General features: G+C 50.0%; 1 long non-coding RNA gene and 2 pseudogenes across 1 annotated transcript; all 3 read right to left on the bottom strand.

The window, feature by feature from the left end:
• Positions 1–50463: 50463 nt before the first annotated feature.
• Positions 50464–276160, bottom strand: LOC146870419 (uncharacterized). Its single transcript, XR_014977022.1, has 4 exons — positions 276004–276160; positions 275339–275405; positions 275055–275147; positions 50464–51440 (listed from the first exon to the last, which is right to left on the bottom strand). It is a non-coding gene; the product is annotated as an uncharacterized LOC146870419 (long non-coding RNA).
• Positions 71833–74537, bottom strand: LOC146870421 (uncharacterized; annotated as a pseudogene).
• Positions 235826–238623, bottom strand: LOC146870420 (uncharacterized; annotated as a pseudogene).
• Positions 276161–282387: the final 6227 nt, after the last annotated feature.

Below are 282387 nucleotides of genomic sequence, written 5' to 3'. Positions count from 1 at the left end.
GGTGAAGCCTGGGTATGCTCCTGCAGTGCAGAGGTATGTGGATGCAACTCCAGGCAGTTCATAGTTCTGCAGTTCACAGGCACTGTGGCAGGAAGTGAAGCCTGGGTGTGCTCCTGCAGCGCAGAGGTATGTTGACGCAACTCCAGGCAGTTCATACTTCTGTGGTGCACAGGCACTGTGGCAGGGAGTGAAGCCTGGACGTGCTCCTGCAGCGCAGAGGTATGTTGATGCAACTCCAGGCAGTTCATACGTCTGCAGTTCACAGGCACTCTGGCAGGAGCTGAAGGCTGGGCATGCTCCTGCTGTGCAGAGGTATGTGGATGCAACTCCAGGCATGTCATACTTCTGCAGTGCACATGCACTGGTGCAGGGAGTGAAGCATGCGTGTGCTCCTGCAGTGCAGAGGTATGTTGACACAACTCCAGGCAGTTCATACTTCTGTGGTGCACAGGCACTATGCCAGGGAGTGAAGCCTGGGCGTGCTCCTGCATTGCAGGGGTATGTGGATGCAACTCCAGGCAGTTCATAGTTCTTAAGTGCACAGGCACTCTGGCAGGGGGTGAAGCCTGGGCATGCTCCTGCAGTGCAGAGGTATGTAGATGCAACTCCAGGCAGTTCATACTTCTGCAGTGCACAGGCACTCTGGCAGGAGGTGAAGCCTGGGCATGCTCCTGCAGTGCAGAGGTATGTGGATGCAACTCCAGGCAGTTCATACTTCTGTGGTGCACAGGCACTGTGGCAGGGAGTGAAGCCTGGGCATGCTCCTGCAGCGCAGAGGTATGTTGACGCAATTACAGGCAGTTTATAGTTCTGCAGTGCACAAGCACTCTGGCAGGTAGTAAAGCCTGGCCATGCTCCTGCAGTGCTGAGGTATGGTGACACAAATCCAGGCAGTGCATACTTCTGTGGTGCACAGGCACTGTATCAGAGAGTGAAGCCTGGGCATGCTCCTGGAGTGCAGTGGTATGTTGACACAACTCCAGGCCGTTCATACTTCTGTGGTGCACAGGCACTGTGGCAGGGAGTGAAGCCTGGCCATGCTCCTGGAGTGCAGAGGTGTGTTGACGCAACTCCAGGCCGTTCATACTTCTGTGGTGCACAGGCACTGTGGCAGGGAGTGAAGCCTGGCCATGCTCCTGGAGTGCAGAGGTATGTTGACGCAACTCCAGGCCGTTCATACTTCTGTGGTGCACAGGCACTGTGGCAGGGAGTTAAGCCTGGCTATGCTCCTGAAGTGCAGAGGTATGTTGACGCAACTCCAGGCCGTTCATACTTCTGCGGTGCACAGGCACTGTGGCAGGGAGTAAAGCCTGGGCATGCTCCTACAGTGCAGAGGTATGTTGATGCAAATTCAGGCAGTTCATAGTTCTGCAGTGCAGAGGCACTGTGGCAGGGAATGAAGCCTGGGCGTGCTCCTGCAGGGCAGAGGTATGTTCACGCAACTCCAGGCAGTTCATACTTTTGCAGTGCATAGGCACTTTGGCAGGGAGTGACACCTGGGTGTGCTCCTGCAGTGCAGGGGTATGTGGATGCAACTCCAGGCAGTTCATAGTTCTGCAGTGCACAGGCACTCTGGCAGGGGGTGAAGCCTGGGCATGCTCCTGCAGTGCAGAGGTATGTGGATGCAAACTCCAGGCAGTTCATACTTCTGCAGTGCACAGGCACTCTTTCAGGAGGTGAAGCCTGGGCATGCTCCTGCAGTGCAGAGGTATGTGGATGCAACTCCAGGAAGTTCATAGTTCTGCAGTGCACAGGCACTGTGGCAGGAAGTGAAGCCTGGGTGTGCTCCTGCAGCACAGAGGTATGTTGACGCAACTCCAAGCAGGTCATACTTCTGTGGTGCACAGGCACTGTGGCAGGGAGTGAAGCCTGGACATGCTCCTGCAGCGCAGAGGTATGTGTATGCAACTCCAGGCAGTTCATACTTCTGCAGATCACAGGCACTCTGGCAGGAGGTGAAGCCTGGCCATGCTCCTGGAGTGCAGAGGTATGTTGACGCAACTCCAGGCCGTTCATACTTCTGTGGTGCACAGGCACTGTGGCAGGGAGTAAAGCCTGGGCATGCTCCTACAGTGCAGAGGTATGTTGACGCAACTTCAGGCAGTTCATAGTTCTGTAGTGCAGAGGCACTGTGGCAGGGAATGAAGCCTGGGCGTGCTCCTGCAGGGCAGAGGTATGTTGACACAACTCCAGGCCGTTCATACTTCTGTGGTGCACAGGCACTGTGGCAGGGAGTGAAGCCTGACCATGCTCCTGGAGTGCAGAGGTATGTTGACGCAACTCCAGGCAGTTCATACTTCTGTGGTGCACAGGCACTGTGGCAGGGAGTAAAGCCTGGGCATGCTCCTACAGTGCAGAGGTATGTTGACGCAACTCCAGGCCGTTCATACTTCTGTGGTGCACAGGCACTGTGGCAGGGAGTGAAGCCTGGCCATGCTCCTGGAGTGCAGAGGTATGTTGACGCAACTCCAGGCCGTTCATACTTCTGTGGTGCACAGCCACTGTGGCAGGGAGTGAAGCCTGGCCATGCTCCTGGAGTGCAGAGGTATGTTGACGCAATTCCAGGCCGTTCATACTTCTGTGGTGCACAGGCACTGTGTGAAGCCTGGGCATGCTCCTACAGTGGAGAGGTATGTTGACGCAACTTCAGGCAGTTCATAGTTCTGCACTGCACAGGCACTCTGGCAGGGGGTGAAGCCTGGGCATGCTCCTGCAGTGCAGAGGTATGTAGATGCAAACTCCAGGCAGTTCATACTTCTGCAGTGCACAGGCACTCTGGCAGGAGGTGAAGCCTTGGTATGCTCCTGCAGTGCAGAGGTATGTGGATGCAACTCCAGGCAGTTCATAGTTCTGCAGTTCACAGGCACTGTAGCAGGAAGTGAAGCCTGGGTGTGCTCCTGCAGCGCAGAGGTATGTTGACGCAACTCCAGGCAGTTCATACTTCTGTGGTGCACAGGCACTGTGGCAGGGAATGAAGCCTGGACGTGCTCCTGCAGCGCAGAGGTATGTTGATGCAACTCCAGGCAGTTCATACGTCTGCAGTTCACAGGCACTCTGGCAGGAGGTGAAGCCTGGGCATGCTCCTGCAGTGCAGAGGTATGTGGATGCAACTCCAGGCATTTCATACTTCTGTTGTGCACAGGCACTCTGGCAGGAGGTGAAGCCTGGGCATGCTCCTGCAGGGCAGAGGTATGTGGATGGAACTCCTGGCAGTTCATCGTTTTGCAGTGCACAGGCACTGTGGCAGTAAGTGAAGCCTGGGTGTGCTCCTGCAGCGCAGAGGTATGTTGACGCAATTACAGGCAGTTCATAGTTCTGCAGTGCACAAACACTCTGGCAGGGAGTGAAGCCTGGCTATGCTCCTGCAGTGCTGAGGTATGTGGATGCAACTCCAGGCAGTTCATCATTCTGCAGTGCACAGGCACTGTGGCAGGGAGTGAAGCATGCGTGTGCTCCTGCAGTGCAGAGGTATGTTGACACAACTCCAGGCAGTTCATACTTCTGTGGTGCACAGGCACTATGGCAGGGAGTGAAGCCAGCCTGGGCATGCTCCTGCAGTACAGGGGTATGTGGATGCAACTCCAGGCAGTTCATAGTTCTGCAGTGCACAGGCACTCTGGCAGGGGGTGAAGCCTGGGCATGCTCCTGCAGTGCAGAGATATGTGGATGTAACTCCAGGCAGTTCATACTTCTGTGGTGCACAGGCACTGTGGCAGGGAGTGAAGCCTGGGCATGCTCCTGCAGCGCAGAGGTATGTTGACGCAATTACAGGCAGTTTATAGTTCTGCAGTGCACAAGCACTCTGGCAGGGAGTGAAGCCTGGCCATGCTCCTGCAGTGCTGAGGTATGTTGACACAACTCCAGGCAGTTCATACTTCTGTGGTACACAGGCACTATGGCAGGGAGTGAAGCCTGGGCATGCTCCTGCAGTACAGGGGTATGTGGATGCAACTCCAGGCAGTTCATAGTTCTGCAGTGCACAGGCACTCTGGCAGGGGGTGAAGCCTGGGCATGCTCCTGCAGTGCAAAGGTATGTAGATACAACTCCAGGCAGTTAATACTTCTGCAGTGCACAGGCACTCTGGCAGGAGGTGAAGCCTGGACATGCTCCTGCAGTGCAGAGGTATGTGGATGTAACTCCAGGCAGTTCATACTTCTGTGGTGCACAGGCACTGTGGCAGGGAGTGAAGCCTGGGCATGCTCCTGCAGCGCAGAGGTATGTTGACGCAATTACAGTCAGTTTATAGTTCTGCAGTGCACAAGCACTCTGGCAGGGAGTGAAGCCTGGCCATGCTCCTGCAGTGCTGAGGTATGGTGACGAAACTCCAGGCAGTTCATACTTCTGTGGTGCACAGGCACTGTATCAGGGAGTGAAGCCTGGGCATGCTCCTGGAGTGCAGAGGTATGTTGACACAACTCCAGGCCGTTCATACTTCTGTGGTGCACAGGCACTGTGGCAGGGAGTGAAGCCTGGCCATGCTCCTGGAGTGCAGAGGTATGTTGACGCAACTCCAGGCCGTTCATACTTCTGTGGTGCACAGGCACTGTGGCAGGGTGTAAAGCCTGGGCATGCTCCTACAGTGCAGAGGTATGTTGACGCAACTTCAGGCAGTTCATAGTTCTGCAGTGCACAGGCACTCTGGCAGGAGGTGTAGCCTAGCCATGCTCCTGCAGTGCAGAGGTATGTGGATGCAACTCCAGGCAGTTCATACTTCTGTGGTGCACAGGCACTGTGTCAGGGAGTGAAGCCTGGGTATGCTCCTGCAGCGCTGAGGTATGGTGACACTACTCCAGGCAGTTCATACTTCTGTGGTGCACAGGCACTTTGGCAGGGAGTGAAGCCTGGGTGTGCTCCTGCAGTGCAGGGGTATGTGGATGCAACTCCAGGCAGTTCATAGTTCTGCAGTGCACAGGCACTCTGGCAGGGGGTGAAGCCTGGGCATGCTCCTGCAGTGCAGAGGTATGTGGATGCAAACTCCAGGCAGTTCATACTTCTGCAGTGCACAGGCATTCTGGCAGGAGGTGAAGCCTGGGCATGCTACTGCAGTGCAGAGGTATGTGGATGCAACTCCAGGCAGTTCATAGTTCTGCAGTGCACAGGGAACTGTGACAGGAAGTGAAGCCTGGGTGTGCTCCTGCAGCGCAGAGGTATGTGGATGCAACTCCAGGCCGTTCATACTTCTGTGGTGCACAGGCACTGTGGCAGGGAGTGAAGCCTGGCCATGCTCCTGGAGTGCAGAGGTATGTTGACGCAACTCCAGGCCGTTCATACTTCTGTGGTGCACAGGCACTGTGGCAGGGAGTAAAGCCTGGGCATGCTCCTACAGTGCAGAGGTACGTCGACGCAACTTCAGGCAGTTCATAGTTCTGCAGTGCAGAGGCACTGTGGCAGGGAATGAAGCCTGGGCGTGCTCCTTCAGGGCAGAGGTATGTTCACGCAACTCCAGGTAGTTCATACTTCTGCAGTGCATAGGCACTTTAGCAGGGAGTGGAGCCTGGGTGTGCTCCTGCAGTGCAGGGGTATGTGGATGCAACTCTAGGCAGTTCATCGTTATGCAGTGCACAGGCACTGTGGCAGGAAGTGAAGCCTGGGTGTGCTCCTGCATCGCAGAGGAATGTTGACGCAATTACAGGCAGTTCATAGTTCTGCAGTGCACAAGCACTCTGGCAGGGAGTGAAGCCTGGCCATGCTCCTGCAGTGCTGAGGTATGTGGATGCAACTCCAGGCAGTTCATACTTCTGCAGCGCACAGGCATTCTGGCAGGAGGTGAAGCCTGGGCATGCTCATGCAGTGCAGAGGTATGTGGATGCAACTCCAGGTAGTTCATCGTTCTGCAGTGCACAGGCACTGTGGCAGGAAGTGAAGCCTGGGTGTGATCCTGCAGCGCAGAGGTATGTTGACGCAATTACAGGCAGTTCATAGTTCTGCAGTGCACAAGCACTCTGGCAGGGAGTGAAGCCTGGCCATGCTCCTGCAGTGCTGAGGTATGTGGATGCAACTCCAGGCAGTTCATACTTCTGCAGCGCACAGGCATTCTGGCAGGAGGTGAAGCCTGGGCATGCTCATGCAGTGCAGAGGTATGTGGATGCAACTCCAGGTAGTTCATCGTTCTGCAGTGCACAGGCACTGTGGCAGGAAGTGAAGCCTGGGTGTGATCCTGCAGCGCAGAGGTATGTTGACGCAATTACAGGCAGTTCATAGTTCTGCAGTGCACAAGCACTCTGGCAGGGAGTGAAGCCTGGCCATGCTCCTGCAGTGCTGAGGTATGTGGATGCAACTCCAGGCAGTTCATACTTCTGCAGCGCACAGGCACTCTGGCAGGAGGTGAAGCCTGGGCATGCTCCTGCAGTGCAGAGGTATGTGGATGCAACTCCAGGCAGTTCATAGTTCTTAAGTGCACAGGCACTCTGGCAGGGGGTGAAGCCTGGGCATGCTCCTGCAGTGCAGAGGTATGTAAATGCAACTCTAGGCAGTTCATACTTCTGCAGTGCACAGGCACTCTGGCAGGAGGTGAAGCCTGGGCATGCTCCTGCAGTGCAGATGTATGTGGATGCAACTCCAGGCAGTTCATACTTCTGTGGTGCACAGGCAATGTGGCAGGGAGTGAAGCCTGGGCATGCTCCTGCAGCATAGAGGTATGTTGACGCAATTACAGGCAGTTTATAGTTCTGCAGTGCACAAGCACTCTGGCAGGTAGTAAGGCCTGGCCATGCTCCTGCAGTGCTGAGGTATGGTGACACAAATCCAGGCAATGCATACTTCTGTGGTGCACAGGCACTGTATCAGGGAGTGAAGCCTGGGCATGCTCCTGGAGTGCAGAGGTATGTTGACACAACTCCAGGCAGTTCATAGTTCTGCAGTGCACAGGCACTGTGGCAGGAGGTGAAGCCTGGCCATGCTCCTGCAGTGCAGAGGTATGTGGATGCAACTCCAGGCAGTTCATACTTCTGTGGTGCACAGGCACTGTGGCAGGGAGTGAAGCCTGGGCATGCTCCTGCAGCGCTGAGGTATGGTGACACTACTCCAGGCGGTTCATACTTCTGTGGTGCACAGGCACTGTGGCAGGGAGTTAAGCCTGGCCATGCTCCTAAAGTGCAGAGGTATGTTGACGCAACTCCAGGCCGTTCATACTTCTGTGGTGCACAGGCACTGTGGCAGGGAGTAAAGCCTGGGCATGCTCCTACAGTGCAGAGGTATGTTGACGCAACTTCAGGCAGTTCATAGTTCTGCAGTGCAGAGGCACTGTGGCAGGGAATGAAGCCTGGGCGTGCTCCTGCAGGGCAGAGGTATGTTCACGCAACTCCAGGCAGTTCATACTTTTGCAGTGCATAGGCACTTTGGCAGGGAGTGACGCCTGGGTGTGCTCCTGCAGTGCAGGGGCATGTGGATGCAACTCCAGGCAGTTCCTAGTTCTGCAGTGCACAGGCACTCTGGCAGGGGGTGAAGCCTGGGCATGCTCCTGCAGTGCAGAGGTATGTGGATGCAAACTCCAGGCAGTTCATACTTCTGCAGTGCACAGGCACTCTGGCAGGAGGTGAAGCCTGGGCATGCTCCTGCAGTGCAGAGGTATGTGGATGCAACTCCAGGAAGTTCATAGTTCTGCAGTGCACAGGCACTGTGGCAGGAAGTGAAGCCTGGGTGTGCTCCTGCAGCGCAGAGGTATGTTGACGCAACTCCAAGCAGGTCATACTTCTGTGGTGCACAGGCACTGTGGCAGGGAGTGAAGCCTGGACATGCTCCTGCAGCGCAGAGGTATGTTGATGCAACTCCAGGCAGTTCATACTTCTGCAGTTCACAGGCACTCTGGCAGGAGGTGAAGCCTGGGCATGCTCCTGCGGTGCAGAGGTATGTGGATGCAACTCCAGGCCGTTCATACTTCTGTGGTGCACAGGCACTGTGGCAGGGAGTGAAGCCTGGCCATACTCCTGGAATGCAGAGGTATGTTGACGCAACTCAGGCCGTTCATACTTCTGTGGTGCACAGGCACTGTGGCAGGGAGTAAAGCCTGGGCATGCTCCTACAGTGCAGAGGTATGTTGACACAACTTCAGGCAGTTCATAGTTCTGCAGTGCAGAGGCACTATGGCAGGGAATGAAGCCTGGGCGTGCTCCTGCAGGGCAGAGGTATGTTCACGCAACTCCAGGCAGTTCATACTTCTGCAGTGCATAGGCACTTTGGCAGGGAGTGAAGCCTGGGTGTGCTCCTGCAGTGCAGGGGTATGTGGATGCAACTCCAGGCAGTTCATAGTTCTGCAGTGCACAGGCACTCTGGCAGGGGGTGAAGCCTGGGCCTGCTCCTGCAGTGCAGAGGTATGTGGATGCAAACTCCAGGCAGTTCATACTTCTGCAGTGCACAGGCACTCTGGCAGGAGGTGAAGCCTGGGTATGCTCCTGCAGTGCAGAGGTATGTGGATGCAACTCCAGGCAGTTCATAGTTCTGCAGTTCACAGGCACTGTGGCAGGAAGTGAAGCCTGGGTGTGCTCCTGCAGCGCAGAGGTATGTTGACGCAACTCCAGGCAGTTCATACTTCTGTGGTGCACAGGCACTGTGGCAGGGAGTGAAGCCTGGACGTGCTCCTGCAGCGCAGAGGTATGTTGATGCAACTCCAGGCAGTTCATACGTCTGCAGTTCACAGGCACTCTGGCAGGAGGTGAAGGCTGGGCATGCTCCTGCTGTGCAGAGGTATGTGGATGCAACTCCAGGCATGTCATACTTCTGCAGTGCACATGCACTGGTGCAGGGAGTGAAGCATGCGTGTGCTCCTGCAGTGCAGAGGTATGTTGACACAACTCCAGGCAGTTCATACTTCTGTGGTGCACAGGCACTATGCCAGGGAGTGAAGCCTGGGCGTGCTCCTGCATTGCAGGGGTATGTGGATGCAACTCCAGGCAGTTCATAGTTCTTAAGTGCACAGGCACTCTGGCAGGGGGTGAAGCCTGGGCATGCTCCTGCAGTGCAGAGGTATGTAGATGCAACTCCAGGCAGTTCATACTTCTGCAGTGCATAGGCACTCTGGCAGGAGGTGAAGCCTGGGCATGCTCCTGCAGTGCTGAGGTATGGTGACACAAATCCAGGCAGTGCATACTTCTGTGGTGCACAGGCACTGTATCAGAGAGTGAAGCCTGGGCATGCTCCTGGAGTGCAGTGGTATGTTGACACAACTCCAGGCCGTTCATACTTCTGTGGTGCACAGGCACTGTGGCAGGGAGTGAAGCCTGGCCATGCTCCTGGAGTGCAGAGGTATGTTGACGCATCTCCAGGCCGTTCATACTTCTGTGGTGCACAGGCACTGTGGCAGGGAGTGAAGCCTGGCCATGCTCCTGGAGTGCAGAGGTATGTTGACGCAACTCCAGGCCGTTCATACTTCTGTGGTGCACAGGCACTGTGGCAGGGAGTTAAGCCTGGCCATGCTCCTGAAGTGCAGAGGTATGTTGACGCAACTCCAGGCCGTTCATACTTCTGCGGTGCACAGGCACTGTGGCAGGGAGTAAAGCCTGGGCATGCTCCTACAGTGCAGAGGTATGTTGATGCAAATTCAGGCAGTTCATAGTTCTGAAGTGCAGAGGCACTGTGGCAGGGAATGAAGCCTGGGCGTGCTCCTGCAGGGCAGAGGTATGTTCACGCAACTCCAGGCAGTTCATACTTTTGCAGTGCATAGGCACTTTGGCAGGGAGTGACGCCTGGGTGTGCTCCTGCAGTGCAGGGGTATGTGGATGCAACTCCAGGCAGTTCATAGTTCTGCAGTGCACAGGCACTCTGTCAGGGGGTGAAGCCTGGGCATGCTCCTGCAGTGCAGAGGTATGTGGATGCAAACTCCAGGCAGTTCATACTTCTGCAGTGCACAGGCACTCTTTCAGGAGGTGAAGCCTGGGCATGCTCCTGCAGTGCAGAGGTATGTGGATGCAACTCCAGGAAGTTCATAGTTCTGCAGTGCACAGGCACTGTGGCAGGAAGTGAAGCCTGGGTGTGCTCCTGCAGCGCAGAGGTATGTTGACGCAACTCCAAGCAGGTCATACTTCTGTGGTGCACAGGCACTGTGGCAGGGAGTGAAGCCTGGACATGCTCCTGCAGCGCAGAGGTATGTGTATGCAACTCCAGGCAGTTCATACTTCTGCAGATCACAGGCACTCTGGCAGGAGGTGAAGCCTGGCCATGCTCCTGGAGTGCAGAGGTATGTTGACGCAACTCCAGGCCGTTCATACTTCTGTGGTGCACAGGCACTGTGGCAGGGAGTAAAGCCTGGGCATGCTCCTACAGTGCAGAGGTATGTTGACGCAACTTCAGGCAGTTCATAGTTCTGCAGTGCAGAGGCACTGTGGCAGGGAATGAAGCCTGGGCGTGCTCCTGCAGGGCAGAGGTATGTTCACGCAACTCCAGGCAGTTCATAATTCTGCAGTGCATAGGCACTTTGGCGGGGAGTGAAGCCTGGGTGTGCTCCTGCAGTGCAGGGGTATGTGGATGCAACTCCAGGCAGTTCATAGTTCTGCAGTGCACAGGCACCCTGGCAGGGGGTGAAGCCTGGGCATGCTCCTGCAGTGCAAAGGTATGTAGATGCAAACTCCAGGCAGTTCATACTTCTGCAGTGCACAGGCACTGTGGCAGGAGGTGAAGCCTGGCCATGCTCCTGCAGTGCAGAGGTATGTGGATGCAACTCCAGGCAGTTCATACTTCTGTGGTGCACAGGCACTGTGGCAGGGAGTGAAGCCTGGGCATGCTCCTGCAGCGCTGAGGTATGGTGACACTACTCCAGGCGGTTCATACTTCTGTGGTGCACAGGCACTGTGGCAGGGAGTTAAGCCTGGCCATGCTCCTAAAGTGCAGAGGTATGTTGACGCAACTCCAGGCCGTTCATACTTCTGTGGTGCACAGGCACTGTGGCAGGGAGTAAAGCCTGGGCATGCTCCTACAGTGCAGAGGTATGTTGACGCAACTTCAGGCAGTTCATAGTTCTGCAGTGCAGAGGCACTGTGGCAGGGAATGAAGCCTGGGCGTGCTCCTGCAGGGCAGAGGTATGTTCACGCAACTCCAGGCAGTTCATACTTTTGCAGTGCATAGGCACTTTGGCAGGGAGTGACGCCTGGGTGTGCTCCTGCAGTGCAGGGGTATGTGGATTCAACTCCAGGCAGTTCCTAGTTCTGCAGTGCACAGGCACTCTGGCAGGGGGTGAAGCCTGGGCATGCTCCTGCAGTGCAGAGGTATGTGGATGCAAACTCCAGGCAGTTCATACTTCTGCAGTGCACAGGCACTCTGGCAGGAGGTGAAGCCTGGGCATGCTCCTGCAGTGCAGAGGTATGTGGATGCAACTCCAGGAAGTTCATAGTTCTGCAGTGCACAGGCACTGTGGCAGGAAGTGAAGCCTGGGTGTGCTCCTGCAGCGCAGAGGTATGTTGACGCAACTCCAAGCAGGTCATACTTCTGTGGTGCACAGGCACTGTGGCAGGGAGTGAAGCCTGGACATGCTCCTGCAGCGCAGAGGTATGTTGATGCAACTCCAGGCAGTTCATACTTCTGCAGTTCACAAGCACTCTGGCAGGAGGTGAAGCCTGGGCATGCTCCTGCGGTGCAGAGGTATGTGGATGCAACTCCAGGCCGTTCATACTTCTGTGGTGCACAGGCACTGTGGCAGGGAGTGAAGCCTGGCCATACTCCTGGAGTGCAGAGGTATGTTGACGCAACTCAGGCCGTTCATACTTCTGTGGTGCACAGGCACTGTGGCAGGGAGTAAAGCCTGGGCATGCTCCTACAGTGCAGAGGTATGTTGACACAACTTCAGGCAGTTCATAGTTCTGCAGTGCAGAGGCACTGTGGCAGGGAATGAAGCCTGGGCGTGCTCCTGCAGGGCAGAGGTATGTTCACGCAACTCCAGGCAGTTCATACTTCTGCAGTGCATAGGCACTTTGGCAGGGAGTGAAGCCTGGGTGTGCTCCTGCAGTGCAGGGGTATGTGGATGCAACTCCAGGCAGTTCATAGTTCTGCAGTGCACAGGCACTCTGGCAGGGGGTGAAGCCTGGGCCTGCTCCTGCAGTGCAGAGGTATGTGGATGCAAACTCCAGGCAGTTCATACTTCTGCAGTGCACAGGCACTCTGGCAGGAGGTGAAGCCTGGGTATGCTCCTGCAGTGCAGAGGTATGTGGATGCAACTCCAGGCAGTTCATAGTTCTGCAGTTCACAGGCACTGTGGCAGGAAGTGAAGCCTGGGTGTGCTCCTGCAGCGCAGAGGTATGTTGACGCAACTCCAAGCAGGTCATACTTCTGTGGTGCACAGGCACTGTGGCAGGGAGTGAAGCCTGGACATGCTCCTGCAGCGCAGAGGTATGTTGATGCAACTCCAGGCAGTTCATACTTCTGCAGTTCACAGGCACTCTGGCAGGAGGTGAAGCCTGGGCATGCTCCTGCGGTGCAGAGGTATGTGGATGCAACTCCAGGCCGTTCATACTTCTGTGGTGCACAGGCACTGTGGCAGGGAGTGAAGCCTGGCCATACTCCTGGAGTGCAGAGGTATGTTGACGCAACTCAGGCCGTTCATACTTCTGTGGTGCACAGGCACTGTGGCAGGGAGTAAAGCCTGGGCATGCTCCTACAGTGCAGAGGTATGTTGACACAACTTCAGGCAGTTCATAGTTCTGCAGTGCAGAGGCACTGTGGCAGGGAATGAAGCCTGGGCGTGCTCCTGCAGGGCAGAGGTATGTTCACGCAACTCCAGGCAGTTCATACTTCTGCAGTGCATAGGCACTTTGGCAGGGAGTGAAGCCTGGGTGTGCTCCTGCAGTGCAGGGGTATGTGGATGCAACTCCAGGCAGTTCATAGTTCTGCAGTGCACAGGCACTCTGGCAGGGGGTGAAGCCTGGGCCTGCTCCTGCAGTGCAGAGGTATGTGGATGCAAACTCCAGGCAGTTCATACTTCTGCAGTGCACAGGCACTCTGGCAGGAGGTGAAGCCTGGGTATGCTCCTGCAGTGCAGAGGTATGTGGATGCAACTCCAGGCAGTTCATAGTTCTGCAGTTCACAGGCACTGTGGCAGGAAGTGAAGCCTGGGTGTGCTCCTGCAGCGCAGAGGTATGTTGACGCAACTCCAGGCAGTTCATACTTCTGTGGTGCACAGGCACTGTGGCAGGGAGTGAAGCCTGGACGTGCTCCTGCAGCGCAGAGGTATGTTGATGCAACTCCAGGCAGTTCATACGTCTGCAGTTCACAGGCACTCTGGCAGGAGGTGAAGGCTGGGCATGCTCCTGCTGTGCAGAGGTATGTGGATGCAACTCCAGGCATGTCATACTTCTGCAGTGCACATGCACTGGTGCAGGGAGTGAAGCATGCGTGTGCTCCTGCAGTGCAGAGGTATGTTGACACAACTCCAGGCAGTTCATACTTCTGTGGTGCACAGGCACTATGCCAGGGAGTGAAGCCTGGGCGTGCTCCTGCATTGCAGGGGTATGTGGATGCAACTCCAGGCAGTTCATAGTTCTTAAGTGCACAGGCACTCTGGCAGGGGGTGAAGCCTGGGCATGCTCCTGCAGTGCAGAGGTATGTAGATGCAACTCCAGGCAGTTCATACTTCTGCAGTGCACAGGCACTCTGGCAGGAGGTGAAGCCTGGGCATGCTCCTGCAGTGCTGAGGTATGGTGACACAAATCCAGGCAGTGCATACTTCTGTGGTGCACAGGCACTGTATCAGAGAGTGAAGCCTGGGCATGCTCCTGGAGTGCAGTGGTATGTTGACACAACTCCAGGCCGTTCATACTTCTGTGGTGCACAGGCACTGTGGCAGGGAGTGAAGCCTGGCCATGCTCCTGGAGTGCAGAGGTATGTTGACGCAACTCCAGGCCGTTCATACTTCTGTGGTGCACAGGCACTGTGGCAGGGAGTGAAGCCTGGCCATGCTCCTGGAGTGCAGAGGTATGTTGACGCAACTCCAGGCCGTTCATACTTCTGTGGTGCACAGGCACTGTGGCAGGGAGTTAAGCCTGGCCATGCTCCTGAAGTGCAGAGGTATGTTGACGCAACTCCAGGCCGTTCATACTTCTGCGGTGCACAGGCACTGTGGCAGGGAGTAAAGCCTGGGCATGCTCCTACAGTGCAGAGGTATGTTGATGCAAATTCAGGCAGTTCATAGTTCTGCAGTGCAGAGGCACTGTGGCAGGGAATGAAGCCTGGGCGTGCTCCTGCAGGGCAGAGGTATGTTCACGCAACTCCAGGCAGTTCATACTTTTGCAGTGCATAGGCACTTTGGCAGGGAGTGACGCCTGGGTGTGCTCCTGCAGTGCAGGGGTATGTGGATGCAACTCCAGGCAGTTCATAGTTCTGCAGTGCACAGGCACTCTGTCAGGGGGTGAAGCCTGGGCATGCTCCTGCAGTGCAGAGGTATGTGGATGCAAACTCCAGGCAGTTCATACTTCTGCAGTGCACAGGCACTCTTTCAGGAGGTGAAGCCTGGGCATGCTCCTGCAGTGCAGAGGTATGTGGATGCAACTCCAGGAAGTTCATAGTTCTGCAGTGCACAGGCACTGTGGCAGGAAGTGAAGCCTGGGTGTGCTCCTGCAGCGCAGAGGTATGTTGACGCAACTCCAAGCAGGTCATACTTCTGTGGTGCACAGGCACTGTGGCAGGGAGTGAAGCCTGGACATGCTCCTGCAGCGCAGAGGTATGTGTATGCAACTCCAGGCAGTTCATACTTCTGCAGATCACAGGCACTCTGGCAGGAGGTGAAGCCTGGCCATGCTCCTGGAGTGCAGAGGTATGTTGACGCAACTCCAGGCCGTTCATACTTCTGTGGTGCACAGGCACTGTGGCAGGGAGTAAAGCCTGGGCATGCTCCTACAGTGCAGAGGTATGTTGACGCAACTTCAGGCAGTTCATAGTTCTGCAGTGCAGAGGCACTGTGGCAGGGAATGAAGCCTGGGCGTGCTCGTGCAGGGCAGAGGTATGTTCACGCAACTCCAGGCAGTTCATAATTCTGCAGTGCATAGGCACTTTGGCGGGGAGTGAAGCCTGGGTGTGCTCCTGCAGTGCAGGGGTATGTGGATGCAACTCCAGGCAGTTCATAGTTCTGCAGTGCACAGGCACCCTGGCAGGGGGTGAAGCCTGGGCATGCTCCTGCAGTGCAAAGGTATGTAGATGCAAACTCCAGGCAGTTCATACTTCTGCAGTGCACAGGCACTGTGGCAGGAGGTGAAGCCTGGCCATGCTCCTGCAGTGCAGAGGTATGTGGATGCAACTCCAGGCAGTTCATACTTCTGTGGTGCACAGGCACTGTGGCAGGGAGTGAAGCCTGGGCATGCTCCTGCAGCGCTGAGGTATGGTGACACTACTCCAGGCGGTTCATACTTCTGTGGTGCACAGGCACTGTGGCAGGGAGTTAAGCCTGGCCATGCTCCTAAAGTGCAGAGGTATGTTGACGCAACTCCAGGCCGTTCATACTTCTGTGGTGCACAGGCACTGTGGCAGGGAGTAAAGCCTGGGCATGCTCCTACAGTGCAGAGGTATGTTGACGCAACTTCAGGCAGTTCATAGTTCTGCAGTGCAGAGGCACTGTGGCAGGGAATGAAGCCTGGGCGTGCTCCTGCAGGGCAGAGGTATGTTCACGCAACTCCAGGCAGTTCATACTTTTGCAGTGCATAGGCACTTTGGCAGGGAGTGACGCCTGGGTGTGCTCCTGCAGTGCAGGGGTATGTGGATGCAACTCCAGGCAGTTCCTAGTTCTGCAGTGCACAGGCACTCTGGCAGGGGGTGAAGCCTGGGCATGCTCCTGCAGTGCAGAGGTATGTGGATGCAAACTCCAGGCAGTTCATACTTCTGCAGTTCACAGGCACTCTGGCAGGAGGTGAAGCCTGGGCATGCTCCTGCAGTGCAGAGGTATGTGGATGCAACTCCAGGAAGTTCATAGTTCTGCAGTGCACAGGCACTGTGGCAGGAAGTGAAGCCTGGGTGTGCTCCTGCAGTGCAGAGGTATGTTGACGCAACTCCAAGCAGGTCATACTTCTGTGGTGCACAGGCACTGTGGCAGGGAGTGAAGCCTGGACATGCTCCTGCAGCGCAGAGGTATGTTGATGCAACTCCAGGCAGTTCATACTTCTGCAGTTCACAGGCACTCTGGCAGGAGGTGAAGCCTGGGCATGCTCCTGCGGTGCAGAGGTATGTGGATGCAACTCCAGGCCGTTCATACTTCTGTGGTGCACAGGCACTGTGGCAGGGAGTGAAGCCTGGCCATACTCCTGGAGTGCAGAGGTATGTTGACGCAACTCAGGCCGTTCATACTTCTGTGGTGCACAGGCACTGTGGCAGGGAGTAAAGCCTGGGCATGCTCCTACAGTGCAGAGGTATGTTGACACAACTTCAGGCAGTTCATAGTTCTGCAGTGCAGAGGCACTGTGGCAGGGAATGAAGCCTGGGCGTGCTCCTGCAGGGCAGAGGTATGTTCACGCAACTCCAGGCAGTTCATACTTCTGCAGTGCATAGGCACTTTGGCAGGGAGTGAAGCCTGGGTGTGCTCCTGCAGTGCAGGGGTATGTGGATGCAACTCCAGGCAGTTCATAGTTCTGCAGTGCACAGGCACTCTGGCAGGGGGTGAAGCCTGGGCCTGCTCCTGCAGTGCAGAGGTATGTGGATGCAAACTCCAGGCAGTTCATACTTCTGCAGTGCACAGGCACTCTGGCAGGAGGTGAAGCCTGGGTATGCTCCTGCAGTGCAGAGGTATGTGGATGCAACTCCAGGCAGTTCATAGTTCTGCAGTTCACAGGCACTGTGGCAGGAAGTGAAGCCTGGGTGTGCTCCTGCAGCGCAGAGGTATGTTGACGCAACTCCAGGCAGTTCATACTTCTGTGGTGCACAGGCACTGTGGCAGGGAGTGAAGCCTGGACGTGCTCCTGCAGCGCAGAGGTATGTTGATGCAACTCCAGGCAGTTCATACGTCTGCAGTTCACAGGCACTCTGGCAGGAGGTGAAGGCTGGGCATGCTCCTGCTGTGCAGAGGTATGTGGATGCAACTCCAGGCATGTCATACTTCTGCAGTGCACATGCACTGGTGCAGGGAGTGAAGCATGCGTGTGCTCCTGCAGTGCAGAGGTATGTTGACACAACTCCAGGCAGTTCATACTTCTGTGGTGCACAGGCACTATGCCAGGGAGTGAAGCCTGGGCGTGCTCCTGCATTGCAGGGGTATGTGGATGCAACTCCAGGCAGTTCATAGTTCTTAAGTGCACAGGCACTCTGGCAGGGGGTGAAGCCTGGGCATGCTCCTGCAGTGCAGAGGTATGTAGATGCAACTCCAGGCAGTTCATACTTCTGCAGTGCACAGGCACTCTGGCAGGAGGTGAAGCCTGGGCATGCTCCTGCAGTGCTGAGGTATGGTGACACAAATCCAGGCAGTGCATACTTCTGTGGTGCACAGGCACTGTATCAGAGAGTGAAGCCTGGGCATGCTCCTGGAGTGCAGTGGTATGTTGACACAACTCCAGGCCGTTCATACTTCTGTGGTGCACAGGCACTGTGGCAGGGAGTGAAGCCTGGCCATGCTCCTGGAGTGCAGAGGTATGTTGACGCAACTCCAGGCCGTTCATACTTCTGTGGTGCACAGGCACTGTGGCAGGGAGTGAAGCCTGGCCATGCTCCTGGAGTGCAGAGGTATGTTGACGCAACTCCAGGCCGTTCATACTTCTGTGGTGCACAGGCACTGTGGCAGGGAGTTAAGCCTGGCCATGCTCCTGAAGTGCAGAGGTATGTTGACGCAACTCCAGGCCGTTCATACTTCTGCGGTGCACAGGCATTGTGGCAGGGAGTAAAGCCTGGGCATGCTCCTACAGTGCAGAGGTATGTTGATGCAAATTCAGGCAGTTCATAGTTCTGCAGTGCAGAGGCACTGTGGCAGGGAATGAAGCCTGGGCGTGCTCCTGCAGGGCAGAGGTATGTTCACGCAACTCCAGGCAGTACATACTTTTGCAGTGCATAGGCACTTTGGCAGGGAGTGACGCCTGGGTGTGCTCCTGCAGTGCAGGGGTATGTGGATGCAACTCCAGGCAGTTCATAGTTCTGCAGTGCACAGGCACTCTGTCAGGGGGTGAAGCCTGGGCATGCTCCTGCAGTGCAGAGGTATGTGGATGCAAACTCCAGGCAGTTCATACTTCTGCAGTGCACAGGCACTCTTTCAGGAGGTGAAGCCTGGGCATGCTCCTGCAGTGCAGAGGTATGTGGATGCAACTCCAGGAAGTTCATAGTTCTGCAGTGCACAGGCACTGTGGCAGGAAGTGAAGCCTGGGTGTGCTCCTGCAGCGCAGAGGTATGTTGACGCAACTCCAAGCAGGTCATACTTCTGTGGTGCACAGGCACTGTGGCAGGGAGTGAAGCCTGGACATGCTCCTGCAGCGCAGAGGTATGTGTATGCAACTCCAGGCAGTTCATAGTTCTGCAGTGCAGAGGCACTGTGGCAGGGAATGAAGTCTGGGCATGCTCCTGCAGGGCAGAGGTATGTTCACGCAACTCCAGGCAGTTCATAATTCTGCAGTGCATAGGCACTTTGGCGGGGAGTGAAGCCTGGGTGTGCTCCTGCAGTGCAGGGGTATGTGGATGCAACTCCAGGCAGTTCATAGTTCTGCAGTGCACAGGCACTCTGGCAGGGGGTGAGGCCTGGGCATGCTCCTGCAGTGCAAAGGTATGTAGATGCAAACTCCAGGCAGTTCATACTTCTGCAGTGCACAGGCACTCTGGCAGGAGGTGAAGCCTGGGTATGCTCCTGCAGTGCAGAGGTATGTGGATGCAACTCCAGGCAGTTCATAGTTCTGCAGTTCACAGGCACTGTAGCAGGAAGTGAAGCCTGGGTGTGCTCCTGCAGCGCAGAGGTATGTTGACGCAACTCCAGGCAGTTCATACGTCTGCAGTTCACAGGCACTCTGGCAGGAGGTGAAGCCTGGGCATGCTCCTGCAGTGCAGAGGTATGTGGATGCAACTCCAGGCATTTCATACTTCTGCAGTGCACAGGCACTCTGGCAGGAGGTGAAGCCTGGGCATGCTCCTGCAGGGCAGAGGTATGTGGTTGCAACTCCAGGCATTTCATACTTCTGCAGTGCACAGGCACTCTGGCAGGAGGTGAAGCCTGGGCATGCTCCTGCAGGGCAGAGGTATGTGGATGGAACTCCTGGCAGTTCATCGCTCTGCAGTGCACAGGCACTGTGGCAGTAAGTGAAGCCTGGGTGTGCTCCTGCAGCGCAGAGGTATGTTGACGCAATTACAGGCAGTTCATACGTCTGCAGTTCACAGGCACTCTGGCAGGAGGTGAAGCCTGGGCATGCTCCTGCAGTGCAGAGGTATGTGGATGCAACTCCAGGCATTTCATACTTCTGCAGTGCACAGGCACTCTGGCAGGAGGTGAAGCCTGGGCATGCTCCTGCAGGGCAGAGGTATGTGGATGGAACTCCTGGCAGTTCATCGTTCTGCAGTGCACAGGCACTGTGGCAGTAAGTGAAGCCTGGGTGTGCTCCTGCAGCGCAGAGGTATGTTGACGCAATTACAGGCAGTTCATAGTTCTGCAGTGCACAAACACTCTGGCAGGGAGTGAAGCCTGGCTATGCTCCTGCAGTGCTGAGGTATGTGGATGCAACTCCAGGCAGTTCATCATTCTGCAGTGCAAAGGCACTGTGGCAGGGAGTGAAGCATGCGTGTGCTCCTGCAGTGCAGAGGTATGTTGACACAACTCCAGGCAGTTCATACTTCTGTGGTGCACAGGCACTATGGCAGGGAGTGAAGCCTGGGCATGCTCCTGCAGTACAGGGGTATGTGGATGCAACTCCAGGCAGTTCATAGTTCTGCAGTGCACAGGCACTCTGGCAGGGGGTGAAGCCTGGGCATGCTCCTGCAGTGCAGAGGTATGTGGATGTAACTCCAGGCAGTTCATACTTCTGTGGTGCACAGGCACTGTGGCAGAGAGTGAAGCCTGGGCATGCTCCTGCAGCGCAGAGGTATGTTGACGCAATTACAGGCAGTTTATAGTTCTGCAGTGCACAAGCACTCTGGCAGGGAGTGAAGCCTGGCCATGCTCCTGCACTGCTGAGGTATGGTGACGAAACTCCAGGCAGTTCATACTTCTGTGGTGCACAGGCACTGTATCAGGGAGTGAAGCCTGGGCATGCTCCTGCAGTGCAGAGGTATGTGGATGCAACTCCAGGAAGTTCATAGTTCTGCAGTGCACAGGCACTGTGGCAGGAAGTGAACCCTGGGTGTGCTCCTGCAGCGCAGAGGTATGTTGACGCAACTCCAAGCAGGTCATACTTCTGTGGTGCACAGGCACTGTGGCAGGGAGTGAAGCCTGGACATGCTCCTGCAGCGCAGAGGTATGTGTATGCAACTCCAGGCAGTTCATACTTCTGCAGATCACAGGCACTCTGGCAGGAGGTGAAGCCTGGCCGTGCTCCTGGAGTGCAGAGGTATGTTGACGCAACTCCAGGCCGTTCATACTTCTGTGGTGCACAGGCACTGTGGCAGGGAGTAAAGCCTGGGCATGCTCCTACAGTGCAGAGGTATGTTCACGCAACTTCAGGCAGTTCATAGTTCTGCAGTGCAGAGGCACTGTGGCAGGGAATGAAGCCTGGGCGTGCTCCTGCAGGGCAGAGGTATGTTCACGCAACTCCAGGCAGTTCATAATTCTGCAGTGCATAGGCACTTTGGCGGGGAGTGAAGCCTGGGTGTGCTCCTGCAGTGCAGGGGTATGTGGATGCAACTCCAGGCAGTTCATAGTTCTGCAGTGCACAGGCACCCTGGCAGGGGGTGAAGCCTGGGCATGCTCCTGCAGTGCAAAGGTATGTAGATGCAAACTCCAGGCAGTTCATACTTCTGCAGTGCACAGGCACTGTGGCAGGAGGTGAAGCCTGGCCATGCTCCTGCAGTGCAGAGGTATGTGGATGCAACTCCAGGCAGTTCATACTTCTGTGGTGCACAGGCACTGTGGCAGGGAGTGAAGCCTGGGCATGCTCCTGCAGCGCTGAGGTATGGTGACACTACTCCAGGCGGTTCATACTTCTGTGGTGCACAGGCACTGTGGCAGGGAGTTAAGCCTGGCCATGCTCCTAAAGTGCAGAGGTATGTTGACGCAACTCCAGGCCGTTCATACTTCTGTGGTGCACAGGCACTGTGGCAGGGAGTAAAGCCTGGGCATGCTCCTACAGTGCAGAGGTATGTTGACGCAACTTCAGGCAGTTCATAGTTCTGCAGTGCAGAGGCACTGTGGCAGGGAATGAAGCCTGGGCGTGCTCCTGCAGGGCAGAGGTATGTTCACGCAACTCCAGGCAGTTCATACTTTTGCAGTGCATAGGCACTTTGGCAGGGAGTGACGCCTGGGTGTGCTCCTGCAGTGCAGGGGTATGTGGATGCAACTCCAGGCAGTTCCTAGTTCTGCAGTGCACAGGCACTCTGGCAGGGGGTGAAGCCTGTGCATGCTCCTGCAGTGCAGAGGTATGTGGATGCAAACTCCAGGCAGTTCATACTTCTGCAGTGCACAGGCACTCTGGCAGGAGGTGAAGCCTGGGCATGCTCCTGCAGTGCAGAGGTATGTGGATGCAACTCCAGGAAGTTCATAGTTCTGCAGTGCACAGGCACTGTGGCAGGAAGTGAAGCCTGGGTGTGCTCCTGCAGCGCAGAGGTATGTTGACGCAACTCCAAGCAGGTCATACTTCTGTGGTGCACAGGCACTGTGGCAGGGAGTGAAGCCTGGACATGCTCCTGCAGCGCAGAGGTATGTTGATGCAACTCCAGGCAGTTCATACTTCTGCAGTTCACAGGCACTCTGGCAGGAGGTGAAGCCTGGGCATGCTCCTGCGGTGCAGAGGTATGTGGATGCAACTCCAGGCCGTTCATACTTCTGTGGTGCACAGGCACTGTGGCAGGGAGTGAAGCCTGGCCATACTCCTGGAGTGCAGAGGTATGTTGACGCAACTCAGGCCGTTCATACTTCTGTGGTGCACAGGCACTGTGGCAGGGAGTAAAGCCTGGGCATGCTCCTACAGTGCAGAGGTATGTTGACACAACTTCAGGCAGTTCATAGTTCTGCAGTGCAGAGGCACTGTGGCAGGGAATGAAGCCTGGGCGTGCTCCTGCAGGGCAGAGGTATGTTCACGCAACTCCAGGCAGTTCATACTTCTGCAGTGCATAGGCACTTTGGCAGGGAGTGAAGCCTGGGTGTGCTCCTGCAGTGCAGGGGTATGTGGATGCAACTCCAGGCAGTTCATAGTTCTGCAGTGCACAGGCACTCTGGCAGGGGGTGAAGCCTGGGCCTGCTCCTGCAGTGCAGAGGTATGTGGATGCAAACTCCAGGCAGTTCATACTTCTGCAGTGCACAGGCACTCTGGCAGGAGGTGAAGCCTGGGTATGCTCCTGCAGTGCAGAGGTATGTGGATTGAACTCCAGGCAGTTCATAGTTCTGCAGTTCACAGGCACTGTGGCAGGAAGTGAAGCCTGGGTGTGCTCCTGCAGCGCAGAGGTATGTTGACGCAACTCCAGGCAGTTCATACTTCTGTGGTGCACAGGCACTGTGGCAGGGAGTGAAGCCTGGACGTGCTCCTGCAGCGCAGAGGTATGTTGATGCAACTCCAGGCAGTTCATACGTCTGCAGTTCACAGGCACTCTGGCAGGAGGTGAAGGCTGGGCATGCTCCTGCTGTGCAGAGGTATGTGGATGCAACTCCAGGCATGTCATACTTCTGCAGTGCACATGCACTGGTGCAGGGAGTGAAGCATGCGTGTGCTCCTGCAGTGCAGAGGTATGTTGACACAACTCCAGGCAGTTCATACTTCTGTGGTGCACAGGCACTATGCCAGGGAGTGAAGCCTGGGCGTGCTCCTGCATTGCAGGGGTATGTGGATGCAACTCCAGGCAGTTCATAGTTCTTAAGTGCACAGGCACTCTGGCAGGGGGTGAAGCCTGGGCATGCTCCTGCAGTGCAGAGGTATGTAGATGCAACTCCAGGCAGTTCATACTTCTGCAGTGCACAGGCACTCTGGCAGGAGGTGAAGCCTGGGCATGCTCCTGCAGTGCTGAGGTATGGTGACACAAATCCAGGCAGTGCATACTTCTGTGGTGCACAGGCACTGTATCAGAGAGTGAAGCCTGGGCATGCTCCTGGAGTGCAGTGGTATGTTGACACAACTCCAGGCCGTTCATACTTCTGTGGTGCACAGGCACTGTGGCAGGGAGTGAAGCCTGGCCATGCTCCTGGAGTGCAGAGGTATGTTGACGCAACTCCAGGCCGTTCATACTTCTGTGGTGCACAGGCACTGTGGCAGGGAGTGAAGCCTGGCCATGCTCCTGGAGTGCAGAGGTATGTTGACGCAACTCCAGGCCGTTCATACTTCTGTGGTGCACAGGCACTGTGGCAGGGAGTTAAGCCTGGCCATGCTCCTGAAGTGCAGAGGTATGTTGACGCAACTCCAGGCCGTTCATACTTCTGCGGTGCACAGGCACTGTGGCAGGGAGTAAAGCCTGGGCATGCTCCTACAGTGCAGAGGTATGTTGATGCAAATTCAGGCAGTTCATAGTTCTGCAGTGCAGAGGCACTGTGGCAGGGAATGAAGCCTGGGCGTGCTCCTGCAGGGCAGAGGTATGTTCACGCAACTCCAGGCAGTTCATACTTTTGCAGTGCATAGGCACTTTGGCAGGGAGTGACGCCTGGGTGTGCTCCTGCAGTGCAGGGGTATGTGGATGCAACTCCAGGCAGTTCATAGTTCTGCAGTGCACAGGCACTCTGTCAGGGGGTGAAGCCTGGGCATGCTCCTGCAGTGCAGAGGTATGTGGATGCAAACTCCAGGCAGTTCATACTTCTGCAGTGCACAGGCACTCTTTCAGGAGGTGAAGCCTGGGCATGCTCCTGCAGTGCAGAGGTATGTGGATGCAACTCCAGGAAGTTCATAGTTCTGCAGTGCACAGGCACTGTGGCAGGAAGTGAAGCCTGGGTGTGCTCCTGCAGCGCAGAGGTATGTTGACGCAACTCCAAGCAGGTCATACTTCTGTGGTGCACAGGCACTGTGGCAGGGAGTGAAGCCTGGACATGCTCCTGCAGCGCAGAGGTATGTGTATGCAACTCCAGGCAGTTCATAGTTCTGCAGTGCAGAGGCACTGTGGCAGGGAATGAAGCCTGGGCATGCTCCTGCAGGGCAGAGGTATGTTCACGCAACTCCAGGCAGTTCATAATTCTGCAGTGCATAGGCACTTTGGCGGGGAGTGAAGCCTGGGTGTGCTCCTGCAGTGCAGGGGTATGTGGATGCAACTCCAGGCAGTTCATAGTTCTGCAGTGCACAGGCACTCTGGCAGGGGGTGAAGCCTGGGCATGCTCCTGCAGTGCAAAGGTATGTAGATGCAAACTCCAGGCAGTTCATACTTCTGCAGTGCACAGGCACTCTGGCAGGAGGTGAAGCCTGGGTATGCTCCTGCAGTGCAGAGGTATGTGGATGCAACTCCAGGCAGTTCATAGTTCTGCAGTTCACAGGCACTGTAGCAGGAAGTGAAGCCTGGGTGTGCTCCTGCAGCGCAGAGGTATGTTGACGCAACTCCAGGCAGTTCATACGTCTGCAGTTCACAGGCACTCTGGCAGGAGGTGAAGCCTGGGCATGCTCCTGCAGTGCAGAGGTATGTGGATGCAACTCCAGGCATTTCATACTTCTGCAGTGCACAGGCACTCTGGCAGGAGGTGAAGCCTGGGCATGCTCCTGCAGGGCAGAGGTATGTGGATGCAACTCCAGGCATTTCATACTTCTGCAGTGCACAGGCACTCTGGCAGGAGGTGAAGCCTGGGCATGCTCCTGCAGGGCAGAGGTATGTGGATGGAACTCCTGGCAGTTCATCGTTCTGCAGTGCACAGGCACTGTGGCAGTAAGTGAAGCCTGGGTGTGCTCCTGCAGCGCAGAGGTATGTTGACACAATTACAGGCAGTTCATACGTCTGCAGTTCACAGGCACTCTGGCAGGAGGTGAAGCCTGGGCATGCTCCTGCAGTGCAGAGGTATGTGGATGCAACTCCAGGCATTTCATACTTCTGCAGTGCACAGGCACTCTGGCAGGAGGTGAAGCCTGGGCATGCTCCTGCAGGGCAGAGGTATGTGGATGGAACTCCTGGCAGTTCATCGTTCTGCAGTGCACAGGCACTGTGGCAGTAAGTGAAGCCTGGGTGTGCTCCTGCAGCGCAGAGGTATGTTGACGCAATTACAGGCAGTTCATAGTTCTGCAGTGCACAAACACTCTGGCAGGGAGTGAAGCCTGGCTATGCTCCTGCAGTGCTGAGGTATGTGGATGCAACTCCAGGCAGTTCATCATTCTGCAGTGCACAGGCACTGTGGCAGGGAGTGAAGCATGCGTGTGCTCCTGCAGTGCAGAGGTATGTTGACACAACTCCAGGCAGTTCATACTTCTGTGGTGCACAGGCACTATGGCAGGGAGTGAAGCCTGGGCATGCTCCTGCAGTACAGGGGTATGTGGATGCAACTCCAGGCAGTTCATAGTTCTGCAGTGCACAGGCACTCTGGCAGGGGGTGAAGCCTGGGCATGCTCCTGCAGTGCAGAGGTATGTGGATGTAACTCCAGGCAGTTCATACTTCTGTGGTGCACAGGCACTGTGGCAGAGAGTGAAGCCTGGGCATGCTCCTGCAGCGCAGAAGTATGTTGACGCAATTACAGGCAGTTTATAGTTCTGCAGTGCACAAGCACTCTGGCAGGGAGTGAAGCCTGGCCATGCTCCTGCAGTGCTGAGGTATGGTGACGAAACTCCAGGCAGTTCATACTTCTGTGGTGCACAGGCACTGTATCAGGGAGTGAAGCCTGGGCATGCTCCTGGAGTGCAGAGGTATGTTGACACAACTCCAGGCCGTTCATACTTCTGTGGTGCACAGGCACTGTGGCAGGGAGTGAAGCCTGACCATGCTCCTGGAGTGCAGAGGTATGTTGACGCAACTCCAGGCCGTTCAAACTTCTGTGGTGCACAGGCACTGTGGCAGGGAGTAAAGCCTGGGCATGCTCCTACGGTGCAGAGGTATGTTGACGCAACTTCAGGCAGTTCATAGTTCTGCAGTGCACAGGCACTCTGGCAGGAGGTGAAGCCTGGGCGTGCTCCTGCAGTGCAGAGGTATGTGGATGCAACTCCAGGCAGTTCATACTTCTGTGGTGCACAGGCACTGTGGCAGGGAGTGAAGCCTGGGCATGCTCCTGCAGCGCTGAGGTATGGTGACACAACTCCAGGCAGTTCATACTTCTGTGGTGCACAGGCACTCTATCAGGGAGTGAAGCCTGGGCATGCTCCTGGTGTGCAGAGGTATATTGACACAACTCCAGGCCGTTCATACTTCTGTGGTGCACAGGCACTGTGGCAGGGAGTGAAGCCTGGCCATGCTCCTGGAGTGCAGAGGTATGTTGACGCAACTCCAGGCCGTTCATACTTCTGTGGTGCACAGGCACTGTGGCAGGGAGTGAAGCCTGGCCATGCTCCTGGAGTGCAGAGGTATGTTGACGCAATTCCAGGCCGTTCATACTTCTGTGGTGCACAGGCACTGTGTGAAGCCTGGGCATGCTCCTACAGTGGAGAGGTATGTTGACGCAACTTCAGGCAGTTCATACGTCTGCAGTTCACAGGCACTCTGGCAGGAGGTGAAGCCTGGGTGTTCTCCTGCAGCGCAGAGGTATGTTGACGCAATTACAGGCAGTTCATAGTTCTGCAGTGCACAAACACTCTGGCAGGGAGTGAAGCCTGGCTATGCTCCTGCAGTGCTGAGGTATGTGGATGCAACTCCAGGCAGTTCATACTTCTGTGGTGCACAGGCACTATGGCAGGGAGTGAAGCCTGGGCATGCTCCTGCAGTACAGGGGTATGTGGATGCAACTCCAGGCAGTTCATAGTTCTGCAGTGCACAGGCACTCTGGCAGGGGGTGAAGCCTGGGCATGCTCCTGCAGTGCAGAGGTATGTAGATGCAACTCCAGGCAGTTCATACTTCTGCAGTGCACAGGCACTCTGGCACCAGGTGAAGCCTGGACATGCTCCTGCAGTGCAGAGGTATGTGGATGTAACTCCAGGCAGTTCATACTTCTGTGGTGCACAGGCACTGTGGCAGGGAGTGAAGCCTGGGCATGCTCCTGCAGCGCAGAGGTATGTTGACGCAATTACAGGCAGTTTATAGTTCTGCAGTGCACAAGCACTCTGGCAGGGAGTGAAGCCTGGCCATGCTCCTGCAGTGCTGAGGTATGGTGACGAAACTCCAGGCAGTTCATACTTCTGTGGTGCACAGGCACTGTATCAGGGAGTGAAGCCTGGGCATGCTCCTGGAGTGCAGAGGTATGTTGACACAACTCCAGGCCGTTCATACTTCTGTGGTGCACAGGCACTGTGGCAGGGAGTGAAGCCTGACCATGCTTCTGGAGTGCAGAGGTATGTTGACGCAACTCCAGGCCGTTCATACTTCTGTGGTGCACAGGCACTGTGGCAGGGAGTAAAGCCTGGGCATGCTCCTACAGTGCAGAGGTATGTTGACGCAACTTCAGGCAGTTCATAGTTCTGCAGTGCACAGGCACTCTGGCAGGAGGTGAAGCCTGGGCGTGCTCCTGCAGTGCAGAGGTATGTGGATGCAACTCCAGGCAGTTCATACTTCTGTGGTGCACAGGCACTGTGGCAGGGAGTGAAGCCTGGGCATGCTCCTGCAGCGCAGAGGTATGTTGATGCAATTACAGGCAGTTTATAGTTCTGCAGTGCACAAGCACTCTGGCAGGTAGTAAAGCCTGGCCATGCTCCTGCAGTGCTGAGGTATGGTGACACAAATCCAGGCAGTGCATACTTCTGTGGTGCACAGGCACTGTATCAGGGAGTGAAGCCTGGGCATGCTCCTGGAGTGCAGTGGTATGTTGACACAACTCCAGGCCGTTCATACTTCTGTGGTGCACAGGCACTGTGGCAGGGAGTGAAGCCTGGCCATGCTCCTGGAGTGCAGAGGTATGTTGACGCAACTCCAGGACGTTCATACTTCTGTGGTGCACAGGCACTGTGGCAGGGTGTGAAGCCTGGGCATGCTCCTACAGTGCAGACGTATGTTGACGCAACTTCAGGCAGTTCATAGTTCTGTGGTGCACAGGCACTGTGGCAGGGAGTGAAGCCTGGGCATTCTCCTGCAGCGCTGAGGTATGGTGACACTACTCCAGGCAGTTCATACTTCTGTGGTACACAGGCACTGTGGCAGGGAGTTAAGCCTGGCCATGCTCCTGAAGTGCAGAGGTATGTTGACGCAACACCAGGCCGTTTATACTTCTGCGGTGCACAGGCACTGTGGCAGGGAGTAAAGCCTGGGCATGCTCCTACAGTGCAGAGGTATGTTGATGCAACTTCAGGCAGTTCATAGTTCTGCAGTGCAGAGGCACTGTGGCAGGGAATGAAGCCTGGGCGTGCTCCTGCAGGGCAGAGGTATGTTCACGCAACTCCAGGCAGTTCATACTTCTGCAGTGCATAGGCACTTTGGCAGGGAGTGAAGCCTGGGTGTGCTCCTGCAGTGCAGGGGTATGTGGATGCAACTCCAGGCAGTTCATAGTTCTGCAGTGCACAGGCACTCTGGCAGGGGGTGAAGCCTGGGCATGCTCCTGCAGTGCAGAGGTATGTAGATGCAAACTCCAGGCAGTTCATACTTCTGCAGTGCACAGGCACTCTGGCAGGAGGTGAAGCCTGGGTATGCTCCCGCAGCGCAGAGGTATGTTGACGCAACTCCAGGCAGTTCATACTTCTGTGGTGCACAGGCACTCAGGCAGGGAGTGAAGCCTGGACGTGCTCCTGCAGCGCAGAGGTATGTTGATGCAACTCCAGGCAGTTCATACGTCTGCAGTTCACAGGCACTCTGGCAGGAGGTGAAGCCTGGGCATGCTCCTGCAGTGCAGAGGTATGTGGATGCAACTCCAGGCATTTCATACTTCTGCAGTGCACAGGCACTCTGGCAGGAGGTGAAGCCTGGGCATGCTCCTGCAGGGCAGAGGTATGTGGATGGAACTCCTGGCATTTCATCGTTCTGCAGTGCACAGGCACTGTGGCAGTAAGTGAAGCCTGGGTGTGCTCCTGCAGCGCAGAGGTATGTTGACGCAATTACAGGCAGTTCATAGTTCTGCAGTGCACAAGCACTCTGGCAGGGAGTGAAGCCTGGCTATGCTCCTGCAGTGCTGAGGTATGTGGATGCAACTCCAGGCAGTTCATCATTCTGCAGTGCACAGGCACTGTGGCAGGGAGTGAAGCATGCGTGTGCTCCTGCAGTGCAGAGGTATGTGGATGTAACTCCAGGCAGTTCATACTTCTGTGGTGCACAGGCACTATGGCAGGGAGTGAAGCCTGGGCATGCTCCTGCAGTACAGGGGTATGTGGATGCAACTCCAGGCAGTTCATAGTTCTGCAGTGCACAGGCACTCTGGCAGGGGGTGAAGCCTGGGCATGCTCCTGCAGTGCAGAGGTATGTAGATGCAACTCCAGGCAGTTCATACTTCTGCAGTGCACAGGCACTCTGGCAGGAGGTGAAGCCTGGACATGCTCCTGCAGTGCAGAGGTATGTGGATGTAACTCCAGGCAGTTCATACTTCTGTGGTGCACAGGCACTGTGGCAGGGAGTGAAGCCTGGGCATGCTCCTGCAGCGCAGAGGTATGCTGACGCAATTACAGGCAGTTTATAGTTCTGCAGTGCACAATCACTCTGGCAGGGAGTGAAGCCTGGCCATGCTCCTGCAGTGCTGAGGTATGGTGACGAAACTCCAGGCAGTTCATACTTCTGTGGTGCACAGGCACTGTATCAGGGAGTGAAGCCTGGGCATGCTCCTGGAGTGCAGAGGTATGTTGACACAACTCCAGGCCGTTCATACTTCTGTGGTGCACAGGCACTGTGGCAGGGAGTGAAGCCTGACCATGCTCCTGGAGTGCAGAGGTATGTTGACGCAACTCCAGGCCGTTCATACTTCTGTGGTGCACAGGCACTGTGGCAGGGAGTAAAGCCTGGGCATGCTCTTACAGTGCAGAGGTATGTTGACGCAACTTCAGGCAGTTCATAGTTCTGTGGTGCACAGGCACTCTGGCAGGAGGTGAAGCCTGGGCGTGCTCCTGCAGTGCAGAGGTATGTGGATGCAACTCCAGGCAGTTCATACTTCTGTGGTGCACAGGCACTGTGGCAGGGAGTGAAGCCTGGGCATGCTCCTGGTGTGCAGAGGTATATTGACACAACTCCAGGCCGTACATACTTCTGTGGTGCACAGGCACTGTGGCAGGGAGTGAAGCCTGGCCACGCTTCTGGAGTGCAGAGGTATGTTGACGCAACTCCAGGCCGTTCATACTTCTGTGGTGCACAGGCACTGTGGCAGGGAGTGAAGCCTGGCCATGCTCCTGGAGTGCAGAGGTATGTTGACGCAACTCCAGGCCGTTCATACTTCTGTGGTGCACAGGCACTGTGGCAGGGTGTGAAGCCTGGGCATGTTCCTACAGTGCAGAGGTATGTTGACGCAACTTCAGGCAGTTCATAGTTCTGTGGTGCACAGGCACTGTGGCAGGGAGTGAAGCCTGGGCATTCTCCTGCAGCGCTGATGTATGGTGACACTACTCCAGGCAGTTCATACTTCTGTGGTGCACAGGCACTGTGGCAGGGAGTTAAGCCTGGCCATGCTCCTGAAGTGCAGAGGTATGTTGACGCAACTCCAGGCCGTTCATACTTCTGCGGTGCACAGGCACTGTGGCAGGGAGTAAAGCCTGGGCATGCTCCTACAGTGCAGAGGTATGTTGATGCAACTTCAGGCAGTTCATAGTTCTGCAGTGCAGAGGCACTGTGGCAGGGAATGAAGCCTGGGCAGGCTCCTGCAGGGCAGAGGTATGTTCACGCAACTCCAGGCAGTTCATACTTTTGCAGTGCATAGGCACTTTGGCAGGGAGTGACGCCTGGGTGTGCTCCTGCAGTGCAGGGGTATGTGGATGCAACTCCAGGCAGTTCATAGTTCTGCAGTGCAAAGGCACTCTGGCAGGGGGTGAAGCCTGGGCATGCATATGTGGATGCAAACTCCAGGCAGTTCATACTTCTGCAGTGCACAGGCACTCTGGCAGGAGGTGAAGCCTGGGCATGCTCCTGCAGTGCAGAGGTATGTGGATGCAACTCCAGGAAGTTCATAGTTCTGCAGTGCACAGGCACTGTGGCAGGAAGTGAAGCCTGGGTGTGCTCCTGCAGCGCAGAGGTATGTTGACGCAACTCCAAGCAGGTCATACTTCTGTGGTGCACAGGCACTGTGGCAGGGAGTGAAGCCTGGACATGCTGCTGCAGCGCAGAGGTATGTTGATGCAACTCCAGGCAGTTCATACTTCTGCAGTTCACAGGCACTCTGGCAGGAGGTGAAGCCTGGCCATGCTCCTGGAGTGCAGAGGTATGTTGACGCAACTCCAGGCCGTTCATACTTCTGTGGTGCACAGGCACTGTGGCAGGGAGTAAAGCCTGGGCATGCTCCTACAGTGCAGAGGTATGTTGACGCAACTTCAGGCAGTTCATAGTTCTGCAGTGCAGAGGCACTGTGGCAGGGAATGAAGCCTGGGCGTGCTCCTGCAGGGCAGAGGTATGTTCACGCAACTCCAGGCAGTTCATACTTCTGCAGTGCATAGGCACTCTGGCAGGAGGTGAAGCCTGGGCATGCTCCTGCAGGGCAGAGGTATGTGGATGGAACTCCTGGTAGTTCATCGTTCTGCAGTGCACAGGCACTGTGGCAGTAAGTGAAGGCTGGGTGTGCTCCTGCAGCGCAGAGGTATGTTGACGCAATTACAGGCAGTTCATAGTTCTGCAGTGCACAAGCACTCTGGCAGGGAATGAAGCCTGGCTATGCTCCTGCAGTGCTGAGGTATGTGGATGCAACTCCAGGCAGTACATCATTCTGCAGTGCACAGGCACTGTGGCAGGGAGTGAAGCATGCGTGTGCTCCTGCAGTGCAGAGGTATGTTGACACAACTCCAGGCAGTTCATACTTCTGTGGTGCACAGGCACTCTGGCAGGGGGTGAAGCCTGGGCATGCTCCTGCAGTGCAGAGGTATGTGGATGCAAACTCCAGGCAGTTCATACTTCTGCAGTGCACAGGCACTCTGGCAGGAGGTGAAGCCTGGGCATGCTCCTGCAGTGCAGAGGTATGTGGATGCAACTCCAGGAAGTTCATAGTTCTGCAGTGCACAAGCACTCTGGCAGGGAGTGAAGCCTGGACATGCTCCTGCAGCGCAGAGGTATGTTGATGCAACTCCAGGCAGTTCATACTTCTGCAGTTCACAGGCACTCTGGCAGGAGGTGAAGCCTGGCCATGCTCCTGGAGTGCAGAGGTATGTTGACGCAACTCCAGGCCGTTCATACTTCTGTGGTGCACAGGCACTGTGGCAGGGAGTAAAGCCTGGGCATGCTCCTACAGTGCAGAGGTATGTTGACGCAACTTCAGGCAGTTCATAGTTCTGCAGTGCACAGGCACTCTGGCAGGAGGTGAAGCCTGGGCGTACTCCTGCAGTGCAGAGGTATGTGGATGCAACTCCAGGCAGTTCATACTTCTGTGGTGCACAGGCACTGTGGCAGGGAGTGAAGCCTGGGCATGCTCCTGCAGCGCAGAGGTATGTTGATGCAATTACAGGCAGTTTATAGTTCTGCAGTGCACAAGCACTCTGGCAGGTAGTAAAGCCTGGCCATGCTCCTGCAGTGCTGAGGTATGGTGACACAAATCCAGGCAGTGCATACTTCTGTGGTGCACAGGCACTGTATCAGGGAGTGAAGCCTGGGCATGCTCCTGGAGTGCAGTGGTATGTTGACACAACTCCAGGCCGTTCATACTTCTGTGGTGCACAGGCACTGTGGCAGGGAGTGAAGCCTGGCCATGCTCCTGGAGTGCAGAGGTATGTTGACGCAACTCCAGGACGTTCATACTTCTGTGGTGCACAGGCACTGTGGCAGGGTGTGAAGCCTGGGCATGCTCCTACAGTGCAGACGTATGTTGACGCAACTTCAGGCAGTTCATAGTTCTGTGGTGCACAGGCACTGTGGCAGGGAGTGAAGCCTGGGCATTCTCCTGCAGCGCTGAGGTATGGTGACACTACTCCAGGCAGTTCATACTTCTGTGGTACACAGGCACTGTGGCAGGGAGTTAAGCCTGGCCATGCTCCTGAAGTGCAGAGGTATGTTGACGCAACACCAGGCCGTTTATACTTCTGCGGTGCACAGGCACTGTGGCAGGGAGTAAAGCCTGGGCATGCTCCTACAGTGCAGAGGTATGTTGATGCAACTTCAGGCAGTTCATAGTTCTGCAGTGCAGAGGCACTGTGGCAGGGAATGAAGCCTGGGCGTGCTCCTGCAGGGCAGAGGTATGTTCACGCAACTCCAGGCAGTTCATACTTCTGCAGTGCATAGGCACTTTGGCAGGGAGTGAAGCCTGGGTGTGCTCCTGCAGTGCAGGGGTATGTGGATGCAACTCCAGGCAGTTCATAGTTCTGCAGTGCACAGGCACTCTGGCAGGGGGTGAAGCCTGGGCATGCTCCTGCAGTGCAGAGGTATGTAGATGCAAACTCCAGGCAGTTCATACTTCTGCAGTGCACAGGCACTCTGGCAGGAGGTGAAGCCTGGGTATGCTCCCGCAGCGCAGAGGTATGTTGACGCAACTCCAGGCAGTTCATACTTCTGTGGTGCACAGGCACTCAGGCAGGGAGTGAAGCCTGGACGTGCTCCTGCAGCGCAGAGGTATGTTGATGCAACTCCAGGCAGTTCATACGTCTGCAGTTCACAGGCACTCTGGCAGGAGGTGAAGCCTGGGCATGCTCCTGCAGTGCAGAGGTATGTGGATGCAACTCCAGGCATTTCATACTTCTGCAGTGCACAGGCACTCTGGCAGGAGGTGAAGCCTGGGCATGCTCCTGCAGGGCAGAGGTATGTGGATGGAACTCCTGGCATTTCATCGTTCTGCAGTGCACAGGCACTGTGGCAGTAAGTGAAGCCTGGGTGTGCTCCTGCAGCGCAGAGGTATGTTGACGCAATTACAGGCAGTTCATAGTTCTGCAGTGCACAAGCACTCTGGCAGGGAGTGAAGCCTGGCTATGCTCCTGCAGTGCTGAGGTATGTGGATGCAACTCCAGGCAGTTCATCATTCTGCAGTGCACAGGCACTGTGGCAGGGAGTGAAGCATGCGTGTGCTCCTGCAGTGCAGAGGTATGTGGATGTAACTCCAGGCAGTTCATACTTCTGTGGTGCACAGGCACTATGGCAGGGAGTGAAGCCTGGGCATGCTCCTGCAGTACAGGGGTATGTGGATGCAACTCCAGGCAGTTCATAGTTCTGCAGTGCACAGGCACTCTGGCAGGGGGTGAAGCCTGGGCATGCTCCTGCAGTGCAGAGGTATGTAGATGCAACTCCAGGCAGTTCATACTTCTGCAGTGCACAGGCACTCTGGCAGGAGGTGAAGCCTGGACATGCTCCTGCAGTGCAGAGGTATGTGGATGTAACTCCAGGCAGTTCATACTTCTGTGGTGCACAGGCACTGTGGCAGGGAGTGAAGCCTGGGCATGCTCCTGCAGCGCAGAGGTATGCTGACGCAATTACAGGCAGTTTATAGTTCTGCAGTGCACAATCACTCTGGCAGGGAGTGAAGCCTGGCCATGCTCCTGCAGTGCTGAGGTATGGTGACGAAACTCCAGGCAGTTCATACTTCTGTGGTGCACAGGCACTGTATCAGGGAGTGAAGCCTGGGCATGCTCCTGGAGTGCAGAGGTATGTTGACACAACTCCAGGCCGTTCATACTTCTGTGGTGCACAGGCACTGTGGCAGGGAGTGAAGCCTGACCATGCTCCTGGAGTGCAGAGGTATGTTGACGCAACTCCAGGCCGTTCATACTTCTGTGGTGCACAGGCACTGTGGCAGGGAGTAAAGCCTGGGCATGCTCTTACAGTGCAGAGGTATGTTGACGCAACTTCAGGCAGTTCATAGTTCTGTGGTGCACAGGCACTCTGGCAGGAGGTGAAGCCTGGGCGTGCTCCTGCAGTGCAGAGGTATGTGGATGCAACTCCAGGCAGTTCATACTTCTGTGGTGCACAGGCACTGTGGCAGGGAGTGAAGCCTGGGCATGCTCCTGGTGTGCAGAGGTATATTGACACAACTCCAGGCCGTACATACTTCTGTGGTGCACAGGCACTGTGGCAGGGAGTGAAGCCTGGCCACGCTTCTGGAGTGCAGAGGTATGTTGACGCAACTCCAGGCCGTTCATACTTCTGTGGTGCACAGGCACTGTGGCAGGGAGTGAAGCCTGGCCATGCTCCTGGAGTGCAGAGGTATGTTGACGCAACTCCAGGCCGTTCATACTTCTGTGGTGCACAGGCACTGTGGCAGGGTGTGAAGCCTGGGCATGTTCCTACAGTGCAGAGGTATGTTGACGCAACTTCAGGCAGTTCATAGTTCTGTGGTGCACAGGCACTGTGGCAGGGAGTGAAGCCTGGGCATTCTCCTGCAGCGCTGATGTATGGTGACACTACTCCAGGCAGTTCATACTTCTGTGGTGCACAGGCACTGTGGCAGGGAGTTAAGCCTGGCCATGCTCCTGAAGTGCAGAGGTATGTTGACGCAACTCCAGGCCGTTCATACTTCTGCGGTGCACAGGCACTGTGGCAGGGAGTAAAGCCTGGGCATGCTCCTACAGTGCAGAGGTATGTTGATGCAACTTCAGGCAGTTCATAGTTCTGCAGTGCAGAGGCACTGTGGCAGGGAATGAAGCCTGGGCAGGCTCCTGCAGGGCAGAGGTATGTTCACGCAACTCCAGGCAGTTCATACTTTTGCAGTGCATAGGCACTTTGGCAGGGAGTGACGCCTGGGTGTGCTCCTGCAGTGCAGGGGTATGTGGATGCAACTCCAGGCAGTTCATAGTTCTGCAGTGCAAAGGCACTCTGGCAGGGGGTGAAGCCTGGGCATGCATATGTGGATGCAAACTCCAGGCAGTTCATACTTCTGCAGTGCACAGGCACTCTGGCAGGAGGTGAAGCCTGGGCATGCTCCTGCAGTGCAGAGGTATGTGGATGCAACTCCAGGAAGTTCATAGTTCTGCAGTGCACAGGCACTGTGGCAGGAAGTGAAGCCTGGGTGTGCTCCTGCAGCGCAGAGGTATGTTGACGCAACTCCAAGCAGGTCATACTTCTGTGGTGCACAGGCACTGTGGCAGGGAGTGAAGCCTGGACATGCTGCTGCAGCGCAGAGGTATGTTGATGCAACTCCAGGCAGTTCATACTTCTGCAGTTCACAGGCACTCTGGCAGGAGGTGAAGCCTGGCCATGCTCCTGGAGTGCAGAGGTATGTTGACGCAACTCCAGGCCGTTCATACTTCTGTGGTGCACAGGCACTGTGGCAGGGAGTAAAGCCTGGGCATGCTCCTACAGTGCAGAGGTATGTTGACGCAACTTCAGGCAGTTCATAGTTCTGCAGTGCAGAGGCACTGTGGCAGGGAATGAAGCCTGGGCGTGCTCCTGCAGGGCAGAGGTATGTTCACGCAACTCCAGGCAGTTCATACTTCTGCAGTGCATAGGCACTCTGGCAGGAGGTGAAGCCTGGGCATGCTCCTGCAGGGCAGAGGTATGTGGATGGAACTCCTGGTAGTTCATCGTTCTGCAGTGCACAGGCACTGTGGCAGTAAGTGAAGGCTGGGTGTGCTCCTGCAGCGCAGAGGTATGTTGACGCAATTACAGGCAGTTCATAGTTCTGCAGTGCACAAGCACTCTGGCAGGGAATGAAGCCTGGCTATGCTCCTGCAGTGCTGAGGTATGTGGATGCAACTCCAGGCAGTACATCATTCTGCAGTGCACAGGCACTGTGGCAGGGAGTGAAGCATGCGTGTGCTCCTGCAGTGCAGAGGTATGTTGACACAACTCCAGGCAGTTCATACTTCTGTGGTGCACAGGCACTCTGGCAGGGGGTGAAGCCTGGGCATGCTCCTGCAGTGCAGAGGTATGTGGATGCAAACTCCAGGCAGTTCATACTTCTGCAGTGCACAGGCACTCTGGCAGGAGGTGAAGCCTGGGAATGCTCCTGCAGTGCAGAGGTATGTGGATGCAACTCCAGGAAGTTCATAGTTCTGCAGTGCACAAGCACTCTGGCAGGGAGTGAAGCCTGGACATGCTCCTGCAGCGCAGAGGTATGTTGATGCAACTCCAGGCAGTTCATACTTCTGCAGTTCACAGGCACTCTGGCAGGAGGTGAAGCCTGGCCATGCTCCTGGAGTGCAGAGGTATGTTGACGCAACTCCAGGCAGTTCATAGTTCTGCAGTGCACAGGCACGCTGGCAGGAGGTGAAGCCTGGGCGTACTCCTGCAGTGCAGAGGTATGTGGATGCAACTCCAGGCAGTTCATACTTCTGTGGTGCACAGGCACTGTGGCAGGGAGTGAAGCCTGGGCATGCTCCTGCAGCGCAGAGGTATGTTGATGCAATTACAGGCAGTTTATAGTTCTGCAGTGCACAAGCACTCTGGCAGGTAGTAAAGCCTGGCCATGCTCCTGCAGTGCTGAGGTATGGTGACACAAATCCAGGCAGTGCATACTTCTGTGGTGCACAGGCACTGTATCAGGGAGTGAAGCCTGGGCATGCTCCTGGAGTGCAGTGGTATGTTGACACAACTCCAGGCCGTTCATACTTCTGTGGTGCACAGGCACTGTGGCAGGGAGTGAAGCCTGGCCATGCTCCTGGAGTGCAGAGGTATGTTGACGCAACTCCAGGACGTTCATACTTCTGTGGTGCACAGGCACTGTGGCAGGGTGTGAAGCCTGGGCATGCTCCTACAGTGCAGACGTATGTTGACGCAACTTCAGGCAGTTCATAGTTCTGTGGTGCACAGGCACTGTGGCAGGGAGTGAAGCCTGGGCATTCTCCTGCAGCGCTGAGGTATGGTGACACTACTCCAGGCAGTTCATACTTCTGTGGTACACAGGCACTGTGGCAGGGAGTTAAGCCTGGCCATGCTCCTGAAGTGCAGAGGTATGTTGACGCAACACCAGGCCGTTTATACTTCTGCGGTGCACAGGCACTGTGGCAGGGAGTAAAGCCTGGGCATGCTCCTACAGTGCAGAGGTATGTTGATGCAACTTCAGGCAGTTCATAGTTCTGCAGTGCAGAGGCACTGTGGCAGGGAATGAAGCCTGGGCGTGCTCCTGCAGGGCAGAGGTATGTTCACGCAACTCCAGGCAGTTCATACTTCTGCAGTGCATAGGCACTTTGGCAGGGAGTGAAGCCTGGGTGTGCTCCTGCAGTGCAGGGGTATGTGGATGCAACTCCAGGCAGTTCATAGTTCTGCAGTGCACAGGCACTCTGGCAGGGGGTGAAGCCTGGGCATGCTCCTGCAGTGCAGAGGTATGTAGATGCAAACTCCAGGCAGTTCATACTTCTGCAGTGCACAGGCACTCTGGCAGGAGGTGAAGCCTGGGTATGCTCCCGCAGCGCAGAGGTATGTTGACGCAACTCCAGGCAGTTCATACTTCTGTGGTGGACAGGCACTGTGGCAGGGAGTGAAGCCTGGATGTGCTCCTGCAGCGCAGAGGTATGTTGATGCAACTCCAGGCAGTTCATACGTCTGCAGTTCACAGGCACTCTGGCAGGAGGTGAAGCCTGGGCATGCTCCTGCAGTGCAGAGGTATGTGGATGCAACTCCAGGCATTTCATACTTCTGCAGTGCACAGGCACTCTGGCAGGAGGTGAAGCCTGGGCATGCTCCTGCAGGGCAGAGGTATGTGGATGGAACTCCTGGCATTTCATCGTTCTGCAGTGCACAGGCACTGTGGCAGTAAGTGAAGCCTGGGTGTGCTCCTGCAGCGCAGAGGTATGTTGACGCAATTACAGGCAGTTCATAGTTCTGCAGTGCACAAGCACTCTGGCAGGGAGTGAAGCCTGGCTATGCTCCTGCAGTGCTGAGGTATGTGGATGCAACTCCAGGCAGTTCATCATTCTGCAGTGCACAGGCACTGTGGCAGGGAGTGAAGCATGCGTGTGCTCCTGCAGTGCAGAGGTATGTTGACACAACTCCAGGCAGTTCATACTTCTGTGGTGCACAGGCACTATGGCAGGGAGTGAAGCCTGGGCATGCTCTTGCAGTACAGGGGTATGTGGATGCAACTCCAGGCAGTTCATAGTTCTGCAGTGCACAGGCACTCTGGCAGGAGGTGAAGCCTGGACATGCTCCTGCAGTGCAGAGGTATGTGGATGTAACTCCAGGCAGTTCATACTTCTGTGGTGCACAGGCACTGTGGCAGGGAGTGAAGCCTGGGCATGCTCCTGCAGCGCAGAGGTATGCTGACGCAATTACAGGCAGTTTATAGTTCTGCAGTGCACAATCACTCTGGCAGGGAGTGAAGCCTGGCCATGCTCCTGCAGTGCAGAGGTATGTGGATGCAACTCCAGGCAGTTCATACTTCTGTGGTGCACAGGCACTGTGGCAGGGAGTGAAGCCTGGGCATGCTCCTGGTGTGCAGAGGTATATTGACACAACTCCAGGCCGTACATACTTCTGTGGTGCACAGGCACTGTGGCAGGGAGTGAAGCCTGGCCACGCTTCTGGAGTGCAGAGTTATGTTGACGCAACTCCAGGCCGTTCATACTTCTGTGGTGCACAGGCACTGTGGCAGGGAGTGAAGCCTGGCCATGCTCCTGGAGTGCAGAGGTATGTTGACGCAACTCCAGGCCGTTCATACTTCTGTGGTGCACAGGCACTGTGGCAGGGTGTGAAGCCTGGGCATGTTCCTACAGTGCAGAGGTATGTTGACGCAACTTCAGGCAGTTCATAGTTCTGTGGTGCACAGGCACTGTGGCAGGGAGTGAAGCCTGGGCATTCTCCTGCAGCGCTGATGTATGGTGACACTACTCCAGGCAGTTCATACTTCTGTGGTGCACAGGCACTGTGGCAGGGAGTTAAGCCTGGCCATGCTCCTGAAGTGCAGAGGTATGTTGACGCAACTCCAGGCCGTTCATACTTCTGCGGTGCACAGGCACTGTGGCAGGGAGTAAAGCCTGGGCATGCTCCTACAGTGCAGAGGTATGTTGATGCAACTTCAGGCAGTTCATAGTTCTGCAGTGCAGAGGCACTGTGGCAGGGAATGAAGCCTGGGCAGGCTCCTGCAGGGCAGAGGTATGTTCACGCAACTCCAGGCAGTTCATACTTTTGCAGTGCATAGGCACTTTGGCAGGGAGTGACGCCTGGGCATGCTCCTGCAGTGCAGGGGTATGTGGATGCAACTCCAGGCAGTTCATAGTTCTGCAGTGCAAAGGCACTCTGGCAGGGGGTGAAGCCTGGGCATGCATATGTGGATGCAAACTCCAGGCAGTTCATACTTCTGCAGTGCACAGGCACTCTGGCAGGAGGTGAAGCCTGGGCATGCTCCTGCAGTGCAGAGGTATGTGGATGCAACTCCAGGAAGTTCATAGTTCTGCAGTGCACAGGCACTGTGGCAGGAAGTGAAGCCTGGGTGTGCTCCTGCAGCGCAGAGGTATGTTGACGCAACTCCAAGCAGGTCATACTTCTGTGGTGCACAGGCACTGTGGCAGGGAGTGAAGCCTGGACATGCTCCTGCAGCGCAGAGGTATGTTGATGCAACTCCAGGCAGTTCATACTTCTGCAGTTCACAGGCACTCTGGCAGGAGGTGAAGCCTGGCCATGCTCCTGGAGTGCAGAGGTATGTTGACGCAACTCCAGGCCGTTCATACTTCTGTGGTGCACAGGCACTGTGGCAGGGAGTAAAGCCTGGGCATGCTCCTACAGTGCAGAGGTATGTTGACGCAACTTCAGGCAGTTCATAGTTCTGCAGTGCAGAGGCACTGTGGCAGGGAATGAAGCCTGGGCGTGCTCCTGCAGGGCAGAGGTATGTTCACGCAACTCCAGGCAGTTCATACTTCTGCAGTGCATAGGCACTCTGGCAGGAGGTGAAGCCTGGGCATACTCCTGCAGGGCAGAGGTATGTGGATGGAACTCCTGGTAGTTCATCGTTCTGCAGTGCACAGGCACTGTGGCAGTAAGTGAAGGCTGGGTGTGCTCCTGCAGCGCAGAGGTATGTTGACGCAATTACAGGCAGTTCATAGTTCTGCAGTGCACAAGCACTCTGGCAGGGAATGAAGCCTGGCTATGCTCCTGCAGTGCTGAGGTATGTGGATTCAACTCCAGGCAGTACATCATTCTGCAGTGCACAGGCACTGTGGCAGGGAGTGAAGCATGCGTGTGCTCCTGCAGTGCAGAGGTATGTTGACACAACTCCAGGCAGTTCATACTTCTGTGGTGCACAGGCACTCTGGCAGGGGGTGAAGCCTGGGCATGCTCCTGCAGTGCAGAGGTATGTGGATGCAAACTCCAGGCAGTTCATACTTCTGCAGTGCACAGGCACTCTGGCAGGAGGTGAAGCCTGGGCATGCTCCTGCAGTGCAGAGGTATGTGGATGCAACTCCAGGAAGTTCATAGTTCTGCAGTGCACAAGCACTCTGGCAGGGAGTGAAGCCTGGACATGCTCCTGCAGCGCAGAGGTATGTTGATGCAACTCCAGGCAGTTCATACTTCTGCAGTTCACAGGCACTCTGGCAGGAGGTGAAGCCTGGGCATGCTCCTGCAGTGCAGAGGTATGTGGATGCAACTCCAGGAAGTTCATAGTTCTGCAGTGCACAAGCACTCTGGCAGGGAGTGAAGCCTGGACATGCTCCTGCAGCGCAGAGGTATGTTGATGCAACTCCAGGCAGTTCATACTTCTGCAGTTCACAGGCACTCTGGCAGGAGGTGAAGCCTGGCCATGCTCCTGGAGTGCAGAGGTATGTTGACGCAACTCCAGGCCGTTCATACTTCTGTGGTGCACAGGCACTGTGGCAGGGAGTAAAGCCTGGGCATGCTCCTACAGTGCAGAGGTATGTTGATGCAACTTCAGGCAGTTCATAGTTCTGCAGTGCAGAGGCACTGTGGCAGGGAATGAAGCCTGGGCGTGCTCCTGCAGGGCAGAGTTATGTTCACGCAACTCCAGGCAGTTCATACTTCTGCAGTGCATAGGCACTTTGGCAGGGAGTGAAGCCTGGGTGTGCTCCTGCAGTGCAGGGGTATGTGGATGCAACTCCAGGCAGTTCATAGTTCTGCAGTGCACAGGCACTCTGGCAGAAGGTGAAGCCTGGACGTGCTCCTGCAGCGCAGAGGTATGTTGATGCAACTCCAGGCAGTTCATACGTCTGCAGTTCACAGGCACTCTGGCAGGAGGTGAAGCCTGGGCATGCTCCTGCAGTTCAGAGGTATGTGGATGCAACTCCAGGCAGTTCATACTTCTGCAGTGCACAGGCACTCTGGCAGGGGGTGAAGCCTGGGCATGCTCCTGCAGTGCAGAGGTATGTGGATGCAAACTCCAGGCAGTTCATACTTCTGCAGTGCACAGGCACTCTGGCAGGAGGTGAAGCCTGGGCATGCTCCTGCAGTGCAGAGGTATGTGGATGCAACTCCAAGAGGTTCATAGTTCTGCAGTGCACAGGCACTGTGGCAGGAAGTGAAGCCTGGGTGTGCTCCTGCAGCGCAGAGGTATGTTGACGCAATTACAGGCAGTTCATAGTTCTGCAGTGCACAAGCACTCTGGCAGGAAGTGAAGCCTGGCTATGCTCCTGCAGTGCTGAGGTATGTGGATGCAACTCCAGGCAGTTCATACTTCTGTGGTGCACAGGCACTATGGCAGGGAGTGAAGCCTGGGCATGCTCCTGCAGTACAGGGGTATGTGGATGCAACTCCAGGCAGTTTATAGTTCTGCAGTGCACAGGCACTCTGGCAGGGGGTGAAGCCTGGGCATGCTCCTGCAGTGCAGAGGTATGTAGATGCAACTCCAGGCAGTTCATACTTCTGCAGTGCACAGGCACTCTGGCACCAGGTGAAGCCTGGACATGCTCCTGCAGTGCAGAGGTATGTGGATGTAACTCCAGGCAGTTCATACTTATGTGGTGCACAGGCACTGTGGCAGGGAGTGAAGCCTGGGCATGCTCCTGCAGCGCAGAGGTATGTTGACGCAATTACAGGCAGTTTATAGTTCTGCAGTGCACAGGCACTCTGGCACCAGGTGAAGCCTGGCCATGCTCCTGCAGTGCTGAGGTATGGTGACGAAACTCCAGGCAGTTTATACTTCTGTTGTGCACAGGCACTGTATCAGGGAGTGAAGCCTGGGCATGCTCCTGGAGTGCAGAGGTATGTTGACACAACTCCAGGCCGTTCATACTTCTGTGGTGCACAGGCACTGTGGCAGGGAGTGAAGCCTGACCATGCTCCTGGAGTGCAGAGGTATGTTGACGCAACTCCAGGCCGTTCATACTTCTGTGGTGCACAGGCACTGTGGCAGGGAGTAAAGCCTGGGCATGCTCCTACAGTGCAGAGGTATGTTGACGCAACTTCAGGCAGTTCATAGTTCTGCAGTGCACAGGCACTCTGGCAGGAGGTGAAGCCTGGGCGTGCTCCTGCAGTGCAGAGGTATGTGGATGCAACTCCAGGCAGTTCATACTTCTGTGGTGCACAGGCACTGTGGCAGGGAGTGAAGCCTGGGCATGCTCCTGCAGCGCAGAGGTATGTTGATGCAATTACAGGCAGTTTATAGTTCTGCAGTGCACAAGCACTCTGGCAGGTAGTAAAGCCTGGCCATGCTCCTGCAGTGCTGAGGTATGGTGACACAAATCCAGGCAGTGCATACCTCTGTGGTGCACAGGCACTGTATCAGGGAGTGAAGCCTGGGCATGCTCCTGGAGTGCAGTGGTATGTTGACACAACTCCAGGCCGTTCATACTTCTGTGGTGCACAGGCACTGTGGCAGGGAGTGAAGCCTGGCCATGCTCCTGGAGTGCAGAGGTATGTTGACGCAACTCCAGGACGTTCATACTTCTGTGGTGCACAGGCACTGTGGCAGGGTGTGAAGCCTGGGCATGCTCCTACAGTGCAGACGTATGTTGACGCAACTTCAGGCAGTTCATAGTTCTGTGGTGCACAGGCACTGTGGCAGGGAGTGAAGCCTGGGCATTCTCCTGCAGCGCTGAGGTATGGTGACACTACTCCAGGCAGTTCATACTTCTGTGGTGCACAGGCACTGTGGCAGGGAGTTAAGCCTGGCCATGCTCCTGAAGTGCAGAGGTATGTTGACGCAACTCCAGGCTGTTTATACTTCTGCGGTGCACAGGCACTGTGGCAGGGAGTAAAGCCTGGGCATGCTCCTACAGTGCAGAGGTATGTTGATGCAACTTCAGGCAGTTCATAGTTCTGCAGTGCAGAGGCACTGTGGCAGGGAATGAAGCCTGGGCGTGCTCCTGCAGGGCAGAGGTATGTTCACGCAACTACAGGCAGTTCATACTTTTGCAGTGCATAGGCACTTTGGCAGGGAGTGACGCCTGGGTGTGCTCCTGCAGTGCAGGGGTATGTGGATGCAACTCCAGGCAGTTCACAGTTCTGCAGTGCACAGGCACTCTGGCAGGGGGTGAAGCCTGGGCATGCTCCTGCAGTGCAGAGGTATGTGGATGCAAACTCCAGGCAGTTCATACTTCTGCAGTGCACAGGCACTCTGGCAGGAGGTGAAGCCTGTGCATGCTCCTACAGTGCAGAGGTATGTGGATGCAACTCCAGGAAGTTCATAGTTCTGCGGTGCACAGGCACTGTGGCAGGAAGTGAAGCCTGGGTGTGCTCCTGCAGCGCAGAGGTATGTTGACGCAACTTCAGGCAGTTCATAGTTCTGCAGTGCAGAGGCACTGTGGCAGGGAATGAAGCCTGGGCGTGCTCCTGCAGGGCAGAGGTATGTTCACGCAACTCCAGGCAGTTCATACTTCTGCAGTGCATAGGCACTTTGGCAGGGAGTGAAGCCTGGGTGTGCTCCTGCAGTGCAGGGGTATGTGGATGCAACTCCAGGCAGTTCATAGTTCTGCAGTGCACAGGCACTCTGGCAGGGGGTGAAGCCTGGGCATGCTCCTGCAGTGCAGAGGTATGTAGATGCAAACTCCAGGCAGTTCATACTTCTGCAGTGCACAGGCACTCTGGCAGGAGGTGAAGCCTGGGTATGCTCCTGCAGTGCAGAGGTATGTGGATGCAACTCCAGGCAGTTCATAGTTCTGCAGTTCACAGGCACTGTAGCAGGAAGTGAAGCCTGGGTGTGCTCCTGCAGCGCAGAGGTATGTTGACGCAACTCCAGGCAGTTCATACTTCTGTGGTGCACAGGCACTGTGGCAGGGAGTGAAGCCTGGACGTGCTCCTGCAGCGCAGAGGTATGTTGATGCAACTCCAGGCAGTTCATACGTCTGCAGTTCACAGGCACTCTGGCAGGAGGTGAAGCCTGGGCATGCTCCTGCAGTGCAGAGGTATGTTGGCGCAACTCCAGGCCGTTCATACTTCTGCGGTGCACAGGCACTGTGGCAGGGAGTGAAGCCTGGCTATGCTCCTGCAGTGCTGAGGTATGTGGATGCAACTCCAGGCAGTTCATCATTCTGCAGTGCACAGGCACTGTGGCAGGGAGTGAAGCATGCGTGTGCTCCTGCAGTGCAGAGGTATGTTGACACAACTCCAGGCAGTTCATACTTCTGTGGTGCACAGGCACTATGGCAGGGAGTGAAGCCTGGGCATGCTCCTGCAGTACAGGGGTATGTGGATGCAACTCCAGGCAGTTCATAGTTCTGCAGTGCACAGGCACTCTGGCAGGGGGTGAAGCCTGGGCATGCTCCTGCAGTGCAGAGGTATGTAGATGCAACTCCAGGCAGTTCATACTTCTGCAGTGCACAGGCACTCTGGCAGGAGGTGAAGCCTGGACATGCTCCTGCAGTGCAGAGGTATGTGGATGTAACTCCAGGCAGTTCATACTTCTGTGGTGCGCAGGGAGTGAAGCCTGGGCATGCTCCTGCAGCGCAGAGGTATGCTGACGCAATTACAGGCAGTTTATAGTTCTGCAGTGCACAATCACTCTGGCAGGGAGTGAAGCCTGGCCATGCTCCTGCAGTGCTGAGGTATGGTGACGAAACTCCAGGCAGTTCATACTTCTGTGGTGCACAGGCACTGTATCAGGGAGTGAAGCCTGACCATGCTCCTACAGTGCAGAGGTATGTTGACGCAACTCCAGGCCGTTCATACTTCTGTGGTGCACAGGCACTGTGGCAGGGAGTAAAGCCTGGGCATGCTCTTACAGTGCAGAGGTATGTTGACGCAACTTCAGGCAGTTCATAGTTCTGTGGTGCACAGGCACTCTGGCAGGAGGTGAAGCCTGGGCGTGCTCCTGCAGTGCAGAGGTATGTGGATGCAACTCCAGGCAGTTCATACTTCTGTGGTGCACAGGCACTGTGGCAGGGAGTGAAGCCTGGGCATGCTCCTGCAGCGCTGAGGTATGGTGACACAACTCCAGGCAGTTCATACTTCTGTGGTGCACAGGCACTCTATCAGGGAGTGAAGCCTGGGCATGCTCCTGGTGTGCAGAGGTATATTGACACAACTCCAGGCCGTACATACTTCTGTGGTGCACAGGCACTGTGGCAGGGAGTGAAGCCTGGCCATGCTCCTGGAGTGCAGAGGTATGTTGACGCAACTCCAGGCCGTTCATACTTCTGTGGTGCACAGGCACTGTGGCAGGGAGTGAAGCCTGGCCATGCTCCTGGAGTGCAGAGGTATGTTGACGCAACTCCAGGCCGTTCATACTTCTGTGGTGCACAGGCACTGTGGCAGGGTGTGAAGCCTGGGCATGTTCCTACAGTGCAGAGGTATGTTGACGCAACTTCAGGCAGTTCATAGTTCTGTGGTGCACAGGCACTGTGGCAGGGAGTGAAGCCTGGGCATTCTCCTGCAGCGCTGAGGTATGGTGACACTACTCCAGGCAGTTCATACTTCTGTGGTGCACAGGCACTGTGGCAGGGAGTTAAGCCTGGCCATGCTCCTGAAGTGCAGAGGTATGTTGACGCAACTCCAGGCCGTTCATACTTCTGTGGTGCACAGGCACTGTGGCAGGGAGTAAAGCCTGGGCATGCTCCTACAGTGCAGAGGTATGTTGACGCAACTTCAGGCAGTTCATAGTTCTGCAGTGCAGAGGCACTGTGGCAGGGAATGAAGCCTGGGCGTGCTCCTGCAGGGCAGAGGTATGTTCACGCAACTCCAGGCAGTTCATACTTCTGCAGTGCATAGGCACTCTGGCAGGGAGTGAAGCCTGGCTATGCTCCTGCAGTGCTGAGGTATGTGGATGCAACTCCAGGCAGTTCATCATTCTGCAGTGCACAGGCACTGTGGCAGGGAGTGAAGCATGCGTGTGCTCCTGCAGTGCAGAGGTATGTTGACACATCTCCAGGCAGTTCATACTTCTGTGGTGCACAGGCACTCTGGCAGGGGGTGAAGCCTGGGCATGCTCCTGCAGTGCAGAGGTATGTGGATGCAAACTCCAGGCAGTTCATACTTCTGCAGTGCACAGGCACTCTGGCAGGAGGTGAAGCCTGGGCATGCTCCTGCAGTGCAGAGGTATGTGGATGCAACTCCAGGAAGTTCATAGTTCTGCAGTGCACAGGCACTGTGGCAGGAAGTGAAGCCTGGGTGTGCTCCTGCAGCGCAGAGGTATGTTGACGCAACTCCAAGCAGGTCATACTTCTGTGGTGCACAGGCACTGTGGCAGGGAGTGAAGCCTGGACATGCTCCTGCAGCGCAGAGGTATGTTGATGCAACTCCAGGCAGTTCATACTTCTGCAGTTCACAGGCACTCGGGCAGGAGGTGAAGCCTGGCCATGCTCCTGGAGTGCAGAGGTATGTTGACGCAACTCCAGGCCGTTCATACTTCTGTGGTGCACAGGCACTGTGGCAGGGAGTAAAGCCTGGGCATGCTCCTACAGTGCAGAGGTATGTTGATGCAACTTCAGGCAGTTCATAGTTCTGCAGTGCAGAGGCACTGTGGCAGGGAATGAAGCCTGGGCGTGCTCCTGCAGGGCAGAGTTATGTTCACGCAACTCCAGGCAGTTCATACTTCTGCAGTGCATAGGCACTTTGGCAGGGAGTGAAGCCTGGGTGTGCTCCTGCAGTGCAGGGGTATGTGGATGCAACTCCAGGCAGTTCATAGTTCTGCAGTGCACAGGCACTCTGGCAGGAGGTGAAGCCTGGGTATGCTCCTGCAGTGCAGAGGTATGTGGATGCAACTCCAGGCAGTTCATAGTTCTGCAGTTCACAGGCACTGTGGCAGGAAGTGAAGCCTCGGTGTGCTCCTGCAGCGCAGAGGTATGTTGACGCAACTCCAGGCAGTTCATACTTCTGTGGTGCACAGGCACTGTGGCAGGGAGTGAAGCCTGGACGTGCTCCTGCAGCGCAGAGGTATGTTGATGCAACTCCAGGCAGTTCATACGTCTGCAGTTCACAGGCACTCTGGCAGGAGGTGAAGCCTGGGCATGCTCCTGCAGTTCAGAGGTATGTGGATGCAACTCCAGGCATTTCATACTTCTGCAGTGCACAGGCACTCTGGCAGGAGGTGAAGCCTGGGCATGCTCCTGCAGTGCAGAGGTATGTGGATGGAACTCCTGGCAGTTCATCGTTCTGCAGTGCACAGGCACTGTGGCAGTAAGTGAAGCCTGGGTGTGCTCCTGCAGCGCAGAGGTATGTTGACGCAATTACAGGCAGTTCATAGTTCTGCAGTGCATAAGCACTCTGGCAGGGAGTGAAGCCTGGCTATGCTTCTGCAGTGCTGAGGTATGTGGATGCAACTCCAGGCAGTTCATAGTTCTGCAGTGCACAGGGACTCTGGCAGGGGGTGAAGCCTGGGCATGCTCCTGCAGTGCAGAGGTATGTAGATGCAACTCCAGGCAGTTCATACTTCTGCAGTGCACAGGCACTCTGGCAGGAGGTGAAGCCTGGACATGCTCCTGCAGTGCAGAGGTATGTGGATGCAACTCCAGGCAGTTCATACTTCTGTGGTGCACAGGCACTGTGGCAGGGAGTGAAGCCTGGGCATGCTCCTGCAGCGCAGAGGTATGTTGACGCAATTACAGGCAGTTTATAGTTCTGCAGTGCACAAGCACTCTGGCAGGGAGTGAAGCCTGGCCATGCTCCTGCAGTGCTGAGGTATGGTGACGAAACTCCAGGCAGTTCATACTTCTGTGGTGCACAGGCACTGTATCAGGGAGTGAAGCCTGGGCGTGCTCCTGCGGTGCAGAGGTATGTGGATGCAACTCCAGGCAGTTCATACTTCTGTGGTGCACAGGCACTGTGGCAGGGAGTGAAGCCTGGCCATGCTCCTGGAGTGCAGAGGTATGGTGACACAACTCCAGGTAGTTCATACTTCTGTGGTGCACAGGCACTGTGGCAGGGAGTAAAGCCTTTGCATGCTCCTACAGTGCAGAGGTATGTTGTCGCACTCCAGGCAGTTCATAGTTCTGCAGTGCACAGGCACTGTGGCAGGGAATGAAGCCTGGGCGTGCTCCTGCAGGGCAGAGGTATGTTCACGCAACTCCAGGCAGTTCATACTTCTGCAGTGCATAGGCACTTTGGCAGGGAGTGAAGCCTGGGCGTGCTCCTGCAGTGCAGAGGTATGTTGATACAACTTCAGGTAGTTCATAGTTATGCAGTGCATAGGCACTGTGGCAGGGAGTGAAGCCTGGCCATGCTTCTGCAGTGCAGAGGTATGTTGATGCAACTCCAGGCAGTTCATACTTCTGCAGTGCACAGGAGCAGGGACGGCGTAGAGGATGAACTTGCTTTTGCTGTGTATCTAAATGTACAATTGATGGTTCCCAATTACCTTGTGGATCCATTCCCATGGATTCACAACCCAGTTTAACAAGAGATCAATGTCTAAAACCAAGTAAACAACAGTGCATTGCATTTACAGAGAATGGGGAATTTACTATGCAGGTAAGGTAAGTGGTATTTGTGTATATTTTTAGGTTTCACCTGCACAGTGTTTGCGCTTTGTTTGAAAAATCTATTGTTTGCAATATAAACATAAAAGGGACTTACATCCCACCTCCTCTCTTTCCTGGCTTCTCATTGGTTCCTGAGTGTGCCACTTACCTTTCCTCCATTTCTATTGGCTGTAGTATATTTTCCTGCATTTACCGATGCTTGTTCCTCGTCTGCTTCTATTATCAGTTTCCCCCCACCAAAATACTGTTAACATCCGTATTTGGTGGAATTACATTTCCATACCGTTTTTCCTTTTACTCATGCAGCATATTTACATAACAATTTCTTACCTGGAGAGATTACGTGATTTGCATATAATCACAGGATTTTAAACAGCGCAGCCGAGACTCGAACAGGGATGTCCAGCTCCCAAGTCAGCCGCTCTGGCCACTGCGCCAATCCTCTCTCCTTTATTTTGTTATCCGTCAGGTAGCTCTTTCTTTTTTTTGGACGATGCTTGATGAAAACAGCTCTTTATTAATTACATAGGCAAAACCGATGCATTACCAATGCTTGTTTTAAATAGTTAGAGATAGTGAATAGTTGATGGGTTTAGAATAAATAAAAAAGGAATTCATATATTTATGGCATGATGGATATTAATATTTAGAGATGGGGTGGGAGTTATTTTTTTTATTCACATTCAGTTACATATAAAAATGTGTAAAAAGGACATAGAGAGAAGTGCGAAGTTTTAAACATGTTTAAAATTATTTTTTCCCAAAAATGAACACATTATTCTTATTTGAGTAGTTGATTATGAGGACAACATGAATGCCTTTATACATTTTCCAGAGTTTTTTTTTTAACATTTGTATCAAAACCTGCAGGAGATATACAGTAATATTATTATTGTTTTTATTTTGTTCCATGCAGATCTGTGAGAAAATAGGAGCTGATGTTGTTTAATTTTTACATTTTGTTTTCATATGCTTTTTCATTTTTTTTCTGTAAAAAAGGAAGACGCGATGAGGGTGGCCATGGATCTTTCACTTTCCCCTCGGAGCATACGCAGCTCACCACAGAGCTGCAGTATGATCTGAGATGACAAGTCTGGCTGCCCCTCACGTGCCCCCATCACTTCCTAGGATGCAGCCACAGTAATCACAATACAGGAGGGGTTTGGGTCTGGCATGAGGGATGTGGTGTCTTGGGGTCAGAGCCTTTGCTTGGGTCTTCCTGGCAGCCACTTGGAGGGGGACTAGTGGCGGGGGATACAGCTGGAGACCCCGTTGGAACGGGGGTCTCTAGAGTCAGAGAGTGCCTGCTTGCAGGCCCAGGTTGTGGTGTGACCTGCCTCGGGTACACCTCATCAAATAAAAGGTATTGATTATCAGGGGGAGAATCGAACCGTCCCCCTGGCCAGAGGTGCCCAGTTCTTCACCCTCCTCCCACAATGTCTTTAGCCTCCACCCGATCTGTTGTACTCAAGGTGCGTTCTGGCCCTGTCCAGCTGGGAGAATTTCCCCTGCATTCAGATGTTGAAGGTCCCTCCTCCTCTTCAGTTGTGAAGAGAGGCCGTGGCCGCCCATGGCCCAAGGATGGCCTGCTCTGCCCCTTGTCCTGGTCCTGTTGATCCTGGCTAGCTGGGCCAACTGAAATAGAAGACAAATTATTATGTATTGGTTGTGCACGTCACAACCACACACACCCACATGAGAACTTTGTTCTCCTTTGATTTCACTATCCAAATAGAAGTGCCTTGGAGCCTAAAGTATGTGCACGTTCACCGTGAAGTTCTGATATGACTCACACATTGATATCTTACTTGAATTTAGAAGGTATACACTTCTGTACTGATCAGCCCTCACCTTCAGCATTCTTGTAATCTGTGTTTCCTGTCATTGCTACAAAGTCATCTGCCAATGCCAGTCAACAAAAGGAGATGGGAGACAGTTCGGATGGTTCTGGGATGATCCTGGGATATGTAGTCCCAGCACTCTTATCGTTACACTTAATAACAAATGGCAACTGCTGTGTAGTACTGTATGACACAACACAAATGCAGATTTGAGATTATATCTCTAAATAAGGGCTTGGATATTAGCTTTATTAGGAGGTGAGGCTAATAATTTGATATTCCCTCGCAACAGCACACAGTCTAGTGCCACATTTTTCCTTCAAAGGCTGCTTAGTTGGTGATGTACCCTGGTGAACAGTTGTGGCTAGTTGTTACAGCTACCTTAACTAGACAAATGACAAACAAGCCACTGAAAGGAGGATGTGTATATGAGGACCCCCTTGGAGAAGTTAGTATCATTTTAGAGTGAGACAAAGATCTCAAAGTCTGTCTTTACTCCATGGCACATGATTATCTGTCTTAATCTGAACCCAAATTCACAAAAGGCATACAACTCACTGCATCCAACACCCAACGACCTCTCATCCACATGTTGGACAGTGCCTGTCCCATCCCTCACCCAACGTACACAGCAATTATAAGGCCTTTGGATCACCAGTAATGGTGATGCCAGTGCAAATGTACATACAAATGCAGTAATGGTGCTGCCAGTGCAATTTTACATACAAATGCACAAGTGAGGCTCTTTTCCAACGGTGGCTTCAAAAACTTCAGATTCCAGAAAGCACACAGCTCAGTGCATTCTATGTGCTAGAGTGAGCCTTTGGCCTTATACTGACTGCTGCATTTGCACAGATTAGGTAAATGGAGACATAGGACACCTGATGGTACAGCTCTGTCCTCTCTCACATCAAACTTTCAGTTAATGCACTTACCAGCTCTCTACTGCTCAAACTCCTCCAGCTGAGCATGGAGGGTTGATCATCCTGCCCACAGGACCCACCGGCGAGAGGCGGGGCCAGTGCATATGGTGTTGGGAGGACAGGCCCAATATTTCCTGGGCCTTCAACCTGGACTAGCGTTTTAGGTCCTTCCAGCTCTTACGGCATGCCCTGCCCCGCTAGTCATACACGCCCACTGCACCGCATTGCTCCGCAAAGGTGGTCCAGATTCTGGCACTAGCTACATTACTCAGCTGGTCCTTGGGCCCCTATACAGCTGAGGGTACTTTTCTAGCACCCCCTCTGCTAACTGGTCCAATTCCATTTCGGTGAAAGGGGGTGCCTTTTCCTCAAGTCTCTCAGCCATGTTGGGGGCAGTTTGCTTGTACAGAGCAGTAGGATGGCAGAGGAATTGATCTGGTGCACAGGATGACTCAGAATGAACAGAAAATGTCTGCCAGCAACTTCCTGTGATGTGTTTCCTGCCTAACATTTCCTATATGAAAATCTTGGGTTCCAGACCGTTTTTAGAGTCTCCTGCCTGAGGGCATACTCTCTACATAGGGAGCGGAGACTCCACATATGGAGCGGAGATCCTGAAAATGGGCAGCAATGCAATTTTTACAAAAAGGAACGTTAGGAATGTGAGACAAATGGTAGAACAGGACATAAAAACAGTTGGGACAGGGAAAAGGGTGTGACCAGACACAACATCACATCCCAGAAAAGTTTTCTCCTTTGCATCATGGTACATGAAGTGCACAATTTGCGCTCCCCTCAGTGTACACTATATTGTTACACCAAAGTCAGGGAAAGCAGTATTGTGTATCCCCAGACACACGAGGCCTGATTCTTAAAGTGCCTCATCACTCATGGTGGAGGCCCTTCAACTGTGGGGGAGTCATTGAAGTTGGGGGAAAATCCTCCACAAGGCAATGCTTAAGTCCCTTTGTGAATCAAGCTCCCATTGTCAAAAGATACTGGGAGGTCTCACACATGCACGGATAGTTAATCCTCTGAGGCAATGGATTCCTAAGGGACTTTGTCAACACTATTTGCTAACATCTTGCACATGACATATTGCATGGACAATCTTTTGACTCCTATCAAGAGCTGTTGATTACATACATTGAGTGTGGTTTGCAAAGTAGTCTCGGGATGGAATTTAGGGTCAGAGTGTTAAATGTCTAACTATCATCATTTCCAACAGACAGCAAACCACATGTTGCCTGTAACACAACAGGTTGCTCAAGTGAAAAAAGTGCTAACCAGCAGATCATGGACTCGCATACCCTGCCCTCTGTTCTGTGCAATAGCCCGGTTGCCCAGATTCAGACGTAGCTGAGAGTCCAGAGGTATGTGTAAGCCATGACTTCAAGCTATGTTGTGTAAAACACAACAGGCTACTATGATCTCGCACACATCAGGGGAGTAGCAGCACACCCTCCGCTCCCCCTTCACGGTCACAATATCTGAATCTCAACTTCAGGAGACCAAAAGTGCGCTCTATGATGGCTTGAGTTTGTATGTGTGCCCTACTGTACCTACGCTGAGATACAGTGTATTAGGGAACTTGATAACATGTCCATCTTGCATCTGTACAGTGCATGATCTATACTTTGGTACATGCAGTGTCTGTTGAGGCTGTGTATGTGACATGATGAATATTGTTGTAAAATTGTTGCTTCTGTGAGAAAGCATTTATACATTACATTTAAACATTTCACACATGTTTTGTGCTTGGTACTTGCCCAGTAGCCACATGTTGCCAAATTCTCCCACAGCCATCCGCAGGGCAAGAAGTGACCTGCGGAATACGTAGCTGTCATGGGTGCTGCCTGGAAACACTGCATGCACATCAATGAATCTTCTACCACTGGCATGACAGACACCCTGCACATTGATGGAATGCCATTGGTGTCTGTTGCAGAAGATGTGTGCAATGTGGTGAGGTGGCTGAAGAGCCACATGGGTACAATCAATTGCACCTAGCACACGTGGGAAGTGGGAAATCCCTAGCTACCCTTTGCCTTCTGGTCATGTGTATGGGGCATTCTTATGTGGAGGTGGGTTCTCCTATTGATGCAGCTCAGTACCTGATGCAAGCATCGGGACTGGCTTGCCTTTGAGATACCCACATAGTCACTGGAGACCCTCTAGAACAACCCAATAGCAAGAAAATAGAGAACATCAAGTAACTTAATATAGGCTGGGAATGGCATGTGAGCAACAGAGTCAAGTTCCTGTTCCCACTCACAAACCACCCCCAAGATGACATCTAGGGGGAAACGGTATCTGGCCCTGACATCTTGGCTGGACATCCCAAATAGGTTTATCCTTGTCTGAAAATCCTCTCTCTTCCTTCTCCTCCTCAAATCTTCTTGATGCATGGCAAGGGGGAGAGCAACAAACACATTCATTGACATGTTGAAAGGTCTGAAAGGGTTTGTATGTGTTAGCGCGGCTTTTATGTTTGTTGCAGGGCTGGGATTGGCTGTTGAGCTGCAGTGTTTCAGCTGAAGCAGAGGGGATGGTAAGCATTTCCACATATGTTTGTATTGAAGGCAATGTCCATCTGGCCCGAGCTGGAGATTGCGCCCTGAGTGTGGAGATTTTGGCCCGAGTGTGGGGATTCTGCCCCAAGTGCGGGGATTTCAGCCCGACTGAGGACGTGAAGATATGACTCGTAAATTACCTCTGTGAATACCACAAGTCTCAAAGTTAGACTTTTGTCTCAGATTACCTTCATGAATTGGGCCCCATATCTATAACCAATGCAGAAAATACCCTAATGCAACACTCCATTCCATCACATCGCACCCTTAACCACAGAAGTTAATGTGAAACACCAGGGGATGTTCCCTGGCACTACATCCATGTCCCAAGGAGATAATGCCACCACTGGAGTCAAGCTATCCTGGCTGATGAAGGCTGAAAGCCCGAAACCGGTCCTAGTATGCTTGTTTCCAGTCCAGGGAGGGCCTAGCCTGGCAGTTTGGGGTGGACGGTTCTCACTGGACACAGGGTCAAGACTGATTTGCATATGGCTGGGTCCAAACTGGAATGGCATGGTGAGCAAAAAAACAATAGATTTAGGCCCAGATCTCTGTACTGGGGTGAATGTATGACATTGTTCTGCATTCTGTCCATCAATTGTTCTTTTTGCATTTGTCACCCCGAGTGGGACGGGTATGCCCAGATGTGGGTCCCGTGCTCTCCATGCCACTGGAGTCAAGCTATCCTGGCTGATGAGGGCTGAAAGCCCGAAACCGGTCCTAGGATGCTTGTTTCCAGTCCAGGGAGGACCTGGCCTGGCAGTTCCGGCTGGACTGTTCCCATTGGGCACAGGGTCAAGGCTAATTAGCATATGGCTGGGTCCAAACTGGAATGGCATGGTGAGCCAAAACACTAAGGATTTAGGCCCAGATCTCTGTACTGGGGTGAATGTATGACATTGTTCTGCATTCTGTCCATCAATTGTTCTTTTTGCTTTTTTCCACATCCTGCCAACATCCTAAAACACAAATTCTATATCCAAAGCAAACCCTCTCCAATACAGTACTCAGTCCCATCATACCACACATTTAACCACAGAAGATAACATGAAACATAATGATGACATTCTAAGTCACCGCATTCATATCTCAAAGAGATAGTGCCACTACACCCTGTTAGCGTCTGAAAACATCACATTGCTAGCCAAAGCTGATAATACCATGTGAGAAGTTGGCCTGGTATATGCTGTTCACTAGTTCTAGTGACCACCTTGTACCATGCCAAGCAACCCTTATGGTGTGGTTGTAAGTCAACCTTTTCGGACTAGCTGCCCTAGTGGTAGCGTAGGCTAAGCAGTCTTTGAGGCTAAACTCGTGAAGCGTGTTAAGCCAGCTGTTTTACCAAATGCAACCCCCTTTTATACCAATGAAAGGACACCACACAGATATATATTCAAAATATATATGTATTTATTTATCAAAGTAACCCCTAGTCTCTTTATGAGCACAGGAGCACAAATCGTCAAACAAGATTATCACAGAATACACAGAAGTTGCACGTTATATGGATAGGCCCTGGTGGCCACTCAAACCATATACTAAAATAGTGGTATAAGTACCACGAACAGAAAAGGGAAAAGGCCTAGGGCCTCTAGAATCGCTGGGCCTACAAGGAGCTAACGTCAGTTAGTGACCAGGAGGTCCACGGGTGGCGTGTGCAGAGCAAATAGTCACACGCGTGCTCCCATAGGTTTCAATGGGTGCGTAAAAAGTACAAAGTTACTGCAAAAGGAATCTTCCGGATGACCTAGGAACTTAAGATTTGGAACACAGGCACTAGAGATGTATTACTACACATGGGCACCGGAGTACCAGCTTTACCTCACCCACAGGAAGCGGGTGCATAGGCCTCAAAGTGCGTCGGGTTTCTTCTATCTGTTCCGTTGAGCCTGGGACAAAGATGCTGCAGGCGGTCGGTCGGGAAGAGATGCAGTGGATCCAAGAGTGGATCGGAGATGTTGAAGACCTGTAAGCAGAGGGGACAGTGTTCACAGTCACTAGCCAGTGACCAGCGTGGCACCAGGTGGGTACCAGGCGATGTCGGGTGCAAACAGGTGATGAGGGGTAGCTTGTCTCCGCAGCCACGTGGTCCCTGGAGGTCGACGACGTCCAGGAGTCGGCTCACGAGCTGTCCCACGCAGGCTCTCGCTGTCGGCGGTGTCGGCGACTTGATCGAAGCAAACAAGCCTTGGCAAAAGCAATTGTAGGAGGATTCGGAAATCAGCTGTTGGTTCTGACCAGCAAGGTCAGAGGGATTGCTCCTTTGGAGGGGAGCAAGGGCCAGTCTGGAGCAACCAGACCAGCGGTGTTTGTCGTAGATTTCGTCGCCAAGATGGCCACTAGCCAGCGGGCCAGCAACCGGTTAGGCGCGTCGAGTGGCAAAATGCAGAAGGGCCCCACGCAGATCGTGGAGATGCTGGAGGGCTCACCTTTGGTGCAGATGCTGCTCGAGGGTTGGGCTTCTCAGGACCCAAAGCACAACTTGGAGGGAGCCTCGGTTGTTGCACTGGTCAGCTTGTCGTAGTCGTTTCAAGATGGCTGGCTCCACGTGTCTCGGTGCCTCCACGGGTCTCCTCTTTTCAGGGACTGTGGATCGGGCGGTGAGAGGTCTGGAGGTCCAGGTCTTGTCAGTCTCTGGGCTCGGGCTCCGGCGGGAGGCGGCGGCAAAGCAGACGGTGATTCGCTGGATGGTGCTTGCGTTAGCAAGGTGGTCACTCCCTGACCACAGGGGAGATTTTCTTCAGTCTTCTGTGCAGCAGAATGTCGAAGTTCCCGTCTTCTTCTTAGTTTCAAGTTGATTCCAGGATGTCCGAAGTCTTAGGACACAGCTCCTACCTTTAAGCGGATTCTAGGGGCCGGACTACCTGCTAGGTCCCTCCCTAAGGGTGGGACCAGGAAGGGGGGTGGTTACACCCCCAATCCTTTGTCCAGCTCGCCCCAGGCCCGGGACTGGTGTGCCCCAGGACCGGTTTGAACTGGCATATGCACCGAGGCTCCTTGTGAGCCACAGGCATGTCTGGTTTCTTTCAAGCCCTACCTGACCAATACACAAAATCCTGTCTGGGGTGGTGCACGCACCTCCCCTGGCAGGAAACCCTTTGTCCACACCTCCCAAGCTGGAAGGACTCCCAGCAGCAGGAGGGCAGACTTGTGTCTGTGGTGGCAGCATCCATTTTGTGGAGCTGAGGCTATGTCTGATTTTACCCGGGTTTCAGGTACTGTACATGTCGTGTCCCTCTAGAAGGGTGGAATGCTAACCCCGTCGCCAGAATTGGCGAGGGGTTAGTATTCCAATTCGTATGACACCTTACTCGACATGTTTTGATAAAGCCAAACCAAAGATAGCATTTAACCGCGAGGTTCATAATGCACTTAAGAGTATATGGTATGACGATATCTGGAAACAGTAGAAGGAAGTTGTTCCGACCACTGCAGACAGGCTCAGCTCATGCCAGAGCACCATCTCACATGGAACCAAGCACTCTGCCTTCAGGATTGTTAAGGCCTGCCATAGGAGTGACTTATAGGTTACCAGGTGTCCCATTTAAGTTTAGGTATAGGTATACTACACCTAAGTAAGAGGTGATTACACCAACTTACCCCAGCTGAGTGATCAGCCAGTTGTGTCAGATTGTTAGGCCAAGCCTGGGGTGGCATAATACATGCTTCAGCCCCTGGCAGGCCTTGGATACACCAATGCCCTGGGTACCTAGTGTACACTGGTACAGGGGCTGACAGGGTGATCCAACCAATTGGGTATGTACCTAGGGTACATGGAGTCCATTTTACAGAGAGAGCAGATAGCCTGAGAGCCTGAATGGCAGGATCTCAGGCCAACTAAGTCGAAAAACCAGCTAGACACTAGGCAAAAATTTGGGGGTAACCATAGTCAGATATCCACCTTCCTACACAACCCCCCCCCAAACGAAGGGAGATAAGGCTGACCTTGACCAGGTAAGCCTATATTGCCCAAGTGGCCATATAAGGAGGAACCAGCACTGGCATGGTTACCCCCTGTCTCATGGTCCACTAAGCAATCCCTCACCCTAAGGGTATCAGAGGGTCTCCACCATAGGGAATCTCTACCTGTGGTGTGTCTTGGCAAAGTAAAAGGCTAACCGCTGTCAGTTTTCCAATGCCCAGGAGTTTTACACTCATGGCAGTAGGGCTTTTTAGCTGTGGTAGAGGAGGGAGCTTGGGACCCACCACCCTGTGTGGAGTTTTGGGGCCCTGAGGAAGGTTTCTCTTTTTCTTTATCCCCACCCTTCTCTTGAGGCTTGGTGGTATCTTTCTTTTGGTCACCACCCTGGTTTTTAGGCCTGATCCTGGTCCTGACCCATTTATCTGCCCTCTTTCCCAATTCTTGGGGAGAGGTCAAATCTGAGTCTACCAGGTGTTGATGGAGAAGCTGGTTTTGACAATTACTTAAAATCTGCTCTCTCATCATCAAATTGTACAATCCTGTATAATCAGACACCTTACTTCCCAGCAACCAACCCTCCAAAGCCTTAGTGGCACATTCCACATATTCAGACCAGTCCTGAGTCTGTGTCTTCTGGGTGTCTCTGAACATTAACCTGTACTGTTCAGTGGTTAAGCCTAACCCATCAACTAGGACACTCTTCAGGACTCTGTAATTTCTGACATCCTCTTCTCTAACAGTGAGGAGTCTATCTCTGCCTCTCCCCTCAAAGGAGAGCCATAAGATTGCTGCCCACTGGTCTTCAGGAACCTGCTGCACTTTGCAGGCTCTCTCAAGAGCAGTCATCCATTTGTGGATGTCATCCCCACTTTTGTAGGGGGGCACAATCTTGGACAGGTTCCTATTGTCAAAGACCCTATCTTTGTCCCTAGGGACATTGCTGCCACCAGTGGGTATAGACCCACTCTCTCTATGCTGCCTAGCCTTGCTCAGTTTTTCTTCCATCAGGGCTACTTCTAGCTCCTGCTTCCTGATCCTCAGCTGGGCTTCCTGCATTCTGGCCTCATGTTCCCTCCTCTGAGGGGTGGTCAGTCTCCTTCTGGAGTGACCTTGAGAGCCTCTAGAGCCATGGGAAGCATTGGAGTCACCTGAGCGATTCCTTTGCCTTCCAAGCCCTGTGTTAAGTCCACTGGGGAGATCCAATGGGGTGAACCCACTGTCAGTCCCCAATAGCCTTAGTTTAGCTGGGCCAAGTATAACACTTGGCACTGGGCTAGTTCTCCCTTCATCCCCACTCACATCTGTATCCCCATCACTTTCTTCCTCTGTGGTAGGCATCCCATCTAAGGGGTGACTATTGAAAGGGGGTACCTCTGTGGCATCTTCAGAAGGGGGGCCTCCTGTTCCTGACCCTAAGGGGGCTAACTGGGAAGCTTTCCTGAGTTCTCTCTGATTCTCATCATTTTGTAAGAGTTCTCTGAGCTCAGCAGAGGTAGGGTTCTTGGGCTGTTTAAGGCCTCTAAGAGTTGCCAAATGCCTGAGCTCATTCTGGTTAAGGGTAGCAAAGCTGGATGTTGCCCTCTGGGGGTCACTCTCAACAGAGATGGGTACAGTGGACCCCTCTGCCCCGGCCATTGCTCTTAAGTGTGGGTGGATGTGTTGCAATCTACCTACACTTGTGTTTACCTACTAAACCTATCTAGTAGTTGTAGTCAGGGTGTGCTACTCCCTTTGCTCTACAACAACTAAGTTCAGTAGAACTTATGTATATCTAATCTTGTTTTATATGTACCTACAGGTAACTATGTGATCTTTCAATTGGTAACCAAGAGATTACAATGGTAAAACACAGCAAGCTCAAATCCAACCGCTGCTCACCAATGTGAGAAGTTGGCCTGGTATATGCTGTTCACTAGTTCTAGTGACCACCTTGTACCATGCCAAGCAACCCTTATGGTGTGGTTGTAAGTCAACCTTTTCGGACTAGCTGCCCTAGTGGTAGCGTAGGCTAAGCAGTCTTTGAGGCTAAACTCGTGAAGCGTGTTAAGCCAGCTGTTTTACCAAATGCAACCCCCTTTTATACCAATGAAAGGACACCACACAGATATATATTCAAAATATATATGTATTTATTTATCAAAGTAACCCCTAGTCTCTTTATGAGCACAGGAGCACAAATCGTCAAACAAGATTATCACAGAATACACAGAAGTTGCACGTTATATGGATAGGCCCTGGTGGCCACTCAAACCATATACTAAAATAGTGGTATAAGTACCACGAACAGAAAAGGGAAAAGGCCTAGGGCCTCTAGAATCGCTGGGCCTACAAGGAGCTAACGTCAGTTAGTGACCAGGAGGTCCACGGGTGGCGTGTGCAGAGCAAATAGTCACACGCGTGCTCCCATAGGTTTCAATGGGTGCGTAAAAAGTACAAAGTTACTGCAAAAGGAATCTTCCGGATGACCTAGGAACTTAAGATTTGGAACACAGGCACTAGAGATGTATTACTACACATGGGCACCGGAGTACCAGCTTTACCTCACCCACAGGAAGCGGGTGCATAGGCCTCAAAGTGCGTCGGGTTTCTTCTATCTGTTCCGTTGAGCCTGGGACAAAGATGCTGCAGGCGGTCGGTCGGGAAGAGATGCAGTGGATCCAAGAGTGGATCGGAGATGTTGAAGACCTGTAAGCAGAGGGGACAGTGTTCACAGTCACTAGCCAGTGACCAGCGTGGCACCAGGTGGGTACCAGGCGATGTCGGGTGCAAACAGGTGATGAGGGGTAGCTTGTCTCCGCAGCCACGTGGTCCCTGGAGGTCGACGACGTCCAGGAGTCGGCTCACGAGCTGTCCCACGCAGGCTCTCGCTGTCGGCGGTGTCGGCGACTTGATCGAAGCAAACAAGCCTTGGCAAAAGCAATTGTAGGAGGATTCGGAAATCAGCTGTTGGTTCTGACCAGCAAGGTCAGAGGGATTGCTCCTTTGGAGGGGAGCAAGGGCCAGTCTGGAGCAACCAGACCAGCGGTGTTTGTCGTAGATTTCGTCGCCAAGATGGCCACTAGCCAGCGGGCCAGCAACCGGTTAGGCGCGTCGAGTGGCAAAATGCAGAAGGGCCCCACGCAGATCGTGGAGATGCTGGAGGGCTCACCTTTGGTGCAGATGCTGCTCGAGGGTTGGGCTTCTCAGGACCCAAAGCACAACTTGGAGGGAGCCTCGGTTGTTGCACTGGTCAGCTTGTCGTAGTCGTTTCAAGATGGCTGGCTCCACGTGTCTCGGTGCCTCCACGGGTCTCCTCTTTTCAGGGACTGTGGATCGGGCGGTGAGAGGTCTGGAGGTCCAGGTCTTGTCAGTCTCTGGGCTCGGGCTCCGGCGGGAGGCGGCGGCAAAGCAGACGGTGATTCGCTGGATGGTGCTTGCGTTAGCAAGGTGGTCACTCCCTGACCACAGGGGAGATTTTCTTCAGTCTTCTGTGCAGCAGAATGTCGAAGTTCCCGTCTTCTTCTTAGTTTCAAGTTGATTCCAGGATGTCCGAAGTCTTAGGACACAGCTCCTACCTTTAAGCGGATTCTAGGGGCCGGACTACCTGCTAGGTCCCTCCCTAAGGGTGGGACCAGGAAGGGGGGTGGTTACACCCCCAATCCTTTGTCCAGCTCGCCCCAGGCCCGGGACTGGTGTGCCCCAGGACCGGTTTGAACTGGCATATGCACCGAGGCTCCTTGTGAGCCACAGGCATGTCTGGTTTCTTTCAAGCCCTACCTGACCAATACACAAAATCCTGTCTGGGGTGGTGCACGCACCTCCCCTGGCAGGAAACCCTTTGTCCACACCTCCCAAGCTGGAAGGACTCCCAGCAGCAGGAGGGCAGACTTGTGTCTGTGGTGGCAGCATCCATTTTGTGGAGCTGAGGCTATGTCTGATTTTACCCGGGTTTCAGGTACTGTACATGTCGTGTCCCTCTAGAAGGGTGGAATGCTAACCCCGTCGCCAGAATTGGCGAGGGGTTAGTATTCCAATTCGTATGACACCTTACTCGACATGTTTTGATAAAGCCAAACCAAAGATAGCATTTAACCGCGAGGTTCATAATGCACTTAAGAGTATATGGTATGACGATATCTGGAAACAGTAGAAGGAAGTTGTTCCGACCACTGCAGACAGGCTCAGCTCATGCCAGAGCACCATCTCACATGGAACCAAGCACTCTGCCTTCAGGATTGTTAAGGCCTGCCATAGGAGTGACTTATAGGTTACCAGGTGTCCCATTTAAGTTTAGGTATAGGTATACTACACCTAAGTAAGAGGTGATTACACCAACTTACCCCAGCTGAGTGATCAGCCAGTTGTGTCAGATTGTTAGGCCAAGCCTGGGGTGGCATAATACATGCTTCAGCCCCTGGCAGGCCTTGGATACACCAATGCCCTGGGTACCTAGTGTACACTGGTACAGGGGCTGACAGGGTGATCCAACCAATTGGGTATGTACCTAGGGTACATGGAGTCCATTTTACAGAGAGAGCAGATAGCCTGAGAGCCTGAATGGCAGGATCTCAGGCCAACTAAGTCGAAAAACCAGCTAGACACTAGGCAAAAATTTGGGGGTAACCATAGTCAGATATCCACCTTCCTACATACCATAATACAATACTCTATCCCATTTCACCACACCCTTAACCACAGAAGATAATGTGAAATGCCATGATGACAATATCAATAAACAAAGCATATAATGCCATAATACAACACTCCCTTAACCATAGATGATAATGCAAAACATGCTCATAACATTCCAAGACTGTAATGATTTGTGCTGGAAAGGAACATGGGGTAATGTAGCAGTCGTAGTAGTGACTGCATTGTAAAGGCAAATCGTGGTATTGACTGCGTGGTAAAGGATGTTTCTCCAGTCTATAATCTCTTGAATGACCAAATGAAAGGACAACCACACCAGGTATATATTTAAAATATATGTATTTAAGATAAAAACACACCCCTTTAGTCTCTTTATGAGGCTAGAGTTTGAAGTACTGAAGTTACAAGTCAGTAATCAACAGTATTAGCACAAATACACGTTTGGGCCCTAGGGGCGTACCAAACCATATACCAATAAAGTGGTATAAGAACCACGACTGAACTAGACACAAGGCCTAGAGTCTGTAGAAGTGCTTGGACTACAAGGAACCACCCAAGGTAGTGACACAGGGGACCCACAAGGGACGCGTGCAGTGTGAGAACACAGCCGCGAATCGCCGTTTACTTCTATGGGGAAAGTCGCGGTTGGAATTTAAGAGTTTAAGGACACTTAGAGGATGTCTACGAGCGAACCCTTTTGGACTTACAGGTGTCTAGGGCCAACCCCCACGGGAGTTACCTCACCCAGGGAAGCCGGGTGCATAGGTGTCAAATGGTGTTGGGTCGCGTCGCTGATTTCAATGGAAGCTGCTCAAGAAATGCTGCTGCCGTGAAGAGGAGAAGTGTCCGAAGCGATCCAAGCCCGGATCAAGGATGGAAAGAACCTGAAAGCAGAGGGGACAGAGTCTGGGTCACTTAGCAGTGACCAAGTGCACAATAGTCCAATGCCCACAGATGTCGGGGGCTTCAGGTGAGTTGATGGGTGTCTTGACACTTCGGCCACGACGTCCAGGAGGCGTCGACGACAACCAGGAGCTGGATTCGAGCTGTACCACGAAGTCTATCGAGTCTTGTGGTGTCGGCGACCAGATTGGACCCAACAAGCCTTGGCAACAGCAAGTCACTTGGAATCAGAGAAAGGATGTTGGTGCAGACCAGCAAGGTCTGGGGGACTCACCCAGTGAGGGTAAGTCGGGGCACATCTGGAGCAACCAGGAAAGCCCAATCAGAAGAGGAGTTGCCTTCGTGGGGACCTACTAGCCAACGGGCTAGCGATCGCAAAGGAGCCTCAAGCGGTTGCACTGGAAACTAGCCCACGGGTCACTCGTGGAGTGGAGGCCAGAAATCTTCGGTGCAGGAGGTGCTCAAGGCTGGGGCTACTTGGAGCACAACTTTGACGAAGACCAGGAAGATGATGGATCAGCAAAAGATCACGGTGTCCAGGGGTCACATTCCACATCACCCACGATAGCCACGGGCCTCAGCTTTGTTGTGGACTCAGGGCAGCCTCGGGGAAGTCTGAAAATCCACCTCTGGGGATGCAGAGACTTCGGCGTCCGGTGGGTGCTTCAGAATTGCAGACCGGACAATTGCTTCTTTGGTGCCTGCCAAGCAGGGGAGTCACTCCTTGACCCCAAGGGAGATTTCTTCAGTCTTCTAGTTAAAGTAGAACGTCGAAGGTCCAGGATATATGTTGCAGAGTTTCGTCCAGGGTAATCTAAAGTCGCAAGGACTGGGTTCCCATACTTATACAAAGTTAGGGGGTTGGATATACTCTAGGGATCCACCTATGTCAGGGTTTGGAAAGAGGGGTGGTTACACCCATTTCCTTTGTTCAGTTTCGTGCCAGAACAGGGGCAGGTAGCCCCTGTAACCGGTTTGAACTGGACTATGCACAGGGACACCAAGTGTGCCCCCAGTGCAGGACTTCAAAGCACCAGAGAGTGCTCCCGCCCAGCCCCAGCCTGTCTGGGGAGGTGGTTACACCTCCCTGTGACAGGAAACCTATTGTCCAGGCCTCCCCTGCTGGAGTTTCTGTCAGCAGCAGGAGGCCAGACCCGTATCTGTGGCAGTGGCATCCATTTTGTGATGCCAGGGCTTTAGAAAGTCTTTACCGGGTAGACCAGTGTGAACATGTCTCTCCCTCTAGAAGGGTGTAATGCTACCCCCGCTGCCAGAACTCCAGTAGTATTCCAAAGCGTTTGACACCAAACACAACATGTTTCCGTGCAGCCATCCCCAAGTTAGCATTTACCACAAGGTTATAATGCACTTAAGAGTATATGGTCAGGCTGCACAACAAACAGCATCAGAGGAGGTACTCCGAACCCTGCGGAGGGGCTCTGCTCATGCAGGGGCACCCTCTAACATAAAAACCAAGCACTCTGCCTTCAGGATTGTTAAGGCCTGCCACAGGAGTGACTTATAGGTTTTATATGTGTGTGCAATGGTAGTGATATAGGTAGCCTATACCACAGTAAGGGGTGCAAGCACCACCTTAATCAGGCTGCAGTAGCAGACCTGTGGTGTCATTTTGGAGTGCTTCCCAGTGGTGGCATAATACATGCTTCAGCCCCTGGTAGGCCTCTGAGCTACCTATGCCCTAGGTACATAGTATACCATATACTAGGGGCTTATAAGGCACTCCAGAATCCAATTAGAAATGTACCTAATGTACATGGAAACCATTTTAGAGAGGAAGCAGCTAGGCTGGGGTCCCGATTAGCAGGGCCATAGCCAGAATAAGGTCGAAAAACAGTGAAACACCAGCAAAAAGTGGGGGTACCCATGTGAAGCAGATCCTACTCTCCTACACAGAAGATAATGCAAAACACCATGATGACATTCAAAGTCACCACATCAATATACCAAGGACATAATTCCTCCACACCCTGCCAACATCGCAATACACATTATCTATAGCCAAAGCAAATATTACCATAATACAACACTCCATCCTACAGCACTACACTCTTAACCACAGAAGATAATGCGAAACACCATGACGTCATTTCAAGACACCACACCTATACCATAACACTCACATCTTAATTTTAACCCTAACCTAATGACGACACCTTAAAATGCCCTCTTTCTAATTCCTAAGAATATGATCATTACCCACACTGGTTGGTTGTGTTATTATTTACTAGGGATCCAACAGTCAACTTAGAAATCAAAATGGCCGCTCAACTTCTACATCTGTAAATGTTTCCTACTCATCTATCATACGTTTTAAAATCACAATCGTACACCTTGGTAGAAAGCCTCTCGACGCTATGGAATAAAGAGTAAATGCTGACTAAAAGAGAAGAAAGGGCTATATGTGAACGGCCAAATTAGAAAAGGCTAACTTTTCCACACTGCCTCACAACACCACACCTATATCAAAAATATCTCTTCCAAACCCCTAGAAGATGTTGCCACAGACCGTGAACCAACACAAAACTCATCCCCATAAATAAATTACATAGCACATGCCCACATTTGAAGATGTCGCATCAGCCCCATAGAAATAAAAAGCCACAGCACAACACCCCTAGACACCACATTCATACCCCCAAACCGACACCAACCATTGTAGAATCCAAGATAAGAAATTATAAATAAATAGTTGATTGCCAGAGTCAATGTCGGTGCAACAGATCCCAAAAGTTCTTGCCCTGTATGTAGAAAATGCCCCTGATGTGCTCCAACGAGTACGATGAGGAGAAACCCAAAATGCCTTTTAGGTACAAGACAACCCCAAAAGATACTGCTTAGTCTCTGTTAGCACAACCAAGGAGTGCACGCAGAGTTTTGTCATAGTATTCACAATCTGTTCCTTCATTTTACTTACTCCTACAAAACCTCTAGCCAACACGTGTTTTGACTTGCATCATAGCCTAGACTTCCTCAAGGCATGAGTACTAATAATTCTTGCACATAGTAATCACAAGGATTAAAGTTTTCAGAGTAAGAGTTGTCATGTTCAGTCACATGGGTATATATGTCAAGTTAGACACATTATGTTGGTTTGCGGTTACTAACAGTGTGATTCTATTTGAAGGTACCTTGAATTGCGACTCACACTACGGCAGATTATATACCAGTTTGATTGAACATGACACCTCACTTGTGGGACTGTGGTTTTTTTGTTCACTTTTTGTAGTGTGGTTACTGTGGTGAGATCGAAGACATTTGTGAGAATTATTATTAGAATTATTATTACTAAGACCTGAGGAAGTCTAGGCGGTGATGCTTGATGAAACATGTTAGCTAGACTAGAGGCTTTGAAGATGTAATGAAAAAAAGGAACAGATCATGATTCCTATGTCCAACACATGCTGAACACTGAACAAATGCAAAGTAACCTGCCTAAAGGCCAACATAGCAAGGCAGCCTGAAACCGTATCCAGTATTGTTAATCACCTGTAAATGTATAAAGGACCTTTTACTACTCTGTTCGCTATTTTTGCCTGAATATATAGGCGTACCTGCCACCTGAGAATCTCTTCAGACCACTGTACATCAGTGTCGTTATCCCCTACCTACACTACATTACTTATCTTGTCACTATCACACTTACTCTCTACTTTCTCTGTCCTTATCTCCTATCTCTATTACATTACCTAGTTATGTACCTCTCTACTATCACTCTTACTCTCTACATCCACTGCCCTCATCTCCCATCTCCACTATATTACGTACATTTCTACTATCACACTTACTCTCTACCTCCACTGTCCTTTTCCCCTATGTCCACTCCGTTATGCACCTTTCTACTATCATCCTTACTCTCTATCTCTGATGCCCCTAATTACTATCTCCACTACATTACATACCTCTCTGCTATCACCCTTACGCTCTACCTCCACTGCCCTCATCTCCCATCTCCACTATATTATGCACCGCTCTACTACCACCCTTACCCTCTATCTCCACTGTCCTTATCTCCTAACTCCATTACATTACGTGTCTCTGTACTATCACCCTTACTCTCTACCTCTGCTGTACATATTTCCCATCTCCACTATGTTTTGCACATTTCTAGTATCGTCCTTGCTCTCTACTTCCACTGTCCTTTTCCCCTATGTCCACTATGTTATGCACCTTTCTACTATCACCCTCACTCTCCATCTCTGATGCCCCTAATTCATATCTCCACTACTATACGTACCCTTCTACTATCACCCTTACTCTCTACCTCCACTGCCCTCATCTACCATCTCCACTATATTTTGTTCCACTCTACTATCCCCCTTACTCTCTACCTCCACTGCCCGTATCTCCTATCTCCACTATATTACGTATTTCTCTTTCACACCTTCTCTCTAGCTCCACTGTCCTTCACCCCTTTATGCTCTACATTCCGCACCTCTCTACTATCACCCTTACTCTGTACCTCCACTCTCCTTTACCCCTATCTCCGCTATATTACATATCTCTCTGCTATCACCCTTACTCTCTATCTTGGCTGTTCTTATCTCCCATTCCACTATGTTACGCACCTCTCTGCTATCACCCTTTCTTACTACCTCCATTCTCCTTTACCGCTATCTCTGCTATCTGCTATTACATACCTCTCTGCTATCACTCGAAGGGGCATATCAACAACAACCGGCGATAATGCAGGTGTTAGGAAAGTAGCGATTACAGGTGTTATCGCTAGGAGAAATGTCGCTTAGCGACATTTCTCCTATCATGTCAGGTCAGGAACGCCCACTTTGCATCTCATTAGAGATGCAAAGCTGGGCGTTAGAAATCCCCACGCTAAAGCAAGGTTTCACGCGTTAGCGTGACCTTGCTAATATAGCGATAAAATTATCGCCGCTTTTCGGCCGAAAACGATCGCTAAAGCGGCGATAATTTTTTATCGCCTCGTTGTAAATATGCCCCTTACTCTCTACCTCCACTGCCCTTATCTCCCATCTCCTCTATATTGCATACCTCTCTGCTATCACCCTTACTATCTACCTCCACTGCCCTTATCTCCTATCTCCACTATATTACGTATTTCACTATGACACCTTTCTATCACCACTGTCCTAGTCTCCTATCTGCTCTACATTAGACACCTCTCTACTATCACCCTTACTCTCTACCTCCACTCTCCTTTACTGCTATCTACGCTATATTACGTATCTCTCTACTATCATCCTTTCTCTCTACCTCTGCTGTTCTTTTCTCCCATTCCACTATGTTATGTACTGCTCCACTATTACCCTTCTAATCTACATCCATTGTCCTTCACCCCTATCTCCACTACATTACTCACCTTTCTAGTATCATCCTTGCTCTCTATCTCTGATGCCCCTAATTACTATCTCCACTACATTGTATACCTCTCTACCATTATCCTTACTCTGTACCTCAGCTCCCCTTTTCTGCTATCTCCACGTCTTTATGTATACGTCTACTATTAACCTTACTCTCTACCTCCACTGTCCTTATTTCCTGTCTCCACTACCTTACATGGGGGCATATTTACAAGGGCCATATCTCCGCCCTATTTACAAGAGGGTGATAACATGCATTAGCGCATGTTAGCACCCTTTTACCCGATGGCTCCCTTTGCATCTCTAACGAGATGCAAAGTGGGCGTCACTGGGCAGTACAACCTTGTAAATATCGCTGATGTACACATTGCGATATTTACAAGGCTGCCCACGTGTTTTAGCAGACGTTAGTTTTTGGAGAAAACAGCTGTTTTCTCCAAAAACTAACGTCTGCTAAAATGCAGACTTAGCTATATTTACCATTGGGGGTGGATTATGCTGATACGACCACATGGTCGTATCAGCAAGGTTATCGCTGTTTTCCATGGAACATCGCTGTAAAACCAGCGATGTTCCATGGAAAACATCGCTATCGCTGGGAAATTATCGCCCTTGCGCTATGTGTTGTTAATTCAACGCTAGCATGGCGATAATTTCCTGCAATAGCCGGCGATAAAATTACTCACGCTAAGAGCGGCCAGCGATAATTATCACTGCCGCTTGTTAATATGCCCCATGCTTCTCTACAATTATCCTTGTATACGTCTCTACTATCTCCCTTAATCTTTACCTCTACAGTCCTTTCCCCCTATCTTCACTTCTTTACATATTTCTCTGTTATCACATTTACTCTACATTCCTGCTGTCCTTATCTCCACTCTTTCCTCAACGTTCTCTCACTGCCCTGCCTCTGACTCCTTCAACACTCTGCACTAGTTCACCAGTTCACCAGTTTACTCTTGTCTCCTTGCCTTTCATTTGGGATCTGGCACAGTAGGGTTTCTATGTCTCCTAGGTAAAACAGCAGGAGAATCCACAATTGGTGCCTGGTTTCAAGATGGCGTGAGCGGAAGCCCTAACGCAATAGCTTGTCGCACTGTGTGTATGAGTGTGAAAAGTGTGCATTCTCCACTCCTGATACTCAGTCACTAATCACAGGATCAATAATGTGCATCCGGACATTGATAGATGCTACAAGGCTTGCCCTCAACCTATGAAGAGAACAGACCAGCTCCATTCCAACCACTCCAACTCCAGCATTCTCCACCCTCTGCTACTCACCAGACACGTCGTCATCTTCTCAAGCGCCATCGCAAAGCAGGGGAAGGAGGAAAACATGCGAGGGGAGGAAAAGAGGGATAATCAGCGGCCAGCAGCACCACCACCACCACTCTCCTTGGCTTAAGTTGTTTTTGTTATTCTCAGATCCATTTTACATCCACCTCGGCTTGGGCACAGCATGGACAGGGCTAAGGAGGAGTTAACCAGGAACACTGAGTAACTAAGTACCAGGACACCTTTTAGCTACAGAATCAGATCTTCTTTAGCCAGATCAGAGGCGGTGCATTACTTGATCCTCAGCGGTCCACAACAGTGAGTACAGTGAGTATGCCTTTTAAATTCAATCTATCAAAATGCACATTAATAAATATATACAACTGCCAAACTTTTTCTTAGTGCATGGTTTTAATTGCTGGGTTAGAGAAACAAAGTAGTCAGGACACAAAAAGAGTTATCAAAATTGTGTTCTTCATGATTTGCTACATCGATGTTCTTTTCTAGTGAGCTCCTTCTCTCTCCCATACATATCTTCTCAAGTGAGGTGGTGTCTCTCTTCTTTTAAGGCATTGCTCTTGCCCATGCGTCCTATGACCAGTTTGTCTCATTTGACAATGATGTCCTATTGCTCAGCTCCATCCCATCCAATGGCTTTGTGTAGTCTGGCCCAGGACAGAGGCCGCTGGCCCAAGTCCTCCTTCCACTCCAGGTAGGTTTTCTTCTTCACCAGCTTGGCCAGTTGGTGGTAGCGGGAGAGGCTCCTCGTGGAGACTTTCTCCAGGAACACCATCACCAAGGAATCCCTCCTGTCTGCCAGAAGGCGGTATGTGGCCATCCGCACCTCCAAGGAGCACCAGTGGCTGCACAGGTAATGGCGGCTGATCAGACACTACCCAGCGGCTCCTATAAATGCTGTCCACGATGTTATCCAAGATGACGTTGCCCACCTCGAAGTCCCTTCCATGCAGACACACTTTAAAGAACGGAGGTCCCCTCTCTTCCAAGTTGGGCAGAAAGTCGCGGGTAACCCAAGCCTCATCGCAGCTGCTATAAGAGACAAAGGCGTAAAAGTCATATTGCCTCTTTCAGTCGTGTCGCTCACAATAGTTCCACCATATCCTGAGCATGTAGAAGAGATACAGGAGGTACCAGCGCACCTTGTGATACAGCAGGGTCGTGATCAGGAACAACATGTTGAAGGAGAAAGTCCCAATGAAGAGTGGGTAACCTATCAGCAAGCTGCAGTCTTTTTCCCAAAAAAATCAGGAAATTCAGCTTCTGTGGCCCAAGAGAGCATGTCTGAATTTCCAGCTTAGGCACTCTCACTTGGGGGTGGGTGGTCACCCATCTTCTGATCCAGGCTTGATCACACAAACAATCCAGAGGTACATCCTTTAGATAGATGTAGTGCAGACTTTCCATGTGGTCGAGCAGACCTTCCTGCAGGGTTTTCACAGGCTGGGACTTGAAGATTAAGAGCTCCAAAGAGATAAGGTCTCTAAACATGGTGGCTGTAAAGTGCTCTATCCCAGAATCCTCCAGGATCAGGGTTCTAAGGTGTGTCAGGTTCCAGAACAGCTGCTCTGGAGTCAGGAACCCATTTTCTAGGTCTAACTTTAGATTTCTTAGGTGGAGAAGATGTAAATTGTTCTCATGGAGGTGAAGTTCTTTCACGAATTTGAAGGGCGGGTGCTTGCATGAGTCAATATAAATCACTGGAGCACTAATGTTAAGGAAAACAAGTAAACTGCAGTTATTAGTGCATTTCAGAGTTATTGCAAACTTTGCTTCCAAGGTGAGAGTAGTGAGTTTCTTCTGTTTGATTTCAAATTTACCATGAGTCTCAAATGTGATGGATCGCTCCCGAAGCTGGTTCAGTGCGATCAGGGAGCTATTGTCATCCTTCAGTAAATTTCCCCTGAGGCCCAGCACCTTGACACTACTCAAGTGATCAAAATAGAAGTTCAAGCATAAAGAGTTTATTGTAGTCCAGCTGCAGAGATTACAGCCTGTCGAGACCAACAAAGACATCCTTTTCCAGGGACACAAGGTAATTGCTACTGAGATCCAGTGTTTCCAGATTAGGCAGGCAGAAGAGCCGCTCGGAGCCGATACTGGTGATGAGGTTGAAAGACAGATCCAGGTGTGTGAGGTTGGACAGAACATTGGGGGTCCCAGGTGCACACAGGTCTAGGCTTTTTATCTTGTTTAGAGAGAACAAGGGACCTCAGGTTCAGCAGTTTCTTTGCCATATCATTCGTGAAAGCTCTAAGGAGGTTGCCAAACATGTTGAGAGACACCAGTATGGAGCATCCTTCAAAGGTTTCAGCGGGAAGTCTTGAAATAAAGTTCTGAGCAACTGTCAAGTCCCTGACCCCCAGCCGAGACACCACAGTGCAGACATCTTTAATCTTCAGATAGTCCTGATTTTTCATAGCATTTAGGGACAGCATTTCAATGCTCTTTATTATTCCAGACCGTAGAAGCTCGATGACCTTGAGACCAGTGGCGTTTACTTTGAGGACAGTAAGATAAGGGAAGTTGCAAAATGCATTTTCGTCCACACTTTTTAGGTCATTGCTTGTCAAATCGAGGGTGGAAATCCTTGACGAGAAAACTGAGCTCTTCATGAGGTTGCTTGTGCTAATGCAGTCCACCTCCCGAGCTGCAACAATACCATTCCTCTTGATTTCCAGGGTCCTCAGAGAAGCCAGGGAATGAAGCATAGTAGTCAGGCTGGATAGTCTACGAACCTCATTCTCAGAAAAGGCTATCACTTGTATTCTCTGTAAGGGTTTAAAAAGATGTTGTTGCAAATCTTCAAAAATGACATTTCTGAGGTCCAATCGAGTTAGGTTCTCCAATCCGCCGAACACCTGATCATCCATGTCTACGGTTAGAACATGCCAAATATATTCTCCATTGATTCCCAGATATCTCAGGTTGGCAACACCATTGAAGGCTCTTGCAGAAACATGAAATGATCCATACAGATAGTCGGGTCAAGTTCCCGTACCCAGAGAACAAGCCTGTAGGGACGGTTGGCACGTGTAACACCAGGCAGAGGGTGTCCACGTCCATTGGAACCTCTCTTAGATCCACCTCCATGTTCCTCACTTTGCTGCATTTGCTGAAGACCCTGAACCCCTCCAAGGGAAATCCAAAGCAGGTTGGGGCTAACACTCCTGGGATCCCCAGCAGTTCCCACTCGTAGATATCACATTTGGCAGTGGCTGTGCCTGACACGATGGTCCAGCAGCAAGTGACAAATGGATAAACCACAGCCACAGAGAAAGCTCTTGCCGCCATTCCACACTGCTGCTCTCTAATCATGGTTTTAAGATTGGGTCCCTTCTTAGTGGTTTGCTGTTTTGGTTCCAGACAGTGCTTCCTTAAAATTCAATGAACCACTTACTTACTTACTTCCTTCCTCGATTCATATCTTTCTAGAACCATAGGTGTTGAGATTATCTGTGGGAAAACTTCTTGTGTATGTACCGTGTGGAATGGTATGAGAGGATTGTGTGTTGTATGAGAGAGTAATAGAATAGAAGTTGTCTATATGACACAATACTGCCCAAAGGATACAGTTTTTCTACAACTGCTATTGCAGCCTGCGTGTCTTGGTGTCGAGAAAAGTGAAGAGTCGAACATGACACACATCCCTGTGTTGCATGCCTGCAAAGCACTGCATGTGTTGTATAGGTAATTCACCCCACAGCAGACCTTACAGCCCTAAGGCAGGGTGCACTATACCCATGTGTTGGCATATTTGTGTAAGTGGTTGTGCACCTGTGGTATCTAAGTCTATTCATGGGTACCACAAGTGCACCAGGAAGCCATACCGTGTACAAGGGTTGGACACTCATGATTACGAGTTCCCCAGCCACATGATGGCTTAAATGTACCCCCAGATGTTTAGTACCAAATATCTTGCCTTAATAAACCCACACTGATGTCAGTGTTGGATTTATTGAGAAATTCACCCCAGAGGGCACCTTAGAGGTGCCCCCTGAAAACCTACCGACAACTAGTGTGTTGACTGATTGGTCTTGACCAGCCAGCCACGCTAGACAAGTTTCTGACCTCCTGAGGTGACAGCTATTGCTCTCAGAGGTCGTGAACAAAGCCTTCTCTGGGCGGCGATGTTTTCACCTCCTCCATGCAGGAAAAGCATTTCAGGGTGGGAGGCTTCAAAGGCCCTGCCGTCTTTGTTGTGCTACCCAGGCCTCTCCAGATAGCGGATATGCCCCCCCCCCCCCCCTTCCTAACCCCACTTTTTGGTGGCAAGACAGGCAGGAAAATTAGTAAGATTAGGAGGTGTGCCCAACCAGGCCAGCACCACTCCGTAGGTGGACTAGCTGATGTGGGCACCTCCTTTTCAAATTCCTCCATCTTGCTTTCTCCAGTGAGCACGGCTAATGCATCGGCCTACCACAACTCACCACACAGAAAATAACAAGAGATCCACGTGCGTTCCCTCCCGCCCCAGATCCGGCATCACAACATTGGGAGTATTGTCATGGAATGCTAGACAGATTTAAAGACACTACTCGAGAGTGGTCCTGCTCCAGCACAGCCATCAAGCAGAGAAGCATGGCAAGATCTTCAATCATCTCCCCATTGGACACAAGTGCATGTTACGGCATCTTCCATGGATATTGCCTGCTGCTGACATGGCCACCCTAGCCCCAACAACGTCACTTTTCTGACTTTTGGAGAGTATGTGCTTGGCCATCCTTGACTCTGATGCCGTTGGCCTGGAGCCTGTTGTCCTACAGGGCAAGGGTAGAGTTAATGCAAGGCATTCATTGGCACCTGCTGCCCAGGCTGTCCTCCATGGCGTGCTTTGAATCTGCCTGCCCTGCCTCCTCCTTCCACCACACCAAGACTGAGAGAAGGAGGCTAGGTATCACGCTTCCACTTGAAGACCTGCTCTAGCCCTAAGGGGCGTGCTAACTTTGTAGTATCTGCCAAAGTGGACATAGATGCGGGCCATTCTCTGAAAACTTGAACCAGGCTCAAGCTGGATGCCTGGGTCTGGCTCAGTTTGAGGACTTCTTGGACGCTAGAGCCCCTTCACCTCTATACACACCTGAACCCTCAAGGCACCCTCACCTCCCTTTAGGTCTATCTACCCTTGATCCCGTAAGTAACCCTCACCTCCCTTTGCCTTTACCCACCCCTAAACCATCAAGTCACCCTAACCAGGCACACTCACCTCCCTTCACCCCTGCCCACCCCTGAACCCAAGTCACACTCACCTCCCTTTGCCTCTACCCGCCTCTGAACCCTCAATTCACCATCTCCTCATTTTACCTCTCCCCACCCTTGAACCCTCAAGTCACCCTCATCTCCCTCTACTTCTACCCACCTCAGAGCACTCAAGTCACTCTCACATTCCTTTACTTCTACCCACTACTGTACCCTCAAGTCACCATCACCTCCCTTTACCTCTACCCACCTTTGAACCCTCAAGTCACCCTCACCTCCCTTTGTCTTTCCCACTCCTGAACCATCAAGTCACCTCATCTCCCTTTACCTCAAACCACCCTTGAACCATCAAGTCACCCTCAACTCCCTTTACCTCTACCCACCCCTGAACAATCAAGTCATCCTCACCTCCCTTTACCTCTACCCACCCTTGAAGCCTCAAGTCACCCTCACCCACCTTTGTCTTTCCCACTCCTGAACCATCAAGTCACCTCATCTCCCTTTACCTCAAACCACCCTTGAACCATCAAGTCACCCTCAACTCATTGTACCTCTACCCACCCCTGAACAATCAAGTCACCCCCACCTCCCTTTACCTCTACCCCCCCGAACCCTCAAGTCACTCCATCTCCCTTTACCTTTACCCACCCTTGAACCCTCAAGTCACCCTCACCTCCCTTTGCCTTTACCCACTCCTGAACAATCAAGTCACCGCCACCTCCCTTTACCTCTACCCACCCTTGAACCCTCAAGTTACCCTCACCTCCCTTTGCCTTTACCCACCCTTGAACCATCAAGTCACCCTCATCTCCCTGTACCTCTACCCACCCTGGACCACCAATTCACCCAACAAGTTTACTTCAACGACTTTAAACTTGTGACCTTTAAAATGCCCTTAGTAGAGACAAAGAGAAATAAATCCACCCAATTGCTGCATGAGTAATAGGCAGGACAGGACACCTGGGGCAGGGCATGACATGCTTCCGATGTCTTTAAGGAACCACTCCTATAGCCATGGCTTCTGTCCAGCCAGAGCATGAACTTTAAAAATCAACCCATGTATTTATATAATTCAAAATGTGGGGTGGGTGCAGAAATGGGGAAACCCACCCAAAATTCAATTTCTGACTTTTTCAGGTACTCCTAAATGAATTTCAGCTGACAGAATTTCAAGATATGCGTTTAGAAAACAATGCCCAGAGGATGCTTCGAGGAGTGAGCTACATCTGAGGCTTTCAGTACCTTTCCTGAGTGAAATGGTGAAAGAGGTAGCAGGGTCTGTACATGGGCTGCACTAGCTTGAGAATGGTTTGTTGGTGCGAAGAGTAGGAAAGAAGTGGAAATATGGGAGGCTGTTGAGTACCCAGGAGGAACTATTGAGCTAAGAGTATGGAGTGTCATTAGCACAAGAAAACACTGATACCAGATACAACTTTTCATTTGTATGGCATCGACTAATGGACAAAATACAGCAGTTGAGGAGGTTGTTGCCACAAGTGGGTGGCAAAGCTTAATGTGAACCAACATAAGAAGTTTTGACACATCTGGAGTTGGCATGCAAGGGGGAGGCGTAGGGCAGAGCATTCTGTGGGAAGATGGCATTTCGTATGAAAATGACTGAGAAGTTGGCCTGGTATATGATGTCCACTAGTTGAAGTGGGCACCTTGCACCAGTCCAAATGACCCTTATTGATGATAGGTTAAAGACAACCTTTATTGAAAGCTATGCTAGTGGTAGCTGTGGAGAGCAGCCTTCAGGCTAAGTCTCAGAGGAATGTAAAGCAGCTGGTTTTACCAGTCTATAATCTCTTGAATGACCAAATGAAAGGAGAACCACACCAGGCATATGCATAAAATATATGTATTTATTCCTAAACATTCCCTACTAATCTCTTTATGAGATTAGAGGTCAAAGCATGTATGTTACAATCAAAATATCAACAGTAAATAGCACAATATACTATAGGCCCCAGAGGGGGGACCGAACCATATACTAAGTAAGTGTTAAACATAGGCTGTTCCTCACAACGACATGCACCGCACCTCAGACACGACGTGAAGCAGGAACCAGGAGGAGTGACAGGTAAGGGGGATTGGGCATGGGGTGGGGGGTCACTTTTCTAAGGTTTCGGTTAGTGCAGTGGTGTTTGGGTAGTGTAGGGGGTCGTGCTGGGGGTAGTGTTTTAGGGTTTAGGGCAGTGGTATTTGGCTAGTGTAAGGGGTCATGCTGAGGGTAAATGTAGGGTAGTGCAGTGGTGCTTGGGTAGTGTAGGGGGTCGTGCTGGTGGTAGATTTAGGGTTTAGGGTAGAGCAGTGATATTTGCGTAGTGTTTGGGGGTTTGTGCTGGGGTAGTGTTTTAGGGTTGAGGGTAGTGCAGTGGTGTTTGTGTAGTATAGGGGGTCATGCTGAGGGTAGTGTTGTAGGGTTTAGGGTAGTGCAGTGGTGTCTGTGTAGTGTAGGGGGTAGTGTTTTATGGTTTAGGGTAGTGCAGTGGTGTTTCTATAGTGTAGGGGATCATGCTGGGTGTAGTGTTTTATGATTAAGGGTAGTGCAGTGGTGTTTGTGGAGTGTAGGGGTTCGTGTTTTAGGAATTAGGGTAGTGCAGTGGTGGTTGGGTAGTGTAGGGGGTCATGCTGGGGGTAGATTTAGGGTTTAGGGTAGTGCAGTGGTATTTGGATAGTATAGGGGGTCATGCTGGGGTAGTGTTTTAGGGTTTATTGCAGCGCAGTGGAATTTGTGTAGTATAGGGGTCGTGTTTTAGGGTTTAGAGTGGTGCAATGGTGTTTGGGTAGTGTAGGGGGTCGTGCTGGGGGTAGTGTTTTAGGGTTTAGGGCAGTACAGTGGTATTTGGTTAGTGTAAAGGGTCATGCTGAGGGTAAATTTAGGGTAGTGCAGTGGTGTTTGGGTAGTGTAGGGGGTCGTGCTGGTGGTAGATTTAGGGTTTACGGTAGTGCAGTGATATTTGCGTAGTGTTTGGGTGTTTGTGCTGGGGTAGTGTTTTAGGGTTGAGGGTAGTGCAGTGGTGTTTGTGTAGTATAGGGGGTCATGCTGAGGGTAGTGTTTTAGGGTTCAGGGTAGTGCAGTGGTGTCTGTGTAGTGCAGGGGGTAGTGTTTTAGGGTTTAGGGTAGTGCAGTGGTGTTTCTATAGTGTAGGGGATCATGCTGGGTGTAGTGTTTTATGCTTAAGGGTAGTGCAGTGGTGTTTGTTGAGTGTAGGGGTTCGTGTTTTAGAAATTAGGGTAGTGCAGTGGTGTTTGGGTAGTGTAGGGGGCATGCTGGGGATAGATTTAGGGTTTAGGGTAGTGCAGTGGTGTTTGGATAGTATAGGGGGTCATGCTGGGGTAGTGTTTTAGGGTTTATGGTAGCGCAGTGGTATTTGTGTAGTATAGGGGTCGTGTTTTAGGCTTTAGAGTAGTGCAATGGTGTTTGGGTAGTGTAGGGGGTCATTCTGGGGGTAGGTTTAGGGTTTAGGGTAGTGCAGTGTTGTGTGGGTAGTGTAGGGGGTCATGCTGGGGTAGTGTTTTAGGGTTTAGGGTAGTGCAGTGGTGTTTGGGTAGTATAGGGAGTCATGCTGGGGTGGTATTTTAGGGTTTAGGGTAGCGCAGTGGTGTTTGGGTAGTGTAGGGTGTCGTGCTGGGGGTAGTGTTTTAGGGTTTAGGGTCTGCAGTGATGTTTGCGTAGTGTAGGGGGTCGTGCTGGGGGTTGTTTCTCAGGTTTTAGGGTACCGCAGAGATGTTTGGGTAGTGTAGGGTGTCGTGGTGTGGTAGTGTTGTAGGGTTTAGGGTAGTGCAGTGGTGTTTGGGTAGTGTAGGGGGTCATGCTGGGGGTAGATTTAAGGTTTAGGGTAGTACAGTGGTGTTTGGGTAGTGTGTGGGGGTTCGTGCTGGGGGAATGGTTTTACAGTTTAGGTTAGTGCAGTGGTGTTTGTGTAGTGTAGGGGGTCATGCTGGGGGTAGTGTTTTAGGGTTTAAGGTAGTGCAGTGGTGTTTGTGTAGTGTAGGGGGTCATGCTGGGGGAAGTGTTTTAGGGTGTTGGATAGTGCAGTCGTGTTTGGGTAGTGTAGGGGGTCGTGCTGGGGGTTGATTTAGGGTTTAGGTAGTGCAATTGTGTTTGTGTACTGTAGGGGGTTGTGCTGGGGGTAGTGCAGTAGTGTTTGTGTAGTGTAGGGGGTCGTGCTGGGGGTAGTGTTTTAGGGTTTAGAGTAGTGCAGTGCTGTTTGTGTAGTGTAGGGGGTCATGCTGGGGTAGTGTTTTAGGGATCAGGGTAGCGCAGTGGTGTTTGGGTAGTGTAGGGGGTCGTGCTGGGGTAGTTTTTTAGGGATTAGGGAAGTGCAGTGGTATTTTGGTAGTACAGGGAGTCGTGCCTGGTGTGGATTTAGGGTTTAGGGTAGGGCAGTGGTGTTTGCGTAGTGTAGGGGTTCGTGCTGGGGGTAGTGTTTTAGGGTTTAGGATAGTTCAGTGGTATTTGCGTAGGCTAGGGGGTCGTGCTGGGGGTAGTGTTTTAGGGTTTAGAGTAGTGCAGTGGTTTTTGTGTAGTGTAGGGGCTAGTGTTTTAGGGTTTAAGGTAATGCAGTGGTGTTCGTGCTGTGTAGGGTGTCATGCTGAGGGTAGTGTTTTAGGGTTTAGAATAGTGCAGTGGTGTGTGGGTAGTGTAGGGGGTTGTGCTGGGGGTACTGTTTTAGGGTTTAGGGTAGGGCAGTGGTGTTTGCGTAGTGTAGGGGTTCGTGCTGGAGTTAGTGTTTTAGGGTTTAGGATAGTTCAGTGGTATTTGGGTAGTGTAGGGGGTCGTGCTGGGGGTAGATTTAGGGTTTAGGCAGTGCAATTTTTTTGTGTACTGTAGGGGGTTGTGCTGGGGGTAGTGTTTTAGGGTTTAGTGTAGAGCAGTGGTGTTTGGGTAGTGTAGGGGGTCGTGCTGGGGGTAGTGTTTTAGGGATTAGGGTTGTGCAGTGGTGTTTGGGTAGTATAGGGAGTCGTGCTGGGGTGGATTTAGGGTTTAGGGCAGTGCAGTGGTGTTTTGTGTACTGTAGGGGTCGTGCTGGGGTAGTGTTTTAGGGTTTAGGGTAGTGCAGTGGTGTTTGCGTAGTGTAGGGGTTTATGCTGGGGTAGTGTTTTAGGGTTTACGATAGTTCAGTGGTATTTGCGTAGGCTAGGGGGTCGTGCTGTTGGTAGATTTAGGGTTTAGGCCGTGCAATGGTGTTAGTGTACTGTAGGGGGTTGTGCTGGGGGTAGTGCAGTAGTGTTTGTGTAGTGTAGGGGGTCGTGCTGGTCTGGGGATAGTGTTTTAGGGTTTAGAGTAGTGCAGCGGTGTTTGTGTAGTGTAGGGGGTAGTGTTTTAGGGTTTAGGGTAGTGCAGTGGTGTTCGTGCTGTGTAGGGTGTCATGCTGAGGGTAGTGTTTTAGGGTTTAGAATAGTGCAGTGGTGTGTGGGTAGTGTAGGGGGTTGTGCTGGGGGTACTGTTTTAGGGTTTAGGGTAGTGCAGTGGTGTTTGGGTAGTGTAGGGTGTCGTGCTGGGGTAGTGTTTTAGGGTTTAGGGTAGTGCAGTGGTGTTTGGGTAGTGTAGGGGTCGTGCTGGGGTTCGAATTAGGGTTTAGGTAGTGCAATTGTGTTTGTGTACTGTAGGGGGTTGTGCTGGGGGTAGTGCAGTAGTGTTTGTGTAGTGTAGGGGCTCGTGCTGGGGGTAGTGTTGTAGGGTTTAGAGTAGTGCAGTGGTGTTTGTGTAGTGTAGGGGGTCATGCTGGGGGTAGATTTAGGGTTTAGCGTAGTGCAGTGGTGTTTGGTAGTGTGTGGGGGTTCGTGCTGGGGGTAGTATTATACAGTTTAGGGTAGTGCAGTGGTGTTTTTGTAGTGTAGGCGATCTTGCTGGGGGTAGTGTTTTGGGGTTTAGGGTAGCGCAGTGGTGTTTGTGTAGTGTAGTGAGTCGTGCTGGGGTAGTATTTTAGGGATTAGGGTAGTGCAGTGGTATTTTGGTAGTAAAGGGAGTCGTGCTGGGGGTGGATTTAGGGTTTAGGGTAGGGCAGTGGTGTTTGCGTAGTGTAGGGGTTCGTGCTGGGGGTAGTGTTTTAGGGTTTAGAGTAGTGCAGTGGTGTTTGTGTAGTGTAGGGGGTCATGCTGGGGGTAGATTTAGGGTTTAGGGTAGTGCAGTGGTGTTTGGTAGTGTGTGGGGGTTCATGCTGGGGGTAGTATTTTACAGTTTAGGGTAGTGCAGTGGTGTTTGTGTAGTGTAGGGGGTCTTGCTGGGGGTAGTGTTTTAGGGTTTAGGGTAGCGCAGTGGTGTTTGGGCAGTGTAGGGGGTCGTGCTGGGGTAGTGTTTTAGGGATTAGGGTAGTGCAGTGGTATTTTGGTAGTATAGGGAGTCGTGCTGGGGGTGGAATTAGGGTTCAGGGTAGGGCAGCGGTGTTTGCGTAGTGTAGGGGTGCGTGCTGGGGTAGTGTTTTAGGGTAGTGCAGTGGTGTTTGAGTAGAGTAGGGGGTCATGGTTTAGGGTAGTGCAGTTATGTTTGTGTAGTGTAGGGGGTCATGCTAGGGGTAGTGTTTTAGGGTTTGGTGGTGTAGTGCAGTGGTGTTTGTGTAGTATAGGGGGTTGTGTTTTAGGGTTTAGGGTAATCCAGTGGTGTTTGGGTAGTATTGGGATTCATGCTGGGAAAGTGTTTAAGGGCTTAAGGTAGAGTAGTGGTGTTTGCGTAGTGTAGGGGGTCGTGCTGGGGGTAGTGTTTTAGGGTTTAGTGTAGTGCAGTGGTGTTTGGGTAGTGTAGGGCGTCATGCTGGGGGTAGATTTAGGGATTGGGGTAGTGCAGTGGTGTTTGTGTGTGTAGGCGGTAGTGCTAGGGGTAGTGTTTTAGGGTTTAGGGTAGTGCAGTGGTGTTTGTGTAGTGTAGGGGGTCATGTTTTGGGGTTTAGGGTAGCACAGCGGTGTATGGGTAGTGTAGGGGGTCGTGCTGGGGGTAGTGTTTTAGGGTTTAGGGTAGCGCAGTGCTGTTTGGGTAGTATAGGGGGTTGTCCTGGGGGTAGTGTTTTAGGGTTTAGTGTAGTACAGTGGTGTTTGGGTAGTGTAGGGGGTCATGCTGGGGGTGGTGTTTTAGGGTTTAGGGTAGCGCTGTGGTGCTTGTGTAGTTTAGGGGTTCGTGCAGGCGGTAGTGTTTTAGGGTTTAGGGTAGAGCAGTGGTGCTTGTGTAGTGTAGGGGGTCGTGCTGGGGGTAGTGTTTTAGGGTTTAGGGTAGCACAGTGGTGTTTGTGTAATGTAGGGGGTCATGCTAGGGGTAGTGTTTTAGGTTTTAGGGTAGCGCAGTGGTGATTGGGTAGTGTACGCGGTCATACTGGGGGTAGTGTTTTAGGGGTTAGCGTACTGCAGTGGTGTTTGGGTAGTGTAGGGGTCGTGCTTGGGGTAGATTTAGGGTTTAGGGTAGTGCAGTGGTAGTGTAGTGTAGGGGGTCATGCTGGGGGTAGTGTTTTTGGGTTTAGGGTAGTTCAGCGTTGTTTGTGTAGTTTAGGGGTTCATGCTGGGGGTAGTGTTTTAGGGCTTAGTGTAGTACAGTGGTGTTTGTGTAGTGTAGGGGATCATTCTGGTGGTAGTGTTTTAGATTTTAGGGTAGTGCAGTGATGTGTTTATGTAGTGTAGGGGGTCGTGTTTTAGGGTTTAGGGTAGTGCAGTGGTTTTTGGGTAGTGTAGGGGTTGTGCTGGTGGTAGGGTTTTAGGGTTTAGGGCAGTGCAGTGGTGTTTGTGTAGTGTAGGGGGTAGTGCTTTAGGGTTTAAGGTAGTGCAGTGGTGTTTGTGTAGTGTAGGGGGTCATGCTGGGGGTAGATTTAGGGTTTAGGGTAGTGCAGTGATGTTTGGTACTGTGTGGAGGTTCGTGCTGGGGTAGTATTTTACAGTTTAGAGTATTGCAGTGGTGTTTGTGTAGTGTAGGGGGTCTTGCTGGGGGTAGTGTTTTAGGGATTAGGGTAGTGCAGTGGTATTTTGGTAGTAAAGGGAGTCGTGCTGGGGGTGGATTTAGCGTTTAGGGTAGGGCAGTGGTGTTTGCGTAGTGTAGGGGTTCGTGCTGGGGCTAGTGTTTTAGGGTTTAGGATAGTTCAGTGGTATTTGGGTAGTGTAGGGGGTCGTGCTGGGGGTAGATTTAGGGTTTAGGCAGTGCAATTTTGTTTGTGTACTGTAGGGGGTTGTGCTGGGGGTAGTGTTTTAGGGTTTAGTGTAGAGCAGTGGTGTTTGGGTAGTGTAGAGGGTCGTGCTGGGGGTAGTGTTTTAGGGTTATGTGTAGAGCAGTGGTGTTTGGGTAGTGTAGGGGGTCGTGCTGGGGTAGTGTTTTAGGGATTAGGGTTGTGCAGTGGATTTTCGGTAGTATAGGGAGTCGTGCTGGGGGTGGATTTAGGGTTTAGGGTAGTGCAGTGGTGTTTTTGTACTGTAGGGGTCGTGCTGGGGTAGTGTTTTAGGGTTTAGGGTAGTGCAGTGGAGTTTGGGTAGTGTAGGGGGTTGTGCAGGGGGTTGTGCAATTGTGTTTGTGTACTGTAGGGGGTTGTGCAGGGGGTAGTGCAGTAGTGTTTGTGTAGTGTAGGAGGTCGTGCTGGGGGTAGTGTTTTAGGGTTTAGAGTAGTGCAGTGCTGTTTGTGTAGTGTAGGGGGTATTGCTGGGGGCAGTGTTTTAGGGTTTAGGGTATCGCAGTGGTGTTTGGGTAGTGTAGGGGGTCGTGCTGGGCGTAGATATAGGGTGTAGAGTAGTGCAGTGGTGTATGTGCAGTGCAGGGGGTAGTGCTCGGGTGGTGTTTTAGGGTTTAGGGTAGTGCAGTGGTGTTTGTGTAGTGTAGGGGGTCGTATTTTAGGGTTTAGGGTAGTGCAGTGGTGTTTCGGTAGTGTAGGGGGTCGTGCAGGGGGTAGTCTTTTAGTTTAGCACAGTGGTGTTTTGGTAGTGTAAGGGGTCGTGCTGGGTTAGTGTTTTAGGGTATAGGTAGCGCAGTTGTGTTTGTGTAGTGTACGGGGTCATGCTGGGGGTAGCGTTTTAGGGTTTAGGGTAGTGCAGTGGTGTTTGGGTAGTGTAGAGGGTCATGCTGGGTGTAATGTTTTAGGGTTAAGTGTAGAGCAGTGGTGTTTGGGTAGTGTAGGGGGTCGTGCTGGGGGTAGCGTTTTAGGGATTAGGGTTGTGCAGTGGTGTTTGGGTAGTATAGGGAGTCGCGCTGGGGTGGATTTAGGGTTTAGGGTAGTGCAGTGGTGTTTTTGTACTGTAGGGGTCGTGCTGGGGTAGTGTTTTAGGATTTAGGGTAGTGCAGTGGGGTTTGGGTAGTGTAGGGGGTCGTGCTGGGGGTAGTGTTTTAGGGTTTAGAGTAGTGCAGTGCTGTTTGTGTAGTGTAGGGGGTCATGCTGGGGTAGTGTTTTAGGGATCAGGGTAGCGCAGTGGTGTTTGGGTAGTGTAGGGGGTCGTGCTGGGGTAGTTTTTTAGGGATTAGGGAAGTGCAGTGGTATTTTGGTAGTACAGGGAGTCGTGCCTGGTGTGGATTTAGGGTTTAGGGTAGGGCAGTGGTGTTTGCGTAGTGTAGGGGTTCGTGCTGGGGGTAGTGTTTTAGGGTTTAGGATAGTTCAGTGGTGTTTGCGTAGTGTAGGGGGTCATGCTGGGGGTAGTATTTTAGGGTTTGGTGTAGTGCAGTGGTGTTTGTGTAGTGTAGGGGGTCATTCTGGTGGTAGTGTTTTAGATTTTAGGGTAGTGCAGTGGTATTTTTGTAGTGTAGGGGGTCATGTTTTAGAGTTTAGGTTAGTGCAGTTATGTTTGTGTAGTTTAGGGGATAATGCTGGGGGTAGTGTTTTAGATTTTAGGGTAGTGCAGTGGTGTTTTTGTAGTGTAGGGGGTCGTGTTTTAGGGTTTAGGGTAGTGCAGCGATGTTTGTGTAGTGTAGTGTGTCATGCTGGGGGTAGTGTTTGAGGGTTTGGTGGTGTAGTGCAGTGGTGTTTGTGTAGTATAGGGGGTAGCGTTTTAGGGTTTAGGGTAGTGCAGTTTTGTTTGTGTAGTGTAGGGGGTTGTGTTTTAGGGTTTAGGGCAGTACAGTTGTGTTTGGGTAGTGTAGGGGGTTGTGCTGGTGGTAGTGTTTTAGGGTTTAGGGTAGTGCAGTGGTGTTTGTGTAGTATAGGGGTAGCGTTTTAGGGTTTAGTGTAGTGCAGTGGTGTTTGTATAGTGTAGGGGGTTCTGTTTTAGGGTTTAGGGTAGTGCAGTTGTGTTTGGGTAGTGTAGGGGGTCATGCTGGGGGTAGTGTTTTAGGGTTTAGGGTAGTACAGTGGTGTTTGAGTAGTGTAGGGGGTCATGTTTTAGGGTTTAGGGTAGTGCAGTTATGTTTGTTTAGTGTAGGGGGTCATGCTGGGAGGTAGTGTTTTAGAATTTAGGGTAGTGCAGTGGTGTTTGGGTAGTGTAGGGGGTTGTGCTCTTGGTAGGGTTTTAGGCTTTAGGGTAGTGCAGTGGTGTTTGTGTAGTGTAGGGGGTCATGCTAGGGGTAGTGTTTTAGGGTTTGGTGGTGTAGTGCAGTGGTGTTTGTGTAGTATAGGGGGTTGTGTATTAGGGTTTAGGGTAATCCAGTGGTGTTTGGGTAGTATTGGGGTTCATGCTGGGAAAGTGTTTAAGGGTTTAAGGTAGAGTAGTGGTGTTTGCGTAGTGTAGGGGGTCGTGCTGGGGGTAGTGTTTTAGGGTTTAGTGTAGTGCAGTGGTGTTTGGGTAGTGTAGGGCGGCATGCTGGGGGTAGATTTAGGGATTGGGGTAGTGCAGTGGTGTTTGTGTGGTGTAGGGGGTAGTGCTAGGGGTAGTGTTTTAGGGTTTAGGGTAGTGCAGTGGTGTTTGTGTAGTGTAGGGGGTCGTGTTTTTGGGTTTAGGTTAGTGCAGTGGTGTTTGGTAGTGTAGGGGGTCATGATTTAGGGTTGAGGGTAGTGCAGTGGTGTTTTGTTGTGTAGGGGTCGTGCTGCTGGTAGTGTTTAAGGGTTTAGGGTAGCACAGTGATGTTTGGGTAGTGTAGGGGGTAGTGATGGGGGTAGTGTTTTAGGGTTTAGGGTAGCGCAGTCGTGTTTGTGAAGTGTTGGGGCAGTGCTGGGGGTAGGGTATTAGGGTTTAGGGTAGCACAGTGGTGTTTGTGTAGTGTAGGGGGTCATACTGGGTGTAGTGTTTTAGGATTAAGCGTAGTGCAGTGGTGTTTGGGTAGTGTAGGTCGTCGTGCTGGGGGTATGTTTAGGGTTTAGGGTTGTGCAGTGGTTGTGTAGTGTCCGGGGTCGTGCTGGGGGTAGTGTTTTAGGGTTTAGGGTAGTCCAGTGGTTTTTGTGTAGGGTAGGGGTTCGTGCTGTGGGTAGTGTTTTAGGGTATAGTGTGGTGCAGATGTGTTTGTGTTGTGTTAGGGGTAGTGTTTTAGGGTTTAGTGTAGTGCAGTGGTGTTTGTGTAGGTTAGGGGGTAGTGTTTTAGGGTTTAGGGTAGTCCAGTGATGTTTGTGTAGTGTAGGGGTTCGTGCTGGGGGTAGTGTTTAAGGGTTTAGGGTAGTGCATTGGTGTTTGTCTAGTGTAGGGGGTAGTGTTTTAGGCTTTAGGGTAGTGCAGTGATGATTGTGTGGTGTAGGGGGTCATGCTGGGGGTAGTGTTTTAGGGTTTGGTTTAGTGCAGTGGTGTTTGGGTAGTGTAGGGGGCCATGTTTTAGGGTTTAGGGTAGTGCAGTTATGTTTGTGTAGTGTAGGGGGTCATGCTGGGGGGTAGTGTTTTAGATTTTAGGGTAGTGCAGTGGTGTTTTTGTAGTGTAGGGGTCGTGGTTTAGGGTAGTGCAGTGGTGTTTGGGTAGTGTAGGGGGTTGTGCTCTTGGTAGGGTTTTAGGCTTTAGGGTAGGGCAGTGGTGTCTGTGTAGGGGGTAGTGTTTTAGAGTTTATGGTAGTGCAGTGATGTTTGTGTAGTGTAGGGGGTCATGCTAGGGGTAGTGTTTTAGGGTTTGGTGGTGTAGTGCAGTGGTGTTTGTGTAGTTTAGGGGGTTGTGTTTTAGGGTTTAGGGTAGTCCAGTGATGTTTGTGTAGTGTAGGGGTTCGTGCTGGGGGTAGTGTTTAAGGGTTTAGGGTAGTGCATTGGTGTTTTTGTAGTGTAGGGGGTCATTCTGGGGGTAGTGTTTAAGGGTTTAGGGTAGTGCATTGGTGTTTTTGTAGTGTAGGGGGTCATTCTGGCAGTAGTGTTTTAGATTTTAGGGTAGTGCAGTGGTACTTTTGTAGTGTAGGGGGTCATGTTTTAGAGTTTAGGTTAGTGCAGTTATGTTTGTGTAGTGTAGGGGATAATGCTGGGGTAGTGTTTTAGATTTTAGGGTAGTGCAGTGGTGTTTTTGTAGTGTAGGGGGTAGCGTTTTAGGGTTTAAGGTAGTGCAGTGATGTTTGTGTATTGTAGGGGGTCATGCTGGGGGTAGTATTTTAGGGTTTGGTGTAGTGCAGTGGTTTTTTAGTAGTATAAGGGGTTGTGTTTTAGGGTTTAGGGTAGTGCAGTGGTGTTTGGATAGTACTGGGTGTGATGCTGGGGAAGTGTTTAAGGGTTTAAGATAGTGGAGTGGTTGTGTGCGTAGTGTAGCGGGTCGAGCAGGGGGTAGTGTTTTAGGGTTTAAGGTACTGCAGTGGTGTTTGGGTAGTGTAGGGGGTCATGCTGGGGGTAGGTTTAGGGTTTAGAGTAGTGCAGTGGTGTTTGTGTAGTGTAGAGGATAGTGCTGGGGGTAGTGTTTTAGGGTTTAGGGTAGTGCAGTGATGTTTGTGTAGTGCAGGGGGTCGTGTTTTTGGGTTTAGGGTGGTGCAGTGGTGATTGTGTAGTGTAGGGGGTCGTGTTTTTGGGTTTAGGATATCGCAGTGGTGTTTGGGTTGTGTAGGAGGTCGTGCTGGGGTAGTATTTTAGGGTTTAGGGTAGCGCAGTAGTGCTTGTGTAGTGTTGGGGCAGTGCTGGGGTAGTGTTTCAGGGTTTAGGGTAGCACAGTGGTGTTTGTGTAGTGTAAGGGATCATACTGGGGGTAGTGTATTAGGGTTTAGCGTAGTGCAGTGGTGTTTGGGTAGTGTAGCGGGTTGTGCTGGGGGTAGATTTAGGGTTTACGGTAGTGCAGTGGTAGTGTAGTGTAGGGGGTCGTGCTGGGGGTAGTGTTTTAGGGTTTAGGGTAGTGCAGTTGTGTTTGGGTAGTGTAGGGGGTTGTGCTGGTGGTAGTGTTTTAGGGTTTAGGGTAGTGCAATGGTGTTTGTGTAGTGTACGGGGTAGTGTTTTAGGGTTTAGTGTAGTGCAGTGGTGTTTGTATAGTGTAGGGGGTCATGTTTTAGGGTTTAGGGTAGTGCAGTGGTGTTTTTGTAGTGTAGAGGGTCGTGTTTTAGGGTAGTGCAGTGGTGTTTGGGTAGTATTGGCGGTCATGCTGGGTGAAGTGTTTAAGGGTTTAAGGTAGTGAAGCGGTGTTTGCGTAGTGCAGGGGGTCGTGCTGGGGTTAGATTTATGGTAGTGCAGGTGTGTTTTGGTTGTGTAGGGGTTCATGCTGGGGGTAGTGTGTTAGGGTTTAGGGTAGTGTAGTGGTGTTTAGTTTAGTTAGTGTAGGGGGTCGTGCTGGGGGTAGTGTTTTAGGGTTTAGGGTAGTGCAGTGGTGTTTGGGTAGCGTATGGGGTCGTGCTGGGGGTAGTGTTTTAGGGTTTTAAAGCGCAGTGGTGTTTGGTTAGTGTAGGGGGTCGTGCTGGGGGTAGTGTTTTAGGGTTTTGGGTAGCACAGTGGTGTTTGGGTAGTGTAGGGGGCCGTGCGGGAGTAGATTTAGGGTTTAGGGTATCGCAGTGGTGTTTGGGTAGTGTAGGGGGTCGTGCTTGGGGGTAGTGTTTTAGGGTTTAGGGTAGCACAGTGGTGTTTGGATAGTGTAGGGCGTCGTGCTGGGTGTAGTGTTTTAGGGTAGCGCAGTGGTGTTTGGTTAGTGTAGGGGGTAGTGTTTTAGATTTTATGGTAGTGCAGTGGTTTTTGTTTAGTGTTGGGGGTCGTTTTTTACGGTTTAGGGTAGTGCAGTGGTGTTTCGGTAGTATACGGGGTCGTGCTGGGGGTAGATTTAGGGTTTAGGGTAGTGCAGTGGTGTTTGGTAGTGAGGGGATCGTTGTACCGGGGGTAGTGTTTTAGGGTTTAGGGTACTGCAGTGATTTTTGGGTAGTGTAGGGGGCCGTGCTGGGGTGGTGTTTTAGGGTTTTGTGTAGTACAGTAGTGTTTGTGTAGTGTAGGGGGTCATGCTGGGGTATTGTTTTAGTGTTCAGGGTAGTGCAGTGGTTTTTGTGGAGTGGGCAGCGCATGCGCTGCATCGCTAGGCAAGACTTAGAAAACACTGCACCAAGATGGCTGCCAACACTTCCTGGATTGAAGTGTTGGCAGCCAATTAGAGCCAAGCTTGTGCTTGTGTAGTTAGGTTCCGCCCAGATATATAAAAAATTTTTTCCTTTAATATCTCAAAAACTGCTGAACGGATTTACACCATTTAAAAAACAGGTCCCTTTCAGAACCAAGCACTCACTTTTTGCCAAATTTGGTGTAATTCCGTTCAGCAGTTCGAGCTGTAGCCGTGTCTAAAGTTTCCTATGGGAAATGCATTTTTCAACATCTTTTGTTTTTTTAATTTCTCAGGAAATACTGAACGGATTTACACCATTTAACAAAAAGGTCTCTTTCTGAACCAAGGGCTACCTTTTTTCCAAATTTGGTGTGATTCCATTCAGCAGTTCGAGCTGTGTCTAAAGATTCCTATGGAAAATAACATGAAAAAAAACACGTTTTGGGACCCCCCTTTTTTTCGGCCGCTGCTTGGCAAATCACCCCGAAACTTTTAGGATAGGAGGTGACCGGAGCGGGCCATAAGTGTTGAAAATTTCTCGAAGATACGGCAACCGGCGCCAAAGTTATTGGGAAACCAAAAAACGCTTTTCCTATAGAAACTAGGTGCTAACTATAACTATCTACTGACGACCGCCATTAGATAATACTGGAGACCGCCAGTAGATGATATATATAGTTTAGGGGGTTGTGCTTGGGGTAGTGTTTCAGGGTTTAGGGTAGGGCAGTGGTGTTTAGGTAGTGTTGGGGGTCGTGCTGGGGGTAGATTTAGGGTTTAGGGTAGTGCAGTGGTGTTTGTGTAGTGTAGGGGGTCCTGTTTTAAGGTTTAGGGTAGTGTAGTGGTGTTTGGTAGTGTAGGGGGTCGAGCTGGGGGAAGATTTTGGGTTTAGGGTAGTGCAGAGGTGTTTGTGTAGTGTAGGGGTAGTGTTTTTGGGTTTAGGGTAGTGCAATGATGTTTGTGTAGTGGAGGGGGTCGTGTTTTAGGGTTTAGGGCAGTGCAGTGGTGTTTGGCTAGTGTAGGGGGTTGTGCTGAGGGTAGAGTTAGGGTTTAGGGTAGTGCGGTGGTGTTTGTGTATTGAAGGGGGTAGTGCTGGGGGTAGTATTTTTGGGTTAAGGGTAGTGCAGTGGTGTTTGTGTAGTGTAGGGGATCGTCTTTTAGGGTTTAGGGTAGTGCAGTCGTGTTTGGTAGCATAGGGGGTCGTGCTGGGGTTAGACTTAGGGTAGTGCAGTGGTGTTTGTGTAGCATAGGGGGTCGTGTTTTAGAATTTAGGGTAGTGCAGTTGTATTTGAGAAGTGTCGGGGTCGTGTTTTAGGGTTGAGGGTATTGCATTGGTGTTTGGGTAGTGTATGGGGACATGCTGGGGGTAGATTTAGGGTTTAGGGTAGTGCAGTGGTGTTCGAGTACTGTAGGGGGTCGTGCTGGGGGTAGTGTTTTAGGGTTTAGGGTAGCGCAGTGGTGTATGGGGGTCGTGCTGGGAGTAGTGTTTTAGGGTTTAGGGTAGCGCAGTGGTGTTTGCGTAGTGTAGAGGGTCATGCTGGGGGTAGTGTGTTAGGGTTTAGGGTAGCGCAGTGGTGTTTGGGTAGTGTAGGGAGTCGTGCTGGCAGTAGTGTTTTAGGGTGTAGGGTAGCGCAGTGGTGTTTGGGTAGTATAGGGGTCATGCTGGAGGAAGTGTTTTAGGGTTTAGGGTAGCGCAGTGGTGTTCATGTAGTATAGGGGGTTATGCTAGGGATAGTGTTTTAGGGTTTAGTGTAGTGCAGTGGTATTTGTTTAGTGTAGGGGGTCATGCTGGGGGAGTGTTTTAGTTTGTAGGGTAGCGCAGTGGTGTTTGTGTTGTGTAGGGGGTCGTGCTGGGGATAGTGTTTAAAGGTTTAGGGTAGCGCAGTGGTGTTTGGGTAGTGTAAGGGTCGTGTTGGGGCTAGTGTTTTAGGGTAGCACAGTGGTGTTTGGGTAGAGTAGAGGGTTGTGCTGGGGGTAGTGTTTTAGGGTTTAGGGTAGTGCAGTGGTGTTTGTGTCGTGTTGGGGGGAGTGCTGGGGGTAGTGTTTTAGGGTTTACAGTAGCGCCATGGTGTTTGGGTAGTGTAGGGGGTCGTGCTGGGTTAGATTTAGGGTTTAGGGTAGTGCAGTTTTTGTGTAGTGTAGGGGGTCATACTGGGGGTACTGTTTTAGGGTTTAACGTAGTGCAGTGGTGTTTGGGTAGTGTAGGGGGTCATGCTGGGGGGTAGTGATTTAGATTTTATGGTAGTGCAGTGGTGTTTTTGTAGTGTAGGGGGTCGTGTAGTAGGGTTTAGGGTAGTGCAGTGGTGTTTGGGTAGTGTAGGGGGTTGTGCTCTTGGTAGGGTTTTAGGCTTTAGGGTAGGGCAGTGGTGTTTGTGTAGTGTAGGGGTAGTGTTTTAGAGTTTATGGTAGTGCAGTGATGTTTGTGTAGTGTAGGGGGTCATGCTAGGGGTAGTGTTTTAGGGTTTGGTGGTGTAGTGCAGTGGTGTTTGTGTAGTATAGGGGGTTGTGTTTTAGGGTTTAGGGTAATCCAGTGGTGTTTGGGTAGTATTGGGGGTCATGCTGGGAAAGTGTTTAAGGGTTTAAGGTAGAGTAGTGGTGTTTGCGTAGTGTAGGGCGTCATGCTGGGGGTAGATTTAGGGTTTAGGGTAGTGCAGTGGTGTTTGTGTAGTGTAGGGGGGTTGTGTTTTGGGATTTAGGGTAGTGCAGTGGTGTTTGGTAATGTAGGGAGTCATGTTTTAGGGTTGAGGGTAGCGCAGTAGTGTTAGGTTAGTGTAGGGGGTCTTGCTGGGGGAAGATTTAGGGTTTCGGGTAGTGCAGTGGTGTTTGAGTAGTGTAGGGGGCCACGTGGGGGTAGCTTTGGGTTTAGGGTAACGCAGTGGTGTTTGGGTAGTGTAGGGGGTCGTGCAGGGGGTAGTGTTTTAGGGTTTAGGGTAGAGCAGTGGTGTTTGGGCAGTGTAGGAGGTAGTGATGGGGGTAGTGTTTTAGGGTTTAGGGTAGCGCAGTCGTGTTTGTGTAGTGTTGGGGCAGTGCTGGGGATAGGGTTTTAGGGATTAGGGTAGCGCAGTGTTGTTTGTCTAGTGTAGGGGGTAATACTGAGGGTAGTGTTTTAGGGTTCAGCGTAGTGCAGTGGTGTTTGGGTAGTGTAGGGGGTCGTGCTGGGGGTAGATTTTTGGTTTAGGGTAGTGCAGTTGTTTTTCAGTAGTGTAGGGGGTCATACTGGGGGTAACGGGTTAGGGTTTAGGGTAGTGCAGTGGTGTTTGGTTAATGTAGGTGGTCATGCTGGGGTAGTGTTTTAGTGTTTAGGGTAGTGCAGTGGTGTTTGGGTAGTGTATGGGACCGTCATGCTGGGGTAGTGTTTTAGGGTAGTGTAGTGATGTTTGTGTAGTGTAGGGAGTCGTGCTGGGGTAGTGTTTCAGGGTTTAGAGTAGTACAGTAGTGTTTGGGTAGTGTAGGGGGTCATGCTGTGGTATTGTTTTAGTGTTTAGGGTAGTGCAGTGGTGTTTGTGTAGTGGCAGCGCATGCCCTGCGTCACTAGGCGTGACCTAAAAAGCATTGCACCATGATCGCTGCTAGCAGTTGCTGGTTTGAAGTGTTGGCAGCCAATTAGAGCAAAGCTTGTGCTTGTGTAGTTAGGTCCAGCCCAGATATATAAAGATTTTTTTCCTTTAATATCTCAAAAACTACTGAACGGATTTACACCATTTAACAACAAAAACTATTGAAGGGATTTACACTATTTAATGACAAGCATTGGCGTAGCCGATAGGTTTCGCCTTTGGGACCTTATAAGTGTTTAGCCATGCAACAGTTAATGTTATTGCACCAAGGATATTGTGTTGGATAACTAAACACTTATAAGGACCCAAAGGGAGACCTTTTGGCTATGCCAATGCTTGTTTCTATACACTTCCTCTACTCATGATATTATTTCTTGCACAGCACAGGAAATCTGGTTGGGTGGCGTCTGCATTGTATAAAACAATAGCTGCTATTTTACTTCAGTTAACATAAAAGAAACGATTCCCTTAAAATTAAGAAAGCAAAGTGAAAATGTAAACACAAAAGGAAAATTATCATAAATACCATGACACCAAGAGAAACCTACGGCAGCAACAGTTAAGGACACGTTTCTAGCGAGTTGATTTAACAGTGCACAATTAAATCATAAGAAACCCACTGAGATTGTAGCAAGCGCTAAGGCATTAAGTGGTTTGAGATGCTTCTGACTTTACAGTAAGAGCAAGTTAATAACATGTCAATAGTGCTACTGTGCAAGTAAAATATTTCTGAAATGCTTCCTTCTACGTGCATTTTCATCACATTGAGAGGTAGGTGGAACCTGGAACGAGATGAGACAAGTGGTGCTATTTACCCTACCTGTAGCTAGACCCACCAACTACATAATGTTGCTGCTGCCAAAACAACCAGTAGGTGCATCGAACAAAGAGATGAGCAAGACCAATGACTGCAAACAAAGACAATTTAAAAGGCACTCAAAATATGTCCCTAATCAGAGACAAGAGTTGCATCGTGCAGTGCAAAATGGTATACAACAGGGAAAAGGTCACTGTCTGTAGCCAGAGATTCCTGTTCATAAAGTCAACCGAGAAAGATAACAAAACAAGCAACGGCCACGCGGCAGTAAAAGTAACGCCGCGCGGACGTAAAAGCGAAAGTCATCGCGATCGCTCTGAAAGCGAAAGTCATCGCGATGACGCGCTAAAGCACGAGTTTTCAAAATGCTGCTGAAAGCTAGCGGTTCGCGCGTGCACACTCGCGCGAACGCAAGCGTTAGGCCAGCCGGCAGCAGTTTGAAAACTCACCTCCAAAATGTCTTTCCGACCCAGCGCATGCGCTGGGCTCAGCGAGACCTAAAACGGTCTCTTACTGAACCAAGGGCTACCTTTTTACCAAATTTGGTGTAATTCCGTTCAGCAGTTCGAGCTGTGGCCGTGTCTAAAGTGTCCTATGAAAAATAACAAGGAAAAAACACATTTTGGGACCCCCCTTTTTTCTCGGCCCCTGCTTGGCAAACCACCCCGAAACTTTAAGGATAGGAGCTGACCGGAGCGGGCCATACGTTTTCAAAGTTTCGTGAACATTCGTCAAGTGGCGCCAAAGTTATTGGGAAAACAAAAAAAAGTTTTTCCTATGGAAACTAGGTGCTAACTATAACTATCTACTGGCGACCACCAGTAGATAATACTGGACACCGCCAGTAGATAATATATATAGTGTAGGGGTCATGCTGGGGGTAGTGTTTTAGGGTTTAGTGTAGTGGTGTTTGGGTAGTGTAGGGGGTATTGCTGGAGGTAGATTTAGAATTAGGGTAGTGCAGTGGTGTTTGTGTAGTGTAGGGGGTAGTGCTGGGGGTAGTGTTTTAGTGTTTAGGGTAGTGCAGTGGTGTTTGGTAGTGTAGAGGGTCGTGCTGAGGGTAGATTTAGGGTTTAGGGTGGTGCAGTGGTGTTTGTGTAGTGTAGGGGGTAGTGCAGGGGGTAGTATTTTAGGGTTTTGGGTAGCGCAATGGTGTTTGTGTAGTATACGGGGCCGTGTTTTAGGGTTTAGGGTAGTGCAGTGGTGTTCGGATACTGTAGGGGGTCCTGCTGGTGGTAGTGTTTTAGGGCTTAGGGTCGCGCAGTGGTGTTTGGGTAGAGTAGCCGGTCGTGCTGGGGGGTAGTGCTTTAGGGTTTAGGGTAGTGCAGTGTTGTATGGTAGTGTAGGGGGTCATGCTGGGGGTAGTGTTTTAGAGTTTAGGGTAGCGCAGTGCAGTGGTGTTTTGGTAGTGTAGGGGGTGGTGCTGGACGTAGTGTTTTAAGGTTTAGGGTTGCGCAGTGGTATTTGGGTAGTATAGCGGGTCGTGCTGGGGGAAGTGTTATAGGGTTTAGGGTAGCGCAGTGGTGTTCGGATACTGTAGGGGGTCCTGCTGGTGGTAGTGTTTTAGGGCTTAGGGTCGCGCAGTGGTGTTTGGGTAGAGTAGCCGGTCGTGCTGGGGGGTAGTGCTTTAGGGTTTAGGGTAGTGCAGTGTTGTATGGTAGTGTAGGGGGTCATGCTGGGGGTAGGGTTTTAGGGTTTAGGGTAGAACAGTGGTGTTTGGGTAGTGTAGAGGGTAGTGCTGGGGGTAGTGTTTTAGGGTAGTGCAGTGGTGTTTGTGTAGTGTTGTGGGAGTGCTGGGGTAGTGTTTTAGGGTTTACAGTAGCGCAGTGGTGTTTGGGTAGTGTAGGGGGTTGTGCTGGGTTAGATTTAGGGGTTAGGGTAGTGCAGTGTTTGTGTAGTGTAGGGGGTCATACTGGGGCTAGTGTTTTAGGGTTTAGCGTAGTGCAGTGGTGTTTGGGTAGTGTAGGGGGTCATGCTGGGGGTAGATTTAGTTTTAGGGTAGTGCAGGGTTTGTGTAGTGTAGGGGGTTATACTGGGGGTAGTGTTTTAGGGTTTAGCGTAGCGCAGTGGTGTTTGGGTAGTGTAGGGGGTCGTGCTGGGGGTAGATTTAGGGTTTAGGGTAGTGCAGTGGTTGTGTAGTGGAGGGGGTAGTGCTGGGGGTAGTGTTTTAGGGTTTATGGTAGCGCAGTGCTGTTTGGGTAGTGTGGGGGTAGATTTAGGTTTTAGGGTAGTGCAGTGTTTGTGTAGTGTAGGGGGTCATACTGGGGGTAGTGTTTTAGGGTTTAGCGTAGTGCAGTGGTGTTTGTGTAATGTAGGGGGTAGTGTTTTAGAGTTTAGGGTAGTGCAGTGGTGTTTGTGTAGTGTAGGGGGTCATGCTGGGGGTAGTGTTTTAGACTATCGGGTAGTACAGTGGTGTTTTTGTAGTGTAGGGGGTAATGTTTTATGGTTTAGGGTAGTGCAGTTATGTTTGTGTTGTGTAGAGGGTCATGCTGGGGGTAGTGTTTTAGATTTTAGGGTAGTGCAGTGGTGTTTTTGTAGTGTAGGGGGTCGTGTTTTAGGCTTTAGGGTAGTGCAGTGGTGTTTGTGTACGTGTAGGGGTAATGTTTTAGGGTTTATGGTAGTGCAGTGATGTTTGTGTATTGTAGGGAGTCATGCTGGGGGTAGTGTTTTAGGGTTTGGTGGTGTAGTGCAGTGCTGTTTGTGTAGTATAGGGGGTAGCGTTTTAGGGTTTAGGGTAGTGCAGTGGTGCTTGTGTAGTGTAGGGGGGGTTTAGGGTAGTGCATTTGTGTTTGGGGAGTGTAGGGGGTCATGCTGGGGGTAGTGGTTTAGGGTAGTTCAGTGGTGTTTGGGTAGTGTAGGGGGTCATGTTTTAGGGTTTAGGGTAGTGCAGTTATGTATGTGTAGTATAGGGGTCATGCTGGGGGGTAGTGTTTTAGATTTTAGGGTAGTGCAGTGGTGTTTTTGTAGTGTAGGGGTTGTGTTTTAGGATTTAAGGTAGTGCAGTGGTGTTTGGGTAGTATAGGGGGTTGTGCTGGGAAAGTGTTTAAGGGATTAAGGTAGAGTCGTGGTGTTTGCGTAGTGTAGGGGTCGTGCTGGGGGTAGTGCTTTATGGTTTAGGGTAGTGCAGTGTTGTATGGGTAGTGTAGGGGGTCATGCTGGGGGTAGTGTTTTAGGGTTTAGCGTAGCGCAGTGGTATTTGGGTAGTGTAGGGGGTCGTGCTGGGGTAGTGTTTTAGGGTTTAGGGTAGCGCAGTGGTGTTTGGGTAGCGTACGGGGTCGTGCTGGAGGTATTGTTTTAGGGTAGAGCAGTGGTGTTTGGGTAGCGTAGGGGGTCGTGCTGGGGTTAGTGTTTCAAGGTTTGGGGTAGCACAGTGGTGTTTGGGTAGTGTAGAGGGTAGTGCTGGGGGTAGTGTTTTAGGGTTTAGGCTAGTGCAGTGGTGTTTGTGTAGTGTCGGGGGAGTGCTGGGGGTAGTGTTTTAGGGTTTACAGTAGCACAGTGGTGTTTGGGTAGTGTAGGGGGTCGTGCTGTGGTAGATTTAGGGTTTAGGGTAGTGCAGTGTTTGTGTAGTGTAGGGTGTCATAGTGGGGGTAGTGTTTTAGGGTTTAGCGTAGTACACTGGTGTTTGAGTAGTGTAGGGGGTCATGCTGGGGGAAGATTTAGGGTTTACGGTAGCGCAGTGGTAATTGGGAAGTGTAGGGGGTCATGCTGGGGGTAGATTTAGTGTTTAGGGTAGTGCAGTGTTTGTGTAGTGGGTCATACTGGGGGTAGTGTTTTAGGGTTTAGCGTAGTGCAGTGGTGTTTGGGTAGTGTAGGGGTCGTGCTGGGGGTAGTGCTTTATGGTTTAGGGTAGTGCAGTGTTGTATGGGTAGTGTAGGGGGTCATGCTGGGGGTAGTGTTTTAGGGTTTAGCGTAGCGCAGTGGTATTTGGGTAGTGTAGGGGGTCGTGCTGGGGTAGTGTTTTAGGGTTTAGGGTAGCGCAGTGGTGTTTGGGTAGCGTACGGGGTCGTGCTGGAGGTATTGTTTTAGGGTAGAGCAGTGGTGTTTGGGTAGCGTAGGGGGTCGTGCTGGGGTTAGTGTTTCAAGGTTTGGGGTAGCACAGTGGTGTTTGGGTAGTGTAGAGGGTAGTGCTGGGGGTAGTGTTTTAGGGTTTAGGCTAGTGCAGTGGTGTTTGTGTAGTGTCGGGGGAGTGCTGGGGGTAGTGTTTTAGGGTTTACAGTAGCACAGTGGTGTTTGGGTAGTGTAGGGGGTCGTGCTGTGGTAGATTTAGGGTTTAAGGTAGTGCAGTGTTTGTGTAGTGTAGGGTGTCATAGTGGGGGTAGTGTTTTAGGGTTTAGCGTAGTACACTGGTGTTTGAGTAGTGTAGGGGGTCATGCTGGGGGAAGATTTAGGGTTTACGGTAGCGCAGTGGTAATTGGGAAGTGTAGGGGGTCATGCTGGGGGTAGATTTAGTGTTTAGGGTAGTGCAGTGTTTGTGTAGTGGGTCATACTGGGGGTAGTGTTTTAGGGTTTAGCGTAGTGCAGTGGTGTTTGGGTAGTGTAGGGGGTTTTGCTGGGGGTAGATTTAGGGTTTAGGGTAGTGCAGTGGTTGTGTAGTGTAGGGGGTAGTGCTGGGGGTAGTGTTTTAGGGTTTAGGGTAGTCCAGTGGTGTTTGTGTAGTGTATGGGTTCATGCTAAGGGTAGTGTTTTAGGGTTTAGTGTATTGCAGTGGTGGTTGTGTAGTGTAGGGGTAGTGTTTTAGGGTTTAGTGTAGTGCAGTTATGTTTGTGTAGTGTAGGGGGTCATGCTGGGGGTAGTGTTTTAGACTATAGGGTAGTGCAGTGGTGTTTTTGTAGAGTAGGGGGTTGTGTTTTAGGGTTTAGGGTAGTGCAGTGGTGTTTGGGTAGTATAGGGGGTTGTGCTGGGAAAGTATTTAAGGGTTTGAGGTAGAGTAGTGGTGTTTGCGTAGTGTAGGGGTCGTGCTGGGGGTAGTGTTTTAGGGCTTAGGGTAGTGCAGTGTTGTATTGGTAGTGTAGGGGGTCATGCTGGGGGTAGTGTTTTAGGGTTTAGCGTAGCGCAGTGTAGTGGTGTTTGGGTAGTGTAGGGGGTGGTGCTGGGCGTAGTGTTTTAAGGTTTAGGGTAGCGCAGTGGTATTTGGGTAGTGTAGGGGGTCGTGCTGGGGGTAGTGTTTTAGGGTTTAGGGTAGCGCAGTGGTGTTTGGGTAGCGTACGGGGTCGTGCTGGAGGTAGTGTTTTAGGGTAGAGCAGTGGTGTTTGGGTAGCTTAGGGGGTCGTGCTGGGGTTAGTGTTTCAGGGTTTGGGGTAGTGCAGTGGTGTTTGGTTAGTGTAGGGGTTCGTGCTGGGGGTAGTGTTTTAGGGTTTAGGGTCACAGAGTGGTGTTTGGGTAGTGTAGAGGATAGTGCTGGGGGTAGTGGTTTAGGCTAGTGCAGTGGTGTTTGTGTAGTGTTGGGGAGTGCTGGGGGTAGTGTTTTAGGGTTTACAGTAGTGCAGTGGTGTTTGGGTAGTGTAGGGGGTCGTGCTGGGGTAGATTTAGGGTTTAGGGTAGTGCAGTGTTTGTGTAGTGTAGGGGGTCATACTGGGGGTAGTGTTTTAGGGTTTAGCGTAGTGCAGTGGTGTTTGGGTAGTGCAGGGGGTCGTGCTGGGGGTAGATTTAGTGTTTAGGGTAGTGCAGTGTTTTTGAAGTGTAGGGTGTCATAGTGGGGGTAGTGTTTTAGGGTTTAGCGTAGTACACTGGTGTTTGGGTAGTGTAGGGGGTCGTGCTGGGGGTAGATTTAGGGTTTACGGTGGTGCAGTGGTTGTGTAGTGTAGGGGTAGTGCTGGGGGTAGTGTTTTAGGGTTTACGGTAGCACAGTGGTGTTTGGGTAGTGTAGGGGGTCATGCTGGGGGTAGATTTAGTGTTTAGGGTAGTGCAGTGTTTGTGTAGTGTAGGGGGTCATACTGGGGGTAGTGTTTTAGGGTTTAGCGTAGTGCAGTGGTGTTTGGGTAGTGTAGGGGGTCGTGCTGGGTGTAGATTTAGGTTTTAGTGCAGTGTTTGTGTAGTGTAGGGGGTCATACTGGGGGTAGTGTTTTCGAGTTTAGCTTAGTGCAGTGGTGTTTGGGTAGTGTAGGGGGTTGTTCTGGGGTAGATTTACGGTTTAGGGCGGTGCAGTGGTTGTGTAGTATAGGGGGTAGTGCTGGGGGTAGTGTTTTAGGGTTTAGGATAGTCCAGTGGTGTTTGTGTAGTGTAGGGGTTCATGATGGGGGTAGTGTTTTAGGGTTTAGTGTAGTGCAGTGGTGTTTGTGTAGTGTGGGGGTCATGCTGGGGGTAGTGTTTTAGACTATAGGGTAGTACAGTGGTGTTTTTGTAGTGTAGGGGGTAATGTTTTATGGTTTAGGGTAGTGCAGTTATGTTTGTGTTGAGTAGAGGGTCATGCTGGGGGTAGTGTTTTAGATTTTAGGGTAGTGCAGGGGTGTTTTTGTAGTGTAGGGGGTCGTGTTTTAGGGTTTAGGGTAGTGCAGTGGTGTGTGGGTAGTGTAGGGGGTTGTGCTCTTGGTAGGGTTTTAGGCTTTATGGTAGTGCAGTGGTGTTTGTGTACGTGTAGGGGTAATGTTTTAGGGTTTATGGTAGTGCAGTGATGTTTGTGTATTGTAGGGAGTCATGCTGGGGGTAGTGTTTTAGGGTTTGGTGGTGTAGTGCAGTGCTGTTTGTGTAGTATAGGGGGTAGCGTTTTAGGGTTTAGGGTAGTGCAGTGGTGCTTGTGTAGTGTAGGGGGGTTTAGGGTAGTGCAGTTGTGTTTGGGTAGTGTAGGGGGTCATGCTGGTGGTAGTGTTTTAGGGTTTAGGGTAGTGCAGTTATGTATGTGTAGTATAGGGGGTCATGCTGGGGGGTAGCATTTTAGATTTTAGGGTAGTGCAGTGGTGTTTGGGTAGTATAGGGGGTTGTCCTGGGAAAGTGTTTAAGGGTTCAAGGTAGAGTAGTGGTGTTTGCGTAGTGTAGGGGTCGTGCTGGGGGTAGTGTTTTAGGGCTTAGGGTAGCGCAGTGGTGTTTGGGTAGAGTAGCCGGTCGTGCTGGGGGTAGTGCTTTATGGTTTAGGGTGGTGCAGTGTTGTATGGGTAGTGTAGGGGGTCATGCTGGGGGTAGTGTTTTAGGGATTAGCGTAGCGCAGTGCAGTGGTGTTTGGGCAGTGTAGGGGGTGGTGCTGGGCGTAGTGTTTTAAGGTTTAGGTTAGCGCAGTGGTATTTGGGTAGTGTAGGGGGTCGTGCTGGGGGTAGTGTTTTAGGGTTTAGGGTAGCGCAGTGGTGTTTGGGTAGCGTAAGGGGTCGTGCTGGAGGTAGTGTTTTAGGGTAGAGCAGTGGTGTTTGGGTAGCGTAGGGGGTCGTGCTGGGGTTAGTGTTTCAAGGTTTGGGGTAGCACAGTGGTGTTTTGGTGGTGTAGAGGGTAGTGCTGGGGGTAGTGTTTTAGGGTTTAGTCTAGTGCAGTGGTGTTTGTGTAGTGTTGGGGGAGTGCTGAGGGTAGTGTTTTAGGGTTTACAGTAGCGCAGTGGTGTTTGGGTAGTGTAGGGGGTCGTGCTGGGGTAGATTATGGGTTTAGGGTAGTGCAGTGTTTGTGTAGTGTAGGGTGTCATAGTGGGGGTAGTGTTTTAGGGTTTAGCGTAGTGCAGTGGTGTTTGGGTCGTGCTGGGGGTAGATTTAGTGTTTAGGGTATTGCAGTGTTTGTGTAGTGTAGAGGGTCATACTGGGGGTAGTGTTTTAGGGTTTAGCGTAGTTCAGTGGTGTTTGGGTAGTGTAGGGGGTTTTGCTGGGGGTAGATTTAGGGTTTAGGGTAGTGCAGTGGTTGTGTAGTGTAGGGGGTAGTGCTGGGGGTAGTGTTTTAGGGTAGTCCAGTGGTGTTTGTGCAGTGTAGGGGTTCATGCTGAGGGTAGTGTTTTAGGGTTTAGTGTAGTGCAGTGGTGTTTGTGTAGTGTAGGGGGTAGTGTTTTAGAGTTTAGGGTAGTGCAGTTATGTTTGTGTAGTGTAGGGGGTCATGCTGGGGGTAGTGTTTTAGACTATAGGGTAGTGCAGTGGTGTTTTTGTAGTGTAGGGGGTAATGTTTTATGGTTTAGGGTAGTGCAGTTATGTTTGTGTTGTGTAGAGGGTCATGCTGGGGGTAGTGTTTTAGATTTTAGGGTAGTGCATTGGGTAGTATAGGGGGTTGTGCTGGGAATGTGTTTAAGGGTTTAAGGTAGAGTTGTGGTGTTTGCGTAGTGTAGGGGTCGTGTTGGGGGTAGTGTTTTAGGGTTTAGGGTAGTGCAGTGTTGTATGGGTAGTGTACGGGGTCATGCTGGGGGTAGTGTTTTAGGGTTTAGCGTAGCGCAGTGTAGTGGTGTTTGGGTAGTGTAGGGGGTGGTGCTGGGCGTAGTGTTTTAAGGTTTAGGGAAGCGCAGTGGTATTTGGGTAGTGTAGGGGGTCGTGCTGGGGGTAGTGTTTTAGGGTTTAGGGTAGTGCAGCGGTGTTTGGGTAGCATATGGGGTCGTGCTGGAGGTAGTGTTTTAGGGTTTAGGGTAGAGCAGTGGAGTTTGGGTATCGTAGGGGGTCGTGCTGGGGTTAGTGTTTCAGGGTTTGGGGTAGTGCAGTGGTGTTTGGTTAGTGTAGGGGATCGTGCTGGGGTAGTGTTTTAGGGTTTAGGGTAGCACAGTGGTGTTTGGGTAGTGTAGAGGATAGTGCTGGGGGTAGTGTTTTAGGGTTTAGGCTAGTGCAGTGGGGTTTGTGTAGTGTTGGGGGGAGTGCTGGGGGTAGTGTTTTAGGGTTTACAGTAGTGCAGTGGTGCTTGGGTAGTGTAGGGGGTCGTGCTGGGGTAGATTTAGGGTTTAGGGTAGTGCAGTGTTTGTGTAGTGTAGGGGGTCATACTGGGGGTAGTGTTTTAGGGTTTAGCGTAGTGCAATGGTGTTTGGGTAGTGCAGGGGGTCGTGCTGGGGGTAGATTTAGTGCTTAGGGTAGTGCAGTGTTTGTGTAGTGTAGGGTGTCATAGTGGGGGTAGTGTTTTAGGGTTTAGCGTAGTACACTGGTGTTTGTGTAGTGTAGGGGGTCGTGCTGGGGGTAGATTTAGGGTTTACGGTAGTGCAGTGGTTGTGTAGTGTAGGGGGTCATACTGGGGGTAGTGTTTTAGGGTTTAGCGTAGTACACTGGTGTTTGTGTAGTGTAGGGGGTCGTGCTGGGGGTAGATTTAGTGTTTAGGGTAGTGCAGTGTTTGTGTAGTGTAGGGGGTCAAACTGGGGGTAGTGTTTTAGGGTAGTGCAGTTATGTTTGTGTAGTGTAGGGGGTAATGCTGGGGGTAGTGTTTTAGACTATAGGGTAGTGCAGTGGTGTTTTTGTAGTGTAGGGGGTTGTGTTTTAGGGTTTTGAGTAGTGCAGTGGTGTTTGGGTAGTATAGAGGGTTGTGCTGGGAAGGTGTTTAAGGGTTTAAGGTAGAGTTGTGGTGTTTGCGTAGTGTAGGGGTCGTGCTGGGGGTAGTGTTTTAGGGCTTAGGGTAGCGCAGTGGTGTTTGGGTAGAGTTGCCGGTCGTGCTGGGGGTAGTGCTTTATGGTTTAGGGTAGTGCAGTGTTGTATGGGTAGTGTAGGGGGTCATGCTGGGGGTAGTGTTTTAGGGTTTAGGGTAGCGCAGTGGTATTTGGATAGTGTAGGGGGTCGTGCTGGGGGTAGTGTTTTAGGGTTTAGGGTAGCGCAGTGGTGTTTGGTTAGTGTACGGGGTCGTGCTGGAGGTAGTGTTTTAGGGTTTAGGCTAGTGCAGTGGTGTTTGTGTAGTGTTGGGGGAGTGCTGGGGGTAGTGTTTTAGGGTTTACAGTAGTGCAGTGGTGCTTGGGTAGTGTAGGGGGTCGTGCTGGGGTAGATTTAGGGTTTAGGGTAGTGCAGTGTTTGTGTAGTGTAGGGGGTCATAGTGGGGGTAGTGTTTTAGGGTTTAGCGTAGTACACTGGTGTTTGGGTAGTGTAGGGGGTCGTGCTGGGGGTAGATTTAGGGTTTACGGTAGTGCAGTGGTTGTGTAGTGTAGGGGGTAGTGCTGGGGGTAGTGTTTTAGGGTTTACGGTAGCACAGTGGTGTTTGTGTAGTGTAGGGGGTCATACTGGGGGTAGTGTTTTAGGGTTTAGCGTAGTGCAGTGGTGTTTGGGAAGTGTAGGGGGGTCATGCTGGGGTATATTTAGTGTTTAGGGTAGTGCAGTGTTTGTGTAGTGTAGGGGGTCATACTGGGGGTAGTGTTTTAGGGTTTAGCGTAGTGCAGTGGTGTTTGGGAAGTGTAGGGGGGTCATGCTGGGGTATATTTAGTGTTTAGGGTAGTGCAGTGTTTGTGTAGTGTAGGGGGTAATGCTGGGGGTAGTGTTTTAGGGTTTAGGGTAGTGCAGTTATGTTTGGGTAGTATTGGGGTTCATGCTGGGAAAGTGTTTAAGGGTTTAAGGTAGAGTAGTGGTGTTTGGGTAGTGTAGGGCGTCATGCTGGGGGTAGATTTAGGGATTGGGGTAGTGCAGTGGTGTTTGAGTAGTGTAGGGGGTCGCATGGGAGTAGATTTAGGGTGTAGGGTAGTGCAGTGTTTGTGTAGTGTAGGGGGTCATACTGGGGGTAGTGTTTTAGGGTTTAGGGTAGTGCAGTTATGTTTGTGTAGTGTAGGGGGTCATGCTGGGGGTAGTGTTTTAGACTATAGGGTAGTGCAGTGGTGTTTTGTAGTGTAGGGGGTTGTGGTTTAGGGTAACGCAGTGGTGTTTGCGTAGTGTAGGGGTCGTGCTGGGGGTAGTGTTTTAGGGCTTAGGGTAACGCAGTGGTGTTTGGGTAGAGTAGCCGGTCGTGCTGGGGGTAGTGCTTTATGGTTTAGGGTAGTGCAGTGTTGTATGGGTAGTGTAGGGGGTCATGCTGGGGGTAGTGTTTTAGGGTTTAGCGTAGCGCAGTGTAGTGGTGTTTGGGTAGTGTAGGGGGTGGTGCTGGGCGTAGTGTTTTAAGGTTTAGGGTAGCGCATTGGTATTTGGGTAGTGTAGGGGGTCGTGCTGGGGGTAGTGTTTTAGGGTTTAGGGTAGCGCAGTGGTGTTTGGGAAGCGTACGGGGTCGTGCTGGAGGTAGTGTTTTAGGGTTTAGGGTAGAGCAGTTGAGTTTGGGTATCGTAGGGGATCGTGCTGGGGGTAGTGTTTTAGGGTAGCACAGTGGTGTTTGGGTAGTGTAGAGGATAGTGCTGGGGGTAGTGTTTTAGGGTTTAGGCTAGTGCAGTGGTGTTTGTGTAGTGTTGGGGGAGTGCTGGGGGTAGTGTTTTAGGGTTTACAGTAGCGCAGTGGTGTTTGGGTAGTGTAGGGGGTCGTGCTGGGGTAGATTTAGGGTTTAGGGTAGTGCAGTGTTTGTGTAGTGTAGGGGGTCATACTGGGGGTAGTGTTTTAGGGTTTAGCGTAGTGCAGTGGTGTTTGGGTAGTGCAGGGGGTCGTGCTGGGGGTAGATTTAGTGTTTAGGGTAGTGCAGTGTTTGTGTAGTGTAGGGTGTCATAGTGGGGGTAGTGTTTTAGGGTTTAGCGTAGTACACTGGTTTTTGGGTAGTGTAGGGGGTCGTGCTGGGTGTAGATTTAGGGTTTACGGTAGTGCAGTGGTTGTGTAGTGTAGGGGGAAGTGCTGGGGGTAGTGTTTTAGGGTTTACGGTAGCACAGTGGTGTTTGGGTAGTGTAGGGGGTCATGCTGGGGGTAGATTTAGTGTTTAGGGTAGTGCAGTGTTTGTGTAGTGTAGGGGGTCATACTGGGGGTAGTGTTTTAGGGTTTAGGGTAGTGCAGTGGTGTTTGGGTAGTGTAGGGGGTTTTGCTGGGGGTAGATTTAGGGTTTAGGGTAGTGCAGTGGTTGTGTAGTGTAGGGGGTCATGCTGGGGGTAGTGTTTTAGGGTTTAGGGTAGTACAGTGGTGTTTGAGTAGTGTAGGGGGTCATGTTTTAGGGTAGTGCAGTTATGTTTGTTTAGTGTAGGGGGTTATGCTGGGAGGTAGTGTTTTAGATTTTAGGGTAGTGCAGTGGTGTTTTTGTAGTGTAGGGTGTCGTTTTTAGGGTTTAGGGTAGTGCAGTGGTGTTTGGGTAGTGTAGGGGGTTGTGCTCTTGGTAGGGTTTTAGGCTTTAGGGTAGGGCAGTGGTGTTTGTGTAGTGTAAGGGGTCATGCTAGGGGTAGTGTTTTAGGGTTTGGTGGTTTAGTGCAGTGGTGTTTGTGTAGTATAGGGGGTTGTTTATTAGGGTTTAGGGTAATCCAGTGGTGTTTGGGTAGTATTGGGGTTCATGCTGGGAAAGTGTTTAAGGGTTTAAGGTAGAGTAGTGGTGTTTGCGTAGTGTAGGGGTCGTGCTGGGGGTAGTGTTTTAGGGTTTAGTGTAGTGCAGTGGTGTTTGGGTAGTGTAGGGCGTCATGCTGGGGGTAGATTTAGGGACTGGGGTAGTGCAGTGGTGTTTGTGTGGTGTAGGGGGTAGTGCTAGGGGTAGTGTTTTAGGGTTTAGGGTAGTGCAGTGGTGTTTGTGTAGTGTAGGGGGTCGTGTTTTTGGGTTTAGGGTAGTGCAGTGGTGTTTGGTAGTGTAGGGGGTCATGAATAAGGGTTGAGGGTAGCGCAGTGGTGTTTGGTTAGTGTAGGGGGTCGTGCTGGGGGAAGATTTAGGGTTTAGGGTAGTGCAGTGGTGTTTTGGTTGTGTAGGGGGTCGTGCTGCGGGTAGTGTTTAAGGGTTTAGGGTAGCACAGTGATGTTTGGGTAGTGTAGGGGGTAGTGATGGGGTAGTGTTTTAGGGTTTAGGGTAGCGCAGTCGTGTTTGTGAAGTGTTGGGGCAGTGCTGGGGGTAGGGTTTTAGGGTTTAGGGTAGCACAGTGGTGTTTGTGTAGTGTAGGGGGTCATACTGGGGGTAGTGTTTTAGGATTTAGCTAGTGCAGTGGTGTTTGGGTAGTGTAGGTTGTCGTGCTGGGGGTATATTTAGGGTTTAGGGTTGTGCAGTGTCCGGGGTCGTGCTGGGGGTAGTGTTTTAGGGTTTAGGGTAGTGCAGTGGTGTTTGGGTAGTGTAGGGGGTTTTGCTGGGGGTAGATTTAGGGTTTAGGGTAGTGCAGTGGTTGTGTAGTGTAGGGGGTAGTGCTGGGGGTAGTGCTTTAGGGTTTAGGGTAGTCCAGGGGTTTTTGTGTAGGGTAGGGGTTCGTGCTGTGGGTAGTGTTTTAGGGTTTAGTGTGGTGCAGATGTGTTTGTGTTGTGTTAGGGGTAGTGGTTTAGGGTTTAGTGTAGTGCAGTGGTGTTTGTGTAGTGGGTAGTGTTTTAGAGTTTAGGGTAGTCCAGTGATGTTTATGTAGTGTAGGGGTTCGTGCTGGGGGTAGTGTTTAAGGGTTTAGGGTAGTGCATTGGTGTTTGTCTAGTGTAGGGGGTAGTGTTTTAGGGTTTAGGGTAGTGCAGTGATGATTTTGTGGTGTAGGGGGTCATGCTGGGGGTAGTGTTTTAGGGTTTGGTTTAGTGCAGTGGTGTTTGGGTAGTGTAGGGGGCCATGTTTTAGGATTTAGGGTAGTGCAGTTATGTTTGTGTAGTGTAGGGGGTCATGCTGGGGGGTAGTGTTTTAGATTTTAGGGTAGCGCAGTGGTGTTTTTGTAGTGTAGGGGGTCGTGTTTTAGGGTTTAGGGTAGTGCAGTGGTGTTTGGGTAGTGTAGGGGGTTGTGCTCTTGGTAGGGTTTTAGGCTTTAGGGTAGGGTAGTGGTGTCTGTGTAGGGGCTAGTGTTTTAGAGTTTATGGTAGTGCAGTGATGTTTGTGTAGCGTAGGGGGTCATGCTAGGGGTAGTGTTTTAGGGTTTGGTGGTGTAGTGCAGTGGTGTTTGTGTAGTTTAGGGGGTTGTGTTTTAGGGTTTAGGGTAATCCAGTGGTGTTTGGGTAGTATTGGGGGTCATGCTGGGAAAGTGTTTAAGGGTTTAAGGTAGAGTAGTGGTGTTTGCGTAGTGTAGAGGTCGTGCTGGGCGTAGTGTTTAAGGGCTTAGGGTAGCGCAGTGGTGTTTGGGTAGAGTAGCCGGTCGTGCTGGGGGTAGTGCTTTAGGGTTTAGGGTAGTGCAGTGTTGTATGGGTAGTGTAGGGGGTCATGCTGGGGGTAGTGTTTTAGATTTTAGGGTAGCGCAGTGGTGTTTTTGTAGTGTAGGGGGTCGTGTTTTAGGGTTTAGGGTAGTGCAGTGGTGTTTGGGTAGTGTAGGGGGTTGTGCTCTTGGTAGGGTTTTAGGCTTTAGGGTAGGGTAGTGGTGTCTGTGTAGGGGCTAGTGTTTTAGAGTTTATGGTAGTGCAGTGATGTTTGTGTAGCGTAGGGGGTCATGCTAGGGGTAGTGTTTTAGGGTTTGGTGGTGTAGTGCAGTGGTGTTTGTGTAGTTTAGGGGGTTGTGTTTTAGGGTTTAGGGTAATCCAGTGGTGTTTGGGTAGTATTGGGGGTCATGCTGGGAAAGTGTTTAAGGGTTTAAGGTAGAGTAGTGGTGTTTGCGTAGTGTAGAGGTCGTGCTGGGGGTAGTGTTTAAGGGCTTAGGGTAGCGCAGTGGTGTTTGGGTAGAGTAGCCGGTCGTGCTGGGGGTAGTGCTTTAGGGTTTAGGGTAGTGCAGTGTTGTATGGGTAGTGTAGGGGGTCATGCTGGGGGTAGTGTTTTAGGGTTTGGGGTAGCGCAGTGCAGTGGTGTTTGGGTAGTGTAGGTGGTGGTGCTGGGCGTAGTGTTTTAAGGTTTAGGGTAGCGCAGTGGTATTTGGGTAGTGTAGGGGGTCGTGCTGGGGGTAGTGTTTTAGGGTTTAGTGTAGTGCAGTGGTGTTTGTGTAGTGTAGGGGGTAGTGTTTTAGGGTAGTCCAGTGATGTTTGTGTAGTGTAGGGGTTCGTGCTGGGGGTAGTGTTTAAGGGTTTAGGGTAGTGCATTGGTGTTTTTGTAGAGTAGGGTGTCATTCTGGCGGTAGTGTTTTAGATTTTAGGGTAGTGCAGTGGTGTTTGTGTAGTGTAGGGGGTAGCGTTTTAGGGTTTAAGGTAGTGCAGTGATGTTTGTGTAGTGTAGGGGGTCATGCTGGGGGTAGTATTTTAGGGTTTGGTGTAGTGCAGTGGTTTTTTAGTAGTATACGGGGTTGTGTTTTAGGGTTTAGGGTAGTGCAGTGGTGTTTGGATAGTACTGGGTGTGATGCTGGGGAAGTGTTTAAGGGTTTAAGATAGTGGAGTGGTGTTTGCGTAGTGTAGCGGGTCGAGCAGGGGGTAGTGTTTTAGGGTTTAAGGTACTGCAGTGGTGTTTGGGTAGTGTAGGGGGTCATGCTGGGGGTAGGTTTAGGGTTTAGAGTAGTGCAGTGGTGTTTGTGTAGTGTAGAGGATAGTGCTGGGGGTCGTGTTTTAGGGTTTAGGGTAGTGCAGTGGTGTTTGGGTAGTGTAGGTGGTTGTGCTGGTGGTAGGGTTTTAGGGTTTAGGGCAGTGCAGTGGTGATTGTGTAGTGTAGGGGGGTCGTGTTTTTGGGTTTAGGGTGGTGCAGTGGTGATTGTGTAGTGTAGGGGGGTCGTGTTTTTGGGTTTAGGATATCGCAGTAGTGCTTGTGTAGTGTTGGGGCAGTGCTGGGGTACTGTTTCAGGGTAGCACAGTGGTGTTTGTGTAGTGTAGGGGATCATACTGGGGGTAGTATATTAGGGTTTAGCGTAGTGCAGTGGTGTTTGGGTAGTGTAGCGGGTTGTGCTAGGGGTAGATTTAGGGTTTACGGTAGTGCAGTGGTAGTGTAGTGTAGGGGGTCGTGCTGGGGGTAGTGTTTTAGGGTAGTGCAATGGTGTTTGTGTAGTGTACGGGGTAGCGTTTTAGGGTTTAGTGTAGTGCAGTGGTGTTTGTATAGTGTAGGGGGTTCTGTTTTAGGGTTTAGGGTAGTGCAGTTGTGTTTGGGTAGTGTAGGGGGTCATGCTGGGGGTAGTGTTTTAGGGTTTAGGGTAGTGCAGTGGTGTTTGAGTAGTGTAGGGGGTCATGTTTTAGGGTTTAGGGTAGTGCAGTTATGTTTGTGTAGTGTAGGGGGTCATGCTTGAAGGTAGTGTTTTAGATTTTAGGGTAGTGCAGTGGTGTTTTTGTAGTGTAGGGCTAGTGTTTTAGGGTTTAGGGTGGTGCAGTGGTGTTTGGGTAGTATTGGCGGTCATGCTGGGTGAAGTGTTTAAGGTTTTAAGGTAGTGAAGCGGTGTTTGCGTAGTGCAGGGGGTCGTGCTGGGGTTAGATTTAGGGTAGTGCAGGTGTGTTTTGGTTGTGTAGGGGGTCATGCTGGGGTAGTGTGTTAGGGTTTAGGGTAGTGTAGTGGTGCTTAGTTAGTGTAGGGGGTCATGCTGGGGGTAGTGTGTTAGGGTTTAGGGTAGTGTAGTGGTGCTTAGTTAGTGTAGGGGGTCATGCTGGGGTTAGTGTTTTAGGGTTTAGGGTAGTGCAGTGATGTTTGGGTAGCGTATGGGGTCGTGCTGGGGGTAGTGTTTTAGGGTTTTGGGTAGCACAGTGGTGTTTGGGTATTGTAGGGGGCCGTGCGGGGAGTAGATTTAGGGTTTAGGGTATCGCAGTTGTGTTTGGGTAGTGTAGGGGGTCGTGCTGTGGGTAGTGTTTTAGGATTTAGGGTAGCAGAGTGGTGTTTGGATAGTGTAGGGGGTCGTGCTGGGTGTAGTGTTTTAGGGTAGCGCAGTGGTGTTTGGGTAGTGTAGGGGGTCTCGCTGGGGGTAGATTTAGAGTTTAGGGTGGTGCAGTGGTGTTTGTGTAGTGTAGGGGGTAGTGGTGGGGGTAGTGTTTTAGGTTTTATGGTATTGCAGTAGTTTTTGTTTAGTGTTGGGGGTCGTGTTTTACGGTTTAAGGTAGTGCAGTGGTGTTTGGTAGTATAGGGGGTCGTGCTGGGGGTAGATTTAGGGTTTAGGGTAGTGCAGTGGTGTTTGGTAGTGAGGGGATCGTCGTACCGGGGGTAGTGTTTTAGGGTTTAGGGTACTGCAGTGATTTTTGGGTAGTGTAGGGGGCCGTGCTGGGGTGGTGTTTTAGGGTTTAGTGTAGTACAGTAGTGTTTGTGTAGTGTAGGGGGTCATGCTGGGGTATTGTTTTAGTGTTCAGGGTAGTGCAGTGGTTTTTGTGGAGTGGGCAGCGCATGCGCTGCATCGCTAGGCAAGACTTAAAAAACACTGCACCAAGATGGCTGCCAACACTTCCTGGATTGAAGTGTTGGCAGCCAATTAGAGCCAAGCTTGTGCTTGTGTAGTTAGGTTCCGCCCAGATATATAAAGATTTTTTTCCTGTAATATCTCAAAAACTGCTGAACGGATTTACACCATTTAAAAAAAAGGTCCCTTTCAGAACCAAGCACTCACTTTTTGCCAAATTTGGTGTAATTCCGTTCAGCAGTTCGAGCTGTAGCCGTGTCTAAAGTTTCCTATGGGAAATGCATTTTTCAACATCTTTTGTTTTTTTAATTTCTCAGGAAATACTGAACGGATTTACACCATTTAACAAAAAGGTCTCTTTCTGAACCAAGGGCTACCTTTTTTCCAAATTTGGTGTGATTCCATTCAGCAGTTCGAGCTGTGTCTAAAGATTCCTATGGAAAATAACATGAAAAAAACATGTTTTGGGACCCCCCTTTTTTTCGGCCGCTGCTTGGCAAATCACCCTGAAACTTTTAGGATAGGAGGTGACCGGAGCGGGCCATAAGTGTTGAAAATTTCACGAAGATACAGCAACCGGCGCCAAAGTTATTGGGAAACCAAAAAACGCTTTTCCTATGGAAACTAGGTCCTAACTATAACTATCTACTGACGACCGCCATTAGATAATACTGGAGACCGCCAGTAGATGATATATATAGTTTAGGGGGTTGTGCTTGGGGTAGTGTTTTAGGGTTTAGGGTAGGGCAGTGGTGTTTAGGTAGTGTTGGGGGTCGTGCTGGGGGTAGATTTAGGGTTTAGGGTAGTGCAGTGGTGTTTGTGTAGTGTAGGGGGTCCTGTTTTAAGGTTTAGGGTAGTGTAGTGGTGTTTGGTAGTGTAGGGGGTCGTGCTGGGGGAAGATTTTGGGTTTAGGGTAGTGCAGAGGTGTTTGTGTAGTGTAGGGGTAGTGTTTTTGGGTTTAGGGTAGTGCAATGATGTTTGTGTAGTGGAGGGGGTCGTGTTTTAGGGTTTAGGGTAGTGCAGTGGTGTTTGGCTAGTGTAGGGGGTTGTGCTGAGGGTAGAGTTAGGGTTTAGGGTAGTGCGGTGGTGTTTGTGTATTGAAGGGGTAGTGCTGGGGGTAGTATTTTTGGGTTAAGGGTAGTGCAGTGGTGTTTGTGTAGTGTAGGGGATCGTCTTTTAGGGTTTAGGGTAGTGCAGTCGTGTTTGGTAGCATAAGGGGTCGTGCTCGGGGTAGATTTAGGGTAGTGCAGTGTTGTTTGTGTAGCATAGGGGTCGTGTTTTAGAATTTAGGGTAGTGCAGTTGTATTTGAGAAGTGTCGGGGTCGTGTTTTAGGGTTGAGGGTATTGCATTGGTGTTTGGGTAGTGTATGGGGACATGCTGGAAGGTAGATTTAGGGTTTAGGGTAGTGCAGTGGTGTTCGAGTACTGTAGGGGGGTCGTGCTGGGGGTAGTGTTTTAGGGTTTAGGATAGCGCAGTGGAGTTTGGGTAGTGTAGGCGGTCATGCTGGAGGTAGTGTTTTAGGGTTTAGGGTAGCGCAGTGGTGTATGGGTAGTGTAGGGGGTCGTGCTGGGAGTAGTGTTTTAGGGTTTAGGGTAGCGCAGTGGTGTTTGCGTAGTGTAGAGGGTCATGCTGGGGGTAGTATGTTAGGGTTTAGAGTAGCGCAGTGGTGTTTGGGTAGTGTAGGGACTCGTGCTGGCAGTAGTGTTTTAGGGTTTAGGGTAGCGCAGTGGTGTTTGGGTAGTATAGGGGTCATGCTGGAGGAAGTGTTTTAGGGTTTAGGGTAGCGCAGTGGTGTTCATGTAGTATAGGGGTAATGCTAGGGATAGTGTTTTAGGGTTTAGTGTAGCGCAGTGGTATTTGTGCAGTGTAGGGGGTCATGCTGGGGGAGTGTTTTAGTTTGTAGGGTAGCGCAGTGGTGTTTGTGTTGTGTAGGGGGTCGTGCTGGGGATAGTGTTTAAAGGTTTAGGGTAGCGCAGTGGTGTTTGGGTAGTGTAAGGGTCGTGTTGGGGCTAGTGTTTTAGGGTTTAGGGTAGCACAGTGGTGTTTGGGTAGAGTAGAGGGTTGTGCTGGGGGTAGTGTTTTAGGGTTTAGGGTAGTGCAGTGGTGTTTGTCTAGTGTAGGGGGTAATACTGAGGGTAGTGTTTTAGGGTTCAGCGTAGTGCAGTGGTGTTTGGGTAGTGTAGGGAGTCGTGCTGGGGTAGATTTTTGGTTTAGGGTAGTGCAGTTGTTTTTCGGTAGTGTAGGGGGTCATGCTGGGGTAGTGTTTTAGGGTTTAGGGTAGTGCAGTGGTGTTTGGGTAGTGTATGGGACCGTCATGCTGGGGTATTGTTTTAGGGTAGTGTAGTGATGTTTGTGTAGTGTAGGGAGTCGTGCTGGGGTAGTGTTTTAGGGTTTAGAGTAGTACAGTAGTGTTTGGGTAGTGTAGGGGGTCATGCTGTGGTATTGTTTTAGTGTTTAGGGTAGTTCAGTGGTGTTTGTGTAGTGGCAGCGCAAGCCCTGCGTCACTAGGCGTGACCTAAAAAGCATTGCACCATGATCGCTGCTAGCAGTTCCTGGTTTGAAGTGTTGGCAGCGAATTAGAGCAAAGCTTGTGCTTGTGTAGTTAGGTCCCGCCCAGATATATAAAGATTTTTTTCCTTTAATATCTCAAAAACTACTGAACGGATTTACACCATTTAACAACAAAAACTATTGAAGGGATTTACACCATTTAACAACAAGCATTGGCGTAGCCGATAGGTTTCGCCTTTGGGACCTTATAAGTGTTTAGCCATGCAACAGTTAATGTTATTGCACCAAGGATATTGTGTTGGATAACTAAACACTTATAAGGTCCCAAAGGCGAGACCTTTTGGCTATGCCAATGCTTGTTTCTATACACTTCCTCTACTCATGATATTATTTCTTGCACAGCACAGGAAATCTGGTTGGGTGGCGTCTGCATTGTATAAAACAATAGCTGCTATTTTACTTCAGTTAACATAAAAGAAACGATTCCCTTAAAATAAAGAAAGCAAAGTGAAAATGTAAACACAAAAGGAAAATTATCATAAATACCATGACACCAAGAGAAACCTACGGCAACAACAGTTAAGGACACGTTTCTAGCGAGTTGATTTAACAGTGCACAATTAAATGATAAGAAACCCACTGAGATTGTAGCAAGCGCTAAGGCATTAAGTGGTTTGAGATGCTTCTGACTTTACAGTAAGAGCAAGTTAATAACATGTCAATAGTGCTACTGTGCAAGTAAAATATTTCTGAAATGCTTCCTTCTACGTGCATTTTCATCACATTGAGAGGTAGGTGGAACCTGGAACGAGATGAGACAAGTGGTGCTATTTACCCTACCTGTAACTAGACCCCCCCAACTACATAATGTTGCTGCTGCCAAAACAACCAGTAGGTGCATCGAACAAAGAGATGAGCAAGACCAATGACTGCAAACGAAGACAATTTAAAAGGCACTCAAAATATGTCCCCAATCAGAGACAAGAGTTGCATCGTGCAGTGCAAAATGGTATACAACAGGGAAAAGGTCACTGTCTGTAGCCAGAGATTCCTGTTCATAAAGTCAACCGAGAAAGATAACAAAACAAGCAACGGCCACGCGGCAGTAAAAGTAACGCCGCGCGGACGTAAAAGCGAAAGTCATCGTGATTGCTCTGAAAGCGAAAGTGATCGCGATGACGAGCTAAAGCACGAGTTTTCAAAGTGCTGCTGAAAGCTAGCGGTTCGCGCGTGCACACTCGCGCGAACGCAAGCATTAGGCCAGCCGGCAGCAGTTTGAAAACTCACCTCCAAAATGTCTTTCCGACCCAGCGCATGCGCTGGGCTCAGCGAGACCTAAAACGGTCTCTTACTGAACCAAGGGCTACCTTTTTACCAAATTTGGTGTAATTCCGTTCAGCAGTTCGAGCTGTGGCCGTGTCTAAAGTTTCCTATGAAAAATAACAAGGAAAAAACCCGTTTTGGGACCCCCCTTTTTTCTCGGTCCCTGCTTGGCAAACCACCCCGAAACTTTAAGGATAGGAGCTGACTGGAGCGGGCCATACGTTTTGAAAGTTTCATGAACATTCGTCAAGTGGCGCCAAAGTTATTGGGAAAACAAAAAAAAGTTTTTCCTATGGAAACTAGGTGCTAACTATAACTATCTACTGGCGACCACCAGTAGATAATACTGGACACCGCCAGTAGATAATATATATAGTGTAGGGGTCATGCTGGGGGTAGTGTTTTAGGGTTTAGTGTAGTGTAGTGGTGTTTGGGTAGTGTAGGGGGTATTGCTGGAGGTAGATTTAGAATTAGGGTAGTGCAGTGGAATTTGTGTAGTGTAGGGGGTAGTGCTGGGGGTAGTGTTTTAGTGTTTAGGGTAGTGCAGTGGTGTTTGTGTAATGTAGGGGGTAGTGTTTTAGGGTTTAGGATAGTGCAGTGGTGTTTGGTAGTGTAGAGGGTCGTGCTGAGGGTAGATTTAGGGTTTAGGGTGGTGCAGTGGTGTTTGTGTAGTGTAGGGGGTAGTGCAGGGGGTAGTATTTTAGGGTTTTGGGTAGTGCAATGTTGTTTGGGTAGTGTAGGGGGTCGTGTTTTAAGGTTGATAGTGCAGTGATGTTCGGATACTGTAGGGGGTCATGCTGGTGGTAGTGTTTTAGGGCTTAGGGTCGCGCAGTGGTGTTTGGGTAGAGTAGCCGGTCGTGCTGGGGGTAGTGCTTTAGGGTTTAGGGTAGTGCAGTGTTGTATGGTAGTGTAGGGGGTCATGCTGGGGTTAGTGTTTTAGGGTTTAGGGTAGCGCAGTGCAGTGGTGTTTGGGTAGTGTAGGGGGTGGTGCTGGACGTAGTGTTTTAAGGTTTAGGGTTGCGCAGTGGTATTTGGGTAGTGTTGGGGGTCGTGCTGGGGGAAGTGTTTTAGGGTTTAGGGTAGCGCATTGGTGTTTGGGTAGCATACGGGGTCGTGCTGGAGGTAGTGTTTTAGGGTTTAGGGTAGCGCAGTGGTGTTTGGTTAGTGTAGGGGGTCATGCTGGGGGTAGTGTTTTAGGGTAGAACAGTGGTGTTTAGGTAGTGTAGAGGGTAGTGCTGGGGTAGTGTTTTAGGGTAGTGCAGTGGTGTTTGTGTAGTGTTGTGGGAGTGCTGGGGTAGTGTTTTAGGGTTTACAGTAGCGCAGTGGTGTTTGGGTAGTGTAGGGGGTTGTGCTGGGTTAGATTTACGGTTTAGGGTAGTGCAGTGTTTGTGTAGTGTAGGGGGTCATACTGGGGCTAGTGTTTTAGGGTTTAGCGTAGTGCAGTGGTGTATGGGTAGTGTAGGGGGTCGTGCTGGGGGTAGACTTAGTTTTAGGGTAGTGCAGTGTTTGTGTAGTGTAGGGGGTTATACTGGGGGTAGTGTTTTAGGGTTTAGCGTAGTGCAGTGGTGTTTGTGAAGTGTAGGGGGTCATGCTGGGGTAGATTTAGTGTTTAGGGTAGTGCAGTGTTTGTGTAGTGTAGGGGGTCATACTGGGGGTAGAGTTTTAGGGTTTAGGGTAGTGCAGTTATGTTTGTGTAGTGTAGGGGGTCATGCTGGGGGTAGTGTTTTAGACTATAGGGTAGTGCAGTGGTGTTTTTGTAGTGTAGGGGGTTGTGTTTTAGGGTTTAGCGTAGTGCAGTGGTGTTTGGGTAGTGTAGGGGGTTGTTCTGGGGTAGATTTAGGGTTTACGGTAGTGCAGTGGTTGTGTAGTGTAGGGGGTAGTGCTGGGGGTAGTGTTTTAGGGTTTACGGTAGCACAGTGGTGTTTGGGTAGTGTAGGGGGTCATACTGGGGGTAGTGTTTTAGAGTTTAGCGTAGTGCAGTGGTGTTTGGGTAGTGTAGGGGGTCGTGCTGGGGATAGATTTAGAGTTTAGGGTAGTGCAGTGGTTGTGTGGTGTAGGGGGTAGTGCTGGGGGTAGTGCTTTAGGGTTTATGGTAGCGCAGTGCTGTTTGGGTAGTGTAGGGGGTCGTGCTGGGGTAGATTTAGGTTTTAGGGTAGTGCAGTGTTTGTGTAGTGTAGGGGGTCATACTGGGGGTAGTGTTTTAGAGTTTAGCGTAGTGCAGTGGTGTTTGGGTAGTGTAGGGGGTTGTGCTGCGGTAGATTGAGGGTTTAGGGCAGTGCAGTGGTTGTGAAGTGTAGGGGGTAGTGCTGGGGGTAGTGTTTTAGGGTTTAGTGTAGTGCAGTGGTGTTTGTGTAATGTAGGGGGTAGTGTTTTAGAGTTTAGGGTAGTGCAGTGGTGTTTGTGTAGTGTAGGGGGTCATGCTGGGAATAGTGTTTTAGACTATAGGGTAGTACAGTGGTGTTTTTGTAGTGTAGGGGGTAATGTTTTATGGTTTAGGGTAGTGCAGTTATGTTTGTGTTGTGTAGAGGGTCATGCTGGGGGTAGTGTTTTAGATTTTAGGGTAGTGCAGTGGTATTTTTGTAGTGTAGGGGGTCGTGTTTTAGGGTTTAGGGTAGTGCAGTGGTGTTTGGGTAGTGTAGGGGTTGTGCTCTTGGTAGGGATTTAGCCTTTAGGGTAGTGCAGTGGTGTTTGTGTACGTGTAGGGGTAATGTTTTAGGGTTTATGGTAGTGCAGTGGTTTGTGTATTGTAGGGAGTCATGCTGGGGGTAGTGTTTTAGGGTTTGGTCGTGTAGTGAAGTGCTGTTTGTGTAGTATAGGGGGTAGCGTTTTAGGGTTTAGGGTAGTGCAGTGGTGCTTGTGTAGTGTAGGGGGGTTTAGGGTAGTGCAGTTGTGTTTGGGTAGTGTAGGGGGTCATGCTGGGGGTAGTGTTTTAGGGTTTAGGGTAGTGCAGTGGTGTTTGGGTAGTGTAGGGGGTCATGTTTTAGGGTTTAGGGTAGTGCAGTTATGTATGTGTAGTATAGGGGGTCATGCTGGGGGGTAGTGTTTTAGATTTTAGGGTAGTGCAGTGGTGTTTTTGTAGTGTAGGGGTTGTGTTTTAGGATTTAGGGTAGTGCAGTAGTGTTTGGGTAGTATAGGGGGTTGTGCTGGGAAAGTGTTTAAGGGTTTAAGGTAGAGTCGTGGTGTTTGCGAAGTGTAGGGGTCGTGCTGGGGTAGTGTTTTAGGGCTTAGGGTAGCGCAGTGGTGTTTGGGTAGTGTAGGGGGTCGTGCTGGGGGTAGTGTTTTAGGGTAGCGCAGTGGTGTTTGGGTAGCGTACGGGGTCGTGCTGGAGGTATTGTAGTAGGGTTTAGGGTAGAGCAGTGGTGTTTGGGTAGCGTAGGGGGTCGTGCTGGGGTTAGTGTTTTAAGGTTTGGGGTAGCACAGTGGTGTTTGGGTAGTGTAGGGGGTCATACTGGGGGTAGTGTTTTAGGGTTTAGCGTAGTGCAGTGGTGTTTGGGTAGTGTAGGGGGTCATACTGGGGGTAGTGTTTTAGGGTTTAGCGTAGTGCAGTGGTGTTTGGGTAGTGCAGGGGTGGATTTAGTGTTTAGGGTAGTGCAGTGTTTGTGTAGTGTAGGGTGTCATAGTGGGGGTAGTGTTTTAGGGTTTAGCGTAGTACACTAGTGTTTGGGAAGTGTAGGGGGTCATGCTGGGGGTAGATTTAGTGTTTAGGGTAGTGCAGTGGTTGTGTAGTGTAGGGGGTTTAGGGTAGTGCAGTTGTGTTTGGGTAGTATAGGGGGTCATACTGGGGGTAGTGTTTTAGGGTTTAGCGTAGTGCAGTGGTTGTGTAGTGTAGGGGGTAGTGCTGGGGGTAGTGTTTTAGGGTTTAGGGCAGTCCAGTGGTGTTTGTGTAGTGTAGGGGTTCATGCTGAGGGTAGTGTTTTAGGGTTTAGTGTAGTGCAGTGGTGTTTGTGTAGTGTAGGGGGTAGTGTTTTAGAGTTTAGGGTAGTGCAGTTATGTTTGTGTAGTGTAGGGGGTCATGCTGGGGGTAGTGTTTTAGACTATAGGGTAGTGCAGTGGTGTTTTTGTAGTGTAGGGGGTTGTGTTTAAGGGTTTAAGGTAGAGTAGTGGTGTTTGGATAGTGTAGGGGTCATGCTGGGGGTAGTGTTTTAGGGCTTAGGGTAGCGCAGTGGTGTTTGGGTAGAGTAGCCGGTCGTGCTGGGGGTAGTGCTTTATGGTTTAGGGTAGTGCAGTGTTGTATGGGTAGTGTAGGGGGTCATGCTGGGGGTAGTGTTTTAGGGTTTAGCGTAGCGCAGTGTAGTGGTGTTTGGGTAGTGTAGGGGGTTGTTCTGGAGTAGATTTAGGGTTTAGGGTAGTGCAGTGTTTGTGTAGTGTAGGGGGTCATACTGGGGGTAGTGTTTTAGGGTTTAGCGTAGTGCAGTGGTGTTTGGGTAGTGCAGGGGGTCGTGCTGGGGGTAGATTTAGTGTTTAGGGTAGTGCAGTGTTTGTGTAGTGTAGGGTGTCATAGTGGGGGTAGTGTTTTAGGGTTTAGCGTAGTACACTGGTGTTTGGGTAGTGTAGGGGGTCGTGCTTGGGGTAGATTTAGGGTTTACGGTAGTGCAGTGGTTGTGTAGTGTAGGGGGTAATGCTGGGGGTAGTGTTTTAGGGTTTACGGTAGCGCAGTGGTGTTTGGGAAGTGTAGGGGGTCATGCTGGGGGTAGATTTAGTGTTTAGTGCAGTGTTTGTGTAGTGTAGGGGGTCATACTGGGGGTAGATTTAGGGTTTAGGGTAGTGCAGTGGTTGTGTAGTGTAGGGGGTAGTGCTGGGGGTAGTGTTTTAGGGTTTAGGGTAGTCCAGTGGTGTTTGTGTAGTGTAGGGGTTCATGCTGAGGGTAGTCTTTTAGGGTTTAGTGTAGTGCAGTGGTGTTTGTGTAGTGTAGGGGGTAGTGTTTTAGAGTTTAAGGTAGTGCAGTTATGTTTGTGTAGTGTAGGGGGTCATGCTGGGGGTAATGTTTTAGACTATAGGGTAGTTCAGTGGTGTTTTTGTAGTGTAGGGGGTTGTGTTTTAGGGTTTAGGGTAGTGCATTGGTGTTTGGGTAGTATAGGGGGTTGTGCTGGGAAAGTGTTTAAGGGTTTAAGGTAGAGTTGTGGTGTTTGCGTAGTGTAGGGGTCGTGCTGGGGGTAGTGTTTTAGGGCTTAGGGTAGCGCAGTGGTGTTTGGGTAGAGTAGCCGGTCGTGCTGGGGGTAGTGCTTTATGGTTTAGGGTAGTGCAGTGTTGTATGGGTAGTGTAGGGGGTCATGCTGGGGGTATTGTTTTAGGGTTTAGCGTAGCGCAGTGTAGTGGTGTTTGGGTAGTGTAGGGGGTGCTGCTGGGCTTAGTGTTTTAAGGTTTAGGGTAGCGCAGTGGTATCTGGGTAGTGTAGGGGGTCGTGCTGGGGGTAGTGTTTTAGGGTTTAGGGTAGCGCAGTGGTGTTTGGGTACCGTACGGGGTCGTGCTGGAGGTAGTGTTTTAGGGTTTAGGGTAGAGCAGTGGAGTTTGGGTATCGTAGGGGGTCGTGCTGGGGTTAGTGTTTCAGGGTTTGGGGTAGTGCAGTGGTGTTTGGTCAGTGTAGGGGGATCGTGCTGGGGGTAGTGTTTTAGGGTTTAGGGTAGCACAGTGGTGTTTGGGTAGTGTTGGGGGAGTGCTGGGGGTAGTGTTTTAGGGTTTACAGTAGCGCAGTGGTGCTTGGGTAGTGTAGGGGGTCGTGCTGGGGTAGATTTAGGGTTTAGGGTAGTGCAGTGTTTGTGTAGTGTAGGGGGTCATACTGGGGGTAGTGTTTTAGGGTTTAGCGTAGTGCAGTGGTGTTTGGGTAGTGCAGGGGGTCGTGCTGGGGGTAGATTTAGTGTTTAGGGTAGTGCAGTGTTTGTGTAGTGTAGGGTGTCATAGTGGGGGTAGTGTTTTAGGGTTTAGCGTAGTACACTGGTGTTTGGGTAGTGTAGGGGGTCATGCTGGGGGTAGATTTAAGGTTTACGGTAGTGCAGTGGTTGTGTAATGTAGGGGGTAGTGCTGGGGGTAGATTTAGTGTTTAGGGTAGTGCAGTGTTTGTGTAGTGTAGGGGGTCATACTGGGGGTAGTGTTTTAGGGTTTAGCGTAGTGCAGTGGTGTTTGGGTAGTGTAGGAGGTCGTGCTGGGGGTAGATTTAGGTTTTAGGGTAGTGCAGTGTTTGTGTAGTGTAGGGGGTCATACTGGGGGTAGTGTTTTAGAGTTTAGCGTACTGCAATGGTGTTTGGGTAGTGTAGGGGGTTGTTCTGGGGTAGATTTAGGGTTTAGGGCAGTGCAGTGGTTGTGTAGTGTAGGGGGTAGTGCTGGGGGTAGTGTTTTAGGGTTTCGGATAGTCCAGTGGTGTTTGTGTAGTGTAGGGGTTCATGATGGGGGTAGTGTTTTAGAGTTTAGTGTAGTGCAGTGGTGTTTGTGTAGTGTAGGGGGTAGTGTTTTAGAGTTTAGGGTAGTGCAGTGGTGTTTGTGTAGTGTAGGGGGTCCTGCTGGGGGTAGTGTTTTAGACTATAGGGTAGTACAGTGGTGTTTATGTAGTGTAGGGGGTAATGTGTTATGGTTTATGGTAGTGCAGTTATGTTTGTGTTGTGTAGAGGGTCATGCTGGGGGTAGTGTTTTAGATTTTAGGGTAGTGCAGTGGTGTTTTTGTAGTGTAGGGGGTCGTGTTTTAGGGTTCGGGGTAGTGCAGTGGTGTTTGGGTAGTGTAGGGGGTTGTGCTCTTGGTAGGGTTTTAGGCTTTAGGGTAGTGCAGTGGTGTTTGTGTACGTGTAGGGGTAATGTTTTAGGGTTTATGGTAGTGCAGTGATGTTTGTGTATTGTAGGGAGTCATGCTGGGGGTAGTTTTTTAGGGTTTGGTAGTGTAGTGCAGTGCTGTTTGTGTAGTATAGGGGGTAGCGTTTTAGGGTTTTGGGTAGTGCAGTGGTGCTTGTGTAGTGTAGGGGGGTTTAGGGTAGTGCAGTTGTGTTTGGGTAGTGTAGGGGGTCATGCTGGGGGTAGTGTTTTAGGGTTTAGGGTAGTGCAGTGGTGTTTGGGTAGTGTAGGGGGTCATGTTTTAGGGTTTAGGGTAGTGCAGTTATGTATGTGTAGTATAGGGGGTCATGCTGGGGGGTAGTGTTTTAGATTTGAGGGTAGTGCAGTGGTGTTTTTGTAGTGTAGGGGGTTGTGTTTTAGGGTTTAGGGTAGTGCAGTGGTGTTTGGGTCGTATAGGGGATTGTGCTGGGAAAGTGTTTAAGGGTTTAAGGTAGAGTAGTGGTGTTTGTGTAGTGTAGGGGTCGTGCTGGGCGTAGTGTTTTAGGGCTTAGGGTAGCGCAGTGGTGTTTGGGTAGAGTAGCCGGTCGTGCTGGGGGTAGTGCTTTATGGTTTAGGGTAGTGCAGTGTTGTATGGGTAGTGTAGGGGGTCATGCTGGGGGTAGTGTTTTAGGGATTAGCGTAGCGCAGTGCAGTGGTGTTTGGGTAGCGTACGGGGTCGTGCTGGAGGTAGTGTTTTAGGGTTTAGGGTAGAGCAGTGGTGTTTGGGTAGCGTAGGGAGTCGTGCTGGGTTAGTGTTTCAAGGTTTGGGGTAGCACAGTGGTGTTTGGGTAGTGTAGAGGGTAGTGCTGGGGGTAGTGTTTTAGGGTTTAGTCTAGCACAGTGGTGTTTGTGTAGTGTTGGGGGAGTTCTGGGGGTAGTGTTTTAGGGTTTACAGTAGCGCAGTGGTGTTTGGGTAGTGTAGGGGGTCGTGCTGGGGTAGATTTAGGGTAGTGCAGTGTTTGTGTAGTGTAGGGGGTCATACTGGGGGTAGTGTTTTAGGGTTTAGCGTAGTGCAGTAGTGTTTGGGTAGTGCAGGGGGTCGTGCTGGGGGTAGATTTAGTGTTTAGGGTAGTGCAGTGTTTGTGTAGTGTAGGGTGTCATAGTGGGGGTAGTGTTTTAGGGTTTAGCGTAGTACACTGGTGTTTGGGTAGTGTAGGGGGTCGTGCTGGGGGTAGTGTTTTAGACTATAGGGTAGTGCAGTGGTGTTTTTGTAGTGTATGGGGTTGTGTTTTAGGGTTTAGCGTAGTGCAGTGGTGTTTGGGTAGTGTAGGGGGTTGTTCTGGGGTAGATTTAGGGTTTACGGTAGTGCAGTGGTTGTGTAGTGTAGGGGGTAGTGCTGGGGGTAGTGTTTTAGGGTTTACGGTAGCACAGTGGTGTTTGGGTAGTGTAGGGGGTCATACTGGGGGTAGTGTTTTAGAGTTTAGCGTAGTGCAGTGGTGTTTGGGTAGTGTAGGGGGTTGTTCTGGGGTAGATGTAGGGTTTAGGGCAGTGCAGTGGTTGTGTAGTGTAGGGGGTAGTGCTGGGGGTAGTGGTTTAGGGTTTAGGATAGTCCAGTGGTGTTTGTGTAGTGTAGGGGTTCATGATGGGGGTAGTGTTTTAGGGTTTAGTGTAGTGCAGTGGTGTTTGTGTAGTGTAGGGGGTAGTGTTTTAGAGTTTAGGGTAGTGCAGTAGTGTTTGTGTAGTGTAGGGGGTCATGCTGGGGGTAGTGTTTCAGACTATAGGGTAGTACAGTGGTGTTTTTGTAGTGTAGGGGGTAATGTTTTATGGTTTATGGTAGTGCAGTTATGTTAGTGTTGTGTAGAGGGTCATGCTGGGGGTAGTGTTTTAGATTTTAGGGTAGTGCAGTGGTGTTTTTGTAGTGTAGGGGGTCGTGTTTTAGGGTTTAGGGTAGTGCAGTGGTGTTTGGGTAGTGTAGGGGGTTGTGCTCTTGGTAGGGTTTTAGGCTTTAGGGTAGTGCAGTGGTGTTTGTGTATTGTAGGGAGTCATGCTGGGGATAGTGTTTTAGGGTTTGGTGGTGTAGTGCAGTGCTGTTTGTGTAGTATAGGCGGTAGCGTTTTAGGGTTTAGGGTAGTGCAGTGGTGCTTGTGTAGTGTAGGGGGTTTAGGGTAGTGCAGTTATGTATGTGTAGTATAGGGGGTCATGCTGGGGGGTAGTGTTTTAGATTTTAGGGTAGTGCAGTGGTGTTTTTGTAGTGTAGGGGTTGTGTTTTAGGAATTAGGGTAGTGCAGTGGTGTTTGGGTAGTATAGGGGGTTGTGCTCGGAAAGTGTTTAAGGGTTTAAGGTAGAGTCGTGGTGTTTGCGAAGTGTAGGGGTCGTGCTGGGGTAGTGTTTTAGGGTTTAGGGTAGCGCAGTGGTGTTTGGGTAGCGTACGGGGTCGTGCTGGAGGTATTGTATTAGGGTTTAGGGTAGAGCAGTGGTGTTTGGGTAGCGTAGGGGGTCGTGCTGGGGTTAGTGTTTTAAGGTTTGGGGTAGCACAGTGGTGTTTGGGTAGTGTAGAGGGTAGTGCTGGGGGTAGTGTTTTAGGGTTTAGGCTAGTGCAGTGGTGTTTGTGTAGTGTCGGGGGGAGTGCTGGGGGTAGTGTTTTAGGGTTTACAGTAGCGCAGTGGTGTTTGGGTAGTGCAGGGGGTCGTGCTGGGGTGGATTTAGTGTTTAGGGTAGTGCAGTGTTTGTGTAGTGTAGGGTGTCATAGTGGGGGTAGTGTTTTAGGGTTTAGCGTAGTACACTAGTGTTTGGGAAGTGTAGGGGGTCATGCTGGGGGTAGATTTAGTGTTTAGGGTAGTGCAGTGGTTGTGTAGTGTAGGGGGGTTTAGGGTAGTGCAGTTGTGTTTGTGTAGTGTAGGGGGTCATACTGGGGGTAGTGTTTTAGGGTTTAGCGTAGTGCAGTGGTGTTTGGGTAGTGTAGGGGGTTTTGCTGGGGGTAGATTTAGGGTTTAGGGTAGTGCAGTGGTTGTGTAGTGTAGGGGGTAGTGCTGGGGGTAGTGTTTTAGGGTTTAGGGTAGTCCAGTGGTGTTTGTGTAGTGTAGGGGTTCATGCTGAGGGTAGTGTTTTAGGGTTTAGTGTAGTGCAGTGGTGTTTGTGTAGTGTAGGGGGTAGTGTTTTAGAGTTTAGGGTAGTGCAGTTATGTTTGTGTAGTGTAGGGGGTCATGCTGGGGGTAGTGTTTTAGACTATAGGGTAGTGCAGTGGTGTTTTTGTAGTGTAGGGGGTTGTGTTTTAGGGTTTAGGGTAGTGCAGTGGTGTTTGGGTAGTATAGGGGGTTGTGCTGGGAAAGTGTTTAAGGGTTTAAGGTAGAGTAGTGGTGTTTGGATAGTGTAGGGGTCGTGCTGGGGGTAGTGTTTTAGGGCTTAGGGTAGCGCAGTGGTGTTTGGGTAGAGTAGCCGGTCGTGCTGGGGGTAGTGCTTTATGGTTTAGGGTAGTGCAGTGTTGTATGGGTAGTGTAGGGGGTCATGCTGGGGGTAGTGTTTTAGGGTTTAGCGTAGCGCAGTGTAGTGGTGTTTGGGTAGTGTAGGGGGTTGTTCTGGAGTAGATTTAGGGTTTAGGGTAGTGCAGTGTTTGTGTAGTGTAGGGGGTCATACTGGGGGTAGTGTTTTAGGGTTTAGCGTAGTGCAGTGGTGTTTGGGTAGTGCAGGGGGTCGTGCTGGGGGTAGATTTAGTGTTTAGGGTAGTGCAGTGTTTGTGTAGTGTAGGGGGTCATACTGGGGGTAGTGTTTTAGGGTTTAGCGTAGTGCAGTGGTGTTTGGGTAGTGTAGGGGTCGTGCTTGGGGTAGATTTAGGGTTTACGGTAGTGCAGTGGTTGTGTAGTGTAGGGGGTAATGCTGGGGGTAGTGTTTTAGGGTTTACGGTAGCGCAGTGGTGTTTGGGAAGTGTAGGGGGTCATGCTGGGGGTAGATTTAGTGTTTAGTGCAGTGTTTGTGTAGTGTAGGGGGTCATACTGGGGGTAGTTATTTAGGGTTTAGCGTAGTGCAGTGGTGTTTGGGTAGTGTAGGGGGTTTTGCTGGGGGTAGATTTAGGGTTTAGGGTAGTGCAGTGGTTGTGTAGTGTAGGGGGTAGTGCTGGGGGTAGTGTTTTAGGGTTTAGGGTAGTCCAGTGGTGTTTGTGTAGTGTAGGGGTTCATGCTGAGGGTAGTGTTTTAGGGTTTAGTGTAGTGCAGTGGTGTTTGTGTAGTGTAGGGGGTAGTGTTTTAGAGTTTAGGGTAGTGCAGTTATGTTTGTGTAGTGTAGGGGGTCATGCTGGGGGTAATGTTTTAGACTATAGGGTAGTTCAGTGGTGTTTTTGTAGTGTAGGGGGTTGTGTTTTAGGGTTTAGGGTAGTGCATTGGTGTTTGGGTAGTATAGGGGGTTGTGCTGGGAAAGTGTTTAAGGGTTTAAGGTAGAGTTGTGGTGTTTGCGTAGTGTAGGGGTCGTGCTGGGGGTAGTGTTTTAGGGCTTAGGGTAGCGCAGTGGTGTTTGGGTAGATTAGCCGGTCGTGCTGGGGGTAGTGCTTTATGGTTTAGGGTAGTGCAGTGTTGTATGGGTAGTGTAGGGGGTCATGCTGGGGGTATTGTTTTAGGGTTTAGCGTAGCGCAGTGTAGTGGTGTTTGGGTAGTGTAGGGGGTGGTGCTGGGCTTAGTGTTTTAAGGTTTAGGGTAGCGCAGTGGTATTTGGGTAGTGTAGGGGGTCGTGCTGGGGGTAGTGTTTTAGGGTTTAGGGTAGCGCAGTGGTGTTTGGGTACCGTACGGGGTCGTGCTGGAGGTAGTGTTTTAGGGTTTAGGGTAGAGCAGTGGAGTTTGGGTATCGTAGGGGGTCGTGCTGGGGTTAGTGTTTCAGGGTTTGGGGTAGTGCAGTGGTGTTTGGTCAGTGTAGGGGATCGTGCTGGGGGTAGTGTTTTAGGATTTAGGGTAGCACAGTGGTGTTTGGGTAGTGTTGGGGGGAGTGCTGGGGGTAGTGTTTTAGGGTTTACAGTAGCGCAGTGGTGCTTGGGTAGTGTAGGGGGTCGTGCTGGGGTAGATTTAGGGTTTAGGGTAGTGCAGTGGTGTTTGGGTAGTGCAGGGGGTCGTGCTGGGGGTAGATTTAGTGTTTAGGGTAGTGCAGTGTTTGTGTAGTGTAGGGTGTCATAGTGGGGGTAGTGTTTTAGGGTTTAGCGTAGTACACTGGTGTTTGGGTAGTGTAGGGGGTCATGCTGGGGGTAGATTTAAGGTTTACGGTAGTGCAGTGGTTGTGTAATGTAGGGGGTAGTGCTGGGGGTAGATTTAGTGTTTAGGGTAGTGCAGTGTTTGTGTAGTGTAGGGGGTCATACTGGGGGTAGTGTTTTAGGGTTTAGCGTAGTGCAGTGGTGTTTGGGTAGTGTAGGGGGTCGTGCTGGGGGTAGATTTAGGTTTTAGGGTAGTGCAGTGTTTGTGTAGTGTAGGGGGTCATACTGGGGGTAGTGTTTTAGAGTTTAGCGTACTGCAATGGTGTTTGGGTAGTGTAGGGGGTTGTGCTGGGTTAGTGTTTCAAGGTTTGGGGTAGCACAGTGGTGTTTGGGTAGTGTAGAGGGTAGTGCTGGGGGTAGTGTTTTAGGGTTTAGTCTAGCACAGTGGTGTTTGTGTAGTGTTGGGGGAGTTCTGGGGGTAGTGTTTTAGGGTTTACAGTAGCGCAGTGGTGTTTGGGTAGTGTAGGGGGTCGTGCTGGGGTAGATTTAGGGTTTAGGGTAGTGTGGTGTTTGGGTAGTGTAGGGGGTCGTGCTGGGGTAGATTTAGGGTTTAGGGTAGTGCAGTGTTTGTGTAGTGTAGGGGGTCATACTGGGGGTAGTGTTTTAGGGTTTAGCGTAGTGCAGTACTGTTTGGGTAGTGCAGGGGGTAGATTTAGTGTTTAGGGTAGTGCAGTGTTTGTGTAGTGTAGGGTGTCATAGTGGGGGTAGTGTTTTAGGGTTTAGCGTAGTACACTGGTGTTTGGGTAGTGTAGGGGGTCATGCTGGGGGTAGATTTAGGGTTTACGGTAGTGCAGTGGTTGTGTAGTGTAGGGTGTCATACTGGGGGTAGAGTTTTAGGGTTTAGGGTAGTGCAGTTATGTTTGTGTAGTGTAGGGGGTCATGCTGGGGGTAGTGTTTTAGACTATAGGGTAGTGCAGTGGTGTTTTTGTAGTGTAGGGGGTTGTGTTTTAGGGTTTAGCGTAGTGCAGTGGTGTTTGGGTAGTGTAGGGGGTTGTTCTGGGGTAGATTTAGGGTTTACGGTAGTGCAGTGGTTGTGTAGTGTAGGGGGTAGTGCTGGGGGTAGTGTTTTAGGGTTTACGGTAGCACAGTGGTGTTTGGGTAGTGTAGGGGGTCATGCTGGGGGGTAGATTTAGTGTTTAGGGTAGTGCAGTGTTTGTGTAGTGTAGGGGGTCATACTGGGGGTAGTGTTTTAGAGTTTAGCGTAGTGCAGTGGTGTTTGGGTAGTGTAGGGGGTTGTTCTGGGGTAGATGTAGGGTTTAGGGCAGTGCAGTGGTTGTGTAGTGTAGGGGGTAGTGCTGGGGGCAGTGGTTTAGGGTTTAGGATAGTCCAGTGGTGTTTGTGTAGTGTAGGGGTTCATGATGGGGGTAGTATTTTAGGGTTTAGTGTAGTGCAGTGGTGTTTGTGTAGTGTAGGGGGTAGTGTTTTAGAGTTTAGGGTAGTGCAGTAGTGTTTGTGTAGTGTAGGGGGTCATGCTGGGGGTAGTGTTTCAGACTATAGGGTAGTACAGTGGTGTTTTTGTAGTGTAGGCGGTAATGTTTTATGGTTTATGGTAGTGCAGTTATGTTAGTGTTGTGTAGAGGGTCATGCTGGGGGTAGTGTTTTAGATTTTAGGGTAGTGCAGTGGTGTTTTTGTAGTGTAGGGGGTCGTGTTTTAGGCTTTAGGGTAGTGCAGTGGTGTTTGTGTACGTGTAGGGGTAATGTTTTAGGGTTTATGGTAGTGCAGTGATGTTTGTGTATTGTAGGGAGTCATGCTGGGGATAGTGTTTTAGGGTTTGGTGGTGTAGTGTAGTGCTGTTTGTGTAGTATAGGCGGTAGCGTTTCTTGGGTTTAGGGTAGCGCAGTGGTGCTTGTGTAGTGTAGGGGGTTTAGGGTAGTGCAGTTGTGTTTGGGTAGTGTAGGGGGTCATGCTGGGGGTAGTGTTTTAGGGTTTAGGGTAGTGCAGTGGTGTTTGGGTAGTGTAGGGGGTCATGTTTTAGGGTTTAGGGTAGTGCAGTTATGTATGTGTAGTATAGGGGGTCATGCTGGGGGGTAGTGTTTTAGATTTTAGGGTAGTGCAGTGGTGTTTTTGTAGTGTAGGGGGTTGTGTTTAAGGGTTTAAGGTAGAGTAGTGGTGTTTGCGTAGTGTAGGGGTCGTGCTGGGGTAGTGTTTTAGGGCTTAGGGTAGCGCAGTGGTGTTTGGGTAGAGTAGCCGGTCGTGCTGGGGGTAGTGCTTTATGGTTTAGGGCAGTGCAGTGTTGTATGGGTAGTGTAGGGGGTCATGCTGGGGGTAGTGTTTTAGGGTTTAGCGTAGCGCAGTGTAGTGGTGTTTGGGTAGTGTAGGGGGTGGTGCTGGGCGTAGTGTTTTAAGGTTTACGGTAGTGCAGTGGTATTTGGGTAGTGTAGGGGGTAGTGCTGGGGGTAGTGTTTTAGGGTTTACGGTAGCACAGTGGTGTTTGGGTAGTGTAGGGGGTAGTGCTGGGGGTAGTGTTTCAGGGTTTGGGGTAGTGCAGTGGTGTTTGGTTAGTGTAGGGGATCGTGCTGGGGGTAGTGTTTTAGGGTTTAGGGTAGCACAGTGGTGTTTGGGTAGTGTAGAGGGTAGTGCTGGGGGTAGTGTTTTAGGGTTTAGGCTAGTGCAGTGGTGTTTGTGTAGTGTTGGGGGAGTGCTGGGGGTAGTGTTTTAGGGTTTAGCGTAGTACACTGGTGTTTGGGTAGTGTAGGGGGTCGTGCTGGGGGTAGATTTAGGGTTTACGGTAGTGCAGTGGTTGTGTAGTGCTGGGGGTAGTGTTTTAGGGTTTACGGTAGCACAGTGGTGTTTGGGTAGTGTAGGAGGTCATGCTGGGGGTAGATTTAGTGTTTAGGGTAGTGCAGGGTTTGTGTAGTGTAGGGGGTCATACTGGGGGTAGTGTTTTAGGGTTTAGCGTAGTGCAGTGGTGTTTGGGTAGTGTAGGGGGTCGTGCTGGGGGTAGATTTAGGTTTTAGGGTAGTGCAGTGTTTGTGTAGTGTAGGGGGTCATACTGGGGGTAGTGTTTTAGCGTTTAGCGTAGTGCAGTGGTGTTTGGGTAGTGTAGGGGGTTGTTCTGGGGTAGATTTTGGGTTTAGGGCAGTGCAGTGGTTGTGTAGTGTAGGGGGTAGTGTTTTAGGGTTTAGGATAGTCCAGTGGTGTTTGTGTAGTGTAGGGGTTCATGATGGGGGTAGTGTTTTAGGGTTTAGTGTAGTGCAGTGGTGTTTGTGTAGTGTAGGGGTGTCAGGAATCCCCTCCCGCACATGGATTCCCTCCCACGATGCCACTTCCGTGAACCTGGTGCGCTTGGAGGAGAGCGGACTACAACTCCCAGAATGCCCTCCGGCAACAATTGCCTCATGGAACTCAAGAGTTCTGGTTGCATAACACCAAGGGTAACGCCTAGTTTGCATGTTATGCAACTCAAGAGTTCTGGTTACATAACACCAAGGGTAACGCCTAGTTTTCATGTTATACAACGCCGAGAGTACTACTTAAGGAGAAGATCACTGGGACTCGGCGTCGGATATTCTGATCTTTGCCGGAGTACCTGGTTGAGGTACACGGACCCGTTGGAGAGTGGAGCGGCGGAAGGAACATTCTAAGGAGCGGAGGAGAGGTGCTGGCGTGTGCTTCCTGCCCGTGTCCTGTCCCGTTCTGAGAGCCGTATTCAACGTCATTGGGGACAAGTACCGTTGGTAGAGCCGAAGCTCCCAACGGCCTGACAATTTGGAGAAATCGAGGTTGGTGCGAGCCGAAGCTCCCAACCCTCGTTACTTGGGTGAACACACGCTTAGAGCTAAGACGCTATCCAGGAGGTGTTTCCGCGTCTTAGCCATCGACACTCGTAGGAGAACTGGGATAGGTAGAGCGGCTGCTCCCATCCATTCTCTGCACCACCTTGGGTATCATCACTTAAACCCGGATACAAGAGACGCACACTAGGAGGTGTTCCCAGCGTCTTTGTGTTGTGGCAGTACTCTGGGGGAAACTGGTAGAGCGGCTGTTCCCAGGTGGTAGAGAGCCCGGCCGGGTGACTCCCACGTGCCCCCCGTATATTCCACAACCTTGGAACTACCCTTCACAGCGGTCGAGTGGCATTGTCGGCCACTGCTTAGCACTGTGCCCTCCGTTGGAGCATACCGGGACCGGTGTGCATGCGGAGGACGGTTAGAAGAGCTGTGAATGGGTATCGTACTTTAACTGGTGATTCCAGTACCGGTATTCTTTGTTGTCTGTAGTTGTTTATCTGTTTATTAAATCCTCCTTAACCTCCCTTTCTCTGGTCCGTTGTCTGTTTGTCCCAACCCCGAGAAAGCCAGGACGTTACATAATATCCGACCTCTTCCATAACTATCTCCTGGTTGGGCGAACGACATGGCCACGATTGAGGATGTGTTGGCCATCTTAGCCGCGATGCAAATCGAGCTCACCGCTTCCAGAAAGGAAACAGCAGACGTTAAGGCTAGACTGGACGCTCTGCAGAACGATCCGCTACAGGCGGATGCCTCTCACACGGCCACGGCTCCTGTGGTTGTGGTAGAGATGCCCGTAGCCATTCCTTTGGCGACACCAGAGAGGTACAGCGGAGACCCCAACACAGTGCAGGTATTCCTCACTCAAGTAGCACTGCATCTGTCCTGCAAACCAAAGGCCTTTCCGACCAGCCAAGCCAGAGTGGCCTTTCTGATCTCGTATCTTGCTGGGAACGCGGCGCAATGGGCAGTCCCACTGGTGAGCAGGGACGACCCTATCCTATGTGATTGGGGAGCCTTCCGCGAGGAATTCTTGAAGGTGTTTGATCGAAGGGCGGACTCGTATACTGCCGATCGAGAAATGTTGGAGCTGAGGCAAGGCAACAATGATCTGGTGCAGTACCTTAATGCTTTTCGACGGTTAGTGGCCGAAACCAAGTGGCCCATAGCCAAACAAACCGCGCTGTTTCACCAGGGCTTGAGCGAAGAGCTCAAAGATGTGGTAGCACAAATCGACCCCCAGCCCAAGACATGTGAGGGCTTGATCAACCTGGTGCTACGGCTGGACCATAGATTGAACGAAAGAAAGGGCGATCACAAGAGGAAAGGGAAAGCGCTGCCATTGTATGTTTCGATGGGTGGCCCTGAGACCAACTCCTCCACCAGGACAGAACCCATGGACATAGGAGCTATAAGGGCGAGCCTTACAGCCACTGAAAAAGAATCACGCCGCAAGCAAGGCCTTTGCCTTTACTGCGGAAAAAAGGGGCACTATGTACGCGAGTGTCCAGCCAAGCCAAAGACCTCACGATACCGAGCGAACAAAACGGTGACAGCAGTAGTGGACGCACCGGCGGAAAACTGAGGGACTCCGGGTCTAGGGAAGGGGCATCTTGGAGTCACACCCACATCCCTTCCATGTTGAGCCCGAATCAAAAAGGGCGAAGACATTTGTTTATTACCTTACACGTAGGAGTGCAGGACCAGTGGATACCTGTGGTAGCCATGGTTGATTCAGGAGCCACGGGCATGTTCATGGACTACAATGAAGCACGGAGACTGGGTCTCACTCTCCTTCCCAAACAGATACCAGAGGAGGTGTATGCAGTGGATGGGAGAAGTCTGGTGACCGGACCTATTGGACAGCACACAGGAGAAGTACCGGTGAGGTTCGGAAAACTGCATAACGAACGTATCGATTTTAGCATAATCAGAGCCCCGCAGTACGGGGTCATATTGGGTCTACCCTGGCTCCAAAAACATAACCCAACGGTGGATTGGCCTACGCATCACATTGAGATGACTTCCCCGTTTTGTGAACAATGGTGCGGCATGCGGCAGGACCCCCACGTAGGTGAGGTAGGCGAAGGGCACACGGTCGCCACGGCAGCAGAAAAGGCCGTAAAGCTGCCCAGAGTGTATCACAGTTTCGGGGACGTCTTCGATGAAATCCGAGCGGAGGTGCTCCCTCCACATAGACCGTTCGACTGCCAAATCGACCTGGTTCCGGGGGCTAGCGTTCCAAGCGGCAGACTGTATGCGCTCACAGAACCCGAAAATGTACATCTACGGGGATATTTGGATAAGTTACTAGGGCTGGGGTTCATCAGGCCGTCGAAATCCCCTGCCGCATCGCCTCTCTTTTTCATCCCGAAAGCAAATGGCGAATTGAGGGCCTGCGTGGACTTTAGGGCCTAGAACGCAATAACCATAAAAAAACGGTACCCCTTGCCTCTCATAAGCGTTCTCCTGGAACAGGTAAAAAAGGCCCAAATATACACAAAGCTTGATCTCAAGGGGGCATACCATCTAGTGCGCATGAGGGACGGTGACGAATGGAAAACAGACTTTAAGACCAGGTTCGGGCTCTTTGAGTACCTCGTCATGCCGTTCGGACTATGCAATGCCCCTGCCGCCTTCCAATACTTCCTCAATGAGGTGTTCCGGGAGGTATTGGATATCTACGTGGTCGTTTATATAGACGACATACTCATCTACTCCAACTCAGAGGAAGAACACGTACAGCACGTATCCGCGGTTCTCAAAAAACTGAGGGAAAACATGCTATACTGCAAACTCAGCAAATGTGACTTCCACGTCACATCAGTGGAATTCCTTGGGGTGATGCTGAGCCCCAACGGACAGGAGATGGCGGAACGCAAGATCAGAGCGGTGGAGGAGTGGCCGGTGCCCCGAGGAGTAAAGGAAGTCCAGAGCTTCATAGGCTTCGCCAACTTTTATAGGCGTTTTATTGAGGGGTTTTCTGGCTTGGTTGCCCCGATCACGCAACTACTAAGGAAGTCTCAGGAGTTCGTGTGGGGACCAGAAGCACAAAAAGCATTTGTGGCCCTCAAGAAGGCCTTCAGCACCGCCCCGGTGCTAGCTCACTCGAATCCGGAATTACCCTATGTGGTAGAAGCGGACGCCTCTGATGTGGCGCTGGGTGCCATTCTATCTCTGAGGAATGAGGTGTCGGGTTTGCTCCATCCTGTGGCGTACATGTCTCGTAAATTGAACGACGCGGAACGCAATTACCATATTGCGGAGAAGGAACTACTCGCAATAAAGGACGCATTTGCTGAGTGGAGGCATTTGTTAATGGGGGCCAGACACGTGGTTACAGTGTATACGGACCACAGAAACCTCCAGTTTCTGACGGCGGCGCGGCATTTATCTCCCCGTCAAATGAGGTGGATGATCTTTTTCTCCGGTTTCAATTTCCACATCACATACCGACCCGGTACGGAGAACAGGAAAGCGGACGCGCTTTCGAGGCAATCGAATGCCAGGGATCCGCAGCCGGTTGCCGAACATTCCATCATCCCTCCAGGAGTTGTGATAGGGGTGATTCAACCACAGACATTCCTCAGGGGGGTCCAGAAGGGGACCCATACCTTCATGTGGCGGAGGTGGCTTCACAGTCACAAGGAGTGGCAGATGAAGGACGGGATTCCGGTGAAAGGACGATGTATGTTGTTACCCACGCCTAGGCTTCGAAAACAGGCCTTCACCTGGTGCCACGTGTCTCCCTGTGCCGGCCATCTGGGTGTCGAAAAGACGGTAGCGAGCCTAGGACGGCAGTTCTGGTGGCCTGCCATGAGAACAGACGTCCGGAATTGGTGTTCATCATGTACCGTTTGCGCATCCATGAAATCGGACCACAGAAGATCGCAAGGACTCCTCCAACCCCTTCCTACACCGACCAAACCCTGGGAAAACATATCCTTGGACTTCATTGTCGGGCTACCAAAGGATCAAGGAAAGACGGCCATACTGGTGGTGGTGGACTATCTCACGAAGATGGGGCACTTCCTCGCTTGCAAACAGGTACCTTCGGCAGGAGAGCTGGCGTCGTTGTTATTGAAGAATGTAGTGAGACTACATGGCCTACCCAACGTGATCGTGTCAGACAGGGGGTCTCAGTTCACGTCGCACTTCTGGAAAACTTGGTGTTCGGCGTTACACGTCAAGTCTGCCATGTCCACGAGTTATCACCCGCAGACGGACGGCCAGACGGAGCGCCTGAACCAGTCGCTCAAACAATATCTGCGTTGTTTTGTAGAGCAAGGGAAGGATGAGTGGGTGGACCTACTTTGGATCGCGGAAATCGCGTACAACAACGCCACACATTGTTCCACCAAGGCCTCCCCTTTTTATAGTAACTACGGCCATCATCCCCGGTTCTTGCCGTTTCTGCACCCGGTCAGGGAAGACAGATTGCCGACAACAGCCAAGAGGGTGGCCCGCATCAAGGAGGCCTTGATGAGTTCTCGAGTTGCCCTGGAGGGGGCTAAAGCCACGTATAAAGCCTTTTCTGATAGGAGGAGAAGGCCTGGACCGGTCTACAAACCTGGAGATTACGTCTGGGTCTCTACACGGCACATGAGATTCAAGAAAAGTAGCGTGTTCCATCCCCGCTTCATGGGCCCATATAGGATCCTTCGATGCATCAGCCCGGTGAACGTGAAAGTGTGCCTGCCCCAGTCCCTGCGGATCCATCCCGTGTTCCACGTTTCCCTCTTGAAACCCGCGAACGCGGTGAGGCCTCGTACGCCGGTGTCGGTGACTGTGGATTCGGAGGTGGAGTACGAGGTGGCTGGTATCTTGGATTCCAAGTGGCGCAGGGGCAAACTATGGTATCTGGTGGCATGGAAGGGGTACGGACCCGAGGAGCAGTCATGGGAACCTGCGGCGGGGGTTCACGCTCCTCGTCTGGTATCGTCGTTCCATCGTCGATATCCTTCCTGTGCTGGTCCTGATGGGGGGCGCTGATGGGAGGGGGATGTACTGTCCGGAATCCCCTCCCGCACATGGATTCCCTCCCACGATGCCACTTCCGTGAACCTGGTGCGCTTGGAGGAGAGCGGACTACAACTCCCAGAATGCCCTCCGGCAACAATTGCCTCATGGAACTCAAGAGTTCTGGTTACATAACACCAAGGGTAACGCCTAGTTTTCATGTTATGCAACTCAAGAGTTCTGGTTGCATAACACCAAGGGTAACGCCTAGTTTGCATGTTATGCAACTCAAGAGTTCTGGTTACATAACACCAAGGGTAACGCCTAGTTTTCATGTTATACAACGCCGAGAGTACTACTTAAGGAGAAGATCACTGGGACTCGGCGTCGGATATTCTGATCTTTGCCGGAGTACCTGGTTGAGGTACACGGACCCGTTGGAGAGTGGAGCGGCGGAAGGAACATTCTAAGGAGCGGAGGAGAGGTGCTGGCGTGTGCTTCCTGCCCGTGTCCTGTCCCGTTCTGAGAGCCGTATTCAACGTCATTGGGGACAAGTACCGTTGGTAGAGCCGAAGCTCCCAACGGCCTGACAATTTGGAGAAATCGAGGTTGGTGCGAGCCGAAGCTCCCAACCCTCGTTACTTGGGTGAACACACGCTTAGAGCTAAGACGCTATCCAGGAGGTGTTTCCGCGTCTTAGCCATCGACACTCGTAGGAGAACTGGGATAGGTAGAGCGGCTGCTCCCATCCATTCTCTGCACCACCTTGGGTATCATCACTTAAACCCGGATACAAGAGACGCACACTAGGAGGTGTTCCCAGCGTCTTTGTGTTGTGGCAGTACTCTGGGGGAAACTGGTAGAGCGGCTGTTCCCAGGTGGTAGAGAGCCCGGCCGGGTGACTCCCACGTGCCCCCCGTATATTCCACAACCTTGGAACTACCCTTCACAGCGGTCGAGTGGCATTGTCGGCCACTGCTTAGCACTGTGCCCTCCGTTGGAGCATACCGGGACCGGTGTGCATGCGGAGGACGGTTAGAAGAGCTGTGAATGGGTATCGTACTTTAACTGGTGATTCCAGTACCGGTATTCTTTGTTGTCTGTAGTTGTTTATCTGTTTATTAAATCCTCCTTAACCTCCCTTTCTCTGGTCCGTTGTCTGTTTGTCCCAACCCCGAGAAAGCCAGGACGTTACATAATATCCGACCTCTTCCATAACTATCTCCTGGTTGGGCGAACGACATGGCCACGATTGAGGATGTGTTGGCCATCTTAGCCGCGATGCAAATCGAGCTCACCGCTTCCAGAAAGGAAACAGCAGACGTTAAGGCTAGACTGGACGCTCTGCAGAACGATCCGCTACAGGCGGATGCCTCTCACACGGCCACGGCTCCTGTGGTTGTGGTAGAGATGCCCGTAGCCATTCCTTTGGCGACACCAGAGAGGTACAGCGGAGACCCCAACACAGTGCAGGTATTCCTCACTCAAGTAGCACTGCATCTGTCCTGCAAACCAAAGGCCTTTCCGACCAGCCAAGCCAGAGTGGCCTTTCTGATCTCGTATCTTGCTGGGAACGCGGCGCAATGGGCAGTCCCACTGGTGAGCAGGGACGACCCTATCCTATGTGATTGGGGAGCCTTCCGCGAGGAATTCTTGAAGGTGTTTGATCGAAGGGCGGACTCGTATACTGCCGATCGAGAAATGTTGGAGCTGAGGCAAGGCAACAATGATCTGGTGCAGTACCTTAATGCTTTTCGACGGTTAGTGGCCGAAACCAAGTGGCCCATAGCCAAACAAACCGCGCTGTTTCACCAGGGCTTGAGCGAAGAGCTCAAAGATGTGGTAGCACAAATCGACCCCCAGCCCAAGACATGTGAGGGCTTGATCAACCTGGTGCTACGGCTGGACCATAGATTGAACGAAAGAAAGGGCGATCACAAGAGGAAAGGGAAAGCGCTGCCATTGTATGTTTCGATGGGTGGCCCTGAGACCAACTCCTCCACCAGGACAGAACCCATGGACATAGGAGCTATAAGGGCGAGCCTTACAGCCACTGAAAAAGAATCACGCCGCAAGCAAGGCCTTTGCTGCGGAAAAAAGGGGTACTATGTACGCGAGTGTCCAGCCAAGCCAAAGACCTCACGATACCGAGCGAACAAAACGGTGACAGCAGTAGTGGACGCACCGGCGGAAAACTGAGGGACTCCGGGTCTAGGGAAGGGGCATCTTGGAGTCACACCCACATCCCTTCCATGTTGAGCCCGAATCAAAAAGGGCGAAGACATTTGTTTATTACCTTACACGTAGGAGTGCAGGACCAGTGGATACCTGTGGTAGCCATGGTTGATTCAGGAGCCACGGGCATGTTCATGGACTACAATGAAGCACGGAGACTGGGTCTCACTCTCCTTCCCAAACAGATACCAGAGGAGGTGTATGCAGTGGATGGGAGAAGTCTGGTGACCGGACCTATTGGACAGCACACAGGAGAAGTACCGGTGAGGTTCGGAAAACTGCATAACGAACGTATCGATTTTAGCATAATCAGAGCCCCGCAGTACGGGGTCATATTGGGTCTACCCTGGCTCCAAAAACATAACCCAACGGTGGATTGGCCTACGCATCACATTGAGATGACTTCCCCGTTTTGTGAACAATGGTGCGGCATGCGGCAGGACCCCCACGTAGGTGAGGTAGGCGAAGGGCACACGGTCGCCACGGCAGCAGAAAAGGCCGTAAAGCTGCCCAGAGTGTATCACAGTTTCGGGGACGTCTTCGATGAAATCCGAGCGGAGGTGCTCCCTCCACATAGACCGTTCGACTGCCAAATCGACCTGGTTCCGGGGGCTAGCGTTCCAAGCGGCAGACTGTATGCGCTCACAGAACCCGAAAATGTACATCTACGGGGATATTTGGATAAGTTACTAGGGCTGGGGTTCATCAGGCCGTCGAAATCCCCTGCCGCATCGCCTCTCTTTTTCATCCCGAAAGCAAATGGCGAATTGAGGGCCTGCGTGGACTTTAGGGCCTAGAACGCAATAACCATAAAAAACCGGTACCCCTTGCCTCTCATAAGCGTTCTCCTGGAACAGGTAAAAAAGGCCCAAATATACACAAAGCTTGATCTCAAGGGGGCATACCATCTAGTGCGCATGAGGGACGGTGACGAATGGAAAACAGACTTTAAGACCAGGTTCGGGCTCTTTGAGTACCTCGTCATGCCGTTCGGACTATGCAATGCCCCTGCCGCCTTCCAATACTTCCTCAATGAGGTGTTCCGGGAGGTATTGGATATCTACGTGGTCGTTTATATAGACGACATACTCATCTACTCCAACTCAGAGGAAGAACACGTACAGCACGTATCCGCGGTTCTCAAAAAACTGAGGGAAAACATGCTATACTGCAAACTCAGCAAATGTGACTTCCACGTCACATCAGTGGAATTCCTTGGGGTGATGCTGAGCCCCAACGGACAGGAGATGGCGGAACGCAAGATCAGAGCGGTGGAGGAGTGGCCGGTGCCCCGAGGAGTAAAGGAAGTCCAGAGCTTCATAGGCTTCGCCAACTTTTATAGGCGTTTTATTGAGGGGTTTTCTGGCTTGGTTGCCCCGATCACGCAACTACTAAGGAAGTCTCAGGAGTTCGTGTGGGGACCAGAAGCACAAAAAGCATTTGTGGCCCTCAAGAAGGCCTTCAGCACCGCCCCGGTGCTAGCTCACTCGAATCCGGAATTACCCTATGTGGTAGAAGCGGACGCCTCTGATGTGGCGCTGGGTGCCATTCTATCTCTGAGGAATGAGGTGTCGGGTTTGCTCCATCCTGTGGCGTACATGTCTCGTAAATTGAACGACGCGGAACGCAATTACCATATTGCGGAGAAGGAACTACTCGCAATAAAGGACGCATTTGCTGAGTGGAGGCATTTGTTAATGGGGGCCAGACACGTGGTTACAGTGTATACGGACCACAGAAACCTCCAGTTTCTGACGGCGGCGCGGCATTTATCTCCCCGTCAAATGAGGTGGATGATCTTTTTCTCCGGTTTCAATTTCCACATCACATACCGACCCGGTACGGAGAACAGGAAAGCGGACGCGCTTTCGAGGCAATCGAATGCCAGGGATCCGCAGCCGGTTGCCGAACATTCCATCATCCCTCCAGGAGTTGTGATAGGGGTGATTCAACCACAGACATTCCTCAGGGGGGTCCAGAAGGGGACCCATACCTTCATGTGGCGGAGGTGGCTTCACAGTCACAAGGAGTGGCAGATGAAGGACGGGATTCCGGTGAAAGGACGATGTATGTTGTTACCCACGCCTAGGCTTCGAAAACAGGCCTTCACCTGGTGCCACGTGTCTCCCTGTGCCGGCCATCTGGGTGTCGAAAAGACGGTAGCGAGCCTAGGACGGCAGTTCTGGTGGCCTGCCATGAGAACAGACGTCCGGAATTGGTGTTCATCATGTACCGTTTGCGCATCCATGAAATCGGACCACAGAAGATCGCAAGGACTCCTCCAACCCCTTCCTACACCGACCAAACCCTGGGAAAACATATCCTTGGACTTCATTGTCGGGCTACCAAAGGATCAAGGAAAGACGGCCATACTGGTGGTGGTGGACTATCTCACGAAGATGGGGCACTTCCTCGCTTGCAAACAGGTACCTTCGGCAGGAGAGCTGGCGTCGTTGTTATTGAAGAATGTAGTGAGACTACATGGCCTACCCAACGTGATCGTGTCAGACAGGGGGTCTCAGTTCACGTCGCACTTCTGGAAAACTTGGTGTTCGGCGTTACACGTCAAGTCTGCCATGTCCACGAGTTATCACCCGCAGACGGACGGCCAGACGGAGCGCCTGAACCAGTCGCTCAAACAATATCTGCGTTGTTTTGTAGAGCAAGGGAAGGATGAGTGGGTGGACCTACTTTGGATCGCGGAAATCGCGTACAACAACGCCACACATTGTTCCACCAAGGCCTCCCCTTTTTATAGTAACTACGGCCATCATCCCCGGTTCTTGCCGTTTCTGCACCCGGTCAGGGAAGACAGATTGCCGACAACAGCCAAGAGGGTGGCCCGCATCAAGGAGGCCTTGATGAGTTCTCGAGTTGCCCTGGAGGGGGCTAAAGCCACGTATAAAGCCTTTTCTGATAGGAGGAGAAGGCCTGGACCGGTCTACAAACCTGGAGATTACGTCTGGGTCTCTACACGGCACATGAGATTCAAGAAAAGTAGCGTGTTCCATCCCCGCTTCATGGGCCCATATAGGATCCTTCGATGCATCAGCCCGGTGAACGTGAAAGTGTGCCTGCCCCAGTCCCTGCGGATCCATCCCGTGTTCCACGTTTCCCTCTTGAAACCCGCGAACGCGGTGAGGCCTCGTACGCCGGTGTCGGTGACTGTGGATTCGGAGGTGGAGTACGAGGTGGCTGGTATCTTGGATTCCAAGTGGCGCAGGGGCAAACTATGGTATCTGGTGGCATGGAAGGGGTACGGACCCGAGGAGCAGTCATGGGAACCTGCGGCGGGGGTTCACGCTCCTCGTCTGGTATCGTCGTTCCATCGTCGATATCCTTCCTGTGCTGGTCCTGATGGGGGGCGCTGATGGGAGGGGGATGTACTGTCCGGAATCCCCTCCCGCACATGGATTCCCTCCCACGATGCCACTTCCGTGAACCTGGTGCGCTTGGAGGAGAGCGGACTACAACTCCCAGAATGCCCTCCGGCAACAATTGCCTCATGGAACTCAAGAGTTCTGGTTACATAACACCAAGGGTAACGCCTAGTTTTCATGTTATGCAACTCAAGAGTTCTGGTTGCATAACACCAAGGGTAACGCCTAGTTTGCATGTTATGCAACTCAAGAGTTCTGGTTACATAACACCAAGGGTAACGCCTAGTTTTCATGTTATACAACGCCGAGAGTACTACTTAAGGAGAAGATCACTGGGACTCGGCGTCGGATATTCTGATCTTTGCCGGAGTACCTGGTTGAGGTACACGGACCCGTTGGAGAGTGGAGCGGCGGAAGGAACATTCTAAGGAGCGGAGGAGAGGTGCTGGCGTGTGCTTCCTGCCCGTGTCCTGTCCCGTTCTGAGAGCCGTATTCAACGTCATTGGGGACAAGTACCGTTGGTAGAGCCGAAGCTCCCAACGGCCTGACAATTTGGAGAAATCGAGGTTGGTGCGAGCCGAAGCTCCCAACCCTCGTTACTTGGGTGAACACACGCTTAGAGCTAAGACGCTATCCAGGAGGTGTTTCCGCGTCTTAGCCATCGACACTCGTAGGAGAACTGGGATAGGTAGAGCGGCTGCTCCCATCCATTCTCTGCACCACCTTGGGTATCATCACTTAAACCCGGATACAAGAGACGCACACTAGGAGGTGTTCCCAGCGTCTTTGTGTTGTGGCAGTACTCTGGGGGAAACTGGTAGAGCGGCTGTTCCCAGGTGGTAGAGAGCCCGGCCGGGTGACTCCCACGTGCCCCCCGTATATTCCACAACCTTGGAACTACCCTTCACAGCGGTCGAGTGGCATTGTCGGCCACTGCTTAGCACTGTGCCCTCCGTTGGAGCATACCGGGACCGGTGTGCATGCGGAGGACGGTTAGAAGAGCTGTGAATGGGTATCGTACTTTAACTGGTGATTCCAGTACCGGTATTCTTTGTTGTCTGTAGTTGTTTATCTGTTTATTAAATCCTCCTTAACCTCCCTTTCTCTGGTCCGTTGTCTGTTTGTCCCAACCCCGAGAAAGCCAGGACGTTACAAGGGGGTAGTGTTTTAGAGTTTAGGGTAGTGCAGTGGTGTTTGGGTAGTGTAGGGGGTTGTTCTGGTGGTAGTGTTTTGGGGTTTAGGGTAGTGTAGTGGTGTTTGTGTAGTGTATGGGGTTGTGTTTTATGGTTTAGGGTAGTGCAGTTGTTTTTGTGTAATGTAGGGGGTCATGCTGGGGGGTAGTGTTTTAGGGTTTAGGGTAGTGCAGTGGTGTTTGGGTAGTGTAGGGGGTTGTGCTCTTGGTAGGGTTTTAGGCTTTAGGGTAGGGCAGTGGTGTTTGTGTAGTGTAGGGGGTCGTGCTGGGGTAGATTTAGTGTTTAGCGTAGTGCAGTGGTGTTTGGGTAGTGTAGGGGGTTTTGCTGGGGGTAGATTTAGGGTTTAGGGTAGTGCAGTGGTTGTGTAGTGTAGGGGGTCATGCTGGGGGTAGTGTTTTAGGGTTTGCGGTAGCGCAGTGGTGTTTGGGAAGTGTAGGGGGTTTTGCTGGGGGTAGATTTAGGGTTTAGGGTAGTGCAGTGGTTGTGTAGTGTAGGGGGTAGTGCTGGGGGTAGTGTTTTAGGGTTTAGTGTGGTGCAGTGGTGTTTGTGTAGTGTAGGGGGTAGTGTTTTAGAGTTTATGGTAGTGCAGTTATGTTTGTGTAGTGTAGGGGGTCATGCTGGGGGTAGTGTTTTAGACTATAATGTAGTGCAGTGGTGTTTTTGTAGTGTAGGGGGTTGTGTTTTAGGGTTTAGGGTAGTGCAGTGGTGTTTGGGTAGTGTAGGGGGTTGTGCTCTTGGTAGGATTTTAGGCTTTAGGGTAGTGCAGTGGTGTTTGTGTAGTGTAGGGGTAGTGCTATAGGGTTTATGGTAGTGCAGTGATGTTTCTGTAGTGTAGGGGGTCATGCTGGGGGTAGTGTTTTAGGGTGAGGTGGTGTAGTGCAGTGGTGTTTGTGTAGTATAGTGGGTAGCGTTTTAGGGTTTAGGGTAGTGCAGTGGTGTTTGGGTAGTGTAGGGGGTTGTTCTGGTGGTAGTGTTTTAGGGTTTAGGGTAGTGCAGTGGTGTTTGTGTAGTGTAGTGGGTAGCGTTTTAGGGTTTAGTGTAGTGTAGTGGTGTTTGTGTAGTGTATGGGGTTGTGTTTTATGGTTTAGGGTAGTGCAGTTTTTGTGTAATGTAGGGGGTCATGCTGGGGGGTAGTGTTTTAGATTTTAGGGTAGTGCAGTGGTGTTTTTGTAGTGTAGGGCGTCGTGTTTTAGGGTTTAGGGTAGTGCAGTGGTGTTTGGGTAGTGTAGGGGGTTGTGCTCTTGGTAGGGTTTTAGGCTTTAGGGTAGGGCAGTGGTGTTTGTGTAGTGTAGGGGGTCGTGCTGGGGTAGTTTTTTAGGGTTTAGTGTAGTGCAGTGGTGTTTGGGTAGTGTAGGGCATCATGCTGGGGGTAGATTTAGGGATTAGGGTAGTGCAGTGGTGTTTGGTAGTGTAGGGGGTCATGTTTTAGGGTTGAGGGTAGCGCAGTGGTGTTTGGTTAGTGTAGGGGGTCACGTGGGGGTAGATTTAGGGCTTAGGGTAGCACAGTGGTTTTTGGGCAGTGTAGGGGGTCGTGTAGGGGGTAGTGTTTTAGGGTTTAGGGTAGCTCAGTGGTGTTTGGGTAGTGTTGGGGGTAGTGGTTTAGGGTAGCGCAGTCGTGTTTGTGTAGTGGTGGGGCAGTGCTGGGGGTAGTGTTTTAGGATTTAGTGTAGTGCAGTGGTGTTTGGGTAGTGTAGGGGTTCGTGCTGGGGGTAGATTTAGGGTTTAGGGTAGTGCAGTGGTTGTGTAGTGTGCGGGGTTGTGCTGGGGGTAGTGTTTTAGGGTTTAGGGTAGTCGAGTGATGTTTGTGTAGGGTAGGGGATCGTGCTGTGGGTAGTGTTTTAGGCTTTAGAGTAGTGCAGATGTGTTTGTGTTGTGTAGGGGTAGTGTTTTAGGGTTTAGTGTAGTGCAGTGGTGTTTGTGTAGTATAGGGGGTAGTGTTTTAGGGTTTAGTGTAGTCGAGTGATGTTTGTGTAGTGTAGGGGTTCGTGCTGGGGTAGTGTTTTAGGGTTTAGGGTAGTGCAGTGATGATTGTGTAGTGTAGGGGGTCATGCTGGGGGTAGTGTTTTAGGGTTTAGGGTAGTGCAGTGGTGTTTGTGTACGTGTAGGGGTAATGTTTTAGGGTTTATGGTAGTGCAGTGATGTTTGTGTATTGTAGGGAGTCATGCTGGGGGTAGTGTTTTAGGGTTTGGTGGTGTAGTGCAGTGCTGTTTGTGTAGTATAGGCGGTAGCGTTTTAGGGTTTAGGGTAGTGCAGTGGTGCTTGTGTAGTGTAGGGGGTTTAGGGTAGTGCAGTTATGTATGTGTAGTATAGGGGGTCATGCTGGGGGGTAGTGTTTTAGATTTTAGGGTAGTGCAGTGGTGTTTTTGTAGTGTAGGGGTTGTGTTTTAGGAATTAGGGTAGTGCAGTGGTGTTTGGGTAGTATAGGGGGTTGTGCTCGGAAAGTGTTTAAGGGTTTAAGGTAGAGTCGTGGTGTTTGCGAAGTGTAGGGGTCGTGCTGGGGTAGTGTTTTAGGGCTTAGGGTAGCGCAGTGGTGTTTGGGTAGAGTAGCCGGTCGTGCTGGGGGTAGTGCTTTATGGTTTAGGGTAGCGCAGTGGTATTTGGGTAGTGTAGGGGGTCGTGCTGGGGGTAGTGTTTTAGGGTTTAGGGTAGCGCAGTGGTGTTTGGGTAGCGTACGGGGTCGTGCTGGAGGTATTGTATTAGGGTTTAGGGTAGAGCAGTGGTGTTTGGGTAGCGTAGGGGGTCGTGCTGGGGTTAGTGTTTTAGGGTTTACAGTAGCGCAGTGGTGTTTGGGTAGTGTAGAGGGTAGTGCTGGGGGTAGTGTTTTAGGGTTTAGGCTAGTGCAGTGGTGTTTGTGTAGTGTCGGGGGGAGTGCTGGGGGTAGTGTTTTAGGGTTTACAGTAGCGCAGTGGTGTTTGGGTAGTGCAGGGGGTCGTGCTGGGGTGGATTTAGTGTTTAGGGTAGTGCAGTGTTTGTGTAGTGTAGGGTGTCATAGTGGGGGTAGTGTTTTAGGGTTTAGCGTAGTACACTAGTGTTTGGGAAGTGTAGGGGGTCATGCTGGGGGTAGATTTAGTGTTTAGGGTAGTGCAGTGGTTGTGTAGTGTAGGGGGGTTTAGGGTAGTGCAGTTGTGTTTGGGTAGTATAGGGGGTCATACTGGGGGTAGTGTTTGAGGGTTTAGCGTAGTGCAGTGGTGTTTGGGTAGTGTAGGGGGTTTTGCTGGGGGTAGATTTAGGGTTTAGGGTAGTGCAGTGGTTGTGTAGTGTAGGGGGTAGTGCTGGGGGTAGTGTTTTAGGGTTTAGGGTAGTCCAGTGGTGTTTGTGTAGTGTAGGGGTTCATGCTGAGGGTAGTGTTTTAGGGTTTAGTGTAGTGCAGTGGTGTTTGTGTAGTGTAGGGGGTAGTGTTTTAGAGTTTAGGGTAGTGCAGTTATGTTTGTGTAGTGTAGGGGGTCATGCTGGGGGTAGTGTTTTAGACTATAGGGTAGTGCAGTGGTGTTTTTGTAGTGTAGGGGGTTGTGTTTTAGGGTTTAGGGTAGTGCAGTGGTGTTTGGGTAGTATAGGGGGTTGTGCTGGGAAAGTGTTTAAGGGTTTAAGGTAGAGTAGTGGTGTTTGGATAGTGTAGGGGTCGTGCTGGGGGTAGTGTTTTAGGGCTTAGGGTAGCGCAGTGGTGTTTGGGTAGAGTAGCCGGTCGTGCTGGGGGTAGTGCTTTATGGTTTAGGGTAGTGCAGTGTTGTATGGGTAGTGTAGGGGGTCATGCTGGGGGTAGTGTTTTAGGGTTTAGCGTAGCGCAGTGTAGTGGTGTTTGGGTAGTGTAGGGGGTTGTTCTGGAGTAGATTTAGGGTTTAGGGTAGTGCAGTGTTTGTGTAGTGTAGGGGGTCATACTGGGGGTAGTGTTTTAGGGTTTAGCGTAGTGCAGTGGTGTTTGGGTAGTGCAGGGGGTCGTGCTGGGGGTAGATTTAGTGTTTAGGGTAGTGCAGTGTTTGTGTAGTGTAGGGGGTCATACTGGGGGTAGTGTTTTAGGGTTTAGCGTAGTGCAGTGGTGTTTGGGTAGTGTAGGGGTCGTGCTTGGGGTAGATTTAGGGTTTACGGTAGTGCAGTGGTTGTGTAGTGTAGGGGGTAATGCTGGGGGTAGTGTTTTAGGGTTTACGGTAGCGCAGTGGTGTTTGGGAAGTGTAGGGGGTCATGCTGGGGGTAGATTTAGTGTTTAGTGCAGTGTTTGTGTAGTGTAGGGGGTCATACTGGGGGTAGTTATTTAGGGTTTAGCGTAGTGCAGTGGTGTTTGGGTAGTGTAGGGGGTTTTGCTGGGGGTAGATTTAGGGTTTAGGGTAGTGCAGTGGTTGTGTAGTGTAGGGGGTAGTGCTGGGGGTAGTGTTTTAGGGTTTAGGGTAGTCCAGTGGTGTTTGTGTAGTGTAGGGGTTCATGCTGAGGGTAGTGTTTTAGGGTTTAGTGTAGTGCAGTGGTGTTTGTGTAGTGTAGGGGGTCATGCTGGGGGTAATGTTTTAGACTATAGGGTAGTTCAGTGGTGTTTTTGTAGTGTAGGGGGTTGTGTTTTAGGGTTTAGGGTAGTGCATTGGTGTTTGGGTAGTATAGGGGGTTGTGCTGGGAAAGTGTTTAAGGGTTTAAGGTAGAGTTGTGGTGTTTGCGTAGTGTAGGGGTCGTGCTGGGGGTAGTGTTTTAGGGCTTAGGGTAGCGCAGTGGTGTTTGGGTAGATTAGCCGGTCGTGCTGGGGGTAGTGCTTTATGGTTTAGGGTAGTGCAGTGTTGTATGGGTAGTGTAGGGGGTCATGCTGGGGGTATTGTTTTAGGGTTTAGCGTAGCGCAGTGTAGTGGTGTTTGGGTAGTGTAGGGGGTGGTGCTGGGCTTAGTGTTTTAAGGTTTAGGGTAGCGCAGTGGTATTTGGGTAGTGTAGGGGGTCGTGCTGGGGGTAGTGTTTTAGGGTTTAGGGTAGCGCAGTGGTGTTTGGGTACCGTACGGGGTCGTGCTGGAGGTAGTGTTTTAGGGTTTAGGGTAGAGCAGTGGAGTTTGGGTATCGTAGGGGGTCGTGCTGGGGTTAGTGTTTCAGGGTTTGGGGTAGTGCAGTGGTGTTTGGTCAGTGTAGGGGATCGTGCTGGGGGTAGTGTTTTAGGATTTAGGGTAGCACAGTGGTGTTTGGGTAGTGTTGGGGGGAGTGCTGGGGGTAGTGTTTTAGGGTTTACAGTAGCGCAGTGGTGCTTGGGTAGTGTAGGGGGTCGTGCTGGGGTAGATTTAGGGTTTAGGGTAGTGCAGTGGTGTTTGGGTAGTGCAGGGGGTCGTGCTGGGGGTAGATTTAGTGTTTAGGGTAGTGCAGTGTTTGTGTAGTGTAGGGTGTCATAGTGGGGGTAGTGTTTTAGGGTTTAGCGTAGTACACTGGTGTTTGGGTAGTGTAGGGGGTCATGCTGGGGGTAGATTTAAGGTTTACGGTAGTGCAGTGGTTGTGTAATGTAGGGGGTAGTGCTGGGGGTAGATTTAGTGTTTAGGGTAGTGCAGTGTTTGTGTAGTGTAGGGGGTCATACTGGGGGTAGTGTTTTAGGGTTTAGCGTAGTGCAGTGGTGTTTGGGTAGTGTAGGGGGTCGTGCTGGGGGTAGATTTAGGTTTTAGGGTAGTGCAGTGTTTGTGTAGTGTAGGGGGTCATACTGGGGGTAGTGTTTTAGAGTTTAGCGTACTGCAATGGTGTTTGGGTAGTGTAGGGGGTTGTGCTGGGTTAGTGTTTCAAGGTTTGGGGTAGCACAGTGGTGTTTGGGTAGTGTAGAGGGTAGTGCTGGGGGTAGTGTTTTAGGGTTTAGTCTAGCACAGTGGTGTTTGTGTAGTGTTGGGGGAGTTCTGGGGGTAGTGTTTTAGGGTTTACAGTAGCGCAGTGGTGTTTGGGTAGTGTAGGGGGTCGTGCTGGGGTAGATTTAGGGTTTAGGGTAGTGTGGTGTTTGGGTAGTGTAGGGGGTCGTGCTGGGGTAGATTTAGGGTTTAGGGTAGTGCAGTGTTTGTGTAGTGTAGGGGGTCATACTGGGGGTAGTGTTTTAGGGTTTAGCGTAGTGCAGTACTGTTTGGGTAGTGCAGGGGGTAGATTTAGTGTTTAGGGTAGTGCAGTGTTTGTGTAGTGTAGGGTGTCATAGTGGGGGTAGTGTTTTAGGGTTTAGCGTAGTACACTGGTGTTTGGGTAGTGTAGGGGGTCATGCTGGGGGTAGATTTAGGGTTTACGGTAGTGCAGTGGTTGTGTAGTGTAGGGTGTCATACTGGGGGTAGAGTTTTAGGGTTTAGGGTAGTGCAGTTATGTTTGTGTAGTGTAGGGGGTCATGCTGGGGGTAGTGTTTTAGACTATAGGGTAGTGCAGTGGTGTTTTTGTAGTGTAGGGGGTTGTGTTTTAGGGTTTAGCGTAGTGCAGTGGTGTTTGGGTAGTGTAGGGGGTTGTTCTGGGGTAGATTTAGGGTTTACGGTAGTGCAGTGGTTGTGTAGTGTAGGGGGTAGTGCTGGGGGTAGTGTTTTAGGGTTTACGGTAGCACAGTGGTGTTTGGGTAGTGTAGGGGGTCATGCTGGGGGTAGATTTAGTGTTTAGGGTAGTGCAGTGTTTGTGTAGTGTAGGGGGTCATACTGGGGGTAGTGTTTTAGAGTTTAGCGTAGTGCAGTGGTGTTTGGGTAGTGTAGGGGGTTGTTCTGGGGTAGATGTAGGGTTTAGGGCAGTACAGTGGTTGTGTAGTGTAGGGGGTAGTGCTGGGGGCAGTGGTTTAGGGTTTAGGATAGTCCAGTGGTGTTTGTGTAGTGTAGGGGTTCATGATGGGGGTAGTATTTTAGGGTTTAGTGTAGTGCAGTGGTGTTTGTGTAGTGTAGGGGGTAGTGTTTTAGAGTTTAGGGTAGTGCAGTAGTGTTTGTGTAGTGTAGGGGGTCATGCTGGGGGTAGTGTTTCAGACTATAGGGTAGTACAGTGGTGTTTTTGTAGTGTAGGCGGTAATGTTTTATGGTTTATGGTAGTGCAGTTATGTTAGTGTTGTGTAGAGGGTCATGCTGGGGGTAGTGTTTTAGATTTTAGGGTAGTGCAGTGGTGTTTTTGTAGTGTAGGGGGTCGTGTTTTAGGCTTTAGGGTAGTGCAGTGGTGTTTGTGTACGTGTAGGGGTAATGTTTTAGGGTTTATGGTAGTGCAGTGATGTTTGTGTATTGTAGGGAGTCATGCTGGGGATAGTGTTTTAGGGTTTGGTGGTGTAGTGTAGTGCTGTTTGTGTAGTATAGGCGGTAGCGTTTCTTGGGTTTAGGGTAGCGCAGTGGTGCTTGTGTAGTGTAGGGGGTTTAGGGTAGTGCAGTTGTGTTTGGGTAGTGTAGGGGGTCATGCTGGGGGTAGTGTTTTAGGGTTTAGGGTAGTGCAGTGGTGTTTGGGTAGTGTAGGGGGTCATGTTTTAGGGTTTAGGGTAGTGCAGTTATGTATGTGTAGTATAGGGGGTCATGCTGGGGGGTAGTGTTTTAGATTTTAGGGTAGTGCAGTGGTGTTTTTGTAGTGTAGGGGGTTGTGTTTAAGGGTTTAAGGTAGAGTAGTGGTGTTTGCGTAGTGTAGGGGTCGTGCTGGGGTAGTGTTTTAGGGCTTAGGGTAGCGCAGTGGTGTTTGGGTAGAGTAGCCGGTCGTGCTGGGGGTAGTGCTTTATGGTTTAGGGCAGTGCAGTGTTGTATGGGTAGTGTAGGGGGTCATGCTGGGGGTAGTGTTTTAGGGTTTAGCGTAGCGCAGTGTAGTGGTGTTTGGGTAGTGTAGGGGGTGGTGCTGGGCGTAGTGTTTTAAGGTTTACGGTAGTGCAGTGGTATTTGGGTAGTGTAGGGGGTAGTGCTGGGGGTAGTGTTTTAGGGTTTACGGTAGCACAGTGGTGTTTGGGTAGTGTAGGGGGTAGTGCTGGGGGTAGTGTTTCAGGGTTTGGGGTAGTGCAGTGGTGTTTGGTTAGTGTAGGGGATCGTGCTGGGGGTAGTGTTTTAGGGTTTAGGGTAGCACAGTGGTGTTTGGGTAGTGTAGAGGGTAGTGCTGGGGGTAGTGTTTTAGGGTTTAGGCTAGTGCAGTGGTGTTTGTGTAGTGTTGGGGGAGTGCTGGGGGTAGTGTTTTAGGGTTTAGCGTAGTACACTGGTGTTTGGGTAGTGTAGGGGGTCGTGCTGGGGGTAGATTTAGGGTTTACGGTAGTGCAGTGGTTGTGTAGTGCTGGGGGTAGTGTTTTAGGGTTTACGGTAGCACAGTGGTGTTTGGGTAGTGTAGGAGGTCATGCTGGGGGTAGATTTAGTGTTTAGGGTAGTGCAGGGTTTGTGTAGTGTAGGGGGTCATACTGGGGGTAGTGTTTTAGGGTTTAGCGTAGTGCAGTGGTGTTTGGGTAGTGTAGGGGGTCGTGCTGGGGGTAGATTTAGGTTTTAGGGTAGTGCAGTGTTTGTGTAGTGTAGGGGGTCATACTGGGGGTAGTGTTTTAGGGTTTAGCGTAGTGCAGTGGTGTTTGGGTAGTGTAGGGGGTTGTTCTGGGGTAGATTTTGGGTTTAGGGCAGTGCAGTGGTTGTGTAGTGTAGGGGGTAGTGTTTTAGGGTTTAGGATAGTCCAGTGGTGTTTGTGTAGTGTAGGGGTTCATGATGGGGGTAGTGTTTTAGGGTTTAGTGTAGTGCAGTGGTGTTTGTGTAGTGTAGGGGTGTCAGGAATCCCCTCCCGCACATGGATTCCCTCCCACGATGCCACTTCCGTGAACCTGGTGCGCTTGGAGGAGAACGGACTACAACTCCCAGAATGCCCTCCGGCAACAATTGCCTCATGGAACTCAAGAGTTCTGGTTGCATAACACCAAGGGTAACGCCTAGTTTGCATGTTATGCAACTCAAGAGTTCTGGTTACATAACACCAAGGGTAACGCCTAGTTTTCATGTTATGCAACTCAAGAGTTCTGGTTGCATAACACCAAGGGTAACGCCTAGTTTGCATGTTATGCAACTCAAGAGTTCTGGTTACATAACACCAAGGGTAACGCCTAGTTTTCATGTTATACAACGCCGAGAGTACTACTTAAGGAGAAGATCACTGGGACTCGGCGTCGGATATTCTGATCTTTGCCGGAGTACCTGGTTGAGGTACACGGACCCGTTGGAGAGTGGAACGGCGGAAGGAACATTCTAAGGAGCGGAGGAGAGGTGCTGGCGTGTGCTTCCTGCCCGTGTCCTGTCCCGTTCTGAGAGCCGTATTCAACGTCATTGGGGACAAGTACCGTTGGTAGAGCCGAAGCTCCCAACGGCCTGACAATTTGGAGAAATCGAGGTTGGTGCGAGCCGAAGCTCCCAACCCTCGTTACTTGGGTGAACACATGCTTAGAGCTAAGACGCTATCCAGGAGGTGTTTCCGCGTCTTAGCCATCGACACTCGTAGGAGAACTGGGATAGGTAGAGCGGCTGCTCCCATCCATTCTCTGCACCACCTTGGGTATCATCACTTAAACCCGGATACAAGAGACGCACACTAGGAGGTGTTCCCAGCGTCTTTGTGTTGTGGCAGTACTCTGGGGGAAACTGGTAGAGCGGCTGTTCCCAGGTGGTAGAGAGCCCGGCCGGGTGACTCCCACGTGCCCCCCGTATATTCCACAACCTTGGAACTACCCTTCACAGCGGTCGAGTGGCATTGTCGGCCACTGCTTAGCACTGTGCCCTCCGTTGGAGCATACCGGGACCGGTGTGCATGCGGAGGACGGTTAGAAGAGCTGTGAATGGGTATCGTACTTTAACTGGTGATTCCAGTACCGGTATTCTTTGTTGTCTGTAGTTGTTTATCTGTTTATTAAATCCTCCTTAACCTCCCTTTCTCTGGTCCGTTGTCTGTTTGTCCCAACCCCGAGAAAGCCAGGACGTTACAAGGGGGTAGTGTTTTAGAGTTTAGGGTAGTGCAGTGGTGTTTGGGTAGTGTAGGGGGTTGTTCTGGTGGTAGTGTTTTGGGGTTTAGGGTAGTGTAGTGGTGTTTGTGTAGTGTATGGGGTTGTGTTTTATGGTTTAGGGTAGTGCAGTTGTTTTTGTGTAATGTAGGGGGTCATGCTGGGGGGTAGTGTTTTAGGGTTTAGGGTAGTGCAGTGGTGTTTGGGTAGTGTAGGGGGTTGTGCTCTTGGTAGGGTTTTAGGCTTTAGGGTAGGGCAGTGGTGTTTGTGTAGTGTAGGGGGTCGTGCTGGGGTAGATTTAGTGTTTAGCGTAGTGCAGTGGTGTTTGGGTAGTGTAGGGGGTTTTGCTGGGGGTAGATTTAGGGTTTAGGGTAGTGCAGTGGTTGTGTAGTGTAGGGGGTCATGCTGGGGGTAGTGTTTTAGGGTTTGCGGTAGCGCAGTGGTGTTTGGGAAGTGTAGGGGGTTTTGCTGGGGGTAGATTTAGGGTTTAGGGTAGTGCAGTGGTTGTGTAGTGTAGGGGGTAGTGCTGGGGGTAGTGTTTTAGGGTTTAGTGTGGTGCAGTGGTGTTTGTGTAGTGTAGGGGGTAGTGTTTTAGAGTTTATGGTAGTGCAGTTATGTTTGTGTAGTGTAGGGGGTCATGCTGGGGGTAGTGTTTTAGACTATAATGTAGTGCAGTGGTGTTTTTGTAGTGTAGGGGGTCATGTTTTAGGGTAGTGCAGTTATATTTGTGTAGTGAAGAGGGTCATGCTGGAGGTAGTGTTTTAGATTTTAGGGTAGTGCAGTGGTGTTTTTGTAGTGTAGGGGGTCGTGTTTTAGGGTTTAGGGTAGTGCAGTGGTGTTTGGGTAGTGTAGGGGGTTGTGCTCTTTTAGGATTTTAGGCTTTAGGGTAGTGCAGTGGTGTTTGTGTAGTGTAGGGGTAGTGCTATAGGGTTTATGGTAGTGCAGTGATGTTTCTGTAGTGTAGGGGGTCATGCTGGGGGTAGTGTTTTAGGGTGAGGTGGTGTAGTGCAGTGGTGTTTGTGTAGTATAGTGGGTAGCGTTTTAGGGTTTAGGGTAGTGCAGTGGTGTTTGGGTAGTGTAGGGGGTTGTTCTGGTGGTAGTGTTTTAGGGTTTAGGGTAGTGCAGTGGTGTTTGTGTAGTGTAGTGGGTAGCGTTTTAGGGTTTAGTGTAGTGTAGTGGTGTTTGTGTAGTGTATGGGGTTGTGTTTTATGGTTTAGGGTAGTGCAGTTGTTTTTGTGTAATGTAGGGGGTCATGCTGGGGGGTAGTGTTTTAGATTTTAGGGTAGTGCAGTGGTGTTTTTGTAGTGTAGGGCGTCGTGTTTTAGGGTTTAGGGTAGTGCAGTGGTGTTTGGGTAGTGTAGGGGGTTGTGCTCTTGGTAGGGTTTTAGGCTTTAGGGTAGGGCAGTGGTGTTTGTGTAGTGTAGGGGGTCGTGCTGGGGGTAGTTTTTTAGGGTTTAGTGTAGTGCAGTGGTGTTTGGGTAGTGTAGGGCATCATGCTGGGGGTAGATTTAGGGATTAGGGTAGTGCAGTGGTGTTTGGTAGTGTAGGGGGTCATGTTTTAGGGTTGAGGGTAGCGCAGTGGTGTTTGGTTAGTGTAGGGGGTCACGTGGGGGTAGATTTAGGGCTTAGGGTAGCACAGTGGTTTTTGGGCAGTGTAGGGGGTCGTGTAGGGGGTAGTGTTTTAGGGTTTAGGGTAGCTCAGTGGTGTTTGGGTAGTGTTGGGGGTAGTGGTTTAGGGTAGCGCAGTCGTGTTTGTGTAGTGGTGGGGCAGTGCTGGGGGTAGTGTTTTAGGATTTAGTGTAGTGCAGTGGTGTTTGGGTAGTGTAGGGGTTCGTGCTGGGGGTAGATTTAGGGTTTAGGGTAGTGCAGTGGTTGTGTAGTGTGCGGGGTTGTGCTGGGGGTAGTGTTTTAGGGTTTAGGGTAGTCGAGTGATGTTTGTGTAGGGTAGGGGATCGTGCTGTGGGTAGTGTTTTAGGCTTTAGAGTAGTGCAGATGTGTTTGTGTTGTGTAGGGGTAGTGTTTTAGGGTTTAGTGTAGTGCAGTGGTGTTTGTGTAGTATAGGGGGTAGTGTTTTAGGGTTTAGTGTAGTCGAGTGATGTTTGTGTAGTGTAGGGGTTCGTGCTGGGGTAGTGTTTTAGGGTTTAGGGTAGTGCAGTGATGATTGTGTAGTGTAGGGGGTCATGCTGGGGGTAGTGTTTTAGGGTTTGGTGTAGTGCAGTGGTGTTTGGGTAGTGTAGGGGGTCATGTTTTAGGGTAGTGCAGTTATGTTTGTGTAGTGTAGGGGGTCATGCTGGGGGGTTGTGTTTTAGATTTTAGGGTAGTGCAGTGTTTTTTTTGTAGTGTAGGGGGTCATGTTTTAGGGTTTAGGGTAGTGCAGTGCTGTTTGGGTAGTGTAGGGGGTTGTGCTCTTGGTAAGGTGTTAGGCGTTAGGGTAGGGCAGTGGTGTTTGTGTAGAGTAGGGGGTAGTGTTTTAGAGTTTATGGTAGTTTAGTGATGTTTTTGTAGTGTAGGGGGTCATGCTAGGGGCAGTGTTTTAGGGTTTGGTGGTGCAGTGCAGTGCAGTGGTGTTTGTGTAGTATAGGGGGTTGAGTTTTAAGGTTTAGGGTAATCCAGTGGTGTTTGGGTAGTATTGGGGGTCATGCTGGGAAAGTGTTTAAGGGTTTAAGGTAGAGTAGTGGTGTTTGCATAGTGTAGGCGTTGTGCTGGGGGTAGTGTTTTAGGGCTTAGGGTAGCGCAGTGGTGTTTGGGGAGAGTAGCCGGTCATGCTGGGGGTAGTGCTTTAGGGTTTAGGGTAGTGTAGTGTTGTATGGGTAGTGTAGGGGGTCATGCTGGGGGTCGTGTTTTAGGGTTTAGGGTAGCGCAGTGTAGTGGTGTTTGGGTAGTGTAGGGGGTGGTGCTGAGCGTAGTGTTTTAAGGTTTAGGGTAGCGCAGTGGTATTTCGGTAGTGTAGGGGGTCGTGCTGGGGGTAGTGTTTTATGGTTTAGGGTAGCACAGTGGTGTTTGGGTAATGTAGAGGGTAGTGCTGGGGGTAGTGTTTTAGGGTTTACAGTATCGCAGTGGTGTTTGTGTAGTATAGGGGGTAGCGTTTTAGGGTTTAGGGTAGTGCAGTGGTGTTTGTGTAGTGTAAGGGGTCATGCTGGGGGGTAGTGTTTTAGATTTTAGGGTAGTGCAGTGGTGTTTATGTAGTGTAGGGGTCGTGTTTTAGGGTTTAAGGTAGTGCAGTGGTGTTTGGGTAGTGTAGGGCATCATGCTGGGGGTAGATTTAGGGATTAGGGTAGTGCAGTGGTGTTTGTGTGGTGTAGGTGGTAGTGCTAGGGAAGTGTTTTAGGGTTTAGGGTAGTGCAGTGGTGTTTGTGTAGTGTAGGGGGTCATGTTTTTTTTGGTTTAGGTTAGTGCAGTGGTGTTTGGTAGTGTAGGGGGGTCATGTTTTAGGGTTGAGGGTAGCGCAGGGTTTGGTTAGTGTAGGGGGTCGTGCTGGGGAAGATTTAGGTTTAGGGTAGTGCAGTGGTGTTTGAGTAGTGTAGGGGGTCACGTGGGGGTAGATTTGGGGTTTAGGGTATCGCAGTGGTGTTTGGGTTGTGTAGGGGGTCGTGCTGCGGGTAGTGTTTAAGGGTTAGGGTAGCACAGTGGTGTTTGGGCAGTGTAGGGGGTCGTGTTGGGGGTAGTGGTTTAGGGTAGCGCAGTCGTGTTTGTGTAGTGTTGGGGCAGTGCTGGGGGTAGGGTTTTAGGGTAGTGCAGTCGTGTTTGGGTAGTGTAGGGGTTCGTGCTGGGGGTAGATTTAGGGTTTAGGGTAGTGCAGTGGTTGTGTAGTGTGCGGGGTCGTGCTTTAGGGTTTAGGGTAGTCGAGTGATGTTTGTGTAGGGTAGGGGAGCGTGCTGTGGGTAGTGTTTTAGGCTTTAGAGTAGTGCAGATGTGTTTGTGTTGCGTAGGGGTAGTGTTTTAGGGTTTAGTGTAGTGCAGTGGTGTTTGTGTAGTATAGGGGGTAGTGTTTTAGGGTTTAGTGTAGTCGAGTGATGTTTGTGTGGTGTAGGGGTTCGTGTAGGGGTTCGTGCTGGGGTAGTGTTTTAGGGTTTAGAGTAGTGCAGTGGTGTTTGTTTAGTGTAGGAGGTCATGCTGGGGGTAGTGTTTTAGATTTTAGGGTACTGCAATGGTGTTTGTCTAGTGTAGGGGGTAGTGTTTTAGGGTTTAGGGTAGTGCAGTGATGATTGTGTAGTGTAGGGGGTCATGCTGGGGGTAGTGTTTTAGACTATAGGGTAGTGCAGTGGTGTTTTTGTAGTGTAGGGGGTTGTGTTTTAGGGTTTAGGGTAGTGCAGTGGTGTTTGCGTAGTGTAGGGGTCGTGCTGGGGGTAGTGTTTTAGGGCTTAGGGTAGCGCAGTGGTGTTTGGGTAGAGTAGCCGGTCGTGCTGGGGGTAGTGCTTTATGGTTTAGGGTAGTGCAGTGTTGTATTGGTAGTGTAGGGGGTCATGCTGGGGGTAGTGTTTTAGGGTTTGGCGTAGCGCAGTGTAGTGGTGTTTGGGTAGTGTAGGGGGTGGTGCTGGGCGTAGTGTTTTAAGGTTTAGGGTAGCGCAGTGGTATTTGGGTAGTGTAGGGGGTCGTGCTGGGGGTAGTGTATTAGGGTTTACGGTAGTCCAGTGGTTGTGTAGTGTAGGGGGTAGTGCTGGGGGTAGTGTTTTAGGGTTTACGGTAGCACAGTGGTGTTTGGGTAGTGTAGGGGGTCATGCTGGGGGTAGTGTTTCAGGGTTTGGGGTAGTGCAGTGGTGTTTGGTTAGTGTAGGGGATCGTGCTGGGGGTAGTGTTTTAGGGTTTAGGGTAGCACAGTGGTGTTTGGGTAGTGTAGAGGGTAGTGCTGGGGGTAGTGTTTTAGGGTTTAGGCTAGTGCAGTGGTGTTTGTGTAGTGTTGGGGGAGTGCTGGGGGTAGTGTTTTAGGGTTTACAGTAGCGCAGTGTTGTTTGGGTAGTGTAGGGGGTCGTGCTGCGGTAGATTTAGGGTTTAGGGTAGTGCAGTGTTTGTGTAGTGTAGGGGGTCATACTGGGGGTAGTGTTTTTGGGTTTAGCGTAGTGCTGTGGTGTTTGGGTAGTGCAGGGGGTCGTGCTGGGGTAGATTTAGTGTTTAGGGTAGTGCAGTGTTTGTGTAGTGTAGGGTGTCATAGTGGGGGTAGTGTTTTAGGGTTTAGCGTAGTACACTGGTGTTTGGGTAATGTAGGGGGTCGTGCTGGGGGTAGATTTAGGGTTTACGGTAGTGCAGTGGTTGTGTAGTGTAGGGGGTAGTGCTGGGGGTAGTGTTTTAGGGTTTACGGTAGCACAGTGGTGTTTGGGTAGTGTAGGGGGTCATGCTGGGGGTAGATTTAGTGTTTAGGGTAGTGCAGTGTTTGTGTAGTGTAGGGGGTCATACTGGGGGTAGTGTTTTAGGGTTTAGCGTAGTGCAGTGGTGTTTGGGTAGTGTAGGGGGTCGTGCTGGGGATAGATTTAGGTTTTAGGGTAGTGCAGTGTTTGTGTAGTGTAGGGGGTCATACTGGGGGTAGTGTTTTAGAGTTTAGCGTAGTGTAGTGGTGTTTGGGTAGTGTAGGGGGTTGTTCTGGGGTAGATTTTGGGTTTAGGGCAGTGCAGTGGTTGTGTAGTGTAGGGGGTAGAGCTGGGGGTAGTGGTTTAGGGTTTAGGATATTCCAGTGGTGTTTGTGTAGTGTAGGGGGTCATGCTGGGGGTAGTGTTTTAGACTATAGGGTAGTACAGTGGTGTTTTTGTAGTGTAGGGGGTAATGTTTTATGGTTTACGGTAGTGCAGTTATGTTTGGGAAGTGCAGGGGGTCATGCTGGGGTAGATTTAGTGTTTAGCGTAGTGCAGTGGTGTTTGGGTAGTGTAGGGGGTTTTGCTGGGGGTAGATTTAGGGTTTAGGGTAGTGCAGTGGTTGTGTAGTGTAGGGAGTCATGCTGGGGGTAGTGTTTTAGGGTTTACGGTAGCGCAGTGGTGTTTGCGAAGTGTAGGGGGTTTTGCTGGGGGTAGATTTAGGGTTTAGGGTAGTGCAGTGGTTGTGTAGTGCTGGGGGTAGTGTTTTGGGGTTTAGTGTAGTGCAGTAGTGTTTGTGTAGTGTAGGGGGTAGTGTTTTAGAGTTTATGGTATTGCAGTTATGTTTGTGTAGTGTAGGGGGTCATGCTGGGGGTAGTGTTTTAGACTATAATGTAGTGCAATGGTGTTTTTGTAGTGTAGGGGGTCATGTTTTAGGGTTTAGGGTAGTGCAGTTATATTTGTGTAGTGAAGAGGGTCATGCTGGAGGTAGTGTTTTAGATTTTAGGGTAGTGCAGTGGTGTTTTTGTAGTGTAGGGGGTCGTGTTTTAGGGTTTAGGGTAGTGCAGTGGTGTTTGGGTAGTGTAGGGGGTTGTGCTCTTGGTAGGATTTTAGGCTTTAGGGTAGTGCAGTGGTGTTTGTGTAGTGTAGGGGTAGTGCTATAGGGTTTATGGTAGTGCAGTGATGTTTCTGTAGTGTAGGGGGTCATTTAGGGTGAGGTGGTGTAGTGCAGTGGTGTTTGTGTAGTATAGTGGGTAGCGTTTTAGGGTTTAGGGTAGTGCAGTGGTGTTTGTGTAGTGTAGGGGGTTGTGTTTTAGGGTTTACGGTAGTGCAGTTGTGTTTGGGTAGTGTAGGGGGTTGTTCTGGTGGTAGTGTTTTAGGGTTTAGGGTAGTGCAGTGGTGTTTGTGTAGTGTAGGGGGTAGCGTTTTAGGGTTTAGTGTAGTGTAGTGGTGTTTGTGTAGTGTATGGGGTTGTGTTTTAGGGTTTAGGGTAGTGCAGTTGTTTTTAGGTAGTGTAGGGGGTCATGCTGGGGGTAGTGTTTTAGGGTTTAGGGTAGTGCAGTGGTGTTTGAGTAGTGTAGGGGTCATGTTTTAGGGTTTATGGTAGTGCAGTTATGTTTGTGTAATGTAGGGGGTCATGCTGGGGGTAGTGTTTTAGATTTTAGGGTAGTGCAGTGGTGTTTTTGTAGTGTAGGGGGTTGTGTTTTAGGGTTTAGCGTAGTGCAGTGGTGTTTGGGTAGTATTGGGGGTCATGCTGGGAAAGTGTTTAAGAGTTTAAGGTAGAGTAGTGGTGTTTGCGTAGTGTAGGGGGTCGTGCTGGGGGTAGTGTTTTAGGGTTTAGTGTAGTGCAGTGTTGTTTGGGTAGTGTAGGGCATCATGCTGGGGGTAGATTTAGGGATTAGGGTAGTGCAGTGGTGTTTGTGTGGCGTAGGTGGGAGTGCTAGGGGTAGTGTTTTTGGGTTTAGGTTAGTGCAGTGGTGTTTGGTAGTGTAGGGGGTCATGTTTTAGGGTTGAGGGTAGCGCAGTGGTGTTGGTTAGTGTAGGGTTCGTGCTGGGGGAAGATTTAGGGTTTAGGGTATCGCAGTGGTGTTTGGGTTGTGTAGGGGGTCGTGCTGCGGGTAGTGTTTAAGGGCTTAGGGTAGCACAGTGGTTTTTGGGCAGTGTAGGGGGTCGTGTAGGGGGTAGTGTTTTAGGGTTTAGGGTAGCTCAGTGGTGTTTGGGTAGTGTAGGGGGTAGTGTTGGGGGTAGTGGTTTAGGGTAGCGCAGTCGTGTTTGTGTAGTGGTGGGGCAGTGCTGGGGGTAGTGTTTTAGGATTTAGTGTAGTGCAGTGGTGTTTGGGTAGTGTAGGGGTTCGTGCTGGGGGTAGATTTAGGGTTTAGGGTAGTGCAGTGGTTGTGTAGTGTGCGGGGTTGTGCTGGGGGTAGTGTTTTAGGGTTTAGGGTAGTCGAGTGATGTTTGTGTAGGGTAGGGGATCGTGCTGTGGGTAGTTTTTTAGGCTTTAGAGTAGTGCAGATGTGTTTGTGTTGTGTAGGGGTAGTGTTTTAGGGTTTAGTGTAGTGCAGTGGTGTTTGTGTAGTATAGGGGGTAGTGTTTTAGGGTTTAGTGTAGTCGAGTGATGTTTGTTTAGTGTAGGATGTCATGCTGGGGGTAGTGTTTTAGATTTTAGGGTACTGCAGTGGTGTTTGTCTAGTGTAGGGGGTAGTGTTTTAGGGTTTAGGGTAGTGCAGTGATGATTGTGTAGTGTAGGGGATCATGCTGGGGGTAGTGTTTTAGGGTTTGGTGTAGTGCAGTGGTGTTTGGGTAGTGTAGGGGGTCATGTTTTAGGGTTTAGGGTAGTGCAGTTATGTTTGTGTAGTGTAGGGGGTCATGCTGGGGGTAGTGTTTTAGGGTTTGGTGGTGCAGTGCAGTGGTGTTTGTGTAGTATAGGGGGTTGAGTTTTAAGGTTTAGGGTAATCCAGTGGTGTTTGGGTAGTATTGGGGGTCATGCTGGGAAAGTGTTTAAGGGTTTAAGGTAGAGTAGTGGTGTTTGCATAGTGTAGGCGTTGTGCTGGGGGCAGTGTTTTAGGGCTTAGGGTAGCGCAGTGGTGTTTGGGTAGAGTAGCCGGTCGTGCTGGGGGTAGTGCTTTAGGGTTTAGGGTAGCGCAGTGGTATTTGGGTAGTGTAGGGGGTCGTGCTGGGGTTAGTGTTTTAGGGTTTAGGGTAGCGCAGTGGTGTTTGGTTAGTGTAGGGGGTCGTGCTGGGGGTAGTGTTTTATGGTTTAGGGTAGCACAGTGGTGTTTGGGTAATGTAGAGGGTAGTGCTGGGGGTAGTGTTTTAGGGTTTAGGGTAGTGCAGTGGTGTTTGTGTAGTATTGGGGGAGTGCTGGGGGTAGTGTTTTAGGGTTTACAGTATCGCAGTGGTGTTTGTGTAGTATAGGGGGTAGCGTTTTAGGGTTTAGGGTAGTGCAGTGGTGTTTGTGTAGTGTAGGGGGTCATGCTGGGGGGTAGTGTTTTAGATTTTAGGGTAGTGCAGTGGTGTTTATGTAGTGTAGGGGTCGTGTTTTAGGGTTTAAGGTAGTGCAGTGGTGTTTGGGTAGTGTAGGGCATCATGCTGGGGGTAGATTTAGGGATTAGGGTAGTGCAGTGGTGTTTGTGTGGTGTAGGTGGTAGTGCTAGGGTAGTGTTTTAGGGTTTAGGGTAGTGCAGTGGTGTTTGTGTAGTGGGTCATGTTTTAGGGTTTAGGGTAGTGCAGTTATGTTTGTGTAGTGTAGGGGGTCATGCTCTGGGGTAGTGTTTTAGATTTTAGGGTAGTGCAGTGTTTTTTTTGTAGTGTAGGGGGTCATGGTTTAGGGTAGTGCAGTGCTGTTTGGGTAGTGTAGGGGGTTGTGCTCTTGGTAAGGTGTTAGGCTTTAGGATAGGGCAGCGGTGTTTGTGTAGAGTAGGGGGTAGTGTTTTAGAGTTTATGGTAATCCAGTGGTGTTTGGGTAGTATTGGGGGTCATGCTGGGAAAGTGTTTAAGGGTTTAAGGTAGAGTAGTGGTGTTTGCATAGTGTAGGCGTTGTGCTGGGGGTAGTGTTTTAGGGCTTAGTGTAGCGCAGTGGTGTGTGGGTAGAGTAGCCGGTCGAGCTGGGGGTAGTGCTTTAGGGTAGTGTAGTGTTGTATGGGTAGTGTAGGGGGTCATGCTGGGGGTCGTGTTTTAGGGTTTAGGGTAGCGCAGTGCAGTGGTGTTTGGGTAGTGTAGGGGGTGGTGCTGAGCGTAGTGTTTTAAGGTTTAGGGTAGCGCAGTGGTATTTGGGTAGTGTAGGGGGTCGTGCTGGGGGTAGTGTTTTAGGGTTTAGGGTAGCACAGTGCTGTTTGGGTAATGTAGAGGGTAGTGCTGGGGGTAGTGTTTTAGGGTTTAGGGTAGTGCAGTGGTGTTTGTGTAGTGTTGGGGGAGTGCTGGGGGTAGTGTTTTAGGGTTTACAGTATCGCAGTGGTGTTTGTGTAGTATAGGGGGTAGCGTTTTAGGGTTTAGGGTAGTGCAGTGGTGTTTGTGTAGTGTAGGGGGTCATGCTGGGGGGTAGTGTTTTAGATTTTAGGGTAGTGCAGTGGTGTTTATGTAGTGTAGGAGTCGTGTTTTAGGGTTTAAGGTAGTGCAGTGGTGTTTGGGTAGTGTAGGGCATCATGCTGGGGGTAGATTTAGGGATTAGGGTAGTGCAGTGGTGTTTGTGTGGTGTAGGTGGTTGTGCTAGGGTAGTGTTTTAGGGTTTAGGGTAGTGCAGTGGTGTTTGTGTAGTGTAGGGGGTCATGTTTTTGGGTTTAGGTTAGTGCAGTGGTGTTTGGTAGTGTAGGGGGTCATGTTTTAGGGTTGAGGGTAGCGCAGTGGTGTTTGGTTAGTGTAGGGGGTCGTGCTGGGGAAGATTTAGGTTTAGGGTAGTGCAGTGGTGTTTGAGTAGTGTAGGGGGTCACGTGGGGGTAGATTTAGGGTTTAGGGTATCGCAGTGGTGTTTGGGTTGTGTAGGGGTCGTGCTGCGGGTAGTGTTTAAGGGTTAGGGTAGCACAGTGGTGTTTGGGCAGTGTAGGGGGTAGTGTTTTAGGGTTTAGGGTAGCTCAGTGGTGTTTGTGTAGTGTTGGGGCAGTGCTGGGGGTAGGGTTTTAGGGTTTAGGGTAGTGCAGTGGTGTTTGGGTAGTGTAGGGGTTCGTGCTGGGGGTAGATTTAGGGTTTAGGGTAGTGCAGTTGTTGTGTAGTGTGCGGGGTCGTGCTTGGGGTAGTGTTTTAGGGTTTAGGGTAGTCGAGTGATGTTTGTGTAGGGTAGGGGATCGTGCTGTGGGTAGTGTTTTAGGCTTTAGAGTAGTGCAGATGTGTTTGTGTTGCGTAGGGGTAGTGTTTTAGGGTTTAGTGTAGTGCAGTGTTGTTTGTGTAGTATAGGGGGTAGTGTTTTAGGGTTTAGTGTAGTCGAGTGATGTTTGTGTGGTGTAGGGGTTCGTGCTGGGGTAGTGTTTTAGACTATAGGGTAGTGCAGTGGTGTTTGTTTAGTGTAGGAGGTAATGCTGGGGGTAGTGTTTTAGATTTTAGGGTACTGCAATGGTGTTTGTCTAGTGTAGGGGGTAGTGTTTTAGGGTTTAGGGTAGTGCAGTGGTGTTTTTGTAGTGTAGGGGTCGTGCTGGGGGTAGTGTTTTAGGGCTTAGGGTAGCGCAGTGGTGTTTGGGTAGAGTAGCCGGTCGTGCTGGGGGTAGTGCTTTATGGTTTAGGGTAGTGCAGTGTTGTATGGGTAGTGTAGGGGGTCATGCTGGGGGTAGTGTTTTAGGGTTTAGCGTAGCGCAGTGTAGTGGTGTTTGGGTAGTGTAGGGGGTGGTGCTGGGCGTAGTGTTTTAAGGTTTAGGGTAGCGCAGTGGTATTTGGGTAGTGTAGGGGGGTCGTGCTGGGGGTAGTGTTTTAGGGTTTACGGTAGTCCAGTGGTTGTGTAGTGTAGGGGGTAGTGCTGGGGGTAGTGTTTTAGGGTTTACGGTAGCACAGTGGTGTTTGGGTAGTGTAGGGGGTCATGCTGGGGGTAGTGTTTCAGGGTTTGGGGTAGTGCAGTGGTGTTTGGTTAGTGTAGGGGATCGTGCTGGGGGTAGTGTTTTAGGGTTTAGGGTAGCACAGTGGTGTTTGGGTAGTGTAGAGGGTAGTGCTGGGGGTAGTGTTTTAGGGTTTAGGCTAGTGCAGTGGTGTTTGTGTGGTGTTGGGGAGTGCTGGGGGTAGTGTTTTAGGGTTTACAGTAGCGCAGTGTTGTTTGGGTAGTGTAGGGGGTCGTGCTGGGGTAGATTTAGGGTTTAGGGTAGTGCAGTGTTTGTGTAGTGTAGGGGGTCATACTGGGGGTAGTGCTTTTGGGTTTAGCGTAGTGCCGTGGTGTTTGGGTAGTGCAGGGGGTCATGCTGGGGTAGATTTAGTGTTTAGGGTAGTGCAGTGTTTGTGTAGTGTAGGGTGTCATGGTGGGGGTAGTGTTTTAGGGTTTAGCGTAGTACACTGGTGTTTGGGTAGTGTAGGGGGTCGTGCTGGGGGTAGATTTAGGGTTTACGGTAGTGCAGTGGTTGTGTAGTGTAGGGGTAGTGCTGGGGTAGTGTTTTAGGGTTTACGGTAGCACAGTGGTGTTTGGGTAGTGTAGGGGGTCATGCTGGGGGTAGATTTAGTGTTTAGGGTAGTGCAGTGTTTGTGTAGTGTAGGGGGTCATACTGGGGGTAGTGTTTTAGGGTTTAGCGTAGTGCAGTGGTGTTTGGGTAGTGTAGGGGGTTGTTCTGGGGTAGATTTTGGGTTTAGGGCAGTGCAGTGGTTGTGTTGTGTAGGGGGTAGTGCTGGGGGTAGTGTTTTAGGGTTTAGGATAGTCCAGTGGTGTTTGTGTAGTGTAGGGGTTCATGATGGGGGTAGTGTTTTAGGGTTTAGTGTAGTGCAGTGGTGTTTGTGTAGTGTAGGGGGTAGTGTTTTAGAGTTTAGGGTAGTGCAGTGGTGTTTGTGTAGTGTAGGGGGTCATGCTGGGGGTAGTGTTTTAGACTATAGGGTAGTACAGTGGTGTTTTTGTAGTGTAGGGGGTAATGTTTTATGGTTTACGGTAGTGCAGTTATGTTTGGGAAGTGCAGGGGGTCATGCTGGGGTAGATTTAGTGTTTAGCGTAGTGCAGTGGTGTTTGGGTAGTGTAGGGGGTTTTGCTGGGGGTAGATTTAGGGTTTAGGGTAGTGCAGTGGTTGTGTAGTGTAGGGGGTAGTGCTGGGGGTAGTGTTTTGGGGTTTAGTGTAGTGCAGTAGTGTTTGTGTAGTGTAGGGGGTAGTGTTTTAGAGTTTATGGTATTGCAGTTATGTTTGTGTAGTGTAGGGGGTCATGCTGGGGGTAGTGTTTTAGACTATAATGTAGTGCAGTGGTGTTTTTGTAGTGTAGGGGGTCATGTTTTAGGGTTTAGGGTAGTGCAGTTATATTTGTGTAGTGAAGAGGGTCATGCTGGAGGTAGTGTTTTAGATTTTAGGGAAGTGCAGTGGTGTTTTTGTAGTGTAGGGGGTCGTGTTTTAGGGTTTAGGGTAGTGCAGTGGTGTTTGGGTAGTGTAGGGGGTTGTGCTCTTGGTAGGGTTTTAGGCTTTAGGGTAGTGCATTGGTGTTTGTGTAGTGTAGGGGTAGTGCTAGAGGGTTTATGGTAGTGCAGTGATGTTTCTGTAGTGTAGGGGGTCATGCTGGGGGTAGTGTTTTAGGGTGAGGTGGTGTAGTGCAGTGGTGTTTGTGTAGTATAGTGGGTAGCGTTTTAGGGTTTAGGGTAGTGCAGTGGTGTTTGTGTAGTGTAGGGGGTTGTGTTTTAGGGTTTACGGTAGTGCAGTTGTGTTTGGGTAGTGTAGGGGGTTGTTCTGGTGGTAGTGTTTTAGGGTTTAGGGTAGTGCAGTGGTGTTTGTGTAGTGTAGGGGGTAGCGTTTTAGGGTTTAGTGTAGTGTAGTGGTGTTTGTGTAGTGTATGGGGTTGTGTTTTAGGGTTTAGGGTAGTGCAGTTGTTTTTGGGTAGTGTAGGGGGTCATGCTGGGGGTAGTGTTTTAGATTTTAGGGTAGTGCAGTGGTGTTTTTGTAGTGTAGGGGGTTGTGTTTTAGGGTTTAGGGTAGTGCAGTGGTGTTTGGGTAGTGTAGGGGGTTGTGCTCTCTGTAGGAGTTTAGGCTTTAGGGTAGGGCAGTGGTGTTTGTGTAGTGTAGGGGGTAGTGTTTTAGAGTTTATGGTAGTGCAGTGATGTTTGTGTAGTGTAGGGGGTCATGCTAGGGGTAGTGTTTTAGGGTTTGATGGTGTAGTGCAGTGGTGTCTGTGTAGTATAGGGGGTTGTGTTTGTGTAGTGTAGGGGGTAGTGTTTTAGAGTTTAAGGTAGAGTAGTGGTGTTTGCGTAGTGTAGGGGGTCGTGCTGGGGGTAGTGTTTTAGGGTTTAGTGTAGTGCAGTGGTGTTTGGGTAGTGTAGGGCATCATGCTGGGGGTAGATTTAGGGATTAGGGTAGTGCAGTGGTGTTTGTGTGGTGTAGGTGGGAGTGCTAGGGGTAGTGTTTTTGGGTTTAGGTTAGTGCAGTGATGTTTGGTAGTGTAGGGGGTCATGTTTTAGGGTTGAGGGTAGTGCAGTGGTGTTGGTTAGTGTAGGGGGTCACGTGGGGGTAGATTTAGGGTTTAGGGTATCGCAGTGGTGTTTGGGTTGTGTAGGGGGTCGTGCTGCGGGTAGTGTTTAAGGGCTTAGGGTAGCACAGTGGTTTTTGGGCAGTGTAGGGGGTCGTGTAGGGGGAGTGTTTTAGGGTTTAGGGTAGCTCAGTGGTGTTTGGGTAGTGTAGGGGGTAGTGTTGGGGGTAGTGGTTTAGGGTAGCGCAGTCGTGTTTGTGTAGTGGTGGGGCAGTGCTGGGGGTAGTGTTTTAGGATTTAGTGTAGTGCAGTGGTGTTTGGGTAGTGTAGGGGTTCGTGCTGGGGATAGATTTAGGGTTTAGGGTAGTGCAGTGGTTGTGTAGTGTGCGGGGTTGTGCTGGGGGTAGTGTTTTAGGGTTTAGGGTAGTCGAGTGATGTTTGTGTAGGGTAGGGGATCGTGCTGTGGGTAGTTTTTTAGGCTTTAGAGTAGTGCAGATGTGTTTGTGTTGTGTAGGGGTAGTGTTTTAGGGTTTAGTGTAGTGCAGTGGTGTTTGTGTAGTATAGGGGGTAGTGTTTTAGGGTTTAGTGTATTCGAGTGATGTTTGTGTAGTGTAGGGGTTCGTGCTGGGGTAGTGTTTTAGGGTTTAGGGTAGTGCAGTGGTGTTTGTTTAGTGTAGGAGGTCATGCTGGGGGTAGTGTTTTAGATTTTAGGGTACTGCAGTGGTGTTTGTCTAGTGTAGGGGGTAGTGTTTTAGGGTTTGGTGTAGTGCAGTGGTGTTTGGGTAATATAGGGGGTCATGTTTTAGGGTTTAGGGTAGTGCAGTTATGTTTGTGTAGTGTAGGGGGTCATGCTGGGGGGTAGTGTTTTAGATTTTAGGGTAGTGCACTGGTTTTTTTGTAGTGTAGGGGGTCATGTTTTAGGGTTTAGGGTAGTGCAGTGCTGTTTGGGTAGTGTAGGGGGTTGTGCTCTTGGTAAGGTTTTAGGCTTTAGGGTAGGGCAGTGGTGTTTGTGTAGAGTAGGGGGTAGTGTTTTAGAGTTTATGGTAGTTTAGTGATGTTTGTGTAGTGTAGGGGGTCATGCTAGGGGTGGTGTTTTAGAGTTTGGTGGTGCAGTGCAGTGCAGTGGTGTTTGTGTAGTATAGGTGGTTGAGTTTTAAGGTTTAGGGTAATCCAGTGGTGTTTGGGTAGCATTGGGGGTCATGCTGGGAAAGTGTTTAAGGGTTTAAGGTAGAGTAGTGGTGTTTGCATGGTGTAGGCGTTGTGCTGGGGGTAGTGTTTTAGGGCTTAGGGTAGCACAGTGGTGTTTGGGTAGAGTAGCCGGTCGTGCTGGGGGTAGTGCTTTAGGGTTTAGGGTAGTGTAGTGTAGTGTTGTATGGGTAGTGTAGGGGGTCATGCTGGGGGTCGTGTTTTAGGGTTTAGGGTAGCGCAGTGCAGTGGTGTTTGGGTAGTGTAGGGGGTGGTGCTGAGCGTAGTGTTTTAAGGTTTAGGGTAGCGCAGTGGTATTTGGGTAGTGTAAGGGGTCGTGCTGGGGTTAGTGTTTTAGGGTTTAGGGTAGCGCAGTGGTGTTTGGTTAGTGTAGGGGGTCGTGCTGGGGGTAGTGTTTTAGGGTTTAGGGTAGCACAGTGCTGTTTGGGTAATGTAGAGGGTAGTGCTGGGGGTAGTGTTTTAGGGTTTAGGGTAGTGCAGTGGTGTTTGTGTAGTGTTGGGGGGAGTGCTGGGGGTAGTGTTTTAGGGTTTACAGTATCGCAGTGGTGTTTGTGTAGTATAGCTTGACTGACGTCCCTGATCTCCCGACGCGACTCCGGGAGCAACGCTTGCATCCAGCTTCATTTTTTAAAACGGAACCTCGGCAGTCCCTCTGCCAGCGCTGTGGACTCTGCGCTTTTTTTAAATACAAGCACTGCTCTTTCCTACCTGCCTGCAGTCCCGAGCGCCTTCCGCTCCTCGCTCTCCTCCTTTGCCGGCTGGTCACTGGAGCGGGGTGGGTGAGCTCGCCATCTTGGACGCTCTGGGGTTGGCGGTGCAGTCTCTTGGTCCCTCCACCCCCTGCCACGCCCTGTTTCTATCATTGGTGCCTATAACATGCCCCTTTTTCCTCGGCAGCGCAGCGGACGAGCGCAGCGGGCGCGACCAAGGCGCGCCAAAGTTGCGCCTAAGTTAAGCCCGTCTGCGCCCGTCCGCGACGGGCCGGGACCAGGGGCCTTGGACTCTGCCTCTCTGCTGGTGTACACCTCCGCTCAACTTCACTCCTGTAAACTTGTTCAGCCTCTTGCACCCTCATTGCTGCTACACTTGGACTCGCTTGGCATCTTAGTCTCAGACCCCCCCCTTTTGTTAGATACCTCTGCATCGTCTATTTCTATCTCTCCCAATTCTGCCTCGGCTCTCTTAATTAACACTCGGTCAGCTGTGAAACATCAATTGGAACTATTTAACCTGCTGCACACTGAGTCCCCTGACTTTCTTTTTCTTACTGAAACGTGGTTTTCGTCCGACTCTCTTCCTGACGTCCTGGCCATTCTTCCCTCCTCCTATTACGCCCTCCGGTCGGATCGCCCCGACGGCAAGATGGGTGGCGGTGTGGCCATGATAGTTCGCTCCAGCTTACAGTTTCAGCTTCTCCCTCACTCACCTATACCCAATGTGGATTTTCTGGTCGCTCGTTCACTTAATCTCCCTGCCCCTCTCACGGTTGTCCTTTTGTACCGTCCTCCCCAGCACATGCCCCTGTTCGTTGCTACCCTTCAGGAACTCCTTGCAACACTTGTGGTCAACAATTCTTCGGTTCTCCTGTTGGGGGACTTTAATTTTTGGCCGGGTGACGCCAAGGAGGACTTGTCCTCCAAGGATTTCTCGGCTACTCTTCAGTGTCTTAATTTTCATCCCCATGTCGTTGGCCCTACCCATGTCCAGGGTCATACACTTGACCAGATTTGGTCTTCAAGTTGTACGCTCTCTTCCCCCAGCATTTCTCCCTGCACCTGGTCTGATCACTCCCTTATATCCTTTTCCATCACTCTTGGTGCTCCCGACAGGCCCTCCCTACCCAAAAACCTTGTTGTTCGAAACTGGAATCGGATTGACCTCAACTCTCTTTCTCTTGCTTCTTCTACTCCCGATCTTTCTGAACTCTCCTTGGACTCCCAAGCTGAAGCGCTTAACACCTGGCTGTCCTCCTCTTGCGACCTGGTCGCCCCGCTTGGGAAAACTAAGGCCGTTCGTCCCTATGACGCTCATAAGTGGTTTAATACCGAGCTTAAAGCGTTGAAATTAGATCTGAGACGCTCTGAGCGCCATTGGAGACGAAATTACTGCCCCGTTCTCCGGGCCCAATATAAACATCTTCTCCTGGAATACAAGCGGGCCGTCCTCTTGGCCAAAACCAACTACTTTTCTGAGAAAGTGGCTCTCTCTGCCAATAAATCCAAGGAGATTTTCTCCTTGGTCAAAGATCTGGCTTTCTCGAATCGTACCAACTCCACTCCTTTCCCTTCTCAAGACCTCTGCTCTTCGCTTAATGAATTCTTCATCGAGAAGATCATTAAGATTAAAGCCAACATCCCCTTGCTCCCTCCCCCTACTCCTACTTCCCCTTTTTCGGTTCTTTCTTCTACTTTTGATTCTTTTCCCCCTATTTCTTCGGACACATTTCTTACTCTGCTCGCTAAGATCAAGTCAGGCTCTCCAGCTGACTGCGCTCCGGCCCGGATTTTAAGAGCGCTATTCACCAACTGTCCTTCTCCCCCTCTTTCTTTCCTTAATGCTTCTCTTGCCTTGGGCTTAGTCCCCTCTTTCTTCAAAACCGCTATTGTCCTGCCCATTTTAAAAAAACCTGGCCTTGACCCTTCACTTCCCTCTAACTTCAGGCCTATTTCCCTTCTTCCCTATCTTGGCAAGGTCTTAGAGAGCTATGTCACCTCTTGCCTCTCTGCTTACATTGAGGAGAACCATGTCCTGGCCTCTCATCAGGCAGGCTTTCGTCGAGGCCACTCCACTGAGTCAGTGGTTTTGGCTGTCCTCGATGAGCTGAAACTTAGGGCTGATTCCTCTCTTCCTCAAGCCCTGGTTCTCCTTGATCTATCCGCTGCGTTTGACACGGTCGACCATTCCATCCTTCTTGACCGTGTCAGCGCAGCGGGCATTCGGGGCCTTGCTTTCTCTTGGCTTGCCTCCTTTCTCTCTGGCCGCTCTCAGGCTGTTCACCTGTCTGGCTTTTCTGCTCCCCCCCGCTTGGTTTCCTGTGGTGTTCCCCAAGGTTCCTCTCTTTCTCCTCTGCTATTTAATCTATACATTCACCCTCTTATCTCCGCTCTTCTTGCTCAGGGGGTCTCCGTGTACAACTATGCGGACGACCTCCAGCTTGTCTTTGATCTTTCCTCTTCATCTCTGTCTTCTTCTAAATTTCGCTCTACCTTGGTCTTTATCTCGGATTGGATGAGCTCCAACCATCTCAAGCTTAACCCGGACAAGACCGAGTTGGTCTTGACGGGCGGCTCTTCCAGCCCCTGGTCTTCTGCTTTTTGGCCCTCTTCTTTTGGCCCTCTTCCCACTCCCGTCTCCTCAGTCAGAACTCTGGGTATTCAGGTCAGTCATGATCTCTCCATGCATGCACAAATCAGCTCTGTTGTTTGCTCTTGCTTTCTATCCCTTCGCCTTATTCGAAAGATCTCCCGCTTCTTTTCCTCAGAGGCACTCAAAATCATCATCACGGCCCTGATTACCTCCCGTCTTGACTACGGGAATAGCTTGTACGTGGGCATCCCAGCCTACGAATCACGCCGCTTGCAAGCTATTCAGAACCAGGCCGCCCGTCTCATTTTTCACCTTCCCAAAACCCATCATATCACTCCCGTCCTCAGGTCTCTTCACTGGCTCCCTGTTCTTCAGCGTTCTCTTTTTAAAATGGGTTGTCTGGTTTTTTTGGCCCTTGCCCGCTCTGCTCCTGCATTCATATGTTCCCTTATTTCTTCTCACACTCCGGTTCGCACTCTCCGCTCTTCATCTTTGGCCCTTCTTAATGTCCCCCGTTTCCGCAAAACCAGAACTGGAGGCACACGCTTTTCTGTTTTGGCCCCCCGTTTCTGGAATAGCCTTCCCCTGTCCATGCGATCCATTCCCATTTATTCCCATTTTCGTAAATCTTTGAAAACTTTTCTGTTTTCTCAGGCGTACTCCGGCTAACTCCTTCGGGCTGTTTCTGTGACTGTTGCTCTTGCTACCAGCGCCAGGAAGCCGCTTGGCCGCAGTGCGCTTAATCAAATACTTTTTTCATTTCATTTCATTTCATTTCATTTCATAGGGGGTCATGTTTTAGGGTTTAGGTTAGTGCAGTTATGTTTGTGTAGTGTAGGGGGTCATGCTGGGGGTAGTGTTTTAGATTTTAGGGTAGTGCAGTGGTGTTTATGTAGTGTAGGGGTCGTGTTTTAGGGTTTAAGGTAGTGCAGTGGTGTTTGGGTAGTGTAGGGGGTTGTGCTCTTGGTAGGGTTTTAGGCTTTAGGGTAGGGCAGTGGTGTTTGTGTAGTGTAGGGGGTCATGCTAGGGGTAGTGTTTTAGGGTTTGGTGGTGCAGTGCAGTGCAGTGGTGTTTGTGTAGTATAGGGGGTTGTGTTTTAGGGTTTAGGGTAATCCAGTGGTGTTTGGGTAGTATTGGGGGTCGTGCTGGGGAAGATTTAGGTTTAGGGTAGTGCAGTGGTAATTGAGTAGTGTAGGGGGTCACGTGGGGGTAGATTTAGGGTTTAGGGTATCGCAGTGGTGTTTGGGTTGTGTAGGGGGTCGTGCTGCGGGTAGTGTTTAAGGGTTAGGGTAGCACAGTGGTGTTTGGGCAGTGTAGGGGGTCGTGTAGGGGGTAGTGTTTTAGGGTTTAGGGTAGCTCAGTGGTGTTTGGGGTAGTGGTTTAGGGTAGCGCAGTCGTGTTTGTGTAGTGTTGTGGCAGTGCTGGGGGTAGGGTTTTAGGGTTTAGGGTAGTGCAGTCGTGTTTGGGTAGTGTAGGGGTTCGTGCTGGGGGTAGATTTAGGGTTTAGGGTAGTGCAGTGGTTGTGTAGTGTGCGGGGTCGTGCTTGGGGTAGTGTTTTAGGGTTTAGGGTAGTCGAGTGATGTTTGTGTAGGGTAGGGGATCGTGCGGTGGGTAGTTTTTTAGGCTTTAGAGTAGTGCAGATGTGTTTGTGTTGTGTAGGGGTAGTGTTTAAGGGTTTAGTGTAGTGCAGTGGTGTTTGTGTAGTATAGGGGGTAGTGTTTTAGGGTTTAGTGTATTCGAGTGATGTTTGTGTAGTGTAGGGGTTCGTGCTGGGGTAGTGTTTTAGGGTTTAGGGTAGTGCAGTGGTGTTTGTTTAGTGTAGGAGGTCATGCTGGGGGTAGTGTTTTAGGGTTTAGGGTAGTGCAGTTATGTTTGTGTAGTGTAGGGGGTCATGCGGGGGGGGTAGTGTTTTAGATTTTAGGGTACTGCAGTGGTGTTTGTCTAGTGTAGGGGGTACTGTTTTAGGGTTTAGGGTAGTGCAGTGATGATTGTGTAGGGTAGGGGGTCATGCTGGGGGTAGTGTTTTAGGGTTTAGGGTAGTGCAGTTATGTTTGTGTAGTGTAGGGGGTCATGCGGGGGGGGTAGTGTTTTAGATTTTAGGGTAGTGCAGTGGTGTTTTTGTAGTGTAGGGGGACGTGTTTTAGGGTTTACAGTAGTGCAGTGGTGTTTGGGTATTGTAGGGGGTTGTGCTCTTGGTAGGGTTTTAGGCTTTAGGGTAGGGCAGTGGTGTTTGTGTAGTGTAGGGGGTAGTGTTTTACAGTTTATGGTAGTGCAGTGCTGTTTGTGTAGTGTAGGGGGTCATGCTAGGGGTAGTGTTTGAGGGTTTGGTGGTGTAGTGCAGTGGTGTTTGCGTAGTATAGGGGGTTGTGTTTTAGGGTTTAGGGTAATCCAGTGGTGTTTGGGTAGTATTGGGGGTCATGCTGAGGGTAGTGTTTTAGGGTTTAGTGTAGTGCAGTGGTGTTTGGGTAGTGTAGGGTGTCATGCTGGGGGTAGATTTAGGGATTAGGGTAGTGCAGTGGTGTTTGTGTGGTGTAGGGGGTAGTGCTAGGGGTAGTGTTTTAGGGTTTAGGGTAGTGCAGTGGTGTTTGTGTAGTGTAGGGGGTCGTGTTTTGGGGTTTAGGGTAGTGCAGTGGTGTTTGGTAGTGTAGGGGGTCATGTTTTAGGGTTGAGGGTAGCGCAGTGGTGTTTGGTTAGTGTAGGGGGTCGCGTGGGGGTAGATTTAGGGTTTAGGGTATCGCAGTGGTGTTTGGGTAGTGTAGGGGGTAGTGATGGGGCTCGTTTTTTAGGGTTTAGGGTAGCGCAGTCGTGTTTGTGTAGTGTTGGGGCAGTGCTGGGGGTTGGGGTTGGGTTTCAGGGTTCAGGGTAGCGCAGTGGTGTTTGTGCAGTGTAGGGGGTCATACTGGGGGTTGTGTTTTAGGGATTAGCGTAGTGCAGTGGTGTTTGGGTAGTGTAGGGGGTCGTGCTGGGGGTAGATTTAGGGTTTAGGGTAGTGCAGTGCTTGTGTAGTGTCCGGGGTTGTGCTGGGGGTAGTGTTTTAGGGTTTAGGGTAGTCCAGTGATGTTTGTGTAGTGTAGGGGTTTGTGCTGGGGGTAGTGGTTTAGGGTTTAGGGTAGTGCAGTGGTGCTTGTTTAGTGTAGGAGGTCATGCTTCGGGTAGTGTTTTAGATTTTAGGGTACTGCGGTGGTGTTTGTCTAGTGTAGGGGGTAGTGTTTTAGGGTTTAGGGTAGTGCAGTGGTGTTTGGGTAGTATAGGGGGTTATGTTTTAGGGTTTAGGGTAGTGCAGTGGTGTTTGGGTAGTATTGGGGGTCATGCTGGGGAAGTTTTTAAGGGTTTAAGGTAGTGCAGTGATGATTGTGTAGTATAGGGGGTCATGCTGGGGGTAGTGTTTTAGGGTTTGGTGTAGTGCAGTGGTGTTTGTGTAGTATAGGGGGTTATGTTTTAGGGTTTAGGGTAGTGCAGTGGTGTTTGGGTAGTATTGGGGGTCATGCTGGGGAAGTTTTTAAGGGTTTAAGGTAGTGCAGTAGTGTTTGCATAGTGTAGGGGGTCGTGCTGGGGTAGTGTTTTAGGGTTTAGGGTAGTGCAGTGGTGTTTGGGTACTGTAGGGGGTCATGCTGGTGGTAGTGTTTTAGGGTTTAAGGTAGCGCATTGGTGTTTGGGTAGTGTAGGCGGTCATGCTGGGGGTAGTGTTTTAAGGTTTAGGATAGCGCAGTGGTGTATGGGTAGTGTAGGGCGACGTGCTGGGGGTAGTGTTTTAGGGTTTAGGGCAGTGCAGTGGTGTTTGGGTAGTGTAGAGGGTCGTGCTGGCGGTAATGTTTAAGGGTTTAAGGTTGCGCAGCGGTGTTTGTGTAGTGTAGGGGGTCATACTGGGGTCGGTGTTTTAGGGTTTAGGGTAGTGCAGTGGTATTTGGGTAGCGTAGGGGGTCGTGCAGGAGTAGTGTTTTAGGGTTTAGGGTAGTGCAGTGGTATTTGGGTAGCGTAGGGGGTCGTGCTGGGGTAGTGATTTAGATTTTAGGGTAGTGCAGTGGTGTTTTTGTAGTGTAGGGGGTCGTGTTTTAGGGTTTACAGTAGTGCAGTGGTGTTTGGGTATTGTAGGGGGTTGTGCTCTTGGTAGGGTTTTAGGCTTTTGGGTAGGGCAGTGGTGTTTGTGTAGTGTAGGGGGTAGTGTTTTAGAGTTTATGGTAGTGCAGTGCTGTTTGTGTAGTGTAGGGGGTCATGCTAGGGGTAGTGTTTTAGGGTTTGGTGGTGTAGTGCAGTGGTGTTTGCGTAGTATAGGGGGTTGTGTTTTAGGGTTTAGGGTAATCCAGTGGTGTTTGGGTAGTATTGGGGGTCATGCTGAGAAAGTGTTTAAGGGTTTAAGGTAGAGAAGTGGTGTTTGCGTAGTGTAGGGGGTCGTGCTGGGGGTAGTGTTTTAGGGTTTAGTGTAGTGCAGTGGTGTTTGGGTAGTGTAGGGTGTCATGCTGGGGGTAGATTTAGGGATTAGGGTAGTGCAGTGGTGTTTGTGTGGTGTAGGGGGTAGTGCTAGGGGTAGTGTTTTAGGGTTTAGGGTAGTGCAGTGGTGTTTGTGTAGTGTAGGGGGTCGTGTTTTGGGGTTTAGGGTAGTGCAGTGGTGTTTGGTAGTGTAGGGGGTCATGTTTTAGGGTTGAGGGTAGCGCAGTGGTGTTTGGTTAGTGTAGGGGATCGTGCTGCGGGTAGTGTTTAAGGGTTAGGGTAGCACAGTGGTGTTTGGGCAGTGTAGGGGGTCGTGTAGGGGGTAGTGTTTTAGGGTTTAGGGTAGCTCAGTGGTGTTTGTGTAGTGTTGGGGCAGTGCTGGGGGTAGGGTTTTAGGGTTTAGGGTAGTGCAGTGGTGTTTGGGTAGTGTAGGGGTTCGTGCTGGGGGTAGATTTAGGGTTTAGGGTAGTGCAGTGGTGTTTTTGTAGTGTAGGGGGTTGTGCAGGGAAACTGTTTAAGGGTTTAAGGTAGAGTAGTGGTGTTTGCGTAGTGTAGGGGTCGTGCTGGGGGTAGTGTTTTAGGGCTTAGGGTAGCGCAGTGGTGTTTGGGTAGAGTAGCCGGTCGTGCTGGGGGTAGTGCTTTATGGTTTAGGGTAGTGCAGTGTTGTATGGGTAGTGTAGGGGGTCATGCTGGGGGTAGTGTTTTAGGGTTTAGCGTAGCGCAGTGTAGTGGTGTTTGGGTAGTGTAGGGGGTGGTGCTGGGCGTAGTGTTTTAAGGTTTAGGGTAGCGCAGTGGTATTTGGGTAGTGTAGGGGGGTCGTGCTGGGGGTAGTGTTTTAGGGTTTACGGTAGTCCAGTGGTTCTGTAGTGTAGGGGGTAGTGCTGGGGGTAGTGTTTTAGGGTAGCACAGTGGTGTTTGGGTAGTGTAGAGGGTAGTGCTGGGGGTAGTGTTTTAGGGTTTAGGCTAGTGCAGTGGTGTTTGTGTGGTGTTGGGGAGTGCTGGGGGTAGTGTTTTAGGGTTTACAGTAGCGCAGTGTTGTTTGGGTAGTGTAGGGGGTCATACTGGGGGTAGTGTTTTTGGGTTTAGCGTAGTGCCGTGGTGTTTGGGTAGTGCAGGGGGTCATGCTGGGGTAGATTTAGTGTTTAGGGTAGTGCAGTGTTTGTGTAGTGTAGGGTGTCATGGTGGGGGTAGTGTTTTAGGGTTTAGCATAGTACACTGGTGTTTGGGTAGTGTAGGGGGTCGTGCTGGGGGTAGATTTAGGGTTTACGGTAGTGCAGTGGTTGTGTAGTGTAGGGGTAGTGCTGGGGTAGTGTTTTAGGGTTTACGGTAGCACAGTGGTGTTTGGGTAGTGTAGGGGGTCATGCTGGGGGTAGATTTAGTGTTTAGGGTAGTGCAGTGTTTGTGTAGTGTAGGGGGTCATACTGGGGGTAGTGTTTTAGGGTTTAGCGTAGTGCAGTGGTGTTTGGGTAGTGTAGGGGGTTTTTCTGGGGTAGATTTTGGGTTTAGGGCAGTGCAGTGGTTGTGTAGTGTAGGGGGTAGTGCTGGGGGTAGTGTTTTAGGGTTTAGGATAGTCCAGTGGTGTTTGTGTAGTGTAGGGGTTCATGATGGGGGTAGTGTTTTAGGGTTTAGTGTAGTGCAGTGGTGTTTGTGTAGTGTAGGGGGTAGTGTTTTAGAGTTTAGGGTAGTGCAGTGGTGTTTGTGTAGTGTAGGGGGTCATGCTGGGGGTAGTGTTTTAGACTATAGGGTAGTACAGTGGTGTTTTTGTAGTGTAGGGGGTAATGTTTTATGGTTTACGGTAGTGCAGTTATGTTTGGGAAGTGCAGGGGGTCATGCTGGGGTAGATTTAGTGTTTAGCGTAGTGCAGTGGTGTTTGGGTAGTGTAGGGGGTTTTGCTGGGGGTAGATTTAGGGTTTAGGGTAGTGCAGTGGTTGTGTAGTGTAGGGGGTAGTGCTGGGGGTAGTGTTTTGGGGTTTAGTGTAGTGCAGTAGTGTTTGTGTAGTGTAGGGGGTAGTGTTTTAGAGTTTATGGTATTGCAGTTATGTTTGTGTAGTGTAGGGGGTCATGCTGGGGGTAGTGTTTTAGACTATAATGTAGTGCAGTGGTGTTTTTGTAGTGTAGGGGGTCATGGTTTAGGGTAGTGCAGTTATATTTGTGTAGTGAAGAGGGTCATGCTGGAGGTAGTGTTTTAGATTTTAGGGTAGTGCAGTGGTGTTTTTGTAGTGTAGGGGGTCGTGTTTTAGGGTTTAGGGTAGTGCAGTGGTGTTTGGGTAGTGTAGGGGTAGTGCTAGAGGGTTTATGGTAGTGCAGTGATGTTTCTGTAGTGTAGGGGGTCATGCTGGGGGTAGTGTTTTAGGGTGAGGTGGTGTAGTGCAGTGGTGTTTGTGTAGTGTAGGGGGTAGCGTTTTAGGGTTTAGTGTAGTGGTGTTTGTGTAGTGTATGGGGTTGTGTTTTAGGGTTTAGGGTAGTGCAGTGGTGTTTGGGTAGTGTAGGGGGTTGTGCTCTCTGTAGGAGTTTAGGCTTTAGGGTAGGGCAGTGGTGTTTGTGTAGTGTAGGGGGTAGTGTTTTAGAGTTTATGGTAGTGCAGTGATGTTTGTGTAGTGTAGGGGGTCATGCTAGGGGTAGTGTTTTAGGGTTTGATGGTGTAGTGCAGTGGTGTGTGTAGTATAGGGGGTTGTGTTTTAGGGTTTAGGGCAATCCAGTGGTGTTTGTGTAGTGTAGGGGGTAGTGTTTTAGAGTTTAAGGTAGAGTAGTGGTGTTTGCGTAGTGTAGGGGGTCGTGCTGGGGGTAGTGTTTTAGGGTTTAGTGTAGTGCAGTGGTGTTTGGGTAGTGTAGGGCATCATGCTGGGGGTAGATTTAGGGATTAGGGTAGTGCAGTGGTGTTTGTGTAGTGTAGGGGGTCGTGTTTTGGGGTTTAGGGTAGTGCAGTGGTGTTTGGTAGTGTAGGGGGTCATGTTTTAGGGTTGAGGGTAGCGCAGTGGTGTTTGGTTAGTGTAGGGGGTTGTGCTGGGGGAAGATTTAGGGTTTAGGGTAGTGCAGCGGAGTTTGGGTAGTGTAGGGGTAGTGATGGGGCTCGTTTTTTAGGGTTTAGGGTAGCGCAGTCGTGTTTGTGTAGTGTTAGGGCAGTGCTGGGGGTTGGGGTTGGGTTTCAGGGTTTAGGGTAGCGCAGTGGTGTTTGTGTAGTGTAGGGAGTCATACTGGGGGTTGTGTTTTAGGGATTAGCGTAGTGCAGTGGTGTTTGGGTAGTGTATGGGGTCGTGCTGGGGGTAGATTTAGGGTTTAGGGTAGTGCAGTGCTTGTGTAGTGTCCGGGGTTGTGCTGGGGGTAGTGTTTTAGGGTTTAGGGTAGTCCAGTGGTTTTTGTGTAGGGTAGGGGTTCGTGCTGTGGATAGTGTTTTAGGGTTTAGTTTAGTGCAGATGTGTTTGTGTAGTGTAGGGGGTAGTGTTTTAGGGTTTAGGTTAGTCCAGTGATGTTTGTGTAGTGTAGGGGTTTGTGCTGGGGGTAGTGTTTTAGGGTTTAGGGTAGTGCAGTGGTGCTTGTTTAGTGTAGGAGGTCATGCTTCGGGTAGTGTTTTAGATTTTAGGGTACTGCGGTGGTGTTTGTCTAGTGTAGGGGGTAGTGTTTTAGGGTTTAGGGTAGTGCAGTGATGATTGTGTAGTATAGGGGGTCTTGCTGGGGGTAGTGTTTTAGGGTTTGGTGTAGTGCAGTGGTGTTTGTGTAGTATAGGGGGTTATGTTTTAGGGTTTAGGGTAGTGCAGTGGTGTTTGGGTAGTATTGGGGGTCATGCTGGGGAAGTTTTTAAGGGTTTAAGGTAGTGCAGTAGTGTTTGCATAGTGTAGGGGGTCGTGCTGGGGTAGTGTTTTAGGGTTTAGGGTAGTGCAGTGGTGATTGTGTAGTGTAGGGGGTCGTGTTTTAGGGTTTAAGGTACTGCAGTGGTGTTTGGGTACTGTAGGGGGTCATGCTGGTGGTAGTGTTTTAGGGTTTAAGGTAGTGCATTGGTGTTTGGGTAGTGTAGGCGGTCATGCTGGGGGTAGTGTTTTAAGGTTTAGGATAGCGCAGTGGTGTATGGGTAGTGTAGGGCGACGTGCTGGGGGTAGTGTTTTAGGGTTTAGGGCAGTGCAGTGGTGTTTGGGTAGTGTAGAGGGTCGTGCTGGCGGTAATGTTTAAGGGTTTAAGGTTGCGCAGCGGTGTTTGTGTAGTGTAGGGGGTCATACTGGGGTCGGTGTTTTAGGGTTTAGGGTAGTGCAGTGGTATTTGGGTAGCGTAGGGGGTCGTGCAGGGGTAGTGTTTTAGGGTTTAGGGTAGTGAAGTGGTTTTTGGGTAGGGGTTGCGCTGGGGGTAGGGTGTTAGGGTTTAGGGCAGCGCATTGGTGTTTGGATAGTGTAGGGGGTCATGCTGGGGGTAGTGTTTTAGGGTTTAAGGTAGAGCATTGGTGTTTGGATAGTGTGGGGGATCATACTGGGGGTAGGGTTTTAGGGTTTAGGGTAGTGTAGTGGTGTTTGGGTAGTGTAGGGGGTCGTGCTGGAGGTAGATTTAGGGTAGTGCATTGGTGATTGCGTAGTGTAGGGGTAGTACTGGGGGTAGTGTTTTAGGGTTTAGGGTAGTGCAGTGGTGTTTGTGTAGTGTAGGGGGTCGTGTTTTAAGGTTTAGGGTAGTGCAGTGGTGTTTGGTAGTGTAGGGGGTCGTGCTGGGGAAGATTTATGGTTTAGGGTAGTGCAGTGGTGTTTGTGTAGTGCAGGAGGTAGTGTTTTAGGGTTTAAGGTAGCGCAGTGGTGTTTGTGTAGTGTAGTGGGTCGTGATTTAGGGTTTAGGGTTGTGCAGTAGTGTTTGGGTAGTGTAGGGGTAGTACTGGGGGTAGTTAGTGTTTTAGGGTTTAGGATAGTGCAGTGGTGTTTGTGTAGTGTAGGGGGTCGAGTTTTAAGGTTTAGGGTAGTGCAGTGGTGTTTGGTAGTGTATGGGGTCGTGCTGGGGAAGAGTTAGGGTTTAGGGTAGTGCAGTGGTGTTTGTGTAGTGTAGGGGTTCGTGCTGGGGGTAGTGTTTTAGGGTTTAGTGTAGTGCAGATGTGTTTGTGTAGTGTAGGGGTTAGTGTTTTAGGGTTTAGGGTTGTCCAGTGGTGTTTGTGTAGTGTAGGGGTTCGTGCTGGACGTAGTGTTTTAGGGTTTAGTGTAGTGCAGTGGTGTTTGTGTAGTGTAGAGGTTCGTGCTGGGGTAGTGTTTTAGGTTTTAGGGTAGTGCAGTGGTGTTTTTGTAGTTTAGGGGGTTATATTTTAGGGTTTAGGGCAGAGCAGTTGTGTTTGTGGAGTGTAGGGGATCATGCTGGGGTTAGTGTTTTAGATTTTATGGTAGTGCAGTGGTGTTTTTGTAGTGTAGGGGGTCATGTTTTAGGGTTTAGGGTAGTGCAGTGGTGTTTGAGTAGTGTAGGGCTAGTGTTTTAGGGTTTAAGGTGGTGCAGTGGTGTTTGGGTAGTATTGGGGGTCATGCTGGGCGAAGTGTTTAAGGTTTTAAGGTAGTGAAGCGGTGTTTGCGTAGTGCAGGGGGTCGTGCTGGGGTTAGATTTAGGGTAGTGCAGTTGTGTTTGGGTTGTGTAGGGGGTCATACTGGGGGTAGTGTGTTAGTGTTTAGGGTAGTGTAGTAGTGTTTAGTTAGTATAGGGGGTCAAGCTGGGGGTCGTGTTTTAGGGTTTTGGGTAGTGCAGTTGTGTTTGGTTAGTGTAGGGGGTCGTGCTGGGGGATAGTGTTTTAGGGTTTTGGGTAGCACAGTGGTGTTTGGGTAGTGTAGGGGGCTGTGCGGGGAGTAGGTTTAGGGTATCGCAGTGGTGTTTGGGTAGTGTAGGGGGTCGTGCTGGGGGTAGTGTTTTAGGGTTTAGGGTAGCACAGTGGTGTTTGGATAGTGTAGGGGGTCGTGCTGGGTGTAGTGTTTTAGGGTAGCGCAGTGGTGTTTGGGTAGTGTAGGGGGTCTCGCTGGGGGTAGATTTAGAGTTTAGGGTTGTGCAGTGGTGTTTGTGTAGTGTAGTGGGTAGTGGTGAGGGTAGTGTTTTAGGTTTTAGGGTAGTGCAGTGGTTTTTGTGTAGTGTAGGGGGTTGTGTTTTACGGTTTAGGATAGTGCAGTGGTGTTTGGTAGTATAGGGGGTCGTGCTGGGGGTAGATTTAGGGTTTAGGGTAGTGCAGTGGTGTTTGGTAGTGAGGGGATCGTCGTGCTGGGGTAGTGTTTTAGGGTTTAGGGTACTGCAGTGATTTTTGGGAAGTGTAGGGGGCCGTGCTGGGGTGGTGTTTTAGGGTTTGGTGTAGTACAGTAGTGTTTGTGTAGTGTAGGGGGTCATGCTGGGGTATTGTTTTAGAGTTCAGGGTAGTGCAGTGGGTTTTGTGGAGTGTGCAGCGCATGCGCTGTGTCGCTATGCAAGACCTAAAAAGCACTGCACCAAGATGGCTGACAACACTTCCTGGATTGAAGTGTTGGCAGCCAATTAGAGCCAAGCTTGTGCTTGTGTAGTTAGGTTCCGCCCAGATATATAAAGATTTTTTTCCTTTAATATCTCAAAAACTACAGAACGGATTTACACCATTTAAAAAAAAGGTCTCTTTCAGAACCAAGCACTCACTTTTTGCCAAATTTGGTGTAATTCCGTTCAGCAGTTCGAGCTGTAGCCGTGTCTAAAGTTTCCTATGGGAAATGCATTTTTCAACCTCTTTTTTTTTTAATTTCTCAGGAAATACTGAACGGATTTACACCATTTAACAAAAAGGTCTCTTTCTGAACCAAGGGCTACCTTTTTTCCAAATTTGGTGTGATTCCATTCAGCAGTTCGAGCTGTGTCTAAAGATTCCTATGGAAAATAACATGAAAAAAAACACGTTTTGGGACCCTCCTTTTTTTCGGCCGCTGCTTGGCAAATCACCCCGAAACTTTTAGGATAGGAGGTGACCGGAGCGGGCCATAAGTTTTGAAAATTTCTCGAAGATACGTCAACCGGCGCCAAAGTTATTGGGAAACCAAAAAACGCTTTTCCTATGGAAACTAGGTCCTAACTATATCTATCTACTGGCGACCGCCAGTAGATAATACTGGAGACTGCCAGTAGATAATATATATAGTGTAGGGGGTTGTGCTTGGGGTAGTGTTTTAGGGTTTAGGGTAGGGAAGTGGTGTTTAGGTAGTGTTGGAGGTCGTGCTGGGGGTAGATTTAGGGTTTAGGGTAGTGCAGTGGTGTTTGTGTAGTGTAGGGGGTCCTGTTTTAAGGTTTTGGGTAGTGTAGTGGTGTTTGGTAGTGTAGGGGGTCGTGCTGGGGGAAGATTTGGGATTTAGGGTAGTGCAGAGGTGTTTGTGTAGTTTAGGGGTAGTGTTTTTGGGTTTAGGGTAGTGCAATGATGTTTGTGTAGTGTAGGGGCTTGTGTTTTAGGGTTTAGGGCAGTGCAGTGGTGTTTGGGTAGTGTAGGGGGTCATGCTGGGGTTAGTGTTTTAGGGTTTAAGGTAGTGCAGTGGTGTTTGGCTAGTGTAGGGGGTTGTGCTGAGGGTAGAGTTAGGGTTTAGGGTAGTGTGGTGGTGTTTGTGTAGTGTAGGGGGTAGTGCTGGGGGTAGTATTTTAGGGTTAAGGGTAGTGCAGTGGTGTTTGTGTAGTGTAGGGGGTCATGCGGGGGGTAGTGTTTTAGATTTTAGGGTAGTGCAGTGGTGTTTGGGTATTGTAGGGGGTTGTGCTCTTGGTAGGGTTTTAGGCTTTAGGGTAGGGCAGTGGTGTTTGTGTAGTGTAGGGGGTAGTGTTTTAGAGTTTATGGTAGTGCAGTGCTGTTTGTGTAGTGTAGGGGTTCATGCTAGGGGTAGTGTTTTAGGGTTTGGTGGTGTAGTGCAGTGGTGTTTGCGTAGTATTGGGGGGTCATGCTGAGAAAGTGTTTAAGGGTTTAAGGTAGAGAAGTGGTGTTTGCGTAGTGTAGGGGGTCGTGCTGGGGGTAGTGTTTTAGGGTTTAGTGTAGTGCAGTGGTGTTTGGGTAGAGTAGGGTGTAATGCTAGGGGTAGTGTTTTAGGGTTTAGGGTAGTGCAGTGGTGTTTGTGTAGTGTAGGGGGTCGTGTTTTGGGGTTTAGGATAGTGCAGTGGTGTTTGGTAGTGTAGGGGGTCATGTTTTAGGGTTGAGGGTAGCGCAGTGGTGTTTGGTTAGTGTAGGGGGTTGTGCTGGGGGAAGATTTAGGGTTTAGGGTAGTGCTGTGGAAATTTAGCTTGTAAACTGAACATTATCTGGGCCATCTTGCCTCTCCCCAGCGCCACGCACTGCGAATGCACGGCCGCCATTTTAGGCACCCCACTCTCTCCTCGCTCATTTTCGATCGCCAGTGCGTTCCCCTGGCGCTGCGAGCATCCCCCGCGCGCCGGCCACCCCGCTCTCTCATACACGGGCCATAAACCCTCTCATTCTGCGCGACCCTGCCATGGAACCACATCCCACGCCTGACCGACATCCCATACATGGTCATGCCTCTCTTTGATAACCCCCTTCCTCTGCGCCCCATTGTCCGAACCGATCCCAGGCCATCACCTAACCCTGCGGATGCAGTTTATTGCCCCTACTGTAAGGGAAACACCCCACATCAAAGGGATTACAGTGGATCAAAGCCCCTACCCCCTGAGACCCGGCCGGTTGCACACACCCCCGGGAATTGGCGGAATGTCCAGCTGCGTGATAGCCATCTCCTACTGTAGATGGGGTGGGGACTTCTACTGTAGATATGTGTGAGAACAAGCTTGAAGTGGGGGTTCCAAGGATGTCTTTCCGTACATCAAAGTCTCAATAAGAATGTACCATGTGTAATAAAGCAATAAACCTGTGTATAAGAGGCCAGGCCTCAGAGATGCAGTTAGAGCACCTCGTGACGATACCTTGCTGTCTGATCTGATGTGTTCTGCTCCGACGGAATAAAACTTTGTTTCCTGCCTTCCAGTCTCCGGCGCCTGCCTCTTTCATTGGTAAATTATCGAGTGGTATGAGAGGCGATTACCGCCGGGTAATACTTGAAGGGTTATCGACTGAAATTGCCGCTACCATTTAACAATTGGCGTCCCAAGCGTGGGGCCCATCAGAGACACGTGGATCCAGTGGGAGAGGTCCTGACGACAGAGTGAACGACTGCAACGATCGGGAGAGCTCCTGTCCAATAGACCCTCGTCTTGCAGCCGATCATCCGAACTTCACTGGTTCCGAGCAGACCTCTCTCGAGTGATCTACGGTCCTGACTGGGAACCATCAGGAGTGCCGCGGCAAATACGGAGAGTAGAGGACGATCGGGCGCTGGAGGCGGAAGACGAGAAACTGTCCACGCGGTCCGGGTAAGGTCGTGATACACGACAAATTGCGAAATAATTGATTGTTTGAAGTTTTGGAATACTAGTATTGCTCATTGATTGTGCTCATTGATTGTTCTCTTTGAGATATTCGCTGTCTACAAACGGGGAGGAGTAGAAATACTCTCTCTCTCTCCCTTTGCAGATAGTGAAGGGTAGGTAACGCAGACTTTTGTCCCCGTTGAAACCCGTCGTGCCTATCTTTATCTCCCCACTGATTGATTGTCCGAACATTGATTGTTTTGAAGAATAGTGCTCTTTGAGATATTCTCTGTTTGCAAATAACGTAGAATAGAAATATTCTGTCTAGTCTTTGCAAGCAGTGAAAAGATAGGTAGTGCTGACTTTTGTCCCCATTGAAACCCGTCGTGCCTATCTTTATCTCCCCATTGATTGATTGATTGTCCGAACACTAGTTGTTCGATATTGGTTCTTTGGAGGTATTCTCTGCTTACAAATAACGAGGAATAGAGATATTCTGTCTAGTCTTTGCAAGCAGTGAAAAGATAGGTAGTGCTGACTTTTGTCCCCATTGAAACCCGTCATGCCTATCTTCTCCCCACTGATTGGTAGTTGGTTCTGCCCGGACCGCTTATTAGAGGTGGACCATCCGGCTCCACTGGAAGGCACCCCTAATAAGGACATGTTCACTAAATATGGACTAGTCGCCGTAGCTTATACCAAGCTATGGCATAAATATACAAAGAAGGACCCCGAGAGTCAGTGGCCACTGATGGGATCCTTCGACGACCATAAGATAGAAGTGCTAGAAATGGCTCTGCGTAGCAATAAGACGACGCCTACTATGCTTGACAGTATCGGCATGTGGCGCAAAGAAGCAACGGAAAAAGAGGGAAGAAGTAAAAGCAGAAAAGGAATTACGAAAGGCAGCTCACCTTGCCGCTAGAAAGTTAGAAGAAGAAATAAAGGAGAGAAGGGAAACTAAACTAAGACAGGAGCCCGAAACCTCAGGCCAGTACGCTGTTAGGACCCCCTCTATGCTCTACCCTGAGTTGTCCTCTAAGCAACGAACGAATGACGAATTACTATTAGGTCCCCCAATCATTTACATGCCCCCTCCATACGCACCCTCCCAATCGGTGGTGCGACACCCACAACCCCCAAACACGAGCGAAAGCAGTACAGGGGCCTCGGTCCTCACGGCCTCCGCACCGACCGAGCCTCTTGTACTGAACCCAACGTCGGCAATGACGTTGGATGACCCTGAGATAAGAAAGAAAGATTCCACCAGAATGAATCGACTAACGAAGGATGAACGAGCAGGAATCGACAAAATAGTAAAGGCACTGGTGGGATCCTTTTTGACCTTACAAAACTAAAGTAGCGCTAGAAGATAGCCCTTTGTGGGATATATGAAACCAAGGGAAGGAGCCAAGCTCACGGACGAGACGGCCACGAGGTAGCCCGACTCCATTACTCTCGCTACCTAAACATGTCTGCCCTACTGCCCAATAAGCATGACAAAATCCTGCACAAACGGAAGCCTGCTGACACCCACCATCGACGTCACCAAACTAGGGCTAGATCGCGCTCAATTTGGCTATGTTATTTCTCCAATTACACAGTAACATCCTTGTGCTCGTTGCCAGATTGCAAATATATACAAACACTCCAACGAAGTAGTATAGTTATAACATTTTAATAACTTATAGATATAACAAACACACCAACAGGGTAAACAGGTTAAAACACGTTTTTAAACAACTATTTACATGACAGTCTGCTGCAACCTCCATCTCAAAGCCTTAACGTCCACGTGACACCGTCCTCGCCTCTCCTTCCTCGAAATTGCAACATTGGCCTGTTTTGGGCGGTCCTTTTAGTCGACTTTGGGCTATAAAAGCCATGCAAAAACCCATTGACATCAGTGGCGGACGACTGTGCGAATAGGCCGGAGGCTACACGAAGCGCCGAAGTTCTGGCAGCGCCAAGGCGGAGTCTGCCACGCTGTGCGGACCTTCCCATTTTCTTCTTCTTTCTTCAATAATGGCGGGTGCCCTGGTGGGGGGGGGGGGGGGGGGGGAGGCGACGCGGACGGGCCTCCCCCGCCTCCCCAGGTGGAGGCTCACCAGCAGATGAGGGCACCCCAGCCGTCTTTTTCATCGGTCTGCTGAGTTGCACCCTGACACGTTGTGCGGATCTTCCCATTCTCTTCTTCCTTCAATAACGGAGGGTGCCCTGACAGGGGGAAGCGACGCGGACGGGCCTCCCCCCACCTCCCCAGGTGGAGGCTCACCAGCAGATGAGGGCACCCCAGCCGTCTTTTTCATCGGTCTGCTGAGTTGCACCCTGACACGCTGTGCGGATCTTCCCATTCTCTTCTTCCTTCAATAACGGAGGGTGCCCTGACAGGGGGAAGCGACGCGGACGGGCCTCCCCCACCTCCCCAGGTGGAGGCTCACCAGCAGATGAGGGCACCCCAACAGTCTTAATTCGCCGGCCAACTGAGCTGCACCCTGGCGCTGCACGCGACCACCGGACAACCGCCCAAGCACGGGTTCACCAGGATCACCACTAGCCCCCGCAGCCAAGTAATCGGGGACCCACCCCGGTGGAGATACCATCCAAACTGCTGTCGTTGCTGCTACTGGAATGACCCCGGTGGCGATACCATCCGAACTTCTGCTGTCGCTGCTACTGGACCCACCCGGTCGCTGTACTGAAGAGCTGCTACTGCTGCTGCCTTTGGACTCCGGCGGTCGGTTCTCCGGATCCAGGCCTAGCCCACCGTGAGGTGATTCTGGACTCGAAAGCTTGTCTGCTCGGGCGTGGGCCCCACCCTTGACAAGGCGCCCCCTCAGCTTTGCAGGATCTGCAGGAGTCATTGGCACTCGACTCCCGCGGACTTCCGGTAAGAACAAACCGCTGCCATCGTCCTTTGCACCGGACAGCTGCCACCTTGCCTCCGCTTGGTGCAGTTAGAAAGACTGATTCAAGACGTCGGCGGAAGAACCCGCCTGCTGCCCCGCCCCAAGAACAGGCCACGACATTGCTACAGGATCGCGGTGACGCCATGTTGACACAAGCTGACGCTAACGAAAGTTCTCGAACTACCGAAAGGAATTCTGGTCCAACAGCTAATTCATGGAAAGACTTAGACTGTACACTGGCCCAACCTCGCCCCAAAATGGCGCCGATGTAGGAGAGGCCTACAACTCCTTGTGGCGTTCCAGTCACGTGGCATTTGTGTTAAAAGGATATGAATGGCATGTTCCCACACATGATGGGCAGAGGGACGGGAAGGGTACTGACCGAGCATACGTACAACCTTACTGATTGCTGACCTACCCATTTTTTATTTTTTAGCTAAAGATAGTATTGCTCATGATATTCGACGCCTCTCATGCCGTGGCCGGCCTGAACGGTTGTAGGCCCGTATTTGTATACTGACATTCTTTTAAATAAAGGGCCTCTTGAAAGAATTACGGAATCAGTGGCATGACTAATCACATAGGTTGATAAAGATTTCTTCTTTTGAATAAATGATTATTACTCCCAAGCAATAGAAAACAGATAATGCAGTCCCCATTTGCCTGAAAATTTTTGATTAACGGAATTTGTACCCATCACACCTACCTTTTTCCAAGAGTTGTCAAACAATGGTCAACCATAGCTTAAGATATATGCCGAACGCAAGGTATGGTATCTTGCACCTTAATACACGACCGATTGAGGAATGCATGTATGACAAGGGAACACGAATTTAGGAAATGAATAACTTAGAGCATCTTCGTCTCGGACAAAAGGAATAAGAAGTCTGGGGTAATACCCACTCCTGCGGCTAGCCTAGTACGAGGTAAATAGAACTTTTTCGTGTCTACACGCGCTAAGGTACTTTTGAATACTGCACATCCCCTCCCCTCTTTTTCCCCTCTACAGGTCACGACGAAGCTCCGACTGAGGAATGAAGTGGACATGGACCGCACCTTGTTCAATATCAGGAAAAACATAGACAAACGTTGTGGGGTAGTGCGTAAAGTGCAGACCACCATTGGGAACATGAAAAACTGTATGATATGACTGTGCGTGTGTGCTACAATTATACGGTATGACTGTGTATGCATTTCATGCTTGGGTCACTTGAAGAGAGCGTCACCGTATGATTGAAGTGCTCGTCCATCGACCAAAAGGGAGGAGAGTAAAAAGGTCCAACACCCCCCCCCCCCCCAAGATAAACTACAAAAATACTGAATATACGCAGCATGCTTAGGAAAGAGGACAGGAAAGGAGAGATCCCCATACTCAGCATAGCCCTGAGTCTCCGTCTTAAGTTTCTGCGCTTGATGCATGTGCTGTTGCACCCTATCCGGTATTTATGTGTACGTGATCACCGAATTTATGTCTTTCCCCCGCTTGTGTTTCCTTACATAGAACAGACCCATGCTACTCCATGTTGTGTGTGCACCAAGTGGCCTATTTTTGTACCCATGTCTCTCGCTCTCTCTCTCGTTTTGTGTCGTACATATGCCAAATAGCCTACTTGATGCATATTCTCTCTCCCTCTCCCTCTCCCTCTCCCTCTCCCTCCCTCCCTAAAAAAGCCTGCTTACCCTCTTTCTTTTTGAACAACTTAACGACACATACCTCCTCGGTAAGTGTATAATTGGCCTGGAGCACGGTGGTGTTCGAACAAATTGACTGAAACAAAACGACCGTACTTTGCCACGTTACTACCTCTCCTTTCCACAAATATTGAGCTTGATTGGCTGAGAAAAGAAAGGACAGGTAAGACGACTGATGTCTCCCAATTTGGCCCTCATCACGGGGACTATATGTCAGTGGTTTCCGTTTTTTCAGAGCTTTAACAACACCATCTCCACCGCCCAGAATCACCCCCGCCCAATTACCCCGAAATAGAATGTCTAAAGCACCCCGTTCTCCCAAAATAACCCCAGCCCTATACTAGCCGCCTCAGAGTATTTCGAACGAAACAGCTGATGACCTTATTCTCTAATAATACATCGCCTAAACTGATAAAGGGTTACCTATTGTCGCCAGCAAAAATAATGCTTAGCTTATGTTCCTCCCCGAAATGGATACTCGTGAACCCGTGACAGTAGCACCTCGCACTTTCTTTTCATAAACTTAGCAGTCCTCGGAAGGGAATATGTATTAACAAAACTTGTGTTGAGACGAACGAGTCACTGCCGGAGAAGCCGGTTCGAATTTTTAATAGACTAGAAGGTTGACAGATGTCAGGCTTCCTGCAACCAGTATCGGGCGCAGGAATCGGCACCTAGAGGGCCAGACGATGGACAGGGACACCCACAGAAACTTGCACCACAGCAATGATTAACATATTAGTAACGCACACACTAACATCAGAATTAATAGACACCAATCATACAGCAACCGATAAAAGCATGTCCGCAACTACTCGGTGGTTGGGAGAGAGGATGAAGTATGTAAATGTCTTCCCTGCCAACTCTCTAAAGATTTTTGTTTCTTGTACCCATTCAAAGATAACCTGCGGCCATCGGAAGAGAGGGGTCGGACGTGACGCACAGCCTGGCTGCGGACCATGGAACATCTATGGCATCGACCAAGGGGGAAGCATCGAAGCAAAAAGGGCGTGAGACGAGGCACCAATATCAGGATGATAAGTGATAGAACGAAGGGCTATATCAAGGCCCCCTGCTCACTGACCAGCGTGCCTGAAGTCCCAACCCATCGGGCCCGATTGATGGGCCCAGTGCTGGAAGATTCTGCTCTCCTTGGTCCGCATTTTGATCCGATCCCACTCCACCCCCTCTTCCCTCGGCATCCCGAAGCACGTCACACCCTTCTCCCTCCCTCTCCCCCTTTCACACCCTGCCACGTGAGAGATTGGATTTGAGCTGGACCTTAGCTCCACCGCCGGTGCTCAACAGTGCCAACGAAAGAAGAACAACAATAAGAGCTTACCAGTGATGGCTCTTTATAAAAGGACACTGGAAAGAAGAACCCATGTTAAGTCGAAAATCCTCTCCCAACCACCTTTTTATATTAACTATCTTCCTATCGGGTTTTCATGATGTTGCATCAGTCACTTCCGACTGCACACTGAGAAGTTTAGAAAATCTAACTTTGTATACTGACATTCATACAACACCAGCCATGCACACGACTATACTGACTATCTTTTTGATCCACACGAAGTCTGGGCCTTATGTAATGTACGAAATATCCCTTGCTTTGCCGGAAACATTTTTTTTGCTTTACAGTATCCTATTTGTGCTCCAACGAGCTCCCTTCCTCCTATCCCTGGGCCTGACATGCGGCGCAGCTGATATGATTTTGTATGTACTACCTCCTCGCCTACGTTATCAACTGTATGTAACTATGTAAAAAAAAAAATAATAATTGTGTCAGATTACTCCTGCCTGCCCTAAAAACTCTGTATCTTTAAGGAATGTATGGAAAACATTAACGATATTATAGCTGGAGGGTTAAAGAAGGTGAAATGTCGGCCAGGCAAGCTGGCGAGATATGTTAAAAGGGAGGACTGTGGAAATTTAGCTTGTAAACTGAACATTATCTGCGCCGTCTTGCCTCTCCCCAGCGCCACGCACCGCGAATGCACGGCCGCCATTTTAGGCACCCCACTCTCTCCTCGCTCATTTTCGATCGCCAGTGCGTTCCCCTGGCGCTGCGAGCATCCCCCGCGCGCCGGCCACCCCGCTCTCTCATACACGGGCCATAAACCCTCTCATTCTGCGCGACCCTGCCATGGAACCACATCCCACGCCTGACCGACATCCCATACATGGTCATGCCTCTCTTTGATAACCCCCTTCCTCTGCGCCCCATTGTCCGAACCGATCCCAGGCCATCACCTAACCCTGCGGATGCAGTTTATTGCCCCTACTGTAAGGGAAACACCCCACATCAAAGGGATTACAGTGGATCAAAGCCCCTACCCCCTGAGACCCGGCCGGTTGCACACACCCCCGGGAATTGGCGGAATGTCCAGCTGCGTGATAGCCATCTCCTACTGTAGATGGGGTGGGGACTTCTACTGTAAATATGTGTGAGAACAAGCTTGAAGTGGGGGTTCCAAGGATGTCTTTCCGTACATCAAAGTCTCAATAAGAATGTACCATGTGTAATAAAGCAATAAACCTGTGTATAAGAGGCCAGGCCTCAGAGATGCAGTTAGAGCACCTCGTGACGATACCTTGCTGTCTGATCTGATGTGTTCTGCTCCGACGGAATAAAACTTTGTTTCCTGCCTTCCAGTCTCCGGTGCCTGCCTCTTTCATTGGTAAATTATCGAGTGGTATGAGAGGCGATTACCGCCGGGCAATACTTGAAGGGTTATCGACTGAAATTGCCGCTACCATTTAACAGTGCAGCGGAGTTTGAGTAGTGTAGGGGGTCGCGTGGGGGTGGGTTTAGGGTATCGCAGTGGTGTTTGGGTAGTGTAGGGGGTAGTGATGGGGCTCGTTTTTTAGGGTTTAGGGTAGCGCAGTCGTATTTGTGTAGTGTTGGGGCAGTGCTGGGGGTTGGGGTTGGGTTTCAGAGTTTAGGGTAGCGCAGTGGTGTTTGTGTAGTGTAGGGGGTCATACTGGGGGTTGTGTTTTAGGGATTAGCGTAGTGCAGTGGTGTTTGGGTAGTGTAGGGGGTCGTGCTGGGGGTAGATTTAGGGTTTAGGGTAGTGCAGTGCTTGTGTAGTGTCCGGGGTTGTGCTGGGGGTAGTGTTTTAGGGTAGTCCAGTGGTTTTTGTGTAGGGTAGGGGTTCGTGCTGTGGATAGTGTTTTAGGGTTTAGTTTAGTGCAGATGTGTTTGTGTAGTGTAGGGGGTAGTGTTTTAGGGTTTGGTGTAGTGGAGAGGTGTGGCTCAATGATTAGAGCGGCAGACCCTGATGCAGAGGTCTAGCCCGGGACCAGGGTTCAATTCCCCGCCTCGGTGGGTCTTGGGCTCAAAAATTCCACGGACCTGATAATTCTCGCCTCGGTGCCATTCCAATCATGGAGTCCCACTCTGCAACTCTGGGCAATAGCTTGCTTAATCTCCACAACGGCCCCCACAACGCTAAGGATGCCTGGCCTCCACCTTGGGGGTGCCCAGGAGTGGACACCTCACAGGGAAAGCCAGGATGGGTTCCACAGCGGTATTCGTACAAGCGCCTTGAGACCCTCACGGGTGAGTAGTGCGCTATACAAGTATCAATTTACAATTTACATTTTTTTAGGGTTTAGGGTAGTCCAGTGATGTTTGTGTAGTGTAGGGGTTTGTGCTGGGGGTAGTGTTTTAGGGTTTAGGGTAGTGCAGTGGTGCTTGTTTAGTGTAGGAGGTCATGCTTCGGGTAGTGTTTTAGATTTTAGGGTACTGCGGTGGTGTTTGTCTAGTGTAGGGGGTAGTGTTTTAGGGTTTAGGGTAGTGCAGTGATGATTGTGTAGTATAGGGGGTCATGCTGGGGGTAGTGTTTTAGGGTTTGGTGTAGTGCAGTGGTGTTTGTGTAGTATAGGGGGTTATGTTTTAGGGTTTAGGGTAGTGCAGTGGTGTTTGGGTAGTATTGGGGGTCATGCTGGGGAAGTTTTTAAGGTAGTGCAGTAGTGTTTGCATAGTGTAGGGGGTCGTGCTGGGGTAGTGTTTTAGGGTTTAGGGTAGTGCAGTGGTGTTCGGGTAGTGTAAGGGGTCATGGTTGGTGTAGATTTAGGGTTTAGGGTAGCGCAGCGGTGATTGTGTAGTGTCGGGGTCGTGTTTTAGGGTTTAAGGTACTGCAGTGGTGTTTGGGTACTGTAGGGCGTCATGCTGGGGGTAGTGTTTTAAGGTTTAGGATAGCGCAGTGGTGTATGGGTAGTGTAGGGCGACGTGCTGGGGGTAGTGTTTTAGGGTTTAGGGCAGTGCAGTGGTGTTTGGGTAGTGTAGAGGGTCGTGCTGGCGGTAGTGTTTAAGGGTTTAAGGTTGCGCAGCGGTGTTTGTGTAGTGTAGGGGGTCATACTGGGGTCGGTGTTTTAGGGTTTAGGGTAGTGCAGTGGTATTTGGGTAGCATAGGGAGTCGTGCAGGGGTAGTGTTTTAGGGTTTAGGGTAGTGAAGTGGTTTTTGGGTAGGGGTTGCGCTGGGGGTAGGGTGTTAGGGTTTAGGGCAGCGCATTGGTGTTTGGATAGTGTAGGGGGCCATGCTGGGGGTAGTGTTTTAGGGTTTAAGGTAGCGCATTGGTGTTTGGATAGTGTAGGGGTCATGCTGGGGGTAGGGTTTTAGGATTTAGGGTAGTGTAGTGGTGTTTGGGTAGTGTAGGGGGTCGTGCTGGAGGTAGATTTAGGGTTTAGGGTAGTGCATTGGTGATTGCGTAGTGTAGGGGTAGTACTGGGGTAGTGTTTTAGGGTTTAGGATAGTGCAGTGGTGTTTGTGTAGTGTAGGGGGTCGAGTTTTAAGGTTTAGGGTAGTGCAGTGGTGTTTGGTAGTGTATGGGGTCGTGCTGGGGAAGATTTAGGGTTTAGGGTAGTGCAGTGGTGTTTGTATAGTGTAGTGGATCGTGATATAGGGTTTAGGGTTGTGCAGTGGTGTTTGGGTAGTGTAGGGAGCCATGCTGCGGAATTGTGTAAGGGTTTAGGGTAGTGCAGTTTTGTTTGGGTAGTGTAGGGGGTCATGCTGGGAGTTGTGTTTTAGGGTTTAGGGTAGTGCACTGGTGTTTGGGTAGTGTAGGGGGTCGTGCTCGGAGTAGATTTAGGGTTTAGGGTAGTGCATTGGTGTTTGTATAGTGTAGGGGGTAGTGCTGGTGGTAGTGTTTTAGGGTTTAGGGTAGCGCAGTGGTGTTTGTGTTGTGTAGGGGGTCGTGCTGGGGATAGTGGTTTAGGGTAGCGCAGTGGTGTTTGGGTATCGTAGGGGGTCATGCTGGGGTTAGTGCTTTAGGGTTTAGGGTAGCGCAGTGTGTTTGGGTTGCGTAGGGGGTCGTGCTCGGGGTAGTGGTTTAGGGTAGCGCAGTGGTGTTTGGGTATCGTAGGGGGTCGTGTTGGGGGTAGTGTTTTAGGGTTTAGGGATAGGCAGAGGTGTTTGTTTAGTGTAGGGGTCGCGCTGGGGGTAGGGTGTTAGGGTTTAGGGCAGCGCAGTGGTGTTTGGATAGTGTAGGGGGTCATGCCGGGGGTAGGGTTTTAGGGTTTAGGGTAGTGTAGTGGTGTTTGGGTAGTGTAGGGGGTCGTGCTGGAGGTAGATTTAGGGTTTAGGGTAGTGCATTGGTGATTGCGTAGTGTAGGGGTAGTACTGGGGGTAGTGTTTTAGGGTTTAGGGTAGTGCAGTGGTGTTTGTGTAGTGTAGGGGGTCGTGTTTTAAGGTTTAGGGTAGTGCAGTGGTGTTTGGTAGTGTAGGGGGTCGTGCTGGGGAAGATTTATAGTTTAGGGTAGTGCAGTGGTGTTTGTGTAGTGCAGGAGGTAGTGTTTTAGGGTTTAAGGTAGTGCAGTGGTGTTTGTGTAGTGTAGTGGGTCGTGGTTTAGGGTTGTGCAGTGGTGTTTGGGTAGTGTAGGGGTAGTACTGGGGGTAGTGTTTTAGGGTTTAGGATAGTGCAGTGGGGTTTGTGTAGTGTACGGGGTCGAGTTTTAAGGTTTAGGGTAGTGCAGTGGTGTTTGGTAGTGTATGGGGTCGTGCTGGGGAAGATTTAGGGTTTAGGGTAGTGCAGTGGTGTTTGTGTAGTGTAGGAGGTAGTGTTTTAGGGTTTAGGGTAGTGCAGTGGTGTTTGTGTAGTGTAGTGGATCGTGATATAGGGTTTAGGGTTGTGCAGTGGTGTTTGGGTAGTGTAGGGAGTCATGCTGCGGAATTGTGTAAGGGTTTAGGGTAGTGCAGTTTTGTTTGGGTAGAGTAGGGGGTCGTGCTGGGAGTTGTGTGTTAGGGTTTAGGGTAGTGCAGTGGTGTTTGGGTAGTGTAGGGTGTCGTGCTGGGGGTAGATTTAGGGTTTAGGGTAGTGCAGTGGTGTTTGTATAGTGTAGGGGTAGTGCTGGTGGTAGGGTTTAGGGTAGCGCAGTGGTGTTTTGGTAGTGTAGCGGTCATGCTGGGGCTAGTGTTTTAGGGTTTAGGGTAGCGCAGTGGTGTTTGGGTTGCGTAGGGGGTCGTGCTCGGGGTAGTGGTTTAGGGTAGCGCAGTGGTGTTTGGGTATCGTAGGGGGTCATGCTGGGGTAAGTGCTTTAGGGTTTAGGGTAGCGCAGAGGTGTTTGGTTAGCGTAGGGGGTCGTTTTGGGGTAGTGTTTTAGGGTTTAGGGTAGTGCAGTTGTGTTTAGGTAGTGTATGGGGTCGTGCGGGGTGTAGATTTAGTGTTTAGGGTAGCGCAGTGGTGTTAGGGTGGTGTATGGGGTCATGCTGGGGGTAGTGTTTTAGGGTAGCACAGTGGTGTTTGGGCAGTGTAGGGGGTCGGCTGGGGGTAGTGTTTTAGGGTTTAGGGTAGCGCAGTGGTATTTGGGTAGTGTAGGGGGTCGTGCCGGGGTAGATTTAGTGTTTAGGGTAGCGCAGTGCTGTTAGGGTGGTGTAGGGGGTCATGCTGGGGGTAGTGTTTTAGGGTTTAGGGTGGCGCAGTGGTGTTTGGGTAGTGTAGGGGGTCATGCTGGGGGTAGTGTTTTAGGGTTTAGGGTAGCGCAGTGGTGTTTGGGTAGTGTAGGGGTAGTGCTGGGGGTAGTTATTTAGGGTTTAGGGTAGCAGAGTGGTGTTTTTGCATTGTATGGGGTTGTGTTTCAGGGTTTAGGGTAGTGCAGTGGTGTGTGGGTAGTGTAGGAGGTCATGCTGGGGGTAGTGTTTTAGGTTTGAAGGTAGTGCAGTGGTGTTTGGGTAGTGTAGGGTGTCGTGCCGGGGGTAGATTTAGGGTTTAAGGTAATGCAGTGGTGTTTGTGTAGTGTAGGGGGTAGTGCTGGGGGTAGTGTTTTAGGGTTTAGGCTAGTGCAGTGGTGTTTGTGTAGTGTAGGGGGTCAAGCTGGGGGTAGTGTTTCAGGGTTTAGGGTAGCGCAGTGGTGTTTGGGTAGTGTAGGGGGTCAAGCTGGGGGTAGTGTTTTAGGGCTTATGGTAGCGCAGTGGTGTATGTGTAGTGTAGGGGGTCATACTGCTGGTAGTGTTTTAGGGTTGAGGGTTGCGCAGTGGTGTTTGGGTAGTTTAGGGGGTCTTGCTGGGGCTAGTGTTTTAGGGTTTAGGGTAGTTCACTGGTGTTTCGGTAGTGTACGTGGTCGTGCTGGGGGAAGTGGTTTAGGGTAGAGCAGTGGTGTTTGGGTAGTGTAGGGGGTCATGCTGGGGGTAGGTTTAGGGTTTAGGGTAGTGCAGTGGTGTTTGTGTAGTGTAGGGGGTTGTGTTTTAGGGTTTAGGGTAGTGCAGTGGTGTATGGAAGTGTAGGGGGTCGTGTTTTAGGGTTTAGGGTAGTACAGTGGTGTTTGCGTAGTGTAGGGGTTGTGTTTTAGGGTTTAGGGTAATGCAGTGGTGTTTGGGTAGTGTAGGGGGTCGTGCTGGGGTAGATTTAGGGTATAGGGTAGTGCAGTGGTGTTCGGGTACTGTGGGGGGTGATGCTTGGGGTAATGTTTTACGGTTTAAGGTAGCGCAGTGGTGTTTGGGTAGTGTAGGCGTCGTACTGGGGGTAGTGTTTTAGGGTTAAGGGTAGCGCAGTAGTGTATGGGTAGTGTAGGGGAACGTGCTGGGGGTAGTGTTTTAGGGTTTAGGGTAGGGCAGTGGTGTTTGGGTAATATAGAGGGTTGTGCTGGTGTAGTGTTTTAGGGTTTAGGGTAGCGCAGTGGTGTTCGGGTACTGTGGGGGGTAATGCTTGGGGTAATGTTTTACGGTTTAAGGTAGCGCAGTGGTGTTTGGGTAGTGTAGGCGTCGTACTGGGGTAGTGTTTTAGGGTTAAGGGTAGCGCAGTAGTGTATAGGTAGTGTAGGGGGACGTGCTGGGGGTAGTGTTTCAGGGTTTAGGGTAGTGCAGTGGTATTTGGGTAGTATAGAGAGTTGTGCTGGTGTAGTGTTTTAGGGTTTAGGGTAGCGCAGTGGTGTTTGGGTATTGTAGGGGGTCGTGCTGGGGGTAGTGTTTTAGGGTTTATGGTAGCGCTGTGGTGTTTGTGTAGTGTAGGGGTCATACAGCGGAGAGTGTTTGAGGGTTTAAGATAGCACAGTGGTGTTTGGGTAGTTTAGGGGGTCATGCTGGGGGTAGTGTTTTAGGGTTGAGGGTAGTGCAGTGGTTTTTGGGTAGTGTAGGGGTTGTGCTGGGGGCAGTGTTTTAGGGTTTAGGGTAGCGCAGTGGTGTTTGTGTAGAGTATGGGTCGTGCTGGGGGTAGTGTTTTAGGGTAGCTCAGTGGTGTTTGTGTAGTGTAGGGGGTCGTGCTGGGGGTAGTGGTTTAGGGTTTAGGGTAGCGCAGTGGTGTTTGTGTAGTGTAGGGGGTCATGCTGGGGGTAGTGTTTTAAGGTTTAGGATAGTGCAGTGGTGATTGGGTAGTGTAGGGGACGTGCTGGGGGTAGTGTTTTAGGGTTTAGGGTAGCGCAGTGGTGTTTGGGTAGTATAGAGGGTCGTGCTGTGGTAGTGTTTTAGGGTTTAGGGTAGCGCAGTGGTGTTTGGGTATTGTAGGGGGTCGTGCTGGGGGTAGTGTTTTAGGGTTTATGGTAGCGCAGTGGTGTTTGTGTAGAGTAGGGGTCGTGCTGGGGGTAGTGTTTTTGGGTTGCTCAGTGGTGTTTGCGTAGTGTAGGGGGTCGTGCTGGGGGTAGTGTTTTAGGGTTTAGGGTAGCGCAGTGGTGTTTGTGTAGTGTAGGGGGTCATGCTGGGGGTAGTGTTTTAAGGTTTAGGGTAGTGCAGTGGTGTATGAGTAGTGAAGGGGGTCGTGCTGGGGCTAGTGTTTTTTGGCTTAGGGTAGCTCAGTGGTGTTTGGGTAGTGTAGGGGCTCGTTCTGGGGTAGTGGTTTAGGGTAGTGCAGTGGTGTTTGGGTAGCATAGAGGGTCATGCTGGGGTAGTGTTTTAGGGTTTAGGATAGCGCAGTGGTGTTTGGTTAGTGTAGGGTTAGTGCTGGGGGTACTGTTTTAGCGTTTAGGGTAGCGCAGTCGTGTTTGTGTAGTGTAGGGGTAGTGTTTTAGGGTTTAGGGTAGTGCAGAGGTGTTTGGGTAGTGTAGGGGATTGTGCTGGGGTAGTTTTAGGGTGTAGGGTAGTGCAGTCATGTTTGTGTAGTGTAGGGGGTACTGCTGGGGTAGTGTTTTAGGGTTTAGGATAGTGCAGGGGTGTATGGTAGTGTAGGGGGTCATGATGGGGTAGATTTAGGGTTTAGGGTAGTGCATTGGTGTTTGTGTAGTACAGGGGGAAGTGCTGGTGGACGTTTTTTATGGTTTAGGGTAGTGCAGTGGTGTTTGTGTAGTGTAGGGGGTCATGTTTCAGGGTTTAGGGTAGTGCAGTGGTGTTTGTGTAGTGTATGTGGTTGTGTTTTAGGGTTTAGGGTAGTGCAGTGGTATTTGGGTAGTGAAGGGGTTCATGTTTTAGGGTTGAGGGAAATGCAGAGGTATTTGGGTAGTGTAGGGGGTCGTGCTGGGGGTTGATTTAGGGTTTAGGGCAGTGCAGTGGTGTTCGGGTACTGTAGGGGGTCATGCTGGGGGTAGTGTTTTAGGTAGCGCCGTGGTGTTTGGGTAGTGTAGGCGGTCATGCTGGGGGTACTGTTTTAAGGTTTAGGATAGCGCAGTGGTGTATGGGTAGTGTAGGGCGACGTGCTGAGGGTAGTGTTTTAGGGTTTAGGGTAGTGCCGTGGTGTTTGGTTAGTGTAGAGGGTCGTGCTGGTGGTAGTGTTTTAGGGTTTAGGGTTGCGCAGGGGTGTTTGGGTAGTGTAGGGGGTCGTGTTGGGGGTAGTGTTTTAGGGTTTATGGTAGTACAGTGGTGTTTGTGTAGTGTAGGGGGTCATACTGGGGTCAGTGTTTTAGGGTTTCGGGTAGAGCAGTTGCGTTTGGGTAGTGTAGGGGGTCATGCTGGGGATAGTGTTTTAGGGTAGGCACATGTGTTTGTTTAGTGTAGGTGGTCGTGCTGGGGGTAGGGTGTTAGGGTTTAGTGTAGTGCAGTGGTGTTTGGGTAGTGTAGGGGGTCATGCTGGGGCTAGTGTTTTAGGGTATAGGGTAATGCACTGGTGTTTCGGTAGTGTACCTGGTCGTGCTGGGGGAAGTGTATTAGGGTTTAGGACAGAGCAGTGGTGTTTGGGTAGTGTAGGGGGTCGTGCTGGGATAGGTTTAGGGTTTAGGGTAGTGCAGTGGTGTTTTGTGTAGTGTAGGGGGTCGTGTTTTAGGGTTTAGTGTAGTGCAGTGGTCAATGGTAGTGTAGGAGGTCATGCCGGGGGGTTGATTTAGGGTTTAGGGTAGTGCAGTGGTGTTTGTGTAGTGTAGGGGGTAGTGCTGGTGGTAGTGTTATATGGTTTAGGGTATTGCAGTGGTGTTTGTGTAGTGTAGGGGGTCGTGTTTTAGGGTTTAGGGTAGTACAGTGGTGTGTGCGTAGTGTAGGGGGTTGTGTTTTAGGGTTTAGGGTAGTGCAGTGGTATTTGGGTAGTAAAGGGGGTCGTGTTTTAGGGTTTAGGGTAATGGAGTGGTGTCTGGGTAGTGTAGGGGGTCGTGCTGGGGGTAGATTTATGGTTTAGGGTAGTGCAGTAGTATTCGGGTACTGTAGGGGGTAATGCTTGGGGTAATGTTTTACGGTTTAAGGTAGCGCAGTGGTGTTTGGGTTGTGTAGGCGGTCGTGCTGGGGGTAGTGTTTTAGGGTTAAGGGTAGTGCAGTGGTGTATGGGTAGTGTAGGGGACGTGCTGGGGGTAGTGTTTTAGGGTTTAGGGTAGCGCAGTGGTGTTTGGGTAGTATAGAGGGTCGTGCTGTGGTAGTGTTTTAGGGTAGCGCAGTGGTGTTTGGGTATTGTAGGGGGTCGTGCTGGGGGTAGTGTTTTAGGGTTTATGGTAGCGCAGTGGTGTTTGTGTAGAGTAGGGGGTCATGCTGGGGATAGTGTTTTAGGGTTTAGGGTAGGCACGTGTTTGTTTAGTGTAGGCGGTCATGCTGGGGGTAGCGTTTTAAGGTTTAGGATAGCGCAGTGGTGTATGGGTACTGTATGGCGACGTGCTGCGGGTAGTGTTTTAGGGTAGTGCAGTGGTGTTTGGTTAGTGTAGAGGGTCTTGCTGGCGGTTGTGTTTTAGGGTTTAGAGTTGCGCAGGGGTGTTTGGGTAGTGTAGGGGGTCGTGTTGGGGGTAGTGTTTTAGGGTTTATGGTAGTACAGTGGTGTTTGTGTAGTGTAGCGGGTCATACTGGGGTCAGTGTTTTAGGGTTGTGCAGTGGTGTTTGTGTGGTGTAGGGGTCGTGCTGGGGCTAGTGTTTTAGGGTTTAGGGTAGCACAGTGGTGTTTGGGTAGCGTAGGGGGTCGTGCAGGAGTAGTGTTTTAGGGTTTCGGGCAGAGCAGTTGCGTTGGGGTAGCGTAGGGGGTCATGCTGGGGATAGTGTTTTAGGGTTTAGGGTAGGCACAGGTGTTTGTTTAGTGTAGGGGGTCGTGCTGGGGGTAGGGTGTTAGGGGTTAGGGTAGTGCAGTGGTGTTTGGGTAGTGTAGGGGGTCATGCTGGGGATAGTGTTTTAAGGTTTAGGGTAGGCACAGGTGTTTGTTTAGTGTAGGGGGTCGTGATGGGGGTAGGGTGTTAGGGTTTAGGGTAGTGCAGTGGTGATTGCGTATTATAGGGGTAGTATTGGGGTAGTGTTTTAGGGTTTAGGGTAGTGCAGTTGTGTTTGTGTAGTGTAGGGTATCGTGTTTTAAGGTTTAGGGTAGTGCAGAGGTGTTTGGTAGTGTAGGGTATCGTGCTGGGGAAGATTTAGGGTTTAGGGTAGTGCAGTGGTGTTTGTGTAGTGCAAGAGGTAGTGTTTTAGGGTTTAAGGTAGTGCTGTGGTGTTTGTGTAGTGTAGTGGGTCGTGATGTACGGTTTAGGGTAGTGCAGTGGTGTTTGGGTAGTGTAGGGGTAGTACTGGGGGTAGTGTTTTATGGTAGTGCAGTGGTGTTTGGTAGTGTATGGGGTCGTGCTGGGGAAGATTTAGGGTTTAGGGTAGTGCAGTGGTGTTTGTGTAATATAGGAGGTAGTGTTTTAGGGTTTAGGGTAGTGCAGTGGTGTTTGTGTAGTGTATGTGGTTGTGTTTTAGGGTTTAGGGTAGTGCAGTGGTATTTGGGTAGTGAAGGGGGTCGTGTTTTACGGTTGAGTGAAATGCAGTGGTGTTTGGGAATTGTAGGGGGTCGTGCTGGGGGTAGTGTTTTAGGGTTTAAGGTAGCGCATTGGTGTTTGGGTAGTGTAGGCGGTCATGCTGGGGGTAGTGTTTTAAGGTTTAGGATAGCGCAGTGGTGTATGGGTAGTGTAGGGCGACATGCTGGGGTAGTGTTTTAGGGTTTAGGGCAGTGCAGTGGTGTTTGGGTAGTGTAGAGGGTCGTGCTGGCGGTAGTGTTTAAGGTTGCGCAGTGGTGTTTGTGTAGTGTAGGGGGTCATACTGGGGTCAGTGTTTTAGGGTTTAGGGTAGTGCAGTGGTATTTGTGCAGTGTAGGGGGTCGTACTGGGGCTAGTGTTTTAGGGTTTAGGGTAGCACAGTGGTGTTTGGGTAGCGTAGGGGGTCGTGCAGGGGTAGTGTTTTAGGGTTTCGGGTAGAGCAGTTGCGTTTGGGTAGCGTAGGGGGTCATGCTGGGGGTAAGGTTTTAGGGTTTAGGGTAGTGTAGTGGTGTTTGGGTAGTGTAGGGGGTCGTGCTGGAGGTAGATTTAGGGTTTAGGGTAGTGCATTGGTGATTGCGTAGTGTAGGGGTAGTACTGGGGGTAGTGTTTTAGGGTTTAGGGTAGTGCAGTGGTGTTTGTGTAGGGGGTCGTGTTTTAAGGTTTAGGGTAGTGCAGTGGTGTTTGGTAGTGTAGGGGGTCGTGTTTTAAGGTTTAGGGTAGTGCAGTGGTGTTTGGTAGTGTAGGGGGTCGTGCTGGGGAAGATTTATAGTTTAGGGTAGTGCAGTGGTGTTTGTGTAGTGCAGGATCAATCAATCAATCAGGTGACCGACTAGGTGACCGACCGGACCTCGTCAGAGCCGGTTGCTCCACCCGCCGCCGCGTGGCTCCTCCAGAGTGCGCCGGTGTCCCCGCTGCTTCTTCTGTCCGCCGCTGCCCCCTGGGCTCAGGCGTCCCTGGCTGTGCTTTTAGCGATTCTTCACGCTTTTTGTGCCTCGCTGCTGACTGTTGTGCTGTGTTATTCTCACTGCCATGTTTTTCTCCTTAATACTATTGTGCCCACTGTGTGATCGTCGTGCCCTGTATCTCCCAGTCTTGTGCCTCCCTGCCGCCTGTTTTCCCGCTGTTCTCCCCGCTCCCTGCCGCAGATCCCCCGCGGCCCCGCCCCCCTTCTCTGTTCTGTATCACCGCCCCCTCCTTGCCGCCACCCCGCTCCCGCCTCCCAGCTGCTCCTCCCTCCCACTGGCTGCTTAGGCGGTGGCACACGCGACGGGGAGCTGTGACCGACCTGACCTCGTCAGAGCCGGTTGCTCCACCCGCCGCCGCGTGGCTCCTCCAGAGTGCGCCGGTGTCCCCGCTGCTGTCTCCTGTCCGCCGCTGCCCCCTGGGCTCAGGCGTCCCTGGCTGTGCTTTTAGCGATTCTTCACGCTTTTTGTGCCTCGCCGCTGACTGTTGCGCTGTGTTATTCTCACTGCCGTGTTTTTCTCCTTAATACTATTGTGCCCACTGTGTGATCATCGTGCCCTGTATCTCCCAGTCTTGTGCCTCCCTGCCGCCTGTTTTCCCGCTGTTCTCCCCGCTCCCTGCCGCAGATCCCCCGCGGCCCCGCCCCCCTTCTCTGTTCTGTATCACCGCCCCCTCCTTGCCGCCACCCCGCTCCCGCCTCCCAGCTGCTCCTCCCTCCCACTGGCTGCTTAGGCGGTGGCACACGCGACGGGGAGCTGTGACCGACCTGACCTCGTCAGAGCCGGTTGCTCCACCCGCCGCCGCGTGGCTCCTCCAGAGTGCGCCGGTGTCCCCGCTGCTGTCTCCTGTCCGCCGCTGCCCCCTGGGCTCAGGCGTCCCTGGCTGTGCTTTTAGCGATTCTTCACGCTTTTTGTGCCTCGCCGCTGACTGTTGCGCTGTGTTATTCTCACTGCCGTGTTTTTCTCCTTAATACTATTGTGCCCACTGTGTGATCATCGTGCCCTGTATCTCCCAGTCTTGTGCCTCCCTGCCGCCTGTTTTCCCGCTGTTCTCCCCGCTCCCCGCTCCCTGCCGCTGATCCCCCGCGGCCCCGCCCCCCCCTCTCTGTTCTGTATCACCGCCCCCTCCTTGCCGCCACCCCGCTCCCGCCTCTCAGCTGCTCCTCCCTCGCTCCGCCCCCACTCTCCATATGGCAGAGTGGCAAACGCGCAGCGTTGACGCGCAGCGGGCGCGCCTAATGTGCGCAGAAGGTGCGCCAAAGGTAAGCCCGTCTGCGCCCGTCCGCGCCTGGACCTCGCCCAGTGCCAGGACCCCTGGCCCCCGCCGGACCTATGACGCCACCGAACTCTACGCACTCAACGCTGGTCGAATCCCGGGATGCTATCAAGCCACCCCGAGACGCACCCTTCTGCTGCCACTCCTGCAAGTTCACCTGCACCCGGACCTGCACTACACCAGCACCGACCAAGCTGAGCACCAGCAGCAACCACCTCCGGTGCATCCTGCTCAACACCCGCTCCATCCACAGGCACGCCGTCAAACTCTGGAACCTGCTCGACACCACAGCCCCAGACGTCGCCTTCCTCACAGAAACCTGGATGAACGCCTCCTCAGCGCCTGACATCGCCATCGCCATCCCGGACGGCTACAAGATCATCCGGAGGGACCGCGTCAACCAGACAGGAGGAGGCATCGCCATCATCCACAGGAACACCATCCGCATCACGACCAACACCGACGACACCCTCGCACCCGCCGAACACCTGCTCTTCCAGATCCACATCAACCCCAAGACCACCCTCAGAGGCACCCTCATCTACAGACCCCCAGGCCCACGCACACAATTCAGCGAAGACATCGTCGACTTCATCAGTCCGCACGCCCTCCTCTCCGCGGACTACATCCTCCTCGGGGACCTCAACTTCCACCTGGAGAACAACAACGACCGCAACACCACCACCCTGCTGGACAACCTCGCCAATCTCGGTCTCAAGCAGCTGGTGACCACCCCCACCCACTACGCCGGACACACACTCGACCCAGTCTTCTCATCCAGCAAGGACATCGCCGTCAGCCACGCCACCGGACTCCACTGGACGGACCACAGCTGCATCCACTTCAGCTTCAGTAGGACCACGATCCACCACCACCAGCAACAGGTTGCACGCAGAAACTGGAACAAGATCACAGCCGACCAGCTCGCGACTTCCCTGAGCATGAACCCTCCCGCCAGCGCAGCGAACCCAAGCCAGGCGGCCACCAACCTCGCAAAGTGGATCAGCAACTGCGCAGACGACCTCGCCCCTCTGAAGACCCCGCCCAGCAGACCCGGCAGCAAGAAAGCCCCATGGTTCACCGACGAACTCAAGAGCTCCAAGAAGAACTGCCGAGCACTCGAGAAAACCTGGCGCAGAGACCCAACACCGAACAACATGACTGCCCTCAAGCTCGCCACCCGAAAACACCACCAACTGATCCACGCCACCAAGAAAACTGCATTCAAGGACCGACTGGACAACAACGCACACAACAGCAAGGAACTCTTCAACATCGTTAAAGAGCTCTCCAACCCCAATGCCGGAAACAACGACATCACCCCTTCGCAAGACCTCTGCAACTCCCTCGCCTCCTACTTCCACAACAAGATCGCGGACATACACAACAGCTTCAACACTCAACCGACGCACGCCATGACTGAACCACCGCCCCCACCACCACCCTCCTCGCCTAGACCCCGATCAGCACCGAAGACACCATCCGCACGATGAACTCCATCCACTCCGGATCTCCGACCGACCCCTGCCCTCACCACGTCTTCAACAAGGCCGACGCTGTCATCGCACTCCACCTGCGGGACATCATCAACACCTCCTTCGACACCGCTACCTTCCCGGAGAGCTGGAAGCACGCCAAACTCAGCGCTCTACTAAAGAAGCCATCAGCCGACCCCACCGACCTCAAGAACTACCGCCCCATCTCGCTTCTCCAGTTTCCTGCAAAAGTCATCGAGAAGACCGTCAACAAGCAGCTTGCCGCCTTCCTCGAGACGAACGGATCCCTTGACCTCTCGCAGTCTGAATTCCGGGCCAACCACAGCACCGAGACCGCCCTGATCGCAGCCACCGATGACATCTGAGCCCTACTCGACAACGGAGAAACAGCGGCCTTCATCCTCCTAGACCTCTCCGCGGCCTTCGACACTGTCTGCCACCGTACCCTAGTGCGGCGCCTCAGCAACGTCGGAATCCAGGAGAAGGCACTGGAATGGATCACCTCGTTCCTCACCGGAAGGACACAGAGAGTCCGCCTCCCCCCGTTCAGATCAGAAGCCACCGAAGTCATCTGCGGCGTTCCTCAAGGCTCCTCGCTCAGCCCAACCCTCTTCAACGCCTACATGAGCCCCCTCGCAGCCATCGCACGCCAACACAACCTCAACATCATCTCCTACGCCGACGACACCTAGCTGATCCTCTCCCTCACCAACGACCCCGCCACCGCCAGAGCCAACCTACACGAAGGGATGACAGATGTAGCCAAGTGGATGACGAACAACCGCCTGAAACTGAACTCGGACAAGACCACCCCCACCCACTACGCCGGACACACACTCGACCCAGTCTTCTCATCCAGCAAGGACATCGCCGTCAGCCACGCCACCGGACTCCACTGGACGGACCACAGCTGCATCCACTTCAGCTTCAGTAGGACCACGATCCACCACCACCAGCAACAGGTTGCACGCAGAAACTGGAACAAGATCACAGCCGACCAGCTCGCGACTTCCCTGAGCATGAACCCTCCCGCCAGCGCAGCGAACCCAAGCCAGGCGGCCACCAACCTCGCAAAGTGGATCAGCAACTGCGCAGACGACCTCGCCCCTCTGAAGACCCCGCCCAGCAGACCCGGCAGCAAGAAAGCCCCATGGTTCACCGACGAACTCAAGAGCTCCAAGAAGAACTGCCGAGCACTCGAGAAAACCTGGCGCAGAGACCCAACACCGAACAACATGACTGCCCTCAAGCTCGCCACCCGAAAACACCACCAACTGATCCACGCCACCAAGAAAACTGCATTCAAGGACCGACTGGACAACAACGCACACAACAGCAAGGAACTCTTCAACATCGTTAAAGAGCTCTCCAACCCCAATGCCGGAAACAACGACATCACCCCTTCGCAAGACCTCTGCAACTCCCTCGCCTCCTACTTCCACAACAAGATCGCGGACATACACAACAGCTTCAACACTCAACCGACGCACGCCATGACTGAACCACCGCCCCCACCACCACCCTCCTCGCCTAGACCCCGATCAGCACCGAAGACACCATCCGCACGATGAACTCCATCCACTCCGGATCTCCGACCGACCCCTGCCCTCACCACGTCTTCAACAAGGCCGACGCTGTCATCGCACTCCACCTGCGGGACATCATCAACACCTCCTTCGACACCGCTACCTTCCCGGAGAGCTGGAAGCACGCCAAACTCAGCGCTCTACTAAAGAAGCCATCAGCCGACCCCACCGACCTCAAGCACTACCGCCCCATCTCGCTTCTCCAGTTTCCTGCAAAAGTCATCGAGAAGACCGTCAACAAGCAGCTTGCCGCCTTCCTCGAGACGAACGGATCCCTTGACCTCTCGCAGTCTGAATTCCGGGCCAACCACAGCACCGAGACCGCCCTGATCGCAGCCACCGATGACATCTGAGCCCTACTCGACAACGGAGAAACAGCGGCCTTCATCCTCCTAGACCTCTCCGCGGCCTTCGACACTGTCTGCCACCGTACCCTAGTGCGGCGCCTCAGCAACGTCGGAATCCAGGAGAAGGCACTGGAATGGATCACCTCGTTCCTCACCGGAAGGACACAGAGAGTCCGCCTCCCCCCGTTCAGATCAGAAGCCACCGAAGTCATCTGCGGCGTTCCTCAAGGCTCCTCGCTCAGCCCAACCCTCTTCAACGCCTACATGAGCCCCCTCGCAGCCATCGCACGCCAACACAACCTCAACATCATCTCCTACGCCGACGACACCTAGCTGATCCTCTCCCTCACCAACGACCCCGCCACCGCCAGAGCCAACCTACACGAAGGGATGACAGATGTAGCCAAGTGGATGACGAACAACCGCCTGAAACTGAACTCGGACAAGACGGAAGTCCTCATCCTGGGATCTTCACCCTCCGCCTGGGACGACTCCTGGTGGCCCCCCGCCCTGGGCAGCGCACCCAAACCAACAGACCACGCACGCAACCTGGGCTTCATCCTAGACTCCTCCCTCTCCATGACCAGACAAGTCAACGCCGTCTCCTCGTCATGCTTCAACATCCTGCGCATGCTATGTAAGATCTTCCGGTGGATCCCCACCGAGACCAGGAAGACGGTCAACCAGGCCCTCGTCACCAGCCGTCTGGACTACGGCAACTCCCTCTATGCCGGAACCACCGCCAAACTCCAGAAGAGACTCCAGCGGATTCAGAACGCCTCAGCACGACTCATCCTGGACATCTCCCGTCGCAGCCACATCTCCGGACACCTGAGAGATCTGCACTGGCTCCCGGTCAACAAGAGAATCACCTTCCGTCTCCTCGCCCACACACACAAAGCCCTACACAACCAAGGCCCAGGATACCTCAACAGCCGCCTCAACTTCTACGCTCCCACACGCCAGCTTCGTTCGACCAGCCACGCCCTTGCCGCCGTCCCCCGCATCCGAAGAGCCACCACAGGAGGAAGGTCCTTCTCCTACCTGGCCGCCAAGACCTGGAACTCCCTCCCGACCCACCTCCGCCTGACCCAGGACCACCTTGCCTTCAGGAAGCAGCTCAAGACCTGGCTGTTCGAGCAGTAGCGGACCCCCCTCCCCTAGCGCCTTGAGACCCTCCGGGTGAGTAGTGCGCTATATAAATGCCTTGATTGATTGATACGTTTTGCGGCCGGAATCGGCCCCTAAATGTACAATTGTTAAAAACTGTAACAAAAAATATATGTAATAAAATATGACTTGTTGAATATGTATAAATAAATTTTACAATGCCCAAATAAATCTAAAATTACATAAAAACTTCTATTTAAAAAAAAAATTATAATAAGTTTTAAAATAAAATAAAGGGGTCGATTCCGATCCTGTAAAAAGGCCCTACGAATAGTCGTACGGAGCGTTTTCTCTGTACGACTCGTACCAAGTAAACTCATTTCACAACCTAGGAAGTACGATTTGTACAGAAAGCCTTTTTCTGTACGAATCGTACAAAAGACCCACGATTCCGATCCGGAAATGCTTGTACGCGACGTCCGTACGTATTTCACCAGCGCTTTCCGGCCCAGCAAGTACGATTCGTACTGATGTCACTCTGTATGGCTTTGATTACGGGAGCCAAACACAGCCGGAAAAGCAGAGTCCGATGCGAACGGCAATGCCACGGAGCCCCGGTACGCGACGTACAGCCATGAACCCCATCATACGTGTCATCCCGGTCCTCTTGGCCTACGACCTGGTGCACAGCACCCGAAGCACACGCTGCAGAAGGTAAGAACAACATGCGTGGGTACGGTGCGTACCACACGTACCCCTACGGCGCCATGACAACAATGGTACGGACCGTACCCATGCATGAATACGTGGGTACGGTGCGTACCCCTACGGCCCCATGAGTCCTCAGGTACGGACCGTACCCACGCATGAATGCGTGGGTACGGTGCATACCCCTACGGCCCCACGAGTACTCAGGTACGGACCGTACCCACACATGAATGTGTGTACGGTGCGTACCCCTACGGCCCCATAATTAATCAGGTACGGACCGCACCCACGCATGAATACGTGGGTACGGTGCGTACCCCTACGGCCCCATGAGTCCTCAGGTACGGATTGTACCCACGCATGAATGCGTGGGTACGGTGAATACCCCTACGGCCCCATGAGTACTCCGGTACGGACCGCACCCACGCATGAATGCGTGTGTACGGTGCGTACCCCTACGGCCCCATAATTAATCAGGTACGGACCGTACCCATGCATGAATGCGTGGGTACGGTGCGTACCCCTACAGCCTCATGAGTACTCAGGTACGGACTGTACCCACGCATGAATGCGTGGGTACGGTCCGTACCACACGTACCCCGTTACGGCAGCAGGAAAATTTGGATACGAGGCGTACACACGCCAGGAATGTGGGCATAGAGGACTGGCCCAGCATGTTACCTACAAATTGTGTGTGTAGGTCCTGGCCAGCAGTGTACAGCTCCAAGGGGGTGCGTGGGTGGGTGCAGAGGCCTCCCAGCAGTGCCCAGACATATGAGGGGTGGGTGCATATCACTCCCAGCAGTGCCCAGACATATGAGGGGTGAGTGCAGAGGACTACCAGCAGTGCCCAGACATATGAGGGGTGGGTGCAGAGGACTCCCAGCAGTGTCCAGACATATGAGGGGTGGGTGCAGAGGACTACCAGCAGTGCCCAGACATATGAGGGGTGGGTGCATATCACTCCCAGCAGTGCCAAGATATATGAGGGGTGGGTGCAGAGGACTCCCAGCAGTGCCCAGACACATGAGGGGTGGGTGCAGAGGACTCCCAGCAGTGCCCAGACACATGAGGGGTGGGTGCATATCACTACCAGCAGTGGACAGACATATGAGGGGTGGGTGTATATCACTACCAGCAGTGCCCAGACATATGAGGGGTGGGTGCATATCACTCCCAGCAGTACCCAGACATATGAGGGGTGGGTGCAGAGGACTACCAGCAGTGCCCACACATATGAGGGGTGGGTGCAGAGGACTCCCAGCAGTGCCCACACATATGAGGGGTGGGTGCAGAGGACTCCCAGCAGTGCCCAGACATATGAGGGGTGGGTGAATATCACTCCCAGCAGTGCCCAGACATATGAGGGTTGGGTGTATATCACTCCCAGCAGTGCCCAGACATATGAGGGTTGGGTGCAGAGGACTCCCAGCAGTGGCCTGCAATATGAGGTGTGTGTGCAGATGAATACCAGCAGTGTCCAGACATATGGGGTGGGTGCAGAGGACTCCCAGCAGTGGACAGAGACATGGGGGTGGGTGCAGACGACTCCCAGCAGTGGACAGAGACATGGGGGTGGGTGCAGAGGACTCCCAGCAGTGGACAGAGATATGGGGGGTGTACATCATTATCAGATGACCACACCTACATGATGGTATGGACGCATCCCTAACTTTGGACTATGATGATAGTGCTATAACAACACATCACTGACAGCAGTGTCCCACTCCCAGGAGGATGGATGTCATTCACACACTGCATGACACACCACATGTGGGTGTTAGGACATACAACACATGTATACCCACCCATGGCGGATGGCCCACAATACACACCCGGATTTAATGCCAACAGACTGTATAGTCATGGAAATGCATACTAAAATAAGTTAGCCAAGGGGAACACACACTGTCACGCACATCACAGGAGTGATAGGAATGTCCAGGTGCTGGTCCAGCCACCCAGATGATGTCTCTCATGTAAGGAATAGGGTTCACTGCGACTAGATACAATGCCCACAATTGTGAGTCAGGTTCCCAAATACCCTGCATTACACGTGCCATTTGTGTGTTAGGCCGTGATTACACACATGCATAGTGCTGAAAAGGGCCAATTGCTCCCTGATGCCATTCCTACATACACAAAACACAAGTACATCGACTCGCAAGGATGGCACAGACGAGTTAGCAGGAGACATCGGTGAGCATGCATGGCCATTGGTGAAGGGATCCGTCACAACAAAGGATATGTTGACATAGGTCAGCACAACAATTGTGCAACTGTTTGCAGGGAACATGTCAGGTGCCACAGAGGAAGGAACAATTCCTGGGACAATGTCTCACATTTCAAAGGAACACACACTACCAATTAATATTTTCACAGACATTGAGATGGCACACAGATACCATGGTCCACCTCATGACGATCATACTAAAACATTGCTCAGAACCCTAACACATTACCAGAACACCAACTTCATGGGCCTCATCACCAACATCAAGTACCTGAAATGCAATAGTGTGGAAACTAAAAGAAAAGGCTTTATTCAGCACACAAAAAAAAGAACTTGTAATAAAACACTATTTACAAAGGCCAATGGCCAGTCCATAGTTTGAGTCCAAGGTTGGACGTATGCGAGTGTGTCCACCCCTACCTTGCCTGCACAAAGTCACCTCAAGGGTTGTCGACCGGGGGGGGGGGGGGGGGGCATCAGTGGGAGTACCAGGCACCGCAGGGACAGGAGTGGGTTGGGTAGGTGTGGTGGGTGCATGGCTGGACGTATCCACCACAGGGGGTGGTGCAGCGCCAAAGGTGGTGGTGAGCAGCTCGCTGCACACCGCAGCCAGGGCGTCCAGAGTAACCCCTGCACCGGAACGAACACCAGGGCCAGCGGAGGGGGGTGTCCGAGAGATGGGGTGCAGCGTTCTCGGGGGAGGTGGTGGACATGGAGGGGACTCAACTCCCCTGGCCGGAGACTTCCTCAAACGCTTGCGGGGTGGTGTCACAGTGGGCCTGAGGGACTGACTAGCCCTGTCGGTCACTTTGGGTGATGTCTTGGCAGGGGAGCTAAGGGGAGTGGATTTGGAGGAAGTGGGTTGTGAGGACTGCGGACTCTGACTGTGGCTGCGTGTCTGCCGTTTGCCTCCAGACCCTGTGGGTGTGACTACATCCCCCTGAGTGTGCGTGCCAGGAGGTGTGCGCTGTGCCTTAGTTGGGGGTGTGCTGGATGTGTCTGTTGTGGTGTGTGCCTGTGACTGTCTGTGTGTGCTTTGGACAGGCATGGGAGAGGGCGGTGTGGATGGGTCCGGGGTAGGAGGGGGGACGGAGCGCCGCAGGAGAGACACTGCTTCCTTCAGTGAAGAGTCCATGGACCGCAGAAACCTGCGTTGCTCATTCATCGTTGATGATATGCCCTCCACGAACGACACCAACTGTGTGAGCAGTCTAGTGTGTTCATGGAGGACATGCAGCATCGATGCCTGACCAACCTGCAGCTGGTGCAGTGTGACCACAGACTCTTCACTGAGGGCAGCAGGGGTGACAGGGGCAGGGGCTGCGGTGCCTGGTCTGAAGGAGACACGGTGGGACCGTGCACGGACCGGTGAGCACAGCAATACAATGAAGTCATGACACCTCTTGTTTACCCTGAAATAAACAGGAGTGGTGCACTCAAGGTTAACTAACACACCTCAATACTCAAGGTGTCACCACACTCAGAGACCTGTAAGTCCCTTGGAACAAAAAACGAACAAATGTTGGTACCTTGGGACTCACACAACTTCAACCAATCTACATGTTTGGGATGTGCCAATTGGCCATTTTGCAAAAAGAACACTGATGTGCCTGCATGCAAGATGTTGCACAAGGCCGTGCACACAAAAGTACATTGAGACTGTCATTGAAGAAGCTGGCACCTTTTCGGAGGAGCCACTGTTAGAAATAGATTGTGTTGCAGAAAGTACATATACATGGGCCCACAGAGGTCTGGACGTCTTGACACTCGTTAGTTTGTATCACCGACATCTAATGAGTCTCACAAAATCAAGACCACCGTGGGCACATGTATATGGAGTATCTGTGACAACATTTATTTAAAACAGTGGCTTCATTGAAAATGTGCCAGCTCATTCCATGACAGTATCAATGTACTTTTGTGTGCACTGCCTTGTGCGACATATTGCATGCAGGCACATTAGTGTGCTTAACACAAATCAACTAATTTCCACATGTGAAACATGAACAACTGTTGACAAGTGCTGTGAGTGCCAAGGTACAAATCATGAAGAGTAACAACTAGAATCATGTCAGTTGTCACCAGGTCATCCGTCACCTGATTACACAGTTGGCTACACATATGACCTACTGCATGTCATCTGGAGTGGCACCCATGTCCACACCCAGGACAATGCATAAGCCAATGGGACTGCAATTGGGTGTTATAAAAGGCCAGCTGTACTGTGGGGACACCCTCATGCAAGCTTGAATGTACACACAGATGTCAGCACACAGTCCAAACTGCGTTGCATCAAAACCACACACGTGCCAAAAATGTATGAGCAGGATTCTTGTTGGTAAAAAAAATGACACAGGCTGCAAAGCACGTACATTGAGCACTGGCCAGCATCACAGGGGCACTGCCCAGTGTATTTTAGATACACGTCCGTGTAAGCACCAGTTGTACTCGTACGTGTAGGCACTGGTAGTACTCGTACGTGTAGGCACTGGTAGTACTCGTACGTGTAGGCACTGGTAGTACACGTCCGTGTACAACTGGTGCGTACACGGACGTGTACAACTGGTGCGTACACGTACGTGTACAAGTACGTGTAGGCACTGGTAGTACACGTATGTGTACGCACCAGTTGTACATGTCCGTGTACGCACCAGTTGTACATGTACGTGTACGCACCAGTTGTACACGCACCTGTACACATCCGTGTACGCACCAGTTGTGCACGTACGTGTACTACCACGTCCGTGTACGCACCAGTTGTACACGTACGTGTACTACCAGTGGCACCAGTTGTACACGTATGTGTACTACCAGTGCCTACACGTACCTGTACACGTCCGTGTACGCACCAGTTGTACACGTATGTGTACAACTGGTGCGTACTCGTATGTGTACAACTGGTGCGTACACGTCCGTGTACGCACCAGTTGTACACGTACGTGTACTACCAGTGCCTACACGTACCTGTACACGTATGTATACGCACCAGTTGTGTACTACTAGTGCCTACACGTACCTGTACATGTACGTGTATGCACCAATTGTACACATGTGTACAACTGGTGCGTACTCGTACGTGTACAACTGGTGCGTACACGTACGTGTAATACCAGTGCCTACACGTACGTGTATTACCAGTGCCAACACGTACGAGTACAACTGGTGCGTACACGTACGTGTACGCACCAATTGTACACGTACGTGTACTAACAGTGCCTACACGTACGTGTATGCATTTCACACTCTTACAATGGTGATACAGCCGTACACATTCCAGGAATGGAGGGCTACGAGTTGCACATGGACGTCCATCAAGTACTTATCATTGCATACTTTCAGGTGCAGGCCCTAGGTGTGTTAGCCTGTGATCTTGCACAGGTCCTTCCATCTCGTTGCACAATTGATGTGTTCTGACCTGTGGACACATGTCACGTGTGATGGGGCACTATGTGGCACACATCACCTTGACACTTGCCACATGTGTGTCTGTAGTCCAACTGTGTCATGCATAGCAGCAGTGGGAGGCACAGTCATCAACACCCGCACCTGTCTCCTGATGCCAGGGACAGGGACACTTTATGAACTGACCTGTCACGATCAGCGTGCCCCTTTGGGACTATGTCAGCTGTGTGTCATGTGTTCCCATGAGCTTCATGTCAGTGTCCCGTCAACGGCATCTGCTGTTGGTGCATCCAACAGGGGTCTGTGTGGAGATGGGCATGTAACACATCTACGCACACCATGCCACATGTGGATTCCCAAGGCTGTAGGGTCTGTGTGCATGGGACATCATATATTTTCAGTCATACATGTGTTTGTCATCTCAATGGCAGTGTCTTTGTGTTGTCACGTGTACCCCTTCATCGCAATGTGTTTGATATGTACATTTGACATTCCATGTGACCTGTGCGTGTGCCTTGCAGTCAGCTGTCTGGATGAGATGACATCCTTCAAATGCAGCTATGTGGTTGTGTGTCACTCCGGTGATATCTGTGGCTCTTCACTCAGACTGGCCCCCAAATCTTTTCAGGGCATGTCATGTTGACTTGACAATCAACAGGTGTATCATGCATTTTGTAGGAGTGCCAGCAAGCTGCCATCTGTGTCCTGGATGTATTGCACACACCCGACTCCATAGTTACCTGATGTGTATTAGCAGTGTAGCATGTGCTATGTTCATTGACATTGATGTTTGCCGACTCTCAATCTTCATTCCTCTAAACTATGTGATGTGACAGGAATGGGGGGGGGGTGGTTGGCACAGATGTTCCTGAACCAGGTGCTGCAGGGGCTTGGACACCAGAGGGTCCAGGTCGGTCGGGGTCATCCACGGAGTGTTGAGAGGCGTTGCTGCTGGTGGGATCCGGTTCCTCCCGAGCCTGTGACTGTGATTCTTCCCCCCCATTGTTGGGGAGATGTTCATCACATTGCCCTGTGTGTGCGAGAGAGACAATGTAAGCTGTTTAATGCAACATGCATGTTTCATACACATTCAAGTTGGCACAGTTCCTCCAGGTAGTTGTATGTGCCTAGCATTCTCCTCATTGTTCACTTGTGTATGGATATGTTGTGGGGGACAGATTGATATGTTCGCCTGAGTCTTTGACATGTCCATTTGTGGCTTGGATGCTTCTTCGGCTATGTATTGGTGTTGTTGTGTTACATGTCCATTGTGGCAGTGGGTAAATCCATTGCCTGTCCTGGTGGTGTGTGCTTGTTTAAGGGGTGTGTGTGACAGGGCCTGCTGGTGGGTGTAGTGTGATTTGGCCCTGGGGCTCCCAGGTGATGTAGCTGTCCCCCCCATGGAGCATGCTGCCATGACAGTGAGTGTGAGTTCCTATCCTAGATATCTGACCTTGTTGTGTTGGTGTTTGTGTTTGCACTGGTCACAGGAGGGCCTTGTGCTGCCTACACCAGGGCCAAGTGTGAGCTATCTTGTCAGTACTTTCCCAATCCCTGTGCATTGCGCATGGGTATGTAGCTGGGCCATATGGGATGAGGGCAATTGTGTCTGATTTGGAATTCAAACATGCGTTTTGGTGCACCCACCCTCCCAGCATACGGGACATCCATTCTTGAGTTGGTGCTTCGTGTAACATGGGACATGGCATGGCCTTGCTTTCCCAATGGGGCATACACATGTTATTGGCATTCGCGTTGTTTGTGACTGTGGTTCTGGCGGGTGAGGGCTTGGGGGTAGTTGCGTGCATTAGGTGTAGTTGGGGTGTGGATGCCATTCCCTCCCATGTTGCGTAAGTGGTTTGTGTACTCATCAGGCTCTAGAGGACCTTGGAGTCCATGTACTCCCACCGGCGGAAGCATGGCCATCCCCTTCTCCTCCCAGGGACGGTAATGTACTGGTCTGCGGGGCGCGCCACCTCCAGTGATGTTGGACTGGGCGTGCTCTTCATTCATTTTTCTCTTGACTGCCCTCCGCAGATCGTACCACCTGGCTTGGCATTCATTCCTGGTCCTTCTGATGGGTGCGACAGCATTCACCCTCTCGACGATCCTCTGCCACAGGCGTGATTTTTCAGCTATGCTGGTCTGTCTGACCAATGTTCCAAAGAGCTGTGGCTCGACTCTGATGACTTCATTGACAAGGATGTCCAGCTCCTCCCTTGTGAACTTTGGATTCTTATCGGTGGGCATGGTGTGGGGTGAGGGTGTGGATGGTTGTGGGTGTGTGGGTCTGAATGTGACGGTGTGTATGTGGAGAGGGGGTATGTGTGAAGGGGTTTGTGTGTAGGTGTATATGTTTAGGTGGATGGGTGAGGTGGTTTGTGTGTGCTCTGTAGCAGTGGTGAGTCTGTTGCAAAGGCTCATGGTTTGTGTGTGTGGTCCCTTTTTATAGGTCCATTTGTGGGTGGGGCTCAGTTTGAATTTTTGGTGGGTGTGTTATAAGGGGTGGTTGTGAGGTTGCCCCTCTGTTTGCCTTTTTGGATGTGTCCAGGTCAGTCCTTTTCATTTTTTGTGCAGTGTAGACGTGTTTTGTGGTGTTGTGCGAGTCGAATAGGCCCTCCTTGTACTGTTTTACAGTGTCCGTGGTTCAGTACGGTACAGTGGTACGAGTCGTACAGCCACACACCTCCATGCGTTGTGTATGTACGGCGCGTACACGGACATTGCTATGTACAGTGCGTACACCCCATTGCTTCTGTACCGTGCGGGTGCGTAGACCGCCAGTGCGTATGTACGGTGCGTACCCCCAGCGCGTATGTATGCACCGTACCCCCATAGCGAATGTATGGTGCGTACCCGCAACATCGCGTACCCGCAACATCCACCGCACATACGCGATGTTGGGGGTACGCACCGTACATTCGCTATGGGGGTACAGTGCGTACATACGCGCTGGGGGTATGCACCGTACATACGCGCTGGGGGTACGCACCGTACATACGCGCTGGGGGTACGCACCGTACATACGCGCTGGGGGTACGGTGCGTATCTGAGGGGGGGTACAGTGCGTACCTACGCGCTGGGGGTACGGTGTGTACCTGGAGGGGGTACGGTGCGTACCTACGCGCTGGGGGTACAGTGCATACCTACGCACTGGGGGTACGCACCATACATTTGCGCTGGGGGTACGGTGCGTACAAACTTCGCTTCATAGCGGGCAAAGTCATTCCCCGTGTACGGGACGTTTTCCGTACGAATCGTAAATTGTAACGACGGTCCGGATCGTACTAGTACGGTCAGACTTCATTTTTACAATTTGTACGGAGAAATGTCCGGGTCCGTCTCGTACTAATTTTCCCGCTACGATTCGTACGGATCGGGCCGATCCGTATGTACTTTTTCCCGTACGGATCGTACTTCACGGGTCGGATGTGACTTGTACGATTCGTACGGAAAAAAATACGGATACGAGTCGTACGGAAAAAGAAATACAGGATCGGAATCGAACCCAAAATATTAAAAATATAATTATAAAAATATCATTACATCAGAAAAATATTATGAATAAAACTAACATACATGCTAAATGGTAAACCATAATATTTTATTATTCTAACTCCAAATCCAACTAAACTCAGGGAAAGTGCAGGATAGTAAACCATAACAATTTACTATTCTAACTCCAAATGCAACTAAACTCAGGGAAAGTGCTGGATGGTAAACCATAACAATTTACTATTCTAACTCCAAAACCAACTAAACTCAGGGTACGTGATGGATGGTAAACCATAATAATTTAGAATTCTAACTCCAAATCCAACTAAACTCAGGGAAAGTGCAGGATAGTATATCATAACAATTTACTATTTTAACTCCAAATGCAACTAAACTAAGGGAAAGTGCTGGATGGTAAACCATAACAATTTACTATTCTAACTAAAAATCCAACTAAACTCAGGGAACGTGCTGGATGGTAGACCATAATAATTTAGTATGTGAACACCAAATCTAACTAAACTCAGGGAAAGTGCTGGATGGTAAACCATAATAATTTACTATTCTAATTTCAAATCCAACTAAACTCAAAGAAAGTGCTGGATATTAAAACATAACAATTTACTATTCTGACTCCAAATCCAACTAACCTCAGAGAAAGTGTTGGACGGTAAACCATAATAATTTATTATTCTAACTCCAAATCCAAATAAACTCAGGGAAAATGCCGGATAGTAAACCATAATAGTTTACTATTCTAACTCCAAATCCATCTGACATCAGGGAAAATGCTGGATGGTAAACCATAACAATTTACTATTCTAACTCCAGATCCAAATAATCTGAGGGAACATGCTGGATAGTAAACCATAATAATGTACTATTCTAACACCAAATCCAACTAAACTCATAGAAAGTGCTGGATGGTAAATCATAATAAATTACTATTCTAAATCCAAATCCAACTAAACTTAGAGAAAGTGCTGGATGGTAAATCATAACCATTTACTATTCTAACTCCAAATCCAACTAAACTCAGGGAAATTGCTGGACGGTAAACCATAATAATTTATTATTCTAACTCCAAATCCAAATAAACTCAGGGAAAATGCCAGATAGTAAACCATAATAGTTTACTATTCTAACTCTAAATCCATCTGACATCAGGGAAAATGCTGGACGGTAAACGACAATAATTTACTATTCTAACTCCAAATCCAAATAAACTCAGGGAAACTGCTGGATAGTAAACCATAATAATTTACTATTCTAACTCCAAATTCAACTAAACTCAGGGAAAGTGCTGGACGGTAAACCATAATAATTTACTATTCTAACTCCAAATTCAAATAAACTGAGGGAAACTGCTGGATAGTAAACCATAATAATTTACTATTCTAACTCCAAATCCAACTAAACTCAGGGAAAATGCTGATTGGTAAACCATAAAAATGTACCATTCTAATTCCCCAAAAAATAAAATCAAAACAATAAATATTTATTACCCCTTTCATTTTTAAAATTAAAAAATATATATCCTTAAAATAAATATTATTATTAATTATAATTTTTCTTTCTAAAGTTCAAAAACAATTATTTAAATATTAACAAAATTAAAAACTATTTACAGTTAATACTTCATACATTTTCAAATTAAAATTAAGAAATTTTCAAAATATTAAACTATTTTAAAATAAATTAGAGAATGAATAATACATTCTAATAATTTTTTTAAAATTGTAATTTAAAAAAAATTAATATAAAAATAAATTATTTATCTACATTTACAGTAATATTTTCATCAAATGTTATTAATATTTTTTTATATTTTTAAACTTGTAACAAATCTATTATTTTAATGTAATTTATTATCCTCAATTTAAAATTTCAAAAATATAATGAATACATTTTTATAATATTCAATATTTTATACAATTATTTAAAATAAATAATTAAATTTATTACAGAATGTGTACAATTGTGCAAATTATAAAAAAACACATTTATTTAATCATATTTAAGTACATAATTTCGCACCAATTTTAATTTTGAAATCTTAAAAATATTTTATTTCATGTAGAAATACAATTTTAAATTTCAAATTTAAATTTTTGAATTTTTTATTTCAATAAATATTACTATTTATAATGTAGTACTCACAATATTTTTTAATTACTACCCACCCTTACTCCTTATAAATCCAACATCCCGCTCCTAAAATATATACATATTTTAATAATTTATTAAATTTTAAACAACATTTTTAAATTACTACCCACCCTTATCCCCTATAAACTCAATATCCCGCTCCTAAAATTAATATGAAAAAAATCAAAATTAAAAATTATTTCAACTCATTATTTTTCTATAAACATTAGAAATTTAAAAAACATAAAATAACAATTAAAACACTAAGTTTACATCAAACACATAACATCGATATTACTTACATTGATATTTTTTAATCTGTATTTTTAACATCGATATTTAAAATTTCGATATTACTACACAGCAAAAAATTTGATATTTTTTACATCGATATTACGATATTTCACACCAACAATATTCTTACCTCGATATTTATGTATGTATATATTTTTACGTCGATATTCTATCTGCACCCTGGCTCCTCAGGCCATTCCATTTGTTTAGAGAACACAAGGCGGTTCCTCTTAGCAGGTTCCTGGTTTCACTTTTAGAGCTCCCAGCAGCCTCCCAGTGAGTGCTCAGGTCACTCATTGCAGTGCTCCACAGCCTGCATTGGCACTGCTTCTAAATTGGGAGGTCCCACCGAAGCTGTATTGTGCAGACTGGACCATCATTCTAAGAAGACCACCATGTTTAGAATCAATGTGGTGCTAAAGCCTGGGAGAATGAGTCAGTTACTTCAGCCTCTGGTACTTGTACACTGAGACTAACAAGGTTTTTGTGATCACTATTGGAAAATATCCCTGCTTGGGGTTTTCCCCCAACTTTCTGCTTTTACTTCCTAGTTTTCTGACTCTCTATTTGTTGACCTTAGGACTCTGGGCGCTCTACCACTGTCATTCATTGCTAAAGCGTGTGTGCGTTTTCCAAACATGTTAATAGTTGGTGTATCCCTGGTTGACTTATTTTGAAATACCTGCAAGTCCCTTGTACAGTGGTCTAATATACCCAGAGCCTGTATTTCAAATGCTATTAGCTGGCATACAGCACGGATTGTGCCATCCACATAAGTAGCCTTTCAAACGTGTCTCGGGCTTGTCAACGAAGGCCATTTCACTTGGCATTTAAATATGCTTGCCAAGGTCTATTCTTCTCGAATTACTACAGCTAAGCCACCGCCAAGGTAGGTCCTAAGGGTTCCTGAAGGTGGGGTGCTATGTAGGTAAAAGATAGAAAGGGGATCCACATGGCCTGGGTGTGACTAACACTGCATTTCATTGTCACTACAGTGGGCCTGCTCCTCTCATAGAGTAACATAGCGGATTCATTGAAATACTTTCCAGCTGCAGAAGGGTAGACTCATGATGTTTCACATCTTTGGATTAGTAATGACAAATCCTCTTCACTGCTAGTGGTTGGATTTCGCATTACTAATACAGAAGTGCCACTTCTAAAAGTGGGCACTCTGCTGCTCTACACTTTTGTTGTGTCTGACAGCCTGTCTCCAATACACATCTGTACATTCCCCATAGACAGCCATAAAACAAGGGGCACTCAATTACAGTTGCAGGCCTCTGCAGTATGGTGGTTCCTCCTAGGCAAAGGAGGGGGTGTGGAGCTGACCCCTGGGCTTGAATAGCCAGGGTCCCGCTCCCACTAAAGATACTAACCGACCTCCCGGGGTCATCAGGCAGACAGAACTGGATTGAAGGGGACATATGAATTCCAAAAATCACTCTTTGATCTATCCTCCCTTCAAAAGCATTTCAGGTTATAAGTACTGGGGTTGCCCCTTAGAAGGGCAGAAATAGTTTTGGGCTAGGATCTGACTATCAGCCGAACCAAGCGTTGCACATTGCCAGAGGAATCTGCTGTTCGACAGGAGGAGACTGATACTGGAGGAATTGTAGCATGAGCTGGCCTGTTGCTTGCTTGTACACTTTACCAACTTGGACTGGCCTGTAACCTATGGCCTTCTGCTGCGCTAAGAAACCTTAAGTGCGCTCTCCAAGAGCTTATTGGCTTGCCTCTGGATCTTCTGGCGGTCTCAGGGACATCAGACCCAGCAAGTAAGTGGCATCGCCAGTTGTGTTACACCTCACAGTGCGGCACCTTGAAAGTAAACTGCACCACTGGTGTGGGAGCATCACAGTGCGGCCTCCCAACTCCATGTGCCTAATCGGAGCCAAACAGTCCCAATACCACCACTCGGCGCTCCTTAGAGGCGATCTAGCGTCGCCCCAGCAGGATGAATCCGGGCCTGAGTCCGGGTCGAGCTGTTGGTCCCAACATCACAACAAGGAGTTCCTTAGAGCAGATATAGCGCCGCCTCTGAGGGCCGCATCTGGCCGAGCGGTCCCAACAGCACAGCTCAGTGCTACTTACAGCAGATATAGCGCCGCCTCTGCAGACCGCATATGGGCCGAGTGGTCTCAACAGCACAGCTTGGAGCTTCTTACAGTGGATATAATGCCGCCTCTGGGCCGAGCGGTCCCAGCAGCACAGCTCGGCGCTCCTTACAGCGGATATAGCACCGCCTCTGCAGGCTACATCCTGGCCGAACAGTCCCAACAGCACAACCCAACACTCTTTACAGCGGATATAGCGCTGTCTCCGGGGGCCGCATCCGGAGTTATCGGTCTCAACTAGGGGTGGGTGAAATTTGTGTAGTTGCGCTACGCAAAACTCAGCGAAACGGTAAAAAATCTCCGCGAGCACGCAGAGTTCCGCGAACACGTGGAATTGCTTGTTTCGCCCGTTCGCGATGCTTTTTTCCTGTTCGCGAACGCTGTTTGCGTGCTAGGGAGAAATATCTCGCGAACACGAATTTTGAAAGCGCGAACAAGAAAAAATTCTACGAAGCCGCCGAATTTTGGGCAATTCCGCGTTCTCCGCTGAACACGAAATTACCCAAATTCCACAAATTCCGCGAGCGCAACAGAATTTACCACCCAGGCCTAGTCTCAACAGCACAGCTCCGCGCTCTTTACAGCGGATATAGCGCTGTCTCCGCGGGCTGCATCCTGAGTTAGTGGTCTCAACAGCACATCTTGCCTCTCTTTACAGCAGATATAGTATCACCTCCATGGGCCCCCTCCGCCGTGCCGGGAAGCCCACAGGCTCCTTGGAACGGAACATAAAGAACATTTTTAGTAGTGTTCGTGTGGGGGCCAAGGCCATTGTCCCACATTTGGCAAGAGGGCGCCCCGAGCACTACGGCATCAGTGTACCCTCCCAGCAGCTCTCGTTTTGCTCCGTAGACTGTAGTACTCCAGGTGTGGCAACACCAAGGCTTTAAGTGAGCCGGGTCTTGCCGGTGCTCAGCAGACTCCAGCGAGGTGATGCCAAGGCATATGTAATCGTAGTGTTGTTTTGATCAATGATGCTCTGTATAACTGTGATAATCCCAGTTTGATGGATGCCAAAGTGGGCATAGTGTTGATGCCGTGTTTGATCAATGTTGGTCTGCACAACTCTGCTAATCAGTGGGGGTTACACGCTAAAGCAGACACAATATTGATGCCATCCTTGATTAGTGATGCTCCATAGAACTGTGTGAACCCTCGTGTGACGCATGCGGAAGTAGGCCCGATAGCGGTGTTGTGCTGATCAGTGTTACTTAGCATTACAGTAATGGATCATCAGCTGTGGGTTATGTGGACGCATCCCTAATGCTCATGGGTTCGTTCACATGCGTGATACATGCCAAAGTGCATGCAATCTTCATGCGTGTGTGATTTGTTTTGTTCAGCATAACAGGATATTCAAATGGTGATATCTGACAATGTATGCATCATACTCATGACGTTCTTATCCTAATGTGTAGTTAATATAACTTTACATTTCTACATATCGTCTGCTGTCTTTTCTTGCAGCGCATTCAGTGTGCCGCTGTGTGTGTACGGGTGACATACTAATGTTTAAAAGTCACCTCGATGATAAGCTTCTCTGTTCTGTGCCAAGCTACCAAAACGTGAGCACAGGTTATCTTTCATGTGTGGCTTCCTTACCGTGGCACAAGTCGTCAGGTCTGCCTGGCTGAGGTGATTGCCCTAGCCAACCAGAAGCGGCCAGGTGTGACAATCACGAATGCACATCCACCGAAAAATAAGTGCACTTCCTTGCCACGGCTGGTAGACCACTACATTACTTTGCCAATGCTATTCTTCATTCATTATTATCCTTTTTTTTTCATCCTGGTGTTTAAACTTTGTCTTCGGGTTACAGTAATTCAGAACCGATTCTCTGCACCAAAAACAGCCATATTATTCTGTCATGGTCATTACAAAGGCCTCTATACCTGTTCTAAGAATACCTGCCTGTCAGGAAACCTCTGCTACACAATGGTGATTTTTAGGTAGAAGCTGTATAGCATGCATTTGGCCACCATGTTTAGGTAAAGGCATGTTATTTTTTCTTCTTCTTCTAGTTTTCGTGATATATGCTTGCAATACAAACAAATTAGTCAAAATAACCATTGCACCGCCTTGCCAAAGCCAGACCTATTGGCTTTGCCAGTGCTTGTGTGCATTTGTGACTATACCTGAAGTGTAAAACGTGGAGTTCTTAGGCAAAGAGAATGAAATAAACAAGGGCCCTAAAAATACTTAAGACGGCACTGCATTCAGATCTATCCAAACCACTGTTGTGTCTTTAACACATGTTTACTATGGCTTGCTCACAATTGATGCAGTTTCTGACTATATTAGTACTAGTGTGGCTCTGTACCTCCCTAATGTTTGTGGATAACAGGAAGGTTCTGGGTGTGTGCTGTCCTTTCCTCTGCCTGTCCTCGGCTACTCCCTTGACACTCACGTTTAACAAATGCATATAGGTCAGACTCGTGGTGCTCTTCTATTCCCAACACGGGGTTACACTGCCACCTAGTGGAGACGATTTTTATCGTGGTTAAACCAACTGCACGTGCGGCCAGTACCGCGCATGTGCAGCACACGTGTCCTGCTCTTCAGTGTGGCCTGGATAAAAAATTAGCTAGCATTCACGCCAAGAATTTTCAATTCTATTAAGGACACGGAGGCGAGGATTATGCTTCTCTTTCCTATTTATTGCTACTCACAGCAGCCAATGAAAACTTTTCTTATGCAAAACAAACTACATTTCCCATGATGCATGCACCACATCACTTCCTGCAGAGCCCCATAAGAGCCAGTAATACCGGAACCAGTCCTCTTTCTTTGCTGCGAACAATAAGTCCAATAATTATAACAAAGTTCAACAACAGCTTCCAACGTGGAAGAAACCAGACCAGCTGGGAAGAACGTCAACTTCAAGCAGGATTACGACTAATCCATCTTCTTATCGGATCCTGAAAAAACAGAGATAGAACAACCCGTAACTTCTGTATAAACAGAATGTATATGCAAAAACGGGTGGGCAATAATTACAAACACTGTAATTTAACCGGGTGGGATAATCCTCACCTTCGTGTCCTTAATAGAATTGAATATTCTTGGCGCGAATGCTAGCTAATTTTTTATTCTATTACAGGACCGGAGGCTTTGTATTATGCTAGTTTAACGCTGATTAAAAACAACAGAGGATATGTCACCCACCGGTTTATAATAAAACTGTTTAAATGTTGACTCAGAGGACCAATCTGCAGAATGCATAATATCTTGTACAGTAGAACCCAACATGAAGGTCTTAGAGGCCATAGCGCCTCAAACAGAATGTGCACCAAAGACCTGAGTATCTACACCCGCCTCCTGCATAACATTTTTTAACCATCTGGCTATAGTAGCCGCAGTAACAGGTTTGTATGGCTTCTGCAGAGCAATCAACAATTGTACGACACCATCAGGTCTGGTAGACCTGGTACAGTCTTCATAAGCCTTGAGGCATTGGACCACACAAAGTTTAGCATTGTCGGGGAAAGCATGATAATCTACACTGCGTGACATAGTTTTAGTTCTAGACGTAATATTAAATGAAACTCCCTCTGGAGTAAATACTCTACCTGTAATATCAAGAGCTTTAACATCCGAGGAACGTCTACTAGCCGCTAAGCATAACAACATGGCCAGTTTGGCCGATAATTATTTCCTGGATAACATATTGTTGTCGGCCCATCTGCTAAACAATGAGAGAACCAGCGAGACATCCCACAAGGAAGAATACTTAGGTTTAGGTGGATTAGCTACTCTGATACCCTTTAGTAGTTTACATATTAAAGGATGCATTCCGACAGGTTTGCCCTCTGAGAGTGGCCCGCCGATATGGCGGAACGGAAGTTGTTAACAGAGCGATGCGCTAAACCTTCCGACGCTTTTTCTGACAGGAAGTTTACAATAAAGGGTAATTCTGCCCCCACGGGATCCACATGCTGTCCCATGCACCAACGAACCCAGCATCCCCAGGCTGAAGAATATCGCTTCCTGGTAGAGGGGGCCCACGCTTGGTTGATGAAGTCTGAAGCTTGTTCCGAAAACCCTGGCATTTGCCAACGCTGCCTGAAAGTCTCCAGGCCATCAGAGACAGATGCCCCGATAGGACCATCGGGTGCCTCTCTCCATGAGGGTCCTGGAGCATTGTCGAGGACCATGGGATCCTCCTGGGGAAGTCGCTACTCGCCTCCAGCAACAACGGGAACCAAGGCTGCGACTTCCACAAGGGAGTCACTAATATCACTTCCGCTTTCTGGCGCATCACCTGAGTGAACATGCGCGGAATGAGAATGAAGGGTGGAAACGCATAATTCAACTTCTGAGTCCACTCCTGTGCAAAGGCATCCATCGCCAGAGCCAATGGGTCTGGCCTCCAGCTGAAAAACATCGTCATTTGACGGTTCAGCCTGGAGGCAAACAGGTCGATCTCGCAAAACCCCCATATCTCCTGCAACCACTGGACCACCCGTGGGAGGAGTTGCCAGTCGCTGTAGTCCTGGAGGTGTCGTGAATTCCAATCCGCCACCACATTGGACTGACCCGGAATGTATTCTGCTATGACTGAAATCTGATGACTCAGGCAATAATGCCAGAAGGCCTTCGCTATCTCTATCAGCATTGAGGACCTCGTGCCCCCCAGTTTGTTGATGTACCGTACCGCCGATATGTTGTCCATCCGAAGAAGGATGCAACATGAGACCTGCCTGGGAGATAGTGTCCGGATCGCAAAAGATCCTGCGAGGAGCTCTAGACAATTTATATGAAGATTTAACTCTTCTAGGGACCAACGTCCCCCTGTGGAAATATTTCCGCAGCGCGCTCCCCAACCCCAACGACTGGCGTCGGATTCTATGACTACCTCCGGTAGAGAGCCGAAAATCGCTCTGCCGTTCCACGCCTCTACATGGGCCAACCACCATTGCATCTCCTCCCTCACTTCTTGGGAAAGAGGGACTACGTCTGTGTATGAAAGACCCTTCTGCAGGTGTTGAATTTTGAGTCGTTGAAGGGCCCTGTAGTGTAGGGGTCCCGGAAATATTGCTTGAATGGATGACGCAAGAAGTCCCACTATCCGGGCAATCCCCCTGAGGGAAACCATCTGTTTGGTCAGGAAGGAGCAAAGCTCCTTCTTGATATCCCGAAGTGTGGAATTTGGAAGACTGAGCTGGGCCGTCTGAGAGTTTATGACGAACCCCAGAAAATCTATCGTCTGCGTGGGACACATAACCGATTTTTGTTCGTTGATCACGAAACCCAGGTTCTGCAAGATACGAATGGTCATGCGCAAGTGCTGAGTTGCCAACGCCTGAGACTGCGCCATGATGAGCATGTCGTCCAAGTAGACAATCATGCGAATCCCTTGTTCCCTGAGGTAGGCTACGACAGGTTTCAGAACCTTGGTGAAGCACCACGGTGCTGAGGAAAGTCTGAAAGGAAGGACCAAATATTCGTACCACCGGTTCCGCCATTGCAATTGAAGGAATCTGCGATGGGGACGATATATGGGAACGGACAAGTAGGCGTCCTTCAGGTCCAGATGGACCAACCAGTCCCCCTGCTTCAATAGGTCTGCCAGCAGATGGATCCATCTTGAAATGCTTGTAAGTAAGATAGTGGTTGAAATCCTTCGAATTGAGTACCAACCTGTAACCACCGCCTTTCTTCTGCACCAGAAAAATATTGCTGCAGAAACCGCGAGAGCCCTCGTCGCAAGGAGCTATCGCGTGTTTCTGCAGCAATCCTATTTCTGAATCTATGAAATCGCACTCTAGTTGGGAAAAAGAAAGCTGTCTGGGCCGATGAACCTGACAAGGTGTCTGAAAGAACTCTAGATGGAACCCTTGAACTGTCTGCAAAATCCAGGGGTCTTGTGATAGTTGAACCCAATTGTGATAAAACTGCTGAATACGTCCCCCCAATGGGAAAGGAAATAAGTCTGGAGCGCTCACTTGAAGATTCGGTGTTCTGGAATCCTCCCCGATAGGATCCCTTGTTAAATCGTCGCTTTTTGAAGCGCTGCCTGGTGGGGTAGAAGGTGCCACCGCGGGTAGAGTCCCACTCTCCCCTGCCACATCTGAAATCTCCTCGCTGAGGACCTTGGGAGAATTGACGGCCAAACGAGCGCCCCGGCCTCATCCGGCCCTGTTGAAAACCCCTGCCTGGAATACCCGTTTGATTCCCGCCTGAGCTTTGTCCAGGGTCGTGAAGGTGCCCACGTATTTCGCCACATCTTTGACGAAGCGGTCGCTGAATAGGTTTCCGTCCGCCAATGGGCCAGGCTCCGCCGCCGCCAGCTCCGTAAGGTTAGAGTCCATGCGCATCAGGATGGACTTCCTGCGCTCCGTGGAGATTGCGCAGTTGGCATTACCTAATAGGCAGATAGCCCGCTGGGTCCAGCCCGCCAATACATGGGAATCAATAGCGGTTCCCGATTCCTGCGCCTCTAGAGCCATCTCTCATATCTTGGCTAGGGGACCGACCACATCAAGAAGCTTGTCTTGGCACCCTCGCCAGGTGCGATCTATACCCTTCTTAGGGTCCTTGGCAAACTTTAAGGAAAGTTAGCAGACTGGAGTCAATTTCTGGCGTTTCCGCCACCTTGTCCGAAAGATCCGGTCGGGGACATTCAGACCGCAGTCTGTTGCGCACTTCCTTGTCGAAGCTCTTGCGCAGATTCTCATGCAGGTACGCTGCCACCTCCGGGGCAGGCAACCAATCCGAGGATCTAGGGTGAACAATATCTGAGGGGTTGAAGGTGAAAGGCGTAGGGGCCGTCTGTGGAGTCTCCACATTCTTAGCCTTAGATTTCTTCTTGGGAGGGGAATCATCAGGGGTGTCCGATGAGGTGGAACCAGGTTCCGAGTCAGTATCCTGAACCCTCTCCCTCTCTGTCGCAGGGCGCGGGAGGGACGAGTAAGACGCAGAATGAGGCCAGGACTTAGGCCGTGGCTCCTCTGTCGGATGTTCAGTTGGGGTAGGGAAGCCATGATGCTTCGCGAACCTCTCCAATTGCCTAGTAATAGGCTTCAATGCAGTCGCCAATGCCTGCTGCACAGTTCCCGGAACTGCCTTCTCCAGGGCCTTGACTGACTCCTGCACGGAAGCGTCCAGGGCCTCAACAATATTTTCCTCGATGGAAGGTGTACCCACTTCCTCCTCATACAAGGTGTCATCCTCCTCATAGTGCACCCAATTTTCCATGGTGGAGCCAAATTTGTAGACGTATTTGCTCATAAGGCAACAGTAAGGAGGAGTAACGGGGGGGGGGGGGGGGAGCCAACCCACAGCACCACAGCACCGGTACCTAGCTCCTCAGCCAAAGCTGTCTCTTAATTATTACAGCCCACAGGGCGTAGTGGAGCCAAAAGAGCAAGAAAAATCAGGAGGTGTGCTCCCTCCAGGCCCAGGTCGTTTTTGCAGCCAGCCATGCGTAATGGGTGCTCTCTGTATGGAAGCCAGCCTGGAATGGCCAAAAACGAAAGAAAAACAACAGAAAATGGGCAGTTACGACGTGCGTAGCCCAAATCCTACCAAAAATAGCCCAATTGGGTAACGCACGTGGAAACCAAAACAAAAAACGAAAGTGACTGGCTCCTAGCGCACCGGCTTATTAGGGGAGCCTTCGCGCTATGTTGAATAGTAATATGCACCCACCGAAGGCGGGGCGGTACCGTGCTGTTCTTAGAAGTGAAGCGCTCAACGCGCTGATATGCAAACTACAAGGCGCGCTTGGCCGAATATCACAAATCGTCGCAATGCCCCCACGCACCGATCGCCGCACACAGTGCGCTAAGCCCTGAGATATCCCCGCTCCCAGCGGGAGCTCCGTAGCGCCCAGGGCGCGAAATCTAGCTTGTCCCGCAAGTCGGGCAGTTATGTCAAAATGCCAAGCGGCGTTAGTGAAGCTTTAACCACTATAACAAAGCGCCGCTGCCAGCAAATAACTCAATCGTTTAAATAAAACATTTAACATGTCAGTAATCGAGAGCTCAACATCTGTCTGCGTGAGCAGCAAAGAAAGAGGACTGGTTCCGGTATTACTGGCTCTTATGGGGCTCAGCAGGAAGTGATGTGGTGCATGCATCATGGGAAATGTAGTTTGTTTTGCATAAGAAAAGTTCTCATTGGCTGCTGTGAGTAGCAATAAATGAGAAAGAGAAGCATAATACGAAGCCTCCGGTCCTGTAATAGAATCCTGGTTCTCTTGTGCTCTGATTCCTCACCACTGAGTCTCAGCTTCTCTTTCTCTTCCTTCCTTCCTTCCTTCCGAGGGCCTGCGGCTGCTGCTTACCTTCGAATTCAAGGCATTCTGGGCCTCAAGCTCTTTACTTTGGCTATGGCGTAAAGTGGCTGCAACCTGAGCATAAACTGCAGAATCTTTAAAAGGAGCAGATTTCCTCTACTTCTAGGCTGAAGGAGGCAAAATGATTGGAGCAGGGTTCACGTCCCTAACCACTCTCAAGCAACCACTGGCTCTCAAAGGCAGACAAGCCCTAGTTGGAGCGTGGGTCAGGCCCCAGCCAGACTGGCACCCTGCTCGTGTGGGTGAGAGACGAAGCGCTTGGAGGGGTGCTGCTTGGACAGCGCTAGACCGAATCGGCTTGCTTCGTGTCACTCTGTTGCCCTCACTTCTCTGTGTGAGCCCAATACTTTTCTAAGACCTCGGACACACTTGCTCTTTTTAGTTTACATAAGGACTCTTCCTCCGGATCCTCTGAAATTTCCTCCCAGAACAATTCCACTTTCATTATTAGAAGTGGGTGACATTTTCAGCTAAAAAAAGAGACAATATCTTGAAAGGAGACTTGCCCCGCTGCCATTGCTTCAGCTAGGAAAGCTGCCTGGCAATGATCTTGCATTGTTATTTGTCCAGCCGTCCCAGCTCTTCTCTGTGGACAGCATTCCTCTTCTCTACATTTCACTGTTAAAAGAGAGAGCTCAACATTTAAACAGTTTTATTATAAACCGGTGGGTGACATATCCTCTGTTGTTTTTAATCAGCGTTAAACTAGCATAATACAAAGCCTCCGGTCCTGTAATAGAATAAAAAATTAGCTAGCATTCGCGCCAAGAATATTCAATTCTATTAAGGACACGAAGGCGAGGATTATCCCACCCGGTTAAATTACAGTGTTTGTAATTATTGCCCACCCGTTTTTGCATATACATTCTGTTTATACAGAAGTTACGGGTTGTTCTATCTCTGTTTTTTCAGGATCCGATAAGAAGATGGATTAGTCGTAATCCTGCTTGAAGTTGACGTTCTTCCCAGCTGGTCTGGTTTCTTCCACGTTGGAAGCTGTTGTTGAACTTTGTTATAATTATTGGACTTATTGTTCGGAGCAAAGAAAGAGGACTGGTTCCGGTATTACTGGCTCTTCTGGGGCTCTGCAGGAAGTGATGTGGTGCATGCATCATGGGAAATGTAGTTTGTTTTGCATAAGAAAAGTTTTCATTGGCTGCTGTGAGTAGCAATAAATAGGAAAGAGAAGCATAATCCTCGCCTCCGTGTCCTTAATAGAATTGAAAATTCTTGGCGCGAACGCTAGCTAATTTTTTATCCAGGCCACACTGAAGAGCAGGACACGTGTGCTGCACATGCGCGGTACTGGCCGCACGTGCAGTTGGTTTAACCACGATAAAAATCATCTCCACTAGGTGGCAGTGTAACCCCATGTTGGGAATAGAAGAGAACCACGAGTCTGACCTATATGCATTTGTTAAACGTGAGTGTCAAGGGAGTAGCCGAGGACAGGCAGAGGAAAGGACAGCACACACCCAGAACCTTCCTGTTATCCACAAACATTAGGGAGGTACAGAGCCACACTAGTACTAATATAGTCAGAAACTGCATCAATTGTGAGCAAGCCATAGTAAACATGTGTTAAAGACACAACAGTGGTTTGGATAGATCTGAATGCAGTGCCGTCTTAAGTATTTTTAGGGCCCTTGTTTATTTCATTCTCTTTGCCTAAGAACTCCACGTTTTACACTTCAGGTAAAGTCACAAATGCACACAAGCACTGGCAAAGCCAATAGGTCTGGCTTTGGCAAGGCGGTGCAATGGGGCTCTTTTCAATGAAGTCATTTTTAGGTCTGTCCAGAGGCAGGTGTCTGCTAGAGCTCATGTTATGAACAGTAAAACATCTACAGAGAGCAGTCATTGGTTGCTTTGGGTGAGCCCTCTTTATCTATTGGTTGATTTCCATTCACATGCTGAATCAGCAATAGAATACGTGAAGCATGGACCACGTGATCGAGTGACCTAGTCATCTGCTTCTGAAGCGCTGTATTCTCTTCGTTTATTGCCTTGCCATAAAAAGACAGTTACATCCTTGTGTATTGTTCGCAGCCTATCCATCAGAAAGGCCTGCGCTCCCTACAGCAGACGCCTGCGCGTTACTGACCTGTGCGCTGCTTGCGCTCTAATACCAACATACTCACTGTAACTGAAATCAAAGATTGGAGTCAGCGGCAGCGTGTTCTGTGTTCAGGCGGCTCCCCTCTGGATTGGGGCCCACTTTCTTTGCAATGGATCATCTTCTGTTTTTTATGAAAGCTGTAAAAAACTTGTTATATACTCTATAGTATTTATTTATCTTATATTGTGCCCATCTTTATTTGACATACTCAATGTGCAGTTTCTCCTTTTAGCGCCAGGAAGCCTTTGTAGGCACTGTGTTCAAGAAAATGAATAATAACAAAAAGTGATCCCTCACAGCCTCACCTCTCCCTCCCAGTGGATCCAGGTACCCAATGCGTCCACGCGAGCACAGAGGAAGAGTGGGCAGGGACACTGGCCAGCCACTACTCCATCCAAGTGGAGGACAGCTGGAGACAAAGGAAGGGACCCCCAGTGCAAGAGAGACACAGGCAAAGGAGAGAGACATAGAGACATGCACAAGAGCTTCCAGTTGCACTGACACACCCAGGCCCCTCCAACTGTGAGTCCATGATATTCTCCACCACAGCCACTTTCTCATTCCCCTGCACATCAAAGCTGTCTCCTTGATTCTTGAATTCAGCAAGAAATTAAAGACCTGACTCTTCACCAAGCCTGCTCAGCCTTGGTCCATACAGCTCCTGCTTCAGCACCAGGATACCCCTGGGTGAGTTGTGCGCTACACAAATACTCATAACATACCATTGTGATGCTAAGAAGTCTTGTGATGTTAAACAGTGGTCCACATCCCCAGAACTGCAGTCACACTCCAAGAAGATTATTGCGCGACACTACCTACGTTTCAAGACACCAGTTCCATATCCCAAGAAGCCAATCGCAAAACACTATGCCCACATCCCAAGACAACACATCTGTAACACTTGAAAGTGATTCCAAAGCCACGCACTAACCATCCAAGCTCCAATGTACATGCATCAAGGAATGAATGCTGCAAGAACATCACATCCCAAGATTTCCCCCTCCAATAACACAGAAGATAATGCCATAATGTGCACATATTCTCAGACACCACAATATGCATTAAAAAGTAATTTAATCCCACCCCACCTGCATAAAAACACTACCCCACTAATAATGATGCAACATAATGCACATGCCCCAAGATATCCTATTTTTTACACAAGAAAAGGACACATCCTAAGAAGAAAATTCCATAACATCACACAAAGACACTGAACCCATGACCCAGGAAGATAATGGCAAATTACCCTACCTACTTCTAAAGAGACCACATCCAGATCCAGAGAATGTTAAGCAAAGAGCTGCACCCACATGCCAAGGCACCACGTCAATATCAGTAGGAGATAATGCCACCACATCCCAAAACAGCACATCTAAAACCAAAGCAGAAAAAAAGTTAATACAACATTCCTTCCCATTACACCACCCCCTTAACCACAGAAGCTTATTCGAAACATCATGACGCCTTCAAAGGCACCACATCCATATCCCTAGGAGATAATGCCAAAACGCCCCGCCAAGATCGAAAAACACTACAACTACATCCAAAGCAGACCCTACCTTAATACAATACTCCATCCCATGACTCCGCACCCTTAACCACAGAAGACAATGCGAAACACCATGACATTTCAAGACACCACATCCATTTCCCAAGGATAATGATCAGCACCATCCCCTCGATTTGCTGTGTGCAGTCAGGCCCTGAACAGAGGCCGCTGGGCCAAGTACTCCTCCCACTCCAGGTAGGTTTTCTTCACCAGCTTGGCCAGTTGGTGGTAGCGGGAGAGGCTCCTCATGGACACTTTCTCCTGGAACACCATCACCAAGGAATTCTTCCTGTCTGCCAAAAGGTGGTATGTGGCCATCCGCACTTCCAAGGAACACCAGTGGCTGGGAAGGTAATGGTGGCTGACCAGACACCACACATTGGCTCCTATAAGTGCTGTCCATGATGTTATCCGAGATGTCTTTGCCCTCCTCGAATTCCCTGCCATGCAGACGCACCTTGAACAATGGCAGCCCCCTCGCTTCAAAGTTGGGCAGGAACTCCCAGACAACCCAAGCCTCATTGCAGCTGTTGTAAGAGACAAAGGCATCAAAGTCATATTGCCTCTCTCTGTCCTGCCTCCCACGATAGTTCCACCAGGTCCATAGCACGTAGAAGCGATATAGGAGGGACCAGCGCACCTTGTGATACAGAAGGATCGTAATCAGGAACAACATGTTGAAGGAGAAAGTCCCAATGAAGAGTGGGTAACCTATCAGCAAGCTGCAGCCTTTCTCCAAGAAATGAAGATAATTCAGCTTCTGTGACCCAACAGAGCATGTCTGAATTCCTAGCTGTGGCACGCTCACTTGGGGGTGGGTGGTCACCCATCCTCTAATCCAGGCTTGTTCACACAAACAATCCAGGGGTACATCCTTCAGGTAGATGTAGCGCATACTTTCCACGTGGTCAAGTAGACCTTCCTGCAGGGTTTTCACAGGCTGGGACTTCAAGATTAGGAGTTCTAGAGAGACAAGGTCTCTAAACATGGTGTCTGTAAAGTCCTCTATCCCAGAATCCTCCAGGATCAGGGTTCTAAGGTGTGTCAGGTTCCAGAACAGCTTCTCAGGAGTCAGGAAACTCCTCTTTATGTCCAACTTTAGGTTTCTTAGATGGAGATGACGTAAATTGTGAAGATAATACAGGCTGTTATTCAAGGGGCTAAAGGATTTATAGAGAGGCATATCTGCAGATGAACTGTAATACAAATATTCAACTTTAGTAAAAGATGGGAGCCCCAAGCCTTCAGTCTCTGTGCTCCCAAGTGGTAAACATTCCAGTATGTGGTTTTCTCGTAGGTGAAGTTCGTTCACAAATTTGAAGGGCCTATCTTTGCACCAGCGAATATAAATCACTGAAGCACTCATGTTAAGGACTTCAAGTGAGCTGCAGTCATTTGTGCATTTCAGAATTATTGCAGACTTTGCTTCCAAGGTACGAACAGTCAGCTCTTTCTGTTTGATTTCAAAATTCTCATGAGTCTCATATGTGATGGATAGCTCCTGAAGCTGGTTCAGTGCGATCAGGGAGCTATTGTCATTTTTCAGTAAATTTCCCCTGAGACCCAGCACCCTGACACTACTCAAGTAATCAAAATAGAAGTTCTCAAGCAGAAAGAGTTTATTGTAGTCCAGCTGCAGAGATTGCAGCCTGTCAAGACCAACAAAGGTGTCCTTTTCCAGGGACACAAGGTAATTAATACTGAGATCCAGTGTTTCCAGATTAGCCAGGCAGAAGAGCCGCCCGGAGCCGATATTGGTGATGAGGTTGAAAGACAGATCCAGGTGTGTGAGGTTGGACAGAACATCGGGGGTCCCGGGTGCACACGGGTCTAGGCTTTTATCTTGTTTACAGAGAGAACAAGGGACCTCAGGCTCAGCAGTTTCTTTGCCATATCATTTGTGAAAGCTCTAAAGGAGGTTGCTGGAAATGTTGAGAGACAACAGCATGGAGCATCCTTCAAAGGTCTTGGGAAGTCTTGAAATAAAGTTGAGCGACTGTCAAGTTCCTGACTCCTAGCCGAGACACCACAGTGCAGACATCTTTAATTTTCAGATAGTCCTGATTTTTCATGGCATTAAGGGACAGCATTTCAATGCTCTTTATTCCAGACCAGAGAAGCTCGATGACCTTGAGACCAGTCGCATCTACCTTGAGGACAGTAAGATGAGGGAAGTTGCAAAATGCATTTTTCTCCACACTTTTTAGATCATTGCTTGTCAAATCGAGGGTGGTAATACTTGGAGAGAAAACTGTGCTCTTCATGGGGTTGTTTGTCTCAATGCAGTCCACCCCCTGTGCTGCAACAATACCATTCCTCTTGATTTCCAGGATCTTCAGAGAGGCCAGTGACTGAAGCATAGTGGTCAGGCTGTACAGTCTATGAACCTCATTCTCAGATAAGGCTATCACTTGTATTCTATGTAAGGGTTTAAAAAGATTTCTTTGAAAAGCTGTATCAATTTTCAGATTTCTGAGTTCCAAGGGTGTTAGATTCTCCAATCCGCCAAACACCTGATCATCCATGTCTACGGGTTGAGTGTGCCTGGTATCTCCTTTGATTCCCAGATGTCTCAGTTTGGCAGCACTATTGAAGGTTCCTGCAGAAACATAAAACGATCCATACAAATAGAGCCGGGTCAGGTTCCCATACCCCGAGAACGAGCCTGTAGGGACGGTTGGCACGTCTAACACCAGGCAGAGGGTGTCCACGTCCACTGGAACCTCTCTTAGATCCATCTCCATGTTCCCCACTGTGCTGCATTTGCTGAAGACCCTGAACCCCTCCAAGGGGAATCCAAAGCAGGTCGGGGCTAACACTCCCGGGGACCTCAGCTGGTCCCACTGGTAGTTGTCGCACGTGGCAGTGACTGTGCCTGACACGATGGTCCAGCAACCGGCAACCACTGTGCAAACCATGGCCACAGAGAACGTTCTCAGCGCCATTTCACACCGCTGCTGTCTCATCAGTGGTTTGAAGTGCAGGTGTCTGTCTGAGCGGCGGTGGTTGTCTGTATGTCTACCAGACAGGGTTATCTTAAGATTCAATGAACCGCCTCCTTCCTCTGTTCTTTGTAGTTTGAAGACACAACATGCCTCTCAGTAAGGTACTGAGACTGAATTGTTGCCCGGTGCAGTGGAAGTTCAATGACTGGTTCACACCAGGGTTTGAAATAAATAATATCCGTTGCAACACATTAACTGGGGACTGGATGTCACACATGAAAGGCGTGGTTCATGAATTTACATAAAAAAAAACCGTACACCAGTTGTACACCACTTTACAATGTACTTTGGCAATTGTACACAATAATCCTTTGGTGGAAGTAGTGGTAAGCGGTAAAAGTAGGTATGCCGCTCTCTAAAATAAGTGACACATCTGTAGTGTCGTGAGGAAGCGTCCCAGAGCAGCTCCTTCTGCTACATGGGTGTTCCTACATTTACACACACACCCATCCCTCGAAGCTGGTCAGGTGATATGTCCTCCCTTCAGTTTCTGCCAGTTCTCTCTGTGCCATTGGTAGTCGATGCCCACAACACTTGAGTGGTATCAGTGTATAGCTGAACCCCAGCTTGTCGCCCTGCTTTTGGTGAAACTGGCTCAGATCATTGGACTACCGATGACATCATGGCCTGCAGCCTACTCCAGCTTCAGGAAGCCGACATTCTTCCTCCTGTTGGTTGGAAAAGGGGCCTGTCCCACATGGGGGCACCTCAAACTAGTGTGGCCCATCCTGCAGGCACAACCACCCCTACCCTTCACCAAGCACGAGTAAACCATCGGCCTGCCACAACTCTCCCCACAGAGAAGAACAGGAGGGCCTCCTGTACATCCCCTCCCACCCCAGAACCAGAAGGACGCCACTGTATTGAGAGTGACGTCACCGGATGACAGAGTCAAAGCCACTACTCAAGAGTGGTCCTGCTCCAGCAGGGCCATCGAGAAGAGACATTGCTGCAGGGTCTACATCCGCGTCCCTATTGGACAGAGCTGGACTTGGCAGCATCTTCCATGGTCACTGCCTGCTGCTGACTGGGCTCGGGTTACCACCATTCCAAGAGAAAAATACTAGGTGTTTGTTCTTGTTTACAGATTCTGCAAAGGCTGGGACATGGTACCAAATAGAACTTTAAAAAGTATGGTATGTATGCATTTGTAGCATGTTTTTTTTTGCTTTTGTTCACTTTTATTATTAGTCATGAGTCATTAACACAGCTCTATAACACATTTAAAAGTGGATTCTGTTTATATTGATTTGAAGTATGCTCAGACAAAGGCTAAAAATATCGGTTTGAGGTGATTTTCCTTATTTTCATACCTGCCGGGACATCAAAGTACTGGTTGTGCTAGTAGAAAACCGGTCGGGGCGCAACCCTAGACTTGGCCCATACAGCATCACCCACATCCCTGCTCTGCCTCCCGGAGAGTGTGTGCTGGGCCATCACAGACTCTAAGGAGCCATATGTACAAAGAAGTTGTGGAGTGAGGCGTTCCCCGTCATGACTTAACGCCTCAGTCCGCCACTTCAGAAGCTCAAGGCTTCACCATATTTACAAGTATATGGTGCAGCCTTGTGTTTCCCCCTGCGCTGGCGCTAAGTTTAGCAGCTTAGTGCCAACGCAAGCACCCTTGCACCACAATGCAAGGGTGTCTGCATGCAGGGGAAGATTGTTTATATGTAGGATGGTGTCCCTTCCTGCACATAATATAAACAATCTTTTAATGTTGTTTTGTCATTTTTTTGTGTGCAGCTCAATTCAGCAACATGGAGAAGAAAAAAAGAGGATAAATAAAGCATTTCTCCTGGTTTCACCAGGTTTTCCCTGGTCTTAATTTTGGCGCTGCCTCCTATTTACGCCACCCTTGTAAATAGGGGGCAGTGTCAAAATCAATGGGTGCTGGGGTGGAACGCCCACCGCAACACCCACTGCCCTCCTCTTTCACGCTAACCATAGCGTGAAAGGGGGCCTTATTTAAAAGGCAGTGTTAAGCCGCGCCAAGTGGCTTAACTCTGCCTTGTAAATAAGGCGAAGCTCCTATCGCCACAGGAACGTTGGAACAAGTGACGTTCCTGTGGCAATAGGGACTTGTACATATGCCCCAATGTTTTTTGCCCTGGGGTTTGTCGTCCTGTGGGGCATGGGCGGAGTTCTCTGATACAGAGTCCCATGTAAGGCATTTACTCAGTGGTTGCTGAAATATTGAAAATATGGTGGGGCATGTGCCCCAAAACTCATCATAAAGGCTGCGTCCCATCTGGCGTGTCTCCGGCGGGATCCTGGTGACTACAAGCAGGAAAGGAAGAAACTTCCTTCCTGCCAAGTTGACACGAATCCAGGTAATCCTGGAGCTACTCTCATGCTGTTTTTGCAGAAAGTAGCCCACCTCCTGCCCTCATACTTGTGCTGAACACAGTGCGAGCTGGCGGCAATTAAAATGGCATGGTAATGCCATTTTATTTATTTGTTTTTACCTTCTGCGCTTGCAGCAGGCAGGGCGATGCTCCTCCGCCCTTTAGGAGGAACAGCCACCGTATTCACTGTCACCTGTAGCACAGGCTGTCAAGTATCACACATTGTAAGTTGAAGTAAGTCAATTTAATGCCTGTCCCCGCATTTCTGCATTAAAAATGTACGTCATGCATAACCATAGCTGCTCTGTGCATTGCTTGAGGTGCTATCTGCAGTTTCCTGATGCCTTAGGCAGTCTGTTAGAGCTGGGCCTAAAGTCGAGGAAAAGTGATTGTGGTTTTAATGGACCCTGCAGTGGCTCAGCTTGTTTACATCATTGGTTCACACTTCAATTGAAACATTTTTTATATAGCGCATGGCTATCCGACTTTATGATGAAGTAAGTGCCGGGAGCAACCCTAGCTCTTTTGGCCGGCTAAGTTCATTCGAACAGGAGGCATTGTTTCCCATCACTAGCACCTCAGTTTTATTCCATTCTGCTTTAGATTCAGCTTTCTCCTCGCGACATCTGTCTCCTCCTCGTGACATCTGTCAGCTTCCTCCTCAGGGCATCTGAAGCCTCAGTGAACAGCACTACTTAGACAAACCAGCCAGATAGAGATGTCCAGCCTCTCACCACTAAAGCCAGCCTGGCTGCAGCACGGCAAAGACATTTGTCTTCATGGAAGTTTTTAATACAATGTACATGCCACCTGGGTGAGAAAGCAGGCGGGGTCCACTCATCAATTGGCTGTGGGTAGTGACACTTCGGTGCCTCAGACGGGAAGGTTGGTTTTCTGGGGACACTGAACTGTGTGCACCACTCAAACAAGGAACCCAGTTGACTGAGTGAGTGAAGTTGCAGCGACTGTCCTTATACTAAGAGTCATCTGGCGGTTCTGTTCACTTGCCCTTGTTTGTAATCTTCTATTTCAGGGGTTTCACAGCAGTTTCAGGCTATGTGAGAGCTTCTCATCACTCAGAGTGGGTAATCTGTGATATTTATCTCTTTAAATGGATGTTCTTACTTTGGTTTTATCAGTGATAGAGTCACTCAAGGCATCACGCATTTAGACGTGTGATGTAATTAGCAAACTATAATCATGGAAATGACACACATAGGCAGTCTGTAAACTTGACACTATGCTCTGGGTCAGACGCTGCTGAGGATGAAGTCACCCTTCCCTTGCCTACTCTTTGCACCCCACCAGGGCTGAGGAGGGAGGGGAGCACACTTACACCTGAAGGCCTGTTGCTCCTCCAGCCATACAGGGTTTAACAGCTCTTTAGAGTGAGAAATAGTGGAGCACAAGGTGAAACACTGTGAGACCCCCTAACCTAGACCTGAACCTGTTGTGTCAAGGCACCCCGTGGACGCTGACATCAGCAACCAATGACTGGCCATCACACCACCCCACTGTCCGCCTGTCTGAAGTGTTGTGTGAGTTAGCAATGAATTAACCCTTTTGGGTCCTGATGCACTCCGCAGAACTGTGACGTAAGTGTTAGAATGTAGTGAAGTGAATCTAGGTTTAGAATTCTGAGTTTGCGCTTACACTCAGAAGAATAAAGATGTGTGATACCAAGGTCTGTGTGTGGTGTAGTCAGAGGAGTATACCCAGGCTCGGGAGGACTCTGCAACTGGCAACAAGATAGGGGTTACGTAACCTGACAGGGCTGTCCCAGAGAGTTTGCCGTGGTCCAACAAACTGCTTTCGTGTGCCACGTGTGGCTCTGTTGAAGTGGAGAATCTACGTTTGCCGTATGTGGAGTCAAAGCCCCACTCCAGTTGGTGGGAAGCAACTAACGATAATGAAAGCTTCACTGAGAAGTCAACACATCGTTGGCCAGGAACCTGTTGGTAAGGCCATAAAAAGAGGCTCCTCGCCACTACGCATCATAGAGCTATACATCATACGGAACAATAACGCTAAAGGCGGATGCAACCAATTTTTCAAAGATCAACAAAGAGTGGCAGTAAATTGCAAAATAACGCTGCGATCAGAAGCACTGTGAAGCAGTGATAACTAGGCACAGAATGCACAATGAGTGGCAACAGCCAGGTGCAAAAGAACATTGTGGTTAGAAGCAGATATACGTGGAGAATCCAGGTACAGTGCAAAGAGGTGAAGGGGGAAACAGTGGTTTCAAGTCGGGTAATACCACGCTGTTAGGTTACAATGTGGACGTTACATCGTCTGCGTTGTTACCATGCATGGCATTACATCGCAAGTCATTTCAACGACTTGCTCTGTATGGCCCACAACAACAGGGAATGTGTTGGATTTTAAATCCAACACATTCCCTGCTGTTGACCTAACTGGAGTAGAAATAGTAATTTATATATATGATTCCTAAGTCCAGCGCACCATCTAGTGCAAGTTGTAGAAACGACTTGCGATGTAAAGCCATGCGTGGTAACAACGCGGACGGTGCAACGTCCGCGTTGTACCCTACCACGTGGTATTTGCTCGCGGTGTAAAGAGACATATTCGGTAAGGGTGGTAAAGACCCTGTGCAAGAAACAAAACCATTACTCACTGCCAAAGAAGACAAGCATTTGCAATGCAATAGGTCTCGCATTTACGTAAGTTTGAGCTATTGGCATTGTAAATGAAAATTACTGATTTTTATGAATTGGTTTTTAAAACATAAATAAAAGGCATTGCCATTTACAATGCCAAAACTTAAACTCGCATAAATGCGAGACCTATTGCATTGAAAATGCTCGTTTTCAATGGGTTTCTGGAATAGCACCTTGTTGGGGTGATTGGGGGGGCAGAAGGGGGATATTGTGCAAACAGCACGTCCTTGCCAATGTCACACATTATTACCACCCTAAGGTGTGCACGATGCACCCCGCTCCCACAAGGAGCACTGCATTTTTAGGTGTGCCCTTTGGTTTCTTGGCCCTCGTCTGTTACATCATAACATATATTGTGTGCTCATAAAAAGTTAGCAAAAAACGCACAATGCAAGAAGGGAAAACCAAGGAGTCACAACACGGCCGAAGAATAATGCAGAATAAATATATCCACAGCCATCATTTCCTAACCTTTTGTGCTCCGCAAGGAGAAAACGTAAACAAAAAAACCCAACAAAGTCGTAAACTTCATGGGGCACAGTTGACACACCCGGTGTTGGAACATGCCTGCCTAGTCTGCCAGTTTATGAGTGTAGCTCTCTGATGTTTATTTATGTAAGTGATAGGCTGCCTGTCCTTGAGCAATTAACCAGAGCCATTAAAAAGGTAAGAAGCTCTAGGCCCCTCTAGTGCCCAGACAGAACCCAGCTGTGGAAGGATTAACTTCCCCTATGGAGTCTGAGCAACAACAGGTTAAATACATCCCTGCCGTGACTCAATGCCACCTAGTAGGTCCCTGCACACCTATATTGTATTGTAATTGCATTTTATAGCGTTTACTACCTCTAACGAGGCGTCAAAGCGCTTATATGTCCTTTTGTTTGACAAGGCTGTATCAACTGAACTGCGCAATTAGCATATTACATTTGTTGTAGGAGCCACACGCCAGCCCTGGCGATCTATATAAAGTATGTGCGTCTTGATTGTAAGTGATTTCCGCCATCTTGGGCCAGCTACACTAATTCGTATATTAAGAGCACGCGGGGCATGTAATCAAAGTATTGTCTTATATCTCTAGCATGACTTTTTTTTTGCCCATCTGCCTTTATTTCGCTGCTCACACAACACCACATTTTTGGATGATTTGCCCTTTGCTGAGAAAAAGAAATGCTTGGATTTTAGAAAGCAATCACCGCATCTGTCACAAAACAAGCACAAGCGCACGCGCCTCGTGCAGCAGCAGGGGGAGAGAGGAGGGGGCCTGCGTGATTCACTTGCGGGAGCGAGCGGCTGGCGCCGCGATAATTGATAGCATATGGCGCCAGCCGCTCGCTCCCGCAAATGAATCGCCACACATGCACGCGTTGCCATTGAAGGCAATGGAACACGTGCACGTTTTTGGCCGCAAAGCGGTGCCGATGACTAAAGGTCTCTCCTATGATGCAGCGCATGTGCGCTGCGTAGGCGAGACCTAAAAAAGGAGTCCACTGACCTCCATTTGGTTATTTTGGCCTTGTTTGTTTCTTGGTTTGAATTCACCATTTACTTTCACATTAAGTTATGGAGGTTGTGACAATTCGCCTGAAAAGACATGTCACATATGTGATATTGTAAACATCTGTTCATTTTCTCTGCATATATTTTACTAGGGATGCTCAACTAACAATTTTGCAAGTGTTGGTAATGGTAAATTGAAATAACTACAACTACCATGATGCCTTGTTTTTGTTGTGAAAACAATATTGGAATGTGATGTTGGTCATTCTTTCTTATCTTTCAGATTTCCAAAGATATGAAAGTGTAAAGTAAATATCATTCCTTATATTATGCTATGTTCTGAAATGTCTTCTTTTGTATCATTTTGTATGTTGTCACTTTCTGCTTATGTCATTAAATAGATGTAACCTGCTTCACAAAATAAGTCTATTTTTTACAATATGTAGTGTTGTTTGTTGAATACAGGTTCCATTGAAAACAAATGTACTTCCCAATGTTTATATGATGTCTAATGATATTTACTTCTAAGTCATTTAAAATTGTCATAATTCAACCCTGTGAGGCCTTGGAACGGTTGATTTCCCATCTCTCCTCTCTACTGTGTTTTGTTGAAAATTTGGTATATTTAATGTACCCTTCCTAATTATTCTTTATCTCTTCAGGACATCTCTTTATCTGTTTCATAGAAGTACTCATGTGTGTAACAAACTGTTTGTGTAATCCCTTAAAATTACACAGAATGGTAAATTCATTCTAGTCATCATTTTAAACAAAAATGTCCAGAATGATTGTGATATAATATCACCGCACACTGTATAGTTCCCTAAATCAAAAAGTGCTCACTCTTAGGGCCAATCGTCCAAATTATAGTCATCATCTTTTTCCTTTTACATTGCTACTTCTTTAGCTTCATACTCATTTGATGTATAATCCAGACTTTTACAAACTCATATATTTGTTATTCATATTAGGTCCAACACCCAGAGCACGTGGACAACCATCTGCCACTGCGGATACCTGCACTCCAGACCAAGATCAAGCCTTCACTGAGGACAGCACTCCTGCAAGTCTGGATGACGAGGAGCAGCCTGGCCCATCTGGCCTGCCTGGGCAGCCAGCTCCAGTGAGTCTCACTCGGCCCACACCCACACCTCACACCCCAGCTGTAAAAACACCTCAGCCCAAGAATACCTCTACTTCCTGTGTCCAAAGCAACATCAATCCAATGTTGTGCCCTCCCAGTCCCAGTAGGATAGGGTAGACTGGGTCAAGGGCACAGGGTGGTAGGGGTAGGGTTTAAGGAAAGGAATATGTGGGCCAGCAAAGTGAGGCCAAAGTCAGTCTACTGAGTTAATCGTCACCCAGGCCACCATTGATCAAGTCTTTGGAGACCTCCATCAGTCCAAAAACATAATGGGCCAGGTCCTTACAGAGCTCTGGGAGACAAAGCAGTTGCAGAACGATCACAATGTACAGATGGAAAATCTAAACTCAAATTTGGGCTCCCCGAATGGGGTGCTGCATGACATTTATGCTCATTTATGCAGGGCTTTTCCAGCAACATCTTCCCCTTTCTGTGGTCCAACAAAATCTGGGCAAACTCCATCTGCCTCAGACACAGAAGGGGAGGCCCTGCCACATGAGGAAACAGCTGCACCCACCCCAGTCCCTGCAACTGTGGATCCACAGCCCCCACTCCCCCATCAAGAGGGGACATTCAGCTAGACAAGCAGGAGTAGATGGCAATACCTCCACCAGCAGCAATTTCAATTTCAAGGAATTTCAATCCCCTTGGGCTGCCTGAAACGTTTGTTTTATTTGTTAGAGATTCTCCCTCTAGTGGCAGAATGTTCTAATAGCCTTATAGCCCTTTGTAGCTGGGCTATACCGGCTATTAAAGTCCCGCTCCCTTGTTAAAGGCCCGAACCGATGGAGTGGGCCTTTAATAGCCGGTAAAGCCCGCTACGGCGGGCTATAAGGCTATGTTAGAACACTGGAATGTTGGGAGCTCCATTGAAAACAATGAAGTGCCCCAGGCTTCTAATGGCCGGTAGAAGCCCAGAGCTCCAACATTCCAATGTTGTCCTTCACAGCTGTCTGCGGAATGTTGTAAAAGCTTTATAGCCCTCTGAAGCTGGTCTCTACGGGCATGTGCTACACTAGCACTTTTGTTCAGTGCAAGCACACGACTTGAACCCAATGGAATGCTGTGCTTAAGATATCCAACACATGGGCATAGCTTAAACTGCTAACTCCAAAGTACTTGAATACACTTAATGCTCTATGGTACTGTTTACAGAAGCTGCAAAAATTTGTTGATCTTTCTGCCATCAACGGAGCATGATGGGAAACTGGTGGAGTGCTGTTGCTTAAAGGAACAATGTTCATTTTCCAACTTCTGAAGATTGCAGCTGATCCAGCTACATTAGCTTGCGCATCAGGCAGGTAGCTCAGTGTTCAGTTATACCATACTATCCTCTGGTGGCCATTTTCAAATATCTTCCCATGGAAAAATAAACAGGCCGAGTGAATTAAATCAACCATTACTGTTAATGTTACTTAATGTGGACAATCACAATAATGTCCCGATTCACCAAAATCCTAATTTGTGAAAATATATGATCCTAAATTGCACCTCTGCTGGCTTAGGGCCAGGACTGGAAACCTTATGAGGATTGGGGCTTTAAAATCCAGTAAACCAAGCCTGAATGTCAAACTCCGCTCCGCCAGCACTGTGGGAACGCGGAGTTCAGGCAAAAACTCCAACGCTTAGCAGAGTTAGCCCCTGCGCCCACACCCAAAAACAGGAAATAATGAGCACTTACCTTCTCTGGTGTCTCCGGGCTGCCCTCCTCCTCAACGTGGTCTCCTCCTCGCCGTCCTCGCATCCTCACCGGTCGCAAACCCCTACTTTGTACATCTTCCTGCGCAGTCCTTGCAAAACGTACAACGTAGGGGTTTGCAACCGGCGAGGACGCGAAGACGACAAGGAGAAGACCATGGTGAGGAGAAGGGCAGCCTGGAGACACCAGAGCAGGTAAGTGATTATCTCCTATTTTGTTTAATTAGGGCGAGCGGAGCGGGGTGGAGTTCCACTGAGTTTTTTTTCAACTCTGTGGAACTCCGTGTAGTGGCACTCCGCCAACTCCGCCCAGGGTTAAAGTAAACACTCACGTGTCCATGGAATAAAACAGACATGTCATCTTGTACAATATCTACAACAGATGAAACTATAGCATTAATACTCTTTCTACCAGAATTTACACATTAGATAATATTGTTTCATCTGTTGTAGATATTGTATAAGATGACATGTCTGTTTTATTCCATGGTCAGAATCAATTGGGTTCTATAATGCAGTTTGCATGGACTTTACAAACATTGAAGGCTGGGAAAGTTCCCTGGGACTACATGAATACATCATCTTTATTCCTGCCGTTTAATCTGACTGATAAACAGTTCATGTCCATGAAGGATGCAACATATTCACTATTGCATATTGAAAAGTTGGAACCTTTACCATTCTCTGTGGCCGAATCGAACTCAGCTGTGTGGCTTATTCATGGGTTAATCACATTACCTTTTCCGTTATTTAAGTTCAGTTCCTGTATGAAACACTATGCCTTAGGCAGATATGAACCATTGGGTAGCACTTTTCTCCACGAAATTTGATCACTCCCATTCACATACCGGTGCCTGAGAGAGGGTAAAGAGGTTTATTGAAAAGGAGAGGAGTGCACTTCCACACCTTATCACTCTGTAGTTTGCAGGAACATACAATTTAGCATGCATTTTAAAGGGAAGTCCTGTTCCAGCGATAACACCAACTTTCACGTTATTAGCTAACGGTAGCTATTTGCTTTTAAATAATGAGGCGTGTTGCTGGATGCTAGCAGGGATTCCGTACATTGTAACTGTCTCCCAATGAGTAGTCTGTTGTAAGAATGTGCTTTTTCCACCCCCGCATGGGAGACTCGACATATCCATCTGGCCTTCCATACCAACCTTGAAAGCAGAGTTCAACAAGATGAGCAGAATAAGGGCTCTATTGTCCCAAAAAGAGGTCGCCCTAACTTCCTCTTGTGAAAAATTTGTCCTTCACGTAGCTAACACCCGCACTGAGGTGCATGCGTTTTTGAATACTGATCTCCCACTTCATTTTGGTGCTCTGATTCACACTATATTCAATGCCTCATCAACAACTGGCTTGGCGCATTTTTTCAAAGTTGTGACCTCGTCCCAAACAATATTTGGTGTGATACTGGCATTTTTTCATTCTATTTTTTCCAGTGTCTTCGGCGGGCTTCCGTTAATCCTCTCCTTTGCTGCTGATATGCTGCTGTTGATTTGTTTGCTCCGCAATTGCTGCACAATCTGTGTCACATGACAGCCTGCACCGGCTGCACCAGCTTTGTAACCGGATGCTTGAATACTATGGAACGCTACCCCTGGCCACTTTGAGTGTAGCCTATGGATTGTCCTTCCGTCTCTTACTTTACTTGCGTGCAACCTGTTTTTCATTGCCTAGATTGTTAATTTGAATAGGCTCTGGATTTGTGCCTCTCAAACACGGTGTCTCCTGCTCCGGATTATGATCGTCTAATGAGTCCCTTAGTGGCTCATGAGTTGGACTGTTCTGGTATCGGGATAATGGCCTGCGCATGGAATCCTGGGAAATTGGGATATATGTGCAGCAGCCCATGACTTCCTGCAGAAGTTATCTCGAAGAACACGCAAGTTTGCCTCTGATGGTACCAGGGGCTCCGGCTATTGAAGAACATGTATGTTCATTTACTTTATTAGATTGGATGGCTGAATCATTTACCGAAGATTACAATGACTTCCTCTTGGAGGCTGTTGCAACATACTGTGCCTATACGTTGATGGATTAAATTGGCAATCATCCATCTTCCACACGTACAAACTCACATTTGTTTTACTTTTTTTTTTTTTTGCTCCAGAATGGGCTGTATACCTATTCTGCTTGAACTTTTTATTTTTACATTTTTTCCCCACCACACAATTTCGAACTTTTCCCTACCAATTATCCGGATTAGCAAAATATGAACTTGGTTCTGTCTCACTCGAACTTGAACTCTGCATTCCTACATTGCTTCCTTATTTTGTTTGTGGTCCGATCAAGGGAGGGTGTAGTGAAGACAGGGTTTTGCCTGCACACATTGCTATGTTAGCATACGCGTTTTAGATGTTAAATGCTATCTTGCCACTTTGCAGCTTTTGCACATGATACTACAGGTAGCTTGTTTTTTCTTCACATGAGAACGGTCTGCTTTTCACATCCCTAGACTTACACCACGACCTTAGTCCCGTCCACCCACTACATCCTCCTAGGGGACCTCAACTTCCACCTGGAGAACCACACCGACAACAACACCACCGCCTTACTGGACAACCTTGCCAACCTGGGACTGAAACAGCTAGTCAACACCCCCACCCACTACGCCGGACACACGCTCGACCCCATCTTCTCCTCCAGCAAACACATCTCTTTCAGCCACACCACCGAACTCGCCTGGTCGGACCACAGCTGTGTCCACTTCAGCTTCAAGAAGACCACCGTGCACCACCACACCCAGCAACCACCAAGAAGACAGTGGAATCGAATCACCACGGAACAACTCACATCGACCCTCTCTCAGAAGCAACCCACCAGCACCACAGACCCCAACGAAGCCACCAACAACCTCACGAGCTGGATCTCCGACTGCGCCAACCTTCTGGACCCCCTGAAGACCCAAGCAAACACCAACAACCACAAGAAAAACTCCTGGTTCACCCCGACCTCAAGGACTCCAAAAAAGAATGCCGCACCCTCGAAAAGACTTGGCGCCTCAACCAGACCGAGGAGAACATGTCTGCTCTCAAGAACGCCACCCGCCAACACCACCAACGCCTCCGCACGAAAATCAGCCTTCCAGAACAGACTAGACAACAACTCCCACAACAGCAAGGAACATCGTCAAAGAACTCTCCAACCCCGACGCAGAAAACAACTCCATCCCTCCCTCACAGGACCTCTGCGACTCCCTCGCAGCCTTCTTTCACCACAAGATCACCGACATCTACAACAGCTTCACCACAACCAACACAAACCCACCACTGGAACCCGCCACCGACAACACCACCATCCTCACCTGGAACCCAACCACCACCCAGGAAACCACCCGCATCATGAACTCCATCCACTCAGGATCACCATCCGACCCCTGCCCGCACCACATCTTCAACAAAGCCGACAACATCATCGCACCCCACCTCCAAGACATCATCAATGCGTCTTTCACCACCGCCACCTTCCCGGAGAAATGGAAACACGCCGAACTCAACGCCCTCCTAAAGAAACCAACAGCAGACCCCACCGAACTCAAAAACTTCCGGCCCATCTCGCTCCTACCGTTCCCCGCCAAAGTGATTGAGAAAATCGTCAACGCTCAACTCACCACTGCCCTGGAAATCAACGACTCACTCGACCCCTCACAGTTCGGCTTCAGAGCTAACCACAGCACCGAGACCGCCCTTATCGCAGCCATGGACGACATCAGATCCCTGACCGACAAAGGAGAAACCGTGGCCCTCATACTCCTGGACCTCTCTGCAGCCTTCGACACGGTATGCCACCATACCCTGTTACGTCGCCTCAGCAACGCCGGCATCAGAGGCAAGGCCCTGGAATGGATCATCTCCTTCCTCTCCGGAAAAACCCAGAGAGTCCGCCTCCCCCCCCTTCAGATCCACAGCCACAGAGATCATCTGCGGCGTCCCCCAAGGATCCTCCCTCAGCCCCACCCTCTTCAACATCTACATGACCCCCCTGGCGAACATCGCACGAAAACACGGACTCGACCTCATATCCTACGCCGACGACACCCGGCTCATCTTATCCCTCAGCAACAACCCCACCTCAGCTAGAACCAGACTACACGAAGGCATGAAGGAAGTAGCGAACTGGATGACAGACAGCCGGCTTAAACTTAACACAGAGAAGACGGAGGTCCTCATACTCGGCCCTACACCCTCCGCCTGGGACGACTCCTGGTGGCCTCCCGCCCTGGGCAGCACTCCCCAACCCACCGACCACGCACGCAACCTCGGCTTCATCCTGGACTCATCCCTCTCCATGACCAGACAGGTCAACTCGGTGACCTCGGCATGCTTCAACACCCTCCGCATGCTCCGCAAGATCTTCCGCTGGATCCCCACCGACCCCAGGAAGACCGTCACCCACGCCCTCGTCACCAGTCGCTTGGACTATGGGAACACTCTGTACGCCGGCATCACCATCAAGCTGCAGAGGAAACTGCAACGAATCCAGAACGCTGCCGCACGACTCATCCTGAACATACCCCGCCACCACCACATCTCCGGACACCTGAAGAAACTTCACTGGCTCCCAGTCAACAAGAGGATCACCTTCAGACTCCTCACCCATGCACACAAAGCCCTGCACAACCTCGGACCAAAACTCAACCACCGCGTCTCCTTCTACACTCCTCCGCTCACACTACGCTCGACCGGACAAGCCCTGGCAGCCGTACCCCGCATCCGCAAAGCCACCGCCGGAGGAAGATCTTTCTCTTTTCTGGCAGCGAAGACCTGGAACTCCCTTCCCAGCCACCTTCGCGCCATACAGGACCACCTCTCCTTCAGAAGGCAGCTCAAGACCTGGCTCTACGAGCACTGACCCCCCCCCCCCCCCTTCCCCCCCCAGCGCCTTGAGACCCTTACGGGTGAGTAGCACGCTTTATAAATGTAACTGATTGATTGAACACTGTGTGCAGAAGCCGTCAAGGTCAAATAACAATGTATGCTGTTGAATTCAGGTTGATCGGCCCATGCTCTAGACACAAGCACACAGCTGCAAATATCTCAAAGTAAGCGAGCGGACAATATAAATCGACAATAGGAGACAATTACATTCCAAGCAGCAAGCGAACTTCATTAAACCATCCCCTCCCTCCCTAGCCTGCCCTCTCCCCACTCCTGGTCAATCGAGTTTCGGTTTCACCAACTATCACTCTGTGGCGGTACAATAAAGGCCACAAAGAATAGCATTATCCTCGGGTTTAGCAGAGCTGTGTGTCTGAGTCCCGAAATCTATCATGAAAAGATCGTATAGGATTCCTTCGTGCTACGGGGTTGGGATATTCTGCGGGGGTAGTAGATCGAGCGACTCCAGCTTAAGCAGCAGAGCCTCCCAGTCCATCGAGATGGGTTGTTTCCTGAGCCCCCTATCCTCTTCTCTGCGAAGAGCTGCACCCTCCGCCTTCCCCCACTGCACCATGTCGCCCTGCCACGTGTACACCGCTGTGCTCCTAGGAGATTTCCATCGCATGGTAAGGGCTCTCACTGCCACGATAAGGGCTAGGTCTACGAACCGCAACTGTGCTTTCTGCACTTTAGTGCGTCTGCGGAGGCCTGCGAGGCAATACAATGCGTCTTCCGGGACAGGAAGTCCAGTGACTGCTCTCAAAGCATCCCGAATCCCCACCCAGTAGTCCCCAAGACAGGGACAGGACCATAACATATGTAGGAAGTCTGCCTCTTCCCCTCTGCAGCGGGGGCAATGATGTGGGGTTTCTGGAAATATACGATGAATCCTCTTAGGGGTAAGGTATGCTCTGTGGAGGATCATAGTCTGTATAAACTTCAGTCTTGCATTACGCAACACTTTTTTGGGGTGTTCGACCATACATTCCCATGCTTTGTCCGTAAGTGCACTACCGGAGTCCTCGGACCAGCGTGCTCTAAGGGCCGTGAGTAGGATTGCTGCATGTGTTCGGATCCCAGTGTACAGCCATCTGACCAGGTGTCCCCCCCCTTCCCCATATAATACAGAAGATGTACCAAATAGTGTTGTGGGGGTTCGTTCCTATGTGGGGCCCAGGCGTGTTTAATATAGCGGGACACAGCAGCGTGCAGCAAATATAAACGTGGTGGTGCACCGGTATATTGTCGGAAGAGATAGTGGTCCAGCCAAGTACCATCTCCAAAGAAAGCCCCAACGTCGTCCACTCCTGCATCAGCCCAATCCCGCAATCTGGGTTTTGTAAGTCTACCTTGTGTTGTGGGAATCCCCAAGAGGGGAATGTTCGGTGCATAAGGGGCGGTCGGTGAGGTGTACGACAGTGCCTTTCTCCAGAATTGTAGAGCTGTCGTCAGCAGGGGGGGGGGGGGGGGGGGGGGCATCCGCAGGGATTTTTGCCCCAGGCAGCAGTAAGGAGTGCAGCTCCCCCCGGTCTAATCTATGGGGCGTAAATCCTATCTCATGTAGGTTTTTCCCCGCAGTCCAGTACGATAACCACTGAAGTTGACTGGCGTAATAGTAGGCCCTGAAGTCAGGGACTCCCAGACCCCCACCGCGCGTGCTCAGCTGTAGCTTCCGCAAGCTCATTCGCCTGCGGCCTGCGCCCCAGATGAGATTAAGCAGCATAGTATTAAGTGTGTTAAAAGTGGACAGTGGGAGGACGACAGGCAAATTTACAAAATAATATAGTATGCGGGGTAAGATAACCATCTTCGAGATGGCGACTCTCCTCATCACCGATAAAGATAGCGATGACCAGAAGTTCACACTGGCACGCAATGCCGTCACCGCTCGCCCAATATTACCGTCGATTTGGTCCGCCTGTGTTCTGTACACATGTATGCCCAGATATTTAAAGGTGGTGGGGGCCACCGACAGCGTGTAGTCGCCAAACTGCAGAGTACTGTGGTATGGTGTTTCCCGGATGAAATAAGTAGTAGATTTCTCCGGGTTTATGGCCAGACCCGAAAGGCATTCAAAGGTGGCAAACATCTCCGGGAGGGGACTGTTGATTGCCGTTAGGTCTCATAAATACAATAATAGGTCATCTGCGTAGATGGAGAGCAAGTGGTCTGTACCGTGGACGGGAATACCGAGTTGGGCCGCTGAACCCCCGAGTGTTATAGCCAAGGGCTCAAGCGCGAGCACAAACAGCAGCGGAGATAGTGGACATCCCTGTCTGGTGCCCTTGTGAATAGAATATTGCTCGGATATGTAACGGCCAGTGCGAGCTCTGGCTGTCGGGGATGTATATAATAGGGGGACCCATCTAAGATATGTGTCTGGTATCCCGAATCGCTGCAGAGTCGCAAACATAAAGTCCCAAGAAAGGGAATCGAAGGCCTGTTGCAGGTCCAATGCTATGCAGCCCGCAAGCTAGTACGCAGGCGGTGTAGCCGTCATTACGTGGTGTAGTCGTCTATTATTAAGGGATGTGCTGCGGTTCTGTAGAAACCCACATTGATCTTCATGTACGAGTTTGTGAAGGTGTGGTTGAATACGATTAGCGAGGGCTTTACTTAGAATTTTATATTCCGTGGATAATAAGGAGAGGGGTCTGTAATTAGACATGTCTAATCCATCCCTACCTGGTTTGGGTATCGACGTGACCAGTGCCTGCATGGTAGAATGAGGGAGGTGACCAGTTTCGAAGGCAAGTTTGTATACTGATTCTAGTATGGGTACCAAGGTCTCTCGGAATGTATGATAAAATTCCACTGGTAGTCCATCCATCCCTGGCGCTTTATTGCGATGCAGGCCCTTAATCGCATCTCGGATTTCTTGTTGGGTTATGGGGCCATCTATGGCTTTTTGTACATTTTCAGGGAGTTTCGGGAAGGGGAGATCTTGTAGGAACTCCGTTATCGAGGAGTCCTCCACAGAGATGGGTGGTGCGTAGAGCATGCTAAGATGTGCGTAAAAGGCAGTGTTTATTTATTTTTGTGTATTGACTATATGTCCTGTGGGTGTACGTTTTCTGGTTATAATTGGTGTATCCGGTCTATCCCGAACTATGCGGGCGAGCAGAGCACCCGACCTATCCGCCTCCGCGTGTTTCCTCTGTAGGAAAGCTTTGTGATCTATTGTCCGTAGTGTCTCTAGAACGTCCGCGTGGTCAATATGGGCAGATTGTAGTGATATTTTTTTCCCAGGGTCTGTCGCCGCCTTCTGCTCGAGTGTGTTCAATCGTCGTTCGATGTTCAAGAGTCGTTGGTGTATCTCCTGCCTGGCACCGACTAGCCTTCCTATCGATGACCCCCGCACCACCACCTTCAAGGCATCCCATTCTACCAGATTAGAGGAGGCTGTGTTCCAGTTTTCAGCTAGGTACGTCGTTATGACGTCCGAGAGAGAAGAACGGAACGGGGCATCGTCTAATAGCTGTGGGTGTAATTTCCAGGTAGGAACCGGGGCAGGTACATTACCCCAGTTGAGTGGGAGCTCCAGTGGGTTATGGTCTGAGAAGGTTTTCGCTAGATATGTAGATTGACTGGCTTGTGTAAGAATGGATCTCGAGCAGAGAAACCTATCAATTCTGGTGTGGAGGCTATGTACTGGTGAATAAAAGGAGTATTCTTTGTGGGTGGGGTGGAGGCATCGCCATGTGTCTAAGAGCGCCCACCCACTGACCCAAGTTGTGAACTGTTCAGTCAACTTACTGACGTTGGTACCGTGCAGGGGTGGGTGGGACCTATCTAAAGTAGTGTCCAGCACAGCATTCCAGTCTCCTCCCAACACCCAGGGTATACCCTCCCAGTCTACCAATGCCCGTCCCAGCCTATGTAGGAAACTGTCTTGGTCGAAGTTAGGGGCATAAATGCTTCCCAGGACTACCGGGGCGCCATCCAGCGTGCCTCTCAGCAGGATATATCTCCCTTGATCATCCACCCGGCGTTCTATCTCTAGAAAGGGGACCCCATGTCGTACCCATACGGTCGCACCCCTGGCAAAAGCAGAGTAGTTAGTAGAATAAATCTGAGCTCTCCATTTTTTACGCATTTTGTGTTTCGGAGTCAGTGAGATGGGATTCCTGGAGAAACGCCACATGAGTCTTACATCTAAGGAGGTAGGCGTGCACTCGGTGGCGTTTTTGAATCGCCCCCAGTCCACGCACATTCCAGGTAATGAGGTTATAGGACCCTAAGGTGGGAATTGACCCGGGCATGTTATTCGATACAACATAGAGCTCCCACACTCGTGGAGCCTGTACTTCGAGCTTGACCAGGAGTCCCTTTTCCCCAAAACAAAAACAAAACTTGGCTCAGCGTCAGAACTATGCTGGGCCCAACTATAAAACATAAACATTATATAACAAATAACGGTGCATACGCTGGTAGGGAGGTGGCCATACCTAGTCATGGCCCTTGTCCTAATAAGGTCAGAAACCTGGCGGCTCTACGAAACCCTGTCTCGGGGGGGGGGGGGGGGGCATCATAAGTAAATATGTCCATGACAACGACAAGAAACCCCCACCCGGCCCATCAGCAAGAGGAGAGAGCCCCAGGGCCCCCACAAGGTCGCAGTCAATTCCCCATGTACATAGTTCAGACAACATCGTTTTTGCCAACAATTCAGTCTCTACTATGGGGAATAAAAAGATCGTCAGGAACAGAAAGACAATACTCAAATATGCTTTCATGGAGACATTCTTAAAATTATAGAGTCTGGCTCAGCAAATAAGGAATGTTGCAAAGGATACGTCTGACTTCATAGAGCAATCAGTTGCAGTTAGTTATCAATTATGACATCCGCAGTCTGGGGTGTCATCGTGGGGAAAAGAGTTATGCTATGTTCGGAGTCTGAATGCAGAATGCTATCGTCCGAGTCCGTGGGAGTCCGTGAGCCCCCTCCTGATCGTGGCGCTGCTGATCCCGTGATGGGCCAGTGCCACTCCTACCTGAGCCCCGAGGGCGACGGGAGTCCCGCTTCGCAGGCGTGTCCGGGCTCCGTGAGGAGCGGGCAGAGTGGCTAAGCTGGCTAGAGCCAATACCCACAACTTCCAGCCATTCCTCAGCGTCCGTCGGGCTCTCGAAAAAATGAGTCTTTTTATCGTGGATAACTTTCAGCCGGGCAGGATACAGGAGTGCGTATTTGAGTTGTGTTTTCTGCAGTTTTTTCTTCACCAGTTGAAAGGACGATCTCTGCCTCTATACTAAGATGGTGTAGTCCGGGTACAGAGATATACGGTGATTATCGAATTGTGGCTTTGTCTCTCGCCTTCTGTAGCAGGACATCGCGGTCTCTATAGTTTAGGATTTTTACTATCAGAGGGCGGGGTGGTGCGCCAGGTCTAGGCAGGCCAGTTGGGATTCTGTGAGCCCGTTCAACGCAGAAGTATGGAGAGAGTCCCTTGGGCGCCACGTGCTCCCTAAACCAGGTTTCCATAAATTCTGCCGCCTTGACCCCCTCGCTGCGTTCTGGCAGGCCAATAACGCGTATATTATTGCGCCTGTTCCTTCCCTCTGCGTCTTCCACCCGATCCAGAAGGCTTGTCACCTGTTTTTGCATTTGTTGCAAGGCGGACGTGTTTGCTGCCACTCGAGGATCTAGGTCCGATAGGGATCGTCCATGTTCCTTTACCGTGTCTGCCAGTTTGCCATGGTCCGCCCTGAGCAACGTCAAGCTCGTGGCGAGTGTGCCCATCTGTAGCTCGAGTGCCGCCCTGGTATCTCGGATCTCCGTGAGTATGAGGTCCAGTTTGTCCGGGGGTCCAGCAGCAGGCCCAGGAAGCGCATCTTGGGGCAGGGAAGAGCGGCCATCGCGCTCAGGCATAGCGGGAGGTCGGCTAGGCCCCCGCTGGTCCCCCAGCGTCCTCCCTCAAACTCTGCCCATGTTATGGGCCTTCCGCCAGTCCGGGCGTGGATATGGCGCCATAGGCGAACCAGCGAGTGCGAAGTTCCAGTCCCCTCCATGCGCCAGGCGCGGCGCAGACCCGGCGGGCGACGAAGGAGTCTGCTCACTGCCCAGAGGGGGGCCCGGTGTCTGGGCGGAGCGGGGGGAAGGAGAGTCACCGCCCCGGGCGGTCGGGGCAGTAGGGAATCCCTGTGGCACCCAGCAGGGTAATCAGCCCCCCGATGCAGGCGTTCCAGTGTAAAAACAGGAAGGCCCTGCCGGTCCAGCTTTGATAGCTGCGGCAAGCGGACTCCGCCGGCAGTCAGGACCCCTCGGTCCTCTTCGCGCTACGTCGCACAGCAGACCCCTCCTAGTGGTCCCTGTGTAGGGATCTTCGCACTGTAACCACGTCTATTAGTAGGCGACGCTCACCTCCATGCCATCACACAGCGGCCATCTCAGTAGGATCCACCAGGGGGGGAGGTCCGCCAGGCCCATCCGCCTAGCACTGCGGCGAGCAAGTTGTTACCAGCGGGGGGGTTGGGGGGGGGCCAAGGCGCGCACCCCCGGTGTCCCCACTCCAAGTATCCTGCAGTTCGATGGGGGGGGGGGGGGGGGGGGGGGGGAAGATCTCCGCCGGGCGCCGCCGCCCTCCGTCACCCCCATGGGGGGGGGGGGGGGGTTCACGGGTGTTCGTCCGTCGGCACTCACCGCACCAGCACACGATGGGCCCCTCCAGTCCTCCGCCGACCTGCACCCCTCAAGTGTCCATCCACGTAGTTGCGCCCAGGCGGCCCGTCGGGATCACCCCTCCGCTTCGCCGACACTCCCGGACCGTCCAGAAGGGGCGTCGTCGATTGTGCGCGCTCCGTCGCCCTCGGGTCCGTAGCAGGTTTCACGCGCGGTCTGCTTTGAGCGCGGCCCGCGTCTCACCTCAGGTCCCGGCGTCGCAGGGGACGCTCCGGCAGTGGGCCTCAATACGGGGCTCCGGCCCAGCACGGCCCCCGGTGACTCCGATCGAGTCCAGCGGCGCCCGGGGCTCTCCTGTCTCAGTGGCTGTGCCGTGGGCCGGGTAGGGCCCAGTATCGTCGGGTCAGGGTGAGTTAATCCCCCCGAGAGTCCGGAGCTCTACCAGGACCCGACCGCCATTGCAGGCTGCTAGCCACACCCCCCCCCCAACTTGGGTGCCTTTAATATTGCATTGCATGCATGATACTGGCACTTGGAGAAAACCTTTCCAGACACAGAGAGCAGTGCTGATCCTGTGATGGGATTCACCTAAGCTGATCTTGGAGGTATGGGGTTCCCCATTCAAACCTAGAGACCTTCTACTATTATAAAACTAGCTTATAGCCATGGGAGGGTGGTACAGAAGGCGCTATAAGACCTGTTTCCACTATCATTATAATACGATTTCTCCCTTTGTGTTTTATGAAATTGTAACAATGCTGATGGTTTTATTTCTAATCATTTGTCTGCTTATATTAGCCAAAATACTGCATCTTAGAGCACGTAGTTAAAAATAAACATTTTAAACTTTTCCGTGTCTCTGATTACTCCGTGTCTTTGATTACTCACGTTGTGGACTGATATGAGAATAAAGACGAAAGAGTGTTCTTGATTCCCACCATTCCTGAGAGTATCCTAAGTCGCTTGTTCTGGGTTGTCTAATCATTGGAAGCTTCGCTGTAGTACGGAGAACGAATGAGACACTGATGCTAGTTGGATAGGGGTTCTGGGTACTAAGGTGAGTTTTTTGGTACACCACAATTCCCTGAGGTCCTGGTTTCCTGCGCATAGTTCTTTGCATGAGCAGAATCCCCGTAAAAAGGGCAAGGAATGGATATTACTTTTTCAGGGTGTGAAAGGAGAGGTTTGTTCAGGTCATCCAGCATGAGTGCCCCAGCAAAATGCTGAACCAGCTAATTGCGACTGCTTATGAAACCCTTACATGGCAGTGTTAGGCGCTTGAATGACCAATCTTTTGTCTTGAATTGTATTTCAGCATTTATATAGTGCTTACTACCCCCATATAGATGTAGGAAAGCAGGATCTGCTTTTATGGTTACCCCCACTTTTTGCCTGGTGCTTTTCTGTTTCTGACTCGGATCCTGATAATCAGGACCCCAGTCTCCCTGCTTTCCCCCCTAAATTGTTATGGTAAGTACTTAGATATATCCCAGATTGATTACTGGGGTACCCTTATAAATCCATAATATATAGTACTGAGTTACCCAGAGCATAGGTACCCCAGGGGACCCCCATGGGCTGAAGCATGTATTATGCCACTTATGGGAAACCATTCAAACTTTCACTACAAGCCTGCCATTGCAGCCTGTGTAAGCTGGTGCTGCCACCACTTACGAAAGATATAGGTTCCCTATATCTAAGTCACCCCTACAGCAGGCCTTTTCAATCCTGAGTGCAGGGTGCTCGGTTCTAAGTGTGAGGGTGCCCCTACATGAGCAGGACACCCCTACAGCCTTCGAAGACCATTCTCCTGGGTTGTAAGTGAGACAGCCATATAACATATAGAGGGGCACCGAGTCATTACTCGATTACCTTCTCTTAACTGGCTGTAACAAACCCTGACATGTTTGGTATCAAACATGTTGGAATCATACCCCCACACCGTAAGCGGTGTGGCGGTATGATTCCAAGCACTGTAAAGGCCCCCAGTTAGGCCATTAGTGCACAATGTACCAGTCTTCTAAGTCTGGACAGCGCGACATGGCTGCCGCCGACCAAAGACACAATTCTGCCCTCCTGCTGCTGAGCCAAGCTTGAGCAGGGGAAGGCAGAACAATATGTATCCTGTCACAGGGAGGTGTGACCACCACCCAGACAAGGTTTAGAGTATTGGTGCTGGGTGGGAGCACTTGCCAGCGCCACTCAGTCTGCTTGAAGGGCACATTTGGTGCCCTTCTTGCATATTCCAGTTCAAACCAGCTCAGGGAACAGTTGGCTCCCGCTCTGGTGTGAAACTGGACAAAGGACTTTGGAGTATCCTCCCCACTGTCCAAACCCTCCCCATGGAGGGAACCATGAATCGTCCCAACACTTTCCTTAGGGTACTTAAGGGCTTACCTGAGGGTGGGTCCCTAGATTCGTTGTGGGACATGATTCATTTCAGACACCAGTACAACTTAAGCCGTCTAGGCATACTGGAGTTCGCTCAAATTCGTTTTTGGCATTAAGGCTGCAACCGATAAGATTCCTGCTGCTCCTGATCTCTTCGCCCTGGTTGTCTGCTGCAACGTCCGTGCCTGTGCTCCATACAGGAAACCTTTCAAGGCCTGTGGGCATCCATGACACCTGAAGGAATCTCACATGAATTGAAGGAGTCACTTCTCTGCATCTGCAGGGACCGCAACTAAGCTGACCTGTCTGATGATCTTGGGCTCCCACGGACTCTGAAAGGCTCCGCATTACAGGTGGTGGTTCTTCACATCGCTCAAGGCCTGCTCTGTCCTCTTACCATGTTTGAGGCCAGTATCCCTCGTCGGAGCCTCAGGAACCGAACCCCTGTGCACCACTTCGACTTGCCGTTGCAAAGTTTTGTTGGCTTCCTTCCATCAAGATCTTCGGGCTCCAAGTAGCCCCAACCTCAAGTATCTCCAGTGACCAGAATCTTCGACCACACCGCATCGCATGCATCTTATGGTGAGCTGCTCAAGGTCCTCTTGCGACTCCAGTGCCTCTGGTCTGCGCGTCTTGTTGAGGGTGACCTTTTAATTCTTTGGGCTCCCCTGATTGCTCGGGCCTGCCCTGGCTCCCCTGCTTGGGGTGAGTCCCCTGGACCTTGCTGGTCCCGACACTTCACCTTCCACGCTTTGGTTGTAGTTGCCAAGGTTTGTTGGTTCTCCCGATGGACACCGACCCCTCAACTCTCGACATCTGATGTGGGGCAGCTCGAGAATGGCTCCTGGTCCCCAAAGCTGCAGCTCCAAGGTCACCGTCATCTTTCCTGCAACACCCGACATCGGTGGGCACTCTTCTTACATGCCCTCTGGTCTCTCCTGAGTGACCTAGACTCTGTCCCCTCTGCTTGTACTCTTCACCTCAAATCCATCTTTGGGTTCCACCAGATACTTTCTCCTTCTCCAGCAGCAGCATCTTCCTGAAATCTCCTTTTGAGTTCGACCACAGTTTCCGATGCCACTTCACAACTATGAACCCGGCTTCCCTGGTGCAGGTCACCTGGGTATCCACAGGTGTGGTGGCTCTCAAACTTTTTGTCTTCCTACGGGGTTTCTTCAGGGTCCACTGGGAAGGGTCCTCTTTCTTTAAAAATTGCAACTGAGACTTACACGTTGATTTGTACGGAGAACGCGGTTGTGTTCCCACACTGCAGACGACCTCTCTGGGGCTCCTAGATACTCACCTAGGGTAGTTACTTGGGTCCTTGACTCTTCTACGTCCTCTGGGTATATTCTTGACTCGAGTTGTGGTTTGCATACCACTATTTTAGTATATGGTTTGGTCTCCCCCTGGGGACCACTGTGTATTCTGTGCTACTTACGTGTTTCTATTGCAAAGTATTGTGTGCATTGTGTATATCTCTGTGTAGGAGATATCTGGATTTGTTAGTGGGTATCTTATAATAAATACATATTATTATAAATACCTTGTGTGGTTCTTTTTCATTTCATCTATACCTATAAGATTATGTTCTAGGAAAACAAGCTGCTTTACACTCCTTCTGGACTAAGCCTGAAGGATGCTCCCCACATCTACCACTTCGAGAGCTTTCTAAGGTTGTCTAAGACCACTAAAATCACCATAAGGGTTGTCTGGATCAGTGCAAGTGTCCACTTACCTAACTGTACATCATATACCCAGCCAGCCTCTCACAATAGGGCACTAAAGTGCTTGCCTGCATGAGTAGCACACTACACCGTGTAGGGTGTGTGGTCGGAAGAATGCTCTCTCTGTTTTGATCCTATGTGGGAAGTGTTTCCATGTCGCGCTTGAGGATCACACAAGGCGATTCTCCATTGGACCTGGGTGGTTCAACTCCTCCAGGATCTGGGATTTGTCATCAATGCCTAGAACTCTGTTGGTTCCATGTCAGTGTATAGATTTCCTAGGATCCCAAGTGAACTCTGAAAGCGCAACTTCAGTTAGCATCTCAGAAGGTCAAGGTGATCAAGAGGGACTTGAGGTTAGCACTTTCAAGCCTGGCTGTGTAGTTGAGATCCTTTGCCAGCATAGTGGGTCTGTTGGCAGTGTCCGTTCATGCGATCGTTCCTGGCCCTCTACTCTATAGAGCCCTCCAACGTCTGAAGAGCCAACATCTACAGAAGTGCCTATCTTATGCAGATCAAGTAGCCTCCTCAGCAGACATCAGGACCGAGCTGTGTAGGTGGCTCAGACACATGGAATCGAGGAATGGTAGAGCCAATTTTGGTTGCTTTTTGGAAGTGAAGATAGCGTATGATGCCAGTGATGGAGCAGGGGAAATACAAAAAATGTTGTACCCCTTCGAAATTAATGACCTCATAACTTTAAAAATACTAACTGTTTGAATGCATGTATTTATCAACAAATGGACCTTTAATTAGACATTACACGTGGAAAACTAACCGGCATTGCAAAAATCTAATTTATTTACAAATGTGAAAATAAATTAACATAGGTTTGTGATTCGTGTAGAAAGTAGAAGTAAAATTGCATGTATTTTGTTGGTAGTAAAATTATATTGTGGCAAAGAATGCAGATGGTAAGTAAAATGGCTTTATATGTCGCTTATGCTAGGTAACACCTAACACTGGTCATTAGAATGGTGGGTGGTAAAACAGAAGGGCTTATTTTCTATGTCTAATTTCTGCTATGTTGTTTTCATATTGGTTCCGTTTGGGCCTGCAAGGCCTCGCATGAAAATGGCTGCTGCAAAGAGACGTGAATAAAGATGGCCCCCGCGCATGAGCAGAGTGAAAGTTCCAGTCACAAGTGGGTGGCCTATGCCCAGAGTGAGAGATGTCAAGGTCAGTCTGACATGAAAATAAGAGTTGTGCCAAGAGTTCAGCATGAATGCAAGGGAATGGATGGGAGAATCGAACTCCAGAAGATGAACTAATTCATGACCGTCGAATAATGTTGCAAGTATATTAACAAAGTTAAAGTACATTTGGACCTGATGAATCACGAGAACTATTGTATGCATTGATTGTTTGCAAACCGGTTCGAGCAAGGAGGACAATGAGGTGACCATCACCGCCCCTCCAATGGACCAATCATATTGAATGTAGCCCCTAAAAAGGTTTCATTTTTGGATATAGCAAGTTAATGTAAGGGGTTTAAAAGAGCTTGTGCTTACAATGAGGTGCATGCTTATTCTACATCGATCTATTCAACACAACACGCTGTCTGCTGAGACAATTTCTCCTGTGATGCTGAAAAAGACTGTCAATTTTGGACATCGAACATTGATGGGGAAAAGGAACGAGACCGTCGCGGGATTCTATCTTGGGAGGGATTACGTCCGAGGAGGTTAGAGGGACAGTCAGTCAGTATTGGGGACTTATCCTGTGATCTTCGGTTCTTGTTCTGGTGAACAATTCTCGTCATCGCCCTGAGGCCAAGGGTAATGACTATTTTCCATTTCTATTTCAATCTTTACTTAAATGCTCATGTAATAATGTCTAGAATATTAGTCCAATAAAATTTTACTTCATTACATTTATTCAATGAATCTAGATACATTTTCATGCTAACTCAAAACTGAGTCTGTGGTTATTAGAATTAAAGTTATGATCAATAATTGTTTAAAGGTTTTTAAATTGTGATTGAGCTGGACTTAATCGCCAGCAACTGATTCCTACTAGTTGGTCCATTGACCGAAATAGCGGAGTTCCTTGATGTTTAGAACCGACAATTACAAAATCAAATGTATATAGTTATTATTTAGGTAAAAATATTAACAATGTACCCCGTATGTCTTGCAGCTCGTCTACTTATCACTGATCCAGAAAACTGAGTGAATGTGTGTTTCGGTGTCATGGGCCCCACTGATGAACAAATGGTGTAGGGGTTTTCTGGGTTGGTGTCATAAGGAAAGGTTTTATAATAGCCGCGCTGCATCAGTTTTTCTTGGTAGCAGAGTTATGGTTTCTCTAGGTCAGTTTAGGGGATTATTGATTATTAATTTCTATGTTTAACACTCCATGTTGAGTTTCTGTTACATTATATGTAGTCTGAATTTTGAAGCTTCTGGGAAATAGGAAGTGGATATGTGTGACAAGAGAAGTCATATGGAATTGTGCATTGTCTGATTTCAATTTGCTGATAACACAGGACTGTGTTATGTCAGGGAAATTCATGTGAGAATTGCATTGAGCGAAATAGCAACAGGTTTTCTTGTGAAACTTTGGCGTTAATTCTCAGGAGCAGTATAGTCTCCACGTGTGTTATCCCCAGAGAAACGGGTTTACCTCTTGCTTGAGAGAAGGGTAAGGTAGAGGGAAGTGCTACACTTATTGAAAGAAACAATGTTCTTGAATGTTTGAATAAACTATCTCTTTTGTTTAGAGATACGGACAATGGTAATGTGTTTTATGTCGTAATTAACCGATTTTGTCAAATCAACGAGTTATAAAACAGTGCCGATAATTTTGTGAAGGAGGGGTCAGCAGAAGCAGGAGTAGGTCTGACGTTAACAAGAACTGCGCTGGGATTGGTCAGTTGCGGAAGTACGAAGAGCTTTCTGATTGGTACGTTAGTGTGAGTTGCGCTGAGATTGGACAGTCGTGGAAGTATGAGGAGCTTTCTGATTGATGCGTTAGTGTGATTCGCGCTTGAATAGGTCAGTGTGAGAGTGACGTAAAGCTTTCCGATAGGTGTGTTAGTGTGATTCGCGCTGGGATAGGACAGAATGGTCAAGCAGATTAAAGGAGAGTTGTGTGAATTCACTTTGGCAAATAATTGTGAAATATGGTTTATTACGATGGACGAGAGATAGAGAAACCTTCATGGTTTACAAAATTCAAGAACCTTTTTAAGAAAGATAAAAGGATTGTAACGAGAGAGGGAGAAGTGCTTCCCCCACCAAAAACACCAGCAACTTACATGATAACGAAATATGGTTATCATACTTGTATTTGGTTTGAAAATTGGGTAAAATATACTCAAAATGATGGAGTATTGGCGTTTTCAGAAACTGGTTTGTTTAGCACAGCTATAATACGAAATTTGTGAAACAAAATGATGAAACTTGAACCGAGACCTAGACTGCCTCAGTTTGAAGCCCTAGGTGAATGGAAAGATGAGATGTATGAAAGAGAGAGACGCACAGGTATAAGGGATGATAGTTATTTTCATGGTAGAGTATTGGGTTTAAATCATGAAGACAGGATGAGACGATGGCTGTACGCTAATATGACGGATGGTATGTTTCCTGCTAGAACAGCTGAAGAATTAGTAGGGAAAAAGTGTACAGAGAAAAAGAAGCATCCAGTACCAGAAAGGTGTTAGTATGGAGCCAGTGATACAGATAGACATAAACCACAGATGGTACATCCACCATATACAAAGAATAAATAAGCAATCAATTTAGCATGAAAACTATTTGCTTCTGTAGAAATATTCGTTTATAGGAGCGTGTGCTTGGTTGGCCCCAGAAAACACCTACTATCTATAAGTGTTGTCAGCACAAAACAATGTACCACCAATTTACAGACAAAAGATAGAGGCCTATACAGTACACCATTAGTATCATTCAAATCCGGATTACGTATGTTCGACCCTTGGGTATAAATAAACCCAATTATACAGCAAGAAAAGCACAAAATCTATTCGTCAAGAGACAAGAATCCAGAAAGGTTAATCCATAACAATTAGTAGTCTTTATCAAAATGTAAATCTTTAAAATTCCCAGCACACGATTAGCCGACACGTGTTTCGTCTTTGCACAGACTTTTTCAAGGCTAGAATATCAAACATATTGCAATAAATATACTCATTAAAATACATGTATAAACAAATAAAAAACAATACCCAACATGATACACAGTCTTACTTCACATCAAAGACTAGAGAACACATATATTTTTATTTTCAATAGGTCCAACACACCTATATGTAGAAACAAGAGATTGTAGATTTGTGATGTACAAATACATCACACCTCCGTACACTAAAGCAGAACAAAAAGACCCAAATCACCAAACATACCAAGTGATTTTGTGTGGAAAAAATGATAAAAATGTGCATATCAGAAAGTAGTAGAAACAAAGGCAACCCAACTCACCAACCACCCGTGAGCATGCCAATAAAAGAGACTAACGAATAGATAAATGAACCCACCATTACAGTCGAGAACAGCAATCCAAAATCGGAATCACGCCTTTTCAATATGCACATCTGCCCAAAATATAGTAGTACACACAACTCAGTTCTAGGAAACACCGAGATGTAGTTAGCCAATGAAACAGCACATATTATCTACAAGTCACCATATAGTGTATAATCACACAATTCTCATATGTATAAAGATATAAAGTAATGTGAGCATTGCTTGTTACATCACCGCATCTAGACCATCATAGGACAAGTAATAAAACCTATTTCTAATGTTCCTCTGTACCTATCATTGAAAGATTTCGGTGTAATTATAATTGCATCATCTAGAGGTAAATTGTAGCCTCCAAACTGGCCCCAAATAACCATAGACTGGCCCACAGACAATAGTCATTTCCAGGTAGTGCAGATCACTGGCTGCACTGTAATAACAGACCGCCCTCTATTAAGGACTGTGGTCCTGTTTACTGGGGAAATGTCCCACCCACGACGGACACAATCATAATGGTCTAAAATTGCAGCCTGCCCCCAATATGAATGTTAAGAATCATAGGACCTAGAACGATGTAATGGTATAAAACCACAGGAGGGCGGTAGGCTATAATGAGACTTAAAACCCCATAATGGACATCTTATAGCGACCTCTATGCGCTTACCATAAAATCAATGATAGCCGGGCATCAGAGTATAGAGAGAGATCTAATTGGCGTGACATCCTCAATGGTCTCCCAGTGGTACTTCAAAAAATCACCTGCAGTTTAAAAAACACAAGGAGTGACGCTTGACCTATGTTGACTCCCTAACGTACGTACAAGTGGCCAGTCAATAAGTTTCTCACTCACCTTTTGATAAAATAACCAATCCTATCAAATGTCGAAATAGCTGTATTATTATCCACTTAGCAGTAGTCGTGCTCCCATGTATGCGAACCTCCGAGTAACGCTCTTGTTAAAGCTCCTGCAGTACAACCCTGATAAGTTGTAAACCAGAACTACAAAACAATAATAGACTAAAATAAGAATGGCCACTAACCAACGGAGCTGAACTACAACTAAAATCCCATAGTATTCTCACCTTCAAATTAGCGAGGTTTCCAACAAATCTGTGACGCCTCACACTTAACAGGATAAACGAACGCGGCGACGGCACAGATATTTGAGTGCACGCTATTCCCCTACCTGGGTAGTCACGTGATCCCTCCGTTAGGGAAAAAGTCATAAACATAGATGACGACCCTGTAGCCTCACAATGTATTAGTAATGGTGCCGCCATCTTAGCCTGTATATGTTGCAGTGAACTGCCCTCGTCGCAGTCCTTAAAATATCTGGTGTGCTCAAAAGCGTTAGACAACGGTGATAGTTAGAACTAATATAGTTATTTAATACCATGCGTGATAATATTACTCGCTTAGTTTGACCATTTAAATTGGTTAGTAATAGAAAGTTCCCTCTATATATTAATATTGGAGACCCAAACAACGAAAATCATGAGTAAGAGAAACAGTAAAAGAGAAATCAGATATAGAGAAATACAAAATATATAAATACAACGACATAGCATACAAACATACATTGGTTGTTCTAGTATGCGAGTAAGCACATTTTCATAATTATGGACTAACCTGCAGACCAGAGAGAGAAAACGAACACAGATCTGGGAAAAACATTACAGCTTCTTCCTGCACACTTGGTTGTAATTATTTAAAACATCAGCATATATCCCAAATGTTAACCTCAGGGACTGGCCATGTCTACACAGTTCTATTAAGACTTCTGTCAGTATTATTGCTGATCTCCTGACTCCCTGAATGTGGTGAACTAACCATTGTAAGACCATAAACCAGAGCCCTGATTGATCCCCCAATTGTTAATCACGCAGAAACACAGAGTTCACGATCAATATTGAACCCCTTGTCTACCGCTCGCAATTTGATCAACCATTTTGACTCTATTTTCCTAAGAGTCGCAGTTCTATCCCCGGCACGTGGGTTTGCCTCAATAGTGGCAATTGCATGGAATTTGAGTAACAGTATTTCGGAATCTAAATGTACAGTGTTGGAATGAACCGCTAACGGATAGTTCCTGTTGTTATTCCAGATTGCTCTGATATGCTCCTGTATTCTTTCATTTAGCGGTCTTATCGTACTGCCAACGTATATAAGGTTGCATTGGCAAATTATACAGTACACTGTAAACTTAGTGATACAGATAATGAGTTGCTGGATAATAAACGACCCCCTCCATATCAACAGGCTTCTGCGGTGGTGACACTAAATGCACCGCCAATGGAAACTGTGATGAATCAAAACTCAAAACGATTTTCTGAAATAAATAGTCCATTTAATAGACAGAAAATACCACAGACTGTAGAACCTGATATTCATAATGCGTCTGAACTAGCAAGAACAACAAAAGAATTCTCTGAAAAGATAAAAGAATTGACAAAGAATGTAGAAGCTGTAACTGTGCCAGTAACTATAGGTCCAGTGATACCAGTATTTGAAAATCAAAAGATAGGTGAACGTTCCTTAACAAGTCCCTTAAATTCCAGTATGCAAAAAGTACGAGAAAAGATTTATCCTGAAGTTAGGGAGACTAAAGATTCGGTCAGTTTAACTCCACCTATGGATTTGACAATAAATCGGAGTCCAATAAATAAAATTCCTATGGGAGCTAAATCAGCAACTGAAACACCAGAGAAAAGTGTGAATAGGGTAGATTTGAATACGACCCCTGTGGGTCCAATGGCAGAAGAATTAAGCGATTGGGTCAGGAATTTGTAGAAGAGAGATACAGAACCACAACCTTTGGATGTGGTTAGATTACAAATAGACATGGAAGAACTGATTCTAGGGACTATTGGTACAGATCGGTTAAAAACATATCAGGGTGATGAATTAATGTTTATGTGTAAAAGTATTACTTGGGGAGCTAAGAATTTGCATGAAAAATTGGAAGAAACAGCAAATGAATTGGGAGCAGATTTTGCAAAAGTGAGAGGATTACAGAAACCTTACAGAGTAGATTTTAGTGAGAAAGATATAGAAAATCTGAACACTTCAGGACCGTTAACACAGATAAAAGAACTAATTGTGTTACTGAGAAAATGGGGAGATGTAGACAGATGGAGAAGTAGGTGGATAAGGAGAAAAGAAAGTACGGCTAATAAAGCAACATTAGCTTTCCCAGTAAAAGAAAAGGAACCAACAGTAGTAGAATGTCTGATGAGAGAAATTCCAGGAGGAAGTTATGTACATGTCCCATGGTCCAGACAGGATATATTGTCATTGTTAGAAATGGGGGTCTCTGGTTGGCAGTGGATGGCCACTGTCCAAGCAGGGACCCTTCTTTCTAAGTCAGAGTGAAGGGCTGCACCCCCTTGACAACCCCTGCTCCACCCTGTGGTAACGTAGCACGAGCAGTTAGGCTAATCTCAGAGGCAGTGTGTAAAGCGTTGCTGATCATACACAGTAAATACAGTGAGGAACACTACAAAGGGACACAACACAGGTAGTTATCAAAGAAAATAGTTATATTTATAGAGACTTATCACAAGACCAAATAACGAGGAAATCACAATACTGTACATAAATAGTTCTCTCTGGATGCTGCAAAAATAGTTCCGATGGGTAAGGTAAAGTTCAGTTCAGGACAGTGGTCTCTGCGACCCCTCTTACTCACAATTCTGAGATGTCGGCAAAATATTCCACAAGAAATGTCGCTCCGGCAGGTTAGCGATGTTTTTCCTCACGCTCTGGTCACGGCCGCTCGCTAACGGGGGTTAGCGACGATTTTCCGGACGCTCAGCCACTGTAGCGATGATTTTCGGGCCGCAAACATGCGGGGCGATGATTAGGCCAGCGAGTCTTCAGCGGCAGTGATGCAACGATTTTCTTTAGGCTCAGCAGCTGTAGCGATGATTTTCTGGCCGCAAACGTGCAGGGCGATGATCAGGCCAGCGAGCCTTCAGCAGCAGTGATGCGACGATTTTCTTTACGCTCAGCAGCTGTAGCGATGATTTTCTGGCCGCAAACGTGCGGGCGATGATTTTTAGGCTTTAGCGATAATTTTGAGGCTTTAGCGACGAAATGAAGTCTACTGGTCCTGAGACTTCAGTCAGGGGGCTAGCTCTCTCTCTAGCCCTTGGGTGATTGCAGGTTCAAGATTAAAAAGTTCTCTTACAGCTCCTTTTCCCTCCTTTTTCCAGTCCAATGAAAACTACTGCAGGCCAATCCAGGAAACAGCACACAACACCAGGACAGTCCTCTCCTGCAGCTTTCTTCAGTTCCACGGACAGAGGTTGGTCTTGAGATCCAAGGGAAATCCAAATTGTAGGGGTTTCATCACAGATATTTATACCCCAAAAGTCTTTGTTCTAAAGAGTCACAAGTCACTGAACCCAGCCAGAACCAGTTCTGCTCAGTCCTGGAGCACTTTGTTTACCAGGCTGCTTCTTTCCTTTCAGGGTGCAGGGCAGAGACATCAGACGCACCATAGGAGGTGGAGCCAGCATTGTGGAGGGAAAGCACAGCCCTATTTAGGTCCCAGGTGCAACTCCTCCCACCCATCTAGATGCAGATCTCTCTATTCACCACTGGGACACCTCACCCTGTCTCCGGGAATTCCCCAGCCCTGTCACTCCAAACCCAGACAGCCAATACACATAACAGCAGAGCACACTGGAAGGCTTAGACAAGAAAATACCTACTTTCTAAAAGTGGTATTTTCAAACACAGAATATAAAAATAAACTTCCCTTAAATATGTATTTTAATATTCTGAGCTCAGGCATACTAAATTCGTTTTTCTACCATGTTCTATGGGTCAGTTAGGACTATAGAATGCAATAGCCAAAACCTCCCATTCTGGCCTATGGAGAACAGGTAGCCTTACAGTAGTGAAAAACGAAATTGGGTGTAATTCACTACCAGGACATGCTACACACATCAGAGCATGTCCTACCTTACACATACAATGCACCCTACCATAGGGGTGGCTTACATGATGCCAAGGGAAGGTTCAGGGACTGGGAAGTGGGTGCACTTCACAGCCAAGATGGCAGTTCTAGACTGCACACAGACACTGCAGTGGCATGTCTGAGACACACTTTACAAGCTGCTTCTGTGGGTGGCGCAACTCAGCGCTGCAGGCCCACCAGCAGCATTTGGTTTACCAGCCCTGGGCACACAGAGGCCACATTACTAGGGACTAACAGGTAAACCAAATAAGCCAATCATGGATATACTAATTCACATGTCATATTTACAAAGGGAGAGCATATGCACTTTAGCACTGATCAGCAGTGGCAAAGTGCCCAGAGTCATAGAATCAACACAAACAGGTCAGAAAAAATACAGGAGGAAGGCAAAAAGTTTAGGGATGACCCTGCAAAAAGGCCCATTTCCAACAGTCATTTACAAATGATTTTCCAAGATGGAGAGAAAAGTCTGTAGAATGGTACAGACAAGTGGAAAGGTTTGTAAAGGTTTCAAAGGTATTGTGGAAGATTTGAATGGATTGTTTGAGATTGTTGTACCTGCTGATTTGTGGACAGAATGTAAAATCACAATTGATTTGCCAAAGGAAGAATATCCTAGAGACACAAAAACAGGAGCCTCAGGTCCAGAAGTAATGAAAAAATATGAGTAGGCAATGACATTAATGAAAAATAAGATTCCTCCGAAAGAAACAGATTGGGTAAAGATCGATAGAACAACTCAGCAACTCATAGAGTCTGTGCACGCTTATTATGAAAGGTTACTTCTAGTTTTTAAACAGTATAGTGGATATGAGAATCTGAGTGAAAAAGACATGAGTAACTTTGTATATCAATTTGTGCATGGTCTGAGACCTGAGATACGTGAAATGATTAAGCAGCACATGTAGTGTTGTCAGTCTAGTACAGTGGATGAGGTTAAAACAAAAGCACAGGTGCACCACACTAAATCAGTCAGGTCGGTTAGGACAATTATATAATCCAAATCCAATCAAATAAGAAAGAGAGAGTTCCTTGATATCATCTCTTTAATCCATTTTTCTGTTAGGAACACAACACAGCTGACGCGTTTCGTCCTGATACAGGACTTCTTCAGGGCCGTTAAGAAATACATATATATACACATATATAAAAACACTTACAACAAAAACACACCAAACATAGAATGATAAACATCATAGTCTACGGAATGCAAATTCATATCATATTAAATACAACCATAACCATTTATGCACCACATATGCTACAAATTTACAGACAGATGACAAAAAATGTATTTTTCTCTTCAAGTTTATAACATCACATGTTCAAGGTAAACATCAAAGCAACATAATTAGTTTTTTACAAAAGATTTTTTACAGACAATCTATCTTTCCATTTGATAGGGTCCAACATTATCTCACAAGATTGAGAGAAGGAAGCATAAAATATCATTATATCATTTCAAATAATTGATTATACTAGCGTAAACCTATTAATATTTATAAGGAGCTTGTGGTAACAAAGATTACAGAAAGTCAATGTTGGATTATATTCTCAATCCTTTCATGACAGAAACAAGAAAATACTACTACCTAATGTGATTGAAGATAGGGAGTCAAAAAGACAACAAAGGGACAAAGAAGGAGGTGTGTGTACAAAAGAACACTGTGATCTAAGTCAGGAGGTAAATATCCCTTATGTTCACAGTTCCCCTCAAACATAAAAACACTTGTTAGAGGTGTAGAGAGACCCTATTCTATGTTATATGGGATCAAAATGCGTTCAGACTATCCAGAACCGTGTGTGGAATATATATCCTAGTGGTAGCTTGGCCACGTCCTACTAGTTACATAGTTACAAGTTAAATAAACGATACCACTTGATCAAAGAACAACCTGGTAGGATGTGTACCTACCGTTGAATGCGAAGGAAATCAATAAACCTCCATAAATAGTGAGGAATGTACTGAAGATGATGTCCTTTGGATCAGATCCTCAACCAGGAATATCTGAGATATAAATAATACAATATATGTTCAGTGCCGCTCTAATAGGGAATCCCCAGTAAGACATAAGTAATGGCAAGTGAGACCCATGAGATTCATGAAATGTATATAATATAACACAGGTCTTACACGGTTGTACCAACGGACCGATTCATTGGTGCTCTCAACGTTCAATGTCCATTAAGAACTCTTACCTATAAACCAAGTCCGGAGGTTAAGGATGAGTGATAGCAATCTCCTTCCAGGTAGAGATGAGACGATCTAGAAAAGAGGGGGAAGGAGGGAGGTAGAGATATTGATTGTGAGAAAGTGTTCTCACAAAACGAATATAAATACTATCAATGTTTATTATATGGGTCTCCCCTATCCTCATGGCTCTAAGCTGCGTTAGGTCAAGGAGATGATAAACAGAAGGAAGAAGGGGAAGCAATAGTACACAGCAGGACTAGCAGCTTACATGTATCCTATATTTAACGTTGACAATTATTCCGTCTTTATGCAGCATGTATTTCATCGCGTTTAAGCGGTATAAACTTATCCGAGATATGAAGAGAGGTTGACACGAGCGGGAGTTGTCTATATACATCCCATGTTTAAAATTGAAAGTGCCCATTAGAATAGACATGGGCAGAATGTAAATTTATACCACATAACTCATAATAATCGGGAAATATAACCCATACCTAAGAACAAGAATGAAACTTAAATGTAAATACCCACGCTACCTCGTGGTAATAGTATAAACAAAAAGTGTATATTTAGGTAGCATAGACTCTAGCGTACAGGGAATCACACCTGGCCCAATGTGGAACAGTAACCCTAAAACTCAAAGACAACGCTCCCCCATGGTGGCGCCTACCGTAATCTAGTAGTCACGATCAGGGATAAGCAGCAAGTCTTCCTCCAGTCAGGATGAATCAGTGAGCAGTTTATCCCGAATAAATAGTACGGGGAAGCCACTGAAGTTGGAACACCTGTGTGGGCTTCGCAGTGTCCGTGCACTCCAGGTCACATGACACAACATGTAAACGGAGCAGCCATCTTTGAGTGTGCAAGTGTTACCCAAGTGTTTCTCAAATATGAGATTTTCAAACCATGTATATATAGAATAAGAGATGAAAGCCCAATAAGTGGTATTGTGTGTGTATCTAATTAGAACTCTTACCTTTTAGAAATCGACATTAACTGTATCAAAAACGCAATGTGTGTCCGCTTCAGATCACATGATACACCATGTATAGGGGCGGCCATCTTAGTGTGTGCAAGATTTATATAAGATCTATTCTATTATATATTTTTTTAAACCAAATATGCGTGAAACAATAAAAGGAAGCCCAATAGCTGACATTATGTATATGTAAGGCTTATGCTCTAATTACAGATTTACGGCCCAAATTCAATGAGATAATAAGCCGAGAGCCCAATGAGCAGAATTATATATATGTGTAAATTCATGCCGTTATTTTCGAACCAAATTGAATGATTCAACACGTTCAAAAGCGGCCATCTTAGAATATGCAAACAATGTGTAGGCTCTTCTCTATTGGGTATTGATGGGTCCAGATATGCGTAAAAAGGAAACCCGAACGCCACTATTATATGTGTCATATGAATAATGCTCAACGTTTGATCTGGTCTTATCATTAGTCTTGATAAGCCGAGTTATATGTGCATTACCAGCCCTAGATTCATAGGGCCACACTTAGAGTATATGCTAGAAACAGGATCACGTGGTCAATTCATTATATGAATATTATGTTTGCTACAAAAATTCCCACTATCTCTTTCATGACAAAATTTCGTAAAAAATATGTGGCGGCCAAATTGGCCTGATCCACATAATGATATTATATATTTTACTTTTTCCGAAATACTTCTAATCCCAGTCGATGAAATGGTTAACCCCTTATCTTAATGGTCCCGAGAGGATAAAGACAGAGAAGAAAAAAAGAGGATGAAAAAAAGATAAAAGATAACGTTACAGGGGTAGTATATCCAGTGTTATCATCCAAACAGACAAAGAGTAAAGGATGATAAAAACACGGTTAGGAGGTCACTAATTAGTAATCATATTTCAATGAACAGTAACAGCATGTACAATGGAGAGGGTCATTATTCAAGCCAGGGAAAAATCAAGGTGTGTTACAAACATGATCCCATGCTTGTTAGAAGTGATGCAAACCATCAGGGATTTTTTTCTGTCTCTAATTACAGGGAAATAATAGATCGATGTAGACAAGCATTGGTATTATCATTTGTTTGTATGTGGTCGAGACATTGGACCACCAGATTCCCCATAATCATATATATAACTGACTGCCAAAGAGAGTTATAAAGATCTATAGAAGGCCAGCAGTCTAAGCCTAGAAATTAACTCATAATAGAGATAACAAAAACCTCGATGTATGTCCATTCTATAGTCCTAACTGACTCATAGAACATGGTAGAAAAACGAATTTAGTATGCCTGAGCTCAGAATATTAAAATACATCTTTTAGTGAAGTTTATTTTTATATTATGTGTTTGAAAATACCACTTTTAGAAAGTAGGTATTTTCTTGCCTAAGCCTTCCAGTGTGCTCTGCTGTTATGTGTATTAGCTGTCTGGTTTTGGAGGGACAGGGCAGGCTGAGTCAGACCTGGGTTGAATAGAGAGATCTGCATTGGAGTGTGGGGAGGGGTAGCTCCTGGACCTGAATAGGGCTGTGCCTGGCAAGGTGAATGCTGGCTCCACCTCCCACTTTGCGTCTGATGGCAGACCCCCTCTTTCTGAAAGGAAGGATGCAGCCTGGTAAACATAGTGCTCCAGGGCTGCGCAGAGCTAGTTCTGGCTGGGTTCAGTGACTTGTAGCTTCTGAGAACAAAGACTTTTGGGTTATAAATATCTGTGCTGAAACCCCTACAAATTGTATTGCCCCTGGATCCCAAGACCAACCTCTGTCCGTGGAACTGAAGGAAGCTGCAGGAGAGGACTGTCCTGGTGTTGTGTGCTGTTCCATAGATTGGCCTGCAGTAGTTTTCTTTGGACTGGAAATAAGAGGGAAAAGGAGCTGTAAGAGAACTTTTTAATCTTGAACCTGCAATCACCCAAGGGCTAGAGAGAGAACTAGCCTCCTGACTGAAGTCTCAGGACCAGTAGACTTCATTTTTGTCGCCAAGGCCTGTTAGCGAGCCGCCGCAGCCAAGGAGCGTCAAGAAAATCATCGCACTGATGCCGCTGAGGGCTCGCTAACCTGATCATCGCCCGCACGTTTGCGGGCCTCACAATTATCACTAAAGCCTGTTAGCGAGCCGCCACAGCCACGGAGCCTCAGGAAAATCATCGCACTGCTGCCGCTGAGGGCTCGCTGGCCTGATCAGCGCCCCGCACGTTTGCGGGCCTAAAAATTATCGCCACAGCCGCGGAGGGTCAGGAAAATCTTTGCGTGGCTGCCGCTGAGGGCTCGCTGGCCTGATCATCGCCCCGCATACTTGCGGGCCTCGAAATTGTCGCTAAGGCCTGTTAGCGAGCGGCCGCGACCAAGAGCGGGAGGAAAAACATCGCTATCCCGCCGTAGCGGCATTTTTGTGAATTATTGACAACAACATCCCGGAACTGTGAGTAAAAGGGTCGCAGAGACCATTGCCCTGAACTGAACTTTGCATTCCCCATTTGAACTATTTTTGCAGCATCCAGAGAGAATTATTTTTGCACAGTATTGTGGCTTTCTCGTTATTTGGTCTTGTGATAAGCCTATATATAAAGATAAATATTTTTTTATATCTACCTGTGTTGTGTCCCTTTGTAGTGTACCTCACTGTATTACTGTGTATGGTCATAAACGCTTATCACACTGCCTCTGTGATTAGCCTAACTGCTCGTGCTACGTTACCACAGGGTGGAGCAGGGGTTGTCAAAGGGGTGCAGCCCTTCACTCTAACTTAGGAAGAAGGGTCCCTGCTTGGACAGTGGCCATCCACTGCCAACCACAGACCCCCATTTCTAACATTGGTGGTCAGCGGTGGGGATCTGGACTTGCGTTTGTGACCGCATACAGTAATTATAGTGTACACTACTAGTGAGTGCAGACCATAACGTACCACATACATATTGGAGGATTTGTTTTTGTGAGTCTATTTTTGATTAAGAGTGCCAGTTGATACAATGGCCAAGCCCAGAGCTGTTGACCCAGAAGAGTTCTCCTGGGAAGAGGAGAAGATAGATACCTACACTTCCAAGGAGCTAAAAAAGTTTTGTGAGAAATTTACAGTCCCTACCACAGGTTTTACCAGGAAAGAAGAATTTTGCAAGGCGCTGAAGGCCTGCCTAGCAGCCAGGGATGCCCCTAGGAATATGGGAGAGCCTGTGGTGGAGGGAGAGAATGTGGAGGAAGTGATTGATATAGTAGGTGGTAAAGCGCTTTCCAGCCCGGGCACGAGTGTGTCGGCGAGGGGTCTGTCCCCAGAGGAGATGGAGGACAGGGAAAGAGAGAGACGCCATAATATGGAGATGGCTAAAATGCAACTAGAAGATCAGAGGAAGAGAGATCTTGAGAGCAAGAAGCTAGAGTTTAAAATGATGAAAATTAAGCTTGAGCATGAGAGAGCATTGAGGGAGCTGGAGATTACGGCAAAGAATGGAGAGACCTCCAGTCCCTCTGGTGGCAGCATACCAGTAGTACAGACAGAGAGCAAAGTATACATTCCTAAAGAGGTTATTAAGAATTTCCACAAGAGTGAGGATATTGGTCAATGGTTTGACGCTTATGAAATAGCTATGGTGTCCCACCGGGTCCCTGAGAAGGATTGGGGAGCGGGGTTGTGGGGACGGTTTGCGAGTGAGGGGAGAGACACCTTGTTGGATCTGCCCCCAGAAAGTAGAATGGTTTATGAACTCATGAAAGAAGGGCTGATGACCCGCTATGGGTTGACCCCTGAGATGTACAGACAGAGGTTTAGGTCCTGTAAGAAGTTGGAAGGTACCACATGGGTGGAATATGTGTCTTTTTTTTGCAGAGGAATGGAACGCTGGGTAAAAGGTAGCAAAGTAGAAACTTTTGAGCAACTGTATGATTTGATTGCATGGGAGCATCTATCTGAAAACTGTTTTCCTGAGCTACGCCAACACCTCATTGATTGCAGGCTGACTAAACCTAGGAAGCTTGCTGAGGAGGCGGACCGCTGGGTCAGCACCAGGGTCCACAAGGGTCCAATGGGAGACTTCGCCAGAGGTAGGCAGGGTCCCCAGCAGAGAAGTGGGGGGGACAGGGGTCAACCAAGGGAGTCCCACCGAGGGCCCCAAAGTAATACCCAAGGGAACCAAGCAGTGGTGTCCCAACCGCCCCAAGAAAGGAAGCCAATGCCCCCGACAGGTAGGCCTGTTCACAGGGGGCACCCTACTTGTTATCATTGTGGCCAAGTGGGCCACCGGTCCTTTGATCCCCAGTGTCCTCAGAATGCTACTGCCACACACCCCCGTGCGCCACCCAGCCAGATGGCTAGTGTAGCCTTGGAAGGAGAGGAGATGGATGCCCAAGAGGGGTGGGACCCTGTACAGTTAACCCTTGTCTCCTTAGGAGGCTGCGAGATGGTCCCTAAACCTGCACTGCCAGACAACACTAAGAAATACAGGCAGTGGGTGACCATCAATGGCCATAAAGTGGAGGCTCTCAGGGACACAGGAGCCAGTATAACTGCTGTCAGCTCCCGGTTGGTGTCTCAGGAGCAGATTATTCCCCATGCATTCTGCCCAGTAGTGTCAGCCAACAACTCAGAGAGCCAATGTGAGGTGGCTCAGGTTCCCTTCGAGTGGGGGGGTCTCAGGAACTCTTCAGGTAGCTGTGAGGCCCGCCATGCCTGTAGACTGTCTGTTGGGCAACGATTTGGAGAACTTCCAGTGGGCTATGGTGGAGAGGAGTTCTCACTTGGAAATGCTGGGTCTGACTGAATGGGCATGTGCCACCACTCAGTCCATGGCAGCCAAAGGGGGTGTTGAGAAAAGTCTGGAGCCTGAAAGTATGGCCCAGATCCCTGCCTTAGAGAGAAGGAGCAGGGGGTGCGGGAAACCAGCCCCCTTAGTTCCCACGGCCCAGGAAGGAGCAGCCCTTCAAGGGGTTGCCCTGGAGCCTATGGGGGAGCAAAGCACCGACTTGGGGGACCTGCCTGAGCTGACCCATTGGCAGCAGGAGGGGGGGCCCACCAGGGAGCACTTTTGTGAGTAGCAGAGAGTTTGCCCTTCTCTTGAGGGTATGCAGCGTCAGGCTGCGGCCCAGGCAGCAGGTGATATGTCTGGTTCGCATCTGATCTATTGGGAGAACAGTCTCCTGTATAGTGAGCCTAAGGCTGCTGAGCCGGGGTCGGCCCGTGTGCTGGTGGTACCCGAGTGCTTCAGAGCCTTCCTACTGGGGTTGGCTCATGACATTCCATTGGCAGGACCACTTCTATTGGCCCCAGATGTGCAAAAGTACAGATACTTATTGCAGGACCTGTGAGACTTGCCAGGCGAGTGGGAAGAGTGGGGGGAAGATCAAGGCCCCACTCCAGCCCTTTCCAGTTGTGAGTACCACATTAGAGCGAGTAGGAATTGACATTGTGGGGCCTCTGGACCCCAAGACAGCCATGGGCAACAGGTACATCCTGGTCTTGGAGGACCATGCCACCCGGTACCCTGAAGCCATCCCGCTCAGGACAGTGACGGCCCCCGTAGTGGGACGTGCACTGATGGGGATCTTCTCCTGTGTGGGGTTCCCCAGAGAGGTGGTGCCTGACAGGGGGACCAACTTCATCTCCCAGTACATGAAGTCTCTGTGGGAGGAGTGTGGGGTAACTTATAAGTTCACCACTCCTTACCACCCCGAAGGAAATGGTCTGGTTGAAAGGTTCAACCGGACCTTGAAAGGTATGATTATGGGCCTAGAGGAGCCCCTGAAGCGTAAGTGGGACGTCCTTTTGCCATGCCTGTTGTTCGCCTACTGTGAGGTGCCCCAGAAGTCCTTAGGGTTCAGCCCCTTTGAACTACTCTACGGTCACCCGGTCAGAGGGCCTCGGAGTCTGGTCAGGGAAGACTGGGAGCAATCTCCCAGGAAACCTCCCCTAGATGTATTTAGCTACATCTTGGCCTTCAGGAACCAGACTCGGCGTTTCATAAAAATTGCTGAGGCAAACTTGGAAGCCAGCCAGGAGGAGATGAAACGTTGGCACGACCAGAATGCCACTTTGGTCGAGTTTCAACCTGGTCACAAGGTTTGGGTACTGGCCCCAGTGGA

This window comes from Triturus cristatus, chromosome 1_1, assembly GCF_964204655.1.
Source record: "Triturus cristatus chromosome 1_1, aTriCri1.1, whole genome shotgun sequence".
NCBI classification, from domain to species: domain Eukaryota; kingdom Metazoa; phylum Chordata; class Amphibia; order Caudata; family Salamandridae; genus Triturus; species Triturus cristatus.
Note: the sequence above shows the minus strand (reverse complement) of the source record. Positions and strands in the feature narration are given on the sequence as shown.